At 42.9% G+C, this 239,409-nt stretch overlaps 12 protein-coding genes across 27 annotated transcripts; 7 read left to right on the forward strand and 5 right to left on the reverse strand.

Annotated features, from left to right (window-relative positions):
- Window positions 1–4,960: 4,960 nt before the first annotated feature.
- CSNK1D (casein kinase 1 delta) lies at window positions 4,961–28,343 on the forward strand. Of its 5 annotated transcripts, none has more exons than XR_011155702.1 (10): window positions 4,961–5,276; window positions 10,558–10,668; window positions 12,335–12,483; window positions 12,959–13,187; window positions 13,559–13,729; window positions 15,290–15,438; window positions 16,018–16,189; window positions 16,497–16,636; window positions 16,932–23,358; window positions 25,190–25,221. XR_011155702.1 is itself a non-coding variant. In XM_069032418.1 (10 exons), the coding sequence occupies exons 1-9, from the start codon at window positions 5,201–5,203 to the stop codon at window positions 23,322–23,324; spliced, it is 1,230 nt and encodes a 409-aa protein (XP_068888519.1). In that variant the 5' UTR covers window positions 4,961–5,200; the 3' UTR covers window positions 23,325–23,358; window positions 25,190–27,398. The 5 variants fall into 5 exon arrangements, 4 of the variants coding, with proteins under 4 accessions (XP_068888519.1, XP_068888518.1, XP_068888517.1 ...); XM_069032418.1 differs by having other exon boundaries at window positions 23,292–23,358; window positions 25,190–27,398; XM_069032417.1 differs by lacking the exons at window positions 16,932–23,358; window positions 25,190–25,221 and adding an exon at window positions 27,434–28,343.
- An 87-nt stretch (window positions 28,344–28,430) lies between these two features.
- Window positions 28,431–47,937, reverse strand: SLC16A3 (solute carrier family 16 member 3). 2 transcript variants are annotated; one of them, XM_069032415.1, is made up of 5 exons: window positions 47,127–47,937; window positions 39,021–39,265; window positions 38,388–38,531; window positions 37,259–38,026; window positions 28,431–35,967 (listed from the first exon to the last, which is right to left on the reverse strand). In XM_069032415.1, exons 2-5 carry the CDS (start codon window positions 39,241–39,243, stop codon window positions 35,681–35,683), a joined length of 1,422 nt encoding a protein of 473 aa, XP_068888516.1. In that variant the 5' UTR covers window positions 39,244–39,265; window positions 47,127–47,937; the 3' UTR covers window positions 28,431–35,680. The 2 variants fall into 2 exon arrangements, with proteins under 2 accessions (XP_068888516.1, XP_068888515.1); XM_069032414.1 differs by lacking the exon at window positions 47,127–47,937 and having other exon boundaries at window positions 39,021–39,396.
- Window positions 47,938–51,450: 3,513 nt separating this feature from the next.
- On the forward strand, window positions 51,451–84,211 carry CCDC57 (coiled-coil domain containing 57). Its single transcript, XM_069032909.1, has 11 exons — window positions 51,451–51,623; window positions 54,364–54,462; window positions 58,608–58,770; window positions 59,678–59,815; window positions 64,023–64,209; window positions 65,122–65,222; window positions 68,725–68,953; window positions 69,710–69,846; window positions 75,970–76,092; window positions 76,460–76,685; window positions 83,803–84,211. Exons 1-11 carry the CDS (start codon window positions 51,451–51,453, stop codon window positions 84,024–84,026), a joined length of 1,800 nt encoding a protein of 599 aa, XP_068889010.1. The 3' UTR covers window positions 84,027–84,211.
- Window positions 84,212–87,781: 3,570 nt separating this feature from the next.
- On the forward strand, window positions 87,782–129,881 carry FASN (fatty acid synthase). Its single transcript, XM_069032229.1, has 43 exons — window positions 87,782–87,939; window positions 93,716–93,862; window positions 94,673–94,825; window positions 96,340–96,513; window positions 97,406–97,606; window positions 98,041–98,163; window positions 98,822–98,937; window positions 99,174–99,308; window positions 101,669–102,128; window positions 102,473–102,660; window positions 103,500–103,689; window positions 105,130–105,224; window positions 105,626–105,760; window positions 106,060–106,263; window positions 107,823–107,938; window positions 108,396–108,571; window positions 108,926–109,117; window positions 109,408–109,488; window positions 109,586–109,771; window positions 110,081–110,260; window positions 110,499–110,702; window positions 111,939–112,249; window positions 112,402–112,791; window positions 114,528–114,692; window positions 114,890–115,008; window positions 115,113–115,267; window positions 115,606–115,809; window positions 116,881–117,031; window positions 117,506–117,684; window positions 118,230–118,349; window positions 118,497–118,619; window positions 119,432–119,655; window positions 120,016–120,217; window positions 121,282–121,433; window positions 121,925–122,016; window positions 122,166–122,317; window positions 122,617–122,859; window positions 124,393–124,581; window positions 125,110–125,337; window positions 125,738–125,958; window positions 126,492–126,590; window positions 126,723–126,974; window positions 128,062–129,881. The coding sequence occupies exons 2-43, from the start codon at window positions 93,736–93,738 to the stop codon at window positions 128,197–128,199; spliced, it is 7,545 nt and encodes a 2,514-aa protein (XP_068888330.1). The 5' UTR covers window positions 87,782–87,939; window positions 93,716–93,735; the 3' UTR covers window positions 128,200–129,881.
- Window positions 129,882–132,443: 2,562 nt separating this feature from the next.
- Window positions 132,444–148,022, forward strand: DUS1L (dihydrouridine synthase 1 like). 2 transcript variants are annotated; one of them, XM_069032405.1, is made up of 13 exons: window positions 132,444–133,020; window positions 136,496–136,604; window positions 137,546–137,596; window positions 139,358–139,410; window positions 140,164–140,246; window positions 140,410–140,513; window positions 141,464–141,608; window positions 142,210–142,306; window positions 142,674–142,762; window positions 143,545–143,711; window positions 144,258–144,295; window positions 147,282–147,357; window positions 147,676–148,022. In XM_069032405.1, the coding sequence occupies exons 1-13, from the start codon at window positions 132,784–132,786 to the stop codon at window positions 147,825–147,827; spliced, it is 1,401 nt and encodes a 466-aa protein (XP_068888506.1). In that variant the 5' UTR covers window positions 132,444–132,783; the 3' UTR covers window positions 147,828–148,022. The 2 variants fall into 2 exon arrangements, with proteins under 2 accessions (XP_068888506.1, XP_068888505.1); XM_069032404.1 differs by having other exon boundaries at window positions 132,447–133,020; window positions 139,298–139,410.
- A 4,744-nt stretch (window positions 148,023–152,766) lies between these two features.
- GPS1 (G protein pathway suppressor 1) lies at window positions 152,767–163,744 on the reverse strand. 3 transcript variants are annotated; one of them, XM_069032401.1, is made up of 14 exons: window positions 163,664–163,744; window positions 160,464–160,556; window positions 159,942–160,123; window positions 158,976–159,140; window positions 158,672–158,807; window positions 158,439–158,516; window positions 158,093–158,153; window positions 157,630–157,715; window positions 157,030–157,124; window positions 155,813–155,918; window positions 155,387–155,467; window positions 155,122–155,259; window positions 154,769–154,903; window positions 152,767–154,010 (listed from the first exon to the last, which is right to left on the reverse strand). In XM_069032401.1, exons 1-14 carry the CDS (start codon window positions 163,664–163,666, stop codon window positions 153,936–153,938), a joined length of 1,434 nt encoding a protein of 477 aa, XP_068888502.1. In that variant the 5' UTR covers window positions 163,667–163,744; the 3' UTR covers window positions 152,767–153,935. The 3 variants fall into 3 exon arrangements, with proteins under 3 accessions (XP_068888502.1, XP_068888501.1, XP_068888504.1); XM_069032400.1 differs by lacking the exon at window positions 163,664–163,744 and adding an exon at window positions 163,041–163,106; XM_069032403.1 differs by lacking the exon at window positions 163,664–163,744 and adding an exon at window positions 162,370–162,667.
- On the forward strand, window positions 163,328–171,216 carry RFNG (RFNG O-fucosylpeptide 3-beta-N-acetylglucosaminyltransferase). 2 transcript variants are annotated; one of them, XM_069032406.1, is made up of 8 exons: window positions 163,328–163,720; window positions 164,561–164,609; window positions 165,123–165,225; window positions 165,606–165,759; window positions 166,791–166,879; window positions 166,970–167,135; window positions 168,443–168,528; window positions 168,756–171,216. In XM_069032406.1, the coding sequence occupies exons 1-8, from the start codon at window positions 163,328–163,330 to the stop codon at window positions 168,820–168,822; spliced, it is 1,107 nt and encodes a 368-aa protein (XP_068888507.1). In that variant the 3' UTR covers window positions 168,823–171,216. The 2 variants fall into 2 exon arrangements, with proteins under 2 accessions (XP_068888507.1, XP_068888508.1); XM_069032407.1 differs by lacking the exon at window positions 168,756–171,216 and adding an exon at window positions 168,627–168,747.
- Window positions 171,217–171,414: 198 nt separating this feature from the next.
- On the forward strand, window positions 171,415–175,102 carry DCXR (dicarbonyl and L-xylulose reductase). The gene is made up of 8 exons (XM_069032408.1): window positions 171,415–171,781; window positions 171,849–171,946; window positions 172,053–172,207; window positions 173,439–173,481; window positions 173,803–173,902; window positions 174,064–174,128; window positions 174,217–174,334; window positions 174,800–175,102. The coding sequence occupies exons 1-8, from the start codon at window positions 171,430–171,432 to the stop codon at window positions 174,901–174,903; spliced, it is 1,035 nt and encodes a 344-aa protein (XP_068888509.1). The 5' UTR covers window positions 171,415–171,429; the 3' UTR covers window positions 174,904–175,102.
- RAC3 (Rac family small GTPase 3) lies at window positions 174,976–180,391 on the reverse strand. Of its 4 annotated transcripts, none has more exons than XM_069032410.1 (7): window positions 180,211–180,391; window positions 179,800–179,825; window positions 178,028–178,099; window positions 177,639–177,756; window positions 176,948–177,010; window positions 176,303–176,462; window positions 174,976–176,192 (listed from the first exon to the last, which is right to left on the reverse strand). In XM_069032410.1, exons 1-7 carry the CDS (start codon window positions 180,355–180,357, stop codon window positions 176,062–176,064), a joined length of 717 nt encoding a protein of 238 aa, XP_068888511.1. In that variant the 5' UTR covers window positions 180,358–180,391; the 3' UTR covers window positions 174,976–176,061. The 4 variants fall into 4 exon arrangements, with proteins under 4 accessions (XP_068888511.1, XP_068888510.1, XP_068888513.1 ...); XM_069032409.1 differs by having other exon boundaries at window positions 180,190–180,391; XM_069032412.1 differs by lacking the exon at window positions 179,800–179,825 and having other exon boundaries at window positions 180,190–180,377.
- Window positions 178,026–192,313, reverse strand: LRRC45 (leucine rich repeat containing 45). Of its 2 annotated transcripts, XR_011155697.1 has the most exons (18): window positions 192,068–192,313; window positions 191,446–191,507; window positions 190,472–190,542; window positions 189,973–190,151; window positions 189,137–189,265; window positions 188,428–188,540; window positions 187,841–187,899; window positions 187,635–187,712; window positions 186,557–186,692; window positions 186,190–186,267; window positions 185,904–186,015; window positions 185,662–185,732; window positions 184,688–184,780; window positions 183,998–184,090; window positions 182,989–183,162; window positions 182,749–182,896; window positions 182,106–182,358; window positions 178,026–178,099 (listed from the first exon to the last, which is right to left on the reverse strand). XR_011155697.1 is itself a non-coding variant. In XM_069032396.1 (17 exons), the coding sequence occupies exons 1-17, from the start codon at window positions 192,291–192,293 to the stop codon at window positions 182,162–182,164; spliced, it is 2,019 nt and encodes a 672-aa protein (XP_068888497.1). In that variant the 5' UTR covers window positions 192,294–192,313; the 3' UTR covers window positions 180,978–182,161. The 2 variants fall into 2 exon arrangements, 1 of the variants encoding a protein (XP_068888497.1); XM_069032396.1 differs by lacking the exon at window positions 178,026–178,099 and having other exon boundaries at window positions 180,978–182,358.
- A 78-nt stretch (window positions 192,314–192,391) lies between these two features.
- Window positions 192,392–195,658, forward strand: CENPX (centromere protein X). The gene is made up of 6 exons (XM_069032413.1): window positions 192,392–192,485; window positions 192,563–192,614; window positions 192,694–192,747; window positions 193,024–193,112; window positions 193,248–193,445; window positions 195,486–195,658. The coding sequence occupies exons 1-5, from the start codon at window positions 192,447–192,449 to the stop codon at window positions 193,260–193,262; spliced, it is 249 nt and encodes an 82-aa protein (XP_068888514.1). The 5' UTR covers window positions 192,392–192,446; the 3' UTR covers window positions 193,263–193,445; window positions 195,486–195,658.
- Window positions 195,659–196,185: 527 nt separating this feature from the next.
- ASPSCR1 (ASPSCR1 tether for SLC2A4, UBX domain containing) lies at window positions 196,186–233,879 on the reverse strand. 3 transcript variants are annotated; one of them, XM_069032397.1, is made up of 16 exons: window positions 233,577–233,869; window positions 233,438–233,493; window positions 232,643–232,754; window positions 228,876–228,976; window positions 222,507–222,564; window positions 221,630–221,703; window positions 220,448–220,865; window positions 215,147–215,286; window positions 213,765–213,846; window positions 212,858–212,924; window positions 212,015–212,077; window positions 211,676–211,728; window positions 199,956–200,007; window positions 199,189–199,258; window positions 198,674–198,861; window positions 196,186–197,307 (listed from the first exon to the last, which is right to left on the reverse strand). In XM_069032397.1, exons 1-16 carry the CDS (start codon window positions 233,673–233,675, stop codon window positions 197,294–197,296), a joined length of 1,647 nt encoding a protein of 548 aa, XP_068888498.1. In that variant the 5' UTR covers window positions 233,676–233,869; the 3' UTR covers window positions 196,186–197,293. The 3 variants fall into 3 exon arrangements, with proteins under 3 accessions (XP_068888498.1, XP_068888500.1, XP_068888499.1); XM_069032399.1 differs by lacking the exons at window positions 228,876–228,976; window positions 232,643–232,754; window positions 233,438–233,493; window positions 233,577–233,869 and adding an exon at window positions 228,543–228,687; XM_069032398.1 differs by lacking the exons at window positions 196,186–197,307; window positions 198,674–198,861; window positions 199,189–199,258 and having other exon boundaries at window positions 199,956–210,993; window positions 233,577–233,879.
- Window positions 233,880–239,409: the final 5,530 nt, after the last annotated feature.

Raw genomic sequence — 239,409 nt, forward strand, 5'->3', positions numbered from 1 at the left:
ACATTATAAATAAAAATAATAGACTCACGGGCAGTATTAGGGCTATGTATATGCCAGGCTCGCTCCCGTACGAGATATTTGGTACTGGGGCACGGGTAGAAGTGTCCTGAAATGCAGATTTAAACCCTTAAAATGCTGAAAAAGGGAGAGCTTCCTTCAACTGCATCCCTTAAAATGAGGAAACAGGGGAGGCGTTTGCTTAAACCAATACAATGGCAAATAAATAGCTTCTACCATTTAATTTAATCCCCTAAAATATTAGGTAAAGAGGGGGTTTCCTCACTTTAAATCTCTGAAATGATGGAACAGGGGGGATTTTTCCCTCAGTGCAATCCCTTAGAAAGGAGGGACAGCTAGGCTTCCCCCTCACTTTAAACATTAGGATGATGAAAATGTGGGAGTTACTTACCCTTAATTCAAACCCATAACATAGCATGGTTGAGGTTTTCCCCTTCTATTTAAACTAGAAAATAATGGAAAATGGGGATTCCCTGTTAACCGATACCCTTAACAGTACAGAAAAGGCAGGGTTTCGTTCAAATGATACCATTAAAATTGCAGGAGAAGGGGATTCCCCCTCAATTTCGACGCAGACAATTATGGAAAAGGCAGGTTTTTTCCCTCAGTTTAAATGCCTTTTCTCCTAATAACCCCTCTCTTTTCTGGGGGCACTGTGGAGGGACTAGGGGCTCTGGGGAGTGGGGTCACCTCTTGAGGATGAGCCACAAAGATTTGGTCGTTGGACTGGGTGAGTACCTATTTCTACTTAGTAATTGCTTTTGCTGGCTTTAATATCACAGCTGCACCGTTCCTTCAGACGTTGTGCCCTGCTCTAGCAGTTACAGCTCCTGTGCTAGGCAGGGGACACTTCTGGGGAAGGGCTTTCAGTCTTGCTAGCTTCCATTTAAATCAATAATTTGTTTTATTTCCATCAGTCCCTCCGGTTTGCCACCCTCGGTCCCACAGGACAGAGCTGTGTAAAGGCTTGATCCCATCTGTACAAAGTCCTGCGCAGCGGGTGCCAGGAGCATCAAGGGCTGCCTTTTTGAGCCTTGTTCTCCCCTTGGCTTTTACAAAGGGTGGCAGACTCTGCCCTTAAGGATCCAGTGTTTATTTTGAACATTTATCCTACAGCTGGATAGTTCAGGTAACAGGGATTAGAGTCAGTTCTTGGATGCAACACAGGTTTTGTCCCACGAAGACCACTAGTGCTTCCAGAGATAACACACTGGTGATGCACTGGGACTTTTGAGTTAATATTAAGTGTCTTTCTGAGGTGATTCTTGTGAGGTTGAACTGAAGTGATTCCAAAAAGATGAAGCCCTGACATACAACAAGCTGTGCTGCAGGATCCGGTGCCCTTGTTGTGGCCCACCTTTCCCTGTTCCTCGTGTTCCACTGCTGTGTTGTTGGTGCTGCTGCACAGAGCAGTGAGATGGGCAGGTGTGTTCTGTTGCTCTGGGCTGTTGTGTTTCCCTGGAGTGCTGGGCTGGGAGTGCTGTGCCATATGGGAAGCAGTTTTCCAGGCAAGCTGCTGATCAGCGTCACGGGGAGAGCATGGGGACTCCCCGCAGGCAGAGGTACAGGCGGTTGTGCTTCCAGGTGTGAGGAGATCAGTTCATGTCCTAGGCCTGTCCAAATAACACCTTCTGGTTCTCTGCCCTGAAGCGGGGTGTGGCTCTGACTAGGCTCAGTGTTTGCGACAGCAGCTGGGAAACTCTGCTCCTTTTCCAGGAGCTGTCGCTGGTCCTGTATCCCTGCATGGTGGGGGAGGGCATGTGGGTGTTTTTGGTATTTCAGACTCCTCCTGAGGGATGGAAGTTACAAACTGAAACCGTTGCAGGTAAATGTGTCTGAGCACTGCAATGCGGTCAAAGAATGGGGTTAACAGTTTGGAAAAGTACCTTGGAGTGAATGCGGTGACCCGTGAGGATGCAGAGGTGCTTCAGCTGAGGTGAAGAGACTTGGAGAAACCTTTCCAAGGAGGCACTGGGGACGACTGACAAGATGAAAGGGGAAAGGTTAAAGATACTCCCTGGGACCCCACATGCTGCCCTACCTGCTCAGGTGCAGGCAGCCCCTTGGCACGAGGGCTTTTCCTTTGACATTTTCTTGGACCAGTGCTCTGTGCCCGTGTGCATCCAGCTGCTCCCCAGTCCCTACAAGATGGTCCAGCCATGGTTCCTGGAGGGACACTCAGGATGCCTCCATTGGCCCCTTTCATCTAGCAGCTCCCTGCATGGGTGTGCCCAGGTGTCGCGGGTCGGGTTTGCAACCGGGCGGAAACACCAATTTAGTGTAGTGGTTTGGTCTAAAATACTCATTACTGTTTATCTTCTGTGAGATAAGAATCAGGAGAAATGCAAAGCAGGCTCCAACTTGAATGAATATAAAGAAGTTTATTAACAGACCTAAAAGAAGAAAAGAAAAAAATTATACCACCTTTAGAACTCTCCTCCTCCCCCCACCTTCCTCCCTTCTCCCACTGACAATGTGAAGACAACCCTTAAGATGTTCAGTCTGTTTACCACTTCCATAATAACCTTGTTCAGTCCATTTAGAAAGAGAAGTCTCTTTTTGCTTGTGCTATGAAAACAGTATCACACCGAGACAGCCACCCACTTCCAAATATTGTTCAGTCCATTTAGGAAGAGGAGTCTCTCTGCTTACGATGTGAGTCCCTTCCCCCCGACTTGCAGCTTTTCCCGCAACTGCTTTCGAGGGTCCACTCTTGAAAGTTTTCTGGGGTACAATTTTAAGGTTGAGCTGTTCAGAAAAAAACAGAGGCCCTTCTCCTTCCCTGGGAGCAAAGGGTCATCTTCATCTTTAAGACTATCTCTGGAAGCATCTCTAGGAATTGAGGTTTTTCTTCTTTCCTCTTTGGAGCAAAAGTCCTCATCTGGTTCATCTGGTTCATCTCTCTCTGTCCAAACTTCTCATGAAATTACAGCTGCGGCAGCATCTGCCTATCTCAGCGCAGGTGCTTCTGCTTATGAGTTGAACACTCCACCCCCCATATCTTCATGAAATTACAACAGGATACTCTGATATATCATAGCTTCACAACAGATTTTCAGCTTTAAGCATCTCCTCTCTCTCTTCCCTCAGGTTTTCAGCTCTTCACAGCAATAAAAGGGTTAATCTCACCTCGGCCTTGCAGCTGGAATGTGGCTTATCACTGTTGGTCACCGGACCTCTGCCGGACAGAGGCGCCGCTTTGCTGAATCTCGGCCGCAGTGGAGGGGGGGGGTTCCGAGCCGCTCCGGCTGCCCACGGCAAGGCAGTGGGGGGGGGTTCCATGGCTGGAACAGGCCCATGGCTCCAGGCTGGCCGTGGCCCGGCCCGGCCTGGCCCAAGCAGGGCCTGGCCGGGCCTGCTGGCCCCTGCACGGGGCCTGCAGCCACCTGTCCCAGCGCCGGAAACGAGAGAGAGCTTGGGTGGGAGTTTGTCTATTCTTAAGTGTGGATCACAGAGGCGGTCACAACTTTAAGTGGCTTAAAGAATTGTCCATATTCAAACTGGCCAGCTGATAGGTTCTATCAGGTCCCAGAGGAAGCTGTAAGCACCCCTTAGCAAGGATATCCCTTCCGGGACTATGCTTGCTAACCTATGACACCAGGTAACCCCCTGAAAACAGCCTCTGGCAGGACCCACCCCCTCCTCATCCTCACTGGTCACACTTGGGGCTGCTGCACCTTGGAATGGGGGGTGAGGTGGAGAAAGGTCCTGCTGGTCGTTCCCTCCCCTGCACAGCCTGTTGTCTGCCCCTGAAACATGCAGGCTCTGGGCTTTCCTTCCTATGGAAAAGAGCTGTCATCTTCCTCCAGGGGTGGCTCGGAGAGATTTAGGGAGGACTTGGGGTTGCTGGGATAACTTCAGTGGTTTTAGGATTGGTTTTGGGGGTGTTGAAATATTTTAGGGGCCGAGGGAAACAGTTTAGATGTTCCCGCTTTCTAAAGCAGGTTTGTGGGGGGTTAAATATAGTTTGGGGGCTTTTATAGGCCTCCTAAAAGCCTGTAGGATCCCCTAAATCCTGCAAGGCCACTATGGGCCCTCCAAAACCCCTCACAAGCCTCCAAGAGCCCAGCAGGCCGACCCTACAATGTCTACAGTACCCCCTAAAAACCACAAAGCCCCCAAACCCCTGCCAGGAGCTAACAAAACACCCAAGGTTCCCCCCTACAATGACAGGGGTGATTGTCAGCAGGAACCATGGCCAGGGCCAGAAAGCTGTCGCATAATGTACCCCAGAGAATCTCAGTGCCTCCCAATCAAATCCACATGACCCTCTGTTATGGGTTCTGGAGGATGCCCGTGTGAAAAAAAAACCTCGAGATGCGCTTATAATTGCAAAGCGAATTGATTTTGTTAGTCGTAGTAGCAATTGATAACATACTGACCCCTAGATTCTTGAGAAGCCGCCGAGAAGGAGACGGAGCATGGCTCCTGAGCAGGAGGGGTAGGCAGGCAGTGCACTTTTAGGCCATCCCCTGGATGAAAACGGCATGCATCTCGTCCTCCTCCCTCCCTCCACTCCAGGACCACATCTTACGTCTCCTTCTCAGGAGTGGTCAGTTACAACATCATCTCCCGCAGGGCCAGCACGTTTTCCCCTGAAATTTGCGGGGTCACGTCTCAGACTTTGTCCCTGGCCGCCGCCTCCCTCTCCCCCCCACCCCAGTCAAATGGGCACTCCTCGGAACGCAGCGCATCTGGAGCTCATCTCCACTGCGGTGACCGATGGCCGCGGGGAGCACGACGACACACACACCCGGGAGGCTGCGGGCCTCGCTCGCCGCCCGGTAGGCGGATGGGACGGCCCGATGCAGAAACCGGCGACCGACTCCGCCCGAACCGAACGCTGAGAGACCAGCTACACGCAGGAGGTGGGACCGCATCCGGGCCCCGCCCGCCGCGCGCCCGTCCCTGCAGCAGCGCGCTCCGCCTCCGGCGCTGGGGAAGTGAGGTCACGCAGTATGGTGGCTGGGGGCCGGAGGGGCTGACGGGCCGGTGGTGTCGGGGATCCGTGTCCATCTTGCTCGGGAGCTGCGGCGACGGTCTTGCCTGTCTCGCTAGTATCGAGCGGCGAGACCAAAGTCGCGATGGCATCCGGAACCGGAGGACTGTGAGGCGTCAGAACGAGAGCTAGCGGGCCGGGCAGAGCAGCAGAACCGGGTCGCGGACGAGCCGAGCTGTCGCCATGGAGCTGAGGGTTGGGAACCGGTACCGGCTCGGCCGGAAGATCGGGAGCGGCTCCTTCGGGGATATCTACCTGGGTAAGGAGGATGGCTCGCTGGGGACTTAGGTGGCCGTTTTGTGGCCCTGTGGAGAACATCGGGGGCCTACCCGGGTCGGGCAAGTACCTCGGCTAGGAGCACAGCAGCAGTAATTTAATATTTCGTTGACATCATGTCCTAATTTGGACAGTGCGGAAATCGGGAATTCTGGTTTACTCGGCTGCCTCTTCTCATTGTTGACCTTGGGCACCGTTCGCGTCTGTCAGACGGGCATAAGGGTAAAAATCGCCTCATTTAAGAACAAGGAAAAAAAAAACCTCAAAAACACATAAACCCTAAAAACCCCACAACCCACCACATTCGGAAAAACGTTTTGGGAAAGAAACGTGTACCAGGGTTAAATATCGCTGCAGTAGACTAGGAAAAATTGTCGGAATGACGATTCTTTCTCCTGTGAGGCCTAAAAAAAAAAATTACACAACTACAGGTGATTAGGTTGCAGTAAAAAAACTTTTAAATCCTTAAAATAATCCTCATAGTTCGGCTGATCCTGTTGCTTGACCGTCGCCTAATCATGATCACTATGCAGTTGTAAAACGTACAGGATTGGAATTGTCTTTGCCAGTCCATTATTTTAGCTCTCTAGCATAATAGCCTACCGCTAATGCTTATGACAAGCACAAGTAGTGGGTACAACAAGTTTTGAAAGAAGGTATTTTTAAAATACTCTACGTATTCTGCAAACTCTCAAGCCGTATGAAGTGGGTTAAATCCAAAGAAGTACGAATGTTATGTCCCATCCCATGGACACAAGTACTCTGCTTTTGAAAATTGTGTTAATTTAGAAATGCAAATCAAGAAGAGGAGGAAGGTGGAACTTGCGGGGGCTAAGGTTTATTGACTGTGTGTTTGTGGAAGATAAAAATAATGTCACTTGCTAGCTTATGTGGTATGTTTGGCAGTGCATGCAGTATGAGAGCTGGGAGTTGTTTTTCTAGACGGCAGTGCTTCGTCTTGCAGTGCACAGCTGGCATTCCAAAATAATTCGTTAGCTAAAGCTGCTTGTCTACAGATAATGAAGTACTGGTTATCCATAATACAGATAATATGCCTGATGAAAAATACACATTTCTAACTGAAGGTATGTGGTTGTCTAGAGACGCAGAACATGATTCTTCCTCTCTGCAATGCATGTTTAGAAGATCGAAGACGTGACCGAGATTGTGGTAAACCTTGTGTAAAAATCCTTGTTGGCTTCCGTTGGGATTTTGGGGGGTAATTAAGGCAGCAGTTAAAATCTGAAAAGTCAGATGATTTGAAAAATTTTAACTTCTGACTATGCTCAGATAAATGAGTTGATATTAGAGTATTAATTTAAAGTGCAAGTAAAATAAAGGTTTATGTGTCGCTTTTATCCCTGTGCATGCAGCTCACACCGGTGAAGTTGCACAGAAAATAATAGTTCTCTGTATGCTAGCGTAAACATTAATGCAATACTGAATTTTGCGCAGTAAATTCTCTGGGTGTTACGGTTTTTTTTATTTCTAAATTTTATTTCTAAATAACCATCGTGAATTTACTTTCAGGGCTTACTGCAAAGGCCATGCCTGAGCCAGTAACTAGCACGGAAGCATGCGAATGGAAGATCCAGCTGGTGGCATGGGTTTATTTTTCCAGGGGAAATTACTGCCTCTCAAGAACTGAAGCCTTTTGTAGAGTCCCGTTTGGTTTGCCTACCATTATCTGGTAGAACAGATGTTTGAAAACAATGTTTTTGTGATAATGAAGTGTGGTCAGTTTTTTTTTTAACAATTCAGTTTCTGCTCAGTTGCTTAGACTGTACAGTAGTCATAAGCGTCTTAAAATAATTTCTAAAGTTATTTCAGAAGTCATTATTTATTTTTAAGTACACGTGCCTTCTGATAGGCTTCAGTGAATTTATAGATTACTTCAGCATACATTCCCAGCTCAGTTTTATGCTTTGAAAAGGAAGACTTGACTATTTTTCCCTGTTTCCAGTCCTCAGGTTTTGTCTTAAATGCAGCTACAAGGGTGTTGAAGACATTCCAGAGTAGAGGGGAGGGACCTCCTCCCTTTTCCCACCCTTCCTCTTTTTCCCTACTTTGGAATAAGGAGCCAACAACACTGTTAGTAGCATAGTTCTTTCACATTCTTTCCTCTTCTCCTTCGTACCTCAAAATTTGTCTTCTGGGATTTGGAATGGAGGTCTGTGGGACAGGATTTTGACATGTAAGGCACTATTGTAAATAAATGAGGATGGACAACTTAAAGAAAATAAAATTAAGGAGTTTACTTATGTTACCTTCCAGAGGAAGATATGAAAGAAATTGATGCACAGATATTCTAAATAGTATGAAAGGTGGACAGGGGTGAGTGGATCAGAGTAAGCATTTGTTTTGTTGCCCAAACCACAGGGTCAAGTAGGAATGGGTCATGAAGACAGAGCAGTTGCAGTGTTTTCATGGTTTCTTGTGTTATGTATATATTTTTCTTAAGAATGAGTTTTGGGTTGTAAACTAATTAAAATAATTTCCCGGGCCTTCCTTAGGGAAGAGGACTTTGCAATTACAAGTAAATTGGAATTTTGCATTTTAAAAGAAAATACTTTCACAACTTTAGTCTTTCTTTTTCACTTATAAATGCTGACTTCTCATTATACTGCTTGTTAACACTTCTTTTAATTAGTGATTCCTTTCATAGAATTGCTGCCTCTCAAATATTATTGCATATTCCTTAAAGGAAGCTAAGCTTTTGGTGAAATACAGGGCGCTGTGAAATTTCAGAAACTTTGTCTCGGGATTGAGGTGTAGACAAAAGTCCCTACTTGGGGACAAGAAGTGGATTGCTTGGCAAAACGATTTCCATTTTTATGCCACTCTCGTTGGTTTTGCTGGACTCAAAAATATTAATTGCATTATTTTAGTGTGAAATCTCTTGTCTCAAAGGAGAGGGCTTACACAGAAGTGGAGTTCCGGCTAAGGAGCTTGGCTTTCTTAGGTAGTAAAGGCTTCTTGGGAAGAGCAAGTACACTAAGAAGTGACCTAGGAAATCGAGACCACAGTCTGTGAAGTAACAGTTCAATAATGTGTTGAGCAGAACTTGGTCCTGATAACACAGTTCTTGATCCTCCTGCACTGGTTTTGCGTTAATCAACCACAGAAGTCTGCAGCCATCCATAGAAAGATATGTCTTTCATTATATGCAGGCAGAAGTTTGTGTTCGTTTTGGATCAGAAAAGTTTTTTTAAAAAGCCAAACCAGCCAGAACCCCAAAACAACCCCATTGCTGCTGATCTCTCATCAGTTAATACGGTCTTCAGTCCACACCCTTCCTGATTTTGGCTCCTGTGGAACTTGGGAGAACAAGGGAGAAAAGTCAGGAGGTGTGTGGTTCAAAATCAAGATTTTCATTTGAGGTGGGGAGGTCAGTATTAAGATAAGTCCTTCCTCCTCGTATTGCTGATACGTGCTTTCACATCTCCGGGCTGAAGTTCACCGTGATTAATTTAAAGTCCAGCAAAATAATACATGAATGAAATGTGAAAAATACTAGATTACATATTGAAGAGCTTTCAGTTACTGCGACTGTATTGTGACCAAAGTAACAATCCAGGATCTATTATGCTAGATAAAAAAAGAATCATATGAGACAGATATATGTACAGCCTTATTTTTCTTTTGCGTTTTCCAGTTGAGTACCTTGAGTTGTGTCTAGAGTGAGCTTCATATGTTTTGTCAATTTTTAAGGTGCATTGTGAAATGCCTAATAAATACCTACTGGGGTCTCCACTCAAGGAGGCGCAGTGTTCTGGCAACACCACCTTGATACCCACGTGTGCGTGCAAATGGAAAGACATTTTATTAATGTTAAAAAAGACACATAGTCTTGTGTGAACTCAGATGGTTCCGTGCAGTATCGGCTCCTGGCAAAGTGAACGGTCATGTCTGCTTTGAGGTGTGGGATGTTAGCATGTCTTTGTAGCCTTAGTTTTCCTGACTTTATAGATAAAAGCCTCTAAAGCACTGAAGTAGCTCCTTAATCACAGGAACAGGATTTTGCAGGTATAAAAGCTAGATCAGTATGCTGTAATGGTCAAAGGAAAACATAGGGGAAAAAATAGGTAGGCAGAAAAATACATAATTATGCATATGTGTCTTAATTGCTTTGTGTGACTCCCAAAAAGGGCATTATGGAACTGACAAAGGTACAGATAAGAGAAATGGGAAATAATATGCAGTAATTAAAAATTATTTACACAAGGAATGACAAGAGTTTTGAACTCTGAAGAGAGTTAAAGGAAAGTGAGGTAGGGTAAAAGTATATGCAATCCTGATCATGGAAAAAGTGAGGACAGAAAGATTGTTTGCTGTTTCTCGAAAAACCAAAGCAACTAGTGAACCTCAAGTTACGCTTTTAAGTGGGGATCAGATCAAACAGTAGGTGATGTTCTTCACGTGATCCTGAACCACAAGGTAATGCAGAAAAGAGCCAAATTCTGAAAGTAGAGGGACTTGGCATTATGTCTGTGAAGCGTCACACATTTCCTTTTGCCATTTCCTTTTTTTCCTGTAGTTTGTACGTTGCTTGGCTGTGAGAGAGTGTATTTTCTTGACTTTCTTTTAAAGAATGTCAGTTTCTCCCTATATGCTTTGAAAGTGAACAGGTAAGCCATTTTTTCAGTCACTTGATTCCTGAAACAATAATTTAATGACATTTAAAGAAAGCTTTTTGGGACTACAGATTCTTTATTCTAGATAATCTGCCTTCCAGCCAAGTAAAATGAGGTGTCAGGGTACAGCCAGAGTATGTTGAGATCTAGGAAAGTCATATTTTTCTATTATTTATTGGAAATAGTCTCTATTTCCAAGGCATAAGAGGAGGTGATCTGAATGCCTAGCGTTTCTTCCGTTGGGGGGGCCTATGTGCTGCGTTTGTACACGTTAATTCTGAGCATTTCCACTGCAAACTGGAAGTGGAAAGACATCCGTGAGAAGATGAACTTGGTTTAGTTTTGTTGTTTGTTTTGTTTGGGGTTTTTTTTTGTTTTTTTTTAATGGGATAGCAGCAATTTTGGCTTCTTGTGCTACATTTTCTAATAGTTGTCTCTTAAAATCCTAGTCTGTTGGAGAGTACCTCTAAGGTTTCAGAAGAATTTTTAGATAACTGTGGCTGAAAGTACTTAATCTCTGGATGTTTGCCATTGAGAAGTAGTTTGTTGATGTTTGTTTTGTTTCGGTCTTAGCAAAGGAAATGCATCTTAAAAATATTTTGACTGATGTTTAAATTCTTCTGGTTTTAGGAACTGATATTGCTGCCGGAGAGGAGGTTGCAATTAAGTTGGAATGTGTGAAAACCAAACATCCTCAGCTCCACATTGAGAGTAAAATCTACAAAATGATGCAGGGTGGAGGCAAGCAAACTATTTTCCTTCTTCAAAGACTTTACTGGTTTTACATCTTGGATGTATGTGCCACCTGGCAGTTAATGTTCAGGATCTCTTTTGACAAATAAGGAGAAGGTGGGAAAGGTAGCAGGGCAGGTGAAGAACAGCATTTCAGTTCTGCAAGGGTTGTAGAGGAGCAGTTCCAAATCCATGGCTACCACGCTTCATGATAACCAGTAGGATCCTCCAAAGTTTCTCGGGGTTCCCGAAATACTAAAATGGGAGGACCTTGTGCAGTGTGAAACAAAGTTTTGTCCCAGAACAGTGATTTATTTCTGATTCTCATGGATCAGTGAAAGATGGTAACCACTGCTTGGGACCATTTCACCTGACTTGCTTATTATGGTAGCACAATTCTAAACTTTTTAAATTCAGGTTAATTTTTGTTGTACATGTTAGTATTCTTTCTTCTGAGTTAAAAATATTTCCTTGCTGAGAGAGTTCAAAGGCAAAATGGCATTAATAGTGGAGAATAGGAGTGAAGCAACTTCATAGCTACCGTGTGTTGCTCTGCTACAATAATTTATTCATATATTTTGGAATTCCAGAAACGTAAGATTCCCATGCAGTTCTGGGACATAAACCCGGTGTAGTTAAGTTTTGTCTTTGTTTCGTAGTCCCTTGAATTCTTCCTAAAGGAGGCTATGCTTTGCATAAAGAGTACATTCCACACCGTATCTGAAATGCCAAGTAGGGTAATAAGACCTCTAGAAATGGATAATAATGTGTATTTGCATTTAGTTATTTTTTTAATTCCTGCCTCATTCAGTTGCCGCCTGCATGTAGCTGGAATTGTCTTCATAGAGTAACATGCTTCCTTGAAACTGGATGAATTACAGCATTTCACACCAAAACTAGAGTAGAACTAACTCAGAGTAAGGCATTTGGAAATCTGAATAAGGTTACCTATATACAGGTTTATTTCAAAATACTTGAGCATCTCTATATTTCTGTGTGAAATAAGGTTCCTGAGTTCCTCCATAAATTTGGGCTAATTATCATACTGTCAAACTGAATGAATAATGCATCTCGTAAGCAATGCTACTTTGGTAGAGATTCACCCAAACAACAAATACCACGGAACTGAAGGAAGGACAAGAATATGAAGGAAGCGTGGAAAATCATTGCAAATTTTGATGAAAGAGACAGGTATATCGTGGTGATTTTGTAGGCTTTGAAACTAAGTTAATTTCTAAGGCCTTTTTCAGTAATAATATCCAGTGGTTTGTCAGGATCTTAATTTTCAGACTTCCAATTTGTGCCTTATTGCATCTTAGAGACTACATGAGTATTACTATTGGTAAAATGCTTAGGGTTCAAATCCAACAAAGATGCTCAATATTTTAGATTTACAGTGTAAGTACAAAGCCTGAAAGGTTTCTGGGGAAGAGGAAAAAGGCTGGTTTTAGACCTCTGTTGCTGTAATTTTGTGTTGATTCTGTTGGAAGTTATCAAACATGTAATTTTGGAATGTCTGAAGGCAGCATAAAGTATTAAACTTCACTGTAAATGGAAACATTCACAGTAATGACCCTCTTAGAATTCACCTTAAGAGCCTTGAAGACTTGTGTGTATGAACTGTATAAATCAAATTGTTATACTGAATAAACGTGGTTTTTTTTTTTTTTTCTAGTGGGTATTCCCACAATTAAGTGGTGCGGAGCTGAAGGGGACTACAACGTTATGGTGATGGAGTTGTTGGGACCGAGTCTTGAAGATCTCTTCAATTTTTGTTCAAGGAAATTTAGTCTCAAGACAGTCCTATTACTTGCTGACCAAATGGTAGGAAACGGCTTTGTTATCTTGATGGTGCAATATGTTGGGATATTGAAACTTTTTTCATAGATTATGTACATTTTATTTCTGTAATTTAGAGGTGAATAAGCTGTATTAATAGCGAAAAGATTCAAAATTAGTTCTGTTTCTGTAAATCCAAGCTATCCCATCAAAAGCGATTACCAGTTCTTTAAGAACTGGACCTGCGCTGTTTGCAAACCAGGTGTTGCACTGCTCAAAGTTTAAGAAATTTCCCCAGGAAAGTTTTTGGAAACAGATGTAGAATAGACACGGGCAAGGAGCTGGAAAGAAGGTTTGTCCATTGTCTTCTAAATTACGTTCTTTTTAATGCCCTTCTATCTTACAGTAAAAAGGGGGGTTTCCTCTTTCATTATTAAGACAGAATTGCTAGTGTTTTTGTCAGAAAAAGGTGTATGCTTAGTACCCTGACAATGATTTTTTTTTTATGGTCTGCATTTAGATTAGTCGAATTGAATATATTCACTCTAAGAACTTCATCCACCGAGATGTGAAGCCAGATAACTTCTTAATGGGCCTGGGGAAGAAAGGCAATCTTGTCTACATAATAGACTTTGGACTAGCAAAGAAGTATCGAGATGCTCGAACTCACCAACATATTCCATATCGTGAAAATAAAAACTTGACAGGAACTGCCCGTTATGCATCCATCAACACTCATCTTGGAATCGGTGAGCCGGGGAAAGCAATAAATTGAAACTTCAAATGTGTTGATGCGTGTGATTTTAGCGCAAGTAGATGTTGCTTTGTAGAGGCGTAGGAAACAGTCCCTATTTTTGACGCTAAGAGTGCAGCATGCATGGCCTTGCATGTCTTGATTAGGTGGAATTCAGTCAGTTTGTAATGCTCAGGAATTAGCACATTTTTTAATAACTGCAAGGATAATAGGCTTTTCTTGTACTGAACGAGCTTATTGTGGGCATAGTAACTCTCAGCTGTCTTTTGTTCTTGTAAGGGTTTTTATAACAGTGTTGTTGCACAGACTTTTGTTTTTCCAGTAGAAAATAAAACCTAATGAGTTCACTTTTTTATGCTGTTGTAGAGCAATCTCGCAGAGATGACTTGGAGTCCTTGGGCTATGTACTGATGTATTTTAACCTGGGCTCCCTCCCCTGGCAGGGACTGAAAGCAGCAACAAAGAGGCAGAAATACGAACGTATCAGTGAAAAGAAAATGTCTACACCCATTGAGGTTTTGTGTAAAGGATATCCTTGTAAGTTACTCCTCTGTAACACTAGGCCTAAGTGTTCACGTTTTAGCAGTACTTCTCCTTTCTTTACGTTAAATTCTACCAGTCTTTTCCACTCCCTCCCCCTCCCTCCCCCTCCCTCCCCCTCCCTCACCCTCCCTCCCCCTCCCTCCCCCTCTCTCCCCCTCTCCTCCTTCCTTACCCCTCTTGATTTTGCCACATCTGTGGTAAAAATACTATGCTGAAGACTGAGATCTTTGTGTTCGTAGAGCGTTTCTAAAGATCCCTTGTCTCAGCTGTTGAAGTGCCCTCGAGTGGAAGGGTAGCATGGTCCATCTGATTTGCACTGTATTTTTTGTGTGCGTGTTGGCTGGATAATTTGTAACAGACAAATAGCATTTTAACAAACTGCCTGTTTCTCTATCTGTGTGGGTACTGTTTCTTGGATAAATTGGATTGTATAGTCAGATGCACCTCTTACCTACTGCAGTTGTTTCACTTGGGAATTACCATCCCAGGTTCATCTGGTTTGGCCTGCTGATGGATGAGAATTTGTGAGAGGCAAAAGAAACCCTCCTGTATCCTAGCATCATGCCTCAAAGTGGTTACGTTTCTCAGTTTGTTATTTACACCAAAACAATAATAAGCCATTTTTGAGTCCTGTAAAATGATACTTAAATCTGTTTTAAAACTTAGTAGCGCTAGCTGTCATCAGAGAATGTTTTCATTTCACTAAGAGTTCTGTCTCTTCTTTCCACCTTCTTTGCTTTGGCAACTAGTTACAATGACAAGAACCATAGTTTTTGTTTGGGTTGTATGAAAACGCATCATTTTTTATGTGTTTCGAGTGTTGTTTCATGCATGTTCCTTTACGTTCATGAACTACGTGTTTTCTCTGGGGTTTACAGGCAGGGAAGACTAATCAGCTTCTCCTGTGCCATTTGTTAGAATTTCTTAATATAAATTAATCTCTTATTTCATCTGGGAAGGCTTAAAGTCAAAAGTTGGTATTTTGATACTGCTATTTTCTCTGGTGCACTGAATTCACTATGGTATTCACTTTTTTGTTTTGTAACTGATATTTTGCTTGCCATTTAAAAACAAGTGTTCAGACTATTGTAAATTAAAAATGTGGCATGATTTACCTGGGAGATTAATGAGTCCCTTAGTCTTTGCGTGTTTTGTGATGTAGCGGATATGGATCTCTATGTGGCTTAGCAAAGCAATGCTCTTCCTTGTCCCACAATAAATTGTGTTTGGTATACTCCAGGCAAAGTTTTAAATCTTTTCTCCCCCACCAGCTGTTGGTTAAAGAACTGTACTATGGGGTCCTCTCTGCTGTTGACGAATGAGATCTTTGCCTGCTTGGTGATAGAAAAATAATTTATTTTTCAGGGTTGACATGGTAGATGGGTTATAGTGTTCCCTTTGGTAGATTTCTAGCATTAGATAATTATTCTTTTTCTTATGCTTAGGAGATTGCCTTCTTTTCAGGTTTGGGGTGGTTTGGGTTTTTTTTCGACTCAGAATTATAAAAAGCCAATGTGAAGCTGAAGATAAAAAACAGGCTTTCTTTAATTACAGCTGAATTTGCCACGTACTTGAATTTCTGCCGTTCTTTGCGTTTTGATGACAAGCCGGACTACTCCTATCTGAGGCAATTATTCAGAAACCTCTTTCATCGGCAGGGGTTCTCCTATGACTATGTCTTTGACTGGAACATGCTGAAATTTGTGAGTAGCTCACATAGCTTTCTAAAACTTTGAAGTTTTAACAGTTTTGGTTGGGTTTTTCACTACATTGTCAGTTTTGAGTATCTTAACTGATACTGTAAGATTGTCTTCCATTTTTCCTCCTGGCAGCTCTACTGTGTAGACAAAAAGATCAGGAAGCGAGGAAAGGGAGGAGATACGGAATCCATGCTTTAAGGCTTGAATGACAGCTAAGTTAAAGTTGCAAGGTTTTTAATGTGAAAGGCTTCTTAGACAGATCCTGTAGGGCAGTCACCAGGTTAGACTGTGGAATTATTACTTTCTCCCACCTTGATCTTTAACATGGGTCACTTGCAACTGTTGAGGAGGTGTCCAGCTGCCATAACAGTATGTGTGTACATTAGCATTTTGAAGACTATCCGAGCAGCTGTGTGATCGAAATTTATGTCAGTTCTCCAGAAATTTTACTGAAATAGTTAATGCCCTATCGAACTTCAGTTCATGCATTCTCCAGTTCTTTCTTTTCAGCATTTTTATCCAAACATACAGCTGTAAGGTCAATAATCCCCCAAGTTGTTCACTACTCTTGACCACCCGTAGGGTGCAAGCAGAGCAACTGAAGATGCTGAACATGAAAGGCGAGAACGAGAGGAAAGATTAAGACATACGCGAAATCCAGCTGTACGTGGATTACCCTCCACTGCTTCTGGCAGGCTAAGAGGAACACAAGACGTAGCTCCTCCTACTCCCCTTACCCCAACTTCACATGCTGGTAAGTAAGCACGTACCTGGGTAAGTGTACCTTGTAGACTACTCTAATTTGCAGTTTGTCTCTGGGCAGGGTTTAGCTTTTTGGTTTGGTTTTTTTCTCCCTTGATTTTTTAGTAGATTGAAGGTAATTGCATGTGCTCATTGCCTGCCAGTTGATGCTTGAATTTCTGTGAAATGTCAAACAATTGCCTCGATTCCTCTTGTTTGATTCTCTGGGATTTTTATGTGCAAACAGAACGTAATTTTTCCAGTGACCGTGTTAAAATGGCATTTCTCATTATGAGAATCTAATGCAGTTTTTCTCACAGCCAACACCTCTCCTCGGCCAGTATCTGGTATGGAACGAGAAAGGAAAGTGAGTATGAGATTGCATCGTGGTGCCCCAGTCAATATCTCCTCGTCTGATTTAACAGGCCGACAAGATACCTCTCGCATGTCAACTTCGCAGGTAAAAAAAAAAAAAAAAAAAAAAAAAAGGTATTGAAAAAAATGAGGGCAATGTGATAAAGTTAATTTTCCAAAAGAACTTTCTAGGTAGTTGATGGGATTTTGCACTGTTTTTGCAGGTGATGTTCATTCATATAAATCCTTGACATTTAGCCTGAATGATGCGGGTGTAAAGAAATTTTTATTTTTACCTTGACAGCAGTGAGAGGATGCAAAATTATAGAGATGCAGCATTTTAACCTACAATTATGGGATTTAGCTCCTTGACTCATTGGGTTTCTTGTATCCGTTACCAGTGAAGAAGCGGAGTAAGAGGCAGTAGTGAATCCTGTTTCCAAATCAACAGAGCAGAGAATATTGGTGCAGAAAAGGCAAGATCCATTGGGTGAAGAACGGAAGGTGCAGTAGTGAAGAAATGTTGTAGTGCAGTGCTCCTAATTCAGAGCTAATAAGAGGCCGCATACATGGATGATGGATACATTGCAGAAGGCTCATTTGAAGAGAATGGCAGGAGGATAAACGATAATGATTCATAGTCAGCGCTGAAATCATCCTTACTGGTCACAGTGACTTTAACAAAGACATTTTAGGAATCTTTCTTTTTAGGACTGACAGTGTTAGATGTGTTTCTAACTCTGTACTATAGCCGAAACATTCCTTCCTCAGCATATTCACAGTCTTGTCCCAAACAGCGTGTGGCCTGGCTTTGTACAATTTACTTTCAGTCTTACTTACAGAATGGAAATCAGCCAAATTATAGACATTCTGCAACATTTCTGGGAAAGCAGTGTGTTACGGGGACTGGTGCAATGACCTAGGGGTTTTTCCATCGTGCCTCACAACTGTGCAGGAGTTCTAACTGCATAATTTTTGCCAGGGACTCGTTCCTCATTGACAGAGCACATTGACAAAAATTAACTCAGTTCCTTTTGGCATCATCATTTAATTGGCAGAGTTAATTGTTTTTGGATAATACATCATGGTCTTACGTACAAAATCTGACTGCTAGAAAGAACAGTTTTTTAGATGGGGGCCAGGTGGGTATCTCTAATGAAGACTGAGAGTGAACTGGGTGGAAGAAACAATTCCGTTGTGATAAAAGCAAAGTGGCATTTTGTGGGCTTTCAAGATGAATGAGTTGTTTCACCATGGAGCTGCGCAGGTACTTGTGCTTGCACGAGGGATGAACGGTTCAGGAGCAGAAATGGCTGGACAAGAATAGGGAGTAGGTGAGATTTTCTGTATTGGGTTTGGTGACAAATTTCACCATCTTAAATTGTTCACTGAACTGCTGTTCTTGCCACCAGAAATTCTCATGTTGAAGTATTTTTAAATAGTATGAGAACAAAGAGGGTAGAGTTGTGCATAGTTATGGATCTTGTAAATTTGCCTAAATACCTGTTAGAAGAATGTAAAGAAGGTGCAACCGGACTGTTCGCAGCAATATCCAGTGAATGGGCAATGGACAGTGGGCACAAATTGAAATACAGGAAATTCCATTTAGACATACGAAGAAACTTTTTTACTATGAAGGTGGGCAAGGACTGTAACAGGTTGCCCAAAGCAGTTGTGGAGTCTCCCTTTTCCAAAGTACTTGGAGCCCAATTGGACATTGTCCTGAGTGGCCTGGTCTAGTTGACTGTGCTGTGGGTAGTGAGATTGGGCTACATGATTTCCAGGGCTCCTTTTTGACCTTGGGTATTCTGTGAGGCTGTGAGGCAGAGTTCTCCCTGAACATTTACTTGAATGTAAATATGGTTTTCTGGAAAAGGTCTGTGGCATTCTGAGAAAATTTCAGATACTTTCTCTGTTACCAGTCAGATATTCAAGTAATAGCAGTAACAGACAGAAATGCAGTGATGCCGCTTAATTGTGTTGCATGAAAGTATATCTTTGATTTTTTTGTTATGTTCGTGACACGTCGCTCAGTGCGCAGGTGACACTTTTCTAAACATTTCAAGATACGAGTAGTACAAGTGGGCTTGTAGATACATTTTGGTTCTGCCTAGCCTGTAAAATGTGAATACTGTGAGGACAGTTGGCAGTTTTCTGTGTAGTCTTTAAACATCCAGATACCTAATTTGTGATGTGGGCCAACAGTACGGTCTGGCTTAATGATGCATTCCATACCTGCCTTTTTTAACACTCTGCTTCAAGTATAGGATCACTTGGTTGACTTCTTTACAATCCCAACAGCGGCCTAGTTGGGATCTTCTCTTGAGTTTGTCAGAACTAATCATTTGTTGCCTGCTGTATTCATTTAGTTCTTAAGACAGTGAAGCAGTGCTGGTATCTACTTGTGGTGACCAAATAACTGTGTTTGACTCTAGTATAATTTGAACGGATTCCCGTGGACCTGTTGGAATTGGAAGGCAAGAGAGATTTGCAGTGGGAAATGGGTTAGATTGGAAGGGAGCTTAAAGATTGCCTCGTTCTGACCCCCCTGCCATGGGCAGAGAACCTTCCAGTAGGCCGGGTTACTCAGAACCCCATTCAGCCTGGCCTTGAACATCTCCAGGGGTGGGGAGTCCACGACCTCTCTGGGCAACCTGTTCCAATGCCTCACTGCCCTTATAGTAAAGAATGTCTTCCTAAAATATAATTCTTCCCTCCTTCAGGTTGAGGCCACTCACCCTTGTCCTATCACTACATGCGCTTTTTACGTGCTATGTGAACAGCCCCTCTCCAGCCTTCTTGTAAGCCCCCTTTAGGTACTGCAAGGCTACTCTCAGTTCTCCCCCAAAGTCTTTTCTTCTCCAGACTGAACAGCCCTAACTCTCTCAGCCTGTTTGCGTAGGAGAGATGCTCCAGCCCCATCATCAACTTAGTGGCTCTCCTCTGGACTCATTCTAACATTGTCAGTGTTGTTCTTGCATTGGGGGCCCCAGACCTAGGCACTGTACTCCAGGTGGGGTCTCACAAGAGCAGAATAGAGGGCACAAATCCCCTCTCTTGAGTTGCTGGTCACTTTTCTTTTGATGCAGCCCAGGGCACGGTTGGCTTTCTGGGCTGGAGGCACACGTTGCCGGGTCACGTTGAGCTTCTAATCCGTGAAGACCCCCTAGTCTTTCTCCCCAGAGCTAGTCTTGATCCGTTCTCCAGCCAGCCTGTACTTATGCTTGACGTTGACCTGATGTGTATGCCGGACCTTGCACTTGACCTTGTTGAACCACGTGAGGCTCCCATGGACCCACTTCTCAAGCCTGTTTAGGTCTCTCTGGATGGCATCCCTTCCCTCCGGCATGTTAACCACACCACACAGCTTGTTGTTGCCAGCAAATTTGCTGAGGGTAAATTTGATCCCACTGTCCATTTTGCTGACAAAGATGTTGAACAGCACTGGTCCCAATACTGACCCCTGAGGAACAAACACTGCTCATCACTGCTTTCCACTTGGACATCGACTCATTGACCACAATTCTTTGAGTGCAACCATCCATCCAATTCCTTATCCACTGAGTGGTCCACGTGTCAAATCTGTGTCTCTGCAGTTTAGACACAAGGATATCGTGTGAGACAGTGTGCAGTGCTTTGCACAAGTCCAGGTGGGTGATGTCTGTTGCTTTTCCCTCATTCACCACTGCTTAACTCCGCTGTAGAAGGTTGCCGAATTTGTCAGGTACGATTTACCTTTAGTGAAGCCGTGTCATCTGACACCAATCACCTCCTTATTCTCCATGTGCCTTAACATAGTTTCCGAGAGGATCTGTTACATGATTTTGCTAGGCGCTGAGGTGAGACTGGCCTGTAGTTCCCTGTGTCATCTTTCCTTTATAAAACTGGGGGTTGTGTTTCCCCTTTTCCAGTCTGAGGGAACTACGCTGGACTGCTGTGACATCTCAAATATGATGGATAGCAGTGTAGTCCCTTACTCAGCCAGTTGCCATAGGACCCATGGATGTATGTCATCAGGTCCCACAGACTTGTGCACTTTCAGGTTCCTTAAACAGTCTCAAACCCCCTCATCTTCCACAGCGGATGGTTCTTCATTTTCCCAAGCCCTGCCTTCACCTTCTGCAACCTGGGTGGTGTGGCTGAAACACTTTACTCAGACTTCAGCTTGTAACACTTCCACTTGAGCTTGTCAGAGAAAATTCACTTTTCATTTTCTCAGTTCTCTCTCTCTAGCAGGCAAGATGGTGCAAGTTGCAGGTGTCGATAGCTTCTGCTGTTACAGTCTCCATAATATTAAAGTAGCTCTTCTGTAATCAAAATTTATTTTTAGATCTTAGCCAAGTTACCAATTATAGCCATGAGTTTCCAATTATCTTTATACCTTGTTCTTAGGAAAACCTAAAGTATTCGAGTTATGTGGCAAGAATTTTGATTGGATAGATGTAAGAATATAGAAAGTCATCCGTATCACTTCTTTTCAAGAGAACCATGAAGAGTAGCAATTGTTTGTTCATGTCCATTCCAAGTGTGCTAGTTTACTTAGTAAGTCTCAAGTAAGTATACTGCCACAGGTCCTTTTTCAGGAAGTGCTTGAGCTATACTCCTGGTAGAAAGCAACTTTTAGCATTTGCCATGCACATCTACAGATGTTTTCTGTTAAGAACTACGTTTGTTAGAGTTCTTATTTATAACTTGATGAATTAGTTTTGTTACTTTATTTATTTGTATGCCTTGGTTTGGTAAGGCAACGGTGCATCTGTAATCTCCACCTCTATTCATCTAGAGGAAAGGCTGCTGCTTGTTAAACTCTGGACGGTGAAATGTGCAGAGGTTACTCAAACAAGGAAAGCTACTTGCCTCTAAGTAGAGTTCTTCTTAAAGATGACTACTCCACATATTTATCTTTCTTTTTTTTCCAAATTGAATTCTGATCAGGTCAGACTGAAACTGAAAAACTAAGGCTGTGGATGCAAATAATAGGAACCAAAATTCTGTTACGAAAACCAGGCATTCTCAGAGAAATTTAACGCTTGTGGAAAAATGGTAATCTGTAAGCATAGCAAAATAGGTGTCATTTATTCCCCACATCCAAGACAGTGTCCACATAGCACCTAAGTCATTCTCCTTAAAAAGACGTGCAGTTTCTAACGCTAAGTAATTAGTGTTTACTGGCGTAACAGCTACCATGTCTGTGAAATGGTTCATGAAACTTAAGTGTTTCTAATGCAGTTATGTAAATTCTGTGGCACACGTTGTTCTTTTCTGGATTATATGAAGTGAACGCAACAGTGGAAAAACCTGCAAGTTGTGAGTTCACAGCGATGAACGTTAGTGGGAGCTGAGCGGTCAAGCATAGTCTATTCAAATGTGTATTCCTGCAGTACTCCAAATTCTGGTTAGGGTGAAGGAGTGGAGGCCATTTTCCTATATGGGGGAACTATATCTGTGGTAAGTAATGACTGAGGGGGCAGGTGTAATGTTGGAGAGGTTAGTGTGGTTTCATAATGAAAGGGCACAATTTCCTCCTTGAATCTATGTATGATACAGGAACGAACAGAAGCAGAGATGTTTCTCTGTGTCGTTAGCGAGATGGATTGGGAAAACAGATTGTCCAATGCAAGAGTTTCAAGTCTACTACTTTCAGTTTGTCTGAAAGCTAAGAAAATGTCTTTAGTGAGTTGGTGTCATGTTTGAGACACAATGACTTTAACAGGAATTAAAGGAGAAAACGTGTGAAGAAGCTATTGCTTAAAATTAAAACCGCTCACATGTAAGGAAAGGCAAAACAGAGGTTTAAGTGAAGGTAGTTACCTACTGAAACAACTTCTAAAATAAGTAGATCATCTCTCCTCTCTGCCTCTGCATCAACACTGGATTCATTTCTAAGTGGTGTATTCCAGTCTAAAGCAAGTCTAAATTACAGGTGTGTGCAATGAAGGGTGGTGATCTGTGTTGGACAGAAAATCAGACCAGCTGTTAAAAGATCCTTCTGCTCTTAAGCTCTCTAAGTGAATTGTTCCCTAAGTCTCCTTTACGCATAGTTTTTAAACATTAAAGAGACGTAGTAAAGGAGGTAGTAAATGAGGTAATGAGTATTCTAGTAAAAACTACTGTGAATCAGCTCTGTCGGTCCACATGCACAGACTGCATCCTGAAAGCAGTGATCATCTCAAGAGTCTAGTTACAGGTGAGTAGTCTTCATTTCCTTCAACAAAACGTTCAGTCTGACTGCTCATGGCTACACAGTAAGTTGTTTAATGTTTTTTCTTGAATGTAGCATGTTCAGCACCCAACGGTCAGAGCTGTTGCAAATTCCTATTGGTAATAGAGGTATTCTCTCTGTAGTTGGAAGAAAAGATTGAAGTGCTGCACAGAGAAATGTTTTACTAAGTCTCTTTGATGGGAGACGTTTTTAGAAGACTATAGCCAACACTGGCATTGAATAACTTACATGTTGTGCCATACTTCCAGTGCTTCTGCATTCTCCATTTCCTCATCCGCAAATCTTTCTCCACGTGTACATCTTAATAGGCATCATACTCTGCGTTGTTCTTCTGACCCTGTCATCTTCCTTTGAGGATTAATGATTTGTTTCTTTTACGTGTCTCTTAATATGATGGAAATGTCTTCTAGAAGTCTGAAATCAGAGCTTCTCAAAAGATAGAGTTGCTACTGCAAGCTCAGGTTGGATGTTTGTTCGACATCTTTATATATTGGGGCAGTGGAACTGTTACAAATTGCTGTCTTTTCCCCTACCTCAGAATAGCATTCCTTTCGAACACCATGGCAAGTAGCTGCTCGTCTCCTTTCGTTGGAAGGCAGCACTGGGTGAGTGCTTCTCATTGGACACCAAAGCTTTGGATGGGGTGGGGAAAAAACTCTTTGGAAACATCTGACTTCGCTCCTTCTACTCATGTGATCTCATAGTTGTATCTGTGCCTTCTGGTCAGATGCTTGATGAAGCACTGATTTTTCTCTAACTTAAAAGTAAATGTCCTTCCAAAAGCTGAGTTATTGCTGCTGTTCCACTTGGACTCTTAAGCAGAATTGACATTAATAGTAACTTAAAAGGTCCCTAAAATTGTTCAAGTATCAACAGTAAAATAACCAAGTCTAAATTTTAGCTGTTTGAGATTACATGTCTTTCCAAGGATGTTGATACAGGAGTATGTCATCCATTAAAAACCAGATCTGCTCCGAATTGTAAAAGCAAAATACTTGTATGAAGAGTTAATTGACAATATTACTTAAATGAGGCTCTGTCTTGTCTTGTCATGAATGGAATGTTCTGCTACAGCCATATCCATTTTTCACTGTTTTATCTTCTTCTCCATGCCTTATGAGCTCTCATTTTAGAAATACTCAGATCTGTTCAGATCTGTATTTAAAAAAACATTCGCGTACTAACAAGAATAGTTGACCATGAGCATCTCAGAGGTAGACAGACTTGAATTTGGGTATTCCTAAGTCCTTTCCACTGTTTGGTGCAGTAGAAGTTTCTGCCTTTCTGTGTGCAGCTTTTGGCTTTTTAGGCTGTTCTGCTTTTGGCAATAACAGGTTTCGTATGAGAAATAACAGCTTTCAGTTGGAATCTGAACCTTAGTGGCTGAGGGATGCTTTTCTTAAGTATTTCAGGAGCTTCTTTGCTTTGCTACTTATTAAAAAAAGGCTGTGAGATTTTTCTGTTCCTTAATAAATTCTGTTGTATAACTCTTGTCTGCTGTCTCACTTTCCCTGTAAAGCCTAAGCTTGCATTAATCCTGTATCTCTAGTTGGTGAAGAATCCTGCTATTCCTCTTCTGTTATTCTCCTGCTTTGTGTGCTTGGCTGACTCTGCACAAGCTGCTTTGTGAACCGTTTATAACATTAAAAAGATCCAACTGTAAATGGCAGCTTTACACTTTAAAGACCAGTTATCAGATCTTAGTAAAAAAAAAAACAGATATAAAAATAAATGCAAAAAAAAGCAAACCTAGAGCTTTGCATTGAAAAGCCTGTGTACAGGAGACGTGCAGATTCTGGTCTGGGTTGTGCCTGCATTAGTTGGCCTATACTGTATGCCTTAGTATTTGTAGCTGTTTACAACTGAAACGAATACTGAATACTGATCCAGCTACTTAGATGTTTCTCGCTTCTTAAATTGCAGAGATGTATGGTTGTTTTTCATTTTCGTGGTGAAAGTGGTACTGAAATAATGCTACACTCTTACTTCAGTAGGTCAAGCTATGGAAATACAAGAAGTATCTTTTAACACAATGTCCCATGGAAAGTGAAAAGCTATTGAAAATAATGAATTTCTTTCTCACCTTCTTAATATTTTTTTTTAATTAATTATCCATTGAGTCTATTACTGTGCATTCATAGTATTTTCATCTGGTTGGTTCTTTCTTCTGTGCATGTTTGTGCTCTGTCTAATTTTCTTCAAAACATCCCCTCTGGCTGGAAAGGTGCATTTTCCATGTTAACTTCTAATAAAAGAGGAAAATATTAGGGACCTTCGTGTAGCTACAGGTGGGTGTGAAACATTGTATTGCTCATTGGATTTTAAATTCACATACTTAAATTCTGGCAATTAATAGTTTAAAAGTACCTTGTGAGACACTTGTATGTTAACTGGAAGGATATGTGCTGATGTTGTCTTGTTTTTTGGCTTTGGTAGATTCCTGCTCGGGTAACTACCAGTGTTCTCCAGTCTGCTGTGCACCGATGAAAATTATTTTGCCATGGAAGGCAGATAATGCATGGCTGATCTCCCATGTTACCAATGGCTTTACTAGCAAAAATACCCTAAACTAGAGCGGAAATTGGAGTTCTCCATGTGACCTAAAAGGCCCTTGGAGGAACATGCAGAGACTCCAGCAGCTGCCATTACAGGACGCTTTTGCCAGAAACCCAATGACCTTAAGAGAACCCTGTGGTAACAGGGCTGGAAAAGAAAGATGGTTTACAGAGTTCACCGCCTGTTACTGGATGGCCATTTCAGTTTTCCCTCCACAGGCGGCAGACTTTACTCCCTTTTTATTATTCTACTGTAACTATAAATCTTTTACTTGGTTTAAGAAAGTTTTTTGTATCATTTTGCTAAAATTATTGGCTTACTTATCTGTAAAGAACTCTTGCTTTTGTCTGATTTAAAAATGTAGAATATAAACAAACCTGAACTAAAGATGATGACTTGAAATTTCTTGGCTAAAAGATTAGTCTGCCAGGGAATATGTAAATGAATCAAAACCATCTGATGTTATTTAAATTGTTTACTTTCGTGTATTGTCCCATTCTGAGTCGGTTTTCTCATGAATTTTTTAAACCTGTTAGAAGTTTATTTTACTGTTTGCTGTCTTCATTCACACTGGACGTTTAACTTTCTGTGTAACACAAAGAAATTTTTAATACTCATTCTGTTTCGTAACAGAGGAAAACTTAATACCCTGCAGGAGAGTCTTAAGTATAGTAGAGATTGTCATGATGGATTTCTTTTTTGTAAAGAACGTGAAGGACAAAGTGAAAGACTGGCATTTGAGGGATTTAGAATTAGAAAGTTTGTTCTGTCTCTTTGTTTAGTTTGGGTGAATGGATACTTTCAAACACTGTTTTTTACTGCGAAAATTTTGTTTCCTCTTCTCTGAGGCTGGTTAGCTTGGAGGCTATTACAAGTGCAAAATAGACATTGCTGCTGAGTCTTCAGTGAATTTGCATGTTTCATTCAGTATCCACATGTTTATAAATAAATAAATACATTGATTTTGGCCTTCTGTTACGTGCCAAGACTCAAAAAAGGAATTCTTAAACAAAAAACCAAAAAACCACCCCCCAGACTAGCAACATATTCTTGCTGTGAAATCCTGAGAATTTTTACAATTCAGGTGCGTATCATATTTAATTCTTAACTATATTTGACTGAGTATGCTCAGAATCATTAGCTAGGCATGAATGACTCAATGTGCTCAGGTGGTTGCAGGTGTTGTTGGCTCCTGTTGGTTATGGAATATGGGAAATTCTTCATATTGTTACTGTAAATGGTCTCATAAAAGTACGTATGCTGTCCTTACAGTACTTGGAACAGTACCAGAACTATTATGACTGAAATGATGGGAAGTTCTGTGTTGGAAATGGAAGTATATACAGAGATTTTGTTTGAACAGTTAGGTATTTTGAGAAATTCTTCCCTGCTTGGAGAAAATTTTTAAAGGTGTATTGGTCTTCAGATTTTTATGGAGAGTAGTTTTTATTGTATGGGTGTTTATAAATTCTTTTTTGCCCCTCAATAGTCCACATACTAAGTATTATCATTCTTCTTTGGATGTTTTCGTAACATTGGCTATTTGCTTGTGTGTACTCTGGGTCAGACTGGTGAAATGTGTGCTTGGGGAGAGTATAGTGGAAAAACTTGAGAATCTGATCGATTGATAAATTTGCGTAAGAGAATGATTTCCTCAGTTACTATAAACTCTGGTATTTTAGGCATGTGCACTACCGTTTGAGCAGTTTTACACTTCACTGTGCTTTCCTTGTAAATATCTGTGGTTAATAGTGTGATGTTTGAGGGACTTACAAAAGCAGCCTTTTTATTTTCTCTGTATCTGGATCATTAGATTGCTGTACTATACTTAAAAGTTGACTGCAGACTTCTAGAATTGTACTCACTTGTGGGCAGTTTTTGTCCTTCATAATAGTTAAATTCCATTATGCAGAAAATAGTTAGACTGTCTATATAAACCTGTGTATTGAAAACCAGTATCTCAAAGCACTTCATTTGTACTACCACTGTATTTGTGTACTTCAACAGTTGTGTAAATACATTCATAATAACTTCTGTTCTTCTTTGGTGTAACTTACTGACTTAAAATGAATCCTTACCCTTTACCTGATGCAACTTTTTCTTTTCTTTTTTTCTTTTTTTAAGGGGTTTCTGTACCTACAAAGAATATTGTCAGTTGCAAACATTTGAAGATACTGTCTTGATACCAAAACTTTCAGTGAAAGAGTTTGGTAGTTACGATCCTGGGGTATACAGGAAGAAAGAGAAAGCATTAATTGCTTTGCTCACAGAAAGCATGTCTTTTTGTCAATTTAAAGGTAAATGTTTTTGATTGGATACTTCTTTTTCTTCCATAAGTTTTTTATTTTGTACAAATGCTTTTGCTTATCAAGTAATGCATGGTATTGATAAGGAAGTTTAGTAAGGGAATTGAGATTCGATCAGTTATGGGAGCTAGGATAAAAGCAAGAAAAATAGTGAGCTTTACCCACTGTGCCCTGTATAATAAAATTGTGGCCTTTGCTATGTGATTCTCAAAAGTCTATTATAATCTGAGGGTAGATGCACCTTCAGGAACCCCCTGTGTTTTCTTTTTAGCAGGCCTTTAAAAGTTGGAGGGATATTTTAATTTATTCTCATAGTTTTCATTTAGAACTGTGTGAATGCTTTTATGTGAAAAGTACCGCCTGTGCTGCTGTTTTACATAATCTTGAATGGTTACAGAGTCCTTGAGTTTTTTGTGGTACAAGTTTTTTTAAAAAAATTGAAAAGGAATCCTCTGCTTCAAGAGAGATATTAAGAGAAAACATTTCAGTTCATATATTTCACGTTAACTTCATTAAAATATTCCAAATATCCCTTGGAGGAAGGCATGTAGAACTCATTGTTATTCTCCAGTGGGGAAAAAATATCATAAGCACAACTATTTGTCTTTGTTTCCTCATGTCATAGACCCTTGAGTCCAGCATTGGCTAGAGCAGCATATGTGTTGATTTCAAGAATATTTATTTTCTCTTTGTAAAAGAATTAAATAAAAATTTTGTTTTGTTCTTTACCTTTTGCTTTACAAAAGCTGCACTTCATGTGTACAAAAAAAACAAGTAAAAACAAATAATGCTGCTGGTTTTTTAATAGTGCTAAACCATCTGGTCAGAAATCAAAATTTAAGCTTTGAGACTACGAGAAAGTATAATCCATCATGAACTTAATCCAACAGCTAAGTAGCTTCTACAGCTCACTGGATGAGATAGGTTAATAATAAAAAGGTTTTACTGTGAAAGAATACAGTACTTTGTTATTAAAACCAGTACATTTCCTTCTGGTTCATTCAAGTGACAGTTACTGACTTTACATGTGTATGTCTAGGTTTAAGTGACTGTGTGCATCGTTCAGTACTTTTGTACTGGGAGAGTGCTCAGAGGCCTGATCATCAGTAAGAGTGTGTTTCACAGCAAAATCCTACTGACTTTATCAGCAGATATTTGCACAGTATTAACACTTTACGACTACTTCTTAAATGTTGGTGGAGTTTTTTCTTGCTTAATATTATTAAGACTAATATGCTGTGTTTCTTCTGTCAAAACCATTACATGCTGCAGGCAGAGGGATAATAGAAAATGAGAGGAGAACTGTACATACAGAATCTACAAAAATAGGCCTAAAAAAAGTGTTCTTTGTTAATCACATTTTGGATAATTCTTGATTCAAAATGCTTAAGATCTAGGCCTGAGGGGGGGGTGTGTGTGTGTGTGTGTATATATGTATATATATATATATATGCCTAATGGACAAAGAAGAATATGGAAAAAGGGAGAAAGGGTGCAGATCGTCCTAAAGCCCTAGTCTGCAGTGTCTTTGCTGTGGCCAATCCAGAATGCTTGGGGTGGGATGTGGAAGAAAACAAGAATTCATTTGGTACATTATGTGCTAGGAAGAAAATACTTAGTCCTGAGCATAACAAGAAAAAAATTTGCTTAATTACAGTCCTCAGCTTGGTTCAGACCTGCAAGTATTACAGGCACAAAGGCAGGACAGAGCTTCTGATATTTCCCTTAATTCTTAAGGAAAGGGTAAACCAGAGTAATTTGAGGTCATGCACAGATTTTTTTTTTCTTAGAAGACCCCAAACAGCGAATGTTTCTCTGCTCTCACTGGCAAAAAAATGTATTTTAAGTTTGTCTGACATGTCAACAATGGATCTTAAGGCATATTTTTCAACAAGACTGAAAAAGTATGTTGGTATTTAAAAATTTTAAATACTAAAATCCGGATATACTTCTTCATTGGGTTCAGAGTTTTACTGTGAAAGGTTTTAAACTGTTAAAAGAGTAGTAGATGAAAAGTCAGAAAAGCAAGGGCTATCCTTCCTTAATGCGCTGAGGTATTCATCTGGGATGAGTGAGGAAGGCTGCCAGCTGAAATGCTGCTGACGTGATGAAGCAAATAGAGAGATCAGTCAAGGAACTACAGTGTATAACTAGAGGTAAGTAGCTTTTTACTCTGTCTCTAATTTGCCATACTTTCTCAGACAAATACAGGACTGCTGACCCCACAGACTGTGTCACTAGCAAAATGCTTTTAAGAGCATAAGCATTTTAATGCTTTTTAGTAGATAACACCTTTTCTCCTACTTACACAAAGATGAGCTCTATCTCAGAAGCATTGAGAAAGCTGCTAAAACAATCCATTCCGAAGCTGTTGCTTCTCATATGCAGTGCCTCTGTCATAGTCAAGGTTGTTTACTCTTTCAGTGTCAGTGGATCACCTTCTTTCAACAGGTCCAGCAGCAGGGAACAACAGCTGTGCAGCTCGGGTCGAGCCCATTTTCCCCTACAGCGAAAGGCCCTACTTCCTTCTTTCAGACTCAAAGAGAACCAGAGGCAAAGATAAACTCTGGTTTTCTGTCACAAGGGTGGGCTGACTACACGCTAATAAGTTCTGTCACTTCAGTCCACCCTGTAACATTACTTCCTGTAGCAGCATATGACTTGATCTGCCTGTTGGGGTGGCGAAGTATTTGATTACACCTTAAGTCTTGCCAGTTTAACTGAACTAGCATATAAAAAAGCATATAACCATGTATCTATTCAAACGTGGGGGTTAATGTAAGCTAGACCTATAGACCTTTTCAGTGTAGCTATACAGAGAAACTTCTGAAGCTGAGCTTAGAGAGATTTCTCAACAATTTCTTGCCAGAGATACTTAGATTCTAAGTGCAAGTAGGTGTCAGTCTTCTAGATCACAAAAGGTAGGTCTTGCTACATTGAAGAGCTTGTAATTTTGATTCACTTGGGTGTAGCCTTGAGAGTGTACCTTGAGGAGCCAGTCCTAGCTGAGGTACCATAGGATCAAAAAAACCACAACATAAATGTATTCTTATGCTGTGTTTTCTCAGGAGCTTTCAAGTTCTAAAGAGCATCACTTGACAGTAAAGACAGCTTGCTGGCATGTCGGTATTCAAACTATTTTGGGCTTTGTAAGTCATGACAGTTCATAAAATTTCACCTGCAAACAAAACCTGGAGCACTATTCAGAGGAGAACATTAATATTTTTTGCACAGCACAAAATGAATAGCTGTTACTTTAAATTAGATGATGCTTTAAAATACTCTTCAGGATCGTTTACAGCAGGAGCACATACCCTTTTTGGAATTGGCCAAACTATGAGTCATGGCAAAAACAGTCCCCTTGCCCACATTAAATTCTGGCTGCCTGTGAGCTAAGTGTCACCTCTTCTCTATAGTTGTCTCTGTGTAGCTGTTTAAGCATGTGCAAATGAAGCCAAATTTCCAAATTGGGGTGTTAATTTTTTCTGATGTTATTTTCTCAGACCCACAGTTTTTGACAACTTTATTTATTCACTACATTTGCAACAGTTTACTAGAAAAGCATTTAAAAAAACCTAAGTATAAATGTACACAATACATTAAAGTGCATTAACAAGAAACAAAATGTCATCTCACACAAAACTGAAGTGTATTCCCATAATCCTAAAGACAAGTGTGACAAAGAGACATGGACGCACGTACACAAGTCAGTACTTACCGCTGTAACGTGTAAGAGTGCATTCTGAAATTCTTCTGTTTATGATTGTCTACCAAATGAAACATTTTCTTTGGGATGTTACCACAGGCGCATATATGAATTTTGCTTTTTCGGTTTGAAGTTTGGTTGCTCAATTAGGGGAATGTTCTCATTTCTTTTTAGAGAATGATTCTACATTGCCTAATACACATTTGTGTGGATGCAATTTAATACTAGCACAAGATCTCTCCAGTCCTTTACACCATACCTTCATACCTTCTCAAATCTTAACTTAGCTTTAAACAAATAGCTGCATCACTTTAGGACTTGTAATACTGCTGAGGTCTTCTAGGCTCCAAATAGCTACAAAATATTTCATTTAGAATTTTCAAAAAATTCAAACTTATCTTTGTATAGGAGGAAGAATATAATTTTAACTCTGCTCATTGTCTAATAAATGGGCAAACTGTCCCTAATCTACTCCTATGAGTATTTTGCATGTTTTACATATCTATATATATATATATATATACATACATAAATACATATGTGCAAACACATGTATACTTGTTCATATAGTCTCTCTGTGTTACTGGCACTTATACACATTTCTTCTCCTTGCATCAGGAAAATAAGGGCCTAAGATCCATTACATGATCAATCATACCATATTTTAACCATAAATCCTATAGCACACAATTTATAGAATGTATGAAGATCCAAAATGCTTTAAAAATGTTGCTAGCCTGCAGGGTAAAAAACCATTCACTACTTTTCAGAGAAATAATCTCTGAAAACTGTCTTTCAGATTTTTGATTGTTTACTTTCCAGGCTTCTTATATATTCATATATATATGAACTGTGTGTCTAAAGAAATTACATTTGTTTCAATAGCGTATGATGCAGGAGTAAACCATAATGTTTGGATGCTTGGCAATTCAGTAGCATAATTACTTACACTCCCTTCCTTTTCCTCTTCCCTTTTTTCAAATCACAAAATTTTAATCAGATGAAGGTTGAACGAAGGTTCATCTGGGTAGATGTTGCGTGAAACTGTTCCATCTGTGACCCTGGGCAGTTAATGGCTCTTCAGCAATGCTTTATGTCTTTGACCCATATGCATCCTCAAAATATATGGAAGAGCACATCTTGCAGACTGCTCTTAAGGGCATCTCAGTGGTATTGAGATTAAAGAGATACAGTACCAAAATAACTGGAGGGATTTAAAATCAATTCCTTGCTTCTAAATATACAAAATATATACATGTATTTATATTTGTCAATCTATTTAAATATTTACAATAAGCAGAGTTAAATTAATAAGGAGCCTGGCTGGACAGTGCTGGGAATCTAAGGACTAGCTGCTTGTGGGGTTTGGTTTTGGTTGGTTTTGGTTTTTCAACACATTGGGGAGGAAGGGAAGAGTTCTATAAAACAGGAGGTCAGCGTGAAGGCCTTTGTGGCCATGTTGGATAGGAACAGTTGGGTACATGCTTCAGCACAGTCTAGTATTAGTGGCCAGCAGCCTAGGGATCTGGCATGGAGCTTTCCTTCCCATCAGTATAACAAATCTCTTTCCAAGAAGATAAAGGCAGCTAAATAGAAAGAGGACTGGAGGGCTAGCACACACTTGGGTGTTACTCTTGAATGGGACAGAATGGGAGCAAGGAGCTTAACTGGTTCTAGAACTCTGAAGTACTCTCAAGCCTGCCAGTTTTGATGTTGCTAAGAGAGCTGCATTGGGAGTTTCTCACCTTTGTATTGATGCTTCTTGTGATTAATGAAAACGGTAAAAGATTTTATACTGCTCATGTGGCTTTTTAAGCTGCTTAGCGAATTGAATTCTAACCCTTTTTTTTCTCACAGTCAATAAAGGAGTCCTGTAATTTGACCACTCTCATTCAGTAAGCATCTCCTGCTGTCATAAATACTGCAATCCTTTGGTAGGTCTGTGCTGAAAACAGCACAAGAGCACTGGCAGTCCCAGTCAGAGTAATTGATCTTTGAGTTGAAGAAAATAACTTGTATAGGCAAATGCAGCCTTTCTGTGAACACTAGTTTTACTTACGAGATTATTTATGGTTTCTTGTTGAAACGTGTCTCCTTGTCTTCCTAACTTCCTCTTCTGTCTCGAAACACATAAAATTGCAACATAAAACTTCCTGTTTCCAGCTTAACTGTAGAAATATTATGTATGGAAAATGAAACCTAGTCTGGAAAGTCAGTATGATAAGCACAAATGACATTCTGACACATATAAAGCAGTCTAGACAATTTGCAGAATGTACAGAAACTTAAAATTGTGCCAAAACCTGAGGTCAAAGGAATAATCATTTCGTTCTGTGATAACAGCCTATAGCATTATCTAGCAAAGAAATCCAGTGATCAAAACACACAGTAAGACAAAAGTGGCTATCTGGGAATCTGAATTCACCTTTGGAAAGGTTTCTAGTTTTTGCTTTTTGAAACAACAGGGAACTCCAGTCTGAAAGCTGTATCAGGCCTTCATGTATCATCTGAAGCAGCCTCCAAGGATATAATAAATTACTCTGTGGATTCTGTTTTTCTCTTGCCTTCTGGAGCTACCAGTGTTGTGTTTCAAGTACCGATTTAGTCTTTAGCAAACTGGAGCTAAGTTCAGTGAGTAAGTTTTTACAGCTGGGAAATGTCATTCACTACAATCGCTGCCACTAAATTAATACAAGATTTTAAAATAACGCACTACATAGGATATAAAAACAAACAGTTTATTCTGTGAAGCATCCATTTCTTTTAAAAGTTACGATTCTAACTTTCCAATTTCTGTGCAAGGTTGTCCTAACAATGCAAAATCATTTTAAAGAAACTACAAATACGGAAGCCGGTATCTGAGATGTTTCATTAGAGAATGGTTCATGGTTTTGGCACTTTGTTTCTGTTAAAAATGGTAAAGTATGAAACAATGATGTTAATTTAAAGGGGATACGGGGTTTTAAGGGATTAGGGTCTTTTAGTTTTCAGTTATTGAGCGGAACAATTTTGGCACTTGAAAGCCAATATTCCTTTGCTACTACTAAGAAAACTGTTACAGTTAGTCTGTTTTAAAGATTGTGACTGCAGTTACAAAACCTAGACAGCCTTTTATAAGCAGATCTGAGAGGTGGGCTGCAGTTAGCATGGTTTTGTATTAAAAACTACATTTCTGGAGTGGTTTTGGGTGAAAAAAGAAATAGAATGCCTTCCTTTTGCCTTCCTTTTCTATTCAGTACCATGCTGTCATAAATATGATTAACAGTTCCATCATGTTTCCTCAGCCAGCACTTTGAATGGCACTTCGAACTTCCATAGATTATGCAAAAGGCAGGGAAGTGAGATAAATGGGGAAGGAAAAAAAATCAAAACCAAACACGTTAAAACCTTCCTGTGATGCTAACATTGCATTTTATGGATGACTGACATGTTTCCTCCCTAAGTCTACCCACTCTAAAGGTCATCTGGAAACTTGCACCATTTCTTTTATAAGCAAAAGGGACACTTTTTCAGAATATTCTAATAAACCTAATAATCATCTTCTCCATGTTCTACTAAACCTAATCATCTTCTCCATATTAGTTGTAATATTTTTCAGTGCTCTAGGAAAATTTTACTGAAAACAGCGTGTGGAATTGTGGGCTAATTTTGTTTGCTTACGGTTTGTCAGGATCCATTCTGCTCATTTTTTTTCTTTTAGTACTACCTCAGAATACAACTTGTGTGATCTGCTGAGGACACTATCTGTAATGTGCCTTTCCAAAAACAGGCTTTCCAGATGATAATTGCAAAGGTTACAGGTTTAGACAGAAACGCATTTACATAAATCAAAGTTACAAATATTATTAAAATTAAGTTAGGGCTGAGCCAATTGCTCTAAAAAATCTAAAAAGGTAAGAAATTCAAAAACCTAATGGAGACCTTTAAGTTCCTGAGATTTTTATCCATCTCAAGCTTTTTTCCCTTCACTGAGAACACAGGGAAATTATATTTAGCCACACAACACAGCGATTTCATCAATAGTCTGAGAACATACATATAATTTCACTTTTCTTAGAATATATGTTTCCTATATCTTCCAAGTGAGCAGTTTCTGGTGATGCATAGCAAGAGCCTACTTGTGTTCATAAAAGCTTTTTAGTTCACATAAAATGTATAACCACAATGCTCCACCTATTACTGATAAAGCTAATTTTCCAGTAAGATGTTGTCTAGCTAATCAGCTTCCAAAGAAACTTGATGAGCTGACTAGCCCCAGTTACTAAAGCTGATGGCCCAGCCCTAAACTATTTCTGTTTCTAAAATAAATAGCGTTGAAAAATCTTTCTTTTCTAAACACTTTGCGGTTCCTTGTCATGCTCACACGCATGTTTCTGGGTTAGTTACAACTTCTCCATTTTTTTCAGGCTCATCTTTCAGAAACTGCTCCACTTCAATAGAGTCCACCTTGGCATCTTCAGGAGATTTGTTTTCAGATTTGTTTAATTCCTCTCTTTCTGCTGCTTCTTCTTTTGTATGTGGTTCTTCTGATTTTTTCTTAATGCAGAAGAAATTTCCCAAGGCCAATACAAGGGCTGAGGTGGTAACTTCAATTCCAGCAATAATGAAAACAAACATGTACCTCCCCGTTGCATCCAGGAGTTTTCCTGAAAAAGGCAACATTCCAGGTAATTAAAAAAAATGTTATTATCTTGCAGTGAATATTTTTCTGCTTTTTAAAAATATTTTGACTCTCCTCTCTAGAATCACCGTGATTATTTAACCAAGTTTTTTGAAATAGAATTTTAACAAGTTTATAACAAAATATTTCTCAGTTATTTCGGTTCAGTTTAACAGTCACTGACTTTACATGACATCCCGAAGCACGTACTCCCCCTGCACACACAGAGGCATGCAGTTCATCTGAAATAAAATCAACCTCGCCCTCAGATGCAAGACATCAAACAAGCGCTTTGTGTTTCAGATAAAAATGTGTGCATCCATGGCTGGGATCTGTATCATCTGTATCATGATCTGGTCATCATTATCCTCTTGCTCCCAATCTCGTTTACCTTTCTACATGGGCAGTGCACTGTCTGCTTTAAATGCAAATCTTATTCAATAGTCAGAGTAATAGTCTGGAGTAATTGACTGATTCTGACACTGGTAAAGGTGAATTTTCAAGGGACTTGGTGGATGTGAAAGAACAAGTGGGAGGATAGGAAGGAAGTGCCTCTCCGAACCTGAAGATCAGAGTGCATAGTACTGGTTTTCCCATGAAGGAGGTTCTGTCACAATAAAAATACTTGATGTTTTTAGTGTCTGGTATAAACAGTAGACATTTCATGGCAGTGACCTGGTGGGTTTTGGGAGGGAAAGTGTGTTTCAGTTCAGGGTCTGTAAAATGTATGTTCTTTGATTGGTAATTAATTTGCACTTTGACTTCAAATTAATGAATTTGACTATTTTGTCATGGCCCTTATTCTTGGGTTGTGAGACGTGCAATAGAAGCACTCTACCTTCCTTAAATCACACCAGTTTTATAGTCCTCCTCGTAAGATTTTTTTTTTCTTCCTTCAGATGTTTTCTTTCCTCCTCCAAGTCTACCATATCGAGAATGTATCCTAGTATTTCCCAAAGAAACTTGACAGGTTTCATGTTCTGAATCCCAGTCAGCTATCTACCAATAAGAAGTTCAGTGCAAGCCTTCAGAGGAGAAATAGCATCTCCAGATGGCAATTTAACCAATCCTGAAATAGATCCAAGAGGGGAAAGGTTCATTCCACCCCTTCTCGGGTATTTCAGAGTGTAACTGCAGAAAGCCTTTGAAGCATGTGCAGCACTAGCAACAATCTGCATTTCTCGAGTGACTCACATCTTTTCTTCTGCTCCCTTACGTTTTGTGTAAATGGATGCAATGCACACAATTTTAAATTCTGAACTAAATGGCATACTTGCCTGCTGATGGTGGACCAATCAGAACAGCCATAGCTTCTGCCAGGAGCACTAAACCGATAGCACTGGAAAACTTCTGCGTACCAACAATAGCCATGAGAACTTCAAACTGAAGAGCACCTACCATTCCGTAAGAAATGCCAAAGAAAATACAAAAGACCACCAGTCCACCATAATCAACAGACATAGAACCCATAAGATCTGTAAAGCCATTAAAAATCATAGCAAAACTGAAGAGGTAGACACAGCGTGGTCTAACCCATTTAAGACCAGCTACCATTCCACAGATTGGCCGAGCAAAGATATCAATGAATCCCAGAATAGTCAGAAGAAAAGCTGCTTTGGTGTCTTGAGACCCTAAATCCTTGGCATAACTCACAACAAAAACCGGGGGAACAAAGAGGCCAAGCACCATGATAGATGCTGCTAGAGCATAGATTACAAAACCACCGTCTTTAAACACACTGAAATCCAGAAGTTTTTTCTTTACTTTCTTCTCAGCTGGCTCTTTGGTAGCTTCAGACTTTTTGGGTGGCTCCAAAGGTCTCATTAATGCTCCGCATACACAGCAGTTGAGCAGCATCCCACCCAGGATAAGAAATCCTCCTCTCCAACCGTATTCATGTTGTAGTATCTGCCCCAACGGTGAGAGAGCACAAAGAAACACTGGACTCCCAGCAGCAGATAACCCATTGGCTAAGGGCCGGCGTTTGTCAAAGTAACGGTTTAACATGATGAGTGAAGGCTGAAAGTTTAGTGCCAAACCCAAACCTGTAGCAGAAGGTACATAAAAATTAATACTGGCCTACAATATCACTGTTAAGGATATTCTAATTACAATTTTTCTGACTCATAACTTAAGAGAAAATAGTTTTATTCAAAATGGACAAAAGAATCCTAAGATAACACAAAGCATTCTACCCCCATAGTATTCTCGTACTTTATGATTACACTTCACGCTATTAAACATTCATAACAGAAATAAATGACATTTTATTTCCACATTTATCTGCCATCTTTATAAAAGCCCAGTTGAGTGATCCTGATACTTCAGGTATTTCTCACTTACACAAAATTTCAGCCTAAAGCTAAGACATAAGTTAACTCATTTTCAGCAATGCGTACTACTTACCAGTAATCACACCTGCAGTTAGATAGATCTGAATGATGCTTGTACAGAAGGAAGCTATCACCATCCCCATTGAGGCAAAAAGGCCACCCACCAGCATGACAGGGCGACAACCAAAGCGATTGACGCATACACTACAAAGTGGACCTAGGCAAGAAAAGCAAGTTACAGTTGCTAAGATAAACCAACTTTTGCAACTGATTTTATGACACTTTGTATTTCTTTGGTGGACTTCAAAGTGTTAGGTTCGTGGTTGGAATCAATGATCTTAAAGGTCTAAGGTCTTTCATCAATGATTCTGACTTGTTCTGTACTCTGTCCATACAGTCAAGCCAATCAGGAAAAATGTCCTTTCCTCTGTAGTCAAATACTTGAATCTTTTTTGTCTTCAGAGTGCCTTGGGATTTTTCTTTTTCATCATCTTCAGCAGCTACTGAGTTAAAGACACGTAATTTTAAATCCAAGCTGGATGGGCTTAAATAACCGTTTGATTTAAGTGATTAATAGTAATTCTTCTTTGGAATGCCTTACTTGCACACAAGGAATGATATGCAGTCATGATACACACTGTAAATGGCTGTGTGACAAACTTAATTGTATGACACAGTACGGTTTCAAAACCAGATAACTACTCACCTGTTCCATAAAGCATGGCCAGCAGAATGGAGGAAATCCATGCAGTGTCACTATATCCAATGCCAAATTCCCGGATAAGTTCTTTAAAGAAGACGCTAACTGCCTTAGGAAAGGCATAGGAGAATCCTGTGATGATAAAACAGCCAAAAAGGACAGCCCAGCCCCAGCCTCCATCAGGGGCTTTAACACCAGATGGACCATCGTCAGCTACTACAGCTCCCATGATGAAGCAGCTTGTGTGTTCCCTAAGAAACAAAAAGCAATTAGTGCCTAAAATTGCACTACCGTTAAAACTAAAGCATGGAACTACTTTAAATAAAAGTCTTGAGGATGCAGTGCAATTTTAACTATTCTTTGTTTGAATTCAGTTCTTACAGAGCTTGCAAAAATACATGAAAATGAGATGCACACAACTGAGTTTTAAATGAACGTCCCCTCACAGCTCTCCAAGTCAGAACTGGATTTCAGCCAAATAAATCACTGTTTCATCGAAAAACTGAAGCCATTACAGCAGCTCGGGGGTCTATTTGACTTTTGACAATATGTAATAATTACTGCATTAAAGTCTGCAGGACTTTTTATATAAGACCTTGTTACATGAAGCTCCTGGCCTGTTCGCTTAGGAGGCTTGGTGCATCACAAGTGTTCTGTGAAATGGTGGACTAATCACCCAGATTTTTTATTTCCCACCGAGGACAGCAGTACAGCCCTGATACGCTGCTGTCTTGAAAAGATAGATCCTTTTGAGATGATGATGATGAGCTATCATTTTTCACACATCAAGTAAGTTCGTAAGCTAAACTGCAATGAAAATCTCCACGAGCCATTTTTGTGGATGCTGGAAATTAGTAACTCCAGCAACGCTCAGTACAACTGCCCGCCTGAAGCAAATACTTTCCATTGTTGTTATTATGTGATCAGTAAGAAAAAGTAATATTTGATGAATCACATTTTTCACATTTTCTATATGCAGCCATAAGCACCTTTGCATCTAAAAATATTTTGTCATGATAATATTACGTTCTAGGCAGTAATGCTGACAGGTTTTAAAAGTGAGAGATGTGGGGTAAATAAGACGCTGAAAAGGCACATAGTGTGTCCCTGTATGTGAGGAGCGCAGGGAGTTACTGCATCACAACAGCTAGGTTTTTGTAGGATCTGTGTTCTACACGAGTCTTGAAAATGTTAAGGTGACCTTCAAACAAGGATCTTACTCATTAAATCTTACATGTACAAAAATTGGCCATTTCTTTAATGTGCAATTGATTGTGACAGTGTTTCTCTTCAGTGGTATCTAAAAGAGGAGTGCAACCATAGTTGCGCATGAGTAAAGAATGCTTCTGCTTTCAACAATATAAGCCTGCACAGCAATTGTTGTAAGTTGGGAACTACGTAATTCTTACAGCTCCATTTCAGAACCAGACTGTATATGACACAGCAATCTGATGCAGACTTGTCTAGACAACTGAGCACCAGATGCACGATTCTTAATAGGCCGGTATGGATGCACTTACTATGGTATTTAGACCAGCACTCCCACTTCTTGGAAGAAACAACTTTATATACATGATAACAGAAATAAATCTGGCCATGACTATGGCTGTTCTAATGCCCTGGCCTGTATGAGCACAGTAAGCCTCACAGTATTGGCTTCACCTCTTCTTTTCTGGAAATCAAATATAAACAGAAAACAATTTGTTTAAAGTCCAAACAACTAGAACATAAAATGGTTTAACAAGAAGGGAAACAGAATACCTCCACAAAACTAGTCATCGAGGTGTTTGTGGCTCATTTGCTGATTGCTGTGAGAGTTCGTAAAAATGCACAGCTTGGTAGACTCGGCAATTTCTGCAGCAGGCTTTGAGTTGCTAAATAGAAGTCTTAAGATGCATCTCTGCCAAGACCAACACTGGGATCTGTCCACCCTTCAAAACTCTTTTTCCCAGTAGCTTTTGTTTGACACAAGGTATAAAGCATTCTTCAAATAAGGACTTACTTTTTTAAAGCAATAACCAGATAGCACGGAGTAGATGCACAAAGGGTAATCCTTGTGACAGTGGCAACTCTGTAATATTAATGATAACAGAGGTAATGCTGATGGAAGTATCTCGGCTCAAATGTATAAAAAACAGGAATAAGATGTAAAATTGAAGGACTCCAGGGGGTAGGAGGCATTGTCACTCGCACTGCTTCCAAGTTGTCAGAACATTTCGTTTGGAGTGAAGGTTTAAAATGTTGGGGGAAGGCTTGGGCAGTTCCTGTTCGTTTCCATTACCCTTCTAATAGCAACACGAAGTTAGTAATAATATATGAGCATGCTTTGTTGAAAAATAGCAACTGGAAATGTCTCCAGACTGCTTACAGAGTGCTGGATGGGGACATTCAGTGCCTTATGGCGTTCACCTCTTCGCACAGGCTGGGGCAGTCTCCTTTACTGCGTCTACAGCAAAGTTGTTTTTAAGGGCAGCCTCTGCAGACCTACAGTACTGAACCCCGACAGCAAACTACATCCACGCCATATGAAGCGGCGAGTGGCTTTGAGAAGGAACACCGTTAAGAACTACTTGGCAGCACGCTTGTTCCTTCCAGAAGAGAACTGTCCAAGCTTTTCGGGGGAATAGAAGTCAACTCGGCACCCGGCGCACCGAGCCTGGTGCGGACGCGGCTCGGAGGAAGACCCAGTTCCCCCACCCGCACTCCGACGCTGGGAGCAGGGGCTGCAGGAGCCCGCGGCCCCGCGTGCCCCCGCTCTGTGATGCCCCAGCGGGGCGCGCGCGGGCGGCAGCCGCACTGAGACGTGCGGGACGTGACTTGGGCGGGGGGGCGGGCGCTGCCCGCGAGCTGCGCGCGCGGCGCGGGCGGGGCCGGGGCCGCACCCCCGCCCAGCGCTCGCTACCGCGGTTGCCGGAGCCCGGTTCTCCCACGATAGGAAAATACCCTCCTTCCTGGCTATTCTTGAGCTCTTCCATGCCCAGCAGAGCAAGTCAGCCTGTAAGAGACATATTCTGTTCCACGTGCCTTACGGAATTTACCGGCTTTGCCATGAGGAACAGTCTCTAAAACGGTTTTATGTTCTGCTGGGATGAAAGAGCTCGACTTGCTGATGTGAGGGAACCTGGCCTACTTTCCAGCACTTCATAAAAATAAGCCTATAGGGAAACACACAGTAATATCCATTTACTCTTCTTTACGTCATGTCTACTACCACATTTGGCTAAAAATCACCGCAAACCAGCACACCAGATCTTCAAGTGCCATCCTTTTAAGGGTGGTTCACATTTCACCCACACATGCATCAAAAACAGCTCTCTTAAAGGGAAAGGCTGAGAGAATTCAGACTGTGCAGCCTGCAGAAGAGGATGCTCTGGGGAAACCCTATTGCACCTTCCCAGTGCCTGAAGTGGCTACAAGAAGGCTGGAGAGGGACTCGTTACAAAGGCATGTAATGATAGAACAAGGGGGAATGGCTTCAAACTGACAGTAGGTTTAGGTCAGGTACTAGGAAGAAATTCTTTAGTGTGAGGGTGCTGAGGCCCTGGCAAAGGTTGCCCAGAGAAGCTGTGGCTGTCCCATCCCTGGAAGAGTTGCAGGCCAGGTTGGATGGGCTTTGGAGCAACCTGGTCTAATGGAAGGTGTTCTGCCCACGGCAGGGGGTTGGAACGAGATGAACTTTGAGGTTCCTTCTAGCCCAAACCATTTTATGATTCTACAATCAATGTTATTCATCTGGTTTTGTCCATTAGTTGTTCATGTTAACACATCAAAATTAAAAGACCATTAACCAGAACTAAATTAAGCCTGTCTCCATAAACACAGCAAGGATGCACTTCATCCTGTTGTGGTGTGCCTCACTAGGCTAAGACTGTATTCACCTCCTTAAGAAATAATAAGGAAGTAGTGCAGAGGTTCCTGTGTGAAATGTACCAACGAGGGCTACCACCTTTAGAAAAGGCAGGCTTGTGGTTGATCAGCACAGGCAAAATTTTTACTTAGGATTTCACTACAGTGCTGGGATGCTGTCAAAGCCTGCTAAGATAGGAGGCTACTGCCTAACTATTGCAACAGCTTGCTTTGCTTTCTGCTTTTGTTAGCCCAGCCCTATTTAGAGGCAAAGGATTACATTTAACTGGCTGTGGCTCAGTTTCATATCTCCACAACAAACATGATAGTATTGTCAGTATTTATTCCAGATTCCTTCTGTCATGAATGGGTTCTTGGTTTGGTAATGTGTAAAACAAAGGCAGCAAATGTAGTTAAATCTGTGGGGTTTCATCTTCCTGATATTATCTTCTTGTTGTCAGGGAAACTAATATAGACTCAGTTAGGAGGAAGTATTAGGTGACTGCAGGTAGCATTGTGGGTGGTGTGATGGTGTGGTTTCTGGGATCATGTATATAAGAGGAGAGCATAGCTAGAAATGGCAAGAATCTATTATTCGTGTTTAGCCAATACTCTTATTGGCAACCTAGCTGTACTTCCTGGTCAGCAGTATGGGTAGGAAGGATATTTATGAACATGTAGGCTGACCTCTATAGCTTGAGAACTTCCTGTTCTCAAGAGGAATTAATTTCAAGAATTCTCAAGAATAATTAATTTCTGCTAACTATGGTTGAAATCAATACAACCTTGAACTTCTGTGATACAAATAAAAGATGATTGTCAAAAACAGAACATAAGCTTCTAAGTAGGGAACCCAGTTCAGCGAGGACCTCAGTCTGGAACCCCACCTGTTTGAGAACTGTATAATTACAAAATAAGGAAGATGATCTAAACTGAGCAACGCAGACATCCTCCTTCACTTTTCCTATCTGTGAAACAAAGAAAATAATGATTCTCTCGTCATAGGGTGTTGGAGGTATGATTACATTGAAAAGCATAGGCTGCTCAATACTGTGTTAATAGGAGTCATAAACCTCCTGTATTTGCCCAAGGGTATTAAAATCTAAGCAGACTAAACAAAATATGCATGTTATTCTTGGTTTTAAGTGAAGAATCCTAAAACTAACCAGCTCTACTGAAATTCTGCAGGAAATGATTCCTGAAAAAATATTTTTATTTTCATATTCTCCAGACCTTTATGATAGCCCTCTACGTATAAAACAACTATGCTTTTTATTGACATCACTGACATCTGCCTATTCAGCATGACTTTAACTCCTTCCTGATTCTCTAAAGTACAGATGCATATATCTTTAAATCAAATTTTATTACAATTCAAGTACCTCATAAAGCCATTTAGATGGGCCACTGGTAAAGCCCACTAGTGCATTTCTTGTGGCTTACCTGCTTAAGTAGCAGGTAAGTTGAATTATATATTCATTACACAGGCTGCTGCAAACTTCTGTTCCCTACAAAATCATTGCCATACTTACCAATGCCTATCCTGCCCTCCTGTCCTCCCTGCAAGGCCCCACAGTGACTGCTACTATCCCATTTTGTCCCCCTCTGTTTCAACAGAGACAGTTTTCCGGATCTGCTGCCTTTCTTAAGGGTTTGCCAGTTTTCCCCATTCTCTCATCTCCTCAGAACTCCTAGTTTAATTCTGTGCTGTCTGTAGCTGCAAGTGATGTTCCATACCAGCTCTTGTCTATTAACCAATCTCCAGTCCCCATTTAGCCTCAAAACAACTGTTCACTGCTGCAGCACAGTGAGTAACATTCATCACAAGTTATTAGCAGACCACAGTGACAATAAATTCACACTGCAATTTTATGTGTAGCAGATAATACTAACAGTCTATTCTATTATCTGGGTAAAGTGCTCTACAGGGAAAGTGACTATTTATTTGCCTGTTTTATTTTATATCATGAAAATGTTAGAGTGCCGCTCTTTATATTATTTGGGAAAACAAATATACTACTCCTATTACAACAGCATTGTCGACCTCCAGAGTAACTGTATCTATATCAAATGCCCAGTTTCTGGAGAAGTGGATTTCTTTTGCTAAATGTCTGTGGGTTTTTTTATACCACATCCATTACCATAAGTTCATCAATGTCAGCATCACAGCAGCACCTTAACACCAAAGAGCACATGACCTTTCTGTGTTCACATAAAAGTGACAGACATGCCTTCAGTTGCATTGCAATTATCTGACTGTTTTCCATGTGCTTTCAAAGATACAAGTTGCAGAATCCCAACTTCAGTTAGGAACAACTTACAATGTGTTTTCATGTATAATGAAAACTAATTTCAGCCCTGCAGCTATGATGTCTTTGCAATGTGCTAAAGCTTTAGAAAAACAGAAATGCTTGCCAATTGCTTATAGTGGAGAAGTGTCCTTATATTGTTTAGTATGAAACCAAAAAGTGATGGAGCTAGATAAATACTAATTAAGGGTCTAGTCCTGTCACCAGCTGGGCATCTGTGCTTATTTCTGCAGAATACCATGGAACTACCCTAATACATGAAGTGCTCATATGCACATGCACTGTATCTCAAGCTAGGTGAGCACATGTAGCTGAATATAGTGAGGAAAGATGTCTGGCTCAGAGGTGTCATTTTACACAACCACTTTGGGCAGTGCAGCTGCATAATAGGGTGTCATACACTGAGATATGTGAATTGTCACTTAAGTCACAATTTAAAATGCCACCTTCTTATTTCTATAATATACCCTGAGTTATACTTCTGACTGAACCACAAGAGGTGTACTCTACTAATAGATTCTGGTTTGCATTTTAAAACGGCTGACTGACGCACCGCTTCCTCTGAAATATACACTGCAAAGCCGTACATGACTTTACTCTGTGACATCCTAAATTGAACGGTTTTCCAATTGCTTTACCCCAAAAGCATGCAAATCCGCTGCCCAAGGGGAGTGAATTTCCACCAGTGTTAACAGTCTGCGCCTGTGAGGAAGCTGAATTGCTGGAATTCAACTCCACTTTTGAGCGCTTTTTCTTCTCTCCACAGAACTGCTTAGAAGGCAAGCCACAGATCCCTCCAGGCGGATTGCGAGCAACATCAGAAAAGGGCTCTTTCCCAAGAGATGGAGAGGGGCTGCGGCGGCCGCCGCGCGGCGGGGAAGCGGGGTTGCGAAAACAATGGTGGCGGTCGCGGCGTCGGCACGGCCACGACCGCTCGCGCGGCGCTCCGGGGCGGGCACGTAGCCGGCACAGCCCTCGGCCGAGACGACTCCCGCGGAGCGCTTGGGTCGCCGCCGCAGCCGATGCTCACGCAGACCAGGGAGACGCCGCGCGATTCCGCGCCCCGGCGCCCCACGGTTCCTAGTGTGCTTGCTGAACCGAGTAACGGAGTTCATGCCCGGGGCTGCGACGATGTCCTTATGAGGGGACTGTCCCTCAGACTGCGCGTCGCTCGCTCTGACGGACCTGAACGGTCACCGCTGTGACAAATAATTCCGAAATTCACCTCCCGGGGCTCGACACTGAAATAGGAGGTGAGCAGTAGCGAAGGGACCACGGAGGCGAGGCTTTCACGGAGACCCTCGGCGCCCAGTAACGGTCTGAGGCCATGAATGTGGGGAACAAAGCCCGAGCTCGCGGGTGTCCCACGAGCCACCGGTGTGCCCCCTCGGACCGGCGGCACTACGCGCCTAGGCGTGACCCGGCTGCCAGAGGGGAAGCCGGGGGCAGCGCTCTCTCCTAGCAGGCTGAGCGGGGCTCGGTGGCCAGCACCGCTCAGCGCCCGGACAGCGCTTCAGACCGATGCCGATGAGGACATTGGGCGATCCATACGGCAACGCGGGTTTCCCGAGGCAGAGGTGCGCCCGCCTGGCCCCATGCGCGGGGAAAAACGCAGCCGGCGGGATGGCGCCCCGCCGACCGTCGTGGGGTGGTGCCAACGGGTGCGAGGACAGTTGGCGTGGTGCTCACCGCCCCACGGGCGCCCAGCGCAGCTTCTGGGCGAGTGATGAACCCGGGACTCCTATGCCGCGCTCGCCCAAAGCTTGGGCGGCGCTCGGGCGCATCCGGTGGCCCGGAGAGCCCCACGGAGAGAGCGCCCTCGGTCAGCCCGGCGCTCTGGATTCGTCTCACCCGGCTCCGGACCCCCCCCCCCCCCCCCCGCGCTCCCCACGGCGTTCGTACCCCTGGGCCAGGCAAGCATCCCGCAACATCACGCACGACGGCTCCGCCTCAGTACCTGAGTCACGTCCCGCGCCTCAGCGTGAGGATGCCCCTGCTCGCGCCGGACCGCAGCCCGCTGTCCCCGTGTGCCGACGCAGAGCCGCCCCAGCCCGTCTGGTCCTGCCGGCTGGGGAGCGCTCCCGCGCGGTGGGTCTGTGGCTGCTCGCCCCGCCCTGCCACACGGGGCGCCCCCTGGGTCCTATCGCCGCCACGGTGACTCTTTCCCTCCGCTACAGGTTCTTCCGCGCAGGGGCCCCGGGGCCTCACAAGGCATCATCACGAGCTTTGCGCTGCTTGCGTAGAGTGCAAGGCAGGGCTGGGTTCTGCCGGCGTGGATGCTGAACTGGCTGTCCGGAGGAGCAGGACCTGAGCAGTGGACTACAACGTATGAATGGGTTTCTGCGGTGGAGGTTTGTTCTGTGCTGCCGTTTCTGTTTTCCCGGGAGCGATCACAGTTTCTTCATTGTTTACTCCCATGAGAATTACTCTTACTAGCTTCCTTGCTTCGTTGTTTTCTTCTTAATAATTTTGAGTGTGATATTGTGCATTCCGTAGACAACTTACAGGCTTCCCTTCTCATCCTTTACCAAGAGAGCACTCCCTGCAAATATGCTTTCATAACATACCCCTCCTTTTACATCAGGATGGAATGAGCTTTCTGCGTTAATCTCTTGTGACTCAACTGCGAGTCATACAAAGGCTGGATTATAAAACTGAGTGTGTGTTGATATTGCTATTTAGCATACATTAAAGTTGTGGTGGGATTCTCAAGTGCAGTACAGAAAGTAGCACTCCTAAGGCTATCTGGGGCTGAAGAAATTCAGAAGTCGGTGCTCCACTCTTTTGTGTGCTTCTAGCACACAGTCCAGTATGTAGGGCAGTGACTGGCCCCATGTGCTGGGCACTGGTGAGGCCACACTTTAAATCCTGTGTTCAGTTTTCGGCCCCTCACGACAAGACAGACATTGAGGGGCTGGAGCATGTCCAGAGAAGGGCAGCGGAGCTAGGGAAGGGTCTGGAGCACAATTCTGATGGACAGTAGCTGAGGAAGCTGGAGAGACTCAACCTGGAGAAAAGGAGGCTCAGGGGACACCTTATCACTCTGTACAACTACCTGAAAGGAGGTTGTACCAAGGTGGGGGTCGGTCTCTTCTCCCAGGTAACAAGTGACAGAGCAAGAGGAAATGGCCTCAAGTTGTGCCAGGGGAACTTTAGATTGGATATTAGGAAAAATCTCTTCTCCAAAAGGGTTGCCAAGCATTGGAATGGCATGTCCAGGGAAGTGGTGGAGTCACCATCCCTGGAAGTTAACAGTTGGACTCGATGATCTTGAAAAAAGTCTTTCCCAATCTAAAAGATTCTATGATTCCTATAACCTATGTGGAGATACACAGGGGTAGGGTTCTAACGAGAAGAGGATAGGTAGGATACACTATTGTCTTTTGAGAACTATGGTATTGCACAGGTTTGTAGCTTCCAATATTTTAGAACCTACTTGCTGAAATCATGTAATACCCAGGCAGGAACTGAAGCTCTTTTAATGACTTAGAAGTTTTTTCTTTCCCTTGCACATTATGTTTGTACTGGCTTTTGGTTCAATTTGCTGAACTATAGTACCCATTTGTACATGCTTAAGGATTCATTGCAGTAATGTGTGAAGATGAGCAAGGCCATGTGGTTTGAGTAGATAACATACAGAGAGTAAGACTAACACATTGCTATTCTTTAAGACCAAACCAGTTTTTGGCTGTCCACCGTTATCTGAATTCAGGCCATTCACTTGCAGACTAGGTGTATTCAGGTTTCAACATCAATCCCCAAACTGACATTGTAGATAGACTGTAATCTTTTTTACTCACCATCAAAGTTTATCTGTTCGGGGCACTATTAAATCACTGGAAGTCATCAGTGACTCATTTGGGGAACTAACGCACTTAACTACGTGACTAGGGGCTGTTTGAAGGTACACTGGAGATGATGACAGCTAATTTGAAAGGAGGGGCAGGGGGGAGGAAGGATTGCAAAAGATAATGCGGTTGATAGGTTAGGCAATGGCTAATATAAAGATGTAAGGAATGTCAGCAGTGAGAATGGTGTATGGATTTAGACATTTGCCTGTTATGTGTTGATTCTGATGAGTGCTCTGAAGGGCCCACTGCAGAATATAAATTATGCTGGGAGTTGCGCTATAATTTTTGTGTGCTCAGATGTAGAAAATCTTTTGAAGCTGGTTTTCACCATTGTATTTTAAACCAGAGGTGATTCATATAAATAAATGAACTAAATCCCTTTAATAATTGCAGTATTCTGAAATTATAATTAGCTAAATGGAACTTGCTTTATTTCAAAAGTCAAATTGTTAGTTCTGATTCTAATTTTCATTTTTAGTTACTGCTGAAAATAAACCCCTTCTTTCTTTAACCGCTGTGGGGCTAGGACACACAATTCTCTTCTGATGACATGAGGAAAGATCTGTAAGAACTACTGATAATACTCTATCTTCTCTAAATTAGTGTACTTCAGATATCATTTGGGTGCGACATTCAAGTTTCTGGAAGGCAAAAGCTGTTTATATGATCTAGAAAAACAGAAAAGTGACAGAACATTACAGGAAGTTTGCCTCATGACTTCCAGACAAGCAAGTCATCTAGAGTGACTAAGGGAAAATCATGCTTTAGGCCTGGTTCATGTGTTACATCTTCCTCTGTCTCACCCAGACAGTGTAATGCAGTTTAGTTGATGGATACAGTGGTTTTGGGGGTTTAGGAGTTTTCCTGGGTTTTTTTTCTGTTAAAGGAGTTTTCCCCATAGGTGTTGCTAGGGGGACTTATTGCTGGATAGTTAAGAAAAACAGAAGGCCTGGCTACAGGGCTGGGGTGCATCTGATTACTCTTTTTCACTTGGGTTGGTGGACAGTCAGTTCCCAGCGTTCGGACAGAGAGAGAGGCTGCTTCTTCGGCTGCTTTTATTCCTTCTGCCAGAGAAACCCCGGGATCCCAAGACCGCCTTCCCTGCCCCGCGGGGAGCCGGGCTGTGGCCACCCTGTCCCCACCGTTGCTCCCCACTGTTACTTTGAGCCTTTGCTATGTTGTGGCCGTGCTCGCCCTGCCTGCCCAGACCTCTGGGGGGTTCCCACCGCAGCTCCGCTGTTTGGATGCATCTCATCTGCCACCCGAGATTTGTGCTCGTCCCTGCCATTCCAGCCTGCCATTCCAGCCTGCCGTTCCAGCCTGCTGTTCCGGAGGTTCCGGCTGGACACCGGGATCGGCTGCCCAGGGCTTTGTGAAGCTCCTTTGTTCCATCCTTCCCCGGGATCCCAGGGCACCAGAGCCGTGTGCTCCCCGAGCTCGCTCCGGAGCGCCCCCTGCAGCCGCGGGGGAGCCATCGCACCTGCCCTGCTCACCGGGAGCCGCCAGCGCCCCTGCCGGCTGCGAGCGGAACTGCACCCGAGGGGAAAGGGCCTGGCAGCCGAGAAGGCTGGGACTGGGTTTGTGATTGTTTGCTGTTACTGCCATGGTTATTGTTGTTCGTTTGCCTTGTTATACACATATAGATACATAATAGTAAAGAACTGTTATTCCTATTTCCCATATCTTTGCCTAAAAGCCCCTTGATTTCAAAATTACAATAACTCGGAGGGAAGGGGGGTTGCATTGCCATTCCAAGGGAGGCTCCTGCCTTCCTTAGCAGACACCTGTCTTTCAAACCAAGACAAGTTTTTAATAATTAAGTGCCTTGGTAGCAGAATTTATTTATCTGTGCTGCATGATCTTGTGTTGCAGTTGGCCTGAGTTTGTTTTACAAGCTTTTTAAAGGTTTTCGCATGATGCAGCGGCAGTTCAGAGAGGATGGGAAGTTTGTTCACATCCGTAATGGCCGAACTTGAAAAGGGCCAAGAGTCTCCTTCCTAATCTGCACTAAGGAGAAGTTGTTTAATACTTAACAGCTGGATAAACAAAATGTATAGGAAGACAAGTGAACAAGAGAGTGAGATCTGAGAGCATGGGACAAGTAGTAGCTGTGTTTTGGGAGAAGGGTCTCTTACTAAATAAGACCGGGGCTGCAAAGGAGGGTGCCCGTGCTCACACGATGCAGAGAAGGGGCTGCTGTGTGAGAGTAGTGAGGATGGAACGGGGAGAATGTGAGGAGGCGAGAATACGCTGCCGGGTGCCTGCAAGTGAATGCAATGCGAGGAACCGAGAAGCGCCGGCTAGTTGAGCAGTAGAGGAGACAGACGGGGGCTGGCGCTGCTGCCTCGCTGAGCGAGGGCCGGAGACGAGGCGGCTCGCAGTCGAGAGTGGGCGGAGCGGCAGAGGCCTAACGGTGGCGCCGCGGGCCCCATGGAGACGGGCCCGCCTCTCGGCACGGCCCCGCCCGCCGCGGCTATCGAGAGAGACGCGGCCTACAGCCGTGAGCGGAGGGACGTGGAGGTTCATGTCTTCAGGAGGCCAGTCGCGACTGGACTTCTCCACCAGAAGGCAGTGCGGTCGCACAGCATCCCATTGTGCCGCAGGTTGTCCTTCGGAGCTCCCGACGCGTCGCCTTGCGCATCTCGCGCCCTCTTCTCGCTCTGGGGACCCACTGTCTTTCTGCACCCTTCCTGCTAAGTGTCCTCTCTTGTGCTGTCCCTGAGTCCAAAGTATTTTCTTGTGCTGCTCTCTATTGCCTTCATCTAACGGATTTGAACTCGACAGTCTGCCTGTCATCTGCTCCTCTGCCTCAGAACATCTGACCCTCTGGGCCCTCCATGGAATCCTTCCTTGTGGGATCTGCTTCCGGCCAGCCGGCTGTTCGGTTGGCAGTGTTTTCTTTTGCCGACACTCGATTGCCTTTTTCTCCCTCTGTGCACTTCAGATTTAGTTAATCTTTTTAACTGTGGTAGCCACCTGGTACATTTGGAGCAACTGTAGCTGGAAGTGTGATACAGAAAGAGCAGATCTTTCTTAGTGTTGCATTTTATAGGCAGGGAGGCAGTACTGTCCATGAATATCCACGATAGTGACTTTTTAAAAAATCATCTACTTCTCCCTACCCAAATGAAGAAGATAGTACTTGCATTATCTGTGCATGGTAGCATGATTTGAACACTGCCAACAAGAATCAGAATATGAAGAGAAAACATTGTTTTAATTGACTTAGGGATATATGTGAAATCTTGGCCAGCAGAATTAAAAGACCATCAGATGATTGTGTTCTTTAGCAGGGTTTCTTCCTTGGTATACATGGGAAGCGAAAGCTTGAATTTTTTTATGCTTCTCACATCCAATGATCAGAGACTCATTTTTTGATCCCAGAGAACTAGAGTTGTCTAGTTTGTTTGTGAAGAAAAACATTATTTAAATTGTGACATCCTTTAGCATAGAGATTTTGCATAGCATTTGCTGGTTTGAAAATCTCTCTTTCGTTTAAAGAGATCCAAGAGCTGCTATTTGAAAGGCATGCTTGTCCAATTTGTTCTCTACATCTCTGCCTATTCAGAAGGGATTATCTGTAATCAGTGACACAGAATAATTCTCTACAGTGAGAGAAGCTGTATTGACTCCAGAGATTGTCCCAAATCTCTGTAGAGAGCTGAGCAGAAATAACAATTTTTTTTAAAGCACCCATACTTCTTAAAAACAATGTTGGTTTTTTCCTTCTACGGAATTTATAATTAGATATGAGGTAAATAGGGAGAATAAACAATAGGAAGAAATGGATGTGAAGCAAGTAAAGGACTTGCCTGTAAAAGCACAGGCTCTCCTGTTTATTTTCTTTTTAAACTAAAAGCAGACAAATCGGACACAGCAGTTAATATTGTTAATAAAAAAGAAGGCTGAACTGTGACTTGACTCATCATACATATCTTGAAGAAAAGAGAAATATGTGTGCAGCTTGCAGGGTGAAGGGAATAAATGCTTGTTTCCTGAGTTCCATCTGCACATAATTCTTGTTTAATGGAAATACTGTCTTCGGAAATAACAGTCTCTTTGGGATTATTCTCTGCTTAAAATGGTAATTGTTGTAAAGTGCTGTAAACGGTTCTGGATCAAACTACATTTATAATGTAGAGATGGCTGGCTAAGTTTTAAATTACTTTTTTTAATTACTGTGGGTGATCTGGGCAAGACTCTGGAATTTATCAAGGTTACTAAATGCCTGATGTTAGTGTGGTATATATGCAAATTCATTTAAAGCCAGTTCAGGAATTTTACATGGAGCATATCCTTTGGGAATGGAAGGAGAAGCCTGAGTCTCTTAAATTTCTTTGCCAGGCTGAGCTGGATACTGATCACAGTACAGCAATCATTCTTCTGATCTGCCTTGCCCTTAAGAGTTTTGGGATGAACAAGAGAGGTGTAAAAATGCATGTCTAGACTACACTGAGCCAGCGCTTCGGATAGACTTGGTTTGTATGCATAAGTGCTGGCTATAGGATTCAGATTAATTCAGGTGAAGTGTAAATTTAAAAGCAAAATGTAGCAGAATATGAAAGTGAATATGCGTTTAGTTGTTTGTGACTCTCCAGTTCTAGTTCAGAGTTTTGTCTCTGTAAGTATTATATGATCAGTCTTATCAAATGCAATGGTCATTCAGCTACATAAAAATATGGTAATATAGAGTTGAAAGTAAATAGAAGGTTGCAGAACAGCACGATAGCAGTCTAGGTTTGTTTGGCTGCGTGACAGGCTGCAGCAAACCTGTTAAGTCTTGCAGGGATTAATACAGAGCTTAAAAGGTTCAGTGTACCATTAGAGAACTTAACTGGTCTTGGTACCAGTATCAGCTCCTCAGATTTGTTTGAAATCCTGACGTTACTGGTATTCTTCCACTGGATCTCAGAGAAACTTTTTTGTTGATAGCAATTAAAAGTACTGGGAGAGGAATGGAAAAGATACAGAGCAGCTTCTATTTTTTAAATGTATCTAAAATATTAGATATCTGCTAATCAGCCATTGTTTTGCAATTTTTTCATATGTAACAGACATTTTTGAGTGGAGGAGGAACTCATACTTCAGTGGAGGTCTTGCACTACTTTTTAGCAGATCCTCTATATTCTGTATGCAACTAACCTTTTGAAGGATTGTTTTGGGAAATAACATATACTGTTATAATTGGTTTCCACTAAATTATGAGAAAAAGATGTTATGTTGACGGTTTCTTTAGGAAATTGTAACATCTTCCCTTAATACTTATGTGTTATTGTTCAAAAACTTTCACGTGTGGATCCCTCATGCCTTTTAATGTAAATTTATTTTTGTTTATAACTCTAGGAATAGCCACATAGATCATCTGCATGAGGATTATGTGAACCTGAAACTTCACATGGAGCAAAAGATTCAAGAACTGGAAGACACTGATGTCGAAAACTGGTATAAGAATGTTGGACAAGTGATGTTGTGTTGCTGCAATCCCATCTACCAATCATTTTTTCAATTTTATCTTTTTTAATTAGCATGTTGTGGTTTAACATTGCTGTAGTTGTATAAGCTTTTTTTTTTTTTTTTTTTTGCTTATTGTTTTGGTCCTCTAAAAACGGATTACATTTGTAATTACAGTTTAGAAAATTATGCCGTGCTTGTGTAGTAGCTGTTGCTATGCTTGTTTGACAGCTGCCCCTTGTAAGGAACTGCTAAGAATATGCTTAGTAATGTGAGATTGTGTAAGATTATTTTTTGTAATAAGCACACTGCTAAATTTGTTAACCTTGAAACTACAGGAAAGGTCAGCATCTAGAAAGCAGAGGTAGCCTTAGGCTAGATGGATAAATGTACACTGTTTATCATACTCCTAATTACAAGGCGCTTTTTTTCCCCTTCTCCTTCTTATATTCCTATCATTTCACCATAAAAGGATCATCTTACTAACAGTGAAATTTGGTCTTCAACTGTGATACTCTAGGGAGGCATTATACCACCTCTTTCTATATAACAAACTTTAAAGAATAGCAAAACTTTCCTTCTTTGTGTATAAAAATGTATTTGATATTGGAATTACTTTTACTAATTTACATATGAATGTGTTTAGTCGTTAGAACACTTAATTTTTGGCCTGTTGACCGAACCAATATGTAATATTAATGGAAGGGGTATTGTTAGGCAGTTGCATCTTCCACCCAACACCTGCCAATCCAGGTTTCGCTGCCCTCAGTATAGTAGTCCTGCTAAAATAACGAATCTTCATCCAGGACTCTCTTTCCTGTGGGCTTCCCAAAGACAGTTTATGAACCTACCTGAAGAAGTATGGAACCTGAACAATATTTGGTAACTGGCTTGGTTTGGAAGTTACGGTGTATTGTGTGGTGAACTGTAACGATAAAGCTGATTAGCTGCTGTCCACAAGCATAAGGCTGCTCATCTAATACTCATGATTTCATACTGGAGAAGAAAAAAGTTATCTCCATTGTTTATGCTTACAACTAAAGAAGCACATCTTCCATGCTTGCCACTGGATCTCCTGCAGTTATTCCCCCTAAACGAACATGATTTTGTATCAGTGAGACAAAATCCCTTGTGATCTTATTCTCGTTTTCAGTTGTGATTTATCAATTTAATTCATCAAAGTAGTTTCTCTCAAACACTTTTAAAAATACTTTATCATTTAGCTACTGGATGGCAGCTCACTGCAACCATTTCATTTCCTGGAAAATCTGTGGCTTCTTTATGAAGAGCTTTTCATACACTTACAAAACATAGGTGAAGCAACAATTTGACACTTCTTCAGTGGTATCTTTACTGGTGTCTTTAATTTCTATGTTTTGGAATAACTTGCAATGTTACTTTGGAAGAATTTCACAGTAGAATATCCGTTCTGTAGTACTGTTCATACTTGGGATTGAACGGTAAAGTCTTCTAACAACAGATTTTTGTTTTCCCAAGTATGACAAACAATATGACTGTTTTTATTCCTTTCCTTTAAATTCAAATTCAATGGCTATAAGGGGAGCAAGGCGGGGAGGAAGGGAAGAAGTCTTTCCCATAGTATCCTTTCTCCCAGCAGCCCTCTTGTCACTTCATCTTCAGAGTGGAAACGTGGTAGTATTTTTCTAGCAACTTTTCAGTAAGGCTCTAGTTTCTTAACTCTTTAGTAGTTCTGCAAGTATACACTTTAAAGGCCTCTTGACTGCAGCCAAAACTCTCGCTTCTAATAGTACTGAATTGTTTTGCTTAACTTAAACAAAAAGCTGACTAGTGAATAGATGTCTCTATGATGTACCTTTAAATTTTTTTCATGTGATTTCTTACTGCCTACTTCTTATGCTGTTTCTATTGCCATTCTGCAAAGCCAGAGGGAAACAGTTAAATTTTTATCACCACTAGATCCATATCTGTTATATAAGTTGCGTGCAACTTATAGTAGATTGTACCTAATAATCAATATCCCTTTATTCATGTGCTTCGAATCTACATTTAACTTCTGTTAAGATTTTTTATTTTATATTCAAAAAAGTTTTTAAAAATAAATAAATAAAAAATATCCATAACTTTTAGCACTGGGGAGATATAGCACCTTTCTGCTCCTCTAGAAATGAAAATAAAGTTCAGTTATTTCTGCAGTGCATAGTCTTTGACATATTACGGGTGCTCAGATGGCTGCAAAGGAATTGAACTTTAATGTCTGTAAGATGGTGGGGGGTTTTGTAAAACAAGGGGTTTTTTCTCTTCTCTCTTCCCAGTGGTTATGAAATCTGATCTTTTTTTTGCAAAGGATACTGTCTGGCTGATGTGTTTCCTTAAATTCCGCTTTGCTGTACAAGTCGCCTTAGGGGACCTATTATAGACCAAATGACAGGTTTCATTCAGCACATTCTGATTCTTACTAGAATGGAGAAAGATTATACAATTATTAAACTCCTCGTACAGTGTTTGAAAGGTCTGAGACAGTCCAGTGTTTCCATCAGCACCATTGTTCTAGTGTTACCCATCTGTTACTCCCTTTGTAGGAAGTGCTTCCTGAATTTGATGCGGAAATTAAAAAGAGAGAATGTGAGTTTCACAAGCAGACAGTTGAAAAGGGTTACTTAGTTCTGTCCCATGAGGTTAAGGTAACTTATTTTAAGCTGTTACCCTTTACTCACAGAATGAATGAGTGTATTATAATCTAAAGTGATTCATGTGTGAAACACATGAAAAGATGACTGTTGTTTTTGCTGTTTTCTTCCACCTATGTGTTGCACTGTTTCCAGGATAGCAGGAAGCATGGGTATTTGTGGTATGCATTCATAGTGTTCATAGTGACTGGTTTTTTTCCTATGCAACCAAGAACTGTATATGGGTATTTGAAAGACCTCTGTCATCCTTCCAAGGCTAGTAATGAGAAATTCACTCTTCAAAAATCTCTATTCTCTGTATGTGCAGTCTTCACTTATCATCATCCAGCATTACTTGGATTTTTCTCTGATGCCCATGTCCACTTGCTTCAGTGCTGTTGTAATTGATACCTTAATAATTTGAAAAACCAAGTTATATAGGTAGAGGTGAAAAAACCCCTCACATTTAACCAACTCAATACCATTGAGAAAAACAGGCAAACTTTCAGGAAGAGGGCTTGTATGCCTAGAAGTTTGCCATCTTTTTCTAGCTGTGTTGGTTTTTGTGTAATAAAATAAATTATTTCTGCCTATAAACTTTACCTTTAGGGTAGCAAAAGGTTACCTGGCCATTAGAGGTATCCATGGATTCCTGCATCTTGAATATTGCACGATTCAAGTTTAGTTTCTGGTTTGGTTTACTTGTCTTGGGTGTTCTTTAAAGGACACTGCTGTAGTAATGGATCTAAAACCACTTTGTCCTACTGCAGTCTTGACTATAAAGAATGCATGACCAACTGCTGTTCACTCAGCAAGAACAAAAGAAACACAACTGCATGTATACTTATTAAATGTAAATTTGCGCATGTTGCTTACTCTGTGTCATGCAGTTTAAACTCTGATGGCACTTCAGAAGAAACCTTTGATCTTTGCAGTTTTCTGACCTGAGTTCTTGATTAGATATCTCTAATACTGTTTCAGTTTCTAATACTTGCGCCCTCTATCTCTTCTCTTTCTACACTGTGTTTTCAAGGTATGTAAATGCAGCAGCCTTTTAGCCTAGAAATTTTGCCCCGACAATGCAGCAATTTTAATTCCTAGCTCTTCTGTATCTCATTTCTGATATCAGCAAAACGGAAACATGCTTTGGATGGAAGTACTGAGAGCAGTATTGGTATTGAAGGCAGTTTATGCCACTTGAGTTGTGGTGACCTCCAAAGCTGATTCTAAATATGCATATAGATAGACCCTCAGAGACTACTGAGCTCTAAGCAATTAAAATGCTTTTGTTCTGTAAAATGCTGAGAGTAGAATAGAATAAAATAAAATCGATAATTTGTAAAATACAACAAGGAAAGAAGATGAGGACAATAAACAAAGCTGGATTAAACAAAACAAAACCAGACCCAAACAAACAACAAAAATATCCACAAAACCTCCTTAGTATTTATTCTGCTGAAATCAACAGCTTTGCTCTGTGTATCATAGGTATGAACAACAACCGTCTCTGGCAGCTGAGCAAGAATGGATTCTGAAACAGAGTAAAATGCAAACAGAACTGAAATGGCAGCAACTCTGTGAGAAAGCTGAATGTAATTCGTATCAGAAATCAGAGGATCTAACACACAGACTGTCTTCATCAAGAGAGGAGGTAAGAATTTCAAATTAACACTGTTTAAGAAATCATTTATTGCATAGAGAGCTATGGAGTCTTTCCACCATGATGTTTCTCAGGGAAGTATGTCTTTAGCCTTCTTTCAAATATCTGTAAAACAGTAATTCTGAATTATGCACAGCAGTTCATCCCATGTATTTGACCAGAGGCCAGATTAATTGCCATGAACTCTCTCTAATAGTGGCCTTTTCTCCCTTTCCACATAATCAAGTCGTCTTGAGAGATGCTTTTCCTTTGCCATTGTAGCAAAAGATCTCTCTTAGAGCAGCCCCAGGACAGAAAGAATTTCAGATCAGAGTACCACTTGAATTCTATCAAGGGAACAATATTAGTCCTGGAAAACTCTTGGGTATTTTTGTGTGGAAAAAAAACCCTATTTTGTGTAGTGTATAAACTTCTGCTTCTGAAAAATTAAATACATGTTTATTGTTTTGAGACTATTGCACAATGGTCTAACAATTCTCAATGCCTGGTTGCCCTGTGAACTCACAGGTACAGAGGAAACACTTGTTTGTGAAGTTCAGAATGCTGGCATTTACTCTAGTGTTCTATTTTATCATTGTCTTTCCAAAGTGATTCATAGGCATCAATAACTGTAGCATGTGAACACATGTGAGAGATAAATCAGCATGTTCCATTTCACATAAAGAAGGTAAGACAATGAAGCTAAATTATTTGTCTGTTAAGGCAGTTTTTGACAGAGCCAAAAGGGATGTGCTTAAGTCCCTGTGCTATGATTTAAAGTATCTTTGATTTCCTTCTTTTTCTTTTTACTTCCCTTTTCGTTTTCCTTTCCCTTCCTTACCTTTCCTTTTCTTTTCTCCATCCCTTTGTCCTTGAGCTACTGACATCCTTTGCCTCCCCTCCTTTCCCTCCATCCTAGATTGAAGCTGATCTACAGAAAACAGACTACAGGTTGCATGAAGTGAAGACTTTTCTTTCTGCTTTCACTGTTGAGAGAGAACAGACAATACAAGAAGCATCGTTTAATCACAGTATTTCACCTGAAGGGGAGAAACAGGTTAGACAACACTTAATGTAGACACAGATTAATTCATTCTAAGATAACAGCCTTATGGGCCTTGTTCCCACTGGACTTACTGTAAGCAGTTCATCTGTTTCATATGTTTCATTCAAAATACGGACATATCTAGCCTGGAATACACATAGATTAGGTGTCATGGTCTTAATTATGGCTCTCATTCATTGCTCACTGGCAAAAGGAGCGAGCTGGATATAGACAGTTGCTCCAAAATGTGACAATGTACTGTACCATCATGGCAATCAAATGGGAAGAATTAATGTCAGGAACCTCATTCCTGAGGTTCTATGTCAGTTGCAGTTCAAGGTAGATTTTAAAGTTGTAAAGTTAAAATTTCAAGGCAATGTTTCAAAATACTAATATGCCAGCTGTTTAAAATAACGTCTTGTATTTTAGTATCACTAACTAGTTTTCCTTTCATTGCTACCTATTAAAATGCATATATTTTTAAAAGCCATATAAAATTGCAAACATAATGCTGGTTTGAAGTCATGCTGAAGGATAACAAATTAGGAGTAGAAAACTTTTTGGTAAAAGACTGGAGTATGCTGCAGTGCATTCTACTGGGCAGCTACAGGTGCTCACCAGTGACCAGTTCAGAGCATGTTACCAAAACTTGCTAAGAAAATACAGTGCTAAGCAAGCCTAGTAGTTCCTGAATGCAGAAAGTGTTGTATTCAGAAAGATGCTTCCTGAAGACAATTTTTATTATAGATAAGAGTAGAGTGCTAGCAAAAACTTGCTATGGAGCAAGTAGTTTTTCCCATTTCATTTCAAACTGGACTGATCTGCTAATTGGTCATTGAGATACCAAGAGAATCAGGGCAGGGATTCTTCTTTATATTCTTTATATTCTTCTTTCTCTTCACTGTTCTATTCAACTGTGGTTGGCAAGACTGTCTTCATTGTCACTCTTTTCTTTCTGTTTTTAAAAAACTCCAGCTTTTTCACTTTCGGCATGTAGGATAAGCAGTACCCATCTCAGCAAAACCTTTTCACTCTTTTTTCCTTTTTATGGGAAGGGCCAGTGTTTAAAAAACTAAATAACAGAATTTAAAAGTCTATTATTCTAGTCTAGAACCTTTTCCGTAAAAAATGAAGTGTAAACAAACAAACAGAAGAAGAAGAGTGACTAAGACATTTTTGTCAATGAGTCCTCTTACAGAAGGAATAGTATGCTGGCTAGCCTCTGGTCCAGATGACCAACGCAAGAAAGATTAAAATTTAAATATACCCTAGTATAGTATCTTCAGTATACAGGTCCTTTCTTCAAATTGGTCTGAGACCCCAGGAGTGTGCTAGAAATGTTGCAGTAGACATTCTTGGCCTTACAATAAGCAACTGAGATGTGAAACACACCAGCCTGGAAAATCTTGCTTATAACTTATATTTTAGTATTTAGGTCATGTTTGTTGGACTAGAGCATGCTAATAATATCATACAAGTGCACAGAAAAGGAAAGAGAGGTTCAAGTAATTCTGATTTATTAGGGTTTTTAGGGTTTTCTCTCTAGACCCATTTCCACTCACAAAAATCTGGAACAGTTGCATTTCTGGTTTAAACTGTGATGGTTCATGTGTTATGTTGCAGGTTGAGATGTAGTCTTGGGTCCCAAAATTCATATCTGGATGTTGCATTGCTACCTACTAGTGCCTCTCTCTGACTCTCCTTAACAGCCTTGGAGAGATTGTAAAAGCAGAATAGTGATTATTCTCATCTTCTGTGTAGCCTGTACTGTTAGGGCAGGAGAAAGAAACTGCAGGGCAGCTGTTGTCTTTATGCTGTGGAAATTTAATTTGAAGGGCATTGGCATTCCAGATGACACTCTCAGATCACACTCGCAGAACAAACGTACGACTGGGAAAATAAGGGGGCTGAAGGAAGTGGGGAATGATGGAGAAGATGGAAACGGAGTAGTGTTTGAGGCTGTGCAAGGCATAAATGTTGAGACTGCGTTATTTTGCTGAAGTGTCTTAAGCACCTCATGGATTGCCATGCCCTCTGAAAAGGCAGAACTGCTGCTTTGCAACAATTTCAGACTAGGGTTAAACATCAAGAAACATTTTAGCAACATTTAGATACAAATATTCGAAAGACATTTCATTATCTTTTCCATGTGAAAAACATCTGATCTGGATGGCTTGTGAATTAGGATTTGTTTAGTGACTGTAGGAGTGTATATTCTCCTATTGCATGGCTTTCTAATATTCCTGTATCAAATAGTATCTGCATTTCTTAAATGGATGATGACACATGTTTCTGTCAGTGAAAGAAGATTTTTACAGGGGTAGAATCTAAATTCTACATTCTCTGTTTTGATGAAACCCCAGTTATAATACACTACCATTGGTCAAACAAAACATTTAAAAATCTTTGCAGACATACTTTGAATGAATAAACAGCAAAAGTAAATAATATCGGGACCCTAATATTCTGGTCTTTATATCCCATTGGTCCTACTAGATATTTTTTCCTGAAGATTGTGCTGGAATTTCAAGTGACCAGGAAACGTGTTTTCAAATCAATGTCTGTGTTTTCTAGATAATGTCCATTGCCCAGGTTATCTGGGTGTAGTCCATACACTCCTTCCCATTTTTTGGTTTAGCGGAGGACATCCAGCTTCTTTATGTTTGTTGGGGCTTAGGGGTTTTTTGTTTGTTTGTTTGGGGTTTATTTTGTTTTGATTTTTTGTTTATTTTGGTTTTGGGGTTTTTTGTTTGTTTTGTTTGGGGGGGTGGGATTTTTTTTTCTTTATTTATTTTTTTATTTGTTTCCCACGCCCCATCCCTCCCCGCCCCCCCCCCTCCCCCCCGGGAATTTTCTTCCCATTTGTTGTCAGGGAGATGGTGAATGGATAGCGATCCAGCGACAAGAGACGTGGCCTTGGCATACGGTCGTAGTGGTTCTGGGGGAGCGGGGTGGGCGGGGGAGCAGAGTTATTTTGGCAGTTTCTTAGCTGGGGGTGGGTAGTCTTTGCCCGGTTGGGAGCAGAGACGGTCGTGTGGCTTTTCTTCGCTTTGGACCTCTCCCGCGCAGCGGTTTTTCAACACTGCCGTGGAGATCTGCCTGCCGCCGGCTTGTGGGTCCGTTGCTTGCAAGAGAGAAAGGGAGTCCCGGCTCCGCCATTGACTGGGATTTCGCCGTCTGCCAGCGCCGAGGGAGACCAGCACAGTCCACGTGGGTGCCTGGGGAAGTCATTCCCTCCGCCCCTCTCCCGGAACCGCCGCAGAGAGGACCGCCGGAAGCCGGAGCAGCAACGCCGTCGGACCTCTTTGTACGGTAGTGCGACATCGCGGTAAAGCCCTGCCTCCCTTCCCAGGGTGCACCGGCTGCCGTTAGCGGTGTCGAAGACCGATCACCGATCGCGTGGGTGCCTGGGGGAGTCAATCCTTCTTCTCTCTCTCTCATTTGAGCTGCCACCATCACCAGGGAGGTCCTGATCTTGCACGTGAAGCCCCGGGGGAGTCCCTGCATCCTCTCCGCCTCGACACGAGCCAACAGCGCCCCCTGTCGGTTGTCGTCGTAACTACACCAAAGGGGGAATTGCTGGATGGGCGGGAAAAGGCTGTTACTGGGTTATCTTTTAGTCGTTGCTGTTGTTTGTTTTGTCTTGTTATGTAGATATATAGTCTAGTAAATAACTGTTATTCCTTTTTCCATATCTGTGCCTGGAAGCCCCATAATTTCGAAGTCGTAATAATGTGGAGGGAGGGGGTGATCTTTCCATTCCAGGGAGATTCCCATCTTCCTTGGCAAATATCTGTCTTTTAAACCAAGACAATGTTATTGTCAACAGATGATCTCCAATGACACTTTCAAGAATTTGACAGGTCAGAAAGGAGACTGCTAATACTGCTATTGGGCCCGCAGGTTCCTTAAGGAGAGGGGTTACCTATGCATGGAAGAGAGATAAATGACACCTGCAGAACAACAGTTATAAAACACAGCCAGCTCTGGCGCCATGGTCCTCCCCATCTGTGCCTCCTCCTATAATGTTCTCAGTACAGCACTTTTTTCCCTGGAAAATCCTCAATAAACAAATATATTTCTTCTCCGTCTATAGTACTTTTCTCCCATGTATGTTCATGGGTTGAAAGTATGAGGATCTGTATGTGTGGTGGTGTAGAGAGAATATGTGTCACTTATTAATGAAGGGTTCTTTTTGTCTTGTACTTTTATTTTCCAGATATTTCAGTATGATGATAAAAGTTCTCTGTACAAAGATATTCCTGCCTTGGAAATAAAAAAGCTGCAGGAACAGAATGCCAGTCTTCGGAACGCTATTACACAAATGAGGAAAGAAATGGAGAGTCTTGATGAGCAGATGATGTCCTCTCTTCCTCTAACAGAAAACAGACAGCTTGCAGAGCAAGGTGACAACTCTTGATGAAGAACTTTAAATTCAGTTAAGGAAGTTTAGCAGTCACAGCCACAACCTATGAGGTTGTGAATGAACATGAACCCAATTCATGAGTGTGTAAAAATCGTTACTGTGGGGTTCTCAAGATTGTAGTCTGAGATTCTGTATTACAAATTACTACAAAACAATTATTAGTAAAAACAAATACATGCACACATTATAAGTCACTACAAAATTACCACTAGAAAAGCAAGTGTGTATATATTTTGCAAGAGTGAAGCAAATATATGTATATTACAAGTTATGACAGAATTCCTGATAGTGAAGCCAGTATGTAGAATCACAGAATGGTTTGGATTGGAACGGATCTTTAAAGATCTCCTAGTCCAAACCCCCCTGCCATGGGAATTTACAGTGTATCTGTACACAGAATATGCACTGAAGTGGTATACAAAAGGAGGTTCAGGGGGAACTTACCACTATCTACAACTACCTGAAAGGAAGTTGTGAGGTGGGGATCAGTCTCCCTTTCCTACTAATAAGCAATAGGACAACAGAAATTACCTCAAGTTATGCCAGTGGAGGTTTGGATTGGATATTAGGAAAAATTTCTTTTTGGGAAGGCTTATTCAAGCATTGGCACAGGCTGCCCAGGGAAATGGTTGAGTCATCATCCCTGGAGGTGCTTAAAAGGCATGTACGTTTGGGCATTTGAAAACATGGTTTAATGGTGGACTTGGCAGTGTTAGGTTACTGGTTTCACTTGATGCTATTAAAGGTCTTTTCCAACCTAAATAATTCTGTGGTCCTATGATTCTGTAACTAGATATTTATATGCATGAGACAGTGTTCTGAAGGAGCTCTTGCTATGAAAACCTAAACTCTCTATGAATACATATACATTCATATTACACTCTTCTTTTAGGTTCATTGAGCACAAACAAAGTTTCAACTGGAACCATGCTGAGCAACGTCAAAGTCAGCTCAACTAAGTTGGATTGTTTGGTAAACCCGGACACAGAAAAGGTGTGATGAGGTTTAAACTACCTAAAAGTATCTGTATGTGTGTGTGTGTAATTAAATACATAGTGTATTACTTTTGTGTGAATAAATATTATAAACTGAACTAATATGTGCTTATGTGATTGGTTAGATGAGAGCCAGCAAAGATTTTTTCAGCCGAACTTACGCTTATTCTTTCAAGGCAATAAATTTTGACTAGTCATCCCTTGGCACAAGTAATTTCTGATCTTGCAAGCCGGTTTTGATGGGTTTTTTTCCCATTTGCAAATGCTTAAGCTACTGTGTGTCACCTCTCAATTTCCATTGTAAATCCACATTTTAGCCCTTTTTTTTAAATACCAAGTGCAACGTGGTATGACCAGGAGAAAGTACCAAGCTCCAGTGCTGTCTTGGAGTGCTCACTACTAAGGGAAAACCCACTGGGTGTGGGAGCATATTTTGCTCTGTTCAAGGGCTTACAAACATCATTCCCACTGTGTTATTTTAAAGGGTAAGAACAATATGAGCATTCAAGTGGCAATGGCATCTCTTGGGAAAGAATAATAATGGAATTGAAAACTGGGACAAATATCTAGTACTATGTAAGGAGTAAGTCACTGTATGTTCTCCTCTTCCTGTCTCCCAGCAATTTCATGGTGTAGTAAATAGAGTCTGAAGTAAGATAGTTTAGAAAACAATTTTAAAAAATCAGGGTTTTCCAATTGTCAAGTCGTCTGTAAGATCTACTGGTATCATCTACCAGTATATTATCATGCTTTAATCTTACTGTTAGGACTCACCAGTAATGATCTAAGTTCAAGAAAATTGAAATAATAGCTAAGTAATAAATAAGCATGAGAGGTCCTGATTGAAAAGCTAAGAGCTTTAGAAACTGAAACAATATCAATGTTTAAATAAAACTTAGGAGCCTTGCGAACCTTCTGTGGAAACATGCATAACCAACCATGCACAGATCATGTTTAATCACAGTTTTATCTCTTTGCTAAATATAGAAAGGAATTGTTTGTTCATGCTGTCAAATTCTATTTAGAAAATTGTGTGCCAGTACAGACAGTGCAGATTTATTTTTTCTCTTTGGCCACTTCCAGAATTAGGTGAAAATTACATTTTATACCAATTTGTTTTTGTTGTTGTTGCAGAAAATGTTTTACAAACTACTGTCCAAGGCACATTCTGATTTTCTTTGCATTTCTGTAAGTGAGGATAGAGCCTTAAAAAAAAAAAAGAGAGAGTGACTTTGCCTTGGCGACCGTAAGATATGAACTTTCTCTGTTCCAGAGGTTAATCTTTTGCTTCATGATGCTGAATTATAATTGAATGCTCATGGCTGGATATGAGAACAGGAACAATTTCAGGCAGTGATTTGCACCTTCATTGTGAAGTGCTGAATTACTTATGCTTTATATGTATAGACACGTAGCAAATAGGGGATATGCAGGCCAAAACTTCAAGGGAATAAAATGCTGGAATTGTAGTTGATGCTGTCTTCACTGAAGTTGAAGTATTGTTTCCTGCCTGTTTCTGCTGTCTGCTTTACATTTTCTTTCTCAGTACATAACAAGCCTTCTTAGACATAGACTGAGCTGGAAGCAGTCCTGAAAATATCTTAAAAACAATGGGCAAAACTTCATTTTAATTTCTTACTGGATTTCACAAGTGCTTAACTTTAGCACTTTTCTGCACTTCCTCTGTGCTTCTTACTTTTATTAATTGCATGCTAAGGATATACTTAAGGCCATGAAGAATTACAGGCAAAAATGTTTCTATCTCAGAGAGTTCAGAATCTGTTGAGCAATAATGGTGACTAAACATAGGGGTGCAGGTGTGAAGTCACTAAAGAGAGCCATAGTGTTAGTTTTCTATTTTCCATTTAATATAACAGTTTCTGTAACCATAATCTAGAAATTATAGACTCCAATGCTAAAGAAGAAGAGGAAAGTTTGTTGTGGAAACTAGTAAAAAGAGCATGTAAACTTTTGAATGTGTGTGTATTTTTATTTTGTATCAGCTCTGAGGAGAGTTTTTCCTTCCACTCTTCCTTAGTACCCATTTTTTCAGTGTTTTCTCTCTTTTGTACTGCAGAATTTTGCACAGATCTAAAGGTAAAAAGATTTCTGAGTTCCACTCCTAACTCTACAGCTTACAGTTTGTCACCTGAAAAAAAAACCAACAAACCCAAACTTCTGTGCAATGCTGTGGAATCTTTTTCTGGAAAGTTCAGGAAAAATAAAAGTTTAAGCAAGTGGCATCCCGTGCCCCAGCCGGGTGATGTGTTTTTGTCTTTTGATCTAGTGAAGGTGGTCCACAGTGTGAGAACTAGTGGTGCCATAATTGGTCATTGCCTTCACCTCTCTTTATGTTAAGCCTTAGTATGTCCATTTCACTGAGGAAGGTAAGACTCTAATAATTTGTGGCTACTTGTATTAATTCCTTTTATACAAATAGATGCATGTCAAAGTGGTGTTCCTTTTTCCTTTTACTTTGCTGTCTTAGTATTTTTAGACTCTAGTCCTGCACTCATTTCTCTGCCTTTCTCCCCCATACTGTTTGTAGGGCTTTCCCTGCATGCTTTCCCTGTATGTTTTCAAGAGCCTTCCTTTTCATGATGAAACTATCCAAAGAAATAAGAGCATGGGAGTTGCATGGCACAATAAGGCAACAATGGTTTGGTTTTTTCTCAGTATGGACAATAGCTTTCAATGTGTACTTCTTGAATCGTAGTGTTTAGAGTGATTTAGTCAAAAACTGATTCAGATTGCACAGTTAGTGTAGTACGCTTCTAACTGGTTTATATGTAGAAGAGTAAACATCACAATGAGTAATTATAAAACAATTTTAATGCACTGATACATTTAGATACTTGTGGCAATGGGTGAAATGTAAAATGTTTATAGGGAGATAACTGTTCAGTGAATGGTGACTATTTAAATGGATATCAAAAAAGTCTCCTCTGTGGGGACTGAAAGAAGACAGTATATAGGTCTTGAAAAACAAGGATGTGGTCTTTTGGGTATATACCTTATCATAATGTATATCTGCAGGTGGACTCGGGTTGGCAGAGACAAAACAGACTGTAGAACCTTTACTTTTCAGTAAATGTTTTAAGTCATATCTACCCCTTATGTTTGTATGTACACAATGGCTAAACAAAGAAAGATTTGTAGCAGATTGCTATTTGGTATAAAGAGGCTTTTCCCACATTTTATCTTAAAATTAAGTGCTCTTTAGTTTACAGTTGTACAGTGTCTATCCTATGTGTATTATTTTATACTGATAGTTAAAAATATCTGTGGGAATGTCTCAGGCTGCTACAGTGTTTTGCTCCACGGTTTAATTTGCCCTATACTGCTAACATAATCTTGAAAATGGACCCTAAAAAATGGGCCGTAGTCTTCAACTTTACACGTTTTCCTCAACTGGCTTCTCATGCGTATTTGTACAGATCTCTAAACCTACAGACCTCACTTTCAAAATATTCATTATAAGCACTGTCTGTTTTATTCAGGAGCCAGAACCCAAAGTTCTTGAAGAAAACATGGTAGATTTTGGACAACAGTTACCTGATGTAGGTACTGGTGTTGGCTGTCAGTATTGTGTCAAACGCACTCTACGAGGAATGCAAAATAAACTCAAGGAAGCAGCAAGAAAAATCTCAATTCTGAGCCAAGAAAAGCAGCAGCTGATTGAAATGGGAAACAGACTCAGGGCAGAACTTGGAATGCTGTTAAAAGAAGGTAAATTTATTCTAAAGAAAAGTGCTAGCTTATATATGTAGAATAAAAGAGGGGAATCAGTTCATCCTTTGAGCTGGAGAAAGCGAGGCTTTGTTATAAAAACAATGTGCTGGACCTGACTGATCCCTGATCTGCATAGGTCGTGTGAGACTGTGGTACTAATCCTTGCAAGTAAGATTATCTTGTGATAGGAGATGCTAAGATAGAACAATGAGTCTGTATGTAGTACGCTTCTAACTAGCTTATGTGTAGAAGAGTAAACATTCCAATGAGTAATTGTAAAACAATTTTAATGCACATGATGATACATTTAGATAGAGAGCCTGTATGTGGTGACTTCTGTTGATAAACAGATGAGGTGCCTAGATGTCAGTGTGCGAACTGGAACTTGAACTTTAAGACTTTGTTTATGAGCAGAAAAGAAAAGTACTGTATCTCTTGGAATAAAAACTAATGCTTTAGGAAAGTGGAAGAGAAAGCAGAATAAGCTTACTGTAGAGTAAACTTGAATTAAGAGTATATATAATGTAAAAAGATTTCACTGTGGATATTTAAGTTCCATGCATAGTTCTTCTGGCAATGAAGCAAGGAAAAAACCACAAGGCCCATTTCTGCATAGCATTGAAACCATCTGCAATGAGAAGGCCCGTGTTCTGTGGTTCAGTTATACCTGCTGTAAACACTTGCTGGAAATGTAATATTGATGACAAAATAACAACAAAGAATGCCTTCCTCAGTATATTCTCTCTTTTATAGGACTTTGGCATCCTGTTAGCTCTAAACACTGCACAATCTGTATTGTCTCTGGTAGTCTTCTTCCAAGAGAACTTGTCAAAAGAACACAGTGTCAGCTATCAGTTCTAAATCATCTACAGCACAGACTCTCATCACAGGTAATTATATGCTCTCTGAAATCTAGCGATAATGAGCCATTAAGCCAGTTATAATTCCATGAATATAACTTACCTTAAAATTCTGCATTTCAATTACTCTTACTGATTTAGCTCAGATCTATCTTTGGAAGGTTCCTTAGAATGATTACACATCCGGAACTGGAAGGAACCCATGAGGATCTTTGAATTTGATGTCACACAGGACAACCTAGAAGTTAAGCCGTTTATCTTAAGGGCATTATCCCAAACGCTTTTTGAACACAGACAGGCTTGGGGCCGTGACCATGCCCTGGGGAGTTTGTTCTACTGCTTGACCACCCTCTCAGGGAAGAATTATCTGAATTTCCCCTGATGAAGATTTAAGCCATTCCTCCACATGCTATCAACAGACACCAAAACCAAAGATCAGCACCTCCTACTCTGCTCCCCCATCATGGAAGGAAGTTATAGAGAGCAATGAGGTCATCCACCAGCCTCCTCTTTTTTAAGCTGAACAAGCCAAGTATCCTCAGACACTCCTCATAAATCTAGCCATCTAGTCTTTTCACCATCTTTGTTGCCCTCCTTTGGACACATTCTAATATTTCTATATTCTTCTCATATTGTGGAGCCTAAAAATGCACACAGTACTTGAGGTAAGGCCATACCAATGCTGAGCATAGTGGGACATTCACTCCTTTTGGCTGTTTGGCTGTACTATGCTTAACATACTGAGGACACAGCTGGCACTTCTGGCCACCAGGATAAACTGTTGACTCGTGCTGAGCTTGCCAACAATCAAAACCCCCAGATCCCTTTCTTCAGGGCTGCACTTCAGCCTCTTGTCCCACAGTGTATACAGACATCCATGACTGTAGTTCCAGGTACAGAATCCAGCTCTTTTGCTTCCATTAAATTTCATGCGGTTGGTAATTGCCAAGCATTCCAGTCTATCAAGATCTCTTTGTAAGGTCTCTCTACCCACAAGGGAATCGATGAGTCTTTCTCATTTAATATCATCAGCAAACTTAGTGTACACTCAACTCATGTGTCCAGGTCGTTGACCAAAGACTGGAGAGAATTGACCCTAAAATTGAGCCCTGGGAAACACCATTAGGCCACAAGGCAGATGGTTCCCTATAAGTTTAAAGGGTTTGGGACTTCAAAAGTAATATTTTAAAACATGATCTTCAGCCAAGGTATTTCAGAAATACACATGTTTATGCAGCATAAATGCAATCCTAAATTACAAATTTATTAAGGCTTAGTTTTAAGTAAGCAAGAAAGGCCATTTGAAGGATTTGCACTGTGTTCTAACATAAACATTAAAATGATTAATCAGTGAGGATATTTCCAAATACAATGGTGGGATTTTAAAGCACCCATGTCCAAATGACTATAATAGCACCTTTTCCATATATGAAAGCAGGATGTATAGTTAACCTGTCATATATTTTGTAATTAAAATACAACATTTAATAGTTAAATTGCAACTTTTATCAGAGAGACTAATGAATAAATCCTGGTTTCCCTAGTAGTTAGTGGTAGACCTCCCAGTAACTTTGATAATCAGGATTTCACTATGTACTTAATTCATCAGCAGATTTGTTCCTGTGAGGATTGAGTCAGAGCGATTGATTGTCATTGTAGTTTTGAGGGCAGTGAACAATGTTCTTTCAGAGGTTGTTGCTCTGAGGTATAAAACTGCAGCAGAATTATTAACCAAGTTTAGCTGGGGAAACACTTCCTCTGGGAACCACTCTGGGCAGGTTGTTACGGTGTTTGGTCACCCTCTCAATAAAGAAGGTTGGCATTTGGTTGGGGTATTCTTTCCCCTTATACTTAAGCGAGGTGTCCTGTACTTACCTTTTTGCCCATTGTCACTTGGTCTTCCACTGTATACTGCTGAGAAGACTCCAACTCAGTCATCTTTATCTCCTTCCACCATCCTCATCAGATGCTTATACATGTTGAAAAGATCACTCTTAATCTGTCTCTTCTGGAGGCCAGCAAGGCCAGCTGTCCCAGCCTCTCCTTCTATGTCAGATGTTCCAATTCCCTGATCATCTTTGTGGCTGTTTGCTGGTTTGCTGTTTGTGGCTGCTGCATTATGTTCATGTCTTTCTCATGCTGGGGAGCCCAAAAGTGGACACAATACTCTAAATGTGGTTGCACCAGTGCTTGATAGAGGAAATCATCACCTCCCTTGGCCTGCTGGCAGTACTTTTTTTAGTGCAGTTGAGTATGCTGTTAGCTGAAGGCTTCGTAAATGCATTGCTGCCTCATGTTCAACTCATAGTCCCCCAGGTCTCTTGTTTCTTATCTGCTGAGCTGCTTTCCAAACAGTCAGCCTCCAGCACATTAGTTTGAAACTACAGTCTCCTCTGCCTTTGGGGGAGAAAATTAGCTGAATTTAAGCTAATGTCCTCTGTTTACTTTTCATTCTCCCTTTATGTATTCCTAGCTGTCTTAATTGAAATCAAAAAAAGTTTTGAGAGCCTAGACCAGAGCCTTTTTGTGGATTACTAAAGTTCATTCAGGAATATGTAAGAGATTGAAGTTAAGTGTTTCTCTTTTCACCTACTAAGATCTGTAGAATTATCTCTAGATTATATGAAACCATACAGGATATAATCCCACCGTGTTGTCATATTGCACTAAGAAATCACAACTTTCAGCTATCTACTTGAAAATTTTGTCATCTCAATACGTTCCAAAAAAGTCTTAAACATTTTCATACCTAGACACATTCTAAAAAGATGGAATAACTATGCCTTTGTGTTAAGCATGCCATCCTGTGGGGCTTTTAGCTTGCAATTATCACTAATTCTTCAAAAGTTATCTGGTTAGCCTAGGTATACTATGAAGTATATGAACCATCTGGCCAGACAGTTTGAATGATAAAAGTGAGTTTCTTAAAAAAGAGCCAGTGTAAGTAAATTCTAATTAATATTTTATTTTTCTTACAGTTAAGAATGATGCTAAAGAAAAAAAAAAAAAAGAAAAAGCATATTTACCTCCATTGCTTAGAGTAAGTGCTACAAATTAGGTAAAGGAAGGTTAAGTGACTCGGCTGGCCCAATCATTTTGGCAATTTAGTTATGCCAAAACAACCAGATATATTTCTTTTCCTGTGAAGTAAAACAGCACTACAGATTAGCCATGTGACTGTACCCATCAGGGATGTTAGCTGGACTAATTACAAAAACTTCTGGGTTAGTAGATCTAAGAAAATACTGTACAAATTTGAAGTGCAAAGGTCATCCAGCAATTAAATTTGAGAACAAGTACTGACAGGGTCAAGTTCTATGGTCTTTAGGCAATCAGGTCTTTAGGCAAATAGTTATGCAGCTTCTGCACAGGATTGCTATTCTCTTGGATAAAGAATAGTAGTAAAAACAAGTAGTACTTTTTTGGAGGGCTCACACATTTGAGTCTGAAAGGAAAAGGCTCTCCAAGCATCCAAAATATGCAGGAGTATTTCACCCAGAAGAGGCATATTATTTGGGAAAGAAAATGAATACATATATTCCTTGGCTAAGGTGAATTTGTCAGACTGAATCTATGGGGACATTTTTGAATATGTTCTAAGGGAACCTGGCAGGGATGAACACTGCATTTGGACATCCCACCACAGGTACTTGAATTTCTCTTAGCTTCTTCCTAGCAGAAGGTATCCAACAGGAGGGGCACTCCTGTCTGGTAGAGAAAGGTTGCCTGAAGTCCAAAAGGCTGTGCTGCTAGAGTCAATTATAACCAAATTTGAACTGATTGCTTGAGTGAAAATAAGTCCCTATTCTTCTTTGCTGCCCATTAGTCAATGAAGAAGTTTTAAAGATTGCCATGTGAGCAAGCATTGCAAACATCTATCTGACAGTGATAAACTGAGAATGCCATCTGCTGTATCTTTCCAGAGCTAATGGAGATTTATTCTTCCTCAGATAGAGCAGATAGTCTAGGACAACAGAACTTGAGGACTGTAACAGGTCAGTCAGATAAGTGCAATGTGAGCTGGAGATTCTGGTATATTTTATCAAATTTATCTAATCAAGTTCTTTTGATGTCAAAAGTATTAGTGAGTGCATCAAAAATATGAGTTAGGACATACCATAGTATGACACAGCCATCTGCGCTGGGAGACTGGGAAGATTCAAATTATTTGAGTTCTGTGACAAAACAGGAATGCAGCACTGTTTTTCAACTCCTCATTGACAGTCTGAGGACCTGATCAAGAGCTGTTACAGCAGCACTGCCACAAGAAGTATTAGCATCTTGTTGTAGCGTGAAGAGGGTTCTCGGAGAAAAGAATTAGAGAACATCAAGTACATAGCCTCACTAGCATATCAATACTACATCTTATGGGACAGTGGGATGGGCTGCTTCTGGAGCAGGAAATCTTTAACTTCTTTTGAACCTAAACTCCAAGGTGAAAACTTCAACTCCAGTCCTAGGTGACAGTCCTAAGCATATGATTCTGACCTCCCTCTTGTGGGGTTTCTAAAGAGAATAGGTGAGGCAGCTGTTACAATGTGCAGGGTGCCTGGAATGTGGTCCGCCAACAAATGAACTTATTGTGGAATGCCTCAGCATGCTGATGGATATATAATTTTTTCCAGATGCTTGTGATCCTCTTATTAGCCTAAAGTGACAAGCTTGGTGTCCTTTGTTCACTTGAACTTTCAGTTCACTGTTTCAGAAATAATGACCTGTTTATTAAACGTTAACACTGGAAGCAATTTTTACAAAGGAAATTAGGGTTCAGCAATCCATTTGAGTAGACCTTGTTTTTAAACAAGCTGCTTGTTTCATCTCCTGTAACTTGCTTGTTTCATCTCTTCACTGCTGGAACTGAGGTCTGAAAAAGATTAGCCAAATGCTTATACCAAACATATATAAATGTGATTTCCAGATCTGGGCAAAACTGCCACAATTAAAAACCACATTTTTTTTCCTTTTCTACCTCTTTAATTATTCTTTCTTTCACAGCTCATCTTAGAACTTAGCTGACTCTCAAATTAAGACCAATGAATATTCATATCCATCCATCCCAGTCTTCTCTTGCCTTATTTTCAATGAGCAAGATAAAGATACTATGTTTGTATTTTTCTACACATCTTGTGTCTCCCATGTTCTGTTAAAAATCATTAAAGATGATTCTTGCTTTTGTAAGAATAAATAGATTTTAAAAATACAGTATGACTATGGCGCTTGGTGAGGTAGAGTTTGTGAGTTTCCAGATGGCAAGCTAAACTCATTCAATCTCTTCAGCTGATGGGTTGCTTGGAGGGCCTGGCTGAAGTGGCTGTCACTGAGTATCCTTCCACCTCTGGAACCTTTGAGTCATCATTTGTCCAGACTAGAAAGGATAGCGCTTCTTACATCCAGGCTGTTCCGTACTCTCATTCCAGGCTGCTCTTTGTCCAGAACATCCCTCCTGAGGCTTCAGCTCCTACACTAAAGCTGAGCTCCAGGCTGGCCTTCCAAAGACTACTAGTATTCTAGTTTGGGTGTTTTTATTCTAGGTGATTACTCTTACTGGCCAGGCTACATTTGCTCCCGCGTTCCAAGATCTTCATCCTTACAAAAAACCAAGATAATTTATTACTGTCAGAGCTACAGGAATTTCACTGTCAGTTACTTTACATAATGGGCTCACATTTTATTTCTTTAGTCTTAAATACATAGCAAAAGACTTTGATGTTTATTTGCATCTCCTTTGACAGAGCTGAAGCAGTTTGCTTTTCATCAATTCTCACTTTAGTTACTACAAGTTGAAAGTTGGTGAAACTTTGAGAGGTAAATTAGTTTATTTTAGCTGCTGACAATTTACTTTTCCACAGCTGCTTTATTTTTTGGAGCTTTTCTTATGTAATTTAATCATTAGAAAATACAAAAGTGAAGAAGAACCCTGACAATATAAGATTGAGCAACAAGCAAGGTGATAGTAACAGCACCAGGAAATGTGAATTTTAAACAGATTTGTTACTAGGTTTATTAGAAGGGTAGTTTGGCCCTGTTGATCTGAAGGGAACATAATTTGTAATTCATTCTTTTAAATCTAGCAGTGTAACAGCAAACTGAGGTATAAGGGTATTAGTTTCAGGGACCATGAGTTTCTTGTGTTAATGTAATATTTCACATTAGGAGCTGCGGTATGCAAGGCAACAGCATCCTTCGAGGTTCTCTTCTCTTATTGCCTGCCCTAGCTTCAAGGAAGAAGAAGCTCCAGGAAGCTGTGGGGAAGAAACAGAAGTACCATCCGCTGAGGTACAGTGCAGTTTTATGATCAATGTAATTCACCTTCATTTGGATTTTTCAATCGGAATTGCTCAACAGTCATCTCCTGGAAGACTGAAAAACCTATGTCTTTTTAAAATTATGCATTGTTCCTGTACAAAATAGTATTTGTTAACACTAAATAAACTAGGGTTTCTCAATCACTGCCATGATGTTGTAATTAATCTTCTTGTACAACCTTTCAAAATTAAAAATAATAATTTCTTTTTGTCTTGCCTCTTGCTGAAACCTTATATTTTTCCAAGTCCAAGATGCCACTTTGAAATTTAACCAATTTTCTGATGTCTTTGGTGTGAAAAGTATATATGTCTGTAAGATCGCCTTTGAATTTGAACAGGTTCAGCTAGATTTCTGTATGGGAAACCATGGGCCAGATACATCCTCAGCAACAAAGGCAGATACATCCTCAAAGATTGTTCAGCTGTTCAGTCAGAGTCCTAGTCAAGTCCAGCAGGTCCAGCTTTCTTCATCTAGAGCTCATAATTTCTGCCAAGGTGTTTGTCAAATTTTAGATACGGGATCAAGCCTTTCTATACTCAGTCCTCAAAAGAACACCAGCCCGGGTAAGCCTGCTTTGTAAAGTAGTCACAGTATTTGACTCTTCTGGAAGAGTGGAAGTACAGTGGATTCTGTCACCATTCACTAATTTTTTCACATACTGCTACTGTTGTTAACAGTCCTGTCATCAGAATCTAAATGAGTTACTTGAAGGGAATTTCACTGTTGCCAGCAGAAGAAAGAATTAAGAGGAATGTCTATATAGCTCTCTGGTTTAAATGCCATCATTGCAAATACTTCTTCACTTTTATTAAGTACTGGAAAATGCAAATTCTGTTTTGACATGGTCTAAAACTTAGCTGGGGCAAATATGAAAGTGTCTGCTTGAAAACTGCACACTTCATGTGTTGCCAAGTGACTGTTAGATCAAATTGTAATTTGCGAATTCTTGCTTAATTGCTTAATTGTTATTTCTTTTACTGGTTAATAGGTATAATACTGCTTAGAGTGCTAAGGCCTAAAAGTAAAAGGTGACATCACAGGCATAATGATGGTATATGCTGTGGGGATTCCCTAGAATTTTATAGTCCAGTGCAACAAGTTGGAACAGGAAAAAAATAGAAGCAAGCACAAATTTTTATATGTGAGACAGTGTCCAGTCCTTACATGTGAGACAGCATCAGGGTTAGGATGACAGGAGAAGGTAGAACCTAGGTCATAGACTGAACATGAGTTAGTGTTATGCTTCTACAAAAATCACCACATGTTCTTGGAAATTTTAGCAAGAGCACCATTTGTAAGATACGTGCAGTAAAGTGTAGCCTCTTTACAGGCAAGTTGTTAAGGAACTTTTTAATGGCAGCTATTATGCTGAGCAGTGTATTGCAGATTTAATGTTACATATCTCAAGCTATTGGTCTGTTCATCAAGTAATCCTTCATTGGCAAAACTTTGGGAAACTAACACCTGCTGTAGATAGGACAAAAAGTAATGGACTTACATTATAATATTGGAAAAATTGTAGGGATAGATAATAGCAGAGTATGTTCCCTAGAGTGATTTTAGACTTTTCTTTATAAAAGGTCTTTATAAATAGACAGACAAACATTTCTCCAGAATGTTCCAGTAAAGGTGTTTCTTGTTGTTTTTTTTTAATTAGAGGTGTAGCTTTCAATAAGTTATTTTTCAAAATGCTGTAGGCCTTATGTGAATTGCTTGGGCTTTTTGCCTTAATATTATTATTTTTATCATCGTCATTATTCCTGAGATCTGACAGTATCTGTGCAGTAATATGGCAGCCATTTAGACTTTTCAAATGAGCTGTACGTAGATATTCATATGCTGTTAATCACATACAGACTGCAGGAACAGGAATGCAATCACTGGATCAAGGGAAGTGATTAGTTCTCCTCTGTTTGGTACTTGTGAGGCCACTGTGTCCAGCTTTGGACCCTCTTGTACAAAAGATTGACAAACTGGAGTCCAGTGGAGAGCCACTAAATGACTGGGGCACAGGAACACATTACATGAGAAGAGGTTTAGAGAACTGGGTTGTTCAGTGTAAAAGAGAGTTGGTGAGTGACCTGATTGCTGTTCTTTAGCTACCCAGTGAGGGATTTTGGAGAAGACAGAACCAGATTCTTAGAGGTGCACAGTGAAAAGTGTCTATGGACACAAGTTGTGTTCTGAGCAGAGCGTGATAAGCACTGTGACATTTCACCCACAGGTCCTATCCAGCCTATGTCACATCTATTTTTAAACCAGTTTATGGAGGCAATGAACCATCTTTAGTAGCTCACAAGAAAAAATAATACTTAAAAGGGCTTTCAAAATGAAGAGTGGATTATAAGTGTATTTATTCACAACAGTAGTGCATTGCAGGGACAAAGTAATATGCATTGATAGACCTGGAGGACTGGAATGGACATAGTGCTGACACTCATGATTCATGTGCTTTTTTTGTGAGGCTGGGACTGAAATAGGAAGAGTATTTCAGGTCAGGCCTATATTGACAGGATAAGCAAAAGGATGTCTTTGAAACATTACTGATAGTGCCATGCAGTTTCATGCTGTTGTATGTGTGATGCAACAGCTCTGGCAGCCTTACAAGGACATCAGTTTCTTAATGTCTAGAAATTTCGAGCCACTGTTGCAAAACTTAATGTAGATTTTTGGGGATCTAGAAAATAGCAAAAGGGACAGATGATACTGCCAACGTGAAACGAGTGAAACATCAATAAGGGATAATATTTTCCTGAGACCAAGTTTACTTTGATATCTGCATCCAGATTTGTATGTGGAACACCAGAGTGGACTTCTTACTCAAACATGCAGGCCCTGAAATACTGCATTGCAAGAATACAATTTTTAAACACTCTTTTTTGCTGCTTAGCTTTCTCCCTCAGGAAAAGGTGTCCTTAATTCTACTGGACTGAATTTTGCATTTCAGAAAAAAAAAAAAAAAAAAAAGAAAGCAAAATCATTCTTTTTTGGAACAACATCGCCTTAGAAGCATTGTAGACAATTTTTTAAGTTCTGCTTCTGATTTTTAGCAGAGGCTTGCATTGTTTTTCATGCTTGAGGTATGGAAATTAATTCAATCTTCCTGTTTAAAACTACTCACTTGAATTTAATACATTGGTCAAATACATTGTTACAATGGATAGAACTGTCATTGAGACAGAGTAACTCAGAACTGGGCTTTCAGGTACAAGTGACGTACAGAGAGGCTTGGCAGCTCAGTGACAAAAAATTATTTGCAACAAAGCACGCAAGTTAGTTTGCTTATTCAAACTTTTTTCCCCAAGTTCAATTCTTTCCAAGTTGATCACACCAGTAAATGTGTTTTGCTGGAATTTCTGGTGAAACAGAAAATTGTAGCATGAAAATGATTTTTCTGAACCTGTTGAACAGTTTCGTTCATTTTTTTTCATGTACAGAACAGCCTACTGGCACTCAAAATGGTTGGCATGTCAAGTAAGCCCTGAAATTTGCTGTATTTCCAACATATTACACAATGCAATGACTCAATGTGGTTTGAAGAGTTAATGACTACGTCTTGATTACTGAAGTGGACTGTCATACACTTTATTCATTTCACCATCAAATTCAGACCTTGTATAAGCTTCCAAGCAAGTCAAAAGGCTATGAGATATTTTAATTTTCTCTCTTCTTACTCTAGCTGCTAATTTTCAGTTTGTAGAGTAGAAATTAGACTGATTTAATAGCTTGTGTGTTAATTCTGCAGATAAGTAGAAGGAAGGTGTTTAGAAGGAACAGAGGCCCCTCCTTCAGGTATTTTTATTGTTCAGTATCATTGAAAGAAAAAGAACCTCCTAGAGATAGACAGGTACAAGCCTTGATGAAATTAAAAGGCTACATGGGATACATAGGCTGTACAAGTAAGAAATACACCTCTGTATTTCTTTACTTTTTAAATGCTCTATCCCAGAGGTTGAGAGCAGGTGGGAGGTTTTGACTGGTGATCCACATCATATGCACCTTGAATGCTGATGGCAAGTCACCCTCAAAGGAAAGTTGTTTATCAGAAGAGTTTTATGCTTTCCTCTGAAAATCATGGCACACATGTACAGCCAGGTGATTAGCTTCTGTACATGCTGCAAGTTTTCTTCATTCATCTGTGGGCTATAGGGCCTTTTTTGATTTTAGAGCAAATGCTAGGCAGAAGGAGGGGAAGCTTTGTAAAACATTTAGAAAATGGAAATTAATTTTCTTCTACTTATCTTAATAAAGTTACTGCTTGCTATTGAAGATACTTACTAGTTTTTCAGAGGGGGAAAAAAGCAAATATCACCTACTGAAGTTCAGCTGTAATACTGCATTTAGCATGAAGCCAATACTGTGAAGGGTGCTGTGTGCTACTGTGTGAAAAGCTCCTTATCAGCTCCAATTAGCTATCCTTGGGTCAGCAGAGGCTGGGGTCGGTGCAGGGGGAATAAGGGTGTAAGGTAAGCTATGTCCCCACTAGTCATTTGACTTACACATATTTAGTGTAGATGAAACTTTGTATTTTCACATCCCACTATACATTTTTGAGAAACCCCACCTCCACAGGTACTCAGAACTGTGTCCTGGGTTTAATAATTTGGGTTTACATTGTAGCTTAACAAAGAACAGGAGTGAGCTGCTTTGAGGTAAAGTAACTTTTTTGATTTACTACTTGAGCTTAGATAGGGGAGTTTCTTGTACTGTAATTCTCATTGTTACTTGCAAAGTTCTGTCGTCTGAAATTCCACACTTCATGGATCAAAAGTTAAGTGTTTCCACACTAGACAGAATTTCAACAGCTTTGACATCACTGACAGTTCTAAGAGCAATCCATGTGGGTAAAAAGCTGGCCAGAGAAAGAATCTGGTAAAATATTAACAAACAGAAACAGTGCTCTGGCTCTGGCTTAATTCCAGCTCCAATCAGAGAAAGACTCATGATCTCTTTTCTGTGTTACATAAAACTTCATCTTTGAAGTGTTTCACAAATATTAACTAATCCCCTAGTTACATTTCCTTCATTACTATGTTCTTCTCCTGAATAGGAACTTGTTTGAGTTGGTGTTCCTTCAAAAGCACTGTTGGACATAAGCAAATATCTAGTGACAAATTTCTTAAATGAAACTTCCATCTGAGGAAATTTCAGTTTGTCTATACAAAATGTCTACGTATCATCCTTTCATCCTGAGAAAAAACCAAATCTGTGAATGTTAATTTCTGACTGAAGTTAACACACATCAAATAGAAGACACATTAAGCATTTCAATACACTAAACATTTAGTTCCATTTTCAAAAGTAGTTTAGGTGCTTAGCTATGATCTTGCTAGCTCTGGTTACCATGGTCACTTTTGAAAGTAAGTTGCAGGCTTGTAAATTAGGTGTGTTTTTTCATTGGTGTGCAAACCAAGCTACTGCATTTAAGTTTTGCTGCACAGTGCATATTCATGCCAATCTTATTCAAGGTCCTTCACAGATGTGAGCAGTCCCAAGCAGAACCAGAACACAGTAAGGTCTTCATTCAGTATTCTCTTAGGATATTTCACTTTAAATAGTATTTCTAATTCTGGGGTATTGATTCATTATCTTTTCCTAATTTTTGGAACTAACCTTACAAGTTTGCAGTGGTTGGTTCTAAATTTCTGTTAGCACACATTTTTGATGGTCCAAAATTTAAAAGTAGCCATATAGAATGCTTGTGTTCTATGGTGTTGTTCCAAACACCTAACTAAGTAGCCTTTACTAGTTACAACTATAGTTTCTCTACTAATGACAGGAGAGAAGCATACAGAAGTCTTCACAGGAAGGGATGCATGTGATGCACTGGTCCTTGGTTACTTTGCCTTTGGATTTACAGAATTAGGGCCTCCCACATTAATTTCTGAAAGTCATCCCCTTGGGTGAATACAAAAGGCCCTTGAAAACTGAGTGAGTATTAAAAAAAACCAGACTGTAAGCAGAGTTAACTGTGTGCTCTTTGAGAGCGGCCCCGTTTCGGCTCGGCACTGCGCTGTGCGGCTTCTAGTGTCGCTGTGGAAACCGCCGCTTCTCCCTGCATACCCCGCGACATGTGCTATCTGTGGATCTGCTCATTCCTGTTATCATTCTGCTGCTGTTCCTGTTCAAGAAAGTAATCTTTGAAGCAATACCTTCCAGACACTGCCTTCTGCACTTTTCTAAATGGTTGATGTTGTGAAATTCTGCTTTCTTATCTGCCAGATGTGGTAGAGGTACGTTAATGATTAAAGTCCATTTCCCAGGCAGGAAAATACACCCAACGATCTTCATGGGTTCAAGCATCCTCTTCCATACCTTCTACACCTGTAGGAAGCCACTAGGTGGCAAGCTGGACAACAGGATTTCGCATCCACAGCTCAAAGAGTCCACTGAACTTTTGTCACCTGTGATAACAAATGCCACCAAACTGCTTCAGTGCAGAGATCACACACACGAGTGAACAGCTGCTTCAAGCTAAGCCTCTGTATAAAAATTATTTTGAAAAGTGTCGTGTTTTGACACTAGCCACAGTGTCATACTTTGCATAGAGCTATAAATCTTCAATCGATCAATTCATTCCATAATTCAGGAACACGTTGTATTTCCTTTGATGTAGAATTTTGTTTAGACTTTCTACCATGTTCAGTTGACTTCGAAAATTTACCTTCTCCTACTAGTAACTGATCTTTGTCGACTTGTGCACCTTTTATTCTTGCTGTGATTGAGTAGTATCTGGGACTGCAGCCTATGATGCTTACAAAATTAAACTAGTACAGAATACTGTAGTGTGTGTTATTGCAAGTTTATTGTGACTACTTCTGCTGTCCATTTTGGCTCTCCATAGAAAAGCTGAAGTTAAAGTCTCAATGCCTTGAAAAATAAGGATTAAGTGGTTGAAGCCAAACACCTGTAAATATTACCTATAGTTTACAGTGAATAATGTGATTGACCAGTTCCACTTACCTTACCTAAAGAAACCTGTGATAAGACTGAAGTTCAGTTAGTTGGAGACAATAGTTTTTGGAGAATTATGTGAGAACTGCAGGATGGACTCTGACTAGTATTAGGACCAGTCCCACTGCTTCCCAACAAAGATGTTTCTTTTTGAGTTAGTCCTTTCTGGAAAGACAGATATTTTAGACATCAAAACCAAAGATGTACATACTAAATGCTTTTCCAAGTGAGAGAAGATTGAAAAAAGACCCAAAGGATAATGGTAGTAATGCAGCTTTGTCAAGCCAACAGAGTTACCTCTGAGCCTTTTATATCATGCATATCCAAACACATTTTCTCACAATTGAGAGAAGGGTAAACTTGTAAAATGTGATGTTTTAAAACAGCTGAACAGATAGGTAGTGCTTGACTTGAACCGTTACACTGACCTTCCAGCTGTCTTCCTCTCTTAAGCAGTCTGATGCTAATGGAGAATAAACATGTACAGATGAAGCGAGGAATGAGCAAAAGATGCTGTGTTATACCATCAGTATGGCAAGCCTTAATGGACTGTTCTGGGTCTCCTATGTACAGAAATGGTCCTGGTAATATAAGATTTTGACAATGTGGCACTATGGCAGCAGTATATTTAGAGGAAAAGAGTAAACCAGCTCTCTTTAACTATGCAATCTCATAATTGAATAGAAACATAACTACAACGTATTTTTCTGTCTGTTTTTTGAGCAGTGGAGTTTGAAGTTGTACATTCAACTGAGCAATCTGAAGAATCTCAGCAAAATGTCAAAGCCAAGGATAAATTTGAAATGTCAGCTGAAGATTTGACAGTCAGAGGAACAAGGCTGGAAGTTCAGCAGAAGTTAAAACCCAGGAGTTTATCTTGTGCTCATCTATTAAAACCAAAAATCTCTTGTAGCATGGCAAAAATCCGCAATTATAATATTAAAGACTGATTTCTATGTTGGCAGCATGTTTCAGGTTCACACTTGCTATCAACTTACTTTGACATCTCTATATCTGATCTAATTATCAGCCTCAGTTTTGTATGTCAAGATATTTGCAGCCAGAAAAGAGAACAAATACCCCGTTTCATACAGTGAAGCCTAAAATAAAGGGTTAATCTGTGTACGTTATGAGATTACAGTCTTCACTGTTAATACTGATTTATTTTAATTATATATGTTAAGATTTTCTTGCATAATGGATTTAGAAATGCCCACTTAACACATAAGGTAAAGCCTTGTGCCTTCAGGCAGGGCTTGCAGGACTTTAGCAGATATTTTGTTGAGAAACTGTAGATGTGATTTAAGTTTAGAAGTGGGATGCCTCAATCTACTTGTCTTCTTCTAATTGACAATGCAACCGTTAATCTGTGCAGCTATCTCTCTTCTTAAAAGAAAGGGGTTTAAAAAGATTACATCTGAGTCTGTATTATTTCTCATCTTCTGTAGCTCTTTCCACTTGTTGAGAGCATGAAAGAGTATAAAATTAAATTTCTACTGTCACACCAGTGATTGTATTTTCCCTTGACGAGAGATTGTATGGACTTTAAAGCAGTGAGAAACACTGCTAGTGGTTTAGAATCATATACTCAGAATCATACAGATGCGTTGTAAGAAATAAGTCTTAAAACAGATGAAACTAAAAGAAAACTTGAACAAGTTGTGATGTAAAAAAGGATATAGCTATGTAGTAATGAACATGCTAGGACACTAAAACAAGTAATCAGTGTATTTTTGTAGCATTTCCAGTAATGCTGAGCTGTCCTGGGATAGTACAGAGATGAACTTTCCTATAAGTAAAGGAAATGCATGTGAAAAATTCAAGAAAAAACGTTTTATTGTGGGGATGGTGAAGCACTGGAAGAGATTGCCCAGATGGGTTATGGAGTCTGTCTATGGAGATACTCAAAACCCAAATGGACGTGGGCCTGGCCAGCCTGTTCCAGCTGACCCTTCAGTTGAGGGCTTGGACTAGGTGATCTCAAGAGGTACCTTCCAATCTAAGAGATTCTGTGATTCTGCAAGTGGTATTCACTGTAGTGAATAATACTTCTCAGTTACTGCTAAGCATATAAAATCTAAAAAGGATAAACAAAGGAAGAGAGCTACTTACCCATGAGCGTCTTTTTTTCCTGGAGCATTTTATTATAGAAATGCTTTCCTGATACACTTTGCAAAGAGGTGCTCTTTTCAACACCTGATAATGTGGTGGTAATCCGTTTGAGAATATGAATAATTATTTTTTACTACCTCCTGAAAATGTTTTGCTTTAGTGCAAAGGTACAGTGATATTATAATCAGATGCTAAATCTGCAAGAAATTTCATGAGATGTTACTAAGCCAATATAAGGCCTGAGAGACCTTGTGAGCTTCTTTCTAAATCTTTTCATTACTTGAAAATCCTGTCATTTGATTCAACATTGTTCATGAGCCAGGACAACATGATGCACTCCCTTGAACCAGGCCCTGAATGAGCTCTTTCTGTAGCACAAAGCATAGTGGTTTCTACCAACTACAGGAATTTTGGCCCAGATCACACCAGTTAAAGCACTCACTGGTTATTTCTAGAACTCAATGTGTAAATTCCAATTTTTATAATAGCTATAGATCATCCTGAAAAAAAATTTGTTGTTTCCATGTTTAATATTGACCTATGGAGATGCACAATAGTTCGGTGGTATGAGATTCTGTGCACGTGTCAAAAGCAGTGTAGAAGAGCAGTTTGTTCCATGATCTTTGTAATACTGCATCTGAACCTGGAAAACATTTCTCTTTATTCCTTACACCGTGGGTGTAAAGTGATGGGCTGCAGATTTCAGAAATGCCTTTGTGTAGGTTTGTATGCAGGTTTTCATGGCTTTTTTTGTTTGTTTGCTTGTTTGAGGGTTTTCTGGGGTTTTTTTTCTGTTTTTGTGGTTGTTTGGTGTGGTGTCCCACTTACTCCCCTCCCATGACACCTGGCATGCCTGTTCATGCAGACCTCTTGCCAGTAAGGCAGCTTTAATTTATTCAGTTTCCCTGAGAAACAGGTTTCCTTAAGTCAACTGTAGGTAAGGAAAGATGATAGCTGGGTTGTTTCACTTTATTTTACTTGTGGCAGAAAAAAAAAAAGTAGTTCAGTACATTTGTTTCAGAGTAGTTCTAAGAACATAGCGAGTAAGTATGAAAATTAACAAAATATGCATAATAATAAATAATGTTAACATATTGCTTGGATCCTGCACGGGGAGGTTGTGCTAAATACAGCAGGAAAATTCTCGTATATTTTCTCTTATGACCAAAATATTTAACAAATTGGGCATTGATTCTTAAGAACCAGATGAGAAGAGTGGCAGCAAGGTACTACTGCAGATACTATTGAATTGTACAAAGAAAGGAATGCCTATGAAGAAGAGAATTCAGGCAGATCACAGAGTACTGAAAAGGTAAAAGAGGACATTATTTATTGTTGTTCGTACCTAAGGGTTAAAAACCTGTTGAGGAATATATAGATAAAAGCAAAAGGTCTGCCCCGAAAAGGTCGAAATGGAGCGGTATTGCGAAGCGGCAGTGCAAGCGCTACCGGGAGCGGGGCCTCTGCCCAGAGCCAGTTCAAGTCATGGACGAGAGACAAGGCGGGGGAGGGACTTTCTTGTATCCCCGTGTTCAAGCCCATATTTGCCGACCGAAAGGCTTTTTTGTTTTGGAGTGGCAGTCTTAGGCAATACAGAAGAAAATTCAAATTCGCCACTGTTCGGGTTTAACCGAAGGAGTGCAAGTTACAGGGAAAGTGGATGAAAGGTGCCCACACGCAGAGCGATCCGCCCCGTTCCGTCGGTGGGAAGGGAGGCGTGCAAGGGGCACGGCGGGGAGGGAATCTCTGGCGCCCGCCCCCCGCCTCCGGACTCGCTCTGCTGCAGCCAGTCAGGGCGGCGCGACGGGCCTGGGCACGGGGCAGCGCATCCCTGGCCGGCGTGCCTGCTGCCCTGTGGTAACCCCGGGACCGCGCTCCGCCGGGGTGAACGACCGCCGCCGCCGGCACAGCGAGGACGGGCGCTGCTCGCTCAGCCGGCGGCCCAGCCACCCCTCAGCCGTCACCACATCGCCTTATCGCTTAGCAACACCGCGCGGGCCCCGCGATTGGCAGGGCCGCGCCCCCGCCCACGTGTCCCCGCCTCCGTATTGGGTGCCGTCCCGGGATTGCGCGTTCGGTCCTGCGTCCCTTCCCTTTGTGCGCCGCGGGCGCGCGCGGGCCCTGCGCCATCCGACCGCGCTTGGACCGGCGCCCGCCGAGCCTCCGCGTTAATCGCCGAGCCACGGTGCCGGCGTGACGCGGCCGTACCCTCTACAGTATACCTACCCGCGGGGAGGTGGGAGAGGGACACGAAAAGGTCCGCGCCCACGGGGGGTCGGCGCTGCCTCGTCCCCGGCTCGGCCAGCCCAAAGCCAGGCGCTCCCGGCCTTCCACGGCCTCCAGTACGGGGCGGAGCGGGGCGCGAGAGCTTGGCCTAGTGCCGCGGGCACGGGGGCCCGCCTGTGTCCGCCCCGGCCTAGCCAGGGTCCCCTCCTCCCGTGGAGCGGCTCCGGCGGGTAGGGATTGGCATCACCCCGAGTCCGACACGGGGCGGCCCTGCCCCGGCTCTCATTGGACTGCGGCGAGGAGTAAATTGTCAGCCCATGTGGCGTGGCCGCCGGAGGTGGCGACTGCTTAAATAGCGGTGGGAGCTAGAGGGAGATAGTGAGGAGAGAGCGGAGTTATCGGTCGTGCGCAGCTCGGCACTGGTCGCCGCAGCGTCCACCCGGAGCGCCCGCCCCGCAGCATCCCGACCCCGCGCTGAGCTGACGACAGAGTCCTACTTACACGAAGCCATCCGCACCTGTGCAGGTATCGGCGGGACAGCGGGTGCGGCGCGGTCAGGAGAGCGGCAGCTTCTGCTCTAGGCTCCGCGGGCCGCTGCTCCCCGCGGGTGCACCGGGGAGGCTCCATCTTGCCCTCTACGCCGGGTGGGCGATGAGGGTCCGCGGGCTCGGTCCGCAGGACCGAAAGGTTCTGCTCCCCGGCCCCGCTGTCGCCGCGCCCTGTTGCTGCGGACCGCTCTCCCGTGGCCCAGCGCGGCCGTTCTGGGGAGAGTCCCCCCCCCCCACCCCAGCGGCTGGTTCCGTGCCGCAGCCTCCCGCTCCGCCCGCCCGGCAAGGTGGCTGCATTGTGGTGCTGGCGCTCGGCCATCTTGGCGGCGGGCGGGGACCGTGCCGCCACCACAGCCGCGACCCCTCTCCGTCGGGCCGAGCGGGATCGGGGACGCAGCCGGGCCCCGCTGCCCGCAGTCCTCGGGCGCGCCCGGCGGCAGCGGCTGCGCGAGGGGCCGCGCCTGCCGCGGAACGAGCAGCCTCCGCCGCGGGGCTGGGCGGCCTCGGCGGCCTCGCGCTGCCGCAGCTCGGGCGCCGAGCACCGCACTGCCTCGGGTGGGCGCCGGGGCTGGACGGGCCGCTCTGCCCGTGCAGCGGGACGACGGCGCTGCGCTCTCCACGCTGTCCCGGGTTAGCGCGAAGGCACGGTCGTGGCAAGCTGAAGAAGCTTGTACAAGAGGAGATCGGCGCTCGCTATTGTGAAAGAAGACTGGCCAATAGGTTCTGGGAATCCACCTGAAAAAGCGTGCCGTGTATGCTGCTAAACTGTTTTTTCCCACTTCGGTATAAACCAACGGCCCACATGAGGTAACCTGGTGATCGTACACCAGCATGGATTTGATGATGCGATTCTGTCAGGACCGTGATCATTTCTCTTTGGCTGTTTTTGTACCTGTTTGGTTCTTATTCCACATTCTTTCCCTGGTATACGGCTCTATAAGATACTGAATGCATATTTTCCTAGCTAAAAGCTTTATTTGGATGCTTAAATTTAAAGAGGCAGTACTAAGGCTGTGTAAGTTAACTTGCATACTCCATTGGACCACCTTTGGGGGCTTTGGAGCATGTCTTATCTTAAAAAATGGGAGAAGAAATCTCAGGCTACATGAGCAAAGGGTTCAGCTTTTCCTGCAGCTTCTACCCTTCTTGAAACAAACTGAAAATAATAGTACATTGTGAAAAGCTACATTTAATGGGTGAATTCAGAGAATGTGGGCAGTTATGAACAGATCTTTTTGCAAACATGATATAGTCATGCTTGGGACTTAGATTTTTATACAGGTAGTTTCTGACTACTTGGGAATCAACCAAGCTGTGTTGATTCTGTGAGCAAAGTCTAACTTACATTTTCTCCAGTAACAGCCTCGAACCAGATTGTGTTTCCCACTAAGTAGTGCGTTTTAAATATGAACACACTCTACTGTTTCTCATTTGTGTTGTGGTCGACAGGACAAATACAGACCTGAAACAGAGGCATTTGAAAGGTCTTTGTTAAACTCAATCTGTAACATACAGATTGATGGTAGCCAAATGCTTTAAAAAAATGAAATCTGGACTGTGTTTGCCTCTATTCTGTGAAGGGGCTTTTGGAGGCAAGCATTATAGCTCTTCATAAGAGAAGTTTCTGTGTAAGGACAGTTTTTTATTACAAATTCTAGAAATCATAGTCAGAGATTAGGAAACCTGAGTTGTGATGTAATCATATGAAAAACAAAGAAAACAGTCCTTTCGTTAATATCTGTGCTGAAGAAAGCTATGGAGGAGTCATGAGTGTTTCATTTTACAATGAGAGCTCCAAAAAAAAAGAAGATTTGGTCTGCCTAGAAACAGTAGCAGAGCTGACTTTAAGGGTTCTGTCCCACCACGATGACAGCTATCAAAATAACAATGAAATAAATATATTACTCCTGTCTAGGAAAAGGAAATGTGCATCAGGCAAAACAAGATTTGGGGTTTATTTGTCATTTCTTTGCGATCAGCTGTTTCTCCCTCCTTCTCCCCTTCCTTTCTTCACTAAACCCTAGTGAACAAGTTACAGCAGAGTAAGTTTGTGTTCAGTGGTTAGCAAGTCAGGTATGAGCAGGCAAAGAAATCAGATTTTACCTTCACATGCTTGTTTGTTTGTTTGTGGGTTTTGGTTTGGGATTTTTTGGCTTTTCTTTCCCTTTGTAAGCTTACACGCTTAATGGTCAGAGGGTTATTTCTGTATGGAAACAGCAGATAAAAGTATTGTAAAAAAGTTGTACAGCTGCCAGGGATGGTGGAAAATGATGATTAATACTTTTTTGATTAATTTTTGGTGGCAAATTAGTGAGGGACTGAAAAACAAATGTTTTAAATGCAATAGAAAACAGTATTTCAACTTAAGAGTAGCTTTGATACCAGAAAGGATTGTTAGTTATTACTAGTCACTAACTGAATGAGTCAGCAGCACAGCAGAATTGCTAAAAAATATTGTGCAAATCCAGCAATATGGTAGTTTAGGCTTAACTGAGGTGTCTACTGCACTGCTATTTTGGCAGAGAGAGGGAAGGTTTGCTGTGGTGTGTTTGCTTCTCTCCACTCAATTAAAAACACAAGTTGTCTGAGGAAAATTCACACAATTTAAGCAAAAGCATGTCATAAACTGAGGAAGAAGGATGTTAGGATGTTAGATGGATTCAGCAAATACAGCCTTAAGAAATAGAAGACTCCTGTTTGTCTCTCTTTATCTTCGTCTCCTGTTTTGACCTGTTGCTTTTGAACACTTTGCTCATCAAAGGTAGCAGAAGCAATCTGTTTGTATGTTTGCTGTAGTCTAATCTCCATTAAAGCAGCTGTAGAAATAAATGTTCTTTCTTAATCTGTGCTATGCCCTATACTTGAAAATCTGTCAATGTACTGTGTTACTGTGTATAGTCAAAAAATGCTCTACAGAAAACAAGTCTCTAATAAAGTAAAATAATAATGCAGTACACCATTTGGGGGCAAAGTCAATCAACTTTAAAATGGTTTACCTGCTTATTCTCTGTCAAGGAAGACCGAAAACATTGTTGGTAGCTGTAACAGCTGCTTTAATCACTGTTTAATCAGGGGTGGCTTAATATTAATGACTTTTCTTCTGACCACTCTTGTCCAACAGCAGATCCTCTCTGCTGTCTGCTGCTTAATCCATAATTTGTATTTTATCTTAGATGTATGCGTTTGGAACTCTTTGTGGCAAGTCTAAATCTTTCTTCTAGTTCTTTGTGTATTAAAATCTTTTAATATGTGGCTCTTGTTCTTCTGATTTTGATTACTGCAGCATCTTTTTCTCCACCTTTGACATAGTCTTGCTCAACTACATTCATAACAAGCTGGCAAAAATTGTTTTGCTGATGAATTTCATTACTTCACTGTCTCAAAGGAACATTTAATCAATTGGTTGTACCTGGATAGAGTTTTTGTGATACCCCAGGGAAAGAGATATGAGGTGGGAAGGAGCAACTATCATTTTAATGTCTCGTATCTTAAGCTTAAATTGTAAACTTTGTGCCCAAGATCTCTTTCCCTGCCCCAGCACAGAAATGCTGAAAGTGTAGTAGAGTTGTGGCCCTTGTTTGTATTTTACAGGTACAGTGGTGAGGCCAGTAGTAAAACTGACTTACTAGTTTTGTGTGAGTGGAAAAACTGAGAGGTTTCTCTTCAGCACTGAGTGGACTGGGCCTGTTAATACCAACTTAAGTTTTGGGGACTAGCTTCTCAGTAAGGGCCTTGCTCAACTTGGCCCTTAGTGTTTCCTTTCTTAAATGAACAAGAGTGGAATAGAGCTTCTATTGTTTGGGTGTTTAGTACAAGACCTAGAAATCTAAGATGTCCTTTTGAGAGCACTTCTGTTTCTTGTCCCAGAAGGAATGGACTGGGTGAAGTAATAATCTCTTCTGCTTCAGTGTTAGGTGTTGCATAATTCCACAGTTACTCCACACATCTGAATCAAGATTACTGCTGAAGGAAAGAAGGGTGAATAAATCAGGCAGCCTTTGTGGTGTTATGTTCTGGCAGAGCTACACCTCAGCTGTGCAGAGGGTTCTGCTTTCCTTCTGCACACCCCAGCAATCTCATGCAGCTATGGGAAAGTGTTACCTTGCCTGAGCAATGTAATGTGTGGATGGAAGAGGGGCCTGTTTCTTGCTCAAACGCATCAGGAAGTCCCAAAAGAGGCTGCAAAAGAATGCCCAAATGAAACATCTTGGTTAGGAAAAACAGCCATTAAGTGCTCATCAGCGAGTACCCATTAGTGCTGTATTTTGGAGAAGACGATCAACCACCAGTGGCACTTAAGCAATGGGCCTGCATGCCACTATGTAGGATGGAATAGGATACATGATGGAAGTCAAACTTCAGCTCTTTCATAACAAACTTTTTCCTTCAAAGTTATCAAGGCAGACTTGTAGTTGTTTGAATGCCTAGTTTTCTCTGTGTTTTTTACTTGTGTAAAATCCCACACATAAAAGCATATTTTGCCTCTACTTACCTGAAGGATTATTTAAGAAAGAACTGTTAATGCATACTATCTCTGGTTCCTGCAACCATACTTTTATTTAGTTTTTAAATTTAAAAAACCCCACCATATATATGGGTATTTCCCCTACTTCTTTAACTTGTCTACTTAGGGTCTAAAATTATAATTTGAATTTAGCTGAAACATCAAGTTATCTTGCTTCCTCTCTAATCAGTTGTTAGTATATTTTTACTGTAATAGAAAATAAAGGGGTGTAGTATATGGTGCTGTGGTCTGATACAGGTGGCCTGCCATGCTGTGTTATGCAGCATGATGGTCTCTTGTGATATTTGAGATTGGGGTCGTGAATGCAAAGTTCTTGGGACAACAGCTGAAGTTTTTCATCCTGTCTGTATTCCAGATCTGTTCTGCCAAATCATATCTTAAAGCACCAGCCTCTCTCATGTGTAGTCAGTTCCACATTCACAGTTCTCTAAACATGTGGCAGTGCAGGGTCCAGTTAGGAAACACTCTAGATGTAGAACTTACTTCTTTGGTGTTGACATTTAAAATGACACTAAGTTGTACTGTAATCTTTGTGCTTTGTGTGGGTTTTCTCCACTGTGTGTATGGGGGGGGAAATGAGGGGGCAGTTGTTTGGTTTTTTGTTGGTTGGTATGGTTTGGGTTTTTCGTCAGGTTTTTGTTTGCTCAGAGTTAATGGGGAGGGGGTTAGGGTTGTGTTGTTTATTTTGGAGGGTGTGGTTTTGTGCAATTTTGTAGTTTTGTTTGTTTGGGTTTTTTTTTCACGTCCAACAAATCTTTTGATTATTGATTCTTAAGTTAGGATTTAACTTTGGAATGATTGTAGAACTTGTTTTGCTACCTGTTAGGTTTGCCTTGTAATTATGTATTTTACTATGTGTATTTCATAATTTCTCCACCCACCTCTGCTCCAGCATGTTAATCTTTCTTCTCTGCTGACTTCAGAGAGGCTCTGCATTTAGTAGAGGTAGACTTACTCATTTTCTGGTTGTCATGTAGAAACTGGTGGTTCTCAGAGCTTGATGCTCCTTCAGGATCATTTTTTTTCATCCTTATCGACCCCATGGATCTTATGGTCCATTTGATTAGTTGAGATATCTTTTTTTTAGTAGTAGTAGAGATTCCATGGGCTGTTCCTGTGTGGGTGTTCCTGCAAATACGCTTGTTTGTCACAACATGTCAGGAAGACAAGGCACATATACTTTCCTCTGTGTGAAATCTTACTAGCCTTACTGCTTTGTGGATCTCAGCAACAGGGTGAAGTTAAGAGATGGAGGACGTGGTGATTGCAGGCATAGCAGGAAAGCTGCCAGAATCTGAGAACTTGCAAGAGTTTTGGGAGAACCTGCTAAATGGAGTGGATATGGTCACAGAGGATGATCGGAGGTGGAAACCAGGTGAGTGCTTATTGTCCCTCCTTTTGGAGCCCTGAGTTCTGAGTCTTTTAGAGGAATTATCCTATGAAAAGAGATTTTAGGAGATCGAAACCCTGCTGCCAGACCCAAATTAACTTCTGATAAATCATCAAGAAATTCTGTAACAGAGTACTTTCATGAAGGTCTCACGCAATCCATTTTATAATGTTATGTCCTATGCAGTAGCAGCTAATAAAGAATATGTAGCTTACTTTCAAATACAAGAGCATTCTGACAGAGCAGCTAGGCAACATTAATCCTATACCTGCTCTTGATAGCTGTGACAGTAAGACAGCTCTGACATTTTGCTGGGTTCAGAAGTAGCACAGGGATTCCAATTGTGTGGTTTATGACTTTTTACAATGTTCCTTTTTGTCTGATTGTCCTTTTGAAGTGTTTGGCACATGTCTACCCAATTCAAGCTAGTGATTTGCAGAAGTCAAAAGCAGCTTTTGTTTCTCTTCTAAATGGTGACTGACCGGAACCACTGATTTAGACTATATGTGCTTGGTACCACTTGCCAAAGCAAAAATAGTTAAACTAGATAGATGTCTTTTGCTGCTATATCCAGGAGAGTCCTAAAAGTTATAATTATTTTTGCTAATGCAGCGTTCTCATTTCCAGGTGAGGCAGGTCAGTAGATAGTCATGCAGCCCCTCTGGGTACTGCGCAGGGGAGTGAGGTTTCATACGTAATTGAAAATCAGCTGTGGTCATTCTGTACTGTGTCTCAGCTTGTAGCTGCTTTACCATCGATGTGTTTTGTGACTCGGTGTCGAATTTTCCCTCACAGGAATTTATGGACTGCCTAAGAGAAATGGAAAGCTCAAGGACATAAGCAAATTTGATGCATCTTTTTTTGGGGTTCACCCCAAACAAGCTCATACAATGGATCCTCAACTTCGCTTGCTGTTGGAAGTTTCTTATGAAGCTATTTTGGATGGAGGTAAGTAGATGAATGACTGAAGAGGAAGAATTAAGCTGTATTGTCTCTGTGTAACAGGTGCAGCTGTACACCTGTGCGATGAGAACTCTAACAAGGGAAAGCCATCACATTAGAGAGGAGACCCAAGACGTGGTACAGAGGTTTCCAGATCCCAGTATAAGGGTTAGAATAAAGCTGTTTTCTCTAGAATGCAAACCAGGAAATCGTTGCTGACTGTCAGCAAATCTGTACCTGCATTATATGGTATGACAGAATCACTTTAACAGTCAACAGTTCTGGAGCTTTTCTATGTTCTGCTCTACCCTAACATTCCATAATAATTCCTTTGTAAGAGGAAAAGAAGGATGACTTGATTAGAATTCTCATCTGTGATGTAAAAGAATGACAGATGACCTGATGTATTTCTGTCTATTGGCCGGATTCTTGGAAAACCTGTAGCATTTGATCTGGTTTTTTAGAAGGTTTTCCTAGGAAGTGTGCTTTCAGAAATAGGAGCCTCTCTCTTCTGTTGCTGCCAGTATTTTGGGATTTTGAGTTACTTATCCACTGAGCCAAGAAATTTATTCTTCATGTTAATCAGTTTCATGTCAGAACATAAGCACATGGGGAAAAAGTTGGAATCAGCTCACTAGTACTGACTAGCTACAAATCGAAAGAGGGCAAATTTCGGTCAGATATGAGGAGGAAATTCTTTATTGTATGGGTGGTGAGGTATTGGGACAGGTTGCCCAGGGAGGTTGTGGATGCCCCAACCCTGGCAGTGTTCAAGGCCAGGTTGGATAAGGTCTAGTGTAAGATGTCCCTGCCTGTGGCTGTGGGGGTTGGGACCAGATGGTCTTTTAAAGTCCCTTCCAGCTTTTAACATTCTGTGATTCTGTGACTTACTGAAATTAACTTTTGCTTCTCTTCTTCTCTCTGCTTCTGAGCCTCTGTCTGGAGATTGAATAATCTGTCTGTCTCCAGGACACCTGAAGCAGGGAGAAGAAACAGCAGAGATTTCTGACAGTTGACCTTGCTGTGTGGTGTTTTTTTAGAGCAAAGTTGCTTCTTGTTCTGGTTATTGGCTATTTTTGTGCTTAAGAATTCTCATTTCTGTCTTGTACTCCAGATCTGGGCTGGAGATAGATATTGATGTGCTCACATGACGTTCCAGGTGCTATGATTTTTCTCCCCTTCAGTCTTCTCCTTTTCTCTGTAGTGGTAGTTAGCTGTTAGCTTCTCTTGTCAGCGTTTGTACTTTTCATAGTCCGTGCGCTTTTTTTACACAAGGCTCTAGCAGTGCCCGGCTAGGCTGTATGTTCTGGCCAAAAGCCAATACCAAACTTCTGATGGACTCTGAAGTAAGACATGTAAGGCTGGCAGTTGAAACAGATAAAAGGTTATTAAAGGTAAGGGAACAATGCTGCCGGAAAGGGACAAGAAGTAGTTTTGGTTGAACTGGTGCCAGTGTACCTGGTATCTCTGCAGTTTGCCCCTCATTATTTTTACTGTAATCTACCTTCCAATCCCCATAGGTATTAATCCGGCCACCCTCCGTGGCACAGACACAGGTGTATGGATTGGTGCCAGTGGGTCAGAAGCTGCCGAAGCCCTTAGCCAAGATCCAGAAGAGCTTTTGGGATACAGTATGACTGGCTGTCAGCGTGCTATGCTTGCCAACAGGATTTCCTACTTCTATGACTTAACGGGTAAGTGCCCCCCAAACCTGTTGATGCTGATCAGCAATTGCAATTTCAACACGATTGTACCACAGTTGCTGCAGAGGACTGGGATGGATATGATAGCATAGATCCCTTTTGGAAAGAGAAAATAGCGTGTAACTATTCTAAGGAGGCATATGAGAAGTAAAAATATATGGTGACTGTATGATAAGACTCTCTGTAAGGCTTTATAACTCAGCTGCTGCTGCTGCTGGACATAGCTGGTGTTCATCTGAGGGATGGTGATGTCAGGAAGCATTTATAAAAAGGCCTTGGTCCTTTCTGGCCTTTAGACTGCTATTGGTTATCAAGATATGTGGAAGTTGGCTATACCAGAGATAAACTGCTACTGACTGGAGCAGTTGGCTTTCTTTTGAGTAAAGTGGAAGAAGTAGGAGAGCCACAAAAATTATGTGATTGAAGGCATAGGTATGATTCAATCCATGTACGGTATTGAAGGGAATGGAGAGGTGGAAATTGATGTGAATTGCAGCAGAGAACAGAGAGAATGGCAAGGGTAGCACGAGGAAGGGCAAGGGATTTTTATTGACAAGAATGTGTAATTAGATGGGACCTGCCTGTTCTCTTTTTGGTGGAGAGACAGAATTTTTAAAAATGCCCTTAAAGCAAATCTGTTCATAATTTTTTCCCATCTTTCTCATGCCTTACCTTGTAAGTAGGCAGAGATGGTAGTTCTAGTCTCCCATTGCATCAGGTTTATCTGCTATGTTCTGAAGTAGCTCTGCTATGTTCTGAAGCAGCTCTTATTTAATGTTGTTTTCAATATGTTTCTTGTAACCCCGTCCTGTAGTCTTTGGAGAAGAATCTAGGAAATTAAGGTTGGTTTTGGTTTTTTTTTTTTCTCCTTATGTTTCTTAAGGACCAAGCCTAACTATTGACACAGCCTGCTCCTCTAGTCTTGTTGCTCTGGAAAACGCTTATAAGGCAATTCGTCATGGGCAGTGCAGTGCAGCCCTAGTAGGAGGAGTCAACCTCCTACTGAAGCCCAACACATCTGTGCAGTTCATGAAACTGGGTATGCTTAGTCCTGATGGTGCCTGCAAGGCTTTTGATGTTTCAGGTAAGGCGTAAGTAGAAAAGCGTATGGTGTATGAGAGTAACTTACTGTACGGTCTGTGACCAGCTACTCTTTCAATACAGCAAAGAGCTAGCCTTGTAGTTGTTCCAGGGTGCACTGTTTGGGACATACCCTGGACCTGATTTATGTTGCATGTTCCATTAAACCTGGAAAACTAACTGTGGGGAAGAAACTGGCACCATATGGTTCATCCCTCTGCCTCTGGGGAGAAAAAAATAGATGTCTCTTGATGGAAAATTTCTGTTGTCATTTGTGCTGAGCACTGTGTCTTTCTAGGACAGGAAATTTTTCTTTAAAAGAAATAGATGTGTCACATTCTCAAAACAGTCTATTGTAAGTGGTAATCTTACTGCATAGTGTTTGGCAACATTTTACAAAGCAGAGCAGAAGTTGTGACTCTCTTTCTCTGCTCTCAGGAAATGGATATTGTCGCTCTGAAGCTGCTGTTGTTGTTCTTTTGACCAAGAGATCGATGGCAAAGAGGATCTATGCCACAATAGTAAATGCTGGAATTAACACTGATGGCTTTAAGGAGCAAGGTAGGTCTTGAGCTGCTGAAAAGTGAGGTACCTACATAACTGTTCAGTTTAGAGTCTTTGTCATAAAAAGTGGTCTGTTGTAGGGTTCTTCTTTAGATGTGTGAATGTTTTTTTGTATTTGGGTTGGTTTTTTTTTTTCATTTTCTGGTTTTGATAATGCAAAGTTCAGGACCCTATTTTTAAAAGAAGTTAAAGGAGAGAAATGGTGGTTTCTACTGAAGTAACAGCAATGTTCTCTTGCTAGTTTAGCATTCCTTAGGACATCTCCACAGTAACTTCTGCATTGATGGTAGAAATGTAGGTACAGTGTTATAACTGTAAAGCTCTTACCCTACTGTTGTCCAGCTTCTCCTGCTCTCCAGCTGTGGAGACACCAAGCTTCACATGTTTTGCTTAACCTAGACATCTTCTAGTATTCTGTTAACCAGTATCTTTCCACCCTAGGTTACTTTCTGGTTCCTCTGCTCTTCTTGCAAAGAGCCTGAGAGGCTTATTGTGTTTGGTGCTAAGGACATGGTGAAAAGGCCTTTAGTTTGGGTTTTTTTTATGGGGGGGGGGGGGAAGGGAACTTGGCAGCCCAAAGTGAATGAAAGGATGCTAAAATCGGAACAGGAAACACCTGATAGGAGACTGAAATTGACGGCAATTTTGATCCTAGGTGTGACATTCCCATCTGGAGAGATGCAGCAGCAGTTGGTCAGATCTTTGTACAGGGAATGTGGTATCAAACCTGAAGAAGTGGAGTATGTTGAAGCCCATGGGACAGGCACCAAGGTCAGCATGGTCCCTAAGAGATTGAGTGTTTTCTTCCCTTGCATCACTTGCCACGCTTTTCCATTAAATTATTCCTTTTCCCAAAGTGAAATCTTTTTGCCTTCTACCAGTTAGTAGACTATGTTCTGCTTCACTACTTTTGGATTTTTCCCAAACACCATAATCTTTCAGATTTCTCTTTTGGGGTGTGTTTTGGAAGTGCTGGCTAATAGCCATTCTGATTCTCTTCATACTAGGCTGGAGATCCACAGGAAGTAAATGGCATTGTAAATGTCTTCTGTGAGCGTGAAAGGGAGCCACTGTTGATCGGATCAACCAAGTCAAATATGGGTCATCCAGAGCCTGCTTCAGGGCTTGCTGCATTAGCCAAGGTAACAGGGGGCTTGAGAAGAAAAATTAGGGAAGGTGGGAGAACACCAGTGTGTGGGGTTTTGTTTGGTTGGTTTAGGGAAAATCTGCATTGATTCAGGGTAAAATATTCACTGATACTCATAAGAACTCAGGTGTTTCTCATTAACTACTTGCTTCACGTGCAAATATTTTTAAAAGCTCAGGTGGCTATCCTGCAAACTACCGAATGCTCAGGTGGCCCTCTGCTGTGTGCATACACTCTTCAGTTCCCTCTTCCTACCAAATTCTATAGGAGCATAGCTCTGGTCAGAATAAAGGCTTTGGGATTCTTTTGTTAATCCTTATTGATTACTTTGTCAATCCTTACACTGGACCTTCCAACAGAACTCTGCTGCAAGTCGTTTGGGTTTGAAGCACATACACGTAGAGGGGTTGGATGTTTGGTTGACAATGACCAAAGATGAGAGGCAGTGTAGGCTTTCAGTGCCAAAAGAGCAGCTGATCCTTCTGGCTTTCTGTCAGGGATGTATCATCTCTTCCTCTTCTCTCTTAGGATGGCAAGAAGCTAGGTGAGTTCTTTGGGATGAGGCTACCAGCATGAATAACTGTCTGTCTTAGCAACCAGCTTGCTAACTACTGCTGTAGGCAGATGGTCATCTATTGGCTCCAGCTGCTAAACTGCAGCTAATGTTCACACTTGCTTGTTAAGCCTATTGCCATAGACCATGCAAACTAAAGTCACGTACACTGCCACTGCTACAATTGTAGACTCTTCAAAGTGGTTACTTGTGACCCAAATACAACTTACTGTGAATGGCCTCATCTGCATGACGATAGCAGTGTCCGTCTCTGTAGAGAAAAGTTTAGGGCTTTTTAGCGCCTTTATCTCTGACTGACACATTCTTCATAGAAAGAATGATAACTTAGTCATGAAATAAGCTTCTCAATCCATACTGTGTTGTATGTAACAAACAGTTTGTTTAGTGTGGTTCTGTGATCCATCAGGACAGGATCATAACTTTGAGGTAATGTTGCCCTCACCTCTGCACCAAACCCAGTGTTTCTTAGACAGTAACTATCTCAGGGAATCTGCAGTTCGTGTAAATGTTTTCTTCTGGAATTCCATAAAATACTCCTATGTGAGGTGTCAGGAAATTGGATCTTGAAAATATCAGATTTCAGACTTGAAGAGAATCCATTAATTATATGGGTAGGTAGGAATGAAACTAAGGCTTGCCAAGGCCTCTTCAGGCAAATTCTGGTAAGGAAGGGAAAAAAATCACTTGCATCTTTGAATTACTCAGCCTATCTAATTACTTGCTGTGCAGCAAAGACAAAGCCTTTTGGTGGCACTGGTGGTATGCTCACTGTACTGTGCTCTCAAACCTAGGTAGAACCCATGAAAAACTTAAAGTACAGTATGTATCAGTGTAAAGCAACAGCACATTCAAAGTGCGTAGTATTGGAGGTGTAGTACAGTATGCATGAAAATACTTAGACTACAGCTTTAAACGTGTTGGCTGTGAGTTGAAATCATGTATTTATACTGGTTGTTCTCCCAGGTAAGCTGCAGTGTCTGATAGTCAACTTGGAAGAACAGTTCCCAAGCCAGTATATCTCTCTGACCATTCTGGAGTGGTGAAGGAACTGTCAAACACACAGAGCACACTCCGTTTGCAGTGGACCTTGTAGTCTGCAATTTGCTGGGCTTGTTCCACAGATGAATGTGGGTTTGGTGTCATGAGCTGTATGTAGAGAGAAGCTACTAAGAGAAGGGAGCTCTTGTTTTTTTGGCACAGATATTTTGTTCCTCATGTTGTTTCAGTAATTTCCTTTGGCTGCCAGTTCTGACCAGTCTGCTGTTTCTGCTTTTTTGAATTAAGAAGACAACAAATGGGTGTAAAGCAGCAAGCAGACTTCTTTACTAGTGCTTCAGCTTGATTCTTTTGCAGCAAAGTAAGAAATAGAAGCATTTTGTTGTGATAAGGAAGAGGATTTGTGACTGTGTGCAACTGAGGAGGGATGAAGTGGAATGTGATAAAGGGATGGGGTCTGAAAGGGGAAAAAGATGATGTGATAGTCTTAGTACCTAGGCTGCTTTTCCTGCAGGACTGCATGGCTTGCCAGTTAGAAAGAGTCTGGAAGCTAAACCTAAGGCTCAACTTCTGCTGACTTCCTGCATGGTCTTAAAATTTGCCTAGGTGATGCAGTTGCTACCTCAGTAACATCAACAATGCTATTCTCTGAAATGTCCCTTTATCCAAACATAGAAAACCGCTTTCAGAATATGCTACATGGTCATTTGTAGTAAAATAATAACAACACAAGAATGTTTGTTGTGAGACCATGTGGAGCACAGAATACTCTGTTTTTCTTTCAGGTCATTCTCTCTCTGGAACATGGGCTGTGGGCTCCAAATCTTCATTTCAATACCCCAAATCCAGATATTCCTGCCTTACAAGATGGCTCTTTGGAGGTAGTTTGTAAACCAACACCAGTGAAAGGTGGCCTTGTCAGTATCAACTCTTTTGGCTTTGGAGGTGCTAATGCTCATGTCATTCTGAGGCCAAATAAGGACAAATGCCAGCCTCTGGAGACTTGTAACATGCCAAGACTGGTTCAAATTTCTGGCAGAACCCAGGAAGCTGTGGAAACACTAATTCAAGAGAGCAGAAAACATGGAGGATGCAGCCCATTTGTAAGCCTGCTCAGCGATATCTCTGCAGTTCCCGTGTCCTCCATGCCCTACAGGGGCTACACACTGGTTGGCACTGAAAGTGACATAAAAGAGGTTCAGCAAGTTCAAGCATCTGGTAGACCACTCTGGTACATATGCTCAGGTAGGTGTGCAGCATTGGGTCCAGGCTTTTCCATTCCTCTGTAGATCTGGGGCTTGAGCAATTGTGTTCTGTGCTCTAATGCTATTTTACAGTGTAGCATGAGGAAATATTTTGCAACTCTGTGACATGTCTAGGAGTGTTCTGTATTTTATTAAAACCTTCCAACTTAACTGTCTTCTGATTGTAGCGAAGGCCAGCAAAATAAAGTGGTGCCTAATTTAGAGAATGTTAGAAATGTACAGTGCTTTGCTCTCAGAATTCTTTAACTGCCAGAGAAAGTGTGTTGTGTCTACTCCTGTTTCAGAATATTACTAAAGCTCACTTTCTCCTTGCCTTTCCTGCAGGCATGGGAGCACAGTGGAAAGGCATGGGCCTGAGCCTTATGAAGTTGGATCTGTTTCACCAGTCTATATTGCGCTCAGATGAGGCTTTGAAGGACACAGGCCTGAAGGTCTCAGACCTGCTGCTGCAAGCAGATGAGAACACTTTTGATGACACTGTCCATGCATTTGTTGGACTAGCTGCTATTCAGGCAAGACTCAAAGGACTAGTGGAGGAGGATTGTGGACTCAATCCACATAAGCACCTTCTGCTAATGTGTCTGTTTGGCTGGTAACACTTTATACCGATTAATGGAAGCTTGTTCTGTGTAATCAGCAAGTGGCAACTGTTAGAAATACCTCTCTGGAAGGAGGGACTGTGTTGTGCCCTTGACAATTTTGGGCTTTGCCACTTAAAAGTACATAACAAACCTTTTGGTACAGACATTCTTGGCCTTTCTGCTTTTTTCTTACAAGATGTTTGGACTAATATTGGTCTGAACTGATTTGTGTGTGTATCTGTGTGTGTGTGGCACAGTTTTTTCTTTTAAGAGACTAAGGAATGTCTTTAAGTTTTATGCAAATGTTTGTGCTAAGGAGCAAGGTTCCATTTAATGTCTTCTAAAATTTGTTCTGCAAATGAACTAAGTCAAGCTGAATGAAGTCTCTTCTTGATTCTGAGTGTCAACGTGAGATTCATGGTTTCGTAATAAACTAGAGGCCATGCTTTTAAAGTGATCTGGAAAGCTGATCTTGCCTCTTACTTTGTTCAGATGCATTCTTGGCAGCCTCATGTTGTTGTTGGAAATACTTTCTTAGTGGAAAACTACATTGTGAAGAGGCCCAGACAATACTGGAGTTGTATGATGATTCTTGGGATTGCTTTGAAAGGAGGATGGAGCTGCAGTTGTTGGGAGAAAAAAAAAAAGTAGTGATGCCAAGAATATCTGTACCCAAAAAGTTCATTACGTACTTGTTACTGCTGTGTACCTTTGAGGCCTGGCACCTGCTTACTCTGGCATGGAATCAGTAATCTTACTTCTGCTTGCAGATTGCTCAGATTGATATGCTGAAGGCTGCAGGTCTGCAACCCGACGGGATTTTGGGCCACTCAGTGGGAGAACTAGCTTGTGGCTATGCAGACAACTCCTTAAGTCATGAAGAAGCCATTCTTGCTGCTTATTGGCGGGGACGATGCGTTAAAGAGGCCAAATTGCCACCGGGAGGAATGGCTGCTGTTGGTAGGTACACCCTTACGAAAAGAGTGATACAGGAAAGTGCATCTGATTTCTGTTGTATGCCATCGGGATAAAATTGGTCTCTGAAACTATTATGTCTGTAAAATCTTGGCCACTGTTGCTTCTTTGTTTTCTTCTGATGTAGAACAGGTTATTAAATATTTAAGTTGATACAGTGGTAGTGATCTCTGTCCTGGAATACATCAGGATTTTGGTAATCCATCCAAAATTTAAGTGGAAATGGAGGGATTTGTTGTCAGGTGAGGATTTGTTGTCAGGTGACCAATGACATGCCTGATAAATAATCACCTTGAAACAAGGTGAAAATGTAAAGCACTGAGTTTTTTGGCTGTTGAAAGATATATATCATACACACACAGATGTGTGTGTATATATAGATATATATTTTAGTATTTTTTTAATAAAGGAGACTTCTGATTGTCTGCAAGAGTAATGAAATGTGAAAACAGTAAGCTGCTATTATGTAGTGGGCAGCTGGCTAGTGGAATTTACTATAGCCTAATAGCACTTAGGAATAAGCTTTCCCCTGAACAAGCTTTGCTTTGTGTTTGTGTAAGTCATAGTTTTGCCCACTGTTGGGTAAAATTTTGGACCCAGCAGTTTTGCTTTGTGGTGCGGCTTTATAGTGACTTACATGTTTAAAAGTAAAATTATTATTGGTAGCACTGTTGTTCTTCTGCTTCTTATTGGGCGTAGTGGTCAATTAAAACCTGAAACACCTAGGAGAAAAGCTGTTGCAGATATAATGCAGTATATTGGACTAGATCACTTGTTATAATGCCAGATTTCTTAATTTAAGTAATGCTACAAAGGACTATCTATCTAATTTAGCTTTTTTTCCCCTTGAAATTAAATAAATGACACTCTTATTGCGGAATTTGGAGTGCTGCATACAGTTTGTTTTTGATAATCTGATGTAAAGGTCAAGTTCTTCCTGTGACTTGTATCTGTGTAATGTATGACCAGATGCTTCATGTGTTAACCTAGCATGCCACTAGAGTTACTGATTTCTATCGATATTTTGCGTCTCTCAGCAATCCAAGCTAGTACAGGGGAGAGAACACATGAGCTTGACTTCTGGAAACTAAGGGCAACATGAGATAGAACAACCAATTCTGTAGCTTCTTTGAAAGTGTGGGGGTTACCCCCACCCCATTCATTAATGGGACAGTGCAAAGATTTGGCCTTCTGTCCTTGTGTTAAGCATAACTGTGATAAATGTCATCTTAAAGCTCTAGGGTAAATATTCTTTTGCAGAATTGTTTTTGGGGGAAGGGGGAGACACCCATCTGTCTCTTGCAAGTTCTTCCCAATTTTGCAAAGTGCTGAATTGAGCACAGTGGCTATGCAGTTAAGATTGCTTCCTCTTACGAGACTCATACCTAGAAACACTTTTGTTGTCCTGCGGTCTTCCTTTTGCAGGTCTGACATGGGAGGAATGTAAACAACGCTGTCCTCCAAATGTGGTACCAGCCTGTCACAACTCTGAGGACACTGTCACTGTTTCGGGGCCTCTGGTGAGCATGGAACTGATACAGTACATACCAGGATTGTGAGTGGGACCTGTGAAGTTCAGGTTTGAAGAAAGCATGAAGCTTAATTAGCGTTCAGCTGCTTGCAAAGGGGAGCTGGATTGAAGTTGGTGGAGTGGACATAATACTTTTTATAAACTTACACACTCAAATACTCTGAGAGGAAGTGATGTTAGTGCCTCAGTAAGCTAGTAATAAAATATCTCCTATATCCATGGGCATAGAGGAGGATAAATTATAGGACTGAGAAGGGCAATAACCTCATCCCAGTTATGGCTCCCTTTAAATGGCAACTGAGGAAGGGTATGGAGGGAGTACAGTGGCTCGTACAGATCCCAAGTATTTTGTGAGCTTTTCTCTTAGTTCACTGATGTTCCTCTTCTTAGGACTCTGTGAATGAGTTTGTAGCCACACTGAAGAAAGATGGTGTGTTCGCGAAGGAGGTGCGCAGTGCTGGCGTCGCATTTCACTCCTATTACATGGCATCTATTGCACCAGCGCTGCTCAATGCGCTGAAAAAGGTAATATTGCCAAACTGTGGCTTGCACGACTTATGCTCTGGCACCTAGGCTGACTATAGGTGATGTTGAGTTTAAGGGGACTCCTTTCTTCAGAAGGAAGAGGAAATCTCTTGAAGAGCGTGTAGACTTCTGTGAGATCTAATGTTTGAAATCATTTGGCCTGAAGCAGAAGGATATCCTGAGCAATCAAGCTGGGAGAAATGACCTGTGAAAAGGAGAAACTGCTTGCTTTTGCCTATTGTATTGTTCTCTATTACTTGTAACTCTTTCTCCTGTCCTTCTTTCTTGACTGTCTGTAGGTCATTCCACACCCTAAACCTCGCTCAGCACGATGGATCAGTACATCTATCCCTGAATCTCAGTGGCAAAGTGATCTGGCTAGGAATTCCTCTGCAGAGTACCATGTGAACAACCTAGTGAGTCCAGTGCTGTTCCACGAAGGTCTGAAGCATATTCCAGAGAATGCCATTGTAGTAGAGATTGCTCCTCATGCTCTTTTACAGGTATTGTATTTGATTGTTTCAGTATGACACTATAATGATGGTATCATGCTGCTGCAAGGAGATTTATGGTCTGAGGTCTAGGGAAGACTGCAGACTGCAGCTTCTTTTTTTTTTTTTTTTTTTTTTTTTTTTTTTTTTTACTGTGGTTCTGAGAACATTTGCTTTCTTCAGTACTTCTGAGCTTTTCCCAGTTTTAATGTTTGGTTTTTTGTTTGTTTCTGTGTGGTTTTTTAGGGGGTGGTGTATGTTAATGTTAAAAATAAAAATAAATTCGTAACACACTACCACTTCCTCACCCAGACATTCATATTACTGCAATTATTTCTTCCTATGCACTTCAGATAGCTTATAGTCAGCTTTCTGGACTGCGTAATGAGTAAGGAAAGCATTTCATTGTTTGGATCTAATGGAGAGTGTGTGCAAAAATTAGAGGTGCGAGACATTCAAAAGACTTGACGGGCCTTCTGTATGAAAAAAATCTGTTACGAACTGTACACTGAATTTGGGTTGAGGTTTTGTCTTAAAAGGTGGTAGACAGCAGTGGTGTTTTCCCCTCTTCTCCTAGACCAAGTAGTCTGAGACCACAGGAGCTTGCTTTCTTCTTCAACTTCTTTCCCTAATGAGATCAGATCATTACTTGTTTCTCCCCACCCTATGAAAATTGATCCTCGTGGAATTAGCTCCATAGTAGAGAATGCAGAACATGAGGTGCATTGGGAAATACTTGCTCCACAGGATCAGTGGTGTGGTCTTGTCTCTGTCCCTTAAGTCTCAAGGACTGGTCTCTATTATTTGGTCTGTAGCATGCAAAAGCGGTCTTAGGAAGACCAGTAGTTACTCATGAATCAAGATTAATAGTTATACAGTGCTTCTGAGTTTCAATCCAGTGTATTTTTACTACATCATGTTAGTCTTGTGCTTTGAAAGTGACTTGAAGGGAGAATCAGAGTACAGTTTTCAAACTGGGCAGATATTTTTCTTGAAAAAGAGACTATATGCCTCATGTTGAAATCATTGAACAATTTTGGACTCTAATACAAGTGACTAAGACTTCATTGTCTGGGCTTGAGAGTATTCTGGTTTTTCTTTCTTTTCTCATGTAAAGATCATGGGATCAAACTGAAGAGAAGATAAAGATTGGCTCAGGCGTTCAAGGCTGAGTTTTTCGGTCTAATAGCTTTTGCTTGAAAAATGCACTCGGATACTTCAGACTAGAAGGTGCTGCTCCTGGGAAGGGAGTGTGTGCAAGTGGGAGGCGTGAGAAGGTGACTTTGCAGTTCTTCGAGTGCAGGTTTTGATTTCACTTCACAGTCTGCTTGGGAAACGGATATTTGTGTTTTGGCAGAATTACATTAATATTCTGTAGGTTCTGCTTTACCAAATGTTCAACAAGTTGGGTTGCTGGAAGGGTACTCTTCCCTGTTAAAGTGGTGTATGTTCCAGCAACTAGCACAGAACTCTTGGCACAGATACGTAAGTGGTTTGAGACCTATAGAGAAAAATTCAGAGACAGAGAAGTAATGCCTTCCACTGATGACTTATGGATTCTACTTGACCAGGCTATCTTGAGGAGAACTTTGAAACCAACTTGCACCATTCTACCTTTGATGAAGAAAGAGCACAAGAATAATCTGGAGTTCTTCCTAACACAGATTGGAAAGATTCATTTAACTGGGTAAGGAGACTAGGGGAGGAGGGTGAGTGGGAGAACGGAAGGGAATGCAGGTCTCTTCTCTAGTATGCGTGTCTTCACATGAATTCAAATACTCCTTCAAGAAACCTTGAAAAAAATGGGCTGTACATTTGTGCTTTACATACTTAGCATGCTCACTTGTGATGTGTTCCCTTGGGTGAGAGACTGCTTGGGCTGGGAAGGTGCCTTCTAAAGACAAGTCCCGTTTCAAAGGCCTAGGAACCTGGAACTAGCTTTTGGAAATAAACTTTGCATCTTGTAGACTGTTAATTACAAATTTGGCTGCAGTAAGTGTTCATGGTACATCTCAGACATGGAGTCTGAGACCAATTAAGTGTTATATGGTATGCCTGACCTCTTAAGTGTTATAATCAGTTTTTTTCCCTACTTTTTCTTCCCATCCTTTCCCCCACTGTCTTGATTCTTTTTGTCTTTCTAGGATAAGTGTTCTTGGAAATAACTTGTTCCCACCTGTGGAATACCCTGTCCCTGTGGGAACACCCCTTATTTCTCCATGCATCAAATGGGACCACAGTCAGGACTGGGATGTTCCGAAAGCTGAAGACTTTCCAGCAGGTTCCAAAGGCTCTGCATCTGCTTCAGTCTACAATATTGGTGTGTTGCTGGTTTGGGGTTTATTATTTGTTTGTCACTTTGCTGCTTTACCTGTGTGTTTCCTTTTGTAAAACTAAGAAAAGGATACTCAAAACACCATCCTTGAAGCCGTCCTCTGAAGTTTAAGTGTTTGTTTTGGATTGAAAAAAACCTGTATCTGTTTCTGACGTGGGATGAGAGAACATGAACAGACCAGGAATCTCTGTTGCTTTAGACTAAGAGTAATTTTAAGAGCTGCGTGTTGTCAGGCAGGATAGTTGGGGAAACTAGAACCTCTTCTAGACACTGAGAGGGGAAAGACCTCTCTATTAGAGTGCTTTTATTATTTTTATTCTGCTCTTTATTCTTTGACAGATGTGAGTCCTGACTCTCCTGACCACTACTTGATTGGTCACTGCATTGATGGCAGAGTTTTGTACCCAGCAACTGGGTACCTAGTGCTGGCTTGGCGAACACTGACACGGTCTCTTGGCACGGCCATGGAGCAAACAGCTGTTATGTTTGAAGATGTCACAATTCATCAGGCAACTATCCTTCCCAAAAAGGGTGAGTGAAGAGTGCTGGTATAACTGCACAACTGTGTGGTGTAGATGGAGGGAGTGGGAGGAAAGGAATGCATTGGAAAAATGAGGAGGAATGCAGGAGAGAGACTATAAAGAAGAGTACAGCATGGCTGAGCAAAGGAATGGATTCATACAGTCAAGTAGTACATATTATGGTCATCTTTATAATGTGTTGTGAGCAGGGAGTCTAGAGATAGTGAAAGAAAACGTTCTGCTTCAGGATGGTAGAAATAAATGACCTCACAGTCCTGTCTTTCTCAATATTTCTTGCAGGATCAGTACAGCTGGAAGTAAGACTCCTGCCTGCTTCACGCTGCTTTGAGGTGTCAGGAAATGGGAATCTGGCTGTGAGTGGTAAGTGAAGGAAGTTTAAGTGTATACATGGTCTTAGTAGAATCCATTATTTATAAACAATGATAATGATTGTTATTCTTGTTACTGTGCCCTTCAGGGAAGATTTCCCTCCTGGAAAACACTGCTCAGAAGAATTTCCTTAACCAGCCAGATGGCTTTCGGCCTCAAGTAGAGAGGAGCTCAAAGTCTGGACTCTTGAAAGAAGACATTTATCAAGAGCTGCATCTGCGTGGATATAATTATGGACCAACTTTCCAGGGTGTTCTAGAATGCAACAGTGAAGGTGAATTTCTTTTCAAAAGAAGCACAGTGAGCCTGGATATTGTAATGATGACTATTTGATCTTTTAATTCCATTTGTATTAACAGTTCACCTGACTGTGTCTTGTGAGGTAATTATACTTTGTGTGATAAGGGAGAGCAACCAAGAGTTCTAATAGAGCATTGAGATCTGTTATCTCCAATGTAGAACCGACTATTGGAGTTTACAGGGGAAGCTGGGTACATACACCAAATTTGGTATTTAATAAGCAGTGACATTCTAGCATCTGATGAATGATGAAATAGTGAGGCTTTCTCTTCCTCTTCTGCAGCAAGTGCAGGGAAAGTTCTGTGGAATGGAAACTGGGTGACCTTCCTTGACACTCTGCTACACGTGCTGATCTTAGCTGAGACTGGCCGCAGTCTACGCTTACCCACGAGGATTCGCTCAGTCTGTATTGATCCAGTGCTGCATGAAGAGCAGGTGTGCCAATACCAGGACAATATAGAAGGTAATGTCTTTCATGCTTGAACTTTTGCTGGTTGTTTTGACTGCCATTCTGACTACGGGGTGAATGTGTGAATTCTGAAGTAGTAGGATGGACTTGGGGGGCCCCCTCTTAGTCTCCAAGCTATTCTGCAACTCTGTAACATCTCTATGTAACGGCCTCACCTAGCACTGTTCATCAGATCACCTTGAACAAAATATTTTTTTGTTTTGTAACCTACATTTCTTTCCTGACTTTTCAGCTTTTGAAGTTGTTGTGGACCACTGCCTTGATAGCCTTAAAGCAGGAGGTGTTCAGATCAATGGTCTTCATGCTTCTGTGGCACCACGACGACAACAGGAACGGACACCTCCCACCCTGGAAAAATTCTGCTTTGTGCCCTACATTGAGAGTAGCTGTTTGTCTTCCAATGCCCATCTTCATGCCTATCTGGAGCGCTGCAAAGGTAGTGTAGCGCTGAGACAAGTCTGAGAGAAGCTGTTTGTACTACTTCAGAACATCTGAGATATTAAGTGTTGGTCTCTGTAGAAGACTTCAGCAAGGGTTCTCTGTATGATTGCTAGAAGCTAAAAGCTAGTTCTGCCTGGGATCTCTAGAATGTGGGGAAGAGTAAAAAGCCATGAAGAGGGACATCAACCCTTCTATAACAGTCAGATGTGGTGTCAGATGGCATAACCCCTTCTGCAAGCAGAGGGGAGCAAATCATCTTTAAGGAGAAACCCAATCTAGTTGCTTTAGACACTGACAGGAGAGCTTACTTGAGTCTTTAACCTTGTTTTGTTTTTCCCTGTGAACTGCCAAGATAGGCATGGTGACATGCTTGTTCCCATTTGATTGTGGGCACATACCCAAACAGGGAAAATGATTTAGTGAGGCACACATCAAAACAATTGTTTGTTATGAGAATAGAATAGGAGCAGTTCAGTCTGTTGTGAAACTGGTAGCTAAATACAGTGGTTTTGGATGGAAAGGCATCCACTAAACTCATCACCTTAAGTGCCTTCTCATCAAAGAGAAGAAAGTTACCTAGTGGTTTTTTTTTTTTTTAATTTTTACTCTAGTCGTGAAATTTGCTTCATCTTGAGACAGTAATTTTTTTTTATTCTATGTTGGTGAAGTGTCTTCATCCTTATCCTTAGATTTGGCAATAGATTGTAAAGATTTTCCTTTTTTTTTCTTCTTTTTTCCTTCGTTTTCCCCTGCAGCATCCAAATACTGTTCCCCAGAGGGTTTTTTTCCTAGGCTGTGGTGAGAATATTTTGGTTTTTGTAATCCTGTTCCTGATCCTCAGTCAGGATGAACTATTTGCCAACAGTTTATAAAGCAAAAAAGCATTTTAGTATTTTTGTATCTGCAGGAACTTAAAATGTTCCTCCACAGCTCCCTAAATCAAACAAGTTTTCTGTTAGTTGCCCTCTTTCAGTCAGTCTTAATACAGGTAACTGTGGTGGTTTAGTTTATTTTGCTACAAAGTGTACTTGTTTGGGGAATGCAACTACTGCACAATACATAATCATGTGAATGTACAGAGGCTGCAGTGTATCTGTGTGGCTGGGCTACTGATTTAGGATGCTGTAATTTGTGATGCTGGTCAGGTGGTGTAGCAAATGGAGGCAAAGAGGAAAAGAAAAATTCTTGGAAAATCTTGACTCTTCCTTTCATTTCCCCTTCTATTCCGTAGGTCTGATCCAGAACTTACAGTCTAAGGTGGCAGTGCATGGGGTCAAATTAATCATCCCTGGACTAGAAACTGCAGTGGCTGCTACAGAGTCCTCACCCACACAGAAGGGCCTTCAGCATATCCTTGCTGAAATCTGCCGTCTGGAACTGAATGGAAACCTCCATTCTGAGCTGCAACAGGTTGTGATTCGAGAGAAAATGCACTTCCAAAATGACCCTCTTCTCAGTGGATTGCTAGATTCTGCAGAGTTGAAGACTTGCCTGGATGTGGCATTGGAGAACATGATCAGTCATAGGATGAAGATAGTAGAGGTTGGTTGGATGCCTGAGATGGGACCATACCTAGTGTTTTTAGGCCTTCCAGTAACCTGATTACATGCTGCTGTTTTTCCAGTTATAATTCTGGATATCATTTCGTATTTTGATTTGGTTTCTCCTTTTCCTTCCCCTCCTTTTTCTCACAGGTTAATGCAGGAAGTGGACAGCTGTTCTCTCGTGTGAAAAGTATTCTGAATACTCAGCCCCTCTTGCAGGTGGACTACATTGCCACTGACCGTGTCCTGGAAAACCTTTCAGCTATTGAAACAGAGCTACAAGATGCTGGTGTTGTCTCTAGCCAGTGGGATCCATCTAGCCTTCCCTCTGGAAATCTGAACAATGCTGACCTAGTGGTGTACAACTGTTCAACAAGTGTTTTAGTGAATACCACTGAAATGCTCTCTAATTTGGCAGCTGCTGTGAAAGAAGGAGGGTTTGTTTTGCTGCACACTCTTCTTAAGGGAGAAACTCTTGGAGAAATTGTTGGTTTCCTTACAAGCCCAGATCTGCAGCAGAAAAACAGCTTCCTGAATCAGGTAAGCCTCCTGGAAGGACAGCTACTTTCACGATAGTCTGAGTCTGTTGCTTGCAGATGCTCTGATGGTGAATGTTGAGTAGGCGTTGCTTGCGTGCCTTTCCGTTGAGGCTTTCTGCAGAAAAGTCTAATAAACACATCTTCAGAAGAGAGGACTTGCAAATTACTACATATTAGGTTGAGAGAGTAAACTGTAGGTTCAGTCAGGAAAGCCTTTCTTAATGCACTGAAAATAATTCATTGTCTTTTGTATATCTGTCGAATCTGTATGAAAACACTGGCCAAGACAATTTCTTTATACTTAAAATCACATGCTGCATTGTTGGGTGGGGTACAGCTTTATCACTGTAGGATCCTGAAATGCTTTGGTATCAGAATATCTCTTACTTGTGATACTACTGCTGAGAGTGAGATTTTACAAGCTAGTTAATTTCTTCTAACATTAAAGTGCTCCCGGAAGGAAGGCTTTTTCTCTTGTATTTTTCTTTTCCTCTTTTTTTCCTTTCCTTGTCCCTACATTATCTGATCCCATAATGAGATACAGTAAAATAAGCCCTGAGAAAGTTGCAGGAGGGAGAGAAGAGCACCTGTATCTTCAAACTGGTATATCATGCAGATGAACTAAGGCCAAAGCTTGCACAAGCGGAGGAGAGGGAGTGGCAAGGGTAAGGGTGGAAACTGGGACATCATCTTCTCTTGGCAACTGTTAGACTGAGCAGTAATGGAAAACTGTGCCTCTACAGAACTTACTTATTTTTCCTGATTTGAGGGGATGCAGCCTTTCAGCTCTCTTCTTTTAGAACAAGAAGAGAGTAGCACTTCTAAGAGTTTGGGTTTTGTTTATAATTCTGGAGTGGGGTAGTTGGATTTTGAATTTTGCAATTACATGGATTCTAGCCCTTTACTTCCTGCAGACATTTTTCAAGGGGATTTGAGAAGAAAGATTAAGTTCTCAGCATCTTTCCTGGTAAACAGGGAGATAAAGAAAAGACACTGAGATGCTACTGGCATTGATAACAAAAAACATAGATCTGTCATTAGTATCAGTAGCCTGGTATTAGCAAATCCCTGGGAGAAGATACATTTCAGTTGAATGCACCTTCTCTGAAAAAAATGATACAAGCCAGGCGAGAGTGGGCAGGCCTTAATACAGTTCTCAAAGTTTTCTAGATACAGTGTCTCTTGTCCTTGATAGAAGGGATCACACTGTAAAAACCTTCTGGTCTGTGCCTGGCACACGAAAAGCAAATGGATGCTTTTCTGAGAGCCTGCAGCCATCTTTATTTCATTCAGATAGTAGATCCTTAAATGTTTCTGGATATGCCATACATGCGCTTTCATTCTTTTATTTTTCTGAAATGCCATTTCAGTGTAACTTAGATATATGGGTGCTTCTTCCCTTGCTTCTCCCCATCTCCGTGCAGACAGCACTTATGAGAAATAGGGTAGACACGTTCAAATACCCTGTGGGATTTGATGGCATGGTCACTACTCTGGTTTTTGCACACCTGCTAGTGTGCTAAGACTGGTTCCCTAACCAGGACTTTGAGATACTTGTACTCCCATTTTTGGAAGATCCTTTAGGGAAGAAGGAGTAGTCTAGATGTGGATAAAACACTGTTATGTTAATCCAACATATATTTGTACTAAGACAATACAGAGCAAGTTTTCAAGAAAAAGCAAGAAACTCTGACTTTTGACTTTGCTGTTAATTTGTTGCTTTACCTGATTTGACAGGCACAGTGGGAGGACTTATTCAGCAAAGCTTCATTGAATCTTGTTGCCATGAAGAAGTCATTCTTTGGCTCAGTTATTTACCTGTGTCGTCGGCAAACCCCTGTCAAAACACCCGTTTTTCTGCCAGTAGATGAGATGAACTATAAGTGGGTTGAATCCTTAAAGGTGAGAACTCTTGTGTCCTAGGTATCTGAATTGCCAAATCATTATACTTTCTAAATGAGACATTTAGTAGTGTTAAAAGAAGAATGTGTGTGTGTCCAGTTACTTTTAATAAAATAGAACTTACTAATCTCTGCCAAGGACATGAGGGCTATTTTCTTCATGGTTCCTAGTAAAACAGTTTGGGGTTTGTCCTGTAGGAGGCCTTGGCTGTCCCATCAGAGCAGCCTGTGTGGTTGACTGCCACCAGTTGTGCGAACTCAGGAATTTTGGGAATGGTGAACTGCCTTCGCCTTGAAGCAGAAGGCCACCGAATCAGGTATGTAAGCATGCCCTTGAATCACGTTTGGGAGATGAGATATTTGTGTTAGCTGCTTCTCAGGCTTATAGCAAAACAAACAAAATGACAACTCTTGTCTTCAGGTGTGTGTTCATTTCCAACTTGAATCCTTCATCTGCTGTCCCGCCCACGAGTCTGTCTTCCCTGGAGATGCAGAAGATTGTTCAGAAGGATCTGGTGATGAATGTGTATCGTGATGGGAAGTGGGGCTCCTTCAGGCATCTCCCATTGCAGCAAGGTACATCCTTTGAGATCTGAGGATCACTTGCAAGGCCTTGAATCTGAATGAACTTTGAATAGAAAATAAATAGCTATTGTTCCTATAGTTACCTTTTATTACTATTTTTAATGAACAATTTTGTTTTCTTCTACTCCAGCTCAAAGTGAGCAGTAGCACATTGTGGTGCCAGGAGGAGGGATAGGCTGTTTAGGGCATCAGTAGTATTGCAAAGCAAGAAAGGGCTTTCTAGATAGCAAATGGAGGAGGAGATAGAAATTACACAAGGCATTTACTCATTTTGGAAGGCATGTACCTTTGTTAATGTGTGGAAGTTCTTATTGTTCCTTCTTCTGCAGCACAACCTCAGGAGCTGACAGAATATGCCTATGTAAATGTGCTGACTCGTGGAGATCTCTCATCTCTTTGTTGGATTGTCTCCCCACTTCGACACTTCCACACAACTAATCCCAATATTTTACTTTGCAAAGTCTATTATGCATCTCTCAACTTCCGGGACATTATGCTGGCCACGGGGAAGCTTTCTCCAGATGCTATCCCTGGTGAGTTAGTTACACTAGAAGGAAATGTATTTATGTATTGTTGTTCTAGAATTAATCTCTTGAATGTTAGTTATGTATTGTCTAGAGTGTATGCCAGAAAGCTTGCTTTTGAGAAGGAAGTACAGCCCTCCTTCAGGGCTGTACACCAAAAGTTTCAAAGTTCTACTTCCAGTTACAGTTCCATTTTTTTCATATGGCACAATTAGTAAACCATGCTCTAAGAATGCTTGCTGCATTGCATAGATACCAAGTGTGAGGTAAAACAAGTTGATGGAGGTTCCAGAGATGGGCATGGTAAGCACCAAGGTGAGAATGTTGAAGTTTTGTGCTGCCATGCTGTTGGACACGCTTGGATATCAGGGAAGAAAAATGCACAATGAAGTAATTGCCTGTTTCCAAAATGGAGGTGGTATTATCTCGCTTCATAGCGAGTTAAGAATTAATGTAACGTCTATGAAATGGTTTTAAAAATATATTTAAAAGAGAGCGGGTGGAACCTGTAAAAATTAAGTTCATTGGGAGATTCTTATGGGTGATTTGAGTAGGGCTGCGTTCCCCTTCATGACTGAACCACCTGGCATAATGGAAGGTGCCCCTGCCCAAGGCAGAAGGTTGGAAGAAGATGATCTTTAAGGTCCCTTCCAACACAAACCGTTCTATGATTCTCTAACGGACATAAGTGTCTGCCTAAAATGTGACTTAGTAAAAATTCATATTTCACTACATATTTTTGTCGTGATCATCCTTTGCTAGTTTATGTATCATTCTTTTTCAGAGGGACAGAACTGCCTCTGAAACAAGATGTTTTCCTGAAATTTCTCAGATGAAAACTGGAAACTAAAGCAATATCATCAAGGATAAATACTTAAGATTTAATGAGACCAAGTCCTTTTCCGCCATTCTTTGAGTGAGACATTAACTATGGCAACTTATGAACTGTTTACAGAATAGAAAAATCCCAGCACTCTTCAGGTCTCTGGGGTTTAGACTTTCAGGGACTGCTGCTCTAGTAAAGGAATTTTAGAAGAGAATTTTTTTTTTTTTTTGTAAAAGGTGTTAATGTTCTTTCAGGTAACTGGGCTTTGCAGCAATGCATGCTGGGCATGGAGTTCTCAGGACGGGACCTGGCTGGAAGAAGAGTGATGGGATTGCTGCCAGCAAAGGGGCTGGCCACAGTGGTAGACTGTGACAAGAAGTTTCTATGGGAGGTGCCTGAAAACTGGTAGGTCAGCTTCTGTTTTCTGGTTAAGATTTGCCTTCCTGCCTGAGGCTGACGACAGCCCTGATCAAACCTGAGTGCTGTACAATGGGTAGATTCTCCTCTGGGAAATGGTGACAGGGCTATAGTGTCCCAAGCAACTGTAGGATTTTGGGTTAGATTCACTGCAGGAGTTCAGCACTAGTTTTTGTACAGTGGCTTGCACAAGGCTCTCATCATTTTTTGGGCTCTTAGCTTCATGTGTTTCAGTATACACTGGGATTTCAGTATTGGTTATGTTATTGGTTAGTTAGTGAAATAGTTTTGCAGAATGATGAAACTTGGCTGTGCTTGGCAGCTGTGGGTCTGCTGTATGATTGACAACCACTTACACTTTCTTAATGCAAATTTCTTACACTTTCTTAATGCAAATTTCATCAGGAGAAATGTAGTAGCCTTTTCCAAGGCTGAAGATATCTCTTCCGCTTTGCTCCTTAGGACTCTAGAAGAAGCAGCTTCAGTGCCTGTGGTTTATGCCACTGCTTACTATGCTTTGGTGGTTCGAGGTGGTATGAAGAAGGGTGAGAGTATCCTTATTCACTCTGGCTCAGGAGGTGTGGGCCAAGCAGCCATTGCCATTGCCCTAAGCATGGGCTGCCGTGTCTTTGCTACTGTAGGTGAGTACTGAGGGCCCAAAGGCATGGGGAGAAATAGATTGTAGATAATAAATAGAGGAAGCATGTGTATGCACACATATATATAAGTATATACATATTTAGGTATATACTTATTCCCCCCAGTATGATCTGCTGTAGCTTTGATCTAGTTTCCAGGCTGAGAACAGGATACATGGTAAATACAGCTACTGACTCTGTACTTGAAAATTCCACAGCACGGTCAAATTTATCCACCTCTGTACACTATATAATCAAAGGTATGGAAGAAGATCACGGCTTTCTCATTTTAAATTTAGTAATATGAATCCAATGCCTGTCCTTTGAAAGGCTCTGATCTGTTTCTGGTCCTTGCTCTATCTCATAAATGTGCAGGAGCAACCAGACAGCCTTTGTCCTAAGGTCTGACACCTTGAGAGACTGAAATCTTGGAGATGGCTTCTCAGGCTTACTTACAGTCCTTGGGGGAAAGATGTGCAGCAGAAAATGGGCTGTTTCATCATAAAAATTAAATTAGTGACGTCTTTCAACCTGTCTTCTACTTCCAGGTTCCACTGAGAAACGTGAGTATCTCCAAGCAAGATTCCCACAGCTAGATGCTAATAGCTTTTCCAGCTCCAGAGATACTACCTTTGAGCAACATATACTTCGAGTTACCAATGGAAAAGGTGGAGTTCAAGAAATATTTTTACTTTTTTTGTCAGCTATGCCACGTTATGCAGTTTTACCTTCTAAAGACAATATGAGTCACTTGAAGACAGAGTTAGGCTCTCAGCAGAGTTGAGTTTAAGTAGCTGCTGCTTCTTTCATTGCAGGTGTCAACCTTGTGTTAAATTCCTTGGCGGAAGAGAAGCTCCAAGCCAGTTTGCGTTGTCTTGCTCGACATGGGCGCTTCTTGGAAATAGGCAAATTTGATCTGTCTAACAACAGTCATCTTGGTAAGATGGGCCATCGGGAAATGCCTCTCATTAGGTTCTAGCTGCTGCCCAGCACCCTTGGGTCCCTTTCTGCATGGCAGCTCTCCAGCCTCCCCAGAATTTATACTTGTATCTGGTGTTACTTGGTCTCAGGTGCACAATTGGCATTTGCTAAACTTTATATCATTGATGATTGGTCAGTGTTCCAGTCTATCCAGACCCCTCTGTAAGGCCTCTTGTCCCTCAAGGTAGTCAACAGCATCTACCAATTTTGAAGGCACAGGGCAAGATTAACCTGGTTTCTCTTGGATGGGAAAAAATTTTTGAATGTTATAATGTGGTGTGTTAGTGAAAAATTACAGCTATGTTCTCCTGTTATAGAATGATTGCATGTAGCGTCGGCAGTCTGCTTCCTTATTCTAATTAAATTTCAAAAGATCCTATCATGTTGGAAAACCTCGCTATGAGGAAGAGTCTCCTGTGGAGATAGACATGATGTATGTAGGATTCTAGCTCCCCTGTGACTCTTAACTCAGTTGTCACTAGACAAAAAAAATGTCCTTTTTAATATCAGACTGACCATGATATACCTTGTCCTCTCAACACACAATTTTTGGGAGTGGAGTTTCTGTGAAACTGGTCTGCTTGTAAGAGACTAACATAATGAATATAGCATTTGGAGAGTATATGCAAGAATGAGTTTGGAAAATGTAGAATTCAAGCATTTGATTGCTTTACTCCTGTGGACTTCCCAGAAATGTTTCTGAAGCAGAGGATAGGCTCCATTTTGAAATGTCAGCAGCATCAGGTCATAACCAAATTGCTTTTTCTAGGGATGTCTCTCTTCCTCAAGAATGTGGCATTTCATGGGATCCTCCTAGATTCAATATTTGATGAGGGAAACCAGGAGTGGGAACTAGTATCAGAGTTGTTGAAGAAAGGCATAAAAGATGGTGTAGTAAAGCCCCTGAGGAGTACAGTCTTCAGCAAAGAAGAGGTAGAAGCTGCCTTCAGATTCATGGCACAAGGAAAACATATTGGCAAAGTTATGATCAAGGTAATGAGATAATGATTTTGGTTCTCTGATGCATCTGGCTGTCCTCTGGTGACGATTGGATACTTTTATCCATTTCGAGTTTAAGTTCTATGAGTAAGGCAGCACAGGGTCGGTTTTTACTGCTGACGCTGTCACAATTGTAACTGTCAAGTCTGGCACTGCTTCTACAAGGTTCATTCACATTGGCTGGAGGAGCATAGCATGGAAAGATAAGAGATACAGAGATGCATTATGTATCTGATTGTAACTACTTTTTTTTTTCTTCTTTTTTTCTTGTTTTCCTTTTCTTTGTGTGTGTTATTTGTGTTTTTTGTTTGTGGCTTTTTTGGTTGGTTGGGGTTTTTTTTTTGTGGAGGGAAGGTCCAAGAAGAGGAAAAGGAGTATTCTTTAAGAAAGTCTGAACCAGTTAAAATCTCTGCAATCTCCCGAACCTCCTGTCTACCTACCAAGTCTTACATCATCACAGGGGGCCTAGGAGGATTTGGGCTTGAGTTGGCACAGTGGCTAGTTGAGAGAGGAGCACAGAAAATTATACTGACATCGCGTTCTGGCATACGAACTGGTAAGCAAAAATTGTAAGGGGACAGGGATCATGATTGCTTTTCAAGAGACCTCAGTTTGTAGTTTCTCTCCATTTTTAAGTGTCCTGTTGGTGACTAACAACGTCTTGATCTCTTTTCTTTTCTTTCCTATATTATCTCACTCCAAACAAGCTGTTGTCTCCTTTATTGTAAAGGAGGAACTATCTTTTAGCTTGACCTTTTTTCCCAACTACTACTTTCCCCCTTTTATGTTTCCTGATTCTATCAACCCATTTTCTCTCTTACACAGGATTTTTTCTGTAGCCTTTCTTTTACCTTAGTGCCCTCTGCAGTCGGGCTACCTCACAGACTTGTCCACTAGCTGTAGCATGTTGGATCACATGCCACAAGGAAGGGCCTAAAAACTCCTTGTTAAAGATACTTTGTCCCTCAACTTACATGTGTGGATGCTCACTCTTGCTCCTTAGATAGCTCATGTGTAAAGATGGACCTTACTATCTGATTACATCCATAAACATTTTTACTCAGATTTAAGGTGTTAGTTTGATTACAGTGACAGCACTGAGATTTCTTATCAGTGATAGTCTTCAGTATTTCCTCATACAAATTCAGTCATAACACGGCTTCTCTCTGTCTCTACAAGTTTCTTCTTTCTTTTGGCAAGTTCACAATCACACCACTTGTGTGTACAAACACATAGATCAAATACTTCTTCTCAAGTTCTGGCTGTGCTGCTATAATCTGTTGTTTTGCTCTAATCTAGCCAATCTTTTCTATCTCAGTACCCAAATTTTTGTTCATTTCTCTACACAGTTATGCTTTTCCTTCCTTCCCCCTACCACCACCCCAACCCTTAGGGTCTCCCAATGCTGTTCTCCACTTTTACCTATTTAGAATATTTCTGAAATTCACATGATTTCTAGTTACTGTTCAGATTTTGTCCAATTTTTGTCTTATAGCTGAATTAGGAATTATTTAGCTATTGAGTCCCTATCTAGTCAGAAAAGCATAAAGGAGCAGGTTAACCAAAGCCTTATGGTTGGGATGCTTCATCCTAGGCACTGTCCACCTTTATTTTTTCTAGGCTACCAGGCTAAACGTGTTAAAGAGTGGAAGGCACTGGGAATCGAAGTGTTGGTATCTACCAGTGATATTGGAACACTAGAAGGAACACAGCTATTGATAGAAGAAGCTTTGCAGCTTGGACCAGTTGGAGGCATCTTTAATTTGGCTGTGGTGAGTGGCAAAAATGCTTAGGACTTGTAAGAGGCAACATCCATTCAAGTGACTTTTTTACTGAAGGCAGTCAGGCTTCATACAGTTTTAGTAAAGTTCTCTGCCTTTCAAAGGACACTATGCTTTGGTCTTACCTGGTGACTAAAGGCTTATGGGTCTATTCCCTTGACCTGAGAAGCAACAGTGTTTGGCCAGCAAGTTCAGTTCTGTGGTAACACAGATGTTGCCCTAGACCCCTGTGGACAAGAAAAATCCCATGTAGAACTTCTGCAGTGTCAATACTGAAAAAATACTGAAAAAAGCAGACTTGGCAAAAGCTGTGTTGTCATATTTTGGGATGTTCGGGATATGTCTGTACTGTGAAGTTACAAAAATAACATTGCGTAAGTGATCTCCTCTCATATCTCAAGCCATGTGGCATATTCAAACAGAGAAACTGGAGATACTGAAACTACACTTTCTCTTTTAATCCCTCTCCCTGCCCCCCATAGGTCCTTAGAGATGGCATGATTGAAAATCAGACCCCAGAATTATTCTGGGAGGTCAACAAGCCCAAGTATTCAGGCACCCTTCATTTGGATTGGTAAGTGTCTGTAAAAGGGACAAATAAGAATTGCGTTTAAGGTCACACAACTGATCAAACTTAGTCATTTTAGTCTTGCACTAGCCTTGGGTGGTAGTACAATCAGCAGGTTTTTCTGATGAGGTTTCTCTCTCCTGCTCTGCTCCAAGGGTGACTCGTAAGAAGTGTCCAGACCTGGACTATTTTGTTGTGTTCTCCTCTGTAAGCTGTGGAAGAGGAAATGCTGGGCAAAGTAATTATGGCTTTGCCAATTCTACCATGGAGCGTATCTGTGAGCAGCGACATAAGGATGGACTCCCAGGTAAGATGACTTTACTCGCTGCACAATATAAACTGTCTCGCCAAACATCCAGATGAGGACCAGCTCACCAGAAACTTGTGCACTTATCTGGAGTGATAAAGTATGTTGAAGGCTGTTTTCTGCTCCTAGATGTTTCCCCCAGTCATTCATGTGTGAATGAATACTGACCAATTAACAGTACAAAGGAAATGCGAGCCTTAGCGTAGCTGCTTATTAAGTCCCTTTTTTATTAACTCACTCTTGTTGCTGCCATGTCCTTTAGTTAGCTGCTTAGTGTGTTCTTTTAATTTCTCCTCCAGGCCTGGCAATCCAGTGGGGAGCCATTGGTGATGTGGGTATCTTGCTGAAGACAATGGGAAACAAAGACATTGTAGTGGGGGGAACGATTCCGCAACAAATCAGCTCATGCCTGGAGGTGCTCGATGTCTTCCTGAATCAACCTCATCCTGTCATGTCCAGTTTTGTCCTAGCAGAGAAGGTCTCAGTGAAAGCTGAAGGAGGTAGTCAGCGGGATCTTGTAGAAGCTGTTGCTCACATCCTGGGTAAGTGCTGTCACTGGTCAGTGTCTAGTCTCTCCAAACTTTTGGAAAGCAGTAGTGCTGCTGTAGGTGCTCTGTTCAGCATCTCTTCCCGATCTCCTGTGGTGTCGGGTATGTTACTGTTGTGAGACTGATTTTTTTTGTTGTTTTTTTTGTTTTTGTTTTTGTTTCCTTAATACTGCTCCTTCTCTCAAATAATGACTTTGTTTCTTGTATGGGTTTTTCTCTGTTACTGTGTTTACATAGATATGCATATATACTCCAGTGGCTTGGGTTTTATTTAGAGTGAACCGGTACCTTTCTCCAAATGGAGAATAAACAGGAACAGCCCCCAAGAGCAAAATTCTGGGGCAGCACATAATAGAACAAATATATAACTAACTTTCTGAGTACTATTCCAGCTTTCAAACATTCACCTTGGTATGTCCTCATGCTGCAAAAAGTAGCTTTTCTCTACTTAGTGTCTTAACTGGTAGTGTATTCACTTACCAGCTGTCATCTCATGTGAACATCTAGTAACCATAGGTTAACTATGCATTACAAGTATCACGTCCTTCTGTCTGTCTTGAACCTGCTTTCTTTTACCATTGCATCTCTTATTTTTGTGCGGGTAGTGAATAATCGCTGTCAACTCCACCTATGTCCCACATCAGTTGTTTCTTTTGCAGACAGAACTGTCTATTGATCCTTTGTTTTCTACCAAAAAAGGTACCAATAAATGAAAGACAGTCTCCTGAGTGTTACTTAAGGAGTTGTTTGCAGCTCACTGACAGCAAATCTGACCTCTCAGAGCAGATGCGGCTTTTAGAAGTCATAGGAAAGTGTCTGGGAAGTCGCACCAGCTATAGGGTTAGTTTGGAAGAAACAGAGTATGAAAGCAACAAAGGGATGAGGTAGTAAAGAAGCCTAATAGTGGGAAGGGTGGCAACTTGGTGCAGCACAAGGTGGAGGAGGGGACGAAAAGCTGTAGATGCAGGTGTTATTATGAGAGGCCTTTTACGGGTAAGGAAAGGGTGAGAGATTAAACAGTGTGAAAATTAAAGGGGAAAAGGCAATGAAGCCTAAATGCATCACCTCCTCCTCCAGTGTGATAGACATCAAGTGTTGAAATCAACCATCATTGACACTGGTAACTTTCATCTCATTGTAGCTGAGGATTAGTTGCATTAGGTCTAGGACTGCAGTTTCAGTTAGAGCCTCCAGTGTGTGAAATCTGTCTAGCTGACTGGCTGTTCTATATTTGGTCTAGAGCTGATGTGAAAATATTCACAGCTATTTAGTTGGGACTGATGTATCCCCTGCCATAAAGCTGTGCACATTTAATATGTACTCTAAATACTAGATCCCATATGACAAGGTGGGGGTTGTAGAAGAGGTGACTTATGAAAGTATTAGATGATCCTGGAAGGTAAACTGCAGCTCTATAGCTGCAGTTCATTGAGATTTTAGGAGAAGGAAGAAAGTGGAGAAGGCTGCTAGAGAGGCCTAAAGCTGAAAAGAAATTGGCCTTTTGCTAGTATGCTGTTTTGTTCGCAGGGGTCCGTGATGTGAGTAGTCTGAATGCTGAGAGTTCCTTGGCTGACTTGGGCTTGGATTCCTTGATGGGTGTGGAGGTGCGCCAGATGCTGGAGAGAGACTATGACATCGTTATGACCATGAGAGAAATTCGACTCCTTACGATCAACAAGCTGCGTGAACTTTCTTCCAAGTCCAGGACAGCAGAGGGTAGAGTGTCTGGATTAGGGTTGCTACCAGTCACCTGAGTCCAAATAATTAAACTCCCAGTCCATTGCTTTCATCTCTAGTGACATAAACCCCTATCAGATCATGAAATACAGTTATAATTGAGTAGCCCTTAAGTGATAGACATGTCACAGAAGTGTATTGACCACTGGGACAGGCCCATCATTTCTGGGGCGGGATGTACGAGCAAGTGTGAAAGCTGCTTTCTTGCTTGGCTAGCAGCTGCATGCATGACTACTGTTATGCAGCTCTCTGTAGGATGCAATTTGAGACCTTTTACTTATCTGGGGAATAAACAATGTAGTGTCATGCTTACAGGAAGCTTAAAAGCATATTCAGGTGCTGCAGAGCAACTGACAGTTGGAAGATCCCTTTGTCTGTGACCTGATGATGTAGTGAGGCAGCAGGCTAATTTAGAGCAGCCCTGAGGTTGTCTGTTAGGACTATGGCTACATGACCAAGACTGACGCTGAAAGTAACTGCATTTGCCTGGTGTGCTTTCCTTCAAAGAGCTGAATTCATCCCCACTGATGAAGACAGGCCCAGGTGAACCTCCAAAACTAGATCTGAACAACTTACTGGTGAACCCAGAAGGGCCAACTATTACTCGTCTCAATGATGTTCAGAGCATGGAGCGCCCTCTTTTCCTTGTTCACCCCATTGAAGGATCCATTGCAGTTTTCTACACTCTGGCCTCCAGACTTCACGTGCCCTGCTATGGGCTCCAGTGCACAAAAGGTATGTCAGTTCTTCATCTTGAATTTGCACACACAACATTCTGAACTGTAGTTGCTTATAGAGAGGGCTTTGTTTCTAGACTATTAAACTTGGAAGAACAAGTATCAGGCCTATTAGTCTGCATAGGGTCGTGTCAAACATCCCCAGGTATCAAGAGGAATAATAGATTAGATTGAAGAGTTTGTGTGCAAAAGTCAAAGCATCCTATTCAACCTGTCCTTGGAAAGCAGGAATATTACCATTACTTGTCCTAAGTGCAAGTTGTTAACCATAATTTAGTAATTTACCTGCAAAGTAACCTGGATGTTTCCATCAGGGTTGTTTCTGAGTGCATGAAAACATATTTGTCTCTGCCAGTGTCTTTTCACCAGTCTGTTTCTAACTCACTTCCATGTTCTAGCCGCTCCCTTGGACAGCATCCAAAGCCTGGCAGCCTATTACATTGATTGCATGAAGCAGATACAGTCTGAAGGACCTTACCGTATTGCTGGATACTCTTTTGGTGCCTGTGTAGCCTTTGAAATGTGCTCCCAACTGCAAGCACAACAAAATGCTTCCCATGCATTCAACAGTTTATTCCTTTTTGATGGGTCTCATTCCTTTGTGGCAGCATATACCCAGGTAAGGGGCACAAAGAGAATCTTCTTTCTGGGGACCATCGTCTCTCATCAGGGCTCGTTTTTCTCGGAGCTTACTATTGTAGATATGTGCAATCTGAAAAGCCGACAGACTTTTCTTCACAGGGATTTTGGAAGACAAGAGACAGTGGCTGCTTAGAGATGGCTGAAGGGTAGAAGCACATGAGAGGTGGTCTTCATTACATGGCAAGAGCTCAGGCACAAATGTTGTTCTTGCTATGATAAATCATAATATTTGTATGTCTTCTGGAAGATCCTGGTGTCTGCAAGTCAAGATCCTCTTGTAGTGGTGTGAGGAGACCTTGCTTAAGGCTTCCCTTTAATTTTTGTTGTACTTTAGAGAACACTAGGCTCTTGGCAATTACCTGTGGATTTTCTTTCTAGTCTGTCCTCAAGGGATTTCCCCCCCTTCCTTTTTTTTCCCAGTTCACACCTTTGGTTCTCTAATTGTTTTTATCTGACTTTTAAGTCAGGCACGTCCCTCGCACATTCACATTGTATTCCTCTCCTCTCTAGAGCTACAGAGCCAAACTGACCCAAGGTAATGAGGCTGCACTGGAGACTGAAGCATTGTGTGCCTTTGTTCAGCAATTTACGGGCACTGAATACAATAAGGTACTGTTTCTGATTTTCAAGATCTATATGTCTTTATATTGCACAAGAGGGGTGTGGGGGGGTTTTTTTAATAGAGATGGGATTCTCAGCTATTGAGACTAATGTGGGAAAAAAAAATGTTTCTATTTCCAGCTGCTGGAGATTCTTCTGCCCCTGAAAGATCTGGAGGCTCGTGTGAATGCTGCTGTAGACCTAATAACTGAGATTCATACCAACATTAATCGTGAAGCACTCAGCTTTGCTGCTACTTCATTTTACCATAAACTGAAGGCTGCTGACAAGTATATACCAGACTCCAAGTATCATGGGAACGTGACACTGATGCGGGCAAAGTCTCACAATGAATACGAGGAAGGTCTAGGTAGAGACTATAAACTCTCAGAGGTCAGTCTCAGGCCCACTGGTGATTGTTAAGTTTCTCTTGATATTTGGGGAAGACAAAGAAAAGCATGGGAAATCATCTGTACTGAGGAAAAAAGGACAAAACCAACCTGACAGAAATTATCGTTCTGCAGCTGTTACGCTCTACCAAGAATTAGAAGTCTCCAAAAGCAAATGAGCTGATTGGTTCCAGGCATTTTCTGTGGGTAGCGAGGGCCAGAAAGTCTTGCCTGTATATAGGATAAGTGTTTTCTATAGCCGATTCTTGAAGCTCTCTAGAATGACTTTGGATGATAACAATGTTAAAAGAGAGCAACTTACAGTCTCTTTTCACTGTAGGCCCTAAAGTTAGTTCACTGAATGAGGGCACCCTTCTGAAGAGCAAGTGTCATTCTTCTGACAATAAAGACAGCTTTTTCTCAGTTGCATTTTTTTCACTGAGAAGGTAGTAGTTAGAAGTGGGTTTCTTGCGGGATAAAAAAAAGTCAGGGTTTGGCCTGTAGTCCAGATAAGGTCACTGTTCTTTAGCCCCTGCTTACATACAAGGGTTAAGTTGGTGCAAATATCAGGGGAAAAGGAAGTGATTCTCAGAATTCCCTTCCTGCTTTTGGCATTTCCTTATCCCTTCAGACATCTAATTTAGTCATTATTGATTCCAGGCTAACTTATGTTATTAAAGTTACATAATGACCTTAAAGGAAGATTTCTGGTGGTGGTAGAAAGATGCAGGGGGTGTTTATTTGGTTTACTTAAGGGCTTGGAAGTAGCTACTTTTATCATTCATTCTTTGATATTGTAGGTAAATTATTCTTTTGGTATAGGTTGGTTGACTTCCTCCTAGTTTATATTTGAGTGGACCACCTGTCAGGCTGTCAAACTATTGTGCTTTAAAACACTGGTTCCAAACAGTGCCCCACAGCTGGTTTGTGAAAACGTGTCAGAGTAAAACTGGTGCTGTTTTTAACTGAGTTTGATAGAGGCAGTGGTCTAAATTATTAGTAACTTAGAAGACTGACAAACCCAAAGTGGCTAGGTGATTAGCTGGTTGTAAATTGTGAATGAAAAGTTTTTCTTTTTCATACTTATGCAGGTATGCGATGGAAAAGTATCTGTCCATGTTATTGAAGGGGATCACCGCACTTTGCTGGAGGGAGATGGTGTTGAATCAATTATTGGGATCATCCACAGCTCACTGGCAGAGCCACGTGTCAGTGTCAGAGAGGGTTAACTTCTCCTTACTCACTGTCAATGACGAAGAAAATGCCAACAACATTCCTATGTTATGACAGACCCCAAGGAACTCTTCCTGTTGTTCAACATCTCATCTGCTCTGCTGCCAGAACTGGGAAGTCCAGCTGGACTCAACTGGTCTTTCTGTCTCTTTCTTGCTTGTCTTTTCCTTTCCCAACTTTTATGGGTTCTATCTCCTTCCTTTCCTATGGCTGTTTTTCCCCCTAGTCTCCCTGTCCATGTTAACTGTAGTGCTGTGACTCTGTCACTGTGCACTGCAATGAGGGTTCCCCACAGATGGTTGCTTCCTACACCCTTGGCAGTATAAAAAACAAATTTAGGAGTAGATTTCTTGTGCTTTATATTGTTTTTGTCTTAACAGTATTCCAAAGGGTATGTGATAGCACTTGTTGACCAAGCCTAGTGAACAGGGAGAGGAGAGGAGCTGCAGCTGATTTTGGAGATACTTTTTGTCTGTGAAGAATCTGTCTGCAGTTTAGGTCAGAAAGAGAATTCCATTGAGGGTTTTGTAACTATATTTTTTAATTTGCTATATTCTAAGTATTTATTGTGTCAAACCAGAGACTTCTTACTTGGTTTTAATTTATCGTGGGTTATAGGAGAAAAGAAACATCCCTTTTTGGAGGGGAAGGTTTATTTTATAAGGGGAAGTTGCCCATTTGTTAAACCAAAATGCATCTCTGAAATAATCTGGTTTCTTGTTTGGTTTTTTTCTTTCTCCCACTGCCCTGCCCTTTTCAGAAAGGAACAGGTAGAAGGAAGGATTCTTGCCATCATGTACTCTTCAAAGGAGAGAGGGGCTGGGGGGATAGGGTGGATAGTTTGACAGATGTCACTGTATTGAACAGCCTTAACTTGGGCATGATAAAAACAGGCAAAGCTGTCCCTAGGCAGGTACTTTGTCTATATTTGTGCAAGGTTCTGTGGCCTGCTGTATCAGAACCTTAGTAAAGCATTAAGATTAGTGCTTTACCTTATTCCCTCTCACCTCCAGTCTCGCCACCCAATGAAAAATGTGGAATGGGGAGGGCAGGGAATAGAATTCCTTAACAATAACTGAAAAAATCCTCCCACCCCTGCTCTCCCATAATCAAAGCTCAGGCAAACATACAAGGATCTACCCAAAGCCCCTATATATTTTATTTAGCACAAGACTTGCTGAAGCCTTGTGTATTCATTTTCCTTTCAGTAATGAGACTGGAAATCCCACGTAAGTTAGCTAAGTAATCAGTTTGATGGTCTGATTTTAAAATACAGTACCTTTTTAAAGGAAATTTGCATAAAATTCAATTGAAAAATTTCTTGCCTTTGCTATGCTGGATCTGTCATTTCCGAAATCAGTAAATCCTTGCTACACTTATGATACAGAGGAGACCTGGGTAGCAACAAAGCACCAACTAGGAGGAGCTAATGTGCTTCTCAGAACTGCTGTAAAACCCCGGCTCTCTCCATCTTCATCCCCCAGTGAAGTATCCTGGTAGCTGACAGGATACGTGAGCATTCCAGTGACAGGAACAGATGGCTCTTCACTGCAGGTTCTGACCTAGTGTCTTTTGCTTATACCACCCTCTGTTGATAGTGGCTGGGTTAACTGGTTTTAGTTTTATAAAGTATTTCTTTTGTGAAATCTGAAATAAAACAACATACTGTCAGCTTAAACCATTTTGAAATGTCTTGTTCATTTCTTTTTTTTTTTCCCCCCCCCTTCTAGTTAATACTTTTTGGTCTGAAGCATGTCTTTTTCGCTTTCCTAGTATTAAACAGAATTCATTACTGGTTGGCTTTTGAATTATTTTCTACCACCGTTTCTTAATCTCATGTTTCACCTGGAGTCTCTCCCTTTGTGGTATAAAGCAAAAACTGCTGCTGACATACCTGATTTGTAGTCTGTGGAGAAGGCTTAGTATTCTGAAGCATGGCTTCTTGTTGCCATGATTTTGGTACCTTAGATACAACCAATTTACAACCACAGTATTGAAGTGGAAACTCTTAGATGGGCTTTTATTTGCTATATTGGACAAGCCATTAATATTCCTGCCTCAGTTTTCCAATCTGTAAAATGGGACATTGGTGTCTATCTCAGGGTCCCTCTACATGAGGGAGTTGGATAGGCAATGGGTATATATGCTCTGAAGTTTTAGGTATTATGTCTGAGTGTTAGACAGTAACAGAAGGAGCGTGATGTGCGAGGGATACTGGATATTGATACTGGAGTGGCTGTGTGAACAGTGTGTGGACCATGGGACTTCATTACATCTACTGCACACTGTCACTGCACCTACTGGCATAGGGTACTATATAAAACAAAACAAATGGGGAGTGGTTGGTTTGGTTTAACTACTGGCAGTTGTAGTGAGCCTGAAAAAAAAGGTGAAAGAATCCTACTTGTATTAATTATATTTAAAACTGGAAGGAAAAAGAAAGGAGTGATTAAACTTAAATAGGTACAATAGTTCTGTGCTAAAGTGTGTAACTTATCTGAATGGGCTGTGTGGAGGGAGCAAGGACTAATGCTGTCCCATTTGTTGAAGCAGGAGTTTGATGAGTTCCCTGTATAAACAAATACATATGGTTTCATCTAAGCAGATCTTGAAGATACTGTTTTAGTCATAGAAGTTGCTTAAGAATTACTTACAGCTTATATGCTGTCAATGTTCTTGTGATTGTTATTTGAAAAGCAGAAAGTTGTTTTGTTTAGGGCTTTTTTTCCCCATAATCATCTAATTATGAGCTGCTGCCATGTAACCCATTATAACTGGCTGCTGAACACAGTGTGCCAAAAATAAAAACCTTATTAGCGCTGGTATTGCTTGTTGTTTCTCAGTAGCCCATCACATTAGACAGAGGTAGAATAATATCAGAAGGCAAAATCCAATATTGCAGTTTCTTATTTTGAGAAGACAAGTGCAGAAGTGAAGTCCCTCACACCTACCCTTCTCTGTGAAACTGAAGTGGGGATTCTTGTCAGCTGATACATTCCATCCTTTTCAGCTAGCTTCTCACAGGCTAAACCCATGCTGATCTTAATCTCAAGACTAAAGAACAGTTCTCTGATGGGGGAACTGTTAAGGCTCACAAATGCACACTGCTGTTTTGAAATGATGGACCATATACCTTAAATCTGCACTAGGAAGAGTTCAAGAATGTATGGCACATAGCATACGTTGTCATCAGTATTAAAGCTATTATTTTCCTTTCCTGAAGACAAAGAAATACACCTCTCTTGCTGAAGATACTAGTTAAAAAAATGCAAGAAGTGCCACAGTTTAATAGAACTGGTTATTTTAAATAGCACTACCAGAAAGCAAAGTTCACGGGTGCTGAGATGGAGATGGAGTAATAACCAAAAGATGTAAGGTAGAATAGGAAGCAGGTGTTTGTTTCTTCTGGACTTAAGTAAGTTACCAGACATCACACCTGCAAATCAGGGTCAAAAGAAAGGAAAAAAAATACTCCTGGAGCAGCTGAGCAGAGGAAAAGTGAGTGCTGATAGCGGTGGAGGCTGTATATTTTAAATAGCAACCTCGTTCTTTAGGCTGCTGAGAGGTAATGAAAGATGGTAAAAAATAATTAGAAGCTTGAAACTTAATTATTTATTGCAGCACGCTCATCACAGCCATGCGTGCTAGAAAGGTGGAGGGGGGGGAAATACGGGCTGTCACGGTGAAGTTGAGCTGTGAAGGCTTGTCAATGGACAGACTTAACAGGCTTACTGAGCAATTGGAGTGTACATGTAACCCTGCTTAGGCTCTGGTGCTTTGTTACATGATTTTGTGAGAGTTTTCTCTTTTGAAGAAAAGAAGTCCTGTAACTCAAGTTACACTGCTGTTTTGACTGGAGTAGACATGCAGCATTTTTGATATTCTGGAAGGTAGTGGCCAAGAGAAGCAGAAATCCTCCACTGTGCTCATCCTAGTGATGGTCAGTAGCTTTATAAAATGATGCAGAATGAACGATTTTGTCATGGATGCCGTTATATTTGGTTCAGTCAGGTGGACTATTTTCACCTCTCCACCCCGACCATCCGACACCAAAGAGAGGACAGGACAGGCCTCTCACTTAGTCTGAGCTCTTGAACTGCTCAGTCACGGCGCTTCCTCTCGGCACCTGCTGCGGCGGAGGCCGAAGTGCTCAAAGACGCCCCCTTCGGGCCTCGCGCTCTGGGCTCGGGGACAACCGACGGCAGTTGCTGCCGCCCGGGCCGCGCTGCACGAGGACCGCACCGGCCGGCTGCCGGGGCTCCCTGCGCGGCCACGGCACCTGGGGGGAGAGCGCCCAGCACGGCGCCACGGCAGCCGCCCCTCAGGCGCTGCGGCCCGCCCGGGCAGCGCGGGGCCCTGCGGCTGCTGCGCCTCTCCCGCCCGCGGCCCCTTGCTGGCAGAGCCGACGTTTCTGGAGGGGACGGCGCGCGGCTGCACCGCTGAGCCGGCCGGAGCGAGATGGCGGTGGCACCGTCCGGCTGCGCCGGTGCCCGGCACGGGCCCAGCGGAAGCCCGCGAGCCCCGGTGCGGCGGCGCGGGGCGGGAGCTGCCGCAACGCTGCACGGGTGAGCAGGCGGGAGATGCCGAAGCTGCGCGGGGAAGCCTTCTGGAGGGAGACGCTGCGGAGCGCCCACTACGTGGTGGCGCCCATGGTGGACCAGAGCGAGCTGGCCTGGAGGCTGCTGAGCCGCCGCCACGGCGCCCAGCTCTGCTATACACCGATGCTGCACGCCCAGGTCTTCCTCAGGGACGCCAACTACCGCCGCGAGAATCTCTATGGCGAGGCCTGTCCCGAGGACCGTCCACTCATCGTGCAGGTGAGCGCGGCCCCCGCCCCGGCTCGCCCTGTCAGCCCCATCACCAAGAGCGGCGGCTGCCGCCGGGAGGAGCTTGGCTGCGCTCACCGTGCGGTGCCGTTCTTGGGTAATGCTGAGGACGCAAGTCAGCATTGCCAAACGCACCCGGGCCATCCACCCCACTCGTGCTAACAAATCCAGGCGTTTTCCAAATGTGCATGAGTTGAAGGTAGTCAGTCTCGTCCACATTTTAACGTGGTTATATAGGATGACTGAAATCTCATTTTCCTCATCTAAATACCGCTGACAGTACTTAGCTCACGAAGATGTGTGTTTTTCTATTTGTCCCATGTTTAGCATAGGATTTGCTGTCATAACCACAGAGGCCTGGAGCACTGGACTTCTTGCAGGGTTTCAGTCCCCTGCACCTCATCTTTAGAGACAGATTACAGTTGGTCTTGTAGAGTCAGGGTGTGTCCCAGATCTGGTACCACTCAAGGAGGATCACAGCATTTTGAGTAGTTCTCTGAAACCCTGAGCTCAGTGTTTAGCTATAGAGAAAGGATGCAAGGAAGATAGGACAGACTTTAAAGCATGTGTTGCTTCTGGACTACTTTGTGATGTTTGGGTACTTCACTCTATCCCAAAGAGGGAAAGTGGCTTGTGGAGCTGAAGAATAATGCTGGGAAAGACAGTTGTCATGAGCAAAGGAATTACTGATTTCCACGTGTGAATCAGTTAAATGGATGAGGACTCTTTACCCTGGAAAAGAAGTGTCTCCCTTGACTGAGGGGAGAGATAAGAGAAGCCTGTGGAAGTATTACTGGCTTGAAGATGATGAATGGGAAGCAAGTAAGCATAGTGGTAGTTATAAACTGCAGAATTCACTACTGTGGGATATACTGGATTCTGGAAGATTACATGAGTTTAGAAAGCAAATGAAGGAAAACATTTGAGGGTCTTTAGGTGCAACAAACACACCTTCTGCTTCCAAAGTCCTTAAGCGTCTGCTGTTCCCTAGACATCTTGGTGCTGACCTTTGATCTGTCTCAGTACAGCTTTCACGGAATCACAGAATATTCTGAGTTGGAAGGGACCCACAAGGTACATCAAGTCCAACTCTTAAGTGAGTTGCCTGTACAGGGATAGCACTCATAACTAGTGTTATTATCACCATGCTCTAACCAACTGAGCTAATCTCAGCATCTTGTACATTCTTCTGGAGGAGGTAGTTTCTTTTGACACAGAAAAATACAAGTGGCAGAAATTCAAGTAATAGTAGAGAGCTATGTCACAGATCTTCAGCTCAGTAAGCTGTGTGTCGTGGATGACATTACCTGAAGAGGATCAGTTGGCTGTGAGCTTGCTGTGTTGCCCTTCTTCCCACAGGCCACTATTGGACATAAAGTACAGAACTAACTAATCTTTGGATTGATCTTGTGCAGGAGTCCTTACAGGTTTGGTCACAGAGTCTCAGAATTAGATTAAGCAGAGGTACATCTGAGCTCAGCCTGCTCTGAAGATTTTGTTTACTGCGCAAACATCTCTCATGGCATGGTTGGAAGCTTTCCATAGTTTCAGTCATCTTAGAGAAAGCAAATATTTTTTTTGGCTTTAGTTGGTGTCGGTCATAATTTATGTAGGGCTGTAGGGTTTAAGTAACACCTTCTGCTCAGAAGTGTTAAGAGTTTAAATTTGGTTTCAAGTTTATGTAAAGATGTGATGTCATTGGTTTTTGTTCAAAATGAGTTTTAGAAAATCTGTTTAAAAGCATAGATGAGAAGAACAGTCTGTCTTCTTCAACAAAGAAGCTTCAAATTAACTTATTTTATTAATTTTCTTTTTAAACTGTGCTTTAAATGTAATATTAATTACATTCCGTTAAGACTGAGCATTTGACTATAGCCCATGTGTCTGTTTCACATTCCATGCTAATGGGAATTCATTTTAGAGGCAGTGGTGCTTATTGCTATCTAAAAATATTGAGCTGTCTCCAGACCCAGCGACATTATGGGTAACTCTTTCCTTAAGCACCACCTTTCTCTATTAAAATTCTACAGCTGTTTGTTCTGAAGAGGGTTTTGAGAGTTGTTTCCAGTTATTCTTGGGTATCACATGTAAAATATTCATCTGATATTTCTTTGCCTCTTGAATGCTCATCTTTCTCATTTTATCATTTGAAGGTTGAGGATCTTTAGCTGGTAAGTGTCACAGATTTTGGTGGGGTTTTTTTTCATAGAATCATAGAATATCCTCAGTTGTAAAGGATTCACACAGTCCAGCTCCTGCACAGAACAGCCACCAGAATCCCACCACTGTTGTCCAAATGCACCTTGAGCTCTGGCAGGTTTAGGGCCATGATCACTGCCCTGGAGAGCCTGTTTCAGTGCCTGACCACCCTCAGGGAAGAAACTTTTCCTGATGTCTAGGCAACACCTCCCCTGACACAGCCCCAGAGGTTCCCTCAGGTCCTGTCACTGGTCACAGAGAGCAGAGATCGGAGCTGTCCCTCTGCTGCCCCTCATGAGGAAGCTATAGACTTCTATGTCTATAACTCCATCTCCTCTTCTCTAGGCTGAACACACCAGGTGACCTCAGCCACTCCTCAGATGGCCCCTCTAGACCCTTCACCATCTTTGTAGGCTCCTTTGGACACTCTTTAATAGCTTTGGATCTTTCTTATATTGTGGTGTCCCAAACTGTCCCCAGGACTTGAGGTGATGCAGCCCCAGTGCAGAGCAGAGTGGGACAATCCCTTCTCCGGCCCAGCTGGTCATGCTGGACCTCATGCCCCCCGGGACACAGCTGGCTCTCCTGGCTGCCAGGGCACTACTGACTGAGCATATTCAACTTGCTGTCAACCAAGACCCCCAGGTCCCTTTCTGCAGTGCTGTTCTCCAGCCTCTTGTTCCCCAGTCTGTCCGTACATACAGAGTCACCCTGTCCCAGGTTCAAAATATGCTGCTTGTCTTTATTAAACTTCATATGGTTGGTGATTGCCTAGCACTCTGATTGTCAAGGTCTCTCTGCAGGGCCTCTGTGCCTTCCAGGAAGTTTACAGCTCCTCCCAATTTAGTATCCTCAGCAAGGTTACAAGTCATTTATGAAGCTGTTAAAGTGCTCTGGGCCTAAGATGGAGCCCTGCGGAACCTAGTCATGACCAGTCACCAGCCTAATGTCATCCCCAGTCCCCTTTGCCCTTGACTCATGAGCCAGTTGTTCACCCATCACACGATGTGTTTATCCAGCTGTGGCCCGGACATTTTGTGCAGAATGATCCTGTGAGAAACAGTATCAAATGCTTTACTGAAGTCCAAAAGGATTACATCACATGGCTTCCTTTCTTCATTTTGAGAAATAGTGTTTGGTATTTTTAGCTGTGCATATTTGCCTGTTTTTTGTAGCAGGTAGTTGCTTCATAACTACATCGTAACATGCTGTCAGTACTTGAAGAAAGCTATTGCCTGATTATTCCATTTCTCTTTGGTTTTCACAGTTCTGTGCCAATGATCCTGAAGTGTTTGTCCAAGCAGCACTGTTGGCTCAGGATTACTGTGATGCCATAGACCTAAATTTGGGTTGCCCCCAGATGATTGCAAAGAGAGGTACGTGCAAATCTGAACCCTGGATAAGCAGAGAAATGGCAAATGGTGTTTCAAATGTGAATGTTGGCAGTAAAATATAAGTAAAATATAAGTCAATATAATAAGTCAGTAAAATATAAGCCAAATCAAGCCTTGGGGAGGGGCTGCAGTACTGCTGAAGTCAGATATAGTTACACCCAATAGGGTAGCAGGTAACGCTTTGTAGTACCTAAACCAAAAATTAGGTATAATTAATTCAAATTTCTCTTAAGTGACAGCTCCTATGTCTAGAATATCCTTCAGAAACAGTATTTTTAGTAAGAGCTTGATTTTCTTTCTGATTTCAGTTGCTCAAACAGCCTGTTTTTGAAAAACTGCACTTAAAATTACATCATTCAGACACTTAGGATCTCCTATTTCCCTGGTACTTGCACAGAGTTTTTTCACAATAGTGTAGAAGAGGATGACACCTGCTGAATTCCTTAGATACTGCATGTTTGAAAACCAGAACCAGTGTTTGAAAAGTTTGTATCACTTAAAGTGTTGAGAAAAGATTTGTTCAGTAACTGCCCATTCTTCTTCTAAAATATCTTTCAAAGACTAATAGGAAATGATCAGTGGTACAAATAGATCTTTCAGTCTGATCATCTTTTATCCTAATGGGATTTATTAAATATCCGGTATAAACCCTTAGAAGTTGGACTTTGAGCTGCCGGTGTCAACATATCAGCCTTTGGGAGTACCAGTGAAAGTAGGGCATGGGGATTTCTTGTCCTTGTCTATCCTGTAAATCTAGGGTGAACAGAATGATCCGACTCTTCCAGGTGGGGCAGGACAGAGCAACTCTATTTCTACCAGTGAGGCGTATGAGTGTCTGGATCTTTGTTTGTGAGTGTTTATGGAAACCGTGCTTCAGGATCTTACTCTTCTGCACAAGTCTGTCATATGCTATTTTATCATAGGTCACTATGGAGCATTTCTGCAAGAGGAGTGGGATCTTCTTCAGAGAATGAGTAAGTATTTAGAGAGGGAATAGGATGAATTAATTATTGAGAGGAGGTTAGGGATTTTGGGGGAAAGGAGGTGCATCATGTTTCTTTGGGCAGAGTTGTGCTTGGGTTTTGAAGGGGTGGTTGCATTCTTTTTTTTTTTTTTTTTTTTTTTAATTTCTTAAGGTATTCCAGTGGCACCATCAAGATACTTGGTGGTATCCCACTGCAAACTCATACCAGATCTGCTAAAAGACTTTCGTACCTGAAACAGACTGCAGGCGAAAGAGAGTCAACTAAGTTCCAGTCTCATATGATAGCTTAGCGGCTCTCCAACGCTAGAAACAGTAGAAGTCCCAGTGTCTTACTTTTTCCCTTTGAAGTTCTCAGGTGCCAAGAGTCATGTTTCTGCTTGAAGCAACAGTTGCCCCTCACAGTTGCTCCTTTCTGATCAACTCCATGTATTCTTTCTGTCCACAGCATAGCAAATTATGCCTTTCTTCTCCTAACTGTTTAGGTTGTTTTCAGGCTATCCATAGCTGTTGTGAACAGTATCATATTTTTTTAAGAAGTACATTTGGAACTGATATACAAAGTAAGGTTTTGGTCATTTTGTAGAACTGAGAATGTGCCTTCACCCCACTTCAAAGCAAGCGCTGGAACCATGCAGATAGAGAGTCTTATTTCTGTTTGTTTTCCTGGTAGTCTGGGGAATTTTGAGTGATGTTTGGCACAAAGACACTGCTGAGAGCCTGGAAGATAGACAGTGGTCCTTGCCCAGCATGTAATGTGACTGTTGAGAAATACGCAAATCAGAACAGCCTCAAGGTATGAAGAGAACCCAGGTCATCAAGTTGGGTGAGAACCCAGGCTGTCTAGTAAGTCTTAGGCTGTCCTCTTCCTACTTCTTTCCCCCGCCGCCTTTAAAATGGTGGAACACTCTTTTCTGCTCGCAACTGTATATACCTTGCTTGCTCCTTTGAAAGGGTGGTAGGAAGCACCTATCATTAGAGCTCGTAGGATTTGGATTAGAAGACAGCAGGTGACTTCCTACATTGTACATCCAAGCTCTGGAAGAGAATTTCAGTCACACCATTACTCAGTGTTTTCCTGTTGGCTCTCTTTGTTAGTTCTCTTTTTTGTATTTTTGTGATTCCATGAACTGTGTAAGACTGGGAGTTTAACATGTTGTTCTAGATTTCACCCTGACTCTATAACCTACATTTACTACTTGATTGCATCCACAGCCTACCTCACTTGATAAGCCTCTGTGTGCCATGGATAAGACTACTTATGATTATTTGGGTGATAATTTGCAAAGAAATGAAGCACTTTTTGTAGGAAAGGTAGACAAGCGTTAATGTTGGAGGAGTACAACAGCCTATGATGATAATGGACTTGTATCAATAATTAAGTTGTGAGGGGGTGGTCTTTGAAAGTGAAGGTTTGATGCAGTGGAAATGTTACGGCTATTAAATGGGTGACTATTTTATGGCACCTTGTTGGGATGCAGATTTTGTGCTTCATGTTTGTGTTATTGTTATGTGATTAAACTATGCAATAAGGATTGCAGAGGACACTGCTGATTTTTTTAAGCTGGGAGAACTGCATAGCATTAACTTCTCAGGCTTTTTCCATACCACACCCAGTATCAGATCTTGAGGAGAGCAGACACTTTTCATAGCATTGTGCAGCCCACTTACCTGTCTTTTCAATCTTTCTCAGTTTTACTGGCTAACGAGAAGCTCTCTGTTCCCATCACATGCAAAATCCGCGTTTTCCCAGACATTGACAAGACAGTGAAGTATGCACAGATGCTGGAGAAAGCTGGCTGCCAGGTAAGAAGGCAGCTGCTCCCTCTACTCTTGCATTGGCCACATATCTTTGTTTAAAGTATCTGATGACCAGTTCTTGGTATACTGTGGAGATGAATAGGCTGCATTATTTTGCAGACAGAGCAAGCAGGACGCAGACAGATTCTGTGTGTTTGCAGTCCTAGGCCACAGGTCAGTAGTGTGGTACAGAAGACATGATGACATCAGAGTCTCTTGTAATCACTGCACTGTGCAGTGTCCTTCACTGTGGTTGAGCATCTCAGTCTTCACATAGTGCTGCAGGAGGCAGTGTGAATGCATGAAATCCACAGTACTGTAGGGAAAAAAAGGGTATCGAAAGGTATCACTAGAAGAAATAGAGGCAGCCTTCTAGGATTTAACTCCAGTTAAATTGGAAGAGATGGTCTGTAGTTAGAGACAGTACTGATAGTATTTGGACCTTCTACTGAGGAGAAAGCTAGATCAATATACCACAAGTTCTAAAGCAAATCACAAATGGAATCCAGTGCAAAAGGAAATCTGTAGGTTCTCCCGTGATACAATCATATCATGCCATGGAGTAGCAAGATGAAAGGAGCCTAAGATCATGCCACAGTAGGTAAACTGCTGATATCTTTCTGTGTTGCTAAACTCTGTGCACTGTTGAAATAGCAGCAGGAACTCAGTGGCAGTGTAGGGGGTGAATGAAAGTTTTTGTCCGTGGATTTATTCCAGTAATTCATACACGTGGAAAGTAAATGTAATTTTGTGTTCCAGCTGCTGACTGTGCATGGCCGTACTAAAGAACAGAAAGGACCACTTGCTGGCGTGGCATCTTGGGAGCACATTCAAGCTGTAAGGTTAGTGAGCAGTACCAGTCTTAGTGGATTTCTGCTAACACTTTGGATTTCAAGCAGAGTGTACAGTGGCATTGAAGAGCAAACAAATTTGTGTAACAGGAGGAGAACTTCTGGGTTGACTCTAATTCTCAATTTTATGCATCTGTTTTATTCACTGGTATAGAAAAGCTGTCAACATCCCTGTATTTGCAAATGGAAACATCCAGTGTCTCAGAGATGTGGAAGAATGTATCCGTAAGACAGGAGTACATGGCGTCATGAGTGCAGGTAAAGAAAATGAACTTTTACTCATAACAGATGAGACTACAAATTGTTTCTTTTTCTCTTAGCAGCCCCATATATGTTTATTAAAAATTTATATCAGATTGACTTGGTGAACAGCTGTGCTTGACAGCTGAGTGGACATTCTCCCTCCTCTTATACTGGCCATCTCATACCAGGACCAGGAATCACTTAAAATTTGTAAGAATTGTTATGTTGGACTTGCAGTACCATTGACTAGACAGCTCAAATCTAATTATTTGACAAAGGCATATGGAGCTCCTGTTGTTCTGGAATATTTTTGTGGCATCTGTTAATCAGTGGGACAGTTTTTGAATAGTTCTCGATGAACTAAGTGCATCTGCAGATTAATATTCCTGCAGGTGGTTCATGTTGGGTTGGGACAAGAAAGAATTGACATAACTTCCTAGAGGAAGAACTAGGATAGGCATCAGAAAGAGCTTCTAATCACTCACACAGTTAAAGAGGGGTTGTAGAATCTTGGTTTTAGAAAATACTGGTTAACAAAAGGCTTGTGAAGCCAGTAGAGAAAAGCACAGTGAGAAGCTGTATCTGTGAACTTAGGCCAGACAAATATCAGTACAGGCATAAGGCAAGACAGCTGTCATATCAGTATTTAACCACTGGGCAACAAAAGCAGTGATTTCTCTATTTACTAATTGGTCTACCGTCTTTGTGTCAAAGTTACATGCCTTTCTAGAAACTGTAATTTAATTAGGTATGAGCTGTTTGGCGCAATTAGGAGTTGTATACTGAAATACGGTATCCTGAGGTCAGGCTAGAGTTTCAAGGACCCTGTGTTCCTCTTGTGAGTATGTGGGTGATGTGTCTGTGGCTGCAGAATCACTAAAGAGATTATCAAACTGCAGAGCAGGGATTTTGGCCTTTTTTTCAATCCTGAAATGAAAGTTTGAGTATTTCTTTTTGTTCCCTAGAAGGTAATCTTCATAACCCAGCTTTGTTTGAGGGCCGGAACCCATTGGTGTGGGAGATGGCTGAGGAGTATCTGGAGATAGTGCGGAAGTACCCTTGTCCATTGTCTTATGTTAGGGCTCATCTCTTCAAGCTCTGGCATCACACGTGAGTATCTCCATAGAACTCCTAACGTTTTCAGGGCTCATTCTGCTTAGTAAGTGTCTGGGTTTTCTGGACAAGGATTTGTTTGGCCAGAATGAGTATGCTGCAAGGTTTTCTTTCCTGGACCTGGCTGGAGAGGGTGAGGCCTTTACCCTTCACTTCATATCTGGGAAACAGTGCATGGGGAATGAACAAGTTGCCACAAGATCAGCCAGGGCATGAGCTCACAGCACACCAGTGGCCATGTGGAAATTGCCCATATGCACACACACACTTCATGGCAAACACAAGTTAACTATCTTCTTGTTCATTGTGAGGCAAAGCGCTGTTGCATATATTGTGGAGTAAGAGCATAGCTGTGGGCAGTTACTGAGAAGCAGCTGATGCAATGTACATTCGTGTTAGCTTATGTCAAAGTACCTTGGTTGTCTGCCAAGTATTTATCTAGAAGAGAGATATGTGTGCTTTTCTCTGGACTTACAAGGAAGAATATAAGCTTCTACCAAAGGCAAATGCATTGGGAAAAGTGTATAAAATGCTTTTATAAAGTTATTTTTAGTTGATCTCAGTCTGAATATAACTTGATGTTTGGGATTTGCCTCAGGCTTCAAGTTCACCAGCAGCTGCGTGAAGAATTAGCAAAAGTGAAGACTCTAGAGGGTATTGTAGATGTCAACAGGGAGCTGAAACTGCGATGCCAGGTACCAAGATAGGCCCTAATTTCCCAGAACAGCACTGCCTGCACTTGGTGGGAATGTACCAAGTATGTCATGCAGTTGACATCCATTAATCACTTCTCTGCGGCTTTGTGGCTTACTAACCTTGATATTGGTAGCTTACTGCAGTAGCATCCCCTTTAAGCCTGGACAACTTTACATGGGATAAAGTTGATTTAGGAGTTACAAATGTGCTTCAGTTCATCTGTCTTAGTAGATGGTTTTTTTGCCTATATGTAACTGCCAGTGATTGTTAGCTTAAATTTCAGTTTGTGATTTCCTGGAGTTTGAAGTGTTGTTGAGTGTATTTCCTGACAGCTCCAGGAAAACTGACTGTAACTCTATGCTGCAGGAAGAAATAGCTAATCAGAAAGAAGGAGAAAAGCCAAAAGAAGGATTGCCTTTTTTCCACTGGATCTGTCAGCCATACATCAGGCCAGGGTGAGTTACCTATTTTGATACTTACAGGTATGCATAGGCCTTTCCCACCCATACCATCAGTATCAGACATTGATTCTGTTCTAGGAGCTTACATTCATTAAAAAAAAAAAAGTTAAGACTTTGGATTATTTTTGTTCTAGTTTGGTTTTTTCCTAGTTATTGTGTTGTTTGTGGGGATGTTGCTCACTGTTTGCATCTTCTCCTTTGGATCCTCCTCAAATTTCTCTCTCTCTGGAAAGTAAAAATCAGGAATCCCACTGCAGCTCAGAACAAGAACCTGATGTGCAGTGAATATGCTACCTGACAGTGCTTTATTGTTACATGCAATATGAATGTTGCTGGTAACTGCTACAGTAGCAAAGATGAGAACTAATTTGTGTTCTATAAAGAATGCTTGTAATGTATGGACAAGTTTTTCAGATAGCTTATTCCCCTTCTGCTGAAAATTGGGCTGAAGAAGAGAACAAGTGTGTCAAGATTAATACTTAAGTAAATACTTTAAAAAATGCTTAAGTAAAACCTAGGAATAAGAGGTGCCTAATTACACTGGCCAACTTTAATTGGCTTTCCAACTGATATATCTGATAGTGTGCCTGTTATTAACTGCCAGCGTTAACCAAAAAAGTTAGTTTTTTCTATCCCACTTCTAAGGGCAATGACACTTCCTTGTAGCCATGACAGAAAGGTTTATGGTTTACCCAGATTTCTGTAAACCAAAATAATGGTCAGGGAACAACTACTTCTTCCCTCCAGCCACCTTACAATGAAATTCACTGTTTCAGGCCAAAGGAGAGATGCAGGGAGAATGGAGACAGTGGAACTGAGAAAGGTGTGAGAGGAAAACGTGCTCTGGAAGAAGAGGAAGATGGAAATTCTGAGCTTCTGTCAAAGAATAAACAAAAAAAGAAGTTAAGAAATCCAAATAAAAGCTTTGATCCATCTTTAAAACGTAAGTTCCATTTATTGACATAAATGTATGGAGAGTTGCTGATACCACCTTTGACATAAACTACCACTAAGAATTTTCCTTGCTTGTATATTTGTAGAAACTTCTTGAAAAAGAGGGGGAATTGTTGGGAAATTTCAATAGCAGGCAATGTGATTCAAATAATGTTCACTAGTAAAGGAAACAAGGATCAAAGTAGTAGGTCACTGATTCTCTCTAAGCATCTTTTTAAGATTAAAATCGTTTACAAACTGAATTGCAGCTGTCACTAGCATTTGAAATGGAAATTTTGTATGAATTTCAAGCTGATGTCCTCCTGTTTTATGCTTGACTCAAGCATTAAAATTCTCTATGTTTGGATTTATCTTAGAGGCACTTAAAAATTCAAAGTATCTTTACCTTAGGATTGTTATTTGAGGTACTGTATTTTTATTTCAAAAAGACTCTCTGGCTAGAAAAGCACCAGGCTTTGTCTGGTCCTGATTTTTTTTTTAACTTCTTCCACATAAAAATACCATTGCTGAAAGCAGCTTTCTCTCTCTCTCTCAGCCAAATATGCAAAATGTGATCAGTGTGGAAACCCTAAGGTAAGTCAGTACAAGTGTCCATAAAAGCATTTCCGTTAAATGGAATTTAAATGACCACGCAGGGGTCAATCATGCAATGTCTGGATGGAGATAAGTGACAAGTGGTGTCCCTCAGGGGTTTGTATTGGGACCAGCACTGTTCAGTGTCTCCATCAATGATGTGGACAGTGGGATCAAGAGTGCCCTCAGCACATCTGCATATGGCACCAAGCTGAGTGGAGTGGTGACACACCTGAGGGACAGGGCCATCCAGAGGGACCTGGACAAGCTCAAGCAGTGGCCTGTGGGAACCTCTGAGGTTTAACAAGGCCAAGCGCAAGATTCTGCACTTGGGTCAGGGCAATCTGGATATCAAATCCAGCCTGGGGGGATGAACAGATTGAGAGCAGCTCTGCCCAGAAGGACTTTGGGGTGCTGGTGAATGAGAGACTGGTCATGACTCAGCAATGTGCACTCACAGCCCGGAAACCACCTGTGTTTTAGGCTGCATCAAAAGCAGCGTGGGCAGCAGGTCAAGGGTTGGGGGGATTCTGTGCCTTTACTCTTCTCTTGTGAGACCCCCCACCTGGCATACTGCATCCAGCTCTGGGGCCCTTGGTGCAGGAGACCAACATGGAGCTGTTAGGGCAGGCCCAGAGGAGGCTACAAAGATGATCGGGGGATGGAGCCCCTCTGCTGACAGGCTGAGAGAGTGGGAGGTGTTCATCCTGGAGAAGAGAAGGCTCTGGGGAGCCTCACTGCCCCTTCCAGTGCCTAAAGGGGATTTAAAGACAGCGATGGACTTTTCAGCAGGGCCTGTTGCAGTAGGACAAGGGGTAATGGGTTTAAAGTAAAAGAGAGTAGATTCAGACTAGATATACCTTAGATTAGAAGTCATGTTTTGTAGTGAGGCAGTGGCCCAGGTTGCCCAGAGAGGTTGTGGATGCCCCATTCCTGGAAAAATTCAAGGTCAGGTTGGACAGGGCTCTGAGCAACCTGATCTAGTTGAAAATGCCCCTGCTCTTTGTAGGGGGTTGAAGTAGATGACCTCTAAGGGCTCCTTCCAACCCAAACTATTCTATGATTCTATTCTGTTATTCAAAATCCTGAGGTAGGTCCCTGCCAGTGCCCAGTCACGCAGGTGCATGTCAAATCCTGCTGATAAGTGTGTGTGTGGAGAGGAAAGTCCATACTTGGGCAAAAGCTTTTTAACCATTAACTGTAACCAATCTCTGAGGTTGAAGGTGCTGCACAAAAATCCCTAACATATATAGGTTCTTTGAGAGAATTTGCCTTCCTTTCCAAAAAAAAGTGCAGTCTTACTGCTGCTGAGGGTATTTATTGTTAAGACAGTTGAGTGATTTAATTGAACTTCCCAAGATATCTTGGAAACAAATCTCCAAACTTCCACACGTGTATGACGTGTATTTTACTGTGAAATGAAAAACAAACCCCCTCTTACTATGGTTAGTGGTGGGTGGAGTTTTTCTGCAAAGTGAAAATTTGAATAACTGGTGTGGTTCTTAATGTACTAATAAAAATACTTTAACTGTCATCCCAGTACAGCCTGTTGTGTCAGGCAGTACGTGCAGCTCTGGTTTGTGTTGTGTTTGGACCTCTGCCTTTATCAAAACAAGCATAAGCACCTTCTCATCCTCTGTTCTGCCTTTGCAGCAGATTAACATTGGCTTTCACTATCAGCAATGTGAAATGAGGCAGCTGGTTTACAGGTTCTGTATTGAAATTTCAAATATTGGATATTTGCAAAGGGTTCCTTTTGCTTTTGTTTGTTTATTTTTTCCCTTGAGGAACATAGCTGTTTGCTTGACAGGGTGGTGTTGCTAAGCTGTGTGAGCAGAGTGTATTTATTGCTGCTAATAAACTGTAAAGCAGGGTGTAAGATGCAAGTAATTTTGTGTCCTAGCTTAAAAATTAGCATTACACCTCGAGGGTGGGGGAGGCTGCAGCACAAGCATGTGATGTTGCTCCCTGTTGCAACACTGTTACTGCAGTGCAGCAGTGGAAGCCAGCTGGGGCTCAATTTGAAGCTGCAGCTACTGAAGAAAATGGGCTTTTTTTTTGATGTGTTCATTATAGGGAAAACATTGAGCACTGGGCTGGGCTGCTTTCAAAGCCATCCTGTTTCATAGCTAATCCAGGTGACATTGCTTGGTGCATAAACCAGGATTGTCTGCAGCAGGGCTTAGACTTATTTTTGTTTTGCTCTTGCATCACTGTAATGTTGCAGGCAGCCCTTGAAATCTTCCAACTAAGCCTGTAATTTATTTTTTTCCCCTAGATTATGCATGTCTGAGCTATATCATGAAATGGGGTGGGGGGGTGTGGAGAAGAAGGAGAAGGAGAAGGAATTCAACTAAAGCCTCCCTAAACATATAGGACTTTTTAACTGGGGTGGAGGGAGCCACACTCAACATCACCCCCTTTTTCTAAAATGTGGGTGAGGCAAAGCACCCCAGAGACCAAGGCTCGTATAGCCACATCATCAGGTAGCCAAGACTCAGGTGCTGCTGTCCCCTAAGGATCATACATTATACTTTAATAAATACACAGGTGTATTTTAAGATGCAAGTAGGGAAGTAATTCTGGTTGTAACATATTTTAGGCATAGCTGCAGATGGTGGCACATGTCAGGCACTGTGTTTCATGTTGCAGAACTAGAGCAAGCTCATGAGCACCAAATGTGCTCAAGCTTGTTGCAAAGGGTTTATGGTTTGTGCCTGCTTGTAGTGGGTAACTCAGGCTGCCCAACAGGCTATGGGGGTTGCACAAGTTGAATGTGGATTGTTTTTTGGTTGGTTGGAGTTTTTTTGTTCTTTATGTGCAAACAGTCAATAGCCCCCAATATGACATCATATTCATTAGGCTGAGTACATGGTTTTTTTTCTGAAGAGCTGAAAGTGCAGAGCTGTCTTGCTACTTAGAGTAAACAGTAATAATTTTCATTTTCACTGACACAAGCTTCTTTATACTGCTATCCCCAACCCAGGGTAATAAATGTGTGTTTAACATGTGCCGAGGATGCTGTAAGAAAAGAGCATTCAAGGAGACAGCAGATTGTCCAGGTAAGTGTATCTAGCCTTACCAGGCATCAAGCAAACATTCTCATCTGCCATGTATATTCATTACTTTAATCTTTACATTATGGGGTGTAGGTAAGTGTTAAAATCGACATACATAGCTATCTAAAAGTTTATGGTACCATTTTAAAAGACTGCTCTTCCTTCTTTGTATGTTATTTTTCCTGCTTCCAAAGCCTCAGGATGCAGTTTCCAGTCTGTGAGGACCCATTCTTTATAAGAAATGAGGTATTCTGTTTACCACTGTAGTCATCTCATTTCAGGATGTTGGTTTGGGTTTTTTTCCCCCTTTTGCTTTTTCAGGTCATGGATTACTTTTTAAGACCAAGTATGAAAAATCCCTTTCATGGCAGCACAGTCAAAGAGGAATTCAAACCACAGAGATCAGTCAGAGAGGAGATGCAGAGGTGGGGGAGACAGCAGTGCTGAAGGAGGCTGGTGACAGTACAGGGTGAAGCTTTGGAAATGAACAGTCCAAGAGTTCCTGCCAGACCACTACTTCCCTGGGCCAAAGAATGTGTCACCTCCAGCTCACTGTCAGCTGTGTGAACTTGTTCCACATGATTACGTTCTGGAAAAGTTTTACTTAAGTAAAAAACTGCTTACTCAGGGAATTATCCTGCATTTGAAATAAAAGAAATGCAATTAAATGCCTCATGCTGTATTTTAAAGACTGAAAATGCTGCATTTTTGGGTGGGGGCAGTTTCTGTAAGCTCCCATTACACTCTGCCTCCTGTATGCTCATTAACCCTTCATGTTCTGTTTTTAATACTGGGGACTAAATTTATTGCATTAGAACAGCCTTCTGGCATGCAAAAAATAGCAATGTCAGTGACTTCTTCACTAACAGAAAATGTGTCATATCTGTTAGCGTTTTAGTAGGCCACATTTTCAATGCAGAAGGAATGCAGCAGTACTTGGAAAACTGTAAGATCTTGATATATCCACATTAACAATTACTAGTTTCTTACAGTATTATGAAACTTAACTGTCTTCCATGAGCCAAAGGTTGGGGGAGGATGAAACCTCTATTTTAACAGAGAGGGTTGTCTAAAAATATGTGGGAAGTTGGAACCAAGTCCATGAACATTTCCCTGCTCAAGGTCTCATATTTCATTATGTTATCATTTGTCCTTCCCACCTGATAAATTTTGAGAGATGTGTGACAAAACCAGATGCAGGTCTACACATGCCTTTTTTAAAGATGGGAACTTGAAACCACCTCTCCCACCTCCTGGGGAAATAGTCCACTTCTTCCCTTGCATAGGCATACATGCTAAAGCTGCCAAGTCAAGTATTCTGAGTTCTCTGGTCTATTTCCCCCTCTTCTAGTAAAAAAGCTAAATATTCATTATCCTAGAATTTCAAACTGTTTAACTGATCTCTTCCCATTTACAGTTTCCCAAAAATATCAGAAAGCTCAGTCATTCTCCTGCTCACTGTGCCAGAGAAAATTTACAAAGTCCAAAAAGGTGAAACAGCCAGTTCCAACACAAGAGAACTGGGGCTGAGTGAGAGATTTGGCTTATCTTCTTACCCACACAGAGAGATTTTAGATCACACCTTCCTCTCACAAATACAGTCTCATCACAGAATCACCAGTGTGAAGGAACAATCAAGCTGGCTTAAGGCTCCTAAAATTCAAGAGAGGTCTTATGCTTGAGAATGTTAATTGGACACCCTTCTATAAAGAATTAGTATTTAAGATATATTTGTCCCTTCCTCCATCCCAAGGCATTTCTTAACAAGCACAATGGAGAAAGCAGACAGACCTTATATTGTTTGCTCCTCCATGGCTGGAGGCTGCCACACTCGTGACAAGGGCAGGAAAACGGCTCAGTTTGGCACTGCAACATAGACCCACCTCTGTGCATCCAGCTACAAATCACCATGCTAATGGACAAAAGTTTCAACCTGAACTTTCAACAGCCATGCTAGAAGATGCCAACCTTGCAGTTACTAAGGCAAAGTTGTCCAGATGATCCACGGCTCACTAACCAGTGATTGTGAACTTGGAGGCCCAATTACAACATGAGCAAAGCCAAGCCAGTTACTGTTCACATTGGGCACACCTGCATGAACAAGGGATTACTTTCAGGCTAGGCAATATACTAATCATCCTGTTTATCTCTAATCAAAAAATTGTAGTCTGCCACCTTGGCAAGGTTATGACCTATTTTGTTTCTGTTTCACAGGCCCTTAAGGAGATATACACAATTTAGTTTTAATGGAGTAAGGGGAGGAAAAGGCAGTGCCCTGAGTGTAGAATGATGCTGAAAATGATGCTCAGTCTTCAGGTTTGAGGGGAAATGGATTCTCATATCTAAATTATTTTCAGAGGCACACAAGAAAAAGTTGGGGTATTTCACCTGACAAAAAAGAAAGCCAATTGCCTTTCTCTGACAAATAGGTTATGAAATGAGATATGAGAAAAATATTTTTAAAAATTTTAAAGACAGAAAGTGCATCAAAACAAAGACTGAAACTCCAAGATTTCAGTACGTATTTATGGGATACAAACTTTACGTGCAGAGGGTTCACAGTTATATCGACTACAGGCACAGGGAGCACAATAGTCAAAGCTAGCGCTGAAGGCTTAGATAAGTGAAACAGTAGTACCTGTAGGGTCAGGGACAAAAAGAATATCCAGCCTAATCTACCACCTAAACCAGATTTCTCAGGTCCTGCCACTTGAGTTCTTATTTGGATTAGACCATCTCTTGCTAATGCAGCTGCCCTTCAGTCTGTAGCTTTAATAACTCTACTGAAGCCTAAGCTTGAATTACTTATTTGCTGTCAAGAAACTTAATTGCATTATGAATTTACCACGCTTCTAATTACTGAATCTTGTACATTTTCTCTTAGAGCTTGACATGCCCTAGTAGCCAGTTTCTTTTCTCTTTATAATTAATTTAGCCTGATCAAGTTATTCTAGAGAGAATCTAAAGCTACATAGGAACCCTATTAAATGTTGAATGGAGTTCAGAGATCCATAGGAACACAGAAGCCAAAACAACATTTGTTTAAGTACAAAACTCATTTGCAAAGTACACAGTAATCCTTTCCCTATTCCCTAACAGCATGAGAGGAAGCAGAAGTCAGTTCCACACCAGTGTGGTGTTTTTCACCCTACTGCAAATTCAGAGCTGATGAAATACCGGAGAAGTGAAACATTGACTTGTCTCAGCCTCAGCTGTCACAAGCAGGTGGTATAAAAAATACTAAGAGCACTGTCCTGTGCAGAACACTGCTGCCCCACTGCTATCTGCGTCATATAAAGAGTAGTGAAGAAGATGGCAGAAGAATCTCAAATAGTCAAATTAGGTTGGCTGAGACTTTAAAAGAAAAATAAATCAGTGCTTGACAAGCACTTTCTACTGTTACACAATAGGTCTTAGTCAGAAGCATTGTTGCTATGCTTTTATTATTAATTATGCTATTATTAAAGTTTCCTCACTTATTTTTTTCTGAAAGTTTATATTGCATTGCATGTATCAGAAGTAATACCTTATTCAGCAGCAGTTTTGGGAGCTATCCAGAGGATGGAACAATGCTGAGACCATTGCTGTAGAGTCCCAGGAGAGATGTACAGATCACATCCACATGGCCTGGGGCAAAGACCAAGCTGATATTTTCCTCCCTCACCCACTGACACCTTCCAGCCAATAGCAGCTCACAGACGACGCTGCACCAGTCATGGTCCATAACCACCTCTTACAGACCTCCCCCTGCAAAACCTGGCAGCACAGGCCACTGTGCTGGACAAGTTCTGGGCAGATAATTACCAGTCACCCCCAACTACTCTAACACAAATCTCATAATGGCAGTTTCTACATTACCACTAAAAGTGATTATGCTAATTAAAACTACCTTGGCCAAAAGAACAAGGTTCTTTCCAACTGTTTTTCCTTTATTCCTAGCAAGGTCATGTAAAGAAAGCAGGATTTGCACTGCATGAGGAACCTGTCATGACCTACCACTGGCATTTCCTTAACAAAAAGGTGCTGCACAAGTTCATGAAATCCATATGAATTAGTTCCTCTGATCATATCTTAGACATACCAACATGCTACACATCTCACAAAACTTCATCCACGGAATGACCTTGGTGGTCACAGGGAATCACTGAAAATTCATTCTATGTGGGTCACTATTTTCCCATTTATTGCTTGCAAAATTACATAGCATTAAAGGTAAGAATAATTTTTACTGAGGGAAACTGCTTATGACTGCAATTTACCTAGAACTATATCCATATCATGTTGTATTTTGTGGGGTTTGGGACTGGCAGGCAGTTAGGACTGAGGCAGGTGTTGGACAATGTCTAGAAGAAATGTGCTTGGACAGCCCTGACACCCATCTAAAAGATCTAAAGCAACAGCAGCTTCTTTCACAGGCTAAAGGAGACAGTTAACATACCAGTAATTCTGCACAAAGCATCCACGATACCAATGCAATAAAAGAGAAATGCTTGATCACTCCCAAAGAGGCTGCAAGCATTTTTTCTGGGTGGATGAAAACTTATCACCTCTGCCCACGCTACGGAATGGCCTCGGGCCACAGCCAGAGCTGGAAACTGCTGTTGCCACCTTGTGGGCCCCTTGTGGCTGCTGAGGGATGGTGTCTGGAAGAACAGAGACTAGTCAGCTCAAGACATCACTGACCACTGAGGAGCCCTGCAGCAGAAATGCTCCAGCAAGGGACAGATGTCAGTCAAAAAAATCCCGAGAGTGGAAGCACAGACTCTGGCATGGTGCACTTCACTGGGATGCAAAACCATCTTCTAAAGAGCAGAGTGTAAGATCTTTTTCTTATAAATAGTAATACTGGCCCATTTGGGGAAGAAAACAAGAATGTTCAAGCAGCATTTTAGGACTGAAAAGCTTTCCTTCAGCACAAACAGAAAGCATTACAATACTTTCCCTGCATTTCTTATAAGGATGTACAGCAATTTACCCAAGGACTCAACTTGCCTTTCTCACTAAACTGGCCATCAGTGATGCCTGACACCAAGTTCTTCCCTCAGAAATGGGAGCATTTTTCCATGCCAAATGTAACCAAAGACCTCACAGAAACTACTGGTTCCATTTTCAGCACCTAAGTCATAAAAAGCAGGGAAAGCCAGGAGAGACCACTGTTGCTACAGGAATTTTGCTGTTCAAATGTTCCTTCAAAGTGCATTTTCTTCACAGTTCATCCAAGCTACATCTCCAACCAGATCAGAAAGCAAAACACAATGGCCCTAGGAAACATAATGAAGCTTAGCAAAAAATCAATGGCTTGAGATCGAAATACCTAAAACCCAACTTTAACATAAAACTCCAAATACTCAGAAGCTTTTAAATCCTGCTATTTAATGCACTAGATATAACAACTCATTTTTTTTAAAAAAGAAAAAGCATGAACACATTAACAGTAACATCTGTAGTCAGTTGCCAGACCAGTCAGGGCTGGAGTAAAATTCCCAGCTTGCCTTATGGATTGGATGAATACAAGGCTGCAGTTGACTTCAGAAAATTCAGTGCATATCTCCTTTCATGAACACAGGAAGAACACACACACACACACACACACACACACACACACAAACACCCTGGGCTGCCACCTTTAACCCCTTTATAAAAGGAAAAGCAGAATAAATGCACCTGGAGAGTGGGCACCTAGACTGACTCTTTTTAGCGCTTCCACTAGACTTGAGTGGTGTTTTATGGCATTTATCCATTCTACCCAAAACAACTGTTGCACATTTGGGAAACCATCACACACTACGGCAGTAAGACTGGGCAAGCAGCAATATTTGCATGAAGTAGAGATTTACTGCTATGATAACACTGGACCCCAAAGCTAGGTCACACACAAGTGGGAAACACATCAGGAAACAGTTCTTTGAAAATAGAAACCGGGGGGTGCGGGGGGGAAGAGAGAGAGAGGGAGAGAGAGAACCTGGCTGCAGGTAAACATAAAACCCTAAAATAAAGACGTGTGACTGAATGCATGGAAGCAATGTCATATTTTCTGGTGCAGGTGAAAATTCTCCAAGAGTTTCTCAAAGGAAATCTCGTCCCCCATCAGAACTCTAGTTCCATAATTGAGAGCAATGCACTTATAAGTTTATTTGAAAACAGAAAGCTCAGCATTGCTCAAAATCAAGACAATACTTTCAGGCCAGCAAAATTTATCTTATATCATGCCTGTCCATTCAACTAACTATTTTTGCAGCTTTGAAACAAGAAAACTAATAGCAGCTGAAAAACTCTCAACTCAGCATCTGTATGAATAACCTGACAGCTCTTTATGGAGTGGTGGAAGGAGAATGAAGGTTTTCTACCAAAACTGAAATGACGATCCATTTGCAGGGATGCTGTTTTTAAAAATAATTTCTTTTCAAGAGAATTGAAGTTATTGGAATATTCATATTATCCACCACCAAACCAACCCTGACTCTCTCAACCCGAGCAAGAAGGGAGGGAGATAGGGACAGTTTGTGAAGCTCAGCAGTTAGTGGGTGAGACACTGGGTACAGTCCTGAGGGACCATTTCTTTTGGTAGTGCACGAAGTTTTTCACATGTTGGTGCTCATTCTGGATTGGCTGTTAGCTGGAGTGAGCTCCCCTTGGCTACCTTCCCTCGGAGGAGACTGCAACAAGACCAAAACACATCCTAGTTAGTGATGTGTAAATATTCTGCAGCCTGCTTCCTGAGAGACAAAATGAAGCACAGGTGAAGCTTAGCAGGATGGCAGCAGGGGGAGAGCATACCCCCAGGTTCATTAATGATGATTTTGTGTTAACAACTTTGACAGTTCACAAAAACTTTTCCTAAAAAAGTCAAACCAGAACTTTTAAGCCATTCTTATTTACTATATGTACTGGGGCTGTTGGCCCCAGAAATTGAATCCTGTCTGGAATTTAGTAATCACAGGGATTAATATAGAAATTAATATAGAAATTAATATAGAATAAATATAGAAATTAATAGAAATTAACACATTCTGTGCAGATGGTCTATTCTTAAAGTCATCCTTTTCAAACTGCAACCCAGAAGGAATACTCCTAACGACTAATGCATTTTTTACTTCTTCTGCTGAAAAAATTACTTCAAACAATCTTTGTTGAGAAAGTAAAAGATATGTCTATCAAGGACTGGACCAAAGGAATTATTCAGAATTAACCCAACCATACAAACTTCAAAGGAGATTCTGAGTTCTACAAGCAGGTTAATGTACCAGCTAGAAACACCTTATATATTTAGTATTTACTATTGTAAGAATTTGTCCAATCAGGAACACGATAGCTTCATTCCCTTCCAGAATCTTCAGTTCGCCAATTTTTACAATTTTAGTTAAAAAAAAAAATCTTAACATTGCCTTGAAGTCCCTATTTAACACACCCATACCTTGACATGTATCTGGTTGCGCAGGACTGCGGCTCGCAGGATCATTGCTTTGGCACGGCGCTGAAACTCTTTGCCCATTAGTAAAGACTTCTCAAAAGTTGTGCTGCGCTGATCTACATCTCGAGCATACAGAATCTGTAATCAATACAGAGAACTGTAAATGGGAGCTGTGCCAGGGTTCCACATCAGGAAAACAGCTAAGGCATTATGGAGCCTGAGGTCACACACAGCTCACCCCTACTGAACACAGCAGGCCCAAGAGATGAATGCACCTTCTGGGTGTCTCAGGAATGGAGAGTTTCTAATCTTAGTAAACCTGTTCAGTCTATAATCCATGGCTGAAATGCACTCACCTTACTGTGCGAGTCTATTCTGGCATTGATCAGTCCCTCCAGGATCAGCTGAGTGAGTTCATCTTCCAGAGCAGCCACTGTGGTGTTAAAAGCAGTGGCCATCTTGCGCATGTCTGCTGACACGTAGGGGCTGAAGTACTAAGAAGAAGAAAATATTCAGTTGCCAAGGGCACTCTCCACCTTCTGAGAAACTAAGGGAAAAGCAACTGCAAAGAGATGGCCTATCTCCCTGTTCATCCACCTCTGGGATGACAGGAATAATTACCTGGATAAGGGCACGATTTCGAATCTGAGTATAAAGTGTCCTGACATGAGGTGCAAGGTACATATCTAGCAGCAGGTTGTCCTGTGCAAAACAATAAACCAATAATCAGAAGCTGAGAAGCAATCTGGAAAAATATATTATTCCTGTGTTCTGAAACATTTATGCGTATACACTTAAACCTTAAGAATATTACACTACAGCAAGACAGTATGATAAAACAAGAATGAATAAAAGAATTAGCAATATGTTTAAAACATTTATCATTTCTCTCTACTAATAAACTACTCCCAATTTCCATGCACCATGTCAGGAGACAGAAGAGACAGAAGAGCTGAATATATAGTATCTACTTTTGACAATCACTGCTTCTCACAAAAGGCTAGGCAAAGGGAAGTTTAGGGTCTGCTCTGCTCTCCTGCAACTCACCTTCATCTCATCCAGCATCTTCAGGCATGAAGCATATTTCGATTCATAAAACTTGAAGATGATGTCACGAACCTGTGGCTCCAGCTCCAAAAACAATTTGAAGGAGCTACAGATAAAGATGGCAGTGATCAGACACTGGAACTCACCACTTAAATATCCCATAACTCCATCACTCCCAAGTTGCAAGGTTAAAAACTCTCACTACCATTCAAAGATTCCAAGAATTTACCCTCTAACAGACCAGACAGCCCATTTTCAGCAGGGCTGGGAGCCTGGAACACAGAGAGATAGAGCACAGCATCAGAGCTGTGATGAAGGAAGACAAAAGACTTTTGACAAACCAAGTAGTAGAAGTGTCTGTCCACACAAAACAAAATAATGAATATGAATAGGTCAAAATCAGGATACATCACCAGCAAACAAATGCCATATCTGTGCTTGCACTGTAGTCTGTGCTGGCCAGCTTTTTGTCCCCTTTCAAAGCACAGCCTTCATTAAGTACAGCATGCCATAGACATGTCAAGCACACAAATTTCTCAGAGAAACAACCTATTGCGAGTGTGGTAAATCTTAGGGATGTACACTCTTACTCAGCACACTCCCAATTCTCCATCACAGATTTTTAAACCTTGGGATCTCACCCTATGTTTCAGCCCACAAAAAAGGGTAACAACCCCTTTTCCACAGCAATTTAAAATTACTGCTTCTGTACATCTAGCTGATAGGAATTCAGTGTCATTGCAATTCAATCTTTGACACACAAATATGCACTTTCTTCCAAAGACTGTAATTCTCTTAACCTTCTATATGTCATAGTTAGATTACAGTCCAAGGTGTACTAATAATTACTAAATTGTTTTAATGATTAACACCAGAACAAGGAGCAACATGAAGGCAAATTATCCTAACAGCTGCCTTTGACAGAGGGCTGTGTCCCTCAATTTAATATCTAATATGAACTACTGATGGAGACAGACAACTGGGCTATGCAGATGCTGGATTTAACCTGGATGGGAAACTTATACTAAGAAAATTTTAGCTGTGATTAACCACTGTGTTTTAGACAGTGAAACACCACTTAATGCTAAAGCCAAACTAAGGCTCAGTGATTCTTTCTCTCCTGTATTAGAAATACTCCTGCCAGAATCCACTCTTAGCCAAAGTCCCATGTTCCAAAAGATGTCCAGTACATACAAACCACTCAAGGCATCACTCACCTACTGGAGATAACATTTCGTTGCAGTTCCTGACGGTCAAATGTAGCAAGGGCACAGAGACCACCATACACAGCCACATTGCTGGGAGATAATAGCTACAGAGAGAGAGACAGAGAGCTGTCACTGACTAGCAAAATGGTGTAAGAGTGGCATTAAGTCTTCTACCCCAGGCCTTTCTTTCATTCAGTGACAATATTAGTCCTTATCAAATGCAGTGGAAGCACTCAGCTTGCTCTCATCCAGTGTGCGGGGTGACAGGGCCAGAGCAGTTAACACTGCTAAGAGAGTAGACACCAATTTCAAGAGGTTTTGGTTGACTGAGCAACACAGAATTATAGATCTCACAGGTAACTCTTATGTGATCTAGAGTAGAACATTTAGAGAAGCCAAGAACAGAGACTTTAAAAACAAAACAAACAAAAAAAACCAAAAAAACCCCAAAACAAAACAAAAAACTCAGCCAACCAGCACAGTTCACAGCACCACCAAACTATACAGGAATGCTGCAAGAATAACTACAATATCTGAATTTTACAACCTAAAACTTAGAAGAATTACATCCCCTCCAAGACCTGCACACAGCGCCCTCTTGGTCCTCACCTCAGGGAAATCACAGTGATCAAATGATGCCAACAAGAAGCACTTTGCTGCCTGTTTGTACTTCCGGGCAGCTAGTTCGGCCAAGCCTAGGAACCAGAAAAAGTTAGTCCTTTTTTTATGATAGTATACAAACTAGGGAGAATTGAAAAATCTGGGGAGTAGGAGAGGCCCCCACATGGTTGCCAGTGCCTTTACTACTGAAGAACAAGAAGATCCTCAGACTGTATCAAGCATCCTTTGAACTACATTGACTCACACAGGTATCCTCTCTGAAGAAACTCAGGGAGAGGAAAGAGATGGCAAAAACCAGCCAGCAGTTCTATCTCACCAGCTTCATTAAATTTTGCCTGTCTGGTGTGAAAATACAAAGTCTGTCAAATATGAGAGAAAAAATAAACCCAAGAGCCCTATGGACAGGTAGAAAGACAGGCAAACCATACAGGAAGCTGAAAGACTCACTCACCTGCTGCACATTTCAGTTTGGTGAGAATTGCTTGTGTCTGGCTATCTCTTTCTCCTCTTTGCTAAAGCATAAAACAAAGCAGTAGTGAGCAAGCAGTATGAAAGCTATTTTGCTTACAACCATCCCCAAAATATTTCACCCTGATAATTAACGTGTAAATCTCAATGGTAAGAGGAAAATATGGTAAAACTGAGGACAGGGAAGTATCCGTTTTGACCTTGAGTCAGATTTTGTACACATATATTATGGGAGAAGTCATAACAGGGGAAAAGAAGAAATCAGTTTACAAATTTTGGAAACAGAAAACAAAGGGAAAATTCATGCAAGCTACAGAGCAGGAGCTTACTTCTGCAATTTCTGGTGTAGACTCAGCCTTGCTTACATAGCTCAGAACATGAGACCAATTCTGGAGGTAGACACTGACCTGTAGAGAGCCAGAAACAGTGTGGAGTAGGCATGGATAAATGGCATTCCTTAGATAAGCCGCATCACTGGGGACACAGGAGCCAAGTACGGGGGAGTGACTTCGCAGCAGGTATCACAAAGACACCAAGTACCATTGCCTGCAAATCTTCCTACCTTGATAACATTGAGACACATGTTGATGACATGTTTAGCACTGGTGCAGTAATCACGGGCTCGCGAGTAACACTTGAGAGCATTACTGAGGTCTCCACAGTCCAGGTAATGATCACCTAAGTCATCATGGCCTCTCCTGAAGGATAGGAATTAAAACATCAATGAACTGTATGCTCAGAGAGGAACAAAGTCAGTTTGTTCTAAACAAGTAACTCAACACATTGACCTAAGAGCACATCCCATGTTAAGTGCATGGAGGAGCAAAATGCTCTTCCTTGCTCCAGCAGAGCCTTCTGCATCTCACCTGATACTCTCCTTGATGGAGTTCCCTTTGTAATTTTTCAGATCTGTATCGAGTTTCTCCAGTTTAAGAAGAGCTTTTTTGCGTGTAGCTTCAACCCAAGCTGTGTCAAGAGGAGGGGGTTCAATTCCACTATCAGGGACAGCATCAGGTGTATTTTGCAGTTCTCTGAAAGGAAAGTATTTGAATGAAGCTATTAGGCTGAAAACACTTTGAAACAGAGGTCTGCTATGTGCCTGGCACTGTTACCCCCTAACAAACAGTACTGCATACACAAAACAGACCAAAGAGAAAATAAGGGTAGTGGGGAAAAAAGAAACATATTGCTAAAATCTCCAGTGCAAAACAGTAACACAAGCATCACAGATGTTTACAAATACTTCACAAAATTATCCTAATGATCCTAGGATAAGCATACTGTCACACACATGATAAAGTCTCCCCACACAAAACAGACAAGAAATCATCAAATAAGCATAGCAACAAAAATAATGCAAAGAAGGGAAGTGTGGATGGATAAGCAAGATATCAAAGGTTGTCCTTAACAGCAAACCGGGGGCGGGGGGGGGGGGAGGGGTGTGGAGAGAAGGAAAAAAGCCAAACCAAAATAAGGCAAAGAGTTAAATTAAGTTTTAACTTATGAAAACAAAAGCATCTAGAACACATCTCCATAATCTACCCAAGGAAAAACAAATATGTTCATTAATATCTGAGGCAGTTGCAAGGACTAAACTCACCTCAATATCTACCTGCAGCTTTTTAAAGCACAGAGATTTCAGAATGAGATAATGTCTCCTGTGCTTTATCTTTTAAAAAAGCATGAACATACATTTTACTGCTATTAAATTCTAAGGGCAAAGACAATTTGTTTAAGGTACGTGCTGGTATTACATGCAAAGTCCTCCACTGTGGCACATCAATCTTAACTCTGTCAGGGAAGCTCCCCAGGGTCCCATGACCTCTTAGTACCTTGTGGCCTCAGACAGCTTTCTGTGGATTTCTTCATACACATCAACATTGAAAGTTCTTTGGACAAATGACAGAGCCATCTTAAGAGCTTCCACCCGCAGCTGTGGGCAGTGATCAGCAATGAACTGCAGTCGCTCAATCCGCATCAGCCCACTGTAGCTGGATGCATACTGCTCCAAATCCTGCCAACAAAACCTGGTCTCAGAAGGTGAAAATGGACACACTACATCAGGCTACTACACTGTGACCTGGACAGGTTTTCCTACAGACCTGGCCCCCTCAAGGAGGGCAACATGACTCAAATAAAAAATCAGTAAGATTAGTCCATGCTTGCTTTATTCAAACATTAGGATTTCCTCAGAAACATGCAGTACATTACAATTTACTTTTTAAAAATTTCAGTTGTGACACCTTTTGTTAAGACCAATCAGCTTTAAGATTTTTCAGAAGGGATTTTTTCAAAATTCTTAAAGGAAGAGACCACACACAAGAAATGTACCCACAGCTCTCAGCAGCACATACCAGTGTGGGGTTCTCCACCACATAGTTGATATCAGGTGAATTTTGCTGATCTTCTTGTGGATCTACGTCAATCTGCATGGGCTCCACTGCACCCTAAAATATGAAAATTAGGTCAAAAGTAGCTTATTACATTTAAGCAGGAAATAACTATGTGATTAAATTTATTAAAGACTTGCTTAAATACATGTTAAATTTTAAAAATTAAAAAGCACTCCTCAGTCTTTTGATATGCTTAGGATTTTTCTCTAGCAACACCAACAGTTAGCATGATGCTTGGTCCAACGCAAGCAGCAGCATGGCTTAGCATTCACACAGAGCAGTTTATTTGGGTTGGTAAATTATCAAGCAAAACAGTGAAGGGGTCAATAAATCTGATTCTACAAAGTATCTGCGGCATGCATTCCATTTCCCTTCCCTGAGCAAGAGCAGGTGTTAACACTCAGCTCAAGAAGTTCCAAAAGACAAAACGTACCAAAAAACTCACCACAACCTTTCAAAATTGCTTTAATGCTTAGAAGTAATATTTTAGGGGGGCAAAAAAAGGCAAAAACTGTTACACTTCTTAGAAGTATTAAAAACCATAAAGAACAGAACGCAGAATGGCAATTTCAGAGTTTCCAACACGGCAAGGAACAATTTGTCAGCACTGCAGAGATCTGCCATTAGTTGAACTATCCTACTGTAGTTTTCAAGTCCAGTTACTTAGATAGAGCCTCTTTTGCAGAAACAAGAGAATTTTATTCTCCCACTATATCCTGCACTGCTTTGAGCCATAAGGACTCACACCTATGCAGTGACTTCAGCACAGCTGCATCATTACGGCCCCTGCATGTATTCCAGGATAGCTTGCTATCCCATTCCACAAACTAAACTGGTCTGCTAGCATGGAATTCTCTGTCTCCTCCTAGTCAAAGTGTGCTGAACAGTCCTCCTAGGAATTACCCATTTAAAGTGAGGAAAACTTAGCTGAATGTCTTCTTATAGAATGCTAATTTTGTGCACATATTATACAAGCAACACTTGATTTGGTGTAAATTGCAAAAGTGGATCTCACAAAAGAAATGCCAACCACCTTGCCCCCCCACACATCAGATTATTTCCATATTTTTACTGATTTTACTGTCTGTTAAGAAATCAAAGACTGAGGGGTTTTTTTTGACTGGGTTGATAGCTTGTTTGGTTGGGGCTTTCTTGTGAGAAATCACAGGGCAGATTGAGATTTCCTAGCTCTAAAAATTATACTCACCCACAGTCTGAGGGTCTTATTCTTTCACAAACTGGTGCATACCAAATACATACCTCAACACTGAAATCTCCCAAAATCTGAAGTAAGAAACAAGTGAAGCATAAAAACATTTGTTTCCTAGTTTAATAACCTTTCCATGAAGGAAAGGGAGGGAGGGCACAAAGGAAATTTTGATTGTCTAGATCACCACTCAGGAAAACTGTACATACAAACAGATAACTCACCATATGCTGAGACCATTACTTTTTCCACTTTTATCTACCTTCTATCTTTTCTTATATCACAAACACTAAGTACCAAGGTTAGATTGTTTAGGCTGTGTTTGCCTACCATAGTAAAAACTCAATTACAGACTCCTTAGAAAACAGCATTACAAAGGCAACTGCAGTTCCAGCTGGTGGAACAGAACAACTTGCGTCTTGCTACGCTGGGAGGCTGCACTCTGCGTTTCTCACTCAATTCCCAGACAAGGAAAAATACGAGTGGTCTGGAAGTCCCAGTAGGACAAGCAAACTCAGACACTTTCAAGCTCTTTATTTTGGAAGAAAGATGTAAGGTTGACTTAAGAACTACTCACAAAGCAAATAATATAACAACCATTCCCCAAGATTTCCTGACGGAGTGCCAACAGAGTACCAACAGGTACTCCATTGAGGGTACCTCACCAGGCCTCACACAAATAGATAAACTGGTGCCTGAGCTGAAGTCTCCTGCTGTACTCGGAAGGAAGAGGCGTGACCTGTTGCTGGAGGGCGTGCAGTACAGATCTGTCACTAATGAAGGAGCTGAGTTGGATGTTGAACTGTCCCTCATCCTCTCCTCACTTCCCAAAGCCCCGTGCCCTGACACAGAATTACTACTGCTAAAACTTGCAAAAGCTAGCCTTCGCAGGTACCTAGTATCACCGACCCACTCGGTGCTCCTGGGGCTCTCCCCTGCACTGCAGACTCTCAGTTCCTCCTCATCGGCCACCTCACCGTACCCTCCGCGACTATTCTAGCCCTGTCTACGGCACGTAGAACGCGGGAATCAAACGCGGGGCCACCGCAGCGGCGGGGGACGCCACGGGTGCCGGAGGATGCTGGGCTGAGCGCTGCTTCTCGCGAAGGGCAGCGGAAGCGACACAGACGGACCCGACGGAAGGGCGAAAGAGGGCCCAGGGCCAGCCGAGAGCCGCTCCCTGCCCGTGGAGCCCAAGGCGGAGGCCTCACGGCGCCCACGGAGGCCGCGGTCGGGCCGAGGTCCCAGACCTCGCGTGGGAGCGCGGCAGAGCGCGGCAGAGCGCGGCCCGGCCCGGCAGGTCGGGCCGGCGGGACACAGCTGCCCCATACCTGCAAGTTGAAGACCTGGACGGGCAGCGGCATCCTCCCCTCACACCGCCGCTTCCGGCCGCCCGCCCCTCCCACTCCGCTTCCGCTTCCGTTTCCGGGCCGCGCGTCGCGGCCAGGCCGCGGCCGACAGGTGAAGCTCTTAAAGGGGCCGCGGCCCCGCTCGGCCCCGCGGCGGCGGCGGCGGCGCGACGACCTCCGGGCGCTCCTTCGCGGGGCTACCGCCACGTCCCAGAGTGCGGGGCCATGAGGTGGCCGCGCCCTGCGGCGGGGGCCCGCGGGGCTGCAGCATGAACGGTCCTTGCCTGGGGCTGCGCAGGGCGGGGGTCCTGCTGTCCCTGGGCGCCGCCGCCCTCCTGCTCTTGCTGCTGCCGCGGGGGCAGCGCCCCGCCGTGCCCCGCCCGCCGCCCGCCGCCGGTCCCAGCGCGCCCCCGCAGCACCGTGCGGGCCCCGAAGGCTCTGCCGGAGCGCCGGGCGGCGGGCCCGGGGCCGGCGGCCGTGGCGGAGGCCTCGCGGGTAGCCCGCAGCTTGCGCGGAGGGGCCGCCTCGGGGCCGCCGGCAGCTCGGCCAGGGAGAGCCTAGAGCTGAAGGACATCTTTATTGCGGTGAAGACCACGAGGAAGTACCATAAGAGCCGCCTGGACTTGCTCCTCCAAACCTGGATCTCCCAGGCGAGGGGACAGGTGAGACTTGGCCAGCGGGCAGGGATAGGCAGCCGGGAGCCTCGGCCCTGCGCTTTCCAGGGCAGCTGCTGCACTCTCATGGAGTTTCTTCTTGCTTGTGTTAAAAGCGGCTTTCTTTCTAAGACTGTGGAAGGCCGTCTTATATAAACGGTTGGTGTGAACACGCTTCCAAAAGAGTTCGTTGCTGATTAAGCCAGTTGCTGCAATATGGGATCCGTAGTCCAAGCAAACATAGTTTGCTGATTCTTGTGTAACTGTGGAAAGTGCTACATGATAGTGCAAGATTCCTGGTGATGATGCATCTAAGCTGATATTTTGGACTAAGTAGTTCAGCCACCTAAGTTTTCCTATAGAACATAAAATTTGTTCCCTTGTTTCAGAATTTCAGTCTATTCAAGTATATTAATGGGATTTTGTCCAGCAGTTGGAACAAGACGGTGTTAACCACCTGCCGCTTCTTACTCTGACTTGCATTCTTTCTTCTTAACCTGCTTGACAGCTGTGAATGATTCCTAGCCAGAGAAAGGAGGTACTACCAAAAAAGACCAAAATCCTTTCTGTCTGGCAATCAGTTGTCTGTACCCTGAGACAAGGAGGGTAAAATACAGGCTGTTTTATTGAAATGACACTCTTCTGGTTTGTAATGAAAGAACGTAACAAATGAAGCAGCGGTTGAAGTTGCTAGGGGTCTCTCTGCTACTCCCTCCCCCATTCCAGTGGATACTCTGAAGCAAACGACCAAGACAGACAAAACATTCCGAATTCTGGCTGAAACAGAGCAAATTTAAAATTAGAATCTGAGGTTCTTAAACGTGGACACACCATTTTTGTCTCCCACAGACGTTTATATTCACAGACTGGGAGGATCGGGAGCTACGCCTGAAAGCAGGTGAGCTGTGTAGCAGCATAGGTGCATACTGTCTGTTATAACTGAGTTTTGCTTCTTTCATACTTTCTATAGAAGTCCCTCTTTCATGCTGTATAAGCAATTAGGGAAGTTAAAATGGAGAAAATTGAGAAAATTTCTCCCTACTTGCCACCTAGACAAGATGCCTGGAACTTCTAGAATTCTGGGTTCACCTTTGTACACCCTTTCTTCTTGTTAGTAAGCTTAAGTTTACGTGGCCCAAAGTTATAGTAGGTATTTCCCTTGCACACATCTCATAACACTATTTATATACCCTCACTTGTTTTTATGCACTCACACAATTTTATGACGTCTGCAGCTTGCAGGCCAGATGGATAACCTGTGAGCCCTGCCTGTCCTGCAGTTTCTTCTCCATGTGTTCACCATGTGCACCTCAGATGTACACTACTAGTGCCAAATGTGCACTTCTTTTGTAGTCTTTTTTTGACTACGCAAGCTTCTCAAACCTGAAAGGGCTGATCTTTATTCTTCTAGGGGATCATATGATCAACACCAACTGTTCCGCTGTCCATACCCGGCAAGCTCTCTGCTGCAAGATGTCTGTGGAATATGATAAATTCCTGGAATCTGGGCAAAAGTAAGTGAAACACATTGTTCTGATTGACTTTGTTTCTTCCAGTTCTGTGCTTACAGGAAACTTGAGTAACCATCTCTGTTCCAGTAAGGAATGCAGTATTAGCTGAAATGTAGGGATGAGTGGAAGAAAGGGAGCACAGCATGAAGCAGTGTTTATAAACAAGCATTTTCTGAAAGGTGGAAAGGATTATAATCTAAAGGGGTTATTAATTTCAGCCTCTTTTCAGATTTAGCATCTGTGGGTGCTTTCATCTTTCCCATTCTGTAATTTGGGACAACAAGAAATACTTTCTGCTCCAAGCCTGAAAGACTTAAGACTCAGTTGTAAACCTGTAATTCATTTCTTTGTCCCTATGGCTTCTTGCTTTGTTTTGTTTGAAGATGGTTTTGCCATGTGGATGATGACAACTACGTGAACCCTCGGACTCTCCTGCATCTCTTGTCTGCCTTCTCACACAGCCAGGACGTCTATGTGGGGCGACCGAGCCTGGACCATCCCATCGAAGCAGCTGACCACGTCCAAAGTGATGGATCAGTAAGCAAACTTTGCAGTTTGTCTGAGAGACATCCCAACCTTCTGAGCCTTTAAAACCTTGATAATTCCTAGGATTCCCCCATAAACCCAAGTGATTTAGTCTGCAAGAAATGAACCTGGTGATGGTCATTTTCAGAGGCAGGGTGCTGGGTTAAATGCACCTTCACTCCGATGTTGTATGCATATGTATGTACAATGGAGGCTGTCTCCTGGATGGCTGTTTCTGTTCCTTTATTCATGTATGCTGTGATCTGCCTCATACTGAGCTTAGTAGGACCTTCCCACCTTGACTGTTACTTTTCCTTTAGTGGCTCTGGGGGCAGTGTTCCTTGTTTTAGGGCTTGGGAGTTTGGGTGGGAGTTCAAGGGGTTTTTTATTTGTTTTGGATGCAGTATCACACACATTGTCATCATCTTGAACCAACCTGAGAGGGATGACAAAAATTTTCTGGATAGATAAAACATTTCCAATATAAAGTGGTTGCTAAGTTTTCAAGAACTGGAAACAAACATATCTCAATCACAAGATACATGTGCTAAGGAAAAAGTCCTAATCAGGTTGCGTGCACTGGCAGGTCTAAAGATATATCAATCCACTGTCCGGAAAGTCAGTAATAAAGCAGCTTGTTAGGGAAGACTCTGCACAACAAAATAGTCTCCTTGGACATGGAGCCAATATATATATATATGGATCACCTTTGATATCCTCAGTTACACTGAGCTGGCTATGACCCTTAGTTAAAATGAACAGGGGACAGATGGAATTGGGTAGAAGTGGGGCTATAATTTTCCATAATTCCCTTATGGTCATTTGATGGTTCACTTGCTGGCTGTTTCAAGATAGTTTCATTTGAGAGAACAGCTAGCTGCACTTCCAGCAGCCTAAACAAATCGGGATTCATCTGTAGCCTTGTTCTGACTCAGATGTATTATGTGATATCAAATAGAACCTTGAGTTCCCTTCCCTGCCCAGCCAAATGGAAAAAGCTGATTATCAGTAACTATTGTGTGTTTTTTCTTTTTGCTCTTCAGAAGACAACTGTGAAATTCTGGTTTGCCACAGGTGGAGCTGGGTTCTGTATCAGCCGAGGTCTTGCCCTGAAGATGAGTCCCTGGGCCAGGTAAGCACTGTTCCTAGCTGAGCTCCATCAATACATGTTTGGGAGGCTTTAAAACATATTTTGGCTTGTCTCCTATGCTCTCTGTCACAGCCTGGGCAATTTCATCAGTACTGCAGAAAGAGTGCGTCTTCCCGATGACTGCACTATTGGCTACATCATTGAAGGGCTGCTGGAGGTAAAGCTGCTACACAGCCCGTTGTTCCATTCCCACCTGGAAAATCTGCAGAGACTACAAGGCGAGTCTGTGCTGCAGCAGGTAGGACTATGCCTCATGTCCCATTCTTATAAATACACCTTAGTCGGATCAGAAAGAGTACTCTGCATAGACTTAGCACTCTTCAGCAAAGAAGGATATCTACAGACTCACTCAGAGCTGTGTCCTGCTTAATTCCTTCATTTAGGTAAAAAGTGCACTTTCACCCTAGCTAGCTGGTCATATAGCTGTCCCCTCCTTTGGGGACACATTCTGCTACATGAAGCCTAAGTAGGGTGTTCCCCATCTCCTTCTAAACCCTGACTTTTTGCATGTAGCAGTAGCAGAAAGTGTAGAAGTTTGCTAAATAGTCTTCCTTGTTTTGCCTAACAAAGTTTCAGTCTTCATCAATGCTGTTCAAAAAGGCAGCTATAGTAAGTACTTATTCAATAGCTAAGACATAATTAAATGTTTGATCATTTTTAAGAATAATTTGTCTGAATCTCAAGAAACTTAAAAGTTGCCTCTGAAAAATCAAGTTATTTTTTAATTGCTGGGATACATTTTACCTCCTGGGCAGCAGATGGAGCCACAAGGCCACCCAGCAGCGTTGCCTGCATCACATTGCTTGGCACCCTAAGTAAACAGGAGTGTGGTTTTGCCCCTGCAACACTGTGTGGTTATATTTTTCTGGCAATTGTATTAGGCAGCAGAAATGTGCGCTTGGGGCCAGATTCCTTCATCTTAGTGAATGTGACTGTAGCATGAATACATTGTTTCACTGGTGATCATTGGTTCCATGAGATGATGACAGCTACCCCAAAACCCAGGAAATGTACAATTACAAAGAAAACATAAGTCTTCTTGTACCTGACAAATTCTTAATGCAGTGCTTGTGTGGAGGAACAGCACTCATTGGGGGTTCTAAAGATCTAAATTTTGTTCCAGATTTGAAACATGACAATCCTTTCCATGCCATTTAACATGCAAATGTTTATATTTTTCCCCTGTGCTAAAACATTGCTATTGCAGGCTTCAGGCAATGTCTGGTGAGGATGAACGTATTATTTAGTGAAGGTACAGACAGTAGCAGGATTAATGTCCTTACAAAGCTTACAATTGAAACTCATCTTGTTCTTCAGGTCAATGCAAGTTTCAGATCTTCTGTGTATTCTCCCCCATTGCCATTAGTGCCATTCAGCACCAACATTCCTTACATCAGAACTAACTGCTGTCCTCCAAATGTGATCCATGTTCAGATTAGACAGCATCTTCGGAGTCTTTCTTGGTACCACATTCATACCCTGCTGTCTCCACTCTGGTTTTCTGCCTTAGTGTTAAAAGTTCTGAATACTTACATGTTTTTACAGGTAACCCTGAGTTACGGTGACCCTGAGAACAAACACAATGTCGTGAGTGTGGGAGGAGTGTTTGGCCTTCAGCAAGATCCAACCCGGTGAGTGTCCACTTCCAAAACAAGATCTCCCTACCTGGTTCATGTTTGTCATCTGTAAGATAATCAGACCCACTAATGGGGTTATTTTCTCATGTCAGCTCTTGTTAACTGTGCCAAAAGCAGGTAAACCCACCCTCTGCTCCGTCAGACTGCTGCACATTCAATGCTAGCATGTTCCATGTATGGAGAATTCCAATCTAATGCTGTCTTTTTTTTTTCCAATATAGATTTAAATCTGTCCATTGTCTGCTTTATCCTGACACTATTTGGTGCCCTGCTAAGAAGATGTCATAATTCTTGACCAGCCACTGACACCTATGTCTTAGCTAGTTTGCATAAGACAGGAGTTGTAGAGTTTTTTGGTGGTTTTATTCTTCTGGGAGACAACCAGTGGTATCTACAAAGGAGGTAGACGGTTTCTGTTTAGAAAAGCAGTCAGATGTGGTTTGTTCAGCTGCAGCCTGGGACATTCCAAGAAGAATCTTTGTTCTTTTGTCGAGTGGCTCTTCATAAGATGACCACAGTCCTGTGTGTATGAGTCACTTTACGCTTTCATCTGATGTCATGTGAACCTGTGCTTGGGCACATCTGAGGCAAATACAGTACTGGGAGTGAGACTGTTCTTACTACCCTTAGGGGTTTTTAGAAGCCACTGTCTTGAAGCTGGAGTGCTAGAGCAGACTGTAGTCCCCATGGTGACAAGAGAGGCAAAGTTTTCACTCATCTTTCTTGGGAACAGAATTACTTAAGGGCTTCTCTGGCCTGCCAGATTAAAACTCCAGTGGGCCAGAATACAGAAATCCTGGAATTACTAGGGTAAACAAGGCTGAAAGCCTTTGTCATGGGAAAACCCTGTGTGAGGGTAAGCTTACTCAGGACTGGACAAGTTGCTTACAATGCACATTCTCCCGTCATCCATGTGTACCTCCTGTGGAGGTAATTGTCAGACCTGGCTCGCATGCCAGCTGATTTGCAATGGTTGATGAGTATGATCTATTCTCTTGATATTTGATATTGAAGAAATATTTGCCTGACAAGATGGTAATTGTTCCTCCCACTTGGCCAGTAGTTGGTCACATGAGCTGGAGAAGCTTGTGCTGGCAAAACACACCCTGTTTCTGAAGCTGTGTGATAGGGGGAGGAATGCTAGATAGCTGCAGTGCACTGAGGAAGGTTTTGATGGTATCATTTGAGGACCTTTAATTGTATGACCATGGTTACTCCAGCTTCTTCAGATAATCTTTTAATTACCATAAACATCACTGTTTGTTTTTACTCCTTAATATTTCAACAAATAGTTCATGCAGTTACTAAAAGGAGACTGCACACTCACAAGCAGTTCAGTGCTCTAGAAGTATCATCTGCTGCTGCTTTTTAAAGAAAGTAAACTTAGTTTTGAAAGTGGAATGAATGGGGCACCATGTGTCTACTTTTTTGTTAGCCCAGACTTTGGCCGTGTGCAAACCTTATCTGACCTGGAGAATACCATAAAAAATAATAACTTTGCAAACCCACTGTTTACTCTTGCAGACTTCAAAAAATACTTTCTGGTTTAATGCTAGAGTTTGAGGCCAAATTAAGGGAAGGATAATAGAATGCCATTGTATGATCTGGAACTGTGATTACTGGCTTGATTGTGGACCTAGCAGAAGTTTCAGGTTTGTAAATGGCTGTGCTCAGCTGTACTGTGGGCTTCAGCTACTTACTTAACCTGGCAAATGCCTGTAGTGTATTCAAGTATGCCACTTAGCACAGGTGTCAGCCTCCTAAAATATACCATGTTCCCTGCATTTTAACAAACCTTTCCGTGTTTACCTCAGTCCATTGCCTTCTTTGCATGATTTTAGTTAGCTCCACTGAGGAGCAAACAAGCTGACTGCTACTTACTACAGTCCTGCAGCTCATTCTTGTACTTCTCCTTTCTGCCATGTGTACTAAGGTGACTAAGAGGTATAGAAATAAGAATGCTGCAGGGAACTAGATCAAAGCCCAGCTAGCACACTGGCTGTTCCCTAATGGGCTGTCAGTGTTACAGCTGTGCCTGTCACAGAGGAGGATTTATGGAATAGCAGGTTCTACCTCTTTATTAGGTTTTCTGCTAACTAGAAGTGAGGCATCCTGTGGTTTAATGATTTGTCATTAATAGTTCTGGAGATTCCTGGTATCCATATAATTTTTTTTTAAAACACTTGTTAGGTTCTTGGTTTTAAAATCCTGTAGCAGAAAACTGTGAAACTTCAGGAGCTCTTGAGGTGATTTTGTCTTCAAGCACTTCTTCGGAACTCTTCTGTTGGAACTTTTCTTCCACTGGAAGCAGCCTCTTGTAAGATGACACAGACAGCACGGACTGGACAGCAGTTGTGGCAAACTGCAGTTAAAAAATTACAACACTTTATATTGATGGCAGCAAAACTAAACGGTAGAAGTTTCACATTGTGGTTACAGGTCACACTAGGTGTGCCAAAGAGGCAGTGCCCTCAAAGCTGGGAGGGTGTGTATGGAACTTAAAAAGGACCATGTTCTCTTGCAGCGCAATAGGAAACTGTTCCGTGTGTTCAGGCCCGTGCCAAGGTTTCTTGTGTTGAGAATACAGTAAGCTGTGTGGATCTATCAGGATGCAGCTTTTTTATCAAACTACTTTTTCATACACAAAGTGATTCTATAAAATAAATATTTAAATATGTGAAAGGCTGTGTTCTGTCATATTTCTTCACATGTGTTCTGTATCAAAAATGGACCATAAACCCACTAATCCAGAAAACTACGCCCTCCTGTCAGGCTCATGTGATGCCAAGGGCCAAAAAGCAAGTAAGCTCGATGACTGGGATGTGGAGAACAGATAAGAATGAGAAGAATCCTTGCAAATGCTGATTAACAAAATATACTCAAAGAATTGAGATAATGAGGATTTTAACTGTCATCTTCATCAGCAACTTCGAGGGGGCAGAGCTGGCAGCTCTTTTTCATCAGCCTGGGTTGCTGTGGTCGCTCAAAGCTGCTCCTGTCAAGAGTGAGAGCCAAGAAACTTCACCTCTGTGTGCGTCTTGCCGGATGAGCCTGGAGCCGGCTTCGTGCTGCGTTCCCTGGGCGACGGGCAGCGTCCGGCCCCGGAAGCGAGGAAAGATCGCGCTGCTCGCCCGCCCTATCGGGTCGCCGCGCCCCCGGACTCCGCCCCGGCCACAGTCCAGTCCAGACATGGAGTCGTATCTCAGCTTCCGCGGACGCAGGGCCCTGGTGACTGGGGCCGGCAAAGGTTACCGCGGGCGGAGGGCCGGGGGCGGGGGTCGGGCCGGGGCGAGTCTGACGCCGTCTCCCCCCAGGGATCGGTCGCGCCGTGGCCGTGGCGCTGAGCAGGGCCGGGGCCCGCGTGACCGCGCTGAGCCGAACGGCGGCGGACTTGGAGAGTCTCACGCGGGAGGTACCGGCCCCCCTCCTCCTCTCCCCCTCCCCCGCCCCAATAACCCCGCATCGGGCCCCCGGGCTCCCTCGCGGCTCCCCGCCCACGGCGGCCGCCCTCGCCGCAGTGCCCGGGCATCGAGACCCTTTGCCTGGACTTGGCGGACTGGGAGGCTGTGGAGGCGGCGGTGGGCGCGGCGGGGCCGTTCGAGCTGCTGGTTAACAACGCGGCGGTGGCGGAGCTGCAGCCGTTCCTGGAGGTGACGCGGTCGGCCCTGCAGCGGTGAGTGTTCGGCCCCGGCCTCCCAGGCGGCTCCCGCATGTGACCGCAGCTCCACGGGAAGCTCTGGGGCCGAGTGTGCCCGCCACGGCGTCTCAAAGCTGTGAACGTCAAAAACGGCGGCAGAGCTTTCCAGAAAAGGGTGTTGTTATTAGAGGGGAAGTAGTTGGAAAGAACAAAGACAGCAGCTGAGGCACAGACAACAGACAGGCTGACATGCACACTTTTAGCAATGCCCCGTGTTGGTCGATTTGTTACTGCGTATGTCCTTTTTCTTTACTGTCTTTTCATTTTTTACATCATCACCTTTCACTCCTTAAACAGCAAAAGGAAACCAAGCACTGGCTCTTACATCCATTTGTAAGTAGCCAGAACCTACAGTGTCACCTCCAGAATGGTGGGGTGTACCTGCCATCCCACTGGCACGGGAGGAGAGTGCCTTTGCTGCTCATCAAGCTCAGAGCTTCCAGTCTAGTTCCAGCTTGGTTAAATTGAAAGGTAGTTGTTGCTAAGACATTTCAGAAATAGGGACAACAAAGCCAGGTAAGGAAGCAAAAAACAGTCACGGTGGGAAATTAAATTTGCTAACTACAGTAACATGACATCTTTTTTCTCTGAAAAGCTCTGTAGTTTTGTTGTGAGTATGCTTTAGGATACAGGCTATGTCGAGTCCACGTCCTTCTGAGAAACTGGGTCATGCTGTGTCCCTATGTTGAAAATGGCTGTTGAGAATCTATAATAAAGGTCTGTGACTAGAACATAAAATGTATGGATTCTACTAAGATAAATCTGCAGAAGTGGCAGGTGGAAGCCTGACTAAGGAAGCACAATGTGGCAAACAGAAGAAATGCTGCCTCTATTACAGCAGCTTTGCTTTATAAATCTATGTGAAGGGTTTGCTTGACCTAAGAGTCATCTGCCCTGGCTGACACCCAGGGCTCTGTTTAAACTTTGACAGAGGAATTCCATTAGGCTGTGTAAGAGCAGAGTCCTGTTCAAAATGTGCCTGATGCCTGCACCTCCCCACATGCTGACAGGCTTGCAGCCAATGGAAAGTGCATTGCATTCACACCTGACCATTCTGGCTCCTCCTACACTTTGCATTTCTGTCCATGTCCTAGACTATCACCAGTGTTTCCAAGAGACCAGCAGCACTTGTCCTTCGCTGCCTCCCAAAACAGTTCTCTGGGCTGGGCTACAACCACTCTGTAACTTAAATTTGATTTATTTGTAGGTCTCTTGATGTGAATTTTGGGGCTGTGCTTCATGTTTCCCAGGTGAGGAAGAACAGTTGCTGCAGCTGCCTCCATGAAAAGCAGTGACTAAATTGTTGTACATAGCAGGGATATGTGTCCACTGTCGGGGCTGGAGGGACTGCAGTCCAAAGTCAACCCGACAACCTACATGTACAGCCCCGTCACGGGCTCTTGCTTTGACTCTCTTGTAAGCAGGAAGCAGTGAGGACTTGCTTCCTCCAGATGTTTTTGTTCTTTGGTCTACCATAATAGCCCATTGAGAGTCCTGTGGAGTGAAATAATGATTTCTCTTTTTAGGATTCTGACATTCCTCTTTTTTTTTTTTCTCCTACCCCCTCCCAGATAGTTGCTCGACAGATGATTGCACAGCGGGTGGCAGGTGCTATTGTGAATGTCTCCAGCCAGGCATCAAAGCGTGCACTGAGGGATCATGCTGTTTACTGTAAGTGTGTGCAGCTTTAGCAGTGCCCCTCTCAGTTTTGACCAGTTGGAGACCCATAGTCACCAAGCTGCCAGCTGCCAGTTCTGGGTAGTGAAATACCTGTGTGTTCCAGACCAGGTGCTATGCAGTTAAATACCTCCTGTTCTTCCCTTCTCTTAAAGGTTCCACAAAAAGTGCTTTGGATATGCTGAGCAAAGTAATGGCAATGGAACTGGGACCCCACAAGGTAGGAGTCTGTGAGAGAAAAGTGTGAAAGCTGAACCTGAGCACAACCACAGCAGCTGGGTTAGCTTGTTTGTTCCTCCTGGTCCCAGATTAGGGTGAACACTGTGAACCCCACTGTGGTTATGACTGACATGGGGAGAATTAACTGGAGTGATCCTCAGAAATCTGCTGCCATGATTAATCGGATTCCCCTGGGAAAGTTTGCAGGTCAGTGATGTAGGTCTGCTCCCAGGCTGTGCTCTTGTTTTCTCCAAGCCTTCCTTCTCACTGACACCAGAGCCAGAAGTACTTTGCTGATTTTTGGGCCAAGTGACAGCTCTGCTGAATGCATTTTGGCTGAACTCCTGAAGTATTTGATCAGGACAGGGTGAGAATCAACCTCCTTCTTGCTTCTTCTACAGCCTCCTCATCTTGGGACAAGTGAAATGAACTTACTCTGCTCATAAACCTGACTGGGTGTTTGCTGTGACCTAAGCATCATTTGATCACAAGGACACTTTGATGTCCAGCTTTCAGCCACACTGTCCTGGACACTTCATCAAGCACAGTTTGAAGGCAGAAACACTTTCCAGCTCTAATTACCTGTAGAGGTCAAAGGCAGACCTTTTTAGGTGCTTGTTTTTCTGGTACAATTTGAGGTGGCCATCAGATGTTCTCTGTGTTTGATTGCAGAGGTGGATGATGTGGTGAACAGCATTCTCTTCCTGCTGAGTGACAAGAGTGCTATGACAACTGGCAGCTCACTGATGATTGACGGGGGCTTTCTTGTCTCCTAAGATGACACCTGCATTTCACACCTGGCCTCAGTTTTCATATGAGTACTGCACAGATGTAAACTGGATAGTAAACAATGGATTGTAAACAATGACACAGACCTCTTGCTGGAGGGGCAGCAGGGCTGAAGACTGTATTAGAGGTGAGGCAGAAAATCAGCTTTGCAAGGCTGCTATATAATAAAGCTCACATACGCCTTCATGGAGAATGTTTATTGCACCAAATAAGGTTTTATCTTGTCACTCTACATGATGATTAGAAATTGGACCTCTCTTCCAACCCTGTTCCCCCCCCACAACCCTTCAGAAGCTCTCCCTGTTCCATCCAAATCCACAGAGTCTATCTGTATTTTCAGTGGGAAGGGAAAGAAGTTAGCAGACTCCTCATTGCTTCCTTTGCTGTCTTTAGTAGAAAAAAAAAAATAGAGGCAACAACCCCAGCCCTGCTCTGCAGAGACTGGATTTTGGGGGGAGGCCCTGCTAAAGACTAATGGGGGGGAGCAGCACCATGCTGTCCTAGGGTGTGCACACAAAAAGGCAAATGCATTGATTGCACAGAGCTGTTTCACTTAGAGTTTGGCTAGTACCCAATAAAGCACCTAATGATTAGTTTTTCAGCTTCTCATTTACGTTGACCCCTTCCAGGGCTGGTTATGATTTCTTTAACAGTCTCAGGAACATTCTGCTAGAGCATCAGTTTGTTAACTGTTAGCCACAGCAGGCTGGGCAAGGAGACTCTACCACCCTCCCAGCTATTCTTGTCTTTCAGCACCATTGAAATCAGCTCCCTCCCCGCTCCCACCAGGATCTTCACCACCTGTTTCACCTGCAGGTTGAAAACAGGTGTTTCCAGAACAGGATGGATGTCTCAGCCCCTTCCACTTGAAGTTCAGGAGAGCCAAAACAGCCTGTTGCCCGAAGGAGCTACCTTGCCTTCCCCGTTGTACCTCCCCTGGGGGCTGTATAGTCCCCAGCTGGTCTCCTGCCCCCACTGCCCCTTCACATCAACACTGACGTTAAATCAAAGAGACATTTAAAAAACACTGACTTCGTACATGATGAAGGGCCCTACACATCCCAGCCCCCTTCAGAAACACCCAGCTTAATATGCAATCTGTCAGAGGATGACAGCATGCTGAGCCAACACCTAGGCCACAGCCCTCAAAACATGGTACACTTTTTGCCAGGCTTCTTCACAGGCGGTGGGCAGAGCACAGCCCGGATGGCTTCATCAAACACCGTCTTCAAGCCCCGCTGTGTCAGGGCAGAGCATTCGAGGTACTTTACCGACCCTGGGGAAAGAGAGCTCCAGCTCAACCACTCCAGTTCTACCACCATACGCTGTCCCTCACCCACTCACAAAGTTCAGTGCCACCGACAGCTGTCTGCTCATGAGACTCACCGATCTCCCGAGCCATGGCCAAGCCTTGGGGGTAGGTGATGGGGGCCAGTTTCTTATCACGTAACCTTTCAATGGTGTCCTTATCATCCCTCAAGTCCAGCTTGGTGCCCACCAGGATAATAGGTGTATTTGGGCAATGGTGTCGGACCTCAGGGTACCACTGAAACAGAGAGGCATGATAAGAAAAGTAGTTACATGAGTGGCCATAACCATGAGGATGCATTCCTACTATTGGCAACGAGAGGTTTACTACTGACATGGTGGCAACACCTGAACAGGATACTGCTGCCTACGGTTCTAATATGCTCTGCAAAAAGAGACTGGTGCAGATGTAATAATGAAGGCACTGAGACAAAGAATCATGACAGACATTGCCAGCTAACTCTGCACACAGTGCTGCCCTTAACTCTATTTTAGCTTCTAAGACATCCCTTATCTTAAAACGCAGATTCAGAAAGGCAGTAACTTAGCCAAAGAAGTCATGAATAAAAAGTAGGCCCTGCTTAAAACCTGCACACTACGACTTTCCCTCACCAAAACATTACTACTTGAAGTTTTGGGCTTGTAGGGTGTGGTGCTGGGTGGGGCAGGGAGTGTCACTAGTTCTTCCCTTCTACTGTTTCACCCAGGAGGAGAATACTTTACCTTAGCTCTGACATTCTCAAAGGAGGCTGGACTCACAAGGGAGAAGCAGATCAAGAAAACATCCTGTGCAGAAACAAGAGGGTCAGCTGTGCAAAAAGAAAAAGCTAGAGACAGTGGAGGGAGGCTGCAGAGGGAGCCTGAGAAAGGACAACCTCCTTCCACAAGCAAGGACTGCTGTGGCTTTAAGAAATTCTTCCCCATTAAGGGTGTTAAACTAATTCAGAGAGGGAAGGAATAGATCTTGAGTGTATGATTACATCTTTTTCCACAGTGCTGGGCTCTGCATGTTAAGAGCCTGAGGCCTCAAACAACAGCGCTAAGGGCTTCACCAGCAGCACAGCTGCTTAGGAACTGCTACACCCAGCAACACTCCTAGTGCAGCCGGGGATCTGTCCTGCTGAGAGAGAATGGGAATATGGAACTGGCTACACTTGCACAGCAGCCCTACAGCATTCCTTTTACTTGAGCCTCCCTGGGGCACCCATAACTCTTCGAAGACCATTACAAAGCAGGGACTAGAAAAGGACAATCTCTTAGGAAAAATCAGATGTGATACTTCTTAAACAACTGAATTATGGGTGCAGCTGCAAGAACTCAGACTTTCCTCAAAGGGAAGAAGCATGCCTGTCCTTGGATGCCTCCCTGTCTCTGAGAGGGAGCAGTCACAAGCCAGTCCAAGCCCAGCACTCACCGTCTGTGGATAGGAAAGAGGCCGCAGTCGGTCATAGTCTTCTTGCCCTGCTGTATCCCAGAGGCCCAGGTTCACTGGCTTTCCATCTACCATCACATTGGCAGAATAATTATCGAACCTGCCAAGGAGGAGTCCCCATCAGTGACAATTTTGTGGTGACCTTCAAATCTCTATACGGAATTCAAAGGGGCAGTGAATCAGGAAAGGATATTGCAGCACAGTTCCAGTGGGGACAATCTGCCTTCCTCACACACAAAGCCACAGCATCATCCTCACTTGTGAAGTTCATAGTCTGATTTGCAACAGCCACCTCCTCACATACAAACCCAACTTTTACACACACGTGCATACGAATCAAAAAGCAACTGAAGCCCAAGGCCATTACTTACACGGTGGGAATGTATTCTCCAGGAAAGGCATTTGTGGTGTAACTGATCAGCAAGCAGGTCTTCCCTACAGCTCTGCAGAGGGTAAGAGTGACAAGCATAAAGAAGGGTACAGCATGGAGCATTAAGGCAGTAAAACTCACCCTTCCCCCACAGAAAACACAAGGTTAGATATAAAGTTACTGTGTGAGAAAACAAACCTGTTGCAGGCTAGAACTCCCTAGTTGTCACAGACACGGCCTGAACTCAAAAGGTACGCCTTGCCCGAGCACTTCCTGACCCTACTCTCTCCCACTCCTTTTCCCTACCCATTCAGCCCTCAGCAAGACATCAGTCAAAATACAGTTGTTTCATGAACCAAGAGAGGCAATAAATTAGGGTTGTGTGCTAGGCTCAACAGATGCATAGTAATTCAGCAAAATGGATAAACAGTGAGGTTAAAAAACACGCAACAATGCAGAATTCTGCAAGCTCCTCAGATACAGGAATTCACTATCAATAAATACAAAGGGGGAAAAAAAATAAGTATCCATAAACAATACTGGACTTTAAAACTGACCACTGAAGGTTTGGAAAAAGATTAGTGAAGGATGAAAATACCAGCTCAGGGCTTTGTTGGAGGTTGGCAGGATTGGTCAGCCCAGCAGCGGCAGCTGGCAAGGGCCAGGCCAGGCCTGGCTGGCAATAGTGTAAGCATACAGACTTTAACCAGTCCTGCAGATTTCCTAATGGAAAGCTTCGCTGTAAGAACGGAGGAGTACCAGCAGTGTGAACAACCTCTTTACCATTGAGAAAGTTGTGAACTGCAGACAACCTTCCAGAAAAAGATCGTGAGTGCCAATGCCAGGGAAAGCTGGCTGTGAGGTGCCTGGGTGAAGCTGAATAGCTAGCAGAGTTGGGTATCCCCTACCCAATTCTGCAACCAGACTGACGTAAGAAAAGACGTCAGACGAGAGGAACAGAGTCGACAGTCTCCTGCACACACCAGGATGACAGAAAGCACAGAGAGGACGAACCACTATTACAACTTCTCCTCTGGATTAGGTCCCCTCGGTCTGAGAAGGGAGAAGTTCTGTCATGAACCGCTATGCTGACTGGTCCAACTTTCCTCCTGAACTGACTTCTCTCTCCCACCAAACAGGGAAGCTTGTAATTCACAAAAACTGTGTATCTATGTGTTTCCAACTTCATTTAGTCTGCACTGTTGACTTGGTCTTAAGGCAAAACACAAGACAGCAAACCTTCAGCTGAACTCCCTTTCCAACATCCTCTGCTCCCAGTCATTCCTCTCCCCGCTGCAATAAGGCTGTGTTGTTTGGGTGGCTGGCTTTCTCCTACTCCCTTCTTTAGCCCCCACACAGGCTGAAACCTGGAAGGCCTCACCACAAACATGTATTTGAGGGGGTGGCACACACGAGAAAGGGGAAGTCTAGTCCCTGCCTAAGACCAGTTCACATTTAGGGCTGAGTAACTCAGCTCTGTTCTTGCTGATGTGATCAGAAAAGTAAACTGGAATTGTGAGGAAAAATACGCAGGATGAGCTAGGAAAGTTACAAAGCAGCATAAATCTAGTGCATGCCTGCATCTTGCAGGCAGATGTGTTCCCAGAAAAAGGCATTTAGGAAGAGCCTAAAGAAAAAAGCAAAAAGGGTGACAAGGAGCACACGGTGAAATCAGAAAGAGCAATGCATTTCTCCTCGGATCAACAAAAGGACATACGAAACCTGCAAACATCAAGATTTTCGGGAGGACTCTGTCATGAATCAAGCACGTACAGTGAAAAATAGCGAAATACCGGCACCTAAATAAAACAACAAGGAGGCAGATGTAAAACCCAAGGGAAGCCTGTGTTTGCTACCCAGGCAGCACCCAAGTTCATGAACTATGAAAGGAGCAGGGCAGGGCTGCGCGGGCCGCAGCAAGGCCCCAGCCTCCCGCCGGCCCCGCTCCCGCCGCCCCCGGCCCAGCCCCACCCGAGCCACGCCCTCGTCAATCCAGGCCGGACCGAGCCTCGCCGCCTGACGCGCGGCCTCCCGCCGGCGGAGCAGCTCTCCCGGGACGCAGGCCCGGGCCAGCCCTCCCTCCTTCCCTCGGCGCCGCCGGGCCCGTTTGGTGCGGGGCTGCGGGGGCCGGGGCGCGGCCGGGGCGGCCCCTCCCGCACTCACCCGTCGCCCACCACCACACACTTGATCGCCTGCATCTGCCCGCGATGGCGGCGCCGCGACTGCGCCGCAGTGACCGCCCGCGGGGTGGGGCGGGGCCGAACCGAGTGGAGCCGAGCCGTGCAGAGCCGAGCGGAGCGGGGCCGAGCCGAGCCGAGCGGAGCCGTGCATCGGGGGCAGGGCCCGTGCCTCCCGCCAGCCCCGCCCCCGCCGCTCTCCCGGGGCCAGACGCGGCTCCGCCGCGGGCGGTGGGACAGAGAAGCGGCGGCCCCGCCCCGTGAAAGAGGCGGCGGGTGCTGCTCAGGGCCGGTTACCGCATTGGGGCCCACCGGCGCGAGGACAAAGCTTTAAAACCTGGTTACGTTGTAGCTGCACAGTTCACCGCCATCTGCCCAGAGCTGCTGAGGAACAAAGATGGAGTAGCAAAAATCCTGCAGGAAGATGGCTTTTGGCTCCCCCCAGCTCCCCAAGGTATCCTGCCGGGAACAGAGGTGCCTACACTAGTGGCCCTGTCTGAAAACAACAGGCTTTGCTTTTCCCTTACCTGCGGGTCTGCAGCACTGCCTAGCAGCCACAAAGTAGCTACTGCCACAAGCTCTGTTCGTTGTGACTAGGGAACAGCTTCCCAGCTTCTTTGCTTTTATCTTAGTCCAGAACCAAAACCATACCCATCTTATCCATCTGTAACAGCCTTTTAGCTCCAGGACAGGCTGACAGGGTCTTCAGGAAAGTAACACAGCAGAAGGTCCCACCCTCCACATCAGCCAAACATTCAGTTTGCCACTCTCCAGTGTTAATAGCAAAATGCAAAAGTTCTTTATTAAAAAAGCAGAGCAAAACCCAAAATAAAAAATCATGAACACAAAGCAACCAATCCACACAGAAACTTTCATTTTCCAGGTGTCTCTTAAAATACGTACTCTAAGATACGTTCCCACCCCATTCTCACAAGGTTCTCCCTCAAGGCTCTTAAGACTGCTGGCCTGACAGCAGCTCCTGCTTTCACCGATTCAGACTCTCGTAACCCTTGCAAGGACTTGTGCTGTCAGGAGAGGAACCACCTTCTCCCCTTTGTGCTCTGAGCAACTCTCCAGTGTCATGCCAGAAGCATTGCTCCTCTCCAGGTTAAGGCCATAGCACTCAGTTCTAGGAGCCTGAGAAGCCAGGAGAACATCTTGCCATTTGCCAGTGAAACTAAATCCTGTTGCAATACTGGCCACGACATCTTCACCTAAGGGCTGCAGTTCACAGTGAAGAAGCACAGATGTTGACAGCTAATCACCCACTCACCCTTTCCCTGACACTCAGTGTTGTATAAGTAGAAGCACGGCCAAAGCCCAGCTGTCCCACAAAGACATGAACAACACTGCACCCAAAGCCCTTCCATACAGCTGTTTCTGTCTATGTTGAATGTGTGTCTACTGCCCACCAATACAGTGAGAGCCACAGCAGGGAGGGTAAACAAGCCAGAGAGGGCCCTGTCAGACTCTGCTTCTGCCTGTAAACACTGGGTGAAAAAGCACAGGTGGGTAATATCTGGTGTTTCCAGCAGTTTCAGGATCCCATTAGCAAAGCAAATCGCTCTGGCCCACAGGGAACTATAAACACTCCTGTCACATTTTATCACATTTCTCTGTGAATAGCCCTGGCATCCAAACAAATGCTGCAGCAGGACCCTGCCAGGGAACACACAACCCCCCTCAGTAATGAGTAACCCCCTGTGCCGATAGGCTGTGGCAGTGCAGGGGAAGGGGCTCCACATCATGGACTCAGACCCATGAGCCTGAACAGCTGTTTCCTCCTCTCCTTTACGCTGTCAGGAAGAAGGTTTCTGAACAGCGAGAGCGTTTTTCTGTTTGCAAGCCTTTGTGTCACCCCACTCTGATAAAACTGTCCCATTTAGGAAGAAGGAGTTGTACCTGAGTTGGTCACCCTTTCCCTGACAGCAGGTATTTGGATCCTTTAAGCCACGCTCTCACTTTCTAGAACTGTGGGTTCCCAAGGGAGATCCTTGCACATATGCCATGATGGCATTCTGCAAGAAACTTGCTCGCTGCGCCTCCTCTTCCCTCACCCTGGAGATCTCGGCCTCCTTCATTCTCAGCTTCTCCAGCAGCAGAGAGATCTCACCCTCTTTGTCCAGCAGTGCTTCACGGTGATTACTGGATAGGGCTGTGAAAAAACAGCATTAGAAAAGAAAATCAGGGTATCCCTAGAATAAATAAGAACAAGCCAAAGGCAACAGAAGTGGTATGGTCAACAGGGACAAAAGAGAAGCTGCATAAGTCAACATGAGAGGTTCTGCACAGACAGCATGCACACTTCACTGTGCAGGAAATCCAAACATCTTGCTGGCTGTGCAGCTTTGGGTGGTCATCTGAGTCTTGGTCTCTATAAAATGAGGACAGGAATCCCTGTATCTCCCTGCATGGAGAGTACAACTCATAGGTGTACACACAGGCAGGAAGCACTGCTGTCACTACCTTTGAGCACAGCTCAGTTCCAGGCCCAATGCAGGCTAACTCAGCATTACCATTTGAGAAGCATGAAAGGATCCATCACCTTTCAGTTGTCTTTCCAGAGCTGCAATCTTCTCTCTCAGCCCATCCTGGGCCGTGCGTTCAGCCTCCAAGTGCCCAATCTGCTCCTGTAATTCCACTTTCACCTTATTTAGCTCTGTCACTTTCTCCTCTTCCTTACTGGCCAGGTCCTGACACACAAAGACAAACCCATGAACAACCAAACAACTTCAGCAACTTGTTCTGGCCCTGTCGTGACTATATCTACTCCAATCCCAGCTACCTGCTGAAGTTCATCCAGCCTCCTCCTGAGTCCATCAGCATACAGGCTCAACTGTTTGGCTTTGGCCTGGGCCTCAGCAACCATTTCTTTTTGCTTAAGGCAGCAGTTTTGAGCTTCATCCCTTGACTCAGTCATCAACCGCAGCTTCTCTTTTAGGTGTTCTAGTTGTTGCTGCTGTAAGACACAAAGGAAAATGAAAATTAAACAGTCCCACTTCATTCCTGTGAAGGGATTCTCCCCTCTTTGTTCCTAATACAGTGAATCCTTTATTGAGTCAACTAGCACTGACAAGCACAAGACACAGCCCTGCTCCTTGCACTCAGGAGTGACCCCAAGCTGCTTCCTCTTGCCAGAGAGAACACTGACAAAGACTGAAACACTCAAATGAGAAACTGAGACAGGTCCTTGCCAGATGCACCGATGCCACCGCCAGTGTTTACAACCAATGCTCTACCTTCACTTCCTCCATACCTCAAATGGCTCTGCAGCTATGTATGCAGCTAAGCAACTGCTGGGTCCCACACATCAAATTTCTGTAACTCAGTGAAGCATTTTCTTTTGTGATGTAAAAAGTAAGTAAATATTCTAACAGTTTTTGTGTATTTCCATCATCTCTTTTTCTCTTTCACAGGATATTAACTTCATTGCCATTTTCACAGAGTTCAATACTAGTGACTTTATTTATCCAGCAGCAGTACCCACCTGAAGAAATTTCTCAGAGTTCAGAGAAACAGGAGCACCCCATGAGAGTTGTCATTAAAAAGAACGATCAACATCCATCTGCTGGCTTCAGATGCTGGCAACTTAAATTAAATCTGCCATGACAATATCCACATCAGTTCTGTTACTACTGAAGACAATTAAAATCGGACTTTTCAGGACTCCTTCCTCAGCAATCACACCATTTGTGAGTCAGTGAAACCCAGAGAGGAGTTACGTAGCAGCTCCCCAAGACTAAAATATAGAGTAGGTAGCCAAACCACTTCCTTCCCACAGGTCTTGTCCTTACCTCCTCCAAGCGTGCCTGACTCCGGACTTTTATTAACTCCTCCTCTGCCTGTCCTCGCTCAGTTAGTGCAGCTGCTTTGACTTGGCTCAGCTCCTGCCACAGAAACATGGAAAATCATTCCAGACAGAGAAGCTGCATTGCTGTAACACTGACCAGAAAACATTAGCAGCTTCCACTCTCAGGCTACAATATGACACAGCTCTCCTCACTCAGGGACAGCAAAAGCAAACCAAGATGACAAACCTTTCCTCACTCCACGGCTGCTATTTAAACTCAGTGTGAATTTCAGTTATATGAGGACAAGTAATGGGTAAAGCTTTCCAAAACAAGGCAGTAGGAAAGAGCAGTGCTGGATCTAGCTGGGGAAATATATATGAATAAACATGCTACACTCCTTGGGACAACATGGAAAACCTGTGAATTCAAATCTTGGTAACACTCTAACCATGTTCAACAGAATCCTTATTTTTGTCCAATCTGAATTTACAAGTTTCTCCTTGGAACCTTTTTCCTTAGTTCAAAGCAGTAAAAATAATTTCAGCTGGTATGCTGCTGTTTTCTGTTCCTCCTTACAGCACACGACAATCTTCACAAAGGTCAGCAGTGGAAGACTCCACAAAGCTTTCCTGGCAGCCTTCTCTTTGCACCGCTATATGAGTGTTCAAACGTGCCTAGAGCACTTTTTCTCACCTCCTCCAGAGATATCCTGATGGCCTCCAGCCTCTGGATCCTGTTGTGCATGGAACGTTCACTGGCCTCCATGTGCTGTGTCATACGATCCACCTGCAAAGAAGCAGAAACCATTTAAGCAAGTGACAGAAAACCATTCCCATCTCCAGGCACAGCAAGCAGCAGGACCACTCATCATGATAGTGAAGCATCCTCTCACTGAACCATCTACCACCAAAGGAAAGTTCTTACCTCTCCCAGAACTCCACTAGGAAACTGTAATACAGATACAATCTGCCCTCTAGAAACTGGGACTTTTTAGACAGAGATCCCTCCCAGGCCACAAGGAAGATAAAGTCCAAGCTTTCAGTGTCAAGTGGTACAAAACACAACAGATTCATTTTCTAGCTGTAAGGTTGGTAAAATCTTCCTGGCCTGTGTCTTTTCTTAAAAGATTTCGATATATTCAGAGAAATCTATTAGTATAATTTTATTTTGGAGAGATTTCAGACCTCAGTAAACACTGCAAAGAGAATTGATTGTAGTCTGTTGGCCTATCCACACTCAGACACAACCCCCCTTGAAACATAGCAGAGAAGGAACTAGCATGCTGAGCCCTGTTAAAGGACTGCTTGTGCATAAGCGATTAAAACATTAAAGTGTATTCATTTCAGACGCAGGAAAAGATTCTGTATTTGTAACTACCTCTCTGCACAGACCAACACAAAGGCCAGCCTCCCAGCCTCTCTTGTAGCATCACATACCACTCTGGCCCATACTCTCGAAAGCTAGAAAATCTTACTAGCTGGTAGAAAGTCTTGTGATCTCTTCAGCCAGGCTTTGCTTGAAAAAATGGCCCATTATTCCCACAACAAATCTGAGCCCACTAACTTTTTAACTTTTTTAAGAGCATATCACAGCAATGACCTCCAGTGGTGATGTATGTCAGGTCCAAAGAAAGACTAACCAGGATGCTGCAGAAACCCCATCCTTACCTCTTTTACCCGAAGGGATTCCATGTCTTCAAGGCTTTGTTTAAATCTTCTCTTCTCCGTTTCCAGACGTTCTGCAGATTAAAAGCAGGCATATCACAGTTCTGGCATTCCTGCCACACAGCTGTATTCATACTTTTTCACCATCTCTGCGAACCCTTTCTCCTTGGCTGTCTGTGCTGTTGACTCAGGAACAGCGACCCCAACCACAGATGTCCACAAGCTGTTTCTACTCCTCCACTCACCTTCAGCCTCCACAGCCCGCAGCTTCAGCTCCGCTGTTGTGTTGGTCAAGTCTTGTTTTACCTGGAACAGCTGATCCTGCTGAACTTTGCACTTCCTCTCCAACTCATCCACCTACACAAGGAAATTACCACCACAAAGGTTTTTCTTTTCCTGTCAGCAGAGAAAGTTGGCTGTACAGGACAACAAAGAGACACACAACCAAGGATCAAAGTAGAGACCATATGTATGGAGCAGATGTTATACATGTTCAAGTGCCACTTCTCAGACTTGGACTTGGTTTCCTACCTGGTTTCTCAGCAGCAGATTTTTCTCACTGGCAGCAGACAAGTCCTGCAAAAGCCTCCCTTCCCGATCAGCACCTTCCTGCAAACAGAATCAAAATTAAAAACCTGTACTCACCCTAGTTCTTGCACTACCAACCAATATCACACCCAGCTAAATCCAACCTACCCCATAAACACCACGACTCCTCTTCACACCTGGCACCCATCTATCTAATTTACACAACAATTTTTTGTCATGGTGGCTTTAGCTAACCAACTAGTGGTAAAAATCATGCTTCCCTATTCCATCCAGCATGCCCCAAATCTACACAAACCAGTTATGACCTATAGCCCTGCTCTCAAACATAACTAGGACTTATCCAGCTCACCTGCTTTTGTTGCTGGAGCTCCCTGAAGTGGCACTCAGCCACACAGTTTTGTTCCTGTTTCATGGCATTCAGCAGCTCTCCCAGGTTGTGCACCTTCTGTTCAGACAGAGCCAGGGCAGCTTCAGTCATCTGCAGCCTATAAAGAGAAGCACTTTCCAGAGTCTTTTCCAAGGCAGACACTGCAGCAAGCTCTCTATGCCACCTGGTACAAGGTGCTAATATCCATCTGGCAGTGGATGAAATCAGGCTAACTAAATGAGGCATTTTTTTGCTTCTGGGAAAAGGACACCATTGACCTCTGTACGCAGCAGCATCTACAAACAGTGACCTGGGGCTTCTCAGGGCCCAGGGTTCTGGTGCCCATTGCATTTGCCCTGCACTGTCTTCCACAAGCCATTCTCCCCACCCAGACCCCTCCAGGATTTGCCTGCTCTCACAGAACAAAGCCAGCTATTTTCTACCACTGCAAAGTTGTTTAAAATTAGAGACAGATTTTTAAACATGAGTAGCAGAAGCAATTTGCTGATTTTGTCCAAGAGGGACATGTCCACATCACTGCATGGCATAGTAACACTGCCTTTACCTGGCAGAACTAAAGTAGGCAGGCTCAGCAGTTTGAAGTTTAACCACTGCCATGTGCATATGGCTCTGCATAACCTAACATTTCTTCTGAGCAGCTCTTCCTCATTGCTCCCAAGCCAGGCTCCTCAATACCTGCAGCGGTTCCCAGAGAACACTGCCAGTTGCAAGGGAAAGCAGGTACCGATTCCTGCCAGGCTGTAAACCATGCAAGGAACATGCTCCCATCCCATCTGCAGAATCCTTTTTCCTTCTTCCCGCCTTCTGTAATTCACTTTGTCTTACACCAATACACTGTAATTTTACTTAAAAGCAGGCTAAGTATCTAGTGTGGCAAACTCAAAGGCTTGATCTGACTGTAATTTCTGGATACTACTGCAGAACTAACCAAAATAGTAAGTCAGCTACCCTACACGATTATCCCCCTTCTCAGAAGCTCTGCTCGGCACTGCTTATACAGCACAAACAGTGGGAAGGCAAAGGTTCTCCTCCTCCATACTTGGTTTTCAGTGAATTCATAATGGAGTACTGCTCATCCAATGCATCCTGCAGCTGGCTGACTCGTGCTACAGACATTCTGCATTTGGGAGGGAAATAAAAGGGAAAAAAAAAAAAAAAAAAAAAAGGTGGGTAATTTCTGCCAAGAAATGGAGAGAGCTCAATTCTGCCATCAAAGAGCAGAAGACATTTAGAAATCCAACTCACTTCTCGCTCCTGGCTTTTTCTTCTTTGTGCTTGTCTACAGCATCCACAAAATCCATGAACTGTGAAGAAGGCAAAATTCTGTGAGAAAATGAACTGCAGCAGCTACAAGCACTTACATTTTTCATTCTTCTCTTGCCAGCAACAGCTGAAGACATGTCAAGCCATTCTACTGGAAACAAACTTGAAGTCTGATGGGTTTATCAGCATATTTGAATAAGGTCATCAGCTGTAGGGACTCTGCATCCTGAGGTGTCAGATGGAAAAACAAATCTTTAGGTTTACACCACTTGGAAAGTATCAAACCAATTGCAAAAGATGAAACTAAAGCACAAATAACCAAAACTCCTCCAGAATCCAGAGTGAATGTGTTCAGCAGGGATGTGTCCATACCCATACTGTCACTTGATTCCTAGGCAACCTAGCTCAGAGGAAGGACCCAATGTACTAAACTATGCTGTGTGCCTGCCCATAAAAATGCAAATGCAACTTCAGGTGCACAATAATACTGTCACTGAGTGTTCTGTGGGGACCTCAAGGGAAAGCAGAGGATTCCAGCTACCCCATTTGAACTGCCAACATCTGCTGACCTGCTTGTTCTTCTCATCCTTCAGACTCAAAACCTCCTTGCAGAGGATGTTCACTTGGTTCTGGGCCTCATTCAGGATAGCCTCACGGTCTTGGTTGTGATCCAAGGCTTGTTCTGATGCAGAGAAAGCAGAAGAGCATGCACAAGTTTCTAAAGCAACATCACAGCAAGCACTGCTGGAAGAGACAGCACTCAGGATGACAACTGGCTATCAGAAGCACCAGGACAGTTGCCCTTCTCATGCTGGCCCGTGTAGAGAGAGTCCCACCTTACATCACAAGCTGGGATGGGATCAAAGAGAGCAGTGTGTGTGGGGTAATCAACACCCCAGCCTCAGGAAAGATGCTCAGCTCTGCTGTGGGCAGGACAATGACACAGGATGTGCTGCATAAGCCACATCAAAACTTGGCTCATCAGAGGCAAACTATGAGGAAAAGTCTCAAATTCTCCCACATTCACGTGGCACGGCAATCTCTAATAACTCAATCCAAATTATTTTTTTGCTCTTGCTGGTGAAAGCGACACTTCCAACTTGACTAGCCCTCACTAAAGGACAAGAGGAGGCGACATAAAGCACTGTGGAAATGCTGTTGAGAAAGGGAGGGAAAGAGGGTTAGCTCTCTTCTGAAGCAGCAAGTGCCCTATATCCCCCAAGTGCTGAACTGGGAAAGGAGTTAAGTGACTCATTACTGTGCACACATCATACTTACCCACAGCTTTCAGGATGTCGCCAGGAACATTATTCCCTGCCAGCTCGAGCCTCTTCAGGGTCTTGTTGCTGTGCAGGCAGTTTAGCAAAGCTCGGCCACCCAGAAGCCCAATGTTATTCCATCGCAAATCTATACAGAAAGCAAACTTTAACCACGGTAGTCACACATCTACTGAAAAATGCAGGGCTCAAGAGAACCCATGCTCTTTATATATCTACAAGCACAGTTAACTAATCCCAGATGGTCTTAGCACAAACACAGGTGAATACTGTGTCCCCTTTGAAGATGAATGAGAGGGAGGGAAATTGACAAAGCAAGAAAGGCAAGATAAATCTTTAGGAAACTGCAGGAAGCCACGATAGTTGAAAATCTACACAAGTCTGGGTCTCACATTTGGCTCTCACAAGCCTTCCTTCCACAGACAAGACCTGTGGATGAGAAAGAACTGGCAACAAAAGCTACGTTTTCCTGAAGGAAATTCCAGCAGAATTCCATATAAGGACAAAACGAGTGTGAAGTAAGTATTAAGAATCTGTCATGAGGCATACCAACACCAACCACAAATAGGAATGAAAACCCTTCCTCCTCCACTAAAGACTGTTCTAATCCAAGTACACAATTCTTCATCTGCAGGTTTGGTTCCAGAGATTCCAATTACAGTTCCCAGTCTCCAAAGGCCATGGACTTGTGACTTCTCCCTGCACAAAGCTGGCAAAGCATTCCAGACTGATAGGAATTGGGAATGACACCAACCAGTTGGAAGAAACTGAGGCAAGAAACCTGAAGATACATGTGGCGTTTTCGTGCATGTATGTACGTGGGCAAAGAACTCTTACCCAGCTCCTGAAGGCTGGTATTTTGTGTCAGTGCCATGGCCAGCTCTTCAGCCCCTTGATGGTTAATCTGGTTATTGCGCAGATCCAGATGCCGAAGAAAATTGTTTGCTCTCAGTCCTTGGCAGAAAAAGGAGAAGCCCTCCTCCCACATGCCGAGGCTGTTCCATTCTAAGGTTAGGCTAGGGAAATCAGACAGGAATGGTGTTCGTGGAGTAAACAGACGGCTGCATGAACTTGAATGATATTTGGATCACGGTATGCCTGGTCAAACATCCAGCACCGTGTGTGGACTCAATTTCAGAGAGCAGGATGCTGCCAGGGCCCAGCGTCCTCCAAAAGAGCACCTCCACTTTTCATGCCTTTACCTGTCCCACCCCTCACAAGAAATTGCACCACTTGGCATTCCTCCTACCCCAACAAAAAACACCCTCAACCCTTTTCAAATGTTGTGCTCCATCTGGCAAGAATAGCACAAAGAGAGGTATATACATTTTTTTACCTCCTGATGGATTTGTTCTGCCTAAGAAGTTTTCCCAAAGCCTCAGCTCCCATGGTTCGCAGGTTATTTCCCTGAAACAGAAATCCCAGGTGATCAGTAGGCTAAGCCTGTCCCAGTCCACCTACACCACAAACACCACCAGATGCATCCCAGCTGTAATACCAACTTCAGCTGGGCAAAGATGGTCCAAACAACATTTGTTTCACTATCAATCAGCCTTCCACAAAATGATAAACCCTGGAGGAACAGTGGATCTATACACACAACTGGTCTTGTGAGGGCACCATGATTGAGAGCTTGCAAAAATCACAAGATTGCACAGGATCAGCACGGGCTACGATGGGACGGAAAATGGTGATTCTAGATAAGCATAACTATTGTAACACACTTCACTAAAAAGGGTTCTGTTAACACTAGCACAAATGAGAAAGGAAGCTGTAATGAAGTTTGTGACAGTAATGCTGTTTGTGACTGCAAATTCAAAGGAATAGCTGTATACCAGAGGAATACAGACAGAAAGTCACTCTCAGTAGAGTGACAATCACATCTGAAGACAGATGCTTAGTTCAAAGCCCAGGCTAATCGAAAGACATTGGCAAGCAAGATAAACGCTACAGAAACACAAGTAAAAAAGCTAGTAACTCACTGATCAATACAGAAACCCCCAAAACAGCCTATACATGCCCCATCTGCCCAAGCAGCAACTGACAAAAGATACACAGCAATAACTTCCTATCAAAATACAGTAACTGAATAAAAATGGATAAAGATGATCTGCAAAGTAACTTTGGAAAATTGTGACATGGTGTTAACAAGTCAAGGAATGAGTCACTTGAGAACAAAAACTTTACAGAAGTATGCATCTTGTTGAATAATCCTGCACCAGCACAGTCCAGTTCTATTTCTGATTAAGCCTGTGCTCCTTTTTCCTTCTCCACCACAGAACAGTCTTAATTCTGTTTGAACAGACTCACCTTCAGATCCAAAGATTTTATTGTGGTGTTGGAGCAAAGACCATGCAACAGAAGTCTTACACCTGAGTAGAAAAAAAAAAGCTGTTTATTTCATCTGTGAAACCCTCTACTCATCCCAGCGTATCATCCCGTCAAACAGCTAGCTCAGGAGACGTGGCTGTGATAAACAAATTACTTGGTAAACTGCCACTGCTGCTGGAATAAGTGAGCCTGAGCTTTCAGGGGAGGAGACTATTTATACATTCTCAAAGAGGTGTCCGGGCAGAGAACTACATGTCAGTTTGTACACCTACCTGCCCCAGCCCTGAAAAAAGCCCACGTCTAGACAAGCTCTGCGGACACGGATGTGCTGCCCATGGGGCCCCCTCACTGCCAGCTACTTTAACCAGCCGGACTGTCCCGTCCGTCCACGGCCAACAGCACAGCTGCCCTCGCCGCCGGAGGGAGAACCGAGCGGTGCGTGACCAGCCGCATGGTCACGGACTGGGCACCTCCGCGGGCCTGAGATACGAGCGACCTCCCGCCCCGCCACCGCGCCTCGCTCGCCGCCGGAGGGAGAGCGGGCCCGCAGGCCCAGCCTGAGAGGGCGGGAGGGCGCCCCCGCCGCGGGCCTCGCGCGCACCTTCCTCGCTCAAGCCGCAGTCGCCGAGCGCCAGCGCGGCGAAGGGCGCGGCGCCGGGCAGCAGCCGGCCCAGCGCGCTGCACGTCGGCAGCGAGAGGCTCTGCGCCGCCAGGTCCAGGCGGCCCCGCGCCCCGCTGGGCTCCCGCAGGCGCCGCAGCACGGCCTCCTGCGGGGCCGCGCCTACTGCCGCGCAAAGCCGCGCGTACTCGCGCCCGAACTGCTCCATGGCCGCGGCCCCGCCGGAACTGCTCCCTGGCCGCGCGTGTTCCCGCCGGAACTGCTCCCTGGCCGCGCGTGTTCCCGCCGGAACTGCTCCCTGGCCGCGCGTGTTCCCGCCCGCCGCGCGCCTCCAGGAGGCGGGGCCAGCAGGGCGCGGGACATGGAGGAGCGGGACGGCCGCACCGGCGGCTTCAGGAAGGTGCGGCCGCTCCGGGCGAGGGGCGCTGGCCCGAGCGGCGAGCGCGGCCCCGCTCATTCGTTCCTCTCTCCGCGCAGGACACCGTGGACCGGCTTCTCCGCCTCCATTTCCGGGACGGGAGGACTCGAGGTACCGAGGCTGCGGCGGCGGGCGGGTCCGGGCCGCTTGGGCCTAGTCCCCGCCTTCCCTAAGCGCCGTGTCGTTGCAGTTAATGCCGACGCGCAGCTGCTGGTGGCCGAGTTGCTGAAGGTCTTCGTCCGAGGTCAGCGCGCAGGGCCAATCCCCCGCCCCAGCCTTAGGGCGATAGGCTCCCACCTCCTCCCCGAGCACCTGGCCAACCTTCGACTCATCCAGTCCTGCTTCAGCTCTGCTGCCTCCTGCACAGCTGGAGTCCTGACGAAGCTTCCCGGACTCTTCCGGGGCGCTGGGCCACCTCCCTCCTCCCAGGACACCAGCCCAGCCCCCCGGACGAGACGCCCCAGGTGACAGCTCCCAGACCCGTCTCACTGCTCTTCCCTTTCTTTCACTTGGGCTGCAGAAGCGGCGGCTCGAGCAGCTCGGCAAGCTCAGGCAGAGGACCTGAAGAAGGTGGATACTGAGCAGCTGGAGAAAGTGTTGCCACAGCTGGTATGTAACTCTGGGCCTGAACTGCATGGGAGCAGGATGAGGATGTGAGCTGAAACAGCCTAATCCTCATCCTTTCAGGAGCTGTTTTGAGAACCCAGTCTGTGTTCTGACTGGCTTGCTGCTCTTTCCTTACAGCTTCTGGATTTCTAGAGGCTTTCTGAAGCACATGTCACCTGTCAGCAGACAGTCCTGACCTGACAGCGAACATGTGTCTCAGCCTCAGAGTCCAACTCTGGGATGAACAGTCTCAGCTCTTTCTTCGTCTGCCATTTTGCTTCTGTTTCCTCTCTCCTTTACCAAGCACAACACAGCCCAAAGGAACAATGCTGTCAGGTAACGTTTTTGAGAAGAGGCTGCCACAGGCTTGTTTTGTTCTGCTGAGCACATATCTGGTTTCAATCTTGCTGCCCTACTCCCAGTAACAGAGGCCTGTACTTCACAGCATGGTAAGATGCTGTTGCTTTCTCATCTAACATGAGAATGAGGTGCTGCTTCACAGAGATGCATGGAAAGACTTAAAAGGCTGGAAATACCATCCAGCCTTCAGGATCTCATTGCCTCAGCAGGCAGCTGTGACAGCAACTCTAGGTGCAGCTCCAAGCCTTTCTAATGAATAGGTCATTAACAGGAGCTCAGTCACAGGCTCTTGCCAAGAGCAGGCAACTGATCTTTATTTTATAAATAAACAGTGTCTGTCTGTCACTACCTTCCAGTATTTCTCCAGGGCTGTGACATCAAAGAATACTTGAAACCTTTTAACCATTCAGTATTCTCTTCAGAGGCTGCTCCCCCTCTGCTATAAATTTGTTCTCACAAAGAAACATCAGTAAGTTAAAAACAAGTCTCCCCTCCTTGTGTAGGCTCTTTGCTGCAATTCATCATCAAAAGTCAAGTCGCTTCAAAGACTTGCAGCGTTTTCCCCTCACCCACCCTCTTCCCTAAATCTTTGTAGGACGAAAGGAAAAAAGGACAAAAAACAAACAGCATGTGTGAGAATCCCACATCATGGGACAGCCTGGCCCCTCTAGCAGCAGGGGGGCCACTGTGAAATAAGAAACCTTACACATGTGGGCAGGACCCACACAACCCAACTGGCTTTGCTGGGAAACGCATGGCTGGCTGCACAGAGCACAGCTGATGGTGGTGTGGCTTGGGGGCTGCACGCTCCCGCCGCTGGCATTCTGCAGGCTGTAGGATCAGCAATAGCTAGCAGTCCTTTTCTCAGGAACAGCTGTGACAGGCAGAGGCTCAGTAGGTCACTGTACACTTTGAGCTAGGAGCTATCAGGGTCATCCCTCAGGACACCAGCCACTTGGAAACCCCACAAAAATGCAGTTTTAGTACATATTCTGGTAACAGTACCAGCTTAAGCAGTCCCCAGCTCTCAGCATTGCAGCTTCTCAGCTGAGACAACTGTTCAGCTGTACAACACGTGCAATGAAGGAACTGACCTAGTTCAGCCTTCAGCCCCACAATCATTGGTTAAAAAAAGGCAATTGCAAAAGGAAAAGCAAGTGATACTACTGTTGAATGTCCTAAAACCCTAGGGATGAGTTCACCTACTATAGCAGAAGCAATACTGAAACAAAACCAGCTCATCAGGTATCTGCAGGTACTGTTCTGCAGTAGGGCAGGAATCCTTGTAGCAAGTACCTTAGTGAAGAGGCCACAGTTTTAAATGTGGGGGCATCTTGCCCCCTTAAAGAATTCACTCCTGCTTTCTTGCCTTTTCCAGTTTCAGATCCTCATCTCTGCCTCCAACTGAAACAGCAGTCCTAAAGTTGCTGCCCTAAAAAGGCTCAAGTTCCCTTCCCTGACACACAGAGAAGAGAACTGCTGATGTGGACATCCACAGTAAAGCAGCAATTGAATAGCAGCAGCAGCTAAAAGTAACTCTTTGTATAGGGAAGGGGAATAAGACCTCTTGTCTAGCTATTGAAGGTAGCAATTTTTCATTCTTGTGGTTAAATTGGGTTTGATGCACAGCTGAGTTACACAAGTGAGGAGCATGGGCAGAACTGCCTGAGGGAACAGTCAGCAATGTAAAGCCCCTACACTTAACCCATGAAACTGCCCCAGGAATACTGGTATTGTTGCTTGTATCCCTGAACTTGTTTTCCCATGTCAGGTGCTTGCAGGGGATAGTTATGGTGCTAACCCAGAACTAAAACACCTAAGCAAATCAGCTAAGCAGATTGTACTATTTGATGTCACCTGTGCCCTTCAGAAAAATAAGGACTAGCACATCTGAAGGCACACTGCAGCTTTCCTCCCAACCACACTACTTCTGCATATTCTAATCCTGGGAACCAAAAACACCAGTACAGGTATTTCACTACTTATCATTAGCCATGGCTCTTGGTTTCTCCACAGGATATCCTGTATAAATTCAACAAGGCAGCTCTAGCTACCGCCTACCTCTGATTTGTGTGACATGAATAAGCCTGATACAGCACCTAAACCAAGATACTGACAGTCCTATGGAGCACAGGCTCGGCCCACACTTAATCCTCTAAAGAGTAATAAATTTTATTATTTGAATGGTTTTTCTGGTCTGCTGTGGTATGTCTTTTATAGGCTGTCAAGTGGCAGAAGGGCTTGCTTTCCACAGGGAGGATTTAGTACAGGAGCTGTACACAGTGCTCTCACATTCCCACTGCCAGTGGCCACACACGTTCCCTGTTTATGTTTGGGTGTCATATAAGAAATCAATCAACTTTTTTGCTAAAGCATTCTTTGCTCCTTCTGCTTTGAGTCTCCTTTTTCCTCTTCCACCTTTCTTTCATGCCTCCCCCTCCCTCCAAGTTTCTTCAAAGCATCTCTGTGAGCATTTGGAAGTAATTAGACCTGAAGGGAAATGTTGTCCAGGCAGAGAGACAATGACAAGTGCCAGGAACCCAGGGTGCCCTTTCTAGCCACTTTGAAGTTCATTCAGATGGTACAAAGCTCTGTTTTGCTTTGTTGGAAAAAAATGGGAGGAAGGGAACGAGTCATGACAGGCGTATTGAAAAGAGAGCAGGTTCCTGTGAACTGACAGACACACCAAGTGCCAGGGCAAGAAAGTATCAAAGGGACTGACCAAAAGGGCTCCCATGGCCACTTTGCTTTATTACATCTACAAATTGTGCAGATGCACACATAGTGCAGGGAGGAAACAAGGAAAATGGAAAACACGGTATTACTGTACCATGGAACCCCAGCTCTCTGCAGACCACTGATCCGTGGAGAAGACTTCAAATAAAACCCAGCACCATAACTGCCGTGCCACTACAGAGTTCATCTCCAGCATAACAGCAATTCTAACCAATAATCATCCCCTTACAATGTCTGCAGGAGACAAAGATCCGGATTGGGCCTTTTCCCTGTACACTAACTGCAGTGCAGAGCACAGCTACCCTGCTCTGGGAATACTCGGGCCACCAATCAACTGTCATTTGAGGAGACCCTTTAAGTGGATGGTTTCTTCCTTGCTGTAATAATTACTGATGGTAATTATACACAGTGAAAATAAAACTAGAGCTTAGGGCAGAAACACGCTCAACAGGCATTCCATGAACTTGTATTCCTTGTTGACAAGATTCTGGCAGCTGAACACAATACAAGTGCAGCAGCCCAAGAGCTTCACAGGAAAGGCTGATCTGAACTGGTTTAAGTGACTTAAATGCTTCCTCTTCATTCATTTTCCAGCCATCTATGTCCAGCATTATCAGCAGCACTAACCCTCATCGCGAAGAAGCAGAAAAAGTCTTGTTCTAGGCACCACTTAATAATTATAGGTAAAGCTAAACCAGATTGTATCTTGCTGCTAGAATACTGGCAGCTAGACTCAAGTCATCTCTGAAGGTGGAACTGGGAGGAGTTGAATTTAAAAATACAAATAGGAACAAAGTCCTTTGCAGAAAGTATATAGGAATCATGTCCCCCTTAATTCTCTATTCTTATTATTTGCATGCAAGAAACCTTAAATTTAACCTCTAACCTTGCTTCTGTAGTCAAAAAGACCACAAACAGGCCTTCCACTCCTCCACCAGGTGCAACTGACATCTGAAATAGCCATTCTCTCTTTATAACTAATGTTCATACAGATTAGATCTCTCCAGGGCCACCAACACATCTTACACATCCTTAGTAAGTTTGTGGAGAAAAGGGCACAGCTCGGTGATCCAGCAGCCCAGGATGTTTCATCTCTTTCCACCTACAAAATAAACATGGTACCATTAAAACACGTAACATGTAATTAGCACTTACTCATTTCTCAATAACATGATCTGGTAGCTGAAGGTTCTAGTCACTGCTGTGCTCAGGCAGCATTGGGGACCACAAGAGAGCACTTGGGGAGATGAAATGGTAAATACATCACAACTTTCAGAGCAGGGAACTTCATCCTTCATGTTATTAACATGTGGCTTAGAGCATACTATTGACCTTTCATATCAGCTGTTAAATGGGAAACCTGCACAGGTAGGTGAGATGATATTTTGTACTTTATCCAGATAATCTCGGGAAAGAAAACTATTTCAAGTGCAATGCTTCAAACATACTGGAAATGGGAAGCAGTGAAGATCCTATTTCCCACTGCATCAGCATCTCAGCACCAATCTAAGCCAGACCAGCCACAGCAGGGAAACACACTGGCCCACTGTTTGCAGCCTTCACGCCTTACCCTTTGCTTGCTGGAACTGATAGCCCCACACTATCTTCCAGAAACAAATACTAACATTCTCATCCAGGAAGCTAACATCTGGCATTATTAGCCAGGTGACTCCATATAAGAATTACTAGGTTTGTTGTCATTAAAGGAGCTGACTGTCTCTTTTTTTTTTTTTCCCCTCCCTTTTTTTTCTCTTCCCTCCCCCCCCCCCCCCATCTTTGCCACTGCATCAAAAAGTGAATATTGCCAATTGTTTAATTCAGGAATTCTCCTTCTAATTACTTCATATTTTGTATAAAGTCTTGTCTAAAATACACACATAAGCCATTTGTTCTGGGACTAAAAACAAGGTTGCAGTTTTCTGACCAGGATAAAACAAGAGAAAAGTCATAATGGACACCTGGTTGCAATCTTAATTATGGAAAACCTTCACTACTGGTTTGCAGTGAAGATTAAAAAAAGGAAGACCAACTAAAAAATTCAGGAGAAATAAAAGTACTAAAACAGACTACAGCAGCAAAAGGAAAGTTATGTCAGAGATATAACGGATTACATGGGCACAGATTACATGGGTATGTAGAATATCCAGCCTATTAGTATTTGAACTACACTGGCAGGGATAAGAGCTCAGCACATCAAGCCCAGAACACAGTTTAAAATACAGCAAGCATATGGTTTAGGCATCAGACTTCCCAATGTTCAGAGTCTGCATTCAGATACTTCTCCAGTGAAGGCTGAGGTTCAAGTCACAAACAAATTTGTGACTGACAAGCAGTAAACCAAATGTCCTGCAAGCATAAACTGACATCTGCAACAATACCACCAATATACAACACGTTTGGCAGAGAGGAGACTGCCTTTTGGGGCAGCTCAGAATGAGCAGAGCTCTTCTCCTCTGATTCATTGATACCTGGAAGCTTCAGCCATTTGGGTATTTTCCCAGGGTATTTTCTCAACACTTGTGGAGCTCCCTGTGTGCTGGCTGCTTCTGGTTGCTCAATAGTCTTTTTGTCACTTCCTGTTTCTGGTTCAGATAGGGATGGAGCCACTGATGCTAAGGTTGGTGAAGCAGAAGGAACTAATGATCTGGACAAACATCTGAGAAAGGAAATAAGCAAGTAGAATTAAACTTCATTTTTCATAATAGCTCCCTGTACCACCACCACCTTTAAACTTTTAAAGTTAGATTGAAAAGGCTCTTCTTTTTCCAATACAGAAGCACTAGTATTTACTTAAGTCACTGAAATCCTACTTTGCGAAGGACTCACAAAGCTGTGAAGTCAAGTATGACAGTATGATTGTTTCTGGAGAGAAGGAAGTCTTAGTATCTTTAAAGCACATTTCTTTGTAATAAGATGGGCTCATTTCATGCTTCCCATTCCTGAAATAGTAAGGCATTTGCAACTCTGTTCAGCCCCAACATACCTGGCTACTAATAAATCAGCTGCAGAAGGAGAAACTGCAGAGCTCAGCAGGTCCGATTTCAGGTAACAAGCTGTTTAGAAGTGAAACCAAATCACTTATTTGGTAACAGAGACATCAATCACCACAGTATCACATAGCTCTCAGCTCAAAAAGTATCTGCTGTACACTTCAGTAAACCTACATCACCTTCCCCCAAATGACACAGGACATTACTAAACCATGCCAGTTTCTTTCACAATTCAGAGGTGTTCTATTTCATCATTCAAACCTCAAGATCTTGACATTTTCTTTCAGCACTCACTGCATCTTAGAAACTTTTCTGTGAAGTCAGAGCATACTGGGAGAAACAGGAATTCTAAGCATAAACCAGAGATGCCAAAGAACCAAAGATCTGTTCTACCATCTCCAGCCAGTCCACTACCACAGGAGGTCTGCAAAAGCATTTCATAGACATTTGTCTAGTTAACATTTTGAACAGGATTTTTTTTTCCTACAGTCATTTTTCTATCATTCTTGATCCCACAGCAGACAATGCCTACTCCCCAGCCTATCAAATCCCACAAAAAAGGTACAATGTCTACATCTGTGCTAAAGCTAACTAACCAAACCAGCTCTGAAAAGCTTTAGCCAGTCAAAATGGGGACATTCACCAGCATTCTCAAGGACTGCAGTTTCTTTTGTCAGAGGAACTCTGCCAGTAAGGATGTAATACTGGGTCTACTACAGGAACTACACAGTCAGCTGAAGGAGAGAGGAAACGCACTCACCCCTGCACTCCTCAGATCCAAAATGAATGACAGCAGTTGGAAAAAGTTTAGCCTGCAGCAAAATGGGAAAAGAAGGTATCACTGTCTATAGATGCTTTCACAGTTCACTGTGAACATTAGAGGCAGGTTAGACAGCTACAGACAAATTCATGTAGTTCAAGCCAAGGTCACTGAACCATCTGTAATTCAGGAAAACCTAAACTTGTGTAGAGCACAGGCCACTCAGAGTACAACATGAAGGAAAATTTTATGATCTGTTCTACCAAACAGGTGATGAGACCTCTACAGCAAGTGCTCACTGCAGCAACGCCCTGCCATGCCTTCTCCTCTGTCCCCATATCCCAGGCCATTGTATTGCACCCACATTCTGCACTGCTGAGCAGATAACATGAATATGATGAAGAATCTTCTAAGACCTGAGTGGCTGACAGCAAGAAAAGAAAAATCCAGCTATGCCCTCACAAAATCTATTCTATACCACTGTATTACATTTACACCCTGTCTCTAGTTGAAATTTATCTAGTTTCACCACCTTTCCAGGATGAAGTATTTCCTTTTATAAATCCAACCTGAATTCCTAGTTCCTACTTATCAGTATAATTGCCATATTCAAATTTTTTTTCTATCCAGTGGGTTTGGTGTTTTTTTTTTTTTCCTTTTATTTCAATAGAAGTTCCTGTAATTTGTGTCCACTTCCTCTTGTCCTTTTACAGGGCACTGCTAAGAACTCTGGCCCATACCCCTTGCTGTTTCACATCTATTTTACTACACACATTGACAAAACTCCCCAGAGCTTCTTTCTTCCAGGCTGAACAACCTTGACTACCTCTTGGCCTCTCCCCGTATGTCAGATGCAGGTCCCTTCATTATCTTTCGGTCCTTTTCTGGGCACCAGAAAAACTGTAAAATTGGACTCACACACCCCCAGTTCAACTAAGGAATCACAAATGCACCTGTAGGTATAAAGGAGGGACCGACCTATGGAGGTTGCTCTGCCACCTACAGTGACCATACTGTCACACCACACCTTCAAAAAAACTCAGTGATATATTACAAAGCACTACACCACCACATCCGGTGGTCCATCCAAGTGCTCCCAAGGGAAACGCAGAGCAAGAGAGTCAAAGTTATTAAATTTCATGCTAAAAACACACTACTGCAAGCTCAGGCTTAGATTTTTAAAAGGGTATGATATGCAGAAGATTAATGTGAGATGGCATAACCAGCTGTACCAGAAAGGATTCTGAAAAAATAACCATTGTATTTATTACCTGCATTATATGCCAGTATAATGCCTTATAAAGAATAACTAGCTGAAACAATTCTGTTAAGCTTTTAGGAAGCCTTGTACTAAGAGACAGGTAAAGAAACCTAATCATCATGGTGTAAAAGAGGCAAGTACCACTATAGCCAGAAACTGTACAGCAAATGTTAATTAATGGTCTACATTTTCCCTGGCAAAATAGTAACACTAAACTTGTCACACTGATCCAATAAATAAATAAATAACCAGATAAAAACAAATCACTGCTCCACTCATGCATACTTGGGAACTGTGCAGGGCGGACTGACTGCTCTGGAGTTTTCTTGAGCCTCTGTTGCCACCATCAGCCCAATCTGGATACTGGAGTGATGGTCCTTGGACTTAATCCAGCACAGCAATTACTGGAACTCAACAGAACCCTGATCTTCACAGAGGAGACTATGGACTGCTGCCTAATATGGAGACTAGTAAAGTTGTATTAACTGAAGGCAAAATGAAATAGCTTCACCTCTCTTCCTGCCTACAAGCTTTAGATCATCATATGGTATTACACATTTTTTGGACATTAATCCAGAGGCTACAGGAGACTGTCTGATGCAGCACAGTCAAGCACATCACGCTAGGCTGAAACAGGAGACATTTATCACTTTACTCCAAGACTCAGCTCCTGCTAAAGCACTCAGGCGAATTCACATCTTTGAACTGACATTTTAGCAAAATAATTATTTATCAGGTCTTTTAACAATTCATTCCCAATCAACAGGGCCTAAGGTTGCCTGCTCCAGTCACAAAGACAGCTCTCCATAAACTTTTTAATTGAAAAGTACCAGACATGGTTTAGAAACCCTAGAAAAAACTCTCACAAGAGCTTTGATGTTTCCACAGCATTCGTCTATTTAGGAAATGGGTGCCTTAAAAAGGGCCCCCCCAACACACATACACTCAAGCCCTTTTACACACAACATCCTTTTCATGCCAGCTGCAAGATTGAAAATGAGGTTTTTGTAGTGTGTTAGTGTTGGAATTTTTTAATAACCTCCCCTCTCTTTTTTTTGCCTCCCAACCAATTATCTTGGTAAATAATTAACATTCTGAAGGAGATAAGTAAGCACAAAAACTCGGAGCTCAAAGCCCTTTAGTTCAAAGCCCTGCCCTTTTCTCTTCGTTTCTCTGCTGCTGCCACTGAAACTTCCTTGTCAATCAAGCTCTGGGCACACACATCAAAGCCGCATGTGGGAATGGCCCCAAGGGGTCAGAGAAAATTCATGGCAGGGCCTGTGTGAGGCACAAAGAGAGAAAGAGAGTGAGAAACACAGACCAAGAGCTAGACAGACTCACTCAACCAACAAACACACAGACAGACTGTGCCCCAATATAAACCTCTACCCTATTTACTCACAGGTCGTCAAATAACCATAGTTCTCAGTTTCAGGATCCACGTCCACAACCATTTCCCACTGCTGGCAAAACATCAGTCCAAATGTTTCAGTTCAAAATCTTAACTGAAAGAAACTTAAAGGAGCTAGATGGCAGCCCTCAAGTACACAGAATGTAATGTCCTTCCCATGGCTCCTTTCCCTGCATCCCTATCCTTTCCTAGGGGTCAGCTAACACAGAGTAAGTTATTTTTCTTCAATTCAAATAGACTATTGGCTCATGCACAGAACACTTGGTCTAGCTTCTTTTGTGTGGAACTGTCAGGTACCACCCCAATCCCAGCACTCCCTGAGGGTTCAGCACAGAAGGCAGCTAGCTACACCTCACCCAGGAATTCTCTAGCCAGTCACTGGCAGGACCTAATGCTGTCACAGAGCTTTTATCATCTGTAAGTATTTAAATCAGCAGCAATTTCACATTAAAAAATAAAGGCAGGCCAGTAGAATGATCCCCCAGTCCAAGGACTGTCTTACCATAAAGATGAGAAGGTTTTAATAGATTCTGTCCAGGAAAACATATGAGCCCAAAGTCAATGCCTTCAGCATTCTCTAACACACCTAAGAATGTAACAATCAAACACTAGACATGTTGAGCTTTTGACGGGGTACCCTTCTTTCTCGGACTAGGGTAAGAGAGCAGAGGAGGCTGCTGTTCTGCCGAGTTCTTTATTTCACAGTTGCACAGCTTTCTTGAAGGCAGAGTTCGAAGGGGGTTACATGATAAAGACAAGCAGCAACAACAAACAGCAGGCAGAAAACAGCTTCTTCTTCTATATGCTCTCTATATTTTTTCTTACAGAAGTGTGGATTATATTTGCTAATTGACCAGTAAGAATAATACACTATTCTAGTTTTCCTTTTTCTAACTTATCCTGGTCTAACAGTCGTAAGTCTTACACAAGTGTTACATAGGTATTACACAGATTTGCGTATACAGTTTCTATCAGTTCTTACTGTTTATGTGAACACACTATCTAAAAAATGTGAACAGTGTAATTCTATCTATATTTTGTCTAAAGTAAAGGATTCTGTGAAAAGGTAACACTGCTGCAGCAAGAACTGTATTTAAGGTCTCTGCTGCAGCTTTTTAATGTTTAAGGCACTCAGCATATATTTCTACTAAAAGTTTAAAAAAATCTATATTTCTATTTCACTTTGGTGTGGCTTCACGCATCTCAGCTTGTCTAAAGGTTTTAATTCAACCCGTGCTTTGGCTTCCCTCTGGGCCTGAGTCCAGAGGAGCTTTCACTCCAACATAGACAGACCATCACCGAAAAACTGTATTCTCAAGTCAGCTGTTCTAATGCCTGCAGTTGTTCTAATGTATCTGCCAATTTCTAGAAGAATAACTTTGCAGTTCTTCACTTCACTGTACAGGGTTCTTACAAGAACATCTGTCAATCAGAACAGATTTTTGAGAACTTTTAGAATCACACTGAGCCTGCCAGACTGACCAAAAGAATCAAAGGATATTTGAAACAAGTAACTCAAAAAGCTCCACTCACTTATATGCAGAAAATTACTACAATAGGACTGAGCCAACAGCCAGTTACTACACTCCAACACCCAGCATTTCTCTTCCTTGCTGCCTTGATTTCCAGCCAAAGAAACTGCCATTCTGACTGGGGAAATAGATGCTATTAATCTGTTGAATTATAATGTTCAAATCACACTGTGCAAGGCATATTTACAACATACAGTCAGATTTACTACACCAACACCTAGAAATTCAACTGAAAACAGTGTTCCATTGTGCAATTACATAGATGCGATGTAAATAAAAGTATTTTGAGTTTGTGGGTTGGTTTTTTTGTGGATTTCCTTTTTTGTTTCAGTTTTTTGGGGCTTTTCTTTTTTATACAGACAAAAAATTGAGACCTAAAGAGATTAAATAACGTATTCAAGGTCACATAGAATGGCAGCAGCAGAAATGAGAACTAAGCACATAAGTCTCCAGAGCCCCATCGAAGATCATAATCACAGGACAGCTTTCTTCTGAAGGGATTAGAAAGTCACTGAGGCAAGGTGAAAAGAAAGTCAATGTCCTGCCTATTACCCTCCTCTTTTAATAAGCATCGTGCCAAATGAACTGCTCCTCAGATTTTAAAAAGATGTAACACAGCTTCATCCATTTACTTAGTTACAGCTGCAGAAGTTTAAATGAACACTTTCTGTTTCAGAGATCTGAAGTGGTACCAGCTTGTTACTCATAAAGCCACATTTAGTCTGAAACTATGCAGCTGAGTAACTCCGGTTTTACTCAGAGATAGTGAACAGTTACTCGGACACTGTGGTGGTGAGCGTGGTTTGTGACAGCACGGCATCATGGCTGTGGAGCAGCACACTGGGGCTGCTGCATCTCACATTCCACGATAAAAATATCCACATTAGAACAACAGTCCCTTGTGAATCCAGCTATGATACAGCAGAGAAACATTTCTGCTTTGTTCTACTACATGTTTTAGTAACTTGTTCTCTAGAACACAGAAAATAGTTCAGGCAGAACCCTCCCCAAATAACACCTCAATACTTCCTCTTTCTCAGACATACATATGCAAAAAAATCCTAGAACAGAGCATTGTAGATGATGTACATTATTCCCAGGCAGTTGTTCTCTTCCCTGACAGAGCGATGCTGTCAGACCAGGCAGAAGCTGCTGTTGAAGGGAACTCGCAGCTGCCAGAAGGAGCAGCATTCTTTCCGTTACACAATCTGAGAAGATCAGAGTGCCACAGGTCTGCTGTTAGACTGATGTTAGGAAGATGAATAAGAAAATAAGCACTTCAAAGGAACACACGCATGGAAGGAGAAACCCTAGCTACCAACATGAAATACTGCAGAGTACACCCACCACAAACACATAAACTAACTCTTGGAAAATTCAACTGGAAAGCCGGTGGATCAAAAGTTTCTCCAGCAAGACTGCACAGCATTGCTGAAACAGAAATAAACACCACAGTCATGGTGAAAGCGGCAGATCAAGTGGTTCATGTTGTTTATAACCTGAGAACAAAGCTGCCCAATGTGGACTTCAACTGCCAGAGGAGATGGATATTCCGTGGCCAACATGGGGAGGGTCTGATCCGGCTAAGGCAGGGGACCTTTAAAATTCATAAGGCAAAGATAAGATTTGAAAACACTGTTCTGAGAAGGCTACTTATGAAGGAATCCAGGTATAAAGGAGCATTCATTGTGAACTTGATAGCTGAGATCAGAAAGATCTGGCCTTCAAAACTGACAGTAGCAGTGAACATTTTGGGCAGGATTTCCACTCCGAATTCAGTTGTGCAAGGAACCTCTTACTGGAACCAAAGAACCCAGCTGTCCTCAAAGCCATCATCATGAGGCAAGCATGGACAGTCTCTGCAAGCGTAAGTAACAGACCTCACCACAAAGAGAAGGTGAGATTGCTGCCAAATGCAGTCAGATGATAAAATCCTGGATGGAGAAGACTAAGACTTTTAGGTGAATGCCATCCTCTGTGCTGGATGAATGTCAGTATTAATTGCAATTTTCTTTGCTAGTGAGTGCAATAACCACAAGGCCTGCCACAGGAAATGCCTCTGATGGACTGACTCTGATGAAGTAATTTTTTCTGAAATTGCATTCAGACTCTTGCCAAAGAGAAGGCTTCGTACTGCCTTAGCCGTAGTCAGGTTCACTGAACAAGCATGCCAGATATGCTGCCCAAACTGGCATTAACAAATAGGATATGGAAAGAGAACCAAAGGCAAAGAAAGGAACAAACAGCTCATCTGGATTTCTGCCTCATGGTATGCGACAGAGGAAACACCCACTGCACTCTAAGATCTGACTAGAAGACCTAAATATTTATGTGGAAGCCTGTGGATTCCTTCAACTCCTCTGTAGACAGAGGATGGCCTCCTGCCCTCTCTGCTGCCTCGACTTTTCCAGTGACTGGTACTCCTACTTTCTGCTAACTCTTTCCTAGTATTAACTCAGCAATCAATGATTTTTTTTTCCAGTAACCCACCCCAGATACACACTACAAACTGCCTGTTTCTGGGAGTAGAAAGAAGCTAAGAAGCAACTCTGAAAAGCTCAGACAGCCTAGAAAAAACACAAACAAGCCACTGGAGCTATAAGGAACCCAAAGCCAAGTGCTACAACAGGGAAGTCTGCGGTTGATCAGCTCTGGAGAGCAAAACATTACAAAACACTTCAAGGGACACGAGGAGAAGGCTGCCAGCAAAAACAGCAACAACAAAAAAAAATCAAAGTAATGCCTTGAAGTCTTTATGGGTTCCAAAAACTCCACACTGCTGCCAATCTGTGTGTTCACTATACTGTAAATACACACAGATTTTGGGAAAATTCACTTCAGACAGTTCTTTCGGTCCAAGTATCTTGGCAAACAAGTCAACAACATTTGTCTTTTTTCCTAGTTTTGCTTGCAGCATAAAGGTTCTCCCTTCATTGTAAGTGATCAAATGTAACGAATGTGGTGCCAAGCTTGTCAGCGTGACTGGAGGGAGATGGTGGAAAGAGCAGAAGTATTGGTAATATGGTACTCCACCATCTGTAGTCACTCCTGTTACTGGCTCCAGCATGAATTTCAGTAATTTATAAATATTTGAATGCTCCAATGTGCTCACATTACTGCCTCAGACATCATCCATTTTTCCTTACCAACAACACCAAAGTAGTCTCTAGAGTGGAGGATAGCCTACTGCTAACTTAGGACCTGGGATAACACAAAAATTAAATGTTAAAAAAAATCCAGAATGGCTAGATACACCACAGTAGTACCTGCCTTGGAAAAATCAAGAGTCAGGTTATGTGCAGGCATCTCTGCAAGGGGAGCACATCATCATTCAATCCAGCACAAGTCCATTCAATCCAGCCAGTATCTTTGGGTGCCAAGCATCCCAAGAGGCCAATGCTGACATGACTGACATGCAGCATTTGGGGCAAAAGTGGTAAATTTCGGCAGTTGCATGATACAGCCTGAACCCTTAAAGAGATGTATTACCACTAAAGACAAACTTCCTCCCGAACCTTTCACACATCCTCCAAACCCAACAAAGACACATCAAAAAACTTGAGCAATTAGTTATACCGTTACTTTACCCGAGCTCTCTTTTTCCAATGAGGTCCAGAAGAACTGCATACTCCACAGCACTTCATTCACATTCACATCCTATGCACCACAACACTGTTATTCCAGAACAAGCTTTCTCACTACAGGGGTGCTGGGCACTGCCAGGTCATCTTAGAGCAAAGCTCCTCTTTCCCCAGCCCCAAAGTCACATTATTTTACAAAGTACCTTAACAATTTCCCTCCTATCTTTACAGAGCAGCTTTGTCTTTTCACCTCCCTCCTTCCAGATCAGGGAACAGAAGGGGAGCTCTGACTAAAATACAAGATGTTTCCCTTCCACAGACCACAGGATGAATGAAAAGGAAAAAATCTCCACAACCCCCCCTGCACAGAGCCTAGCCCCATCCAGGGCACAGTCAGGCACTGCAGCCTGCTCTACAGCTCTCGGTCTTGCAGCCAATGGAGACCCCTGGCCCACACAAACCTCTTCCCAGACTGAAGATTTCTCAGCTTCAAAGGCCACAACCTCAGGTGAGAAGCAGTGAGCAGGTCCCACTCCCAGCACTGCCCCTCCTACCCCAGCACCACAAACATTACCTCTTTCATTCCTGGTCTAGGCCAGGGCTATTTTTACTGAGAGCCCCGAGGCTCAGGCAGTGCAGCCTCACTGGGAACAGACGCCTCTGCCTCTAAACAGGGCATCCAACAATGACACAGTGGGCATGGACACAACAGCTGGAGTGATTTCCACACCTGTTTCTGTCCAGAGAAGAAAGGTTCTTCAGCCCCTTTCTTCCAGGCACCCAGACCCCAGCCGAAGGGAAAACTTACCCAAGCAGGAAAATTATGGCACTGGGCCTGCACTAACATGGTGAAAGTTAAAGAGGAATAAGGATTTACATTGGTTAATGGCAGCAAAGTTTCTCCCAGCATCAGCCAGCCCAAACTGGGATAAGGCACCATCCTCACAGGTCAGAGCTCTGTGGTCTTTGACAGCAGTTCGGGTAACCAGAACAGCATGACAAGTTCTCTGCAGGAATTGTTTCCCTCCTGTTTGATGCTTCATCCAAATAAAATGTTTATAAACACAGAATCATTCCTGCCATAACAGACCATGACCTGAAAGGGCTGAAGGGCCCCAAGCAAGGGACATAGGCTACACAGCCACTGGCATTAAACACAGCTCTCCCAAGGACAGAAGAACCATAGGCAGAGCAGAAGTCCATTCAATCCAGCCAGTATCCTAACAGTGAACAAAAACCAGATGAACAGAGAGGAGTATCCTTGCTTATAAGTGATTAGCTAGCAACGATTTTCAGTTTAGAAGCTTCCTGAGGAGGTTCCCATATATTAAGACACACTTACTAAATATCTTCCTTGAACTTGTCCAAATTTCTCTCAAATCAGTATATGCTTTTAGTATATAGCACCCTGTGACAAGGAATTCTACGCCTCAGTTTTCTGACACACAAACAGCTACCTTCTTCCATCTATTCTAGCTCCTGCTTGCTTCTCTTGATGCCACTCACTCATACTTGAGAACAAGAACTGAAGGCATTCCAGCTTCTCCTTGGCACGTTATTCCTTTTCCAGTCACATCTTTTACAGACTGGCAAGTCCTAGCCTACTCAGTCTTTCTCTGGACAGGAGACATTGCAGACCTCTGATGAATCTCATTCCCCTTCTCTGCACTTTAACCAGCACCTTTTGAAGATGTGAGACCAGATCTGCATGTTATTCACATAAACCCTGGTCCATACACAGATGTCTCTATTTTGTTCTGAATACTTTGCTTTTGGGAAGGTCGTTTTGGATTTGACTGCTATTCATTCATCAGTAATGAGCTGATAATTTCATCACCTTAAGATTTTGCTCCAAAGCCATAATGATCAACACAAGAGCTCACTGAGCTGCATATGAAGCTCAAATTATTTTCCCTGCACATCATCACATTCACCTATGTTGAGCCAGCTGGGTAAGCCAAAAATGCAAAGTCATGTAACTGTTAACCAATGTGATAATAATCTCTTCATAATATCATGTTACAATCCCTAAAAAGTATTGTAAGTGTGAGATTTTACTTGCTTTCCTCATTTTGCAATTGTACTGGTTCTGTATAGTTAAGACTGTGTTTAAAACTCCATTTCACTTCAATTATACCCAAATTCTCAACATAACCCCTAGTTTGACTATGGTGTGATTACATGTGGCATGAATAAAAATGTATCTTAAGTCAAGTTTGGATTTGACACCCTTTATCTTAGTTGGACGTTATTCCTCCTTCGTGGTGACAGAGGATATGAGAAATGAGAAAAAATCCCTTCCTTAAAACAGTCCATTTGCAAAGAATTTTCAGCTTTCGAGCACACCATCTTGAACAGTCCCAGTTCTGTATCAATGTCAAGGCTTTGCACCTTTGCCATGCGCCACACCAAGCACTGCAGTCCAAGGAAAGTCACTGCAGACTGGAGGTGTTCGACACCAAAATCGACCAGGTTCTTCACAAAGCTGTGATTTCTAATGAAGTCCCTAAGACTGGGCTGTAAGGCACCTCTAAGTCTTTAAAGAACAAGATTTTAACATGATTTTATGTTTCAGGAAGTTGCCACGAGGAATGAATTTCACAGTAAATGTCACAACTAGGAAACCGGGAAACTGCCACACATACAAGCACCAGTAACGGTGCCAGGTACAGAACAAAGGCTTTAATGCAGCAAATTAAACAAAATTCTTGCCATAAGGCTTCTTATTTCAATGACAATGAGATGTAGTTATTCCTGTGGTGTTTTACTGAAAAGGTCATGTTTCAGGAGACATCCAGAGAAACACGAGATGTGCACTGAGAAAGAGAAACTAAAAGAACAGTACTGCAGGGCGGGGGAGGCAGGCAAGGGGTAAACAGAGGTAAGCAGAGGATTTCAAACATTTTAGAAGACAGACCAAAGTTAACAAGGGAAACCAGAACCAGCATCAGAGGCTGGACGAACAGGAGGCAGATACAGGTCTGAACATTCAATCATCTAAAAGCAGCTGCATGTGTATTTCTTCCACATGGCCTGGTCAGGAAGTTGTGGAACTTGGAAAACCCCATTGCAAACAACTTCAGAGGCATGCTAATCCCTACTGCTTCACCATGCTGCCTGAAAAGTCCCTCCCTCTCTCCACCCCAGCCCTTCTGCTCCCTCAGAGGCATCAAACAAGAATTCTCACTGCCGCTGTGTGAGCCTTTACTCTGAAGGATCTCCGATGCATCAGTCTGGAATGGTCCATGCAGTTCTGAATGACAGAACGTTTTAAACAGTGTGAGTTTGAGGCAAAGTGACTCGATCACTTGTAACACATGTGTGATCTACACAGCCAATAATCTCTGGCCAGGGACTTCAAGATCACCTTATCTGTCACTTGCAAAAAAATCTCCAGGAATCTGAATTTGAAAACCTGTATTTCAGTATTTTCAGAGAAAAATTACACAAAGAGAATGTATATTCCTCAATGTACATCGACTCTCACATAGTGATTTCAAAAAGGTCCAATTTTTGTCTAATACGGCCTCTAGCCCCCACTGTAGAAATTGAAAACAGTTCCCTGTCCACATCAAGTCTTATCTTACTATCCAAGCCCAGCTACAGATAGAGCACACTCACCTCAGCTCAGCTCTCGCAATAACATTCCAGGTTAAATACAGCTCCAACTCTGTAGGGCACGGAGAGTGTACCAAACAATGTGAATCCCCACCCCTGCCCCCAGTGTGCCTCTGCCTATTGCTGCACAAGGTGGACCTCTTCTGGTGAAGAGCTTGTGCTCCAAAACACCTGGTTCCACTAGCCTTGGCTGGGCTGAGCAGAAGCCTACAGGGATCACAGCATTACACAGCTTCTTTTAAAAGTAACTGAAGTCTGAGGCAGGGTGAGGGGAAGAACAAACCAGAGAGAATCAGAGCCCACGTGTGAGTCCTTACCTCAAACAGCGTCAGACTTTCATCGTTCAAGACGGTTCTGGGAGGTGCAACAACTAAAGTTAAAAAACAAGTTATAAAACAGGACCACCTAGCAACCAGAACAGCAAATACAGGTATGGGAGGGATCCCTGCCCTCTGAAGGGGTGACACAATTCATATATGCCCACAGAGACTGCTTCTTAGGCAGAAGCATAACATGGCTAAGGAAGCAGGTTACGCCTTCTTTGCACTGTGAAGCTGTGTTTAGGGACACTTCCCAGGTCGTATCTCAGGCACCAACATACCACAGCTAGAAATAGGCTTTGTAAAGTAAGGCCAGATATTACCAACAGCACTCACACAAGTAAAATGGCAATTCTGCATCAGCAAGGTGGCTTCTTACAAAGTCTCTCAAAATGCCAACTGTGGAAAAAGGAGAGAAAGGTTTGCGGAATTAAATTAGGTTCTTCAAATGCTGGGCAAGAAGGCTAACTTGTAACAGCAGAACTGCCCTCTACAAGGTATGGAGATTGCCTTTTCCTCAAAAGTACACAGTTGGTATTACAAATTTCTTGTAGACAAAACAAACAAACAAAACAAATCACTTTGACATACTGGTCCCTTGGAAAAATCTAAGGATGCCTATAAAATTATCAAAAAGTTTGTGCAGGTAGACATGGCTGACAGCTGAGAATAAGAGGATCTCCAGTACTAACAGTAAGAGCTACTTGGTACATGGTCTGATTGCCTTTTGTGAACTGACAGAGCCAGAAAGGTACATCCTCTCTTAGTACAGTTGGTAACGGTTTTTTTCTCCTTCCTACTTTTTGGTGTTTGTTTCGTATTGGGGAAGGGGGTGGTGTTTTCCCCCCAAAAACGTTTTAAGCATTAACACAGAGGAAGTGTCCAAATGCATCCCAGTAACATCATTTAGGCACAAACTAGGGGATAGCAAGTGGGACAGCTTCCTGAGGACAAGTATTTTGTCACCTCCACCAAGTAGCCCTTAGCTAATTTAATTAGCCCAGACTCCCTTCTTAGTCCATTCAGGGGCCCTACAAGGACAGTGTAACTACCTACTGCTGTCTTTTCAGAGCAGCTTTACTTTCCCAGGCAGCAGAAAGACCTGTTCAGACACACTCTCTCATCATGGTAGGAGCCATGAGTTACAGCTGCACAGGCTGAGGGGGTGATCAGTCTTACCAGTTTCAGTAGGATGAAAGAACCCCTGCAGAACATGGCGGTCTGGAAAATGAACTCTCAACACCACCTAAAACAGATACAAAGCACACTAGGACAGTGGTTTATCACTGCTGTGTAACACCTGCCCTTGGCTTAGAATCTGCAAGTTGGTTTTTTGTTGTTTTTTTTTAATGGGGAGATCCGAGGTGTTTACAGGGATAGAAAAGCAACCTGGCTAACAGAGCTATGCAGCTTCTTACAGAATAAGGGCTGTCTGGCTTTCAAAGGGGGCACAAGAGCTCATCTGTCAAAGCACTATGATGTAAAATGCAGCAGCACTTGCTCAGAGAGCAGGAGCTCCCTGTGCTAAATGATGCACTAAACGACAAAGACAGTCCCTCATGGACAGGTGCAGACAGTTTACTGGCATCCTAAACTGTCCACAGCAGTAGGAATCCGCCTGACATACCTCTGACCTTTGTATTTCCAGCTCGGTCAGAAAGCACTTAACTTGAGAACTGCATAAGGATCATATTTATAGAGTAAAATAAGTCCAACTTGTAACATCTAATCATTCAACCTTCAATGGGATTCTAACAAAATGTCTACAGAGAGGCAGGTAGGAAGGCTCCGTCATACAGACTGATGTGTGCACAACAGAAAGGTTTTGAGACATCTGGAACAGAACAGAAACAACTATACTGCCTGTCACTCAACCACACTAAAATACAGCTGTTTTCACGTGGCACAACTGTTACTCAAGTCCCACAGACAATTAATAGGGATGGAAATTTGAAAAATCTTCCTATAAGTAGCTTATATATATATAAATCTTCCTATAAGAGCCTGTTGATCACAACTGAATCTCAAGTTACTCAATCCCCAAGTCTGGACTAGCCAGAGGGATTGGAAAATGAACAAATATTACCTTTGGGTAACGCTTCAACTTCTCCTTCAGCCGGGACTCCTTCAAAGACTTTGTCATCAGTGGAGCTTCTTCCAGGAATTTCCTACAGACATGGGAAGAAGGCAAGTTGTCTGTAGTTTTACAATATATTTTTACTTTATTAAGATAGCGGAAGGCCCAAGCAGGGCTGATGAGAACTGCTCAACTGGTCCATGCATGTACAACAGCATCTTCCCCACCTCCTGAAACTACTGAGCATCAGCAACAATACTATATAAATTACTTTTATTGTACAAGTTCAGAAGTAAGCTCACAACAGCAGATGCAAGAAAAGATTCTAAGAAAAGGAGGAGAAAGTCTTCTTAAACTACTCGAGATAGACTTATTAATCCAATAAAGTAGAGACTAAGGTTGGACATGATTACTCCACAGAGGCAGAAGAGCTACTGAGCTTGAAAAACAATGCTGGCACAAAAAAATTAGTAAGTATTAATTAGCAACAGGGAAACAAAATTAAAATGAAAAGTTTCAGATCATTCAAGAAGTGACATTTTAGACTGCTATTAAAAGGAAGAGTGGGTACAAAATGAAAGTTTACTTGTATTTAAGATGAAACAATAAATGTAAGAAAATACTTACATATTTTCCTGTAAGTAAAGAAACTAGCTTAGACCCAACAGATCCCATGTTCAGCTTTAGCACCTTTTCTTTGTATCCAAGTAACTGATGTGTAACTTGCCTTTATTTTTATCCCTGGCTGTAAGGGGAAAAGCATCAGCAAATTTGGAAACTGTGTCTTTTTTGGGGGGCCTGTATTCCAGTAATCCCCAACCAAATGACTCTACATTTGCACCACTAAATACTCCAGACCCACAAGCAGCAGAGCAATTTTCAGGCCATTTTCTGTGTACTCAGTGGCCTGTGGAAAAAAAAAATCAACTCTAAGTAAAAAGTTCAACTCGGACTTGGCTATAGACTAAAGGAGACTGTTCCACAGTCTTGGAGAGTTATTGTAATGTCTAAAAGAATGCTTTGACCCACTTGAAACTAAATACATTAATGAAATTCATTTCTTTAAGGAACATACAGATAGCAAAATGCTGCTGTGACAGGAAGGCCAGTTTATCTTCATCTGAGTTTTTATTGAACTGAAGTTCAATATAAAGTAAAATCATGAATATTTGAAACCAAGCTACTTGAACAGTGCAGTACATTGTTAGTCAGCTTCCTATAATTTCTATGTGTGTGTATGTGTGTGTGTGTCTAATAAAAATATACTTAAATATACTTAAAATATAAGGTGTTTCTTACTGGCCAAAAATGCAACAAGCTCTGTTGATCACTGTCACTCTGCTCAACAACAGAACACAGCAAATCTCACTCACAGCAGAAAGGGAACTTGCCTCTCACTCTGCAGCTGTGCCAAACGTTTCCGTACATCATCCACTGTGACTTCAAAAAATTCATCAGGAAGCTCTTCTGGGCCATCAGAAAGCTGTTCCAGTAGGTCTAGGTGACATACAAGGGGCTCACGCTCTACAAGCTACAGAAGAAAAAAGAGTTTCAATTAGTTTTAAATGCATTGCTTTGCTTATCCTATAAGGTTCCTGAAAAAGAGTAATAGGACAGTATTTGCAAACTGAAATACAATCACTAGTGTGCAATTCCTGTCACTAATATCAGACTAACGATACAGAAGTTGTCAGTGTTGTCATTCTTTACAGCTGATACAGCTGTGGACATAATCCCCGCCAACAGCAGCAGGAATCTATATTGCCAGGTGAGCAGATGGCTCATCTCCACTGTCAGTCCAGGAAACTCAGGGCAGTAACTTTGGCAGTCACCAAAGAGAGGGAGAACTCCGCTGCAGGGAGTACTTGTGGAATCTCTTCACTTACAATACTACGGTATTTTGCAGTTCAACCAGGCTTCTAGCTAGTTACAAGCTTGTTACAAGTATTCAGAAATTACTTCTGTCCCAAAACCCTACCTGACCTCTCTCTGCTCTACTCCAAACCTCTCTCAGTATGTAACCATTTCCTTACCATTCTACAGGCAGCACTAAATTTACACAGGTGCTATCCTTCATTCTAGAGACTATAGAGCCCTTTGAAGTTTTTCCATCTGCCATGCACTCTTGGCTTGTGTTATGTCTTGTGTTCAGTTCACATTCTTTTGCTACAGAGGTAGCAAATCAATGGTTACTAGTCACCAGCCAGGGCCCACTCCATTTCTCTGTACTCTAGAGAGCAATTCTTTGCTTTGGTAAGGCAGTTTTTGACCTGTTCAGCTCTCTGAACTAAACCACTGCAGGGTTTTATTACACACCTTTCAAAATTTTACCCTGGTTTCTGGCGTGCAGAAAGATCCCTTAAACAGTAAAACCCTTTTGTTTTGCACTTACGAAGTACTTCACCCTGAGGTCAGCCTTTGCTGCAACCAGAGCACACAGATGCAGGAGAGCAGTTCTCGGTAGGCATCAGCTGCAATAAAGGTACTTAATACTTTACTGGCAACTTTCCCTACACACCAGAGCTGAGGGCAGGCACCCCAAGCTGCACACAGACACCCCTCTCACCTACCCATCAGGGCACAGAGAGCCTGGCTGCCTGCTTCCCCGGCCTCCAGAGCCCAGAGCTGGATGTCATGACGGCAAACCTTCAGTACAACTGGGCCTAGACTAGAACTGTTGTTGCAATTATGAAAAAACCAAAACAAACCAGGCCAATACCAAGATCCAAAATCCCCTAGAAAACCTAAACCGGAGCCCCAACCACTTAGATCAAGAGCATTTGCCACCTCTGCAGGCAGCAGGACCTTAATGGATCGCTCCTCAGGAAAGGTTACATGCGGGCTACTCTCTCTTGCACCCAAAGCAGCAGCTGTGCCTGCCTATGAATACAAACCACAACCAGAGTCAAGCACATGAGAGGCAGTTACACCTCCTGGCTCTCAAACAAGTCAAACTTTCTAAATTCCAAAACTGCTTAAAGGAACAAAGCTTGCAAACATAGAGAACAGCATACTGAAGGCTACAGGAGATGCAGGGAGGACACAGCTCGTGGCTGAAGAGGCTCACAGGAACAACAATTTTGGTAGTTAATCCAGCTTCCAATTCCTCGTCAGCTGCCATCTTCAAAAGGCCACAGGCTCTTCAAATGAACCTGCTGTCTATTTCTTCTCCCCTCATTCCCTCAAATACTCTTTCCAATCCTAATTAACACTCAGATGTCCTCCCCTCCATCCACTCACCCCTCCCCCAGGCACTGGCCACTTGGGAACAGGAGTCTTCTCAATTGTCTAAAGCACAACACAAATTACAAGGCAATGTTCACTCTACTTGTGGGCACTAAAGGGTAATTTGAGAAATTAAAAGATCGAGGTTATGTGGGTGGGACCTTTGGCTACTTTTAGAAAGTTGAGCAGGGTCAGCCCTAACGAGCGGGTAAAGGAGCCTGATTGCAGCTTTCCCCAGGCCCCGGACGGGGTGGGGAGTGCCCAGCGCTGCAGGAAGGACCCCATGCGCCCAGGACTATCTGCTGGGAAGGAACAGGCTGCACCATGATCCTGACCACTGCCCACTGCTGCTCCAGTTAGGGCACATCTACATCAGAGGCCAGAGGAGAATTAATCAGACCTCCCCAAGAACCAGGTATACTTTAATCTCCTCAAACAGGCTTGAGTTTCATTTCATTCTAAACATGAAGTGAAAATAGACGTCTTCTGAAAAAACCCAAACCCAAAAGAGTGAGAAGGCATATCCTATGGCATGTTGTGAAGGCTGCTGGGATACAATGGAGAGAATTCAAGAGTTTGCATTAGCAAATCCTAAAGTTACCATTTAGTATTGGCTCCAAAAAGGACTTTAGTTAATCCCAACAGCAGTGGGATTCCACAGGGAAAGGGCCAGCCCCCATCCAAATTATGGTGACAGCTAATGGCATCTGCCAAGGCACTGGGAACCACGAGATGGCACAAGGCAGACATATATTCCAGTCCTAAGTGTTCACTCCTCTTCATTGCTGTGGGCTCCAACAATCCTAAAGCACAGACAAAATCCATAAACTAACTTCCCACAATGATTACAAAAGAGGCTCCAGGAATACTAACCCACTTCCCAGCCCACTGCACACACGGTGTTTTCTGCAACTGTGATGAAAGATAACCATCTCCTGTAACAATAAATGGCCACCACATGGATGTTCTACTTTCCATTATGTAAACTGGAGGAAAGCAAGCTGTGGTAATTCTGTCCTACTTCTTCCAGGAGCTAAAGATGCTGTGCTAAGGTTTGGCACCCTCCTTCTTCAAAGTCTCTTCTTCTACCAAAGCCGAGATGTTAGGCACTTTTCACCGTGAGGCTGAAGCCGTATGTTCACAGCAGCATCTACATAAGTGCAGTCTATGTGACAAAGCCAGGTGTCAGGAAGAATACAGTTCACTCTGTGGTCACCATCCTGGACCCAAGGAAGCAGGTAAGCTGAGGAAAACTCTTATGATTTAAGTGAAATAGTGGCTATTGTGTTTTCCACAGCAGCAAGCTCTCCCCAGAGACCTACTTCCTCCCCACCACCTCTGGGAGCTCTAATCTCATGGTGAATCTGGTTTAAAGTTACCTTCTAATAATTAACATTCTGACATCAAAGTCAGCTTGCAGCTGTCTGTAAACCATCTTTAGCCCAAGAAACGAAGGGATGCTGGCACAGATTTTATCCAGCCTCTCTTCAGCTTCAAAAACCACACACAGGCAAAGCATTAATGGGAAGATTCTTTTACAAAAATGGACCTTTGATGTTTAAAAATAATTTGTTTTGTTTTGGGTTTTTTTTCCTCAGGACTGAAAAGGGACAAAAAGCAGATGCCATGTGGCTAGCCCTACTTGGCTGTTGCTGCTGGGAGGAGAGTGGAAGATGGCAGGAGTGGAGGAGGGAACAAAATGTAATCAATCAGCAGCAAAAGTACCAGAGATCAAAGGGCTTGAAAGCAGCCGTCAAAATCACATGCTGTTTAACACAAGGACACAACTCCCCCAACAGAATCTGCAGCTGCTTCAAAAGCTGCTCTCAGACTGGAAGGGCAGCTGGCTCCAGAAGTGGTTTGAACTGGACTGTGATTCTGAGAAAGACATTGGTTCATGTGAATCTTTCCGTCACCACCCCTCAGCCCATGCCCAAAAAGCACAGCTCCACATCAGGCTGTGAAGTCAGTGAAATGATGGAGTTCTGCCTCTCCCACCAGTGCACAGAGAAATGTGGGCAACAAGACTGGTGAAGGATACTACCACAAACCCTTGCACTTCTCCTCCCTAGCCAGACACAGTGGAAACTCCTCCTTTCCAAATCCCTCATAGGTGAGAGGGCAACTGAAGCAAGCAACACATGAGACTGGACAAATCACCCAGACTACTGTTTAATTCTCCATGCTCAGGGTCTGCTCCAAAAGGTTAAATAACACTGATGAGACAGACCCAAACGTGTTTCTAATACACTGAAATATTCACCACTGCAGGTTGGCATGGCCACTTTCTGCTACTTGTGCAGTTCATAACTGCTCCAGAGTCCTTCCAGGGTCTGGCTTCTGTTCCTAAACAATTCAGAACTCATCAAAAATAGACTGCAACCACAAAGAAGTCAACTAAGGTAGTCTCTACATCACCGTGAAAGCATCCACCGTCTTGCTAAATTCCTCCTGGACTAAGCTCCCTTTGAAGCTCCCCAGGCATCCCTTCTTTCTACTTATAGCCTCCTATTGTTCAATCCTGGCTGGATCAGACCAGAGGAGATTCAAACGTCCAACTCTAGGAGGTACCAAAGAGTCAGAAACAACAAAGGGGATCTCTGAACATGAAAGCCAGCCCCAGTGATGAGCCAAAGAAGCAAGAAAAGAGCCGCTCACTGATAATCCAGAACAGGAAACTCTCAGTGCATAATAACAAGGAGTAAGTTATTAACTGAATGGCTCCTGTACTTCATGCTAGGCTACTTGCCAGACATACTCAACCTTCCTGAAGGCATTCCATTCCATACAGCTGCCCTACAGAAAGCACATTTCACGTCATTCCCAGGTCACTCCGGGATGGCATCACGGCACTCTTCAGCCATCAGTTCTGGTATCTCAACATGGCTCAAGCTCTTTTAATTTTAACAGTTTTACTTCAGAGACACCAACAATGGTGAGATATGCAATTTGTCTTTCTAGAAAATAGTTAAGAGAGAGGCAGACTATTTAAGAAGCAGGATATTTTAGATTAACACAGAAAACACTTCTATAAGCAAGCAGAAATACAGAAGGAAAAGGATGGAATGTTTCTGCTTCATCTGCAATACTAAGAAAATTAAGTCACAGGGCTCAGATAACAAAGTGGGCATTTGTTCCTGAAATCTGAGAGACTGAGGTGTAGGATCTTCTGGACTGTGATTTAATGCAGCTGTGTTGCCTCTATTTGAACTATTCATCAAGATACCTAAAGATTCAAAGTTTTGCTTGCCTTTGGACAGCAAATTCTTCAACTCACATCCTTTATATTTCCTGCTTCCTTTCTGAACTCAGGCAGTACTGTATGTCATCAAGGCACCTAATCCTGTAACAAGGGGAAAAAGTCCTAAATCTGGAAACATCTTTTTCCTCATGGGAGCGCAGCCTCAGGCAAGGCAGGATAAAAAAAAAGCCCTTGTTGCCCAAATTGCAAGCACATTTTCCCTTACCTGTTCTTGCTCCTTTTGCAGTTCTTGGCTGTTCTTAGACTTCTTTGGCTTAGAAGGGCCTCCAGGGCTGGAAAAAGTTGTTGGCAGCTTTGAACATGGTACAGCTACAGGTGAGTGCCCCAGATGCTCTCCATCTCCAAAAAAAGGGGCAAATGGGGTAGGCTCAGGCTCTGGGGAAAGCCACAGCTCCTCCAAGCTAGCATGAGATTCTTTGATCGAGTCTTGCTTGTGTGTGCAGCTGTTTAAAGATATGGCCACATCCCCGTGGTCCAAGTCCTTTGGAAATGTGTGTGCTTGAGGTAGGGGCACATCCACTGCTTCCTCCATAGAGCCTCGCCTCACTGTTGGCTCATTACAAGGTACCGTGGCACCCACAGCTTCCTCTCCACCAGATGAACTGCATTTCTTCATGACAACTCTTAAAGAAGACACCAAAAGGAATAAAAATAAAATCATAATCCTAAAAGTACTGTCCTCCCTGTTCTTAGTGTGTCCACGACACAAAGACAACAGCTGACTTAAATACACCCTGATTTAACAACTTTCTTCTTCCAGATGCCTACAGAGAACAAGGTCCAGTTGCTGTGAAGTGTGGGGTAGAGGGTCAGGGGGTTGTGCAAAATAACAGAACAGGGACCCGCTCCTCTGGAAGAAAACTGCCTTCCAGAGAAAAACAGCAGCCAGTTGTAAAGCATAGCTTCTAAGCACTCCTGCCTTCTGTATATACTGCCAGGAGCTGGCCAGGAGATCACAGAAAGGTTGTCCCTGTCCCCAGCTCACCCCCCAACATCCAGCAGGGCCTGCAGGGCCTGGGAGTTAAGTGCCTGAGATCCAGAGCAGGGAAGAATGAAGTGGTAGCTGATGGCCCTCTCAGAGAGACTTTTAACTTTGAATTGTCTGTTCCACTCAAATGAGGAAGAAAAAAAAAGAAACAAACAAACAAGCTCTTTTAATCTGCACGTGACTGGTCAGTGCCAGCATCTGCTGTTGTGAGAAGCACATCTGGGCAGCAGTTTGAGATAAACAGGCAAATGCAATAATTTCTGAGTGCTGCGATGTTTTCGTTTGGAATCTTCTTGTGACTTTTTTTTTTCCCCTTCCTCTTTTGGTACTTGAAACAAAATAAATTCAGCAACAGAGTGGAAAGGGAAAATAAAGAAATCAAGCTTTGCTTCTCCCAACCTGACAATGGCATTGCCTCCAGTCAGGCCAAGTGATTTCAGTGTTGTCTTTTCCAGGGCATCTTTTCCTGATATCTGCAACAAAATCAGAGGAGAGTAATTATGGCCTCTGATTCCCCAGGAGAGCATGTAAAGCTCTTGACAGAAAGAAGCCTGTATCCAAAGAAACACCACACAATACAAGAAACAGGTGAAAACACACTCCTGCAGCTGGAAATCAGACCTGAATCCATCTGTTTCAACCTGTACTGTTTTACCAAATTCACAGCTTATTAGAACATCTCAATGGAAGATGACCTATATATATTCCCATCTCATACACACATCCAAATGGGATTCAACTACAGCAAAGCTACTTTTATGTCAGAAGTTGAACAATAGGCAACATCTCAGAGCTGCAAGACAGACGATTTCCTTATATACACCTCCCATCCGTCTGCAATGACCTATTCCAGAATAAAGACAATCTGTCCACAGAGGTCAGTGGGAAGTAAAGGGGACAGCTAGGGAGAGCAAATTCCATAATATCCACATACAAAATATCTAACAAAACATTAACAGCAAAAGATCAAAACGGAGAAAAGCAAATATTTATTAAAATGAAAACACTTTTTTGACTCAAGTTTTAAAAGAAATTGGAAAGAAAAGCACAAATAGGTCATTGAGCTCATTTTATGGGCTCAGAGGTCTCAGCGGCACAAAGTTATGTGCCAACAGAGCTTTTTTCCATACAGACACGTCATGCTTTGAAAAGACCAACATTTTTCTACTTCCCCCTCAAGAAAGTTCAAAAGAAACACTTTCCAGGTTGGAAAGCATAGCTAAGTTTTCTTATGTTTCAAGGACATGAGACAGTTGAGAGGCCTTTGCAGCCTTACCTCATCTCGCATGTAAATACAGACTGGAGACAATTCACCATGCTGTTCCATCAACTCCCTGCAAGAAAGAGCAAAACACTGCAGCATCTGCAGAACAGCCTACCCTCTCCAAAACCAGTGCAGAGTAACAGTACAAAGTGAAATCAGCTGGCAACACTGTCATCTATGTTTCTCCAGCAATAACCACCACATAGTTCACAGAATCACTATTAGACATTAGGTAAACAATTTGCTTCAATGCATTCACTTTTTCTTAAACACAACCTAAAAGTTTAAAAGAAAAAGAGAAATAAGTAAATTCTGAAATTAGCTGATCTTACTAGATAAATTTAAGCTCATCACTGTTTGTGTGCCTCAGTACCTAATCTGAAACATCACTTAGTTATACTTGCTCTTTTTAATCCAAGTTAAAGACCTCATTACAGTTTAGACTGAAGTTTCACTGGGGAGAGGTCCATCTCTTTTCACGTACGCACAGCAACAAACAAAATGAAATACTGTTCTAAAGCAGATCAACTAAGGACAAAGAACTTGCCTGTATCATTTTAAAAAAAGAAAAGAGAAAGTAAACAAACAAACAAAAACAAAGAGCATAGACTTTCAGATTCTGGAGACCATGAACAAAGTAAAGCCAAATGAAAGGCTGCCACTGTAGACAAAGTGAAAATCAACCCGTATTTAAGCACTTCAGTGATGTAGGATACACACGAGCCATGATGCAAAGTCCCGACAGACCATCTGCAGAGGAAGACATAAGTGAAGGACCCTTATCACTGAGATGGGGAAAAAACAGTAAGATGCTACTCTTTCCATTTTCCTCTAGATAAGCAATTCTGAGGTATTCCAGTAAGAGAAGCTTTATTATGTATTCGCTTGATTGAACACAAAAAACAGACAGGGGAAGGACAGTCACAGCAAGTCTCAGTTCTCATCCAGCCAAGATGACGTGATTTCAAAAGGGGAAAAAAAAAATGATTGACACTTTCAGCAAGAAAACCTCCGATGTCTACAGAAAAGTAAAAAGCCTTACAGAATTAACCAGCACATTATGCTGAAGCACTGGAATCAGTGAGAGCATTAGATTCAACACGAGAAGAAACTCTGTCATGTTGGTCTCCACTTTCAGCAAAGTGAAACTCAAACTGAATGTGGTAGAGAAGAATGTGGTAAAACATGAGATGGAGAATACTTTGCTTCTCACCCCAAACACCGCTTACCAATGGTAAGAGGTGACCAGGAAAACACCGCCCACCCTAAGACAGTGCTGGTTTGGAAAGCTATACCTGGCTGAATTCTCACAAGCATTTTTTCAGAAGTTTCAGATTCAGACATTTCAGCCTAACTCAGCCTGGAAAACTACAAAAGGTGAGAATGTTGCCCAGGATACTCCCCATCTACACAATGAGAACGGATGAGATTTATCCTTCTCCCTACATCCCAGTAGCTCTTCTTAGCACATTCTGTCTCAAACTCCCTGTCCTGGCAGTTGCACCAGGATATCCCTTGGTAAAGAGCTGTATGTACCATCCGTACTGTAACGGTTTATCATCAAACACAAAACAGATGAAACTCCTCCTCATGGTAAACTTCCTTCATCTTACTGCTCTCTACAATCCAGTTGCGGGGGAGGTTGGTGGGGGGAATGGCTTTCCATTCACTCCACCAGGAAACCATCACCCATCACCTGTGAGTCAAAGAGAAGCCACCTCTCTGCAAGGCAGCTAAGGAAATCCACCTGGCAGCCCAGGAACGTGACACATCCTTGCTCACCTCCTGAGGCCTCTGGAGCCAGTTCCCAAAGTCAGCTTGCCATTTTATGCCTGACTACACCAAGTGTTCGTTATTGAACACCTAAGGAGCTTTGCAAATGACTGACTTACAGCGTTACGTGAACACTTCCACTTAGCTGTCTCTTCAGCCACCAGATTTTAGTCCCTGCAGTGAACTTCACAGGAAAAACCAAAACCTGCAGGACCCTGGCAGCCTGAAAAAAAAATCCAGTAGTTTTCACTGAAAATTAGAAGTTTTGGAAAGGTATTTCTACTTCACCTTACTCTGCATTGTTTGTAATTCCCCAGTAGCAGTAATAGCCGCACTTCCTCCTAAATACATCTGCAAAACATTGATCAACTTGGCATTCAAGTGTCACAAAATTTAAGCAGAAACTCAGACTGCTTCTATCTAGTACATCACTTACACCTATACTTGTACATTCAGGGTACATTCTTTATCTTGTCCCTAAATTTGTGAGCATCATACCTGGGGCATGGATCAGGGTATAACTCTAAGAACAAGAAGTCAGTGATCAATGCTGGCTGCATTCTGACTTTTCCTGGAAAGGAGTTTAATGAACAGAGTCCCACCACTTAAAACATTGTGCCTTCAGCATCACATGATTTAAACATTTCTATTTTAGATGCAATATTACCAGAAACAAAGTTATCTCAAGGATTTATGTAGGAAAAGGATCCCTTAAGTAAGTTGAATTCCACTCAGTCAATCAAGTGTCTGGTTCTGAAGTGACTGTACATTACATGGTCTGTCTGTGCTGTGGCCACACTGACTGCTGCTGTTAGAAGAGCTGAGAACTCCACAAACAGGCATGCAATATACCCAGCCAGCAGGGAAAGACCACCTTAGGACACGGATAACATTCTTCTGTTCTGGTAACAAGGAAATAACCCTTTGCACTTTAGCAACCTGCTTGCCCAGCAGAAGACCAGAGTCTGCATAACCAAACAGGTCTTCTGCTCTCAATGCAGTGGTTCCAATTAACCTTCAAATGAGTGTCATCATTTTCACAGCTACTTAACAACAGCTTTGTCAACATTATCTCAGTCTTTCTGCTACATCCAAAATGTTTCCTAGAGGAGCTGATTAGAAAAATATATATACAATTGAAGTATTACACCATATTGTAACACATATGTATTTAGCCCAGCATAAGTGACAAAAGAAACTGAACTGAGAGGGAGGTAACCAGCCTATGAAGTAGAAAATGAAGGGAAATAGCCATTAAAGTCCATGAAAATTCATCAAGGACATTTACACTTAGACTCAAAACTCAGCCACAATGACATATAAGTGAAACTAGAAGCCACTCAGGGTCGAGACAGCCACCGGACAATTATGATACTCAATCTTTGAGTAATTCTCAAGAGCCAGAGGACATCAAGGATTTCCAGCTGAAGGATGTGAGGGAGCAAACCTGTTAAGCACAAACCAAAACTGAGAGGTCTGTTTGGTTTAATTGTAGCAGTCTATATGCCATCTTGATCAAATGGTTAAAAGCTTGCAAAGCACAGTGGTATGGGATGAGGCGACTCACAATGAAGCCCAGAGGTAGAGCAAATCCAAATAGAGCAAGCTATGAAACCAGTCCTGAGGGTCAGGTCTATTTTAGGAAAGTCAGCAGCTGAGAACTACTTCCAGACCAGTTGCAACATATTCCAAGGAGTTTATAGTACCAAGACTGTAAAACCACTATTTCAGAACACTTCTTCCAGCCACTACAACAAATCCCATTGTGCAGAAAGCAACAGACACCAGAGCATCCAAAATACTATACGCAAGCTTCAGATTATGAAATACAGTTAACTCTCTGACTCAAGGTGAGCAACCAAACCAACACTAGAATAGGTCTACCTCCATCTGTGATTCTACAATTAGTTATTCTCTTTCAGGGACAAAAAGCACTACACAATGCTCTGCAGGAACCAAGAGATTAAGTTTCTCATACAAAAGAAGACTGTCTTGTGATATAAGACCCAGGCTCCAATCTCCACTGTTCCTCTGGCAGCAGTACCTGAGGAAATTCCCAAGATCAATGCCTGATGATGAAAGGCAGAAAAAAAAAGTCTTGTCTCAACTGGAGAACTGGAACAAAAGATCACCAGAGACTGCCCTTAGCACACCATAGCAGGTTATTGCACTCAGACTTCTCCAGGCAATCCAGGAGAGATACTCATCCCCACCTTATTTTCAATAGGTTTTGCTTCCAATTAAGATTAGCTGTATACCTCAAGGAATCCTCAATAACGGTGCACAAAAGATATAGGACTGATGAGACACAGAGAAACGATACAGAATCACAGAAAAGGCAGACAGAACAGCCCAGGGAATAAAAGCTTGAACCTCAAGCTGCTGTCTGTCAGGAAAGGTGGATGACAACCAGCTAGGGGAAAAAAAATCTGAGGCACAATGGAACACGTCCTCACCAAAGATCAATAGGAGAGGAAGCCAGCTTGACTTACAGAATCTAGTTTCACTCACTTTTCCAAAAACTGCTTTCCACTTCAATCCAAGCAACTCTTTGAAGAATCTTCGAAAAACGTATGGAAAATATCTGAACCGAATGAATGACCCCATAGAAGCAGTGAAGAATCATAATGACTATCAAAGATGTCTCTTAAGTGCCCAAAGTGCAATTGCTCTATGGACAACAGCCCATAAAGCTGCTGAAGCTGCAAGGCAGGCAAGAGTGGGAGATAGAAATGCAGGCTTCATGCTCATAGGGCAGACAACACTGTGCCCTCAACCAGCCTCTGCAGCACAGACTCCAGGCAAAGATCCCCAGAGACTTATTTTTGTCTAACTCTTGGAAGCAGTAGGCTCCTCCTCCAGCTGCTGCTAATCCATTACATGCACCCACTGAGGCAAGCACACACATCAAACATACTGTCCTCTCTTTGATGTGCTGCTCTTCAGAGGGGGAACGGCAAGCAGATTAGATTCCTTCATGTAGTGATCTGACAGGGCCTGTAAACATCTTGTGCAAGGACTGCCGCACGCTGAGAGGAGGAGCAGCCCTACAATAGCTTCCAGACCTTCTTCAGACCCAATTAGCCAAGATTGATGCTGGAAACCCAGGGGAAATTCCAGTGGATTTAGAATACTTCCCCTCACGCACTTAGAGCAGCTGAGCATTCCAGGAAAACATCTCCAGTTGGAAAGCCCAAGGAAGGATTCAGCAAACATCAACAATTAGCTGACTAGTTAGCCAACTGAATCAAAATACACTGAACAGCAACTCAGACCATGAAATCCATATGGATAGCTGTAGACCAAGCTTGTTCTGTGACTAAATCACACACAGCACCTTTGCTGCTTGTTGAACTTAACCAAGTTTGCGAAGTCCATCCAAACATCTGAACTCAGCTTCCAGAGGGCAGAAAAAAGCAGCTGTGTTCTGAACTGAAGTTATGAATGCTTTGCACACTGCAGCAGCTAGAAGCTTAAGAAGAGCAACATGTATATTAACTAGTAGTAATACAATGACCCGTAACCAATTATATAAAAAGCTCAAAACTTAAACCAAAGAAATAATCAACTAATATGTGAGAAAGCCACACACAGGTTATTTGTCACTGTCAGTAATTACCGCCCCCCACCAGTCTACCAGTCCCCAAACTGCAACAAGCACTCCTCTCCTCACAGAGGGCAGACAGGGTGTAGCAAGGGACAAGAGGGGACTTAAAACACTCAGGAAAATTACACCTGTGGTTTTTGTCCTGCCTCTTTCCTCGATTAAAAGAAAAATAATTATTTCATCGCTAGCATTTGCATTAATACTGTTCCTTCGCTTAGGAATAAATGTCACATTGTAGACCTGGTCCATGATTAAAAACGGAATGGCTGTCACAGCTCCAAGGCTTCCTCTTCCAAACCATGAGAAATAGGAAAGAAGTGCCTTTCTTTGAGAAAAGTTTATTAGCTTGACATTTCAAAACAATACAGCCTTTTAAAATAAAAACTAAAGACAAGAGGTAGCACTCAATATAGACTGCGCTAAAATAGTAAGATTTCTAACCCGTGTACATATTCAATAAATGTAGAACCAGAAATTCTTCCATTTAAATAGGATCTAATCAGTCTTTTGAAGAGTCCACGTTAACTGCTGAGAGCTCCAGATTTCCTTGAAGAACATGCACAACAGCAAGTCTCAAAAGCAACAGCAACCCATAAGAACCCACTACACTACAGGGAATGGCAGCACAGAAATACTGGGGATCAAGATCATCCAGGCTAACACCTCACCTCTGGCAGTAACTTGACTTCAAACAGGTTTGTGTGAAAGGAAGGTGGTGCAACATATCGCAGTATCTTCACAGCTTTAGGAGTTTGTTACCAGTTTATGCCCTGAATCAGGAGTGCTACTCCCAGATTAAAAAATAGTAATGAAACTATGGAGTGTCTGAAAGAAATCTGAAAGAGCAAGGAAAATGCAAACATCTCTGTTATAAAGGAGAAATCACAGTCAAATAAAGGCAAATTCTACAAATCTGAAGGATTTAGCTGGGTCACCGTAACAAGTAATTAGTGCCATGCAGAGATCCATCCAAACAAGTATTTTCTCACTGCATTGCTCACCTGATCTTTGCAAAATGGTTGAGAAGTTCCCACAAGGTCTGTTGGCAGAGGAAGTTGTCTTGCAAACGGGAGCCATCCTCCAGCTGTAATGCTATCCGAACCTATAGGAATACCACACTGAATTCATCTGAAAATTGAATGAAAACTTATTTTTCTTCACAACTTTTAAAAATATTTCAGTGGTCCTTGTTCATCCATGCAAACATTCTGGCCTGAATTCCTGTTCGTTGGGATGAACAGCTCCTGAGCATGGCAGAGCCCATTCTGGAATACTAACCAGCTTTCAAGGGCCCCTCTCCCCTACCACATCTTGAACTGGAACATATTCAGAGAAAAGCCAATGCAAACATCCCACATAATGTGTCATCATGAGCAACGGAGGTGTTCTGTTTTATACCAGACAAAACTTTACAGTAAGGGTCTTCACAGCTACATAAAACAAATTCCAATAACCCAGACATGACTGATGCAGCTGCACCATCTAAAACACCAACAAAGAGCTCTGTCCACTTCAGCATCCCTTTCCAGAACAACTTCCCTGGGACAAAACAGTTTACTTGCATATCCACACACAGAAACAATGAACACAGTCCCCATCTATCCCTGCATTACTGAAGGCCTAAATAACCATTACAAGTCCAAAGAAACTACATTTGTAATTTGCAACTCACTAATGCTTCCTAACCACCAAATTTTGACATACAATTTAAGAGTGAAGTAGCAAAAAATCTCAACGACAATTCTGGATGTTAAATTACCAAATTCTTGAACACCTGCAGAAAAAGGCAAGGGCCAGCCAGCTGCCGATTTTGACAGGTCTTTTCCAACCTGGAATGTGAATATCCACATTCATTAGCAGGTGCCACATAAACTTCAGAGAATTGCTTCCCAACCTCTCCCCCCCGCCCAAAAAAAAGGAAAAAAATCCGAGGCATTTCTAAAGTGAACACATGCTGGGGTCGATCCTTCAAACTCCTGATTGTCCCAAGGGAAAAGTCTAGCAGCTGACCAAGAGATAGAGAATAGCAGAGCACTTCAAGTGTTATCTTTACCTTTTAGAGAATATTCTGCCTTTTTCTGAATGTTTTCCCAATTAGCTCACCTGTCTAAAGAAAAATCATAGAAAATCCTGTAGCCACTAGATAGAACCTGGTTTCTTCCAGTCAACCTTAGTTTTCAGAAGTCCACAAAAACTGGCCTTATTCCAAAGCCTGAGAAGGACATTAGCCCAAGACAGCCAAAGCCATTTTCTTTCATTCTGTGTTTTCATGTGTCCCTACTAACACTCTCAGTGTAGCCTCTCACTGAGTGCAAGATGTGTGTGCAAGCACCAGCACAGGGGCTACAGAGAGATGGGAAAGAGACACATTCCAGCAGTCTACTGTGATTTGCATGGAGGAATATGTTTGTCATATGCCTTGGCTCCCACCAGTCCTCACAGGACTGCAAATGCTGATCTGCTGGAGATAGGAATTTTTCTACATAAAGGAAACAGTGGCATAATTAACAATGAGCCGACAGTACAATGTCATTTCATCCCACCACTAACACAACCTCATGGTTTCTCCTACACAGAAGACAAGCCTTAGATTATTCTCAGCTACAGCAGAGCGATGACAGCTGACATCACCATTCTGTAAGAAACCAGCCCAGAAATTCAGACTACCAGTTGCATCAGTTTTTGGGCAACAGTTCAAAGCTAAACATGTCACGAAAGTCCTCTTCAGTCCATTAGAAAAGTCTCTTCGAAAACCCCAGGGGCTACATAAAATAATAGCGACCAGTGCAAATTATTGTCTAAGTTTACAAATATTTAAACAAGAGGCTGACAACTTTAACATCAGAGCTGTACTGATAGTGCTCCTGCATCACCTGCCATCACAAAGGGAATTTGTTCAATTTTTCACTAAAGAACTGTCTTACAGGAAACAATGTTTTCCACATGCAAAAGCAAATCCAAAAGCTTTCTATTTTTAAAACATCAGATTTGCTGAACAAACTCGTGATTTATCAAAACCTGTATTCTGTCTCTAGGGTAACTGCTGTCGCTACAGGAAAGCACACCTACTTCTACAAACATAATCTTAATAGAACATACAATAACAAAAGACACAGAATCAAATTCATCCCAAAATTACTGCAGCCAGCCAGCATGACTGAGTGCATCTCCACTGCCACTACACCCCAGTCACAGTCACCTACCTGTTATAAAATTCCCCATTTTTTAACACATACTCCCTGTGGCAGGGAATTCTTTTTAGTCAGTTGTTCCATACAAAGTCTTTTCTTACACTGTGAAATTCTCCCAAGTAAAATCTGCTCAAGTTTGTGGGGCAGGGATTCTGTTTAGACTCTGCTCTTCACATGTGCATTTGCTGCATCTTCTCACCTCCATGACACAGCAGCCAGCACTCCTAGGGAAGCCTCACTTCTGTAGATTGTTCTGCTGAACTGCAACTGAATAGTAACAACTTATGCTTCTACTAGCTCTTCTCTTTTGTGATCTAAAGTAACTATTCCACACTATAACCCCTCTCCTACAGTGCACAGTCCTTCTTGCCCTTTCTCGTAATGTAACTTCAAGGAAAAAAAATAATATCACTGTTTTCCTTCAGTACCTCCCAAACCGGATGCAAATGTCAGATAGTCGTCACTGCACCATTTCAAGAGAAACACTCTTCTCTGGAAGACAGACTCCATTCCACCACAACATTTCACTGAAAATTTTAAGCAGATGCTACTGGTTTGTGGTATTTTTTAAAGTAAAGATGTCATTTGAAGCACAAATGTCTTTCTACCCTAAAGTTAGAAAAAAAGGCATTAGTGCCAAAACAAAGAACAGAGGGGTTTTACAGAGAAAAATATGAACATCAGCAACCCCCAAAACTACATTACACAGTGAACTAGAGCAGAGATTCCAAAGCCTTCTCACACCACAAAGTTCACTTTTCAACTTAGCACTTTCTCACTGTGCCAGTTAGAGCAACTGCCTATAACAAACACCTCTAACACTGCTTGGCTGACAGACATTAAGAGATCAGCACCAACAGACCTGCAACTTCGATGAAACTTGAGAAACTCCCCATGAGGAAGTTAATAAATAGCAAGATGACTGTTAGTGATAGACAAGTTTTCATTCCCAGGTTACTTAAGTAAGACCACATATCATTTTTACAACATGAAAAGTTCACACTCAATTACACCTATGCATCTCTTGAAAAGTTATGCCTCCAGCCACAGGGATACGTATAGAAGATTTTTACACTCCTAAACATGGCCGTAATTTCTAGAGAAAACAGCATCCATAAGCCCTTTGCAAATAATATTAAATAGGGACATTTGGCCACTGCTGAACTCAGAACATGTAATGAAAGACTCTAAAGCTGTGTAAACACGCCATGAACACCAATGCTAGGAAAGCAGTAAAAGATTCTGTAAGAGTCTGAGATTTAGTCAAAATCCAGAGCTGGACAACAGCAACTGAAACAGAATTTAGGAAAGGGAACTGAGTTAGTCATCACCGATGTTTAACTTCTTAGCTATCCATGACTACTAGTTTTTCAGCTCCCCAAACCATCCCGCTCTCCTCCAGCACGACTTTCAGCTACTTAATTACCATTTTCCACTGCACTTCAACCAGTCTTCGGCAGGTCTCTGACACAAGCATGGCCACACCAACCTGTGCCCTTGCTCATTAGATCTGATGGGATCATATCAGCACAACTGATAAATGAACAGATCAGGTCACACTGCATAAATGAACATACCGTGGTTCCAACTCCTGCTCTGTTAGTGACTGGCACCATCTCCAGTTTGGCATTGTTGGGCAGCCTAGCAAATCTCCACTGCAAGGACAGGTCCAAAACATTCCTCTGAAACCTGAAGGGGAACAGAGCCTATGAGCAATACAAAGTTCAGGTATTGTGCAAGAGAATTCCCGGGAGACTAACTAGGAGCCATAAAAAATGATTCAATAATGAACAATTGGTAATTATAAAAGCATCATGAACAAAAGCTCTTCTGCACACCAAAACAGCTGCAGTTTGTAGAGGTTACAGAGAAGATACCCAAATCTATGTTCTTCCTTTAAATGTTTTAAAGAGATAAACAGCAACCGACTACGTAACCGAGCCTAGTTAAATACCAAAGTACTCTCTTTTTTTAGTGCTCTTCAGACAAATGACCTCTCAATTAAGACACCATAAAAGCAGAGAGTCAGACCCCCAGGTAAGAGGGGAGACGGGCGTTGCCGGTCTGTGACCTGGATGAGGTGTCCCATGGCAGCGACATGGGGCCTCGCCGTCTGTCCCAGCAGCGAAAGGAACGTGGCATAGGGACACCGGGAGGAACCGACCTGAACAGAGTTTAGTGTGTGCCCCGACCCCTCGCACCGCCACCGCCCGCCGCAGACTCCGCCAGGCCCTGGACACCCCGCGGGCGGAGCGCGGGCTCCGGCAGCGCCAGGCCCGGCACGGAGAGCGGCCGCGGGCGGGGCCTCTCCCACGGCCGCAGGCAGCCGGACCGGGGCCCGGGCCCGGGCCCGGCCCCACGGCGGCACTCACTTCAGGCCGTACTCGCCGGGACTGCCACCCTGCTTCCTGCAGACCTCCTCGAGGACCTGCGGAAAGAAGAGAGGCGTCACAGCTTGCCCGCGGCCCTGCCACCACCTTCCCCTCACCCCCCACCCCGCCGCGGACCCACCTGGAGCAGGACCGTGCCGGGCCCCACCCGCACCGTGACCCGCCGCCCGCTGGGCGCCAGCACCGACACCGCAGCGCCTCCCCCACCCGCCGCCGCCATCTTCCGCTGCCGTGCCAGCTCCGCACGGTCGGGGCGGAGTCGGCCCGGGGCCGTCCTGCTGCGGGCCCGCCCCGGCCCGGCGGCTGCGGAAGCGAGCTGTCGCGGGCGAGTCCCGGCCTGGCGGAGCCGGCCCGCGGCGGGACGGGCAGGCGGCTCTGAGGCCGGGGCGGAGCGGTCCGCCCGCGGCGGGTGCGGTTCCCTGGGCGCGAGGGGGGGCTGGCGGCAGCAGCGGCCCTTGGACGGGGCATACGGTGGGCGGCTCGGGCTGCTCCCCCGGCACTGGGCGGGGGCGACCCCCGGCCCTGCCCGCTGGGCTGGGGTGGAGGCGGCTCCGGAGCTGCCGTCGTTTCGCAGCTCCGCGGGGAGCGGGAGGGGGAGCAGTCACGCGTCCCGCTGTGCCTGACTACGCTTGTGGTGTCCCTTGGGTTTCCAATGTCAGGATCAGTCACCTCCTCCAGGGAAATAAAACATTTTCTCGTTGTACCGGGATCCTGCCCGGCAGCGCAGGCGGGGACCCCGAACCGAGGGCCGGCCGGCCCGGGCGTCCCTAGGCAACGCTGGTGGCCAGAAATCCCTTGGGCTGGTGGATTCCTGTCTCTCTCCTGAGCAGTGATACCGAAAATCCCTGCGCGTACTGGGAAGGTTCTTCTGGGCCAAATAACAGCCCTGGCGAACCCCGCATTTCACAGGGGAGCGGGGCGCATCCTGGCGCCTTCTCAGTGCCTCAGGAGCGTCCAGGCAGTGTCACAATCGGGGCGCCGTTGGTCAGACAAAGCACAGCGTCCTGCTGCCCCTGAAAGCCATTTCTTCTGGCAAGAAGAGAAAAAAGTTGACTTGGAACCTCGCGGTCAGTGCTGCAAACTCAGCTGGTCAGGAGAGATGGCTGCAGCCAAGGAACCGAAATTATCGTACATTTCACAACACACAATTTCCCAGAGACTTTATTTCATTTATGGGTTTCCTCTTCAGTCTCAGCACGGCCTCTGCATCAAAGGCACTCTCAGATTCGATGACAGTCTGTTTAGTTTGCTATCATAAAAACAAAATAAAACAACCCACCAAAAAAAAAACAAACCCCAAAACTTTTAGTTTGAGTAACCACTGGAATTTATTTAGCCTAAGTTGTAACCACACACCAGATACTTTCTCTTTTCTCTACTTCTTCTATATTTATCCTATATGTTAAGCTTAAGTCTCCACTTCTACCCCCAGCACCCACAAAAATGTCTGGTTCGCTTGTCTTAAAAAGGAAAAAGATCCATTCAAGGAAAGACACTTTCATAGAAGATTACACTTGCTTGGGTTTACCATATCAGCAGCATGAGAGAAGGGATGAAAATGAGAATTTTAAGGATGGAGAGATATCCCCTTGCTTATGCATGTGGATTCGTAAGTCCACCCAACACCGTAACTGTTCAGTGAGATGTAGAAATAGTAATAAAGGATGTCCAGGTGAATAATGTTTAAAACACTGCTTTAAAATGTCTTTACGGGTTGTTCATTCCATTGGGCAGTATCGTTGCCATCATATTTATAGAGCTACAGTGTTCAGGATACATAGTTCCCAACCTTTTCAAATTCTTTTTGCTGTAAATATACGTGGAGAGGTGTAAGGACTTAAGAGCAAGATTTTCTGAAAGTTGACACACTTTTGTCTAAAATAGGGTGCAACAAATATCTATGATATTCAAGTACTTCTTAGTCTTTAAAATAGGGAGAGATCCAAAGCCCTGCAACTATCTCACACATAATGAAGATATCCCATTCTTCCACTAATTAATACTTTTTTCTGGAGGAGAAGAAGCAATTAAGATGCCTTTGTTAACTGCAGTGACTATCCCCCTGCTCAGCCATTCCAATTTGAAAGACACATTTTGGGTTTCATAGCCCAAAATTGGTCTCATTTCTGGATGGGTGTAGCTCCTATTTGATGTCTGAAGCAGGCAGCTGTTTCCTTTTTTGCATCTGGAAGTGACACTTCCCTTAAAGAAATGTTGCTCCTGATAAAAAGACACCAATGTAATTTGATCTGAACATTTCCAAATTGTGGGATTAGAAGTGATTCTGGTTGTTAATGGTATGGCATAATCACAAAGTTGCACAGAGGTGAAGGGTCACATTTCATACCCAGAGCCACTTCTAATCTCAAACATTTATCTGAAATTAGAGGCATCAGGAGAGAAAAGGGGGAGGTGACTACAACCTGGAGTCCATTAAAGTGCCACAAAGAAAGAGTAACCATTTGGGAATGACTGAAAACACCCTTATATCAGATTTCGGCTCTGACCAGAGCTTCATCTGGAAATTGGTCAGTTAGTCAGTTAGTGCAAAGTCTGAAGCAGTAAGTCCTGAGCCCTGTCAGGCTGGAGGATGCCTGCAAATCTACCAGGTGAGCCCCAGCCAAACATCCTCCAAAAATTTGTCATAAATTGCATTTCTTTGGTAATTACAGTGAACACGCTGCAGAATGATCTTCCCTAATCCTACTTTTCAGGCAGCTGGTGCTTTGCATTCAATACATAGCCCTGGCACTGTCTGCATCTGCATTGTCACAGGCATACAGGGAATAACGCATATTTGCTTCTTCATAAAGCAGCAAAACCTCACCTGCTTTTATTTTTTCTTTCATCTTTCAAAATGAATAGGAAATTAGCTGTGAACATCTAGAAATATGTAGTAATGAGCTCCAAAACATGATGCAGAACAAGCCACTTACCACAGTAACAATGATTCTGGAGTGTTTCCTGCTGCCTGTAGCAACATCACTGACCACAGAGTGTCCTGGGGATGTTCAAGAGGTGGTTCCTACCCGAGCATCACTCAGCACATTACATCTGTACCCAGGCTTTAAGAGGGCTCTGCTGCTCTCCTGGAGTTCTTTACAACCCCTGGCCTCGGGGTCAGAGGAGGCAGCAGCAGCATGACTGTGTAAAAGCAGGTTCTGTTGGTGAGTGGTGCTGTATGGGGTAACTTACACCACACACATACTTCTGATCAACACAAGACCCAAGCAATGAGCCAGGGAGCTTGGTCTGAGCCAGGACTGCAGAGTGGCTCAAATAAGGAATGAGAGGTGGCTGTGAAGGAGAACCATACCTGTGGTACAAGTCCTTACACAGGACCCAGGTGTAAACCCTCTTGGTCCTGGGTTTCCTTGGGAAACATCTAAAGGGCAAGTGCTGGGACTGCCTTAGTCCTGGCAGGGTACGAGGGAATTCGGAACTGTCTCATAAGCTTTTGTATAGCATAGTCTAATATACTGAACATAAAGGACTATCTTGGGACATAGTGGAACACATTATGCAGGACATTTCACTTTCAAAGGTATTAAATGGAAACAGTATCTCCCTTAACATTATTTCAAATCGCTACAAGTCTCTTGCTTGCCTCCTACATGCCTCCCTCCTACCAATAAAAATGCCAAATCTCCAGTGCTTGGAGCAGGACTCCAATTCTTTCAGCTTTCTCTGAGCTTCTTTTTGTACTGAGGCCAATCTATTCAATGTAGGGAGGGTCTTATCAAAAGATTAAAACTCAGTGAACCTCTCATGCTGAAGTATTACAAAATTCTCTAAAATCTGTGTCACTTTGATGTTCACTCAAGTTCAGTATGTCAAGGAGTTGAATGGTACCAGATTTAAATGTTTAGAAGTTAGAAAGGCTGTTATACCAGACCTACAGCCTTACATTCTTCCTCATAGCCCCTTGCTCAGCCATGACAAGTAATACAACATTTTACTGAACTTTGGAAGGATAGTAGGAGTGCTCTGAATGAACCCTCCCCTGAGTGACCTGAACCAGAGGTCAGAAAGCTGAAGAGGGCTCAGTAAAGCCAAGCCAGGCAAAACTTAAATTTCTTTGCTTCACTTCTTAGGACAAAGATCTGCATCTTTAACATGCATTCCTCTCTGCCATAAGGTTCCTCCCTGGTGCATCAGAATTGGTTGCCCCTTATTGCAGCCAGCTGGTTACCAAGCAAGGCATTACAGAGTGCAGGAACTCAGCCCTCCATGGAGAGAAAGAGCAGGGACACCAGGAGGAATGCAAGCCCGGCAACGGGAGGCACAGCAGCTTTACTGTGAAGGATGGAGTTCAGCAATCTTACCCCTCCTGTTTTCTTGCTGTACCTAGTGGACTATGAGGTCCTGAAGTTGTTTATGCCAACTCTTCCAGGGATCCTGGAACACTCTGAGGACTTTCTGCTTCAGACATTGCACTAACTGAGCCAGTTTCCAGATGAAGCTCTGCTCAGGCCAACCGATGAGTTCCTTAACTTGTTGTAACTAGTCTCAGTGATCCATTGCTTGGACCTGGCACGGACAGTGAGGAAGGGAGGTTTAGGCCAGTGTACAGAAAGATACAATGATGCAGAAATGTGCTGGGACCGAAAACCTGTCAGGGAGTGCATATCGTGCACTTGAGGAGGTGCACAGTCAATTGAGTAGCTTTTCTTGGCTTCAAAGATACTGTTGTCAGTATTAGCACTTAAATATAACATTTGGAGGTAAAAATCTGAGTGAGAACAGAGCGAGAACTGAGAGTACGTAAGAGTAACTCAAAGATAAAAAAACCAAACATGGCAAGCAAACCAAAACCACATGCTACGTGTGTAGGAAACATAGAGCTGAGGCTACATTCAGAAAGTCCAAACACAGTAAGGTAAAAAATGTAGTTGCAGCAGTTGGACAGCCCTAATTCCAGCTTGACAAAAAAACCTTCCACGTGCTATTTTAAGATGATACTCTTTTCACCTTTTCTGATCCCAGATAGTTTATACTTCCCAGTTAAGACAGTCTTCCTGCTCCTTTCTGGAAGGCTGTCGAGGAGTGTGAGTTGTCCTATTTCGTATCTAAATGAATTATTCAAAGCGTAGCATTTTCTCTGTTTTTCCTCGGTTTTTAACTCCGAGGTCTGCGATAAGGCCATTTCCAAGGAATTTCCCCTCTCTCAGATGACCGGCACTCTGGTGACAACACGGCTTTTTCTCCAGGATTTTTCTTGCAGTTCCTGGAAACGTCCGGGCCCCGTGGGAGAGCGGCCGGCGGTAAACCTCGCGAGCTGCCGAGAGCAACAGGGCGAAGCCTCTACGGCGCGGAGGCTTCGACCCCCGGGAAAGCCGTGCCGGCGGTTGGGGGCAGCAAGGGGGCCGGAACCGCCGCCTCCGGCCTGCCCTGACTCCGGCACGCCCGGGGCCTCCACGTCCCCTCCTGTTCCCGGCAGCAGCATCCTCCGGCCGGGGACGACCCGCCGCCGGCCCCGGTCAGCCGCGGAAGCTAATCAGACCGGACGCCGATGTCTGGGACCAAACGACCGCTTCCCGCTGCGCTCTGGGGGCCAGGGCCAGGCCGGAGTCCGGCACCGCGGGCCATCCCCCGGCCAGCGTGGGGGATCCCGCACAAGAGCGATCGCGGGGCGCGGCGCTGAGCTGCGCCGGTGAAGCGGCGGTGGCACGTCCCGGGGCGGGGCGGGCAGTGCCGCCCACGCGGAGCCGGGGAGGAGCTGCCGTCGGGGCTGTGGGGGGAGAGGGGCGGGACGAGGGGCGCGGCGCGGGCCTGGGGCGCCGCCACGGGGGCTGCCACGTGCGGAGCCTCGCGCTCGGGCGGCCCGACCGCCCCCCCGGCCCCGGAGAGAGGCCGCCCCGGGCCCCCGCCGCCCTGCGGGCGAGGCTGTCGGGCGCCGCCGCCACCGCCGCGGCCCCGGCGCCGGCAGGGGCGGCGATGGCGTCGCCGTCGAG

The sequence above is a fragment of the Aphelocoma coerulescens genome, chromosome 18 (assembly GCF_041296385.1).
Source record: "Aphelocoma coerulescens isolate FSJ_1873_10779 chromosome 18, UR_Acoe_1.0, whole genome shotgun sequence".
Lineage (NCBI taxonomy): Eukaryota > Metazoa > Chordata > Aves > Passeriformes > Corvidae > Aphelocoma > Aphelocoma coerulescens.

What these genes read in the sequence shown, in the direction of transcription:
- GPS1 (XM_069032403.1), bottom strand. Translation starts at nt 162,522, where the DNA reads ATGAGGGACAGTTCAACATCCAACTCAGCTCCTTCATTAGTGACAGAT. An exon ending in AAGCTGTCTGAGGCCACAAG is followed by an intron (nt 159,141 to 159,941) that starts GTACTAAGAGGT and finishes CTTTCCTTTCAG; the next exon opens with AGAACTGCAAAATACACCTG. An exon ending in TCCATCAAGGAGAGTATCAG is followed by an intron (nt 158,808 to 158,975) that starts GTGAGATGCAGA and finishes CCTATCCTTCAG; the next exon opens with GAGAGGCCATGATGACTTAG.
- RAC3 (XM_069032409.1), bottom strand. Translation starts at nt 180,357, where the DNA reads ATGCACGGCTCCGCTCGGCTCGGCTCGGCCCCGCTCCGCTCGGCTCTG. An exon ending in CTCTTTCCTATCCACAGACG is followed by an intron (nt 177,011 to 177,638) that starts GTGAGTGCTGGG and finishes GTTTCTGCACAG; the next exon opens with GATGTTTTCTTGATCTGCTT. An exon ending in TTGAGAATGTCAGAGCTAAG is followed by an intron (nt 176,463 to 176,947) that starts GTAAAGTATTCT and finishes TCTCTGTTTCAG; the next exon opens with TGGTACCCTGAGGTCCGACA.
- SLC16A3 (XM_069032415.1), bottom strand. Translation starts at nt 39,243, where the DNA reads ATGGGAGCTGTAGTAGCTGACGATGGTCCATCTGGTGTTAAAGCCCCT. An exon ending in GGCCATGCTTTATGGAACAG is followed by an intron (nt 38,532 to 39,020) that starts GTGAGTAGTTAT and finishes TTTCTTGCCTAG; the next exon opens with GTCCACTTTGTAGTGTATGC. An exon ending in AACTGCAGGTGTGATTACTG is followed by an intron (nt 38,027 to 38,387) that starts GTAAGTAGTACG and finishes CTTCTGCTACAG; the next exon opens with GTTTGGGTTTGGCACTAAAC.
- LRRC45 (XM_069032396.1), bottom strand. Translation starts at nt 192,293, where the DNA reads ATGGAGCAGTTCGGGCGCGAGTACGCGCGGCTTTGCGCGGCAGTAGGC. An exon ending in TAAAATCTTTGGATCTGAAG is followed by an intron (nt 190,543 to 191,445) that starts GTGAGTCTGTTC and finishes TTTCTGTTTCAG; the next exon opens with GGAAATAACCTGCGAACCAT. An exon ending in ATCTGCTGCTGAGAAACCAG is followed by an intron (nt 186,016 to 186,189) that starts GTAGGAAACCAA and finishes TTCCTTGTGTAG; the next exon opens with GTGGATGAGTTGGAGAGGAA.
- CCDC57 (XM_069032909.1), top strand. Translation starts at nt 51,451, where the DNA reads ATGGAGACGGGCCCGCCTCTCGGCACGGCCCCGCCCGCCGCGGCTATC. An exon ending in TGTCTTCATCAAGAGAGGAG is followed by an intron (nt 58,771 to 59,677) that starts GTAAGAATTTCA and finishes CCTCCATCCTAG; the next exon opens with ATTGAAGCTGATCTACAGAA. An exon ending in CACCTGAAGGGGAGAAACAG is followed by an intron (nt 59,816 to 64,022) that starts GTTAGACAACAC and finishes TTTATTTTCCAG; the next exon opens with ATATTTCAGTATGATGATAA.
- RFNG (XM_069032406.1), top strand. Translation starts at nt 163,328, where the DNA reads ATGAACGGTCCTTGCCTGGGGCTGCGCAGGGCGGGGGTCCTGCTGTCC. An exon ending in ACGTCCAAAGTGATGGATCA is followed by an intron (nt 165,760 to 166,790) that starts GTAAGCAAACTT and finishes TTTGCTCTTCAG; the next exon opens with AAGACAACTGTGAAATTCTG. An exon ending in CTTCAGCAAGATCCAACCCG is followed by an intron (nt 168,529 to 168,755) that starts GTGAGTGTCCAC and finishes TTTCCAATATAG; the next exon opens with ATTTAAATCTGTCCATTGTC.
- CSNK1D (XM_069032416.1), top strand. Translation starts at nt 5,201, where the DNA reads ATGGAGCTGAGGGTTGGGAACCGGTACCGGCTCGGCCGGAAGATCGGG. An exon ending in TTTGTGTAAAGGATATCCTT is followed by an intron (nt 13,730 to 15,289) that starts GTAAGTTACTCC and finishes CTTTAATTACAG; the next exon opens with CTGAATTTGCCACGTACTTG. An exon ending in ACTGGAACATGCTGAAATTT is followed by an intron (nt 15,439 to 16,017) that starts GTGAGTAGCTCA and finishes GACCACCCGTAG; the next exon opens with GGTGCAAGCAGAGCAACTGA.
- FASN (XM_069032229.1), top strand. Translation starts at nt 93,736, where the DNA reads ATGGAGGACGTGGTGATTGCAGGCATAGCAGGAAAGCTGCCAGAATCT. An exon ending in TGCTTCAGTCTACAATATTG is followed by an intron (nt 108,572 to 108,925) that starts GTGTGTTGCTGG and finishes ATTCTTTGACAG; the next exon opens with ATGTGAGTCCTGACTCTCCT. An exon ending in GCATCTTTAATTTGGCTGTG is followed by an intron (nt 121,434 to 121,924) that starts GTGAGTGGCAAA and finishes TGCCCCCCATAG; the next exon opens with GTCCTTAGAGATGGCATGAT.
- DUS1L (XM_069032404.1), top strand. Translation starts at nt 132,784, where the DNA reads ATGCCGAAGCTGCGCGGGGAAGCCTTCTGGAGGGAGACGCTGCGGAGC. An exon ending in ACCGTCCACTCATCGTGCAG is followed by an intron (nt 133,021 to 136,495) that starts GTGAGCGCGGCC and finishes TGGTTTTCACAG; the next exon opens with TTCTGTGCCAATGATCCTGA. An exon ending in TGGAGAAAGCTGGCTGCCAG is followed by an intron (nt 139,411 to 140,163) that starts GTAAGAAGGCAG and finishes TTTGTGTTCCAG; the next exon opens with CTGCTGACTGTGCATGGCCG.
- CENPX (XM_069032413.1), top strand. Translation starts at nt 192,447, where the DNA reads ATGGAGGAGCGGGACGGCCGCACCGGCGGCTTCAGGAAG. An exon ending in GCACCGGCGGCTTCAGGAAG is followed by an intron (nt 192,486 to 192,562) that starts GTGCGGCCGCTC and finishes CTCTCCGCGCAG; the next exon opens with GACACCGTGGACCGGCTTCT. An exon ending in GCTGAAGGTCTTCGTCCGAG is followed by an intron (nt 192,748 to 193,023) that starts GTCAGCGCGCAG and finishes CTTGGGCTGCAG; the next exon opens with AAGCGGCGGCTCGAGCAGCT.
- ASPSCR1 (XM_069032397.1), bottom strand. Translation starts at nt 233,675, where the DNA reads ATGGCGGCGGCGGGTGGGGGAGGCGCTGCGGTGTCGGTGCTGGCGCCC. An exon ending in AGTTGAAGCGTTACCCAAAG is followed by an intron (nt 212,925 to 213,764) that starts GTAATATTTGTT and finishes TATCTGTTTTAG; the next exon opens with GTGGTGTTGAGAGTTCATTT. An exon ending in TGGATCTGAGGAGTGCAGGG is followed by an intron (nt 199,259 to 199,955) that starts GTGAGTGCGTTT and finishes ACTTCTAAACAG; the next exon opens with CTTGTTACCTGAAATCGGAC.
- DCXR (XM_069032408.1), top strand. Translation starts at nt 171,430, where the DNA reads ATGAGGATTTTAACTGTCATCTTCATCAGCAACTTCGAGGGGGCAGAG. An exon ending in ACGCGGTCGGCCCTGCAGCG is followed by an intron (nt 172,208 to 173,438) that starts GTGAGTGTTCGG and finishes ATTTATTTGTAG; the next exon opens with GTCTCTTGATGTGAATTTTG. An exon ending in TGGAACTGGGACCCCACAAG is followed by an intron (nt 174,129 to 174,216) that starts GTAGGAGTCTGT and finishes TCCTGGTCCCAG; the next exon opens with ATTAGGGTGAACACTGTGAA.